Source organism: Oncorhynchus mykiss, chromosome 13, assembly GCF_057628025.1.
Source record: "Oncorhynchus mykiss isolate SJ-2025 chromosome 13, ASM5762802v1, whole genome shotgun sequence".
Classification (NCBI taxonomy): Eukaryota; Metazoa; Chordata; class Actinopteri; order Salmoniformes; family Salmonidae; genus Oncorhynchus; species Oncorhynchus mykiss.
The window spans coordinates 8728361-9016718 of NC_143034.1; the positions used below are offsets into that span (position 1 = coordinate 8728361).

The following is a 288358-nucleotide window of genomic DNA, read 5'->3' on the forward strand; positions in this document are numbered from 1 at the left end:
TCACACATTTCCCTCTAAACATGGGGAGACTCCACTACTACTAGTCAACTCACACATTTCCTAGGGGGCAAAGGTCAGGATGGATAGTGTCATTTATCAGCCTTGTCGGTGTCGTAACAAACCCCCAGTTCATAACCCATGCGACCCTAAACTGTTCACACACCATTTGTTGGTGAACACACACACACACAATCTTTTTTAATGAGTGGATTTGGCTATTTCGGGCCACACCCCTTGCTGACAGGTGTATAAAGGTGTATCAAGCACACAACCATGCAATCTCCACAGACAAACATTGTCAGTAGAAAAGCCTTACTGAAGAGCTCAGTGACTTTCAACGTGGCCCCTCTCATAGGATGCCACCTTTCCAAAAAGTCTAAATGTCAGCCCTGCTAGAGCCGCCCCGGGCATACTAACTGTAAGTGCTGTTATGGTGAAGTGGAAACATCTAGGAGCAACAACGGCTCAGCAGAACGGGACCACCGAGTGTTGGAGCGTGTAAAACAGCATCTGTCCTCAGCTGCAACACTCACTACCGAGTTCCAAACTATCCTCTGGAAGCAACGTCGGCACAAGAACGGTTTCGTTGAGAGCTTCAAGCGTCTAAGATCTGCATGCAATGCCAAGCGTCGGCTGGAGTGGTGTAAAGCTCGCCGCCACTGGACTCTGGAAACGCCTTCTCTGGAGGGATGAATCACGCTTCACCATCTGGCAGTCCGACGGGCGAATCTGGGTTTGGAGGATGCCATGAGAACGCCACCTGCCCCAATGCATAGTGGCAACTGTAAAGTTTGGTGGAGGAGGAATAATGGTCTGGGGCTGTTTTTCATGGATCGGGCTCCTTGGTTCCAGTGAAAGGAAATCTCTAACGCTACAGCATGCAATGACATTCTAGATGATTCTGTGCTTCCAAAAGTTTGGGGAAGGCCCTTTCCTGTTTCAGCATGACAATGCCCCAGTGCACAAAGCGAGATCCATACAGAAATGGTTTGTTCAGAACTTGACTGTCCTGTACCGAGCCCTGACCTCAACCCCATCGAACACCTTTGTGATGAATTCGAACGAATTGCATCGCCGACTGCGAGCCAGGCCTAATTGCCCAACATCACTGTCCGACCTCACTAATGCTCTTGTGGCTGAATGGAAGCAAGTCCCCACAGCAATGTTCCAACATCTAGTGGAAAGCCTTCCCAGAAGAGTGGAGGCTGTTATAGCAGCAATGCGTCCCTCCGAAACACGATCCCGCCAAGCCGCACTGCTTCTGGACACAGTCGGAGGAAACACTGTACCAGCTGGCGACCGAAGTCAGCGCGGCCCGCCACAAGGAGTCGCTAGAGCGCCATGAGACAAGGACAACCCGGACGGCGCTGGGCCAATTGTGCGCCGCGTCATGGGTCTCCCGGTCGCGGATTGGCTGCGACACAGCCCGGGATCGAACCCGGATCTGTAATGGCGCCTCTAGCACTGATCAATGCCTTAGACCCCTGCGCCACTCGGGAGGTCCCTACATTCCTTTAAAAAAATGTTTTATTGTGAGTATGGCTGCTCTAAAACATTATCTGAACTTTAAAAAACACTTAACCTTTGACTCCTGACACCAAGTCTCACCTGATTGGCTCTGTAGGTGAATGCAGCATCGTGGGAGTTGACCGTAACCCTGGTAGGCTCCACCTTCACGCCATAGAAGGAGGCTGTTTCCACGGTGATGTAGGAAGCCTCCACGTGGTCGTGCAGCACCTCCGATGTCATCGTGTTCTAGAACACAATAGGAAGGGAAGAGGTGAAGGTAATAGTGTTAGTAGAACCAGCTGTCTTGGCTATAGTGTTAGTAGAACCAGCTGTCTTGGCTATAGTGTTAGTAGAACCAGCTGTCATGGCTATAGTGTTAGTAGAACCAGCTGTCGTGGCTATAGTGTTAGTAGAACCAGCTGTCATGGCTATAGTGTTAGTAGAACCAGCTGTCATGGCTATAGTGTCAGTAGAACCAGCTGTCATGGCTATAGTGTTAGTAGAACCAGCTATCATGGCTATAGTGTTAGTAGAACCAGCTGTCATGGCTATAGTGTTAGTAGAACCAGCTGTCATGGCTATAGTGTTAGTAGAACCAGCTGTCATGGCTATAGTGTTAGTAGAACCAGCTGTCATGGCTATAGTGTTAGTAGAACCAGCTGTCATGGCTATAGTGTTAGTAGAACCAGCTGTCATGGCTATAGTGTTAGTAGAACCAGCTGTCATGGCTATAGTGTTAGTAGAACCAGCTGTCATGGCTATAGTGTTAGTAGAACCAGCTGTCATGGCTATAGCGTTAGTAGAACCAGCTGTCATGGCTATAGCGCTAGTAGAACCAGCTGTCATGGCTATAGCGTTAGTAGAACCAGCTGTCATGGCTATAGCGTTAGTAGAACCAGCTGTCATGGCTATAGCATTAGTAGTGGTAGAACACGTGAGTAGATAGTAGAACCAGCTGTCTGTAGTGGTCGGAGCGTACTGGTCGGAGCGTACTGGTCTGTAGTGGTCGGAGCGTACCGGTCTGTAGTGGTCGGAGCGTACTGGTCTGTAGTGGTCGGAGCGTACTGGTCTGTAGAGGTCGGAGCGTACTGGTCGGAGCGTACTGGTCTGTAGTGGTCGGAGCGTACCGGTCTGTAGTGGTCGGAGCGTACTGGTCTGTAGAGGTCGGAGCGTACTGGTCTGTAGTGGTCGGAGCGTACTGGTCTGTAGTGGTCAGAGCGTACCAGTTTGTAGTGGTCGGAGCGTACTGGTCTGTAGTGGTCGGAGCGTACTGGTCTGTAGTGGTCGGAGCGTACTGGTCTGTAGTGGTCGGAGCGTACTGGTCTGTAGTGGTCAGAGCGTACCAGTCTGTAGTGGTCGGAGCGTACTGGTCTGTAGTGGTCGGAGCGTACCGGTCTGTAGTGGTCGGAGCGTACTGGTCTGTAGAGGTCGGAGCGTACTGGTCTGTAGTGGTCGGAGCGTACTGGTCTGCAGTGGTCGGAGCGTACTGGTCTGCAGTGGTCGGAGCGTACCTTCACCACAGTGAACACTACGTGAGCGTACTGGTCTGTCTCAAAGGTGTCGATGCTCTCTCCGTCGTCCCAGAATAGCTCTCCTCCGGCCGAGCCGTCTTCAGACAGACTGGACACGAGGTGGAGCGGCTGACCACTGCTCACAAACAGGGTTGTGTTGGGACGCTACACAGGGAGCAACACACAGAGAGACACACACAGAGAGAGAAAGAGAGAGAGAAAGACACAGAGACACACACAGACACAGACACAGAGAGACACACAGACACAGAGAGACACACAGAGAGAGACACAGAGAGAGATACAGAGAGAGACACACACAGACACAGCGACAGACAGCGACACACACAGACAGCGACACACACAGACAGACAGCGACACACACAGACAGACAGCGACACACACAGACAGACAGCGACAGACAGACACAGAGAGAACGAAAGAGACCGAGGGAGAGACGCAGAGAGACACACAGTGATTAATTATTTTCGATATGGATGCCTGACCATCCACTTTGTGTCATCTTCCTATTAACCCTCTGAAACTCTGTAGATAGTCATCATTATTCTGACATAACCTTTATTTAACTGGGCAAGTCCGTTAAGAACAAATTATTATTTACAATGACGGCCTACACATGGGCCAAACCCGCTCGATGCTGGGCCAATTGTGCGCCGCCCTATGGGACTCCCAATCACAGCCGGTTGTAATACAGCCTGGAATCGAACCGGGGTCTGTAGTGACGCCTCTAGCACTGAGATGCAAGTGCCTGAGACCGCTGCACCTCCTCAGGAGCCCCAATAACATGCATGATCCAGCTACCTGACCATCTATTGTCTCAAATCAAATCAAATCCAATTTCATTTGTCACATACACACGGTTAGCAGATGTTAACGGTCCGACAGTGAACAGGTGCCCCTCACAGCAGAGACACAGAGGAAATTTGTTCCTCCCTACAGTAAAACACTCTCTCTGTCTCTCTGACTCTGTCAATTCAATTCAAGGGGCTTTATTGGCATGGGAAACATATGTTAACAAATCAAATCCAATGTTACTTGTTACATACACATGGTTAGCAGATGTTAATGGTCACATGGTTAGCAGATGTTAATGGTCACATGGTTAGCAGATGTTAATGGTCACATACACATGGTTAGCAGATGTTAATGGTCACATGGTTAGCAGATGTTAATGGTCACATGGTTAGCAGATGTTAATGGTCACATGGTTAGCAGATGTTAATGGTCACATGGTTAGCAGATGTTAATGCGAGTGTAGCGAAATGCCTGTGCTTCTAGTTCAGACAGTGCAGTAACAACCAACGAGTAATCTAACCTAACAATTCCAAAACTACTACCTTATACACACAAGTGTAAAGGGATAAAGAATATGTACATAAGGATATATGAATGAGTGATGGTACAGAGCAGCATAGGCAAGATACAGTAGATGGTATCGAGTACAGTATATACATATGAGATGAGTATGTAAACAAAGTGGCATAGTTAAAGTGGCTAGTGATACATGTATTACATAAAGATGCAGTAGATGATATAGAGTACAGTATATACATATACATATGAGATGAGTAATGTAGGGTATGTAAACAAAGTGGCATAGTTTAAAGTGGCTAGTGATACATGTATTACATAAAGATGCAGTAGATGATATAGAGTGCAGTATATACATCTGAGATGAGTAATGTAGGGTATGTAAACATAGAGTACAGTATATACATATGAGATGAGTAATGTAGGGTATGTAAACAAAGTGGCATAGTTTAAAGTGGCTAGTGATACATGTATTACATAAGGATACAGTAGATGGTATCGAGTACAGTATATACATATGAGATGAGTATGTAAACAAAGTGGCATAGTTAAAGTGGCTAGTGATACATGTATTACATAAAGATGCAGTAGATGGTATCGAGTACAGTATATACATATGAGATGAGTAATGTAGGGTATGTAAACAAAGTGGCATAGTTTAAAGTGGCTAGTGATACATGTATTACATAAAGATGCAGTAGATGATATAGAGTACAGTATATACATCTGTCTGTTTACCTGTGTAGGTATGACAGCTCCTTCTCTCAGGTGAAGGTTGATATGGTCTAGAGGAGCCTTGAGCCTCAACTCTTCTCCTTTACTACGGATAGAATCACCCTGAGAGAGGAGAGAGAGAGAGACAAGGGAAGTTGGGGAGAGAGGGAGACCGAGGGAGGGAGAGAGAGGAGAGAGAGGAGAGGCAGAGAGACAAGGGAAGTTGGGGAGAGAGGGAGACCGAGGGAGGGAGAGAGAGGAGAGGGGAGGGAGAGAGGAGAGAGAGGGGAGAGAGGAGAGAGGAGAGAGAGGAGAGACAGAGAGACAGGAGAGAGAGGAGAGACAGAGAGACAGGAGAGAGAGGAGAGACAGAGAGACAAGGGAAGTTGGGGAGAGAGGGAGACAGAGGGAGGGAGAGAGAGGGAGGGAGACCGAGGGAGGGAGAGTTAGGGTTAGGGGTTAGGGTTACACTGTTCTGTTCTGAATGGGGGTGTAACTCAATATCAGGAAGGTGTTCCTAATGTTTTGTCCGCTCAGTGGGTTAGGGTTACACTGTTCTGAATGGGGGTGTAACTCAATATCAGGAAGGTGTTCCTAATGTTTTGTCCGCTCAGTGGGTTAGGGTTAGGGTTACACTGTTCTGAATGGGGGTGTAACTCAATATCAGGAAGGTGTTCCTAATGTTTTGTCCGCTCAGTGGGTTAGGGTTACACTGTTCTGAATGGGGGTGTAACTCAATATCAGGAAGGTGTTCCTAATGTTTTGTCCGCTCAGTGGGTTAGGGTTAGGGTTACACTGTTCTGAATGGGGGTGTAACTCAATATCAGGAAGGTGTTCCTAATGTTTTGTCCGCTCAGTGGAAGTGCCGTTGTCCAGCCTGAAACAAAAGCCTTGTAACTACCATCACATTCTATTCGTCATTACCCAGAATTCCTACTAGTTGTGTCCTGTGTGGTCCAGTGGTTCCAGCTGGTCCCGCCCACTGCCCTTAGACTCCACCTCCCAATCATCTGGTACATTTCAGTCCTTCATTTAAATAAAACTCATCCACTTTCAGTAGTGAGAGACAGAGTTTTACATACTGGTCCCCCGTGGGAATCGAACCCACAACCCTGGCGTTGCAAGCACCGCCCCACTACCAACTGAGCCCCACGGGACAATCTTTATCCAACACTTCACCGTCTCATCAATAAAGCTGAACATATATAAATACTAAGAGGAGTGTCCCCAGTCCTTAAAAAATACACTCATTATCTTGAATAATTACTGTAGCTGTGTTCTTACTGTATAGTAGAGACCTGGGGTTAGGGTTATTAAGGGTTATTAAGGGTTATTAAGGGTTATGTATAGTTAATATATATAGCTGTGTTCTTACTGTATAGTAGAGACCTGGGGTTAGGGTTATTAAGGGTTATTAAGGGTTATGTATAGTTAATATATATAGCTGTGTTCTTACTGTGTAGTTGAGACCTGGGGTTAGGGTTATTAAGGGTTATTAAGGGTTATTAAGGGTTATGTATAGTTAATATATATAGCTGTATTCTTACTGTGTAGTTGAGACCTGGGGTTAGGGTTATTAAGGGTTATTAAGGGTTATTAAGGGTTATGTATAGTTAATATATATAGCTGTGTTCTTACTGTGTAGTTGAGACCTGGGGTTAGGGTTATTAAGGGTTATTAAGGGTTATTAAGGGTTATGTATAGTTAATATATATAGCTGTATTCTTACTGTATAGGAGAGACCTGGGGTTAGGGTTATTAATGGTTATTAAGGGTTATTAAGGGTTATGTATAGTTAATATATATAGCTGTGTTCTTACTGTATAGTAGAGACCTGGGGTTAGGGTTATTAATGGTTATTAAGGGTTATGTATAGTTAATATATATAGCTGTGTTCTTACTGTGTAGTAGAGACCTGGGGTTAGGGTTATTAAGGGTTATTAAGGGTTATTAAGGGTTATGTATAGTTAATATATATAGCTGTGTTCTTACTGTATAGTAGAGACCTGGGGTTAGGGTTATTAAGGGTTATTAAGGGTTATGTATAGTTAATATATATAGCTGTGTTCTTACTGTATAGTAGAGACCTGGGGTTAGGGTTATTAAGGGTTATTAAGGGTTATTAAGGGTTATGTATAGTTAATATATATAGCTGTGTTCTTACTGTATAGTAGAGACCTGGGGTTAGGGTTATTAATGGTTATTAAGGGTTATGTATAGTTAATATATATAGCTGTGTTCTTACTGTATAGTAGAGACCTGGGGTTAGGGTTATTAATGGTTATTAAGGGTTATTAAGGGTTATTAAGGGTTATGTTTAATATATATAGCTGTGTTCTTACTGTATAGTAGAGACCTGGGGTTAGGGTTATTAAGGGTTATTAAGGGTTATTAAGGGTTATGTATAGTTAATATATATAGCTGTGTCCTTACTGTATAGTAGAGTCCTGGGGTTAGGGTTATTAATGGTTATTAAGGGTTATGCATAGTTAATATATATAGCTGTGTTCCTACTGTATAGTAGAGACCTGGGGTTAGGGTTATTAAGGGTTATTAAGGGTTATGTATAGTTAATATATATAGCTGTGTCCTTACTGTATAGTAGAGTCCTGGGGTTAGGGTTATTAATGGTTATTAAGGGTTATGCATAGTTAATATATATAGCTGTGTTCCTACTGTATAGTAGAGACCTGGGGTTAGGGTTATTAAGGGTTATTAAGGGTTATATATAGGTAATATATGTATAGCTGTGTTCTTACCGTGTAGTAGTCGTACCAGAGACCCTGAGGGAAGTAGCCCACAACATAGTCCACACCTGGATCTAATACTGGTGTCACCATCAAACTCTTCCCCCATAGGAACTGTCTGTCTATCCCATACGTTCTCACGTCCTTGGGGAACCTAAAAATATGAACACACATTGGTCAGGAACATCCTGAAAGAGCTGTGTGTGTGTGTGTGTGTGTGTGTGTGTAACTCACTCGAACAGCAGAGGGCGAGCGACGGTGTGTCCGTGTGTGTGTGTCCCTGTGTGTGTGTGTGTGTGTGTGTCCCTGTGTGTGTGTGTGTGTGTGTGTCCCTGTGTGTGTGTGTGTGTGTGTGTGTGTGTGTGTGTGTGTGTGTGTGTCTGGAACTCACTCGAACAGCAGAGGGCGAGCGACGGTGTGTCCGTGTGTGTGTGTGCGGTGGAACAGCGTGTAGAGCAGAGGGAACAGAGAGGAGCGGAGCAGCAGAGACTGTTTCATGGCTGAACGGGCTCGAGGGCTGAACGCTGGGGGGTCCTGAGGCTGGGAGGAGAGAGACACAGAGCACACAGATTATACAGATAAAATGACTTTTCTATTGGTGGAAGGGGGGGCACATTGGTGGAGGGGAGAGGCACATTGGGGTGGGCACATTGGTGGAGGTGGGGGGGGGCACATTGGTGGAGGGGGGGGCACGTTGGTGGAGGGGAGAGGCACATTGGGGTGGGCACATTGGTGGAGGGGGGGGGGCACATTGGGTGGGGGGGCGGAACATTGAGGGGGGGGCCACATTGGGGGTCTTACCTTCTGGTCGATAGAGTTGTGGTTGCGTGTGAAAGGGTAGAAGGCTCCTAGCTGAGTCCAGCGGACACACAGCTCCTCCTCAGTCTGCTCACTGAAGCCACAGATATCAGCCCCCACCAGGGGAACACCCAGGAGGTTAAAGGTTAACATACCTGGAGGGGGAGGGAGGGAGAGAGAGAGATGGCACAGATATCAGCCCCCACCAGGGGAACACCCAGGAGGTTAAAGGTTAACATACCTGGAGGGAGAGGGAGGGAGAGGGAGAGAGAGAGAAGGCACAGATATCAGCCCCCACCAGGGGAACACACAGGAGGTTAAAGGTTCACATACCTGGAGGAGGAGGGAGAGAGATGAGACATGATTAGATACTAGCCTAGTTCCATGTGACCTCTAGAGAGAGAGAGACATGATTAGATACCAGCCTAGTTCCATGTGACCTCTAGAGAGAGATGAGACATGATTAGATACCAGCCTAGTTCCATGAGAGAGAGATGAGACATGATTAGACACCAGCCTAGTTCCATGTGACCTCTAGAGAGAGATGAGACATGATTAGACACCAGCCTAGTTCCATGTGACAGAGAGCCGGTCTGATACAAAGCCTAGAAAGAACAGAACCTAATAGCCTCATCATTGGCTCTTTTGACAAAACCATCTATAAAAGGTATTTTTCTACAGTCCTAAAGAAATTAAAAGTTGTATCCGTTTTTTACAACGTTACTGTCAGTTTAGTCCATCAGAATGTCCTAGTTTGGTTGAGTAGAAAACCATCAGAATGTCCTGGTTTGGTTGAGTAGAACACCATCAGAATGTCCTGGTTTGGTTGAGTATAAAACCATCAGAATGTCCTGGTTTGGTTGAGTAGAACACCATCAGAATGTCCTGGTTTGGTTGAGTAGAAAACCATCAGAATGTCCTGGTTTGGTTGGTTGAGTAGAAAACCATCAGAATGTCCTGGTTTGGTTGAGTAGAACACCATCAGAATGTCCTGGTTTGGTTGAGTAGAACACCATCAGAATGTCCTGGTTTGGTTGAGTATAAAACCATCAGAATGTCCTGGTTTGGTTGAGTAGAACACCATCAGAATGTCCTGGTTTGGTTGAGTAGAAAACCATCAGAATGTCCTAGTTTGGTTGAGTAGAACACCATCAGAATGTCCTGGTTTGGTTGAGTAGAAAACCATCAGAATGTCCTGGTTTGGTTGAGTAGAACACCATCAGAATGTCCTGGTTTGGTTGAGTAGTAAACCATCAGAATGTCCTGGTTTGGTTGAGTAGTAAACCATCAGAATGTCCTGGTTTGGTTGAGTAGAACACCATCAGAATGTCCTGGTTTGGTTGGTTGAGTATAAAACCATCAGAATGTCCTGGTTTGGTTGGTTGAGTAGTAAACCATCAGAATGTCCTGGTTTGGTTGAGTAGAACACCATCAGAATGTCCTGGTTTGGTTGAGTAGTAAACCATCAGAATGTCCTGGTTTGGTTGAGTAGAACACCATCAGAATGTCCTGGTTTGGTTGAGTAGAACACCATCAGAATGTCCTGGTTTGGTTGAGTAGAACACCATCAGAATGTCCTGGTTTGGTTGAGTATAAAACCATCAGAATGTCCTGGTTTGGTTGGTTGAGTAGTAAACCATCAGAATGTCCTGGTTTGGTTGAGTAGAACACCATCAGAATGTCCTGGTTTGGTTGAGTAGAAAACCATCAGAATGTCCTGGTTTGGTTGAGTAGAACACCATCAGAATGTCCTGGTTTGGTTGGTTGAGTATAAAACCATCAGAATGTCCTGGTTTGGTTGAGTAGTAAACCATCAGAATGTCCTGGTTTGGTTGAGTAGAACACCATCAGAATGTCCTGGTTTGGTTGAGTAGAACACCATCAGAATGTCCTAGTTTGGTTGAGTAGAACACCATCCGAATGTCCTGGTTTGGTTGAGTAGAACACCATCAGAATGTCCTGGTTTGGTTGAGTAGTAAACCATCAGAATGTCCTGGTTTGGTTGAGTAGAACACCATCAGAATGTCCTGGTTTGGTTGAGTAGAACACCATCAGAATGTCCTGGTTTGGTTGGTTGAGTAGAAAACCATCAGAATGTCCTGGTTTGGTTGGTTGAGTAGAACACCATCAGAATGTCCTGGTTTGGTTGGTTGAGTAGAAAACCATCAGAATGTCCTGGTTTGGTTGGTTGAGTAGAACACCATCAGAATGTCCTGGTTTGGTTGAGTATAAAACCATCAGAACGTCCTGGTTTGGTTGAGTAGTAAACCATCAGAATGTCCTGGTTTGGTTGGTTGAGTAGTAAACCATCAGAATGTCCTGGTTTGGTTGAGTAGTAAACCATCAGAATGTCCTGGTTTGGTTGAGTAGTAAACCATCAGAATGTCCTGGTTTGGTTGGTTGAGTAGAACACCATCAGAATGTCCTGGTTTGGTTGAGTATAAAACCATCAGAATGTCCTGGTTTGGTTGAGTAGAACACCATCAGAATGTCCTGGTTTGGTTGGTTGAGTAGAACACCATCAGAATGTCCTGGTTTGGTTGAGTATAAAACCATCAGAATGTCCTGGTTTGGTTGAGTAGAAAACCATCAGAATGTCCTGGTTTGGTTGAGTAGTAAACCATCAGAATGTCCTGGTTTGGTTGAGTATAAAACCATCAGAATGTCCTGGTTTGGTTGAGTAGAACACCATCAGAATGTCCTGGTTTGGTTGAGTAGAAAACCATCAGAATGTCCTGGTTTGGTTGAGTAGAACACCATCAGAATGTCCTGGTTTGGTTGAGTAGTAAACCATCAGAATGTCCTAGTTTGGTTGAGTATAAAACCATCAGAATGTCCTGGTTTGGTTGAGTAGAACACCATCAGAATGTCCTGGTTTGGTTGAGTAGAAAACCATCAGAATGTCCTGGTTTGGTTGAGTAGAACACCATCAGAATGTCCTGGTTTGGTTGAGTAGTAAACCATCAGAATGTCCTGGTTTGGTTGAGTAGAAAACCATCAGAATGTCCTGGTTTGGTTGAGTAGAACACCATCAGAATGTCCTGGTTTGGTTGAGTAGAAAACCATCAGAATGTCCTGGTTTGGTTGAGTAGAACACCATCAGAATGTTCTAGTTTGGTTGGTTGAGTATAAAACCATCAGAATGTCCTGGTTTGGTTGAGTAGAAAACCATCAGAATGTCCTGGTTTGGTTGAGTAGAACACCATCAGAATGTCCTGGTTTGGTTGAGTAGAAAACCATCAGAATGTCCTAGTTTGGTTGAGTAGAAAACCATCAGAATGTCCTGGTTTGGTTGAGTAGTAAACCATCAGAATGTCCTGGTTTGGTTGAGTATAAAACCATCAGAATGTCCTGGTTTGGTTGAGTAGAACACCATCAGAATGTCCTGGTTTGGTTGAGTAGAAAACCATCAGAATGTCCTGGTTTGGTTGAGTAGAACACCATCAGAATGTCCTGGTTTGGTTGAGTAGAAAACCATCAGAATGTCCTAGTTTGGTTGAGTAGAACACCATCAGAATGTCCTAGTTTGGTTGAGTAGAACACCATCAGAATGTCCTGGTTTGGTTGAGTAGAACACCATCAGAATGTCCTAGTTTGGTTGAGTAGAACACCATCAGAATGTCCTAGTTTGGTTGAGTAGAACACCATCAGAATGTCCTGGTTTGGTTGAGTAGAACACCATCAGAATGTCCTAGTTTGGTTGAGTAGAAAACCATCAGAATGTCCTGGTTTGGTTGAGTAGAACACCATCAGAATGTCCTAGTTTGGTTGAGTAGAACACCATCAGAATGTCCTGGTTTGGTTGAGTAGAACACCATCAGAATGTCCTAGTTTGGTTGAGTAGAACACCATCAGAATGTCCTGGTTTGGTTGAGTAGAACACCATCAGAATGTCCTAGTTTGGTTGAGTAGAACACCATCAGAATGTCCTAGTTTGGTTGAGTAGAAAACCATCAGAATGTCCTGGTTTGGTTGAGTAGTAAACCATCAGAATGTCCTGGTTTGGTTGAGTATAAAACCATCAGAATGTCCTGGTTTGGTTGAGTAGAACACCATCAGAATGTCCTGGTTTGGTTGAGTAGAAAACCATCAGAATGTCCTGGTTTGGTTGAGTAGAACACCATCAGAATGTCCTGGTTTGGTTGAGTAGAAAACCATCAGAATGTCCTAGTTTGGTTGAGTAGAACACCATCAGAATGTCCTAGTTTGGTTGAGTAGAACACCATCAGAATGTCCTGGTTTGGTTGAGTAGAACACCATCAGAATGTCCTAGTTTGGTTGAGTAGAACACCATCAGAATGTCCTAGTTTGGTTGAGTAGAACACCATCAGAATGTCCTGGTTTGGTTGAGTAGAACACCATCAGAATGTCCTAGTTTGGTTGAGTAGAAAACCATCAGAATGTCCTGGTTTGGTTGAGTAGAACACCATCAGAATGTCCTAGTTTGGTTGAGTAGAACACCATCAGAATGTCCTGGTTTGGTTGAGTAGAACACCATCAGAATGTCCTAGTTTGGTTGAGTAGAACACCATCAGAATGTCCTGGTTTGGTTGAGTAGAACACCATCAGAATGTCCTAGTTTGGTTGAGTAGAACACCATCAGAATGTCCTAGTTTGGTTGAGTAGAACACCATCAGAATGTCCTGGTTTGGTTGAGTAGAACACCATCAGAATGTCCTAGTTTGGTTGAGTAGAAAACCATCAGAATGTCCTGGTTTGGTTGAGTAGTAAACCATCAGAATGTCCTGGTTTGGTTGAGTAGAACACCATCAGAATGTCCTGGTTTGGTTGAGTAGAACACCATCAGAATGTCCTAGTTTGGTTGAGTAGAACACCATCAGAATGTCCTAGATCCATGTGACCATGCCTCATCTCCCTGCTATCTGTACATAGATTTTTTTTTTTACATAAAAAAAACAAACATTTATTTTATTTTGTGTTATTGACTGTGCGTTTGTTTACTCCATGTGTAAGTCTGTTGTTGTTTTTGTCACACTGCTTTGCTTTATCTTGGCCAGGTCACAGTTGTAAATGAGAACTTGTCTCAACTGGCCACCTGGTTAAAGAACGGAGAATGGTCCTCTGCACTACACAGAAAACATATTTACAACTTTTACCAAGCAGAAACATCAAATACTGTAAAACCGTCCATAACAACACAAATCCTGATAGGATATTTTGGACATATCGCCCAGCCCTAGTGTGTTTGTGAGTGAGTGAGTGTGTGAGTGTGTGTGTGTCTACCTGCTATCGAGGTGTACATGTCCTTCCAGTGACTCCTGTTGTCTCCTAGCCAGTGTCCAGAGTATTGGCCTTGACTGGGGAAGGTGGAGCGAGAGATCACAAACGCTCTCTTCCCTAACATACGCTTCAGGGCACTGGGGAGGAGGGAGAGAGGGAGGGGAGGGAGGTGGAGAGAGAGAGGGAGGGGGGGAGGTGGAGAGAGAGGGAGGGAGGGAGGGAGGGAGGGAGGGAGGGAGGGAGGGAGGGAGAGAGAGAGGGAGGGAGAGAGAGAGGGAGGGAGAGAGGGAGGGAGAGAGAGAGGGAGGGAGGGAGGGAGGTGGGGGGAGGGAGGGAGAGGGGGGTGGAGAGAGAGGGAGGTAGGGGGGGGTGGAAAGAGAAGAGAAAACATATATATTGGGAGAGTGAGGGAGGGAGGGAGGGAGGGAGGGAGGGAGTGAGGGAGGGAGGGAGTGAGGAAAGAGAAGAGAAAACATATGTATCGGGCCATCAAAGAAAACTCAAATGTATCCTAGTTAGGTGGTGTTTTGGTCACGTCTGACTGTATCCTAGTTAGGTGGTGTGTTGGTCACGTCTGACTGTATCCTAGTTAGGTGGTGTATTGGTCAGGTCTGACTGTATCCTAGTTAGGTGGTGTATTGGTCAGGTCTGACTGTATCCTAGTTAGGTGGTGTGTTGGTCACGTCTGACTGTATCCTAGTTAGGTGGTGTATTGGTCACGTCTGACTGTATCCTAGTTAGGTGGTGTGTTGGTCAGGTCTGACTGTATCCTAGTTAGGCGGTGTGTTGGTCACGTCTGACTGTATCCTAGTTAGGTGGTGTGTTGGTCACGTCTGACTGTATCCTAGTTAGGTGGTGTTGGTCACGTCTGACTGTATCCTAGTTAGGTGGTGTATTGGTCACGTCTGACTGTATCCTAGTTAGGTGGTGTGTTGGTCACGTCTGACTGTATCCTAGTTAGGTGGTGTGTTGGTCACGTCTGACTGTATCCTAGTTAGGTGGTGTGTTGGTCAGGTCTGACTGTATCCTAGTTAGGTGGTGTATTGGTCACGTCTGACTGTATCCTAGTTAGGTGGTGTATTGGTCACGTCTGACTGTATCCTAGTTAGGTGGTGTATTGGTCACGTCTGACTGTATCCTAGTTAGGTGGTGTGTTGGTCACGTCTGACTGTATCCTAGTTAGGTGGTGTATTGGTCACGTCTGACTGTATCCTAGTTAGGTGGTGTGTTGGTCACGTCTGACTGTATCCTAGTTAGGTGGTGTGTTGGTCACGTCTGACTGTATCCTAGTTAGGCGGTGTATTGGTCACGTCTGACTGTATCCTAGTTAGGTGGTGTATTGGTCACGTCTGACTGTATCCTAGTTAGGAGGTGTGTTGGTCAGGTCTGACTGTATCCTAGTTAGGTGGTGTATTGGTCACGTCTGACTGTATCCTAGTTAGGTGGTGTGTTGGTCACATCTGACTGTATCCTAGTTAGGTGGTGTATTGGTCACGTCTGACTGTATCCTAGTTAGGTGGTGTATTGGTCACGTCTGACTGTATCCTAGTTAGGTGGTGTGTTGGTCACATCTGACTGTATCCTAGTTAGGTGGTGTATTGGTCACGTCTGACTGTATCCTAGTTAGGTGGTGTGTTGGTCACATCTGACTGTATCCTAGTTAGGTGGTGTATTGGTCACGTCTGACTGTATCCTAGTTAGGTGGTGTATTGGTCACGTCTGACTGTATCCTAGTTAGGTGGTGTGTTGGTCAGGTCTGACTGTATCCTAGTTAGGTGGTGTATTGGTCACGTCTGACTGTATCCTAGTTAGGTGGTGTATTGGTCACGTCTGACTGTATCCTAGTTAGGTGGTGTATTGGTCACGTCTGACTGTATCCTAGTTAGGTGGTGTGTTGGTCACGTCTGACTGTATCCTAGTTAGGTGGTGTATTGGTCACGTCTGACTGTATCCTAGTTAGGTGGTGTGTTGGTCACGTCTGACTGTATCCTAGTTAGGTGGTGTGTTGGTCACGTCTGACTGTATCCTAGTTAGGCGGTGTATTGGTCACGTCTGACTGTATCCTAGTTAGGTGGTGTATTGGTCACGTCTGACTGTATCCTAGTTAGGTGGTGTGTTGGTCAGGTCTGACTGTATCCTAGTTAGGTGGTGTATTGGTCACGTCTGACTGTATCCTAGTTAGGTGGTGTGTTGGTCACATCTGACTGTATCCTAGTTAGGTGGTGTATTGGTCACGTCTGACTGTATCCTAGTTAGGTGGTGTATTGGTCACGTCTGACTGTATCCTAGTTAGGTGGTGTGTTGGTCACATCTGACTGTATCCTAGTTAGGTGGTGTATTGGTCACGTCTGACTGTATCCTAGTTAGGTGGTGTGTTGGTCACATCTGACTGTATCCTAGTTAGGTGGTGTATTGGTCACGTCTGACTGTATCCTAGTTAGGTGGTGTATTGGTCACGTCTGACTGTATCCTAGTTAGGTGGTGTGTTGGTCACATCTGACTGTATCCTAGTTAGGTGGTGTATTGGTCACGTCTGACTGTATCCTAGTTAGGTGGTGTATTGGTCACGTCTGACTGTATCCTAGTTAGGTGGTGTATTGGTCAGGTCTGACTGTATCCTAGTTAGGTGGTGTATTGGTCACGTCTGACTGTATCCTAGTTAGGTGGTGTATTGGTCACGTCTGACTGTATCCTAGTTAGGTGGTGTGTTGGTCACGTCTGACTGTATCCTAGTTAGGTGGTGTATTGGTCACGTCTGACTGTATCCTAGTTAGGTGGTGTGTTGGTCACATCTGACTGTATCCTAGTTAGGTGGTGTGTTGGTCACATCTGACTGTATCCTAGTTAGGTGGTGTATTGGTCACGTCTGACTGTATCCTAGTTAGGTGGTGTGTTGGTCACGTCTGACTGTATCCTAGTTAGGTGGTGTATTGGTCACGTCTGACTGTATCCTAGTTAGGTGGTGTATTGGTCACGTCTGACTGTATCCTAGTTAGGTGGTGTATTGGTCACGTCTGACTGTATCCTAGTTAGGTGGTGTATTGGTCACATCTGACTGTATCCTAGTTAGGTGGTGTATTGGTCACGTCTGACTGTATCCTAGTTAGGTGGTGTGTTGGTCACGTCTGACTGTATCCTAGTTAGGTGGTGTATTGGTCACGTCTGACTGTATCCTAGTTAGGTGGTGTGTTGGTCACATCTGACTGAATCCTAGTTAGGTGGTGTGTTGGTCACATCTGACTGTATCCTAGTTAGGTGGTGTATTGGTCACGTCTGACTGTATCCTAGTTAGATGGTGTGTTGGTCACGTCTGACTGTATCCTAGTTAGGTGGTGTATTGGTCACGTCTGACTGTATCCTAGTTAGGTGGTGTATTGGTCACGTCTGACTGTATCCTAGTTAGGTGGTGTATTGGTCACGTCTGACTGTATCCTAGTTAGGTGGTGTATTGGTCACATCTGACTGTATCCTAGTTAGGTGGTGTATTGGTCACGTCTGACTGTATCCTAGTTAGGTGGTGTATTGGTCACGTCTGACTGTATCCTAGTTAGGTGGTGTATTGGTCACGTCTGACTGTATCCTAGTTAGGTGGTGTATTGGTCACGTCTGACTGTATCCTAGTTAGGTGGTGTATTGGTCACGTCTGACTGTATCCTAGTTAGGTGGTGTATTGGTCACGTCTGACTGTATCCTAGTTAGGTGGTGTGTTGGTCACGTCTGACTGTATCCTAGTTAGGTGGTGTATTGGTCACGTCTGACTGTATCCTAGTTAGGTGGTGTGTTGGTCACGTCTGACTGTATCCTAGTTAGGTGGTGTAACAGAGAGTGTATGTGTCGTACTGACCGTGCCGAGGCCTTAGCTTCTAGAAGTCCATACAGGCTGTGCATGTTGTAGTGAGACGAGGTCTTCTGGACAGCAGAGGCACACAGGGTCTTAGCCCTCAACAACCCTCCTAATATACCTAGAGGGAGAGAGAGGAGAAAGAGAGAGAGAGAGAGAGAGGTGAGAGAGAGAGGTGAGAGAGAGAGAGGTGAGAGAGAGAGAGGTGAGAGAGAGAGGTGAGAGAGAGGTGAGGTGAGAGAGAGGTGAGGTGAGAGAGAGGTGAGAGAGGGAGAAGTGAGAGAGAAATGAGAGAGAGGTGAGTGAGAGAAGTGAGAGAGAAATGAGAGGTGAGAGAGGTGAGAGAGAGAAGTGAGAGAGAAATGAGAGAACAAGAGGTGAGAGAGAGAAGTGAGAGAGAGAAGTGAGAGAGAGAAGTGAGAGAGAAATGAGAGAGAGGTGAGAGAATGAGAGGAGAGAGGGCAGAGAAAGAGAGCAAGATGAGAGAGGTGTGTGTGTGTGTGTCTCACCAGGTGTGTACGGAGGGTTCTCCAGCTCGGTGTCAGGACAGCCAACGGTCGACCCGTCCACGAAGCTAGATGGCTCGTTCATGTCCTAGGCAGGAAGTGAGAGGGGTCAGAGGGCAAAGCCGTTCACAATATCTGACTCCAGACCGAAACAGGAAAACACACACACACAAGGTTAGATGACATCACACACAAGGTTAGATGTCAGCACACACACACACACACTCACACAAGGTTAGATGTCAGCACACACACACACACACACACACACACAAGGTTAGATGACAGCACACACACACACACACAAGGTTAGATGTCAGCACACACACAAGGTTAGATGTCAGCACACACACACACACAAGGTTAGATGTCAGCACACACACACACACGGTTAGATGTCAGCACACACACACACACACACACACGGTTAGATGTCAGCACACACACACACACACACGGTTAGATGTCAGCACACACACACACACACACACGGTTAGATGTCAGCACACACACACACACACACACACACACACACAAGGTTAGATGTCAGCACACACACACACACACACACACACAAGGTTAGATGTCAGCACACACACACACTCTTACGTACGATCCAGAGTCCGTCGAAGGGAACTTTGTCGTGGAACCTCTTGAGATTGTCGTACCACCACTCATGGGTCACATCATCAGAGAAATCAGGGAACGCTGTCAGACCTGGCCACACCTGGGGGGGGGATGGGGGAGAGAGGGAGAGGGGGATGGGGAGAGGGAGAGAGGTGAACAACATAGGAGAGGAGAGAGGGGGAGGGAGAGAGGGAGGGACGTGAACAACACAGGAGAGAGAGGGCAGGGTAAAAGAGAGGTAGTTGACTTCATTGATCAACAGAAATGTGCCTTCTGCTTATCCCACAGAAACAAACACACAGGTTAAAGAGGCTGAAGCAGAGGGAGGCGCAGTAACCCATTTTAGAGGTTAATGGTCTTGCTCAAGGGCACAACGGCAGGCAGGATACGGCATGTAGCCGTCAGCCCACTTCCTCCAGCTGCTGGTCCATCTCTCTCTAACCTCTAGGAGATCTCCAGCTGCTGGTCCATCTCTCTCTAACCTCTAGGAGACCTCCAGCTGCTGGTCCATCTCTCTCTAATCTCTAGGAGACCTCCAGCTGCTGGTCCATCTCTCTCTAACCTCTAGGAGACCTCCGGCTGCTGGTCCATCTCTCTCTAACCTCTAGGAGAGACCTCCAGCTGCTGGTCCATCTCTCTCTAATCTCTAGGAGACCTCCAGCTGCTGGTCCATCTCTCTCTAACCTCTAGGAGACCTCCGGCTGCTGGTCCATCTCTCTCTAACCTCTAGGAGACCTCCAGCTGCTGGTCCATCTCTAACCTCTAGGAGATCTCCAGCTGCTGGTCCATCTCTCTCTAACCTCTAGGAGACCTCCGGCTGCTGGTCCATCTCTCTCTAACCTCTAGGAGACCTCCAGCTGCTGGTCCATCTCTCTCTAACCTCCAGCTGCTGTTCCATCTCTCTCTAACCTCCAGCTGCTGGTCCATCTCTCTCTAACCTCTAGGAGATCTCCAGCTGCTGGTCCATCTCTTTCTAACCTCCAGCTGCATCTCTCTCTAACCTCTAGGAGATCTCCAGCTGCTGGTCCATCTCTCTTTAACCTCTAGGAGATCTCCAGCTGCTGGTCCATCTCTCTCTAACCTCTAGGAGATCTCCAGCTGCTGGTCCATCTCTCTCTAACCTCTAGGAGATCTCCGGCTGCTGGTCCATCTCTCTCTAACCTCTAGGAGACCTCCGGCTGCTGGTCCATCTCTCTCTAACCTCTAGGAGAGACCTCCAGCTGCTGGTCCATCTCTCTCTAATCTCTAGGAGACCTCCAGCTGCTGGTCCATCTCTCTCTAACCTCTAGGAGACCTCCGGCTGCTGGTCCATCTCTCTCTAACCTCTAGGAGACCTCCAGCTGCTGGTCCATCTCTAACCTCTAGGAGATCTCCAGCTGCTGGTCCATCTCTAACCTCTAGGAGTGAGTAAGTACCAAACAGATAGAACGTCCACAGAACCTGGGATTGGAACCTTTAGAGGTACCTTCCTGGTGAGTGTGCTTCCATCTGTGTGTGTGTCTCCCTACCTTCCTGGTGAGTGTGCTTCCATCTGTGTGTGTTTCTCCCTACCTTCCCGATGAGTGTGCTTCCATCTGTGTGGTTGATGAAGACTCCTCTCCTCAGACCTTCGTCATACGGCCAGTACCCTCCTTCTGGCTGGACACTGCTAATACCCGGGTCCTGTAGAGGGAGGAGAGGGGTTAATACCCCTAGAGTGGGGAGGAGAGGGTTAATACCCCTAGAGGGGGGAGGAGAGGGGTTAATAACCCTAGAGGGGGGAGGAGAGGGGTTAATAACCCTAGAGGGGGGAGGAGAGGGGTAATACCCCTAGAGGGGGGAGGAGAGGGTTAATACCCCTAGAGGGGGGAGGAGAGGGTTAATACCCCTAGAGGGGGGAGGAGAGGGGTTAACACCCCTAGAGGGGGGAGGAGAGGGTTAATACCCCTAGAGGGGGGAGGAGAGGGTTAATACCCCTAGAGGGGGGAGGAGAGGGTTAATACCCCTAGAGGGGGGAGGAGAGGGTTAATACCCCTAGAGGGGGGAGGAGAGGGTTAATACCCCTAGAGGGGGAAGGAGAGGGTCAATACCCCTAGAGGGGGGAGGAGAGGGTTAATACCCCTAGAGGGGGGAGGAGAGGGTTAATACCCCTAGTGGGGGGAGGAGAGGGTTAATACCCCTAGAGGGGGGAGGGTTAATACCTACCCCTAGAGGGGGGAGGGTTAATACCCCTAGAGGGGGAAGGAGAGGGTTAATACCCCTAGAGGGGGAGGAGAGGGTTAATACCCCTAGAGGGGGAGAGGGGTAACGTACCAGCATCATGACGTAGCGCTGTCCGTGGCTGTGCAGGTCTTTCACCATGTCAGGCAGGGTCGAGAAGGCCGTGGGGTCAAAGGTGAAGTCTAGAGAACGGTCCATGTAGTCTATATCATTCCACTGCACATCCTGGAACACACACACACACACACACACACACACACACACACTGTTATTTCACAGCACATCCTGGAACACACACACACTGTTATTTCACAGCACATCCTGGAACACACACACACTGTTATTTCACAGCACATCCTGGAACACACACACACTGTTATTTCACAGCACATCCTGGAACACACACACACTGTTATTTCACAGCACATCCTGGAACACACACACACTGTTATTTCACAGCACATCCTGGAACACACACACACTGTTATTTCACAGCACATCCTGGAACACACACACACTGTTATTTCACAGCACATCCTGGAACACACACACACTGTTATTTCACAGCACATCCTGGAACACACACACACTGTTATTTCACAGCACATCCTGGAACACACACACACTGTTATTTCACAGCACATCCTGGAACACACACACACTGTTATTTCACAGCACATCCTGGAACACACACACACTCACACAGGGTTTAAGATTTTAACATAAGTTATTCCACTGCCACTGCCTGTCATGTTCCATGCAGAAGAGAACTGTGAACACACACTGAGGGAGTCAGTCTATACACACACACTGAGGGAGTCAGTATATATACACACACACTGAGGGAGTCAGTATATACACACACACACTGAGGGAGTCAGTCTATACACACACACTGAGGGAGTCAGTATATACACACACACTGATGGAGTCAGTATATACACACACACTGAGGGAGTCAGTCTATACACACACACTGAGGGAGTCAGTCTATACACACACACTGAGGGAGTCAGTATATACACACACACTGAGGGAGTCAGTATATACACACACACTGAGGGAGTCAGCGGAACGTACCTGAGGTATTCCATAGTTCCTCATGTTCTTGACGACGTCCCAGGTGGCATTGCTACTTCCGTAACCCCAGCGACAGAGATGGTACCCTAGCGCCCAGTACACCGGCATGGTGGGGTAACCTGAGAGAGGTGACGGTCGAGAATCAGACAGTGACGGCTTCCAAGGACACGAGGAAGAAATAGGTCCTTATCTTTCTGTAGACTGACCTACGACCTCCAAATACTGTCCAATCACAGAGGCCGGATCGGGACCCAGAAAGACGTAGAAGTCCAGGATCCCACCGATGGTACGCCAGGTGATGGCAGGGCCCGGCTGGAGGACCACGTCTGCAGAACCAACATCCACAGAGCATTCATAAACACGCCATAAAGACGACACAGCATCACTCAGACATCAACGGAGATTCAACATACTGAACGGAGCTAGAGTAATGGTAGTAATGGAACAGGCTACTGACCCATCATGTCCCAGTAAACAGGAGCTAGAGTAAAGGTAGTAATGGAACAGGCTACTGACCCATCATGTCCCAGTAAACAGGAGCTAGAGTAATGGTAGTAATGGAACAGGCTACTGACCCATCATGTCCCAGTAAACAGGAGCTAGAGTAAAGGTAGTAATGGAACAGGCCACTGACCCATCATGTCCCAGTAAACAGGAGCTAGAGTAAAGGTAGTAATGGAACAGGCCACTGACCCATCATGTCCCAGTAAACAGGAGCTAGAGTAAAGGTAGTAATGGAACAGGCCACTGACCCATCATGCCCCAGTAAACAGGAGCTAGAGTAAAGGTAGTAATGGAACAGGCCACTGACCCATCATGTCCCAGTAAACAGGAGCTAGAGTAAAGGTAGTAATGGAACAGGCCACTGACCCATCATGTCCCAGTAAACAGGAGCTAGAGTAAAGGTAGTAATGGAACAGGCCACTGACCCATCATGTCCCAGTAAACAGGAGCTAGAGTAATGGTAGTAATGGAACAGGCCACTGACCCATCATGTCCCAGTAAACAGGAGCTAGAGTAAAGGTAGTAATGGAACAGGCCACTGACCCATCGTGTCCCAGTAAACAGGAGCTAGAGTAAAGGTAGTAATGGAACAGGCCACTGACCCATCGTGTCCCAGTAAACAGTAGCTAGAGTAAAGGTAGTAATGGAACAGGCTACTGACCCATCATGTCCCAGTAAACAGGAGCTAGAGTAAAGGTAGTAATGGTAGTAATGGAACAGGCCACTGACCCATCGTGTCCCAGTAAACAGGAGGTAGAGTAATGGAACAGGCCACTGACCCATCGTGTCCCAGTAAACAGGAGCTAGAGTAAAGGTAGTAATGGAACAGGCTACTGACCCATCGTGTCCCAGTAAACAGGAGCTAGAGTAAAGGTAGTAATGGAACAGGCTACTGACCCATCGTGTCCCAGTAAACAGGAGCTAGAGTAAAGGTAGTAATGGAACAGGCTACTGACCCATCATGTCCCAGTAAACAGGAGCTAGAGTAAAGGTAGTAATGGAACAGGCCACTGACCCATCGTGTCCCAGTAAACAGGAGCTAGAGTAAAGGTAGTAATGGAACAGGCTACTGACCCATCATGTCCCAGTAAACAGGAGCTAGAGTAAAGGTAGTAATGGAACAGGCTACTGACCCATCATGTCCCAGTAAACAGGAGCTAGAGTAAAGGTAGTAATGGAACAGGCTACTGACCCATCATGTCCCAGTAAACAGGAGCTAGAGTAAAGGTAGTAATGGAACAGGCTACTGACCCATCATGTCCCAGTAAACAGGAGCTAGAGTAAAGGTAGTAATGGTACAGGCTACTGACCCATCATGTCCCAGTAAACAGGAGCTAGAGTAAAGGTAGTAATGGAACAGGCCACTGACCCATCATGTCCCAGTAAACAGGAGCTAGAGTAAAGGTAGTAATGGAACAGGCTACTGACCCATCATGTCCCAGTAAACAGGAGCTAGAGTAAAGGTAGTAATGGAACAGGCTACTGACCCATCATGTCCCAGTAAACAGGAGCTAGAGTAAAGGTAGTAATGGAACAGGCCACTGACCCATCATGTCCCAGTAAACAGGAGCTAGAGTAAAGGTAGTAATGGAACAGGCCACTGACCCATCATGTCCCAGTAAACAGGAGCTAGAGTAAAGGTAGTAATGGAACAGGCCACTGACCCATCATGTCCCAGTAAACAGGAGCTAGAGTAAAGGTAGTAATGGAACAGGCGCCTGACCCATCATGTCCCAGTAAACAGGAGCTAGAGTAAAGGTAGTAATGGAACAGGCTACTGACCCATCATGTCCCAGTAAACAGGAGCTAGAGTAAAGGTAGTAATGGAACAGGCTACTGACCCATCATGTCCCAGTAAACAGGAGCTAGAGTAAAGGTAGTAATGGAACAGGCTACTGACCCATCATGTCCCAGTAAACAGGAGCTAGAGTAAAGGTAGTAATGGAACAGGCCACTGACCCATCGTGTCCCAGTAAACAGGAGCTAGAGTAAAGGTAGTAATGGAACAGGCCACTGACCCATCGTGTCCCAGTAAACAGGAGCTAGAGTAAAGGTAGTAATGGAACAGGCTACTGACCCATCATGTCCCAGTAAACAGGAGCTAGAGTAAAGGTAGTAATGGAACAGGCTACTGACCCATCATGCCCCAGTAAACAGGAGCTAGAGTAAAGGTAGTAATGGAACAGGCTACTGACCCATCATGTCCCAGTAAACAGGAGCTAGAGTAAAGGTAGTAATGGAACAGGCCACTGACCCATCATGTCCCAGTAAACAGGAGCTAGAGTAATGGTAGTAATGGAACAGGCCACTGACCCATCGTGTCCCAGTAAACAGGAGCTAGAGTAAAGGTAGTAATGGAACAGGCCACTGACCCATCATGTCCCAGTAAACAGGAGCTAGAGTAAAGGTAGTAATGGAACAGGCTACTGACCCATCATGTCCCAGTAAACAGGAGCTAGAGTAAAGGTAGTAATGGAACAGGCTACTGACCCATCATGTCCCAGTAAACAGGAGGTAGAGTAATGGTAGTAATGGAACAGGCTACTGACCCATCATGTCCCAGTAAACAGGAGGTAGAGTAAAGGTAGTAATGGAACAGGCTACTGACCCATCATGTCCCAGTAAACAGGAGCTAGAGTAAAGGTAGTAATGGAACAGGCTACTGACCCATCATGTCCCAGTAAACAGGAGCTAGAGTAAAGGTAGTAATGGAACAGGCTACTGACCCATCATGTCCCAGTAAACAGGAGCTAGAGTAAAGGTAGTAATGGAACAGGCTACTGACCCATCATGTCCCAGTAAACAGGAGCTAGAGTAAAGGTAGTAATGGAACAGGCTACTGACCCATCGTGTCCCAGTAAACAGGAGCTAGAGTAAAGGTAGTAATGGAACAGGCTACTGACCCATCGTGTCCCAGTAAACAGGAGCTAGAGTAAAGGTAGTAATGGAACAGGCTACTGACCCATCGTGTCCCAGTAAACAGGAGCTAGAGTAAAGGTAGTAATGGAACAGGCTACTGACCCATCGTGTCCCAGTAAACAGGAGCTAGAGTAAAGGTAGTAATGGAACAGGCTACTGACCCATCATGTCCCAGTAAACAGGAGCTAGAGTAAAGGTAGTAATGGAACAGGCGCCTGACCCATCATGTCCCAGTAAACAGGAGCTAGAGTAAAGGTAGTAATGGAACAGGCACCTGACCCATCATGTCCCAGTAAACAGGAGCTAGAGTAAAGGTAGTAATGGAACAGGCTACTGACCCATCGTGTCCCAGTAAACAGGAGCTAGAGTAAAGGTAGTAATGGAACAGGCCACTGACCCATCGTGTCCCAGTAAACAGGAGCTAGAGTAATGGTAGTAATGGAACAGGCCACTGACCCATCATGTCCCAGTAAACAGGAGCTAGAGTAAAGGTAGTAATGGAACAGGCCACTGACCCATCATGTCCCAGTAAACAGGAGCTAGAGTAAAGGTAGTAATGGAACAGGCTACTGACCCATCATGTCCCAGTAAACAGGAGCTAGAGTAATGGTAGTAATGGAACAGGCTACTGACCCATCATGTCCCAGTAAACAGGAGCTAGAGTAAAGGTAGTAATGGAACAGGCTACTGACCCATCATGTCCCAGTAAACAGGAGCTAGAGTAAAGGTAGTAATGGAACAGGTCACTGACTCATCATGTCCCAGTAAACAGGAGCTAGAGTAAAGGTAGTAATGGAACAGGCCACTGACCCATCATGTCCCAGTAAACAGGAGGTAAAGGTAGTAATGGAACAGGCTACTGACCCATCATGTCCCAGTAAACAGGAGCTAGAGTAAAGGTAGTAATGGAACAGGCGCCTGACCCATCATGTCCCAGTAAACAGGAGCTAGAGTAAAGGTAGTAATGGAACAGGCGCCTGACCCATCATGTCCCAGTAAACAGGAGCTAGAGTAAAGGTAGTAATGGAACAGGCGCCTGACCCATCATGTCCCAGTAAACAGGAGCTAGAGTAAAGGTAGTAATGGTAGTAATGGGACGTGGCCACTGACCCATCATGTCCCAGTAAACAGGAGCTAGAGTAAAGGTAGTAATGGAACAGGCCACTGACCCATCATGTCCCAGTAAACAGGAGCTAGAGTAATGGTAGTAATGGAACAGGCCACTGACCCATCATGTCCCAGTAAACAGGAGCTAGAGTAAAGGTAGTAATGGAACAGGCCACTGACCCATCATGTCCCAGTAAACAGGAGCTAGAGTAAAGGTAGTAATGGAACAGGCCACTGACCCATCATGTCCCAGTAAACAGGAGCTAGAGTAAAGGTAGTAATGGAACAGGCTACTGACCCATCATGTCCCAGTAAACAGGAGCTAGAGTAAAGGTAGTAATGGAACAGGCTACTGACCCATCATGTCCCAGTAAACAGGAGCTAGAGTAAAGGTAGTAATGGAACAGGCTACTGACCCATCATGTCCCAGTAAACAGGAGCTAGAGTAAAGGTAGTAATGGAACAGGCCACTGACCCATTGTGTCCCAGTAAACAGGAGGTAGAGTAAAGGTAGTAATGGAACAGGCGCCTGACCCATCATGTCCCAGTAAACAGGAGCTAGAGTAAAGGTAGTAATGGAACAGGCCACTGACCCATCGTGTCCCAGTAAACAGGAGCTAGAGTAAAGGTAGTAATGGAACAGGCTACTGACCCATCATGTCCCAGTAAACAGGAGCTAGAGTAAAGGTAGTAATGGAACAGGCTACTGACCCATCATGTCCCAGTAAACAGGAGCTAGAGTAAAGGTAGTAATGGTACAGACCACTGACCCATCATGTCCCAGTAAACAGGAGCTAGAGTAAAGGTAGTAATGGTAGAAATGGGACGTGGCCACTGACCCATCGCGTTGCTGTTGAGCAGGAAGAATCCATGTGCTGTCCCCGTCCCTCCCTCATCCATCGCCAGGTAGAAGGGATGAACCCCGTACAGGTTAGTCAGCTCCTACAGACACAGGATATAGAATAGAGTCATGGTCAGGTAGAAGGGATGAGGTCCTACAGACACAGGATATAGAATAGAGTCATGGTCAGGTAGAAGGGATGAGGTCCTACAGACACAGGATATAGAATAGAGTCATGGTCAGGTAGAAGGGATGAGGTCCTACAGACACAGGATATAAAATAGAGTCATGGTCAGGTAGAAGGGATGAGGTCCTACAGACACAGGATATAGAATAGAGTCATGGTCAGGTAGAAGGGATGAGGTCCTACAGACACAGGATATAGAATAGAGTCATGGTCAGGTAGAAGGGATGAGGTCCTACAGACACAGGATATAGAATAGAGTCACGGTCGGGTAGAAGGGATGAGGTCCTACAGACACAGGATATAGAATAGAGTCATGGTCAGGTAGAAGGGATGAGGTCCTACAGACACAGGATATAGAATAGAGTCATGGTCGGGTAGAAGGGATGAGGTCCTACAGACACAGGATATAGAATAGAGTCATGGTCGGGTAGAAGGGATGAGGTCCTACAGACACAGGATATAGAATAGAGTCATGGTCGGGTAGAAGGGATGAGGTCCTACAGACACAGGATATAGAATAGAGTCATGGTCAGGTAGAAGGGATGAGGTCCTACAGACACAGGATATAGAATAGAGTCATGGTCGGGTAGAAGGGATGAGGTCCTACAGACACAGGATATAGAATAGAGTCATGGTCGGGTAGAAGGGATGAGGTCCTACAGACACAGGATATAGAATAGAGTCATGGTCAGGTAGAAGGGATGAGGTCCTACAGACACAGGATATAGAATAGAGTCATGGTCAGGTAGAAGGGATGAGGTCCTACAGACACAGGATATAGAATAGAGTCATGGTCAGGTAGAAGGGATGAGGTCCTACAGACACAGGATATAGAATAGAGTCATGGTCAGGTAGAAGGGATGAGGTCCTACAGACACAGGATATAGAATAGAGTCATGGTCAGGTAGAAGGGATGAGGTCCTACAGACACAGGATATAGAATAGAGTCATGGTCGGGTAGAAGGGATGAGGTCCTACAGACACAGGATATAGAATAGAGTCATGGTCGGGTAGAAGGGATGAGGTCCTACAGACACAGGATATAGAATAGAGTCATGGTCAGGTAGAAGGGATGAGGTCCTACAGACACAGGATATAGAATAGAGTCATGGTCAGGTAGAAGGGATGAGATCCTACAGACACAGGATATAGAATAGAGTCATGGTCAGGTAGAAGGGATGAGATCCTACAGACACAGGATATAGAATAGAATCATGGTCGGGTAGAAGGGATGAGGTCCTACAGACACAGGATATAGAATAGAGTCATGGTCAGGTAGAAGGGATGAGGTCCTACAGACACAGGATATAGAATAGAGTCATGGTCAGGTAGAAGGGATGAGGTCCTACAGACACAGGATATAGAATAGAGTCATGGTCAGGTAGAAGGGATGAGGTCCTACAGACACAGGATATAGAATAGAGTCATGGTCAGGTAGAAGGGATGAGGTCCTACAGACACAGGATATAGAATAGAGTCATGGTCAGGTAGAAGGGATGAGGTCCTACAGACACAGGATATAGAATAGAGTCATGGTCAGGTAGAAGGGATGAGGTCCTACAGACACAGGATATAGAATAGAGTCATGGTCAGGTAGAAGGGATGAGGTCCTACAGACACAGGATATAGAATAGAGTCATGGTCAGGTAGAAGGGATGAGGTCCTACAGACACAGGATATAGAATAGAGTCATGGTCAGGTAGAAGGGATGAGGGCCTACAGACACAGGATATAGAATAGAGTCATGGTCAGGTAGAAGGGATGAGGGCCTACAGACACAGGATATAGAATAGAGTCATGGTCAGGTAGAAGGGATGAGGTCCTACAGACACAGGATATAGAATAGAGTCATGGTCGGGTAGAAGGAATGAGACCGAGACGGTCAATATGTGTTCTGGAGACGGGAGTCGTTACCGTGGGCGCCACGTCTCTAGCCCACATGGTGAGGGTGTTCCAGTGGATGTCGTGTAGGAAGGAGGAGCGGTGTTCTCCCAGCCCATAGATGTACTGACTGGACAGACTGCTGGACAGCTGGAGGAACTGGTCACAGTAGAACAGAGGTGCTACCGTGGTGTTGAGGCTGGAGGGGGGGCAGAGAGAGACAACATGAAGACAGACACACAAGCACAGACATTATGTTAGGTCAAAAGAAACTATCCCAATTCCCAGATTACTCCAACCAGACTACAGAGAGAGAGAGACAGAGAAAGAGAGAGAGACAGAGTAGAGACTACAGAGAGAGAGAGACGGAGAAAGAGAGAGAGAGAGAGAGTAGAGACTACAGAGAGAGAGAGACGGAGAAAGAGAGAGAGACAGAGTAGAGACTACAGAGAGAGAGAGACAGAGAAAGAGAGAGAGACGGAGAAAGAGAGAGAGACAGAGTAGAGACTACAGAGAGAGAGAGACGGAGAAAGAGAGAGAGACAGAGTAGAGACTACAGAGAGAGAGAGACGGAGAAAGAGAGAGAGAGAGTAGAGACTACAGAGAGAGAGAGACGGAGAAAGAGAGAGAGAGAGAGTAGAGACTACAGAGAGAGAGAGACGGAGAAAGAGAGAGAGAGACAGAGAGTAGAGACTACAGAGAGAGAGAGACAGAGAAAGAGAGAGAGAGACAGAGAGTAGAGACTACAGAGAGAGAGAGACGGAGAAAGAGAGAGAGAGACAGAGAGTAGAGACTACAGAGAGAGAGAGACAGAGAAAGAGAGAGAGAGACAGAGAGTAGAGACTACAGAGAGAGAGAGAGACAGAGTAGAGACTACAGAGAGAGAGAGAGAGAGAGAGAGAGAGAGAGAGAGAGAGAGTAGACTACAGAGAGAGAGAGACAGAGAGTAGAGACTACAGAGAGAGAGAGACAGAGAAAGAGAGAGAGAGAGACAGAGAGAGAGAGTAGACTACAGAGAGAGAGAGACAGAGAGTAGAGACTACAGAGAGAGAGAGACAGAAAGAGAGAGAGAGACAGAGTAGAGACTACAGAGAGAGAGAGAGACAGAGTAGAGACTACAGAGAGAGAGAGAGAGAGAGAGAGTAGAGACTACAGAGAGAGAGAGAGACAGAGTAGAGACTACAGAGAAAGCGAGAGAGAGAGTAGAGACTACAGAGAGAGAGAGAGAGACTACAGAGAGAGAGAGAGAGAGAGAGAGAGAGAGAGAGAGAAGAGACTACAGAGAGAGAGAGAGACAGAGAGAGAGTAGATACTACAGAGAGAGAGAGAGAGAGACTACAGAGAGAGAGAGAGAGAAGAGACTACAGAGAGAGAGAGAGAGAGAGAGAGAAGAGACTACAGAGAGAGAGAGAGAGAGAGAGAGAGAAGAGACTACAGAGAGAGAGAGAGAGAGAGAGAGAGAGTAGAAACCACAGAGAGAGAGAGAGAGAGAGAGAGAGTAGAAACCACAGAGAGAGAGAGACAGAATAACTCATGCATACAGCACAGCTCCTGTGGAAGTTCTCTTAACGATGATGCCAAACGGCTCATTGGACAGCTCCACAGAGTATGCGGGATTAGAGGCCTTCTCTGTGGCCTTGGGCACGGCGATTGGCACCTCGAACCGCGACTCAGACGGGTCGGTGATCTGAACATAACAAAAGAGAGATGAATGATGACGGCCAAAGACCCCAGAGATCTGACACAGGGATTGAATTCATGTGTGTGTGCACTTCTGCCTGTGTGTGTGTGTGTGTGAGAGCGAGCATTAATGTGTGTCTATACAGTACTTTCATGTGCATCTGTCTGTATTTATGTGTGTGCGCACTTCTGCCTGTGTGTGTGAGCATTAACTTGCATGTGTGTACAGTACATTAATGTGCGTCAGTATGTATGTATTGGTGTGTGTGTGTACAGTACATTCATGTGCGTCAGTATGTACAGTGTGGCAAATAAGTATTTAGTCAGCCACCAATTGTGCAAGTTCTCCCACTTAAAAAGATGAGAGAGGCCTGTAATTTTCATCATAGGTACTTCAACTATGACAGACAAAATGAGAAGAAAAAATCCAGAAAATAACATTGTAGGATTTTTAATGAATTTATTTGCAAATTATGGTGGAAAATAAGTATTTGGTCAATAACAAAAGTTTCTCAATACTTTGTTATATACCCTTTGTTGGCAATGACAGAGGCCAAAACGTTGTGGAGGTTGTGGACAGGTGTCTTTTATACTGATAACAAGTTCAAACAGGTGCCATTAATACAGGTAACGAGTGGAGGACAGAGGATCCTCTTAAAGAAGTAGTTACAGGTCTGTGGGAGCCAGAAATCTTGCTTGTTTGTTATTGACCAAATACTTATTTTCCACCATAATTTGCAAATAAATTCATTAAAAATCCTACAATGTGATTTTCTCGATTTTTTTTCTTCTCATTTTGCCTGTCATAGTTGAAGTGTACCTATGATGAAAATTACAGGCCTCTCTCATCTTTTTAAGTAGGAGAACTTGCACAATTGGTGGTTGACTAAATACTTTTTTGCCCCACTGTATGTATTGGTGTGTCCTCCCTGGCCCTGACTCACCCTGACTCGGAGCCTGTGGTCTGTCTCATAGAGGAGCTCCAGCTGTAAGGTCAGTATGTATGTATTGGTGTGTCCTCCCTGCCTCCTCACCCTGACTCGGAGCCTGTTGTCTGTCTCATAGAGGAGCTCCAGCTGTAAGGTCAGTATGTATGTATTGGTGTGTCCTCTCCTCACCCTGACTCGGAGCCTGTGGTCTGTCTCATAGAGGAGCTCCAGCTGTAAGGTCAGTATGTATGTATTGGTGTGTCCTCTCCTCACCCTGACTCGGAGCCTGTGGTCTGTCTCATAGAGGAGCTCCAGCTGTAAGGTCAGTATGTATGTATTGGTGTGTCCTCCCTGGCCCTGACTCACCCTGACTCGGAGCCTGTGGTCTGTCTCATAGAGGAGCTCCAGCTGTAAGGTCAGTATGTATGTATTGGTGTGTCCTCTCCTCACCCTGACTCGGAGCCTGTGGTCTGTCTCATAGAGGAGCTCCAGCTGTAAGGTCAGTATGTATGTATTGGTGTGTCCTCCCTGCCTCCTCACCCTGACTCGGAGCCTGTGGTCTGTCTCATAGAGGAGCTCCAGCTGTAAGGTCAGTATGTATGTATTGGTGTGTCCTCCCTGGCCCTGACTCACCCTGACTCGGAGCCTGTGGTCTGTCTCATAGAGGAGCTCCAGCTGTAAGGTCAGTATGTATGTATTGGTGTGTCCTCCCTGGCCCTGACTCACCCTGACTCGGAGCCTGTGGTCTGTCTCATAGAGGAGCTCCAGCTGTAAGGTCAGTATGTATGTATTGGTGTGTCCTCTCCTCACCCTGACTCGGAGCCTGTGGTCTGTCTCATAGAGGAGCTCCAGCTGTAAGGTCAGTATGTATGTATTGGTGTGTCCTCTCCTCACCCTGACTCGGAGCCTGTGGTCTGTCTCATAGAGGAGCTCCAGCTGTAAGGTCAGTATGTATGTATTGGTGTGTCCTCTCCTCACCCTGACTCGGAGCCTGTTGTCTGTCTCATAGAGGAGCTCCAGCTGTAAGGTCAGAATGTCTTTAGGGTAGTAGGTCTTCACCGTCTTCACCAGAGTTCCTGTCTGACCCAAGTCTGTGGCGTTAACAGACACCAGGGAGTAGGAGGGGAACCCAGGAGGGTAGAAACACCAGGGAACACCGTTCCTCCCCGGGGCAGGGGGGAAGGAGGAGGCAGGGATGAAGCAACAGTTCCTCGCCTCACACAACTCCCTGGTCACCACCACCCCTCTCTCTGGGTAGCAGTCAAACCTCCAGGCCTCTGGGACCACTCCACAAGCCTGGGGCTCTGGTAGGGCTCTACTCCCGTCTCCCACACCCGTCCCTGGGGAGCCCCTGGGCGGCGGGGCCCTGTGGGGGATGCTGTTGGAGGGGGCTTGGAGCCAGAAGATGGTCACCAGAAGCCAGAGGCCACAGACCAGGAGCAGCAGGGAGCCCAGGGAGATGAGGGCCGTGGTGGCAGAACAGGAGGGCCTCCGAGGCAGCAGGGGGCGCTCTGTCTCCTCTGGGTCCTTCCCCTGAAATCACAACTACAGTTACAGTTTGACTGCAATACGACACAATACTAAACAGTAGAGTACAAGACAGTACAAAACACTGGTGTAGTCTGGGTAAGAACGTTAGCCTTGGCTTGTGCGAGTCAGAACGGCTCATAGGGGCAGGAGCCTGTTTCTGCAGCTTGGTGTACAGTACACCCCCTGGACAGGACACTAGTCAATCATCTGAGTGCCAGTCTGTTTCTGCAGCTTGGTGTACAGTACACCCCCTGGGCAGGACACTAGTCAATCATCTGAGTGCCAGTCTGTTTCTGCAGCTTGGTGTACAGTACACCCCCTGGGCAGGACACTAGTCAATCATCTGAGTGCCAGTCTGTTTCTGCAGCTTGGTGTACAGTACACCCCCTGGGCAGGACACTAGTCAATCATCTGAGTGCCAGTCTGTTTCTGCAGCTTGGTGTACAGTACACCCCCTGGACAGGACACTAGTCAATCATCTGAGTGCCAGTCTGTTTCTGCAGCTTGGTGTACAGTACACCCCCTGGACAGGACACTAGTCAATCATCTGAGTGCCAGTCTGTTTCTGCAGCTTGGTGTACAGTACACCCCCTGGACAGGACACTAGTCAATCATCTGAGTGCCAGTCTGTTTCTGCAGCTTGGTGTACAGTACACCCCCTGGGCAGGACACTAGTCAATCATCTGAGTGCCAGTCTGTTTCTGCAGCTTGGTGTACAGTACACCCCCTGGGCAGGACACTAGTCAATCATCTGAGTGCCAGTCTGTTTCTGCAGCTTGGTGTACAGTACACCCCCTGGACAGGACACTAGTCAATCATCTGAGTGCCAGTCTGTTTCTGCAGCTTGGTGTACAGTACACCCCCTGGACAGGACACTAGTCAATCATCTGAGTGCCAGTCTGTTTCTGCAGCTTGGTGTACAGTACACCCCCTGGGCAGGACACTAGTCAATCATCTGAGTGCCAGTCTGTTTCTGCAGCTTGGTGTACAGTACACCCCCTGGACAGGACACTAGTCAATCATCTGAGTGCCAGTCTGTTTCTGCAGCTTGGTGTACAGTACACCCCCTGGGCAGGACACAAGTCAATCATCTGAGTGCCAGTCTGTTTCTGCAGCTTGGTGTACAGTACACCCCCTGGGCAGGACACTAGTCAATCATCTGAGTGCCAGTCTGTTTCTGCAGCTTGGTGTACAGTACACCCCCTGGACAGGACACTAGTCAATCATCTGAGTGCCAGTCTGTTTCTGCAGCTTGGTGTACAGTACACCCCCTGGACAGGACACTAGTCAATCATCTGAGTGCCAGTCTGTTTCTGCAGCTTGGTGTACAGTACACCCCCTGGACAGGACACTAGTCAATCATCTGAGTGCCAGTCTGTTTCTGCAGCTTGGTGTACAGTACACCCCCTGGACAGGACACTAGTCAATCATCTGAGTGCCAGTCTGTTTCTGCAGCTTGGTGTACAGTACACCCCCTGGGCAGGACACTAGTCAATCATCTGAGTGCCAGTCTGTTTCTGCAGCTTGGTGTACAGTACACCCCCTGGACAGGACACTAGTCAATCATCTGAGTGCCAGTCTGTTTCTGCAGCTTGGTGTACAGTACACCCCCTGGGCAGGACACAAGTCAATCATCTGAGTGCCAGTCTGTTTCTGCAGCTTGGTGTACAGTACACCCCCTGGACAGGACACTAGTCTATCATCTGCCAGTCTGTTTCTGCTCTTTTGTAAAAATGCAGGGGTGTAAAGCAGTTGAGGTACTATGTACAGTACCAGTCAAAGGTCGGGACACAATTTCTCATTCAAGGGGTTTTTCTTTAATTTTTGACTATTTTCTACATTGTAGAATAACAGTGAAGACATCAACACTATGAAATAACACATATGGAATCATGTAGTAACCAACAACAACAACAAAAAGTGTTGAACAAATCCAAATATTTGAGATTCTTCAAAGTAGTCACCCGTTGCCTTGATGACAGCTTTGCACACACTTGGCATTCTCTCAACCAGCTTCATGAGGTAGTCACCTGGAATGCATTTCAATTAACAGGTGTGCCTTGTTAAAAGTACATTTGTAGAATTGATTTCCTTCTTAATGCGTTTGAGACAATCAGTTGTGTTGTGACAAGGTAGGGGTGGCATACAGAAGATTTGGTAAAAGACCAAGTCCGTTTTATGGCAACAACAGCTCAAATAAGCAAAGAGAAACAACAGTCCATCATTACTTTAAGACATGAAGGTCAGTCAATAAGGAACATTTTCAGAACTTTGAAAGTTTCTTCAAGTGCAGTTGCAAAAACCATCCAGCGCTATGATGAAACTGGCTCTCATGAGGACCGCCACAGGAAAGGAAGACCCAGAGTTACCTCTGCTGCAGAGGATACGTTCATTAGAGTTACCAGCCTCAGATTGCAGCCCAAATAAATGCTTCACAGAGTAACAGACATCTCAACATCAACAATATTTTGATTTGTTTAACACTTTTCTGGTTACTACATGATTCCATGTGTGTTATTTCATAGTTTTGATGTCTTCACTATTATTCTACAATGTAGACAATTAGTAAAAAATAAAGAAAACCCCCTTTAATGAGTAGGTGTGTCCCAAACTTTTGACTGGTGCTGTAGGGTTGGGGTCAAATGTGACTACATGACACTACATTACTATGCATGACAGAATCCCACTAGAGCGTCAGGTAGTTCTCACCTCCTCCCGTACAGGAGCCTCCTCTGAAGCAACTGCGTTGGTGAACTGGACTTCCTCTGGGCTCAGTCTCTTATAAGACACCATCTACACAGAGACCAGGACAACGTAGACGGGTGAGGACACTACAGACACAGGTAGCGGCATATCAAACCCAGTGTTTGGTTTACAGATACTGTAAAGACCTGTGTACACACATCTCCAGTAAGCCGACTGGCTAGTAGATTCGACTGTATCATATAGTTAGATAAGATTGCATACATAGCTTCATAAATTGGACATTGCCGAATAGCCTTGCTAGACTTTCGACCCGTAGATAGCCCAACACAAGCGGTGCTGTAAATGCCAAAGGTGAATTTATCTGGCCACCTCGCCTGGGGATACTAGCTGAGTTTACCTCAACTCCACGATACCGTATTACAGGGGTTTAATAAACAACAACTAGACTGTGAAAGTAAGGTTACCTAAACAACTAGCTAGTTTAGTATCCCTCTAACTTAGCTTGCGTGCCGTTTCACCAAAGTCTCCACGATAAATGTGTTATTGATTAAACGTCCTCTGCCACATAACACATGATGGTGAAGGACGAGGCTTTGTGAGGACAGTAAACAGTAGCTGGTTAGCCCTGTAGCCAACATTAGGCTTGTTTGAGTAGCTATCTAACGTTAGTTTCCTTGGATACGAGATAAAAGAAAGAGACACCACGAACGTTTCTTACCTCGACTGTTTTTCACTAATGATAATAATAATAATACACGATCCCTCGATGTAGGTTTTTTGAAAACGTGTCTAGCATGCCGTCGTCTCTCCTTCCATAAACAAGTTGTTGATCTCTCAGGCTTCGGTTCTTCTTCGGTAGATTTAACGGCGGTCGGGATTCACCGTTAACGGTGCATTACCGCCACCTACTGTACTGGGGTCAGAGAAACGGAAGAACTAAATCAAATCTGACAGCCCTGTGTCTCTTAATTAAATAAATAAAACAAAAGATTGGATACTATATCTGTGGAGGTTCCACCCAGTCAACTCTTTACACTTTGTGCCCAGGCAAGTCCCAGGCAGTGAGGTCAAAGATGGTGGATAAATGATGTCCCACTCAGGCTGTTTCCCATTGAAACAAAAAATATTCAGTTCCGTTCTGCTCGACAGGGTGGCTCTCCCTTTGACACCAGTGCATTAGCAGCTAGAGCTAGTCTGCGACGTTCATTAACCATATATGGACCAGAAGGAAAAAAAATAGGGAGTGGGATGTCTTTCATTCTCTTCTGTCTCTGCTGAGGTGCGTTGACCGTGCAGAACATGGCAGCCTTGCTTGTAGCGCCGTTCGAGTCAAATCAGAGACGGTTAGCGAGCTGAAACATTACTGGGGAATAATTCTAATGTTCAGTATGTGGCAGCACATTAAATGTGTGAACGTCAATATATCCAATAATATGTTTTAAAGTGATTTGGTTTTCCTATCAGATGTAATGACTAATTCAACCGGCTGTTTCCAACCCCAAGACTGGTCAAACAGGGTTTCAACTCGAGTTTGGGAAGCCCTGAGGTAAAGGATGGCCTCCTCACTTCCATCTCTTCCTGCCGTCCTCCCCTCTCCGACTTCCTCTGTACTGGGAATAGACGCTGCCCCGTTTCTCCATCCCACTACTCCTGCAACCTCTGTACCATTACTGCCCATATCAGTCCCTAAAGCCTCTGCACCATTACTGTCCATATCAGTCCCTAAAGCCTCTGCATCCTTACTGCCCATATCAGTCCCTAAAGCCTCTGTCCATATCAGTCCCTAAAGCCTCTGCATCATTACTGCCCATATCAGTCCCTAAAGCCTCTGCCCATATCAGTCCCTAAAGCCTGTGCATCATTACTGCCCATATCAGTCCCTAAAGCCTCTGCATCATTACTGCCCATATCAGTCCCTAAAGCCTCTGTACCATTACTGCCCATATCAGTCCCTAAATCCTCTGCATCATTACTGCCCATATCAGTCCCTAAAGCCTCTGCATCATTACTGCCCATATCAGTCCCTAAAGCCTCTGCATCATTACTGCCCATATCAGTCCCTAAAGCCTCTGTACCATTACTGCCCATATCAGTCCCTAAAGCCTCTGCCCATATCAGTCCCTACAGCCTCTGTACCATTACTGCCCATATCAGTCCCTAAAGCCTCTGCACCATTACTGCCCACATCAGTCCCTAAAGCCTCTGCCCATATCAGTCCCTAAAGCCTCTGCCCATATCAGTCCCTAAAGCCTCTGCACCATTACTGTCCATATCAGTCCCTAAAGCCTCTGTACCATTACTGCCCATATCAGTCCCTACAGCCTCTGTACCATTACTGTCCATATCAGTCCCTAAATCCTCTGTACCATTACTGTCCATATCAGTCCCTAAAGCCTCTGCATCATTACTGCCCATATCAGTCCCTAAAGCCTCTGCATCATTACTGCCCATATCAGTCCCTAAATCCTCCGCATCATTACTGTCCATATCAGTCCCTAAAGCCTCTGCATCATTACTGCCCATATCAGTCCCTAAAGCCTCCGCATCATTACTGCCCATATCAGTCCCTAAAGCCTCTGCATCATTACTGCCCATATCAGTCCCTAAAGCCTCTGCATCATTACTGCCCATATCAGTCCCTAAAGCCTCTGCATCATTACTGCCCATATCAGTCCCTAAAGCCTCCGCATCATTACTGCCCATATCAGTCCCTAAAGCCTCTGCATTGCTTATTGAAATCTCCACTTCCACCTCCCCTCAGGGCCCGTTTAGCAAACACATCAACTACCTCATCTCTCTCCACCCCCCACATGGGCTGGGCCTCATCACCCTCCGACCCCCACATGGGCTGGGCCTCATCCCCCTCCACCCCCCACATGGGCTGGGTCTCATCCCCCTCCACCCCCCACATGGGCTGGGACTTAAGCACATCTCACCTGTATACCCATTGGTCTCTCTTGCTAGAGCTGGCATCCCAGCCGGAGTCCGGACTTAAACCCGATTTGAACATCTCTGGAGAGACCTGAAAATAGCTGTATAGTGATGCTCCCCATCCAACCTGACAGAACTTGAGAGTATCTGCAGAGAAGAATGGGGGAAAAACTCCCCAAATACAGGTGTGCCAAGCTTGTAGCGTCATACCCAAGAAGACTAGAGGCTGTAGTCACTGCCAAAGGTGCTTCAACAAAGTACTGAGTAAAGGGTCTGAATACTTATGTAAATGTGATATTTCTGTTTTGTATTTTAATGCGTTTGCAAAAAATGTTTAAAAAAAACTGTTTTTGCTTTGTCATTATGAGGTATTGTGATGTCATTATGAGGTATTGTGATGTCATTATGAGGTATTGTGATGTCATTATGAGGTATTGTGTGTGTGTAGATTGATAAATACTTTCAGAATGCAGTGTATATCATTTTTTGAAAGGTCCGGCTTTAAACTTACTCTTGAAAGTTGTAATAGTAGAATGCACAAGGTGCAATGTAGAAATTGGGCAGTTCATCGTCAGTTCCTCTTGTCATGTTAGTCATTACAGACCTTAGAGAGATGTTTATAACTGGTCAGAAATGTCCAGATCAACTAGTCCATGACAGCATGGGATAGTTGGGTTTTTTTAGCACATAGATAATGTTGTCATTTTTTTTGTCACTCAAATGAACACATATTAGACATGGTAAATATTTATAATTGCAAGAAAATTAGCTTTAAAACAGCAACATTTTCTTTGCACCCTGATGACAAAATGTGTAGAACTGCAGGAAATACACTTTAAACCTGAAAAATCATCTCCACCAACAAGAGGCGTGTGAACGGTGTGTGTCATGAACAGTGCTGGTGCCCATAGAAATAGACCTGTATCTGACGCTGTCTGGACGGTAGTAGTATGGCATGTCATACCTTTTCTGGCCGGACAGCATCAAATACATGGGCTACAGATAGTAAGACAGAGGGGCGCTGTTTTGCTGGCTAGTTTCAGCAGAGAGGAAGAGGCGAAGAGAGAGGGCTCAACCGCTAAAAATCTGTCCTCAATAAGCCCAATGCGTTTCTATGTGGCATAATATGCAGACTTAAACTTGTCGCATGCGTTCCCGCATTTGGGACGATGGTTTACATTGTTAGGGCGGGGACATGAGCATCTCGTCGTTATTTACAGATCTCTGGTTTCAGCCATTCGCTAATTAGAAAGGTAAATTGGCAGCTGCGCTGTTTGGATTCTGGCTTCCCCTAAAGTAAATGTATCTTTGGTTAAAATATTTTTATTACTCCTCCTGTCTTATTTAGACATAGTAAATCATTCACAATTCATTACCAGAGAGCTTGATTCAGCCACAGAGAGTCATTACCAGAGAGTTTGACTCAGCCACAGAGAGTCATTACCAGAGAGCTTGACTCAGCCACAGAGAGTCATTACCAGAGAGCTTGATTCAGCCACAGAGAGTCATTACCAGAGAGTTTGACTCAGCCACAGAGAGTCATTACCAGAGAGCTTGACTCAGCCACAGAGAGTCATTACCAGAGAGCTTGATTCAGCCACAGAGTCATTACCAGAGAGTTTGACTCAGCCACAGAGAGTCATTACCAGAGAGCTTGACTCAGCCACAGAGAGTCATTACCAGAGAGCTTGATTCAGCCACAGAGAGTCATTACCAGAGAGTTTGACTCAGCCACAGAGAGTCATTACCAGAGAGTTTGACTCAGCCACAGAGATTCATTACCAGAGAGCTTGACTCAGCCACAGAGAGTCATTACCAGAGAGCTTGATTCAGCCACAGAGAGTCATTACCAGAGAGTTTGACTCAGCCACAGAGAGTCATTACCAGAGAGCTTGACTCAGCCACAGAGAGTCATTACCAGAGAGCTTGATTCAGCCACAGAGTCATTACCAGAGAGTTTGACTCAGCCACAGAGTCATTACCAGAGAGCTTGACTCAGCCACAGAGAGTCATTACCAGAGAGCTTGATTCAGCCACAGAGAGTCATTACCAGAGAGTTTGACTCAGCCACAGAGAGTCATTACCAGAGAGTTTGACTCAGCCACAGAGAGTCATTACCAGAGAGCTTGACTCAGCCACAGAGATTCATTACCAGAGAGCTTGACTCAGCCACAGAGGGTCATTACCAGAGAGCTTGACTCAGCCACAGAGAGTCATTACCAGAGAGCTTGACTCAGCCACAGAGTCATTACCAGAGAGTTTGACTCAGCCACAGAGGGTCATTACCAGAGAGCTTGACTCAGCCACAGAGGGTCATTACCAGAGAGCTTGACTCAGCCACAGAGTCATTACCAGAGAGCTTGACTCAGCCACAGAGAGTCATTACCAGAGAGCTTGACTCAGCCACAGAGGGTCATTACCAGAGAGCTTGACTCAGCCACAGAGAGTCATTACCAGAGAGCTTGACTCAGCCACAGAGAGTCATTACCAGAGAGCTTGACTCAGCCACAGAGAGTCATTACCAGAGAGCTTGACTCAGCCACAGAGAGTCATTACCAGAGAGCTTGACTCAGCCACAGAGAGTAATTACCAGAGAGCTTGACTCAGCCACAGCGAGTCATTACCAGAGAGCTTGACTCAGCCACAGAGAGTCATTACCAGAGAGCTTGACTCAGCCACAGAGAGTCATTACCAGAGAGTTTGACTCAGCCACAGAGAGTCATTACCAGAGAGTTTGACTCAGCCACAGAGAGTCATTACCAGAGAGCTTGACTCAGCCACAGAGAGTCATTACCAGAGAGCTTGACTCAGCCACAGAGTCATTACCAGAGAGTTTGACTCAGCCACAGAGGGTCATTACCAGAGAGCTTGACTCAGCCACAGAGGGTCATTACCAGAGAGCTTGACTCAGCCACAGAGTCATTACCAGAGAGCTTGACTCAGCCACAGAGAGTCATTACCAGAGAGCTTGACTCAGCCACAGAGGGTCATTACCAGAGAGCTTGACTCAGCCACAGAGAGTCATTACCAGAGAGCTTGACTCAGCCACAGAGAGTCATTACCAGAGAGCTTGACTCAGCCACAGAGAGTCATTACCAGAGAGCTTGACTCAGCCACAGAGAGTCATTACCAGAGAGCTTGACTCAGCCACAGAGAGTAATTACCAGAGAGCTTGACTCAGCCACAGCGAGTCATTACCAGAGAGCTTGACTCAGCCACAGAGAGTCATTACCAGAGAGCTTGACTCAGCCACAGAGAGTCATTACCAGAGAGTTTGACTCAGCCACAGAGAGTCATTACCAGAGAGTTTGACTCAGCCACAGAGAGTCATTACCAGAGAGTTTGACTCAGCCACAGAGAGTCATTACCAGAGAGTTTGACTCAGCCACAGAGGGTCATTACCAGAGAGTTTGACTCAGCCACAGAGTGTCATTACCAGAGAGTTTGACTCAGCCACAGAGGGTCATTACCAGAGAGCTTGACTCAGCCACAGAGGGTCATTACCAGAGAGTTTGACTCAGCCACAGAGAGTCATTACCAGAGAGTTTGACTCAGCCACAGAGGGTCATTACCAGAGAGTTTGACTCAGCCACAGAGGGTCATTACCAGAGAGTTTGACTCAGCCACAGAGAGTCATTACCAGAGAGTTTGACTCAGCCACAGAGAGTCATTACCAGAGAGTTTGACTCAGCCACAGAGAGTCATTACCAGAGAGTTTGACTCAGCCACAGAGAGTCATTACCAGAGAGCTTGACTCAGCCACAGAGGGTCATTACCAGAGAGTTTGACTCAGCCACAGAGAGTCATTACCAGAGAGTTTGACTCAGCCACAGAGAGTCATTACCAGAGAGCTTGACTCAGCCACAGAGAGTCATTACCAGAGAGCTTGACTCAGCCACAGAGAGTCATTACCAGAGAGTTTGACTCAGCCACAGAGGGTCATTACCAGAGAGTTTGACTCAGCCACAGAGAGTCATTACCAGAGAGTTTGACTCAGCCACAGAGGGCCATTACCAGAGAGTTTGACTCAGCCACAGAGAGTCATTACCAGAGAGTTTGACTCAGCCACAGAGGGTCATTACCAGAGAGTTTGACTCAGCCAGAGAGTCATTACCAGAGAGCTTGACTCAGCCACAGAGGGCCATTAGCTCCTTCAAATAAATAGCTGTGGATTGTTTCAAATCACAAGTGTATAGGCATATGCCTATTGGGGGAAGCCAGCAGTTTAGGCCTAGCTGATTATAATCAGGCCTAGCTGATTATTGACTTGGACTAGCTGATTATAATCAGGTCTAGCTGATTATTGACTTGGCCTAGCTGATTCTAATCAGGTCTAGCTGATTATTGACTTGGCCTAGCTGATTATAATCAGGCCTAGCTGATTATTGACTTGGCCTAGCTGATTATAATCAGGCCTAGCTGATTATTGACTTGGCCTAGCTGATTATTGACTTGGTCTAGCTGATTATTGACTTGGCCTAGCTGATTATAATCAGGCCTAGCTGATTATTGACTTGGTCTAGCTGATTATTGACTTGGCCTAGCTGATTATAATCAGGCCTAGCTGATTATGACTTGGCCTAGCTGATTATTGACTTGGCCTAGCTGATTATTGACTTGGCCTAGCTGATTATAATCAGGCCTAGCTGATTATTGACTTGGCCTAGCTGATTATAATCAGGCCTAGCTGATTATTGACTTGGCCTAGCTGATTATAATCAGGCCTAGCTGATTATTGACTTGGCCTAGCTGATTATAATCAGGCCTAGCTGATTATTGACTTGGCCTAGCTGATTATAATCAGGCCTAGCTGATTATTGACTTGGCCTAGCTGATTATAAATCAGGCCTAGCTGATTATAATCAGGCCTAGCTGATTATTGACTTGGCCTAGCTGATTATTGACTTGGCCTAGCTGATTATAATCAAGCCTAGCTGATTATTGACTTGGCCTAGCTGATTATAATCAAGCCTAGCTGATTATTGACTTGGCCTAGCTGATTATTGACTTGTGTCTGTCAGTAAAAAGCATCTAAAATGTGTGAAGATAATGTGTCTTGAGTTTAACGCTGAGACAGGAAGAAGGGGGGGATGTGGGGGTCTCTCTCCAGAATGCTCTCAGCTCTACAGAACGCTCTCAGCTCTACAGAATGCTCTCAGAATGCTCTCAGCTCTACAAAATGCTCTCAGAATGCTCTCAGCTCTACAGAATGCTCTCAGCTCTCCAGAATGCTCTCAGCTCTACAGAATGCTCTCAGCTCTACAGAACGCTCTCAGAATGCTCTCAGCTCTACAGAACGCTCTCAGCTCTACAGAATGCTCTCAGCATGCTCTCAGCTCTACAGAACGCTCTCAGCTCTACAGAATGCTCTCAGCTCGACAGAATGCTCTCAGCTCTACAGAATGCTCTCAGCTCTACAGAACGCTCTCAGCACTACAGAATGCTCTCAGCTCTACAGAATGCTCTCAGCTCTCCAGAACGCTCTCAGCTCTCCAGAACGCTCTCAGCTCTCCAGAATGCTCTCAGCTCTCCATAATGCTCTCAGCTCTACAGAATGCTCTCAGCTCTACAGAATGCTCTCAGCTCTCCAGAACGCTCTCAGCTCTCCAGAATGCTCTCAGCTCTCCAGAATGCCCTCAGCTCTCCAGAATGCCCTCAGCTCTCCAGAATGCTCTCAGCTCTACAGAATGCTCTCAGCTCTACAGAATGCTCTCAGCTCTCCAGAATGCTCTCAGCTCTCCAGAACGCTCTCAGCTCTTCAGAACGCTCTCAGCTCTACAGAATGCTCTCAGCTCTACAGAATGCTCTCAGCACTACAGAACGCTCTCAGCTCTACAGAATGCTCTCAGCTCTACAGAACGCTCTCAGCTCTACAGAATGCTCTCAGCTCTCCAGAATGCCCTCAGCTCTCCAGAATGCTCTCAGCTCTCCAGAACGCTCTCAGCTCTCCAGAACGCTCTCAGCTCTACAGACAATTCTTCCACATAGATTATTTCATTCTGCAAATTGTTTTCCCTTTGACTGTTTATTGTAATAAATCCCCATTACATATGTAACCAGTCAGGCAGAGTAAATGTTCATCTCTGTCTTTTGGTTACTGAGATGTCTGTTATTAATGCCTTGTATTACAGTCATTTACTCTTCTCAGAGTGGAAACTTTCTTTGCAGAGTTCACAACCTGCTACCCTTGTGAGAAACAACTTTGTAAATTTCACGTCAGCCTAGTGTCAATGTGTTTTGACCAGGTCAGCCTAGTATAACCAGCCTAGTGTCAATGTGTTCTGTCCAGGTCAGCCTAGTGTCAATGTGTTCTGTCCAGGTCAGCCTAGTATAACCAGCCTAGAGTCAATGTGTTCTGTCCAGGTCAGCCTAGTATAACCAGCTTAGTGTCAATGTGTTCTGTCCAGGTCAGCCTAGTATAACCAGCCTAGTGTCAATGTGTTCTGTCCAGGTCAGCCTAGTATAACCAGCCTAGAGTCAATGTGTTCTGTCCAGGTCAGCCTAGTATAACCAGCCTAGAGTCAATGTGTTCTGTCCAGGTCAGCCTAGTATAACCAGCTTAGTGTCAATGTGTTCTGTCCAGGTCAGCCTAGTATAACCAGCTTAGTGTCAATGTGTTCTGTCCAGGTCAACTTAGTGGGAACCTGAAGGCCCACAGCCTCTACAAGTTTCTCCCATAAAACCGCAAGCCTGCTTCATCTCCCACCTTCCTCCTGGTAAAGAACACTGTCCGAGTTCCCCACGGAGAACCTGAATCACCACATGAATGCCCAACGCTCTACCTCCTCAATGGCTTCCTGTCCCTTCCCGGCTGTGTATGATACCCCCTCTTCTCCTCTTCCACAAGACCCCATCACCTGCAAATAGAGACCTTTCAATATCCCGCCGTACCTTGAGAGTAAACATAATTAATGATGATTGATAACAGAAGAGGACTAATCACGCCCCCCTGCGGTGTACCATGATCCACTATGTAGCGGCTCCATAGAGACTTCCTCACCCTGACCTTGGTCCACTTGTTCTTCCTTCTTCCTACAACAGCTTCATTAGCAACCCCTTCCTTTCAGATCGTATCATACGTCTTCTCCACATCACAGACAGACAGACAGACACAACCTTCTCCGTCTTCACCTGGGCCTTCTTGACCTCTGCTTCTAGGCAGACCACTGGGTCCCGTCGATTCCTGAACTCACTCTGACGTGGCCTACTCTCCAGGAAGTTGGTCAGCCTCTCTGTACGCAACCTTAAACACGATTAGGGCTATTGGCCGATAGCTTGATGCCCTCGTTGGCTCCTCCCCTGGCTTCTGGATTGGCACCACCCAGTAAACTCCATTACATTATCCAGCACCTCATCTGAATTGGCACCACTACTCCCTCAGTTCAGACTCCATTACGTTATCCAGCACCTCATCTGGATTGGTACCACTACTCCCTCAGTTCAGACTCCATTACATTATCCAGCACCTCATCTGAATTAGCACCACTACTCCCTCAGTTCAGACTCCATTACGTTATCCAGCACCTCATCTGGATTGGCACCACTACTCCCTCAGTTCAGACTCCATTACGTTATCCAGCACCTCATCTGGATTGGCACCACTACTCCCCCAGTAGACTCCATTACATTATCCAGCACCTCATCTGGATTGGCACCACTACTCCCCCAGTAGACTCCATTACGTTATCCAGCACCTCATCTGGATTGGCACCACTACTCCCCCAGTAGACTCCATTACGTTATCCAGCACCTCATCTGGATTAGCACCACTACTCCCTCAGTTCAGACTCCATTACGTTATCCAGCACCTCATCTGGATTAGCACCACTACTCCCCCAGTAGACTCCATTACGTTATCCAGCACCTCATCTGGATTGGTACCACTACTCCCTCAGTTCAGACTCCATTACATTATCCAGCACCTCATCTGGATTGGCACCACTACTCCCCCAGTAGACTCCATTACATTATCCAGCACCTCATCTGAATTGGCACCACTACTCCCCCAGTAGACTCCATTACATTATCCAGCACCTCATCTGAATTGGCACCACTACTCCCTCAGTTCAGACTCCATTACGTTATCCAGCACCTCATCTGGATTGGCACCACTACTCCCCCAGTAGACTCCATTACATTATCCAGCACCTCATCTGGATTGGCACCACTACTCCCCCAGTAGACTCCATTACATTATCCAGCACCTCATCTGGATTGGCACCACTACTCCCTCAGTTCAGACTCCATTACGTTATCCAGCACCTCATCTGGATTGGCACCACTACTCCCCCAGTAGACTCCATTACGTTATCCAGCACCTCATCTGGATTGGTACCACTACTCCCTCAGTTCAGACTCCATTACGTTATCCAGCACCTCATCTGGATTGGTACCACTACTCCCTCAGTTCAGACTCCATTACGTTATCCAGCACCTCATCTGGATTGGCACCACTACTCCCCCAGTAGACTCCATTACGTTATCCAGCACCTCATCTGGATTGGTACCACTACTCCCTCAGTTCAGACTCCATTACGTTATCCAGCACCTCATCTGGATTAGCACCACTACTCCCTCAGTTCAGACTCCATTACGTTATCCAGCACCTCATCTGGATTGGTACCACTACTCCCTCAGTTCAGACTCCATTACGTTATCCAGCACCTCATCTGGATTGGCACCACTACTCCCCCAGTAGACTCCATTACGTTATCCAGCACCTCATCTGAATTGGCACCCCAGTTCAGACTTCATTACGTTATCCAGCACCTCATCACTGAAATGGGCCAACCTGACATAGCTCATCCTGCTCAGGTGAAGTCGACCCAAGAGACAACTGGCTTGTCTGATGCCTCTTCTAATGCCTCTAAGGTATTTCAGACGGTTGCTAGGTGACCTCGTTACTGAAGACTGGCTGTTTATTTATGATTGTGTTTTGCTTTTTGTGTATAATGTTTATTTTAAATGTGTAGTTGAATGTGTTGATGTGGTTATGTGGTTAGAGCGTTGGACTTTTTTTTTTTAACCTTTAAGTCAGTTAAGAACAAATTCTTATTTTCAATGACGGCCTAGGAACAGTGGGTTAACTGGCTGTTCAGGGGCAGAACGACCTTGTCAGCTCGGGGGTTTGAACTTGCAATCTTCCGGTTACTAGTCCAACACTCTAACCACTAGGCTACCCTGCCACCCCAGTATTGTGGTGCTATCCAGGGCTCATCTGGGAAAGAGACCTCGGTCTCAGCTTTGACTCCCTGTCAAAATAAAAGGTACAAAAAAAAAGAAACCCAGCCTATTGCCCTCTTCACCTCTGTCATAGTAGGGTGCGTCCCCTCTCGTTCTCTCTCTCCTGACAGAGGAGAAACCCAGCCTATTGCCCTCTTCACCTCTGTCATAGTAGGGTGCGTCCCCTCTCGTTCTCTCTCTCCTGACAGAGGAGAAACCCAGCCTATTGCCCTCTTCACTCTGTCATAGTAGGGTGCGTCCCCTCTCGTTCTCTCTCTCCTGACAGAGGAGAAACCCAGCCTATTGCCCTCTTCACCTCTGTCATAGTAGGGTGCGTCCCCTCTCGTTCTCTCTCTCCTGACAGAGGAGAAACCCAGCCTATTGCCCTCTTCACCTCTGTCATAGTAGGGTGCGTCCCCTCTCTCCTTCTGACAGAGGAGAAACCCAGCCTATTGCCCTCTTCACCTCTACCATAGTAGGGTGGTTCCCCTCTCGTTCTCTCTCTCCTTCTGACAGAGAAACCCAGCCTATTGCCCTCTTCACCTCTACCATAGTAGGGTGGTTCCCCTCTCGTTCTGACAGAGAAACCCAGCCTATTGCCCTCTTCACCTCTACCATTGTAGGGTGGTTCCCCTCTCGTTCTGACAGAGAAACCCAGCCTATTGCCCTCTTCACCTCTACCATAGTAGGGTGGTTCCCCTCTCGTTCTCTCTCTCCTTCTGACAGAGAAACCCAGCCTATTGCCCTCTTCACCTCTACCATAGTAGGGTGCGTCCCCTCTCGTTCTGACAGAGAAACCCAGCCTATTGCCCTCTTCACCTCTACCATAGTAGGGTGGTTCCCCTCTCGTTCTCTCTCTCCTTCTGACAGAGGAGAAACCCAGCCTATTGCCCTCTTCACCTCTTCACCACCATTACTGCCCATATCAGTCCCTAAAGCCTCTGCACCATTACTGCCCATATCAGTCCCTAAAGCCTCTGCACCATTACTGCCCATATCAGTCCCTAAAGCCTCTGCACCATTACTGCCCATATCAGTCCCTAAAGCCTCTGCACCATTACTGCCCATATCAGTCCCTAAAGCCTCTGCATTGCTTATTGAAATCTCCACTTCCACCTCACCTCAGGGCCCGTTTAGCCAACACATCAACTACCTCATCCCCCTCCACCCCCCACATGGGCTGGGTCTCATCCCCCTCCACCCCCCACATGGGCTGGGACTTAAGCACATCTCACCTGTATACCCATTGGTCTCTCTTGCTAGAGCTGGCATCCCAGCCTGGAGTACGGACTTAAACCCGATTTGAACATCTCTGGAGAGACCTGAAAATAGCTGTATAGTGATGCTCCCCATCCAACCTGACAGAACTTGAAAGGATCTGCAGAGAAGAATGGGGGGAAAACTGCCCAAATACAGGTGTGCCAAGCTTGTAGCGTCAAACCCAAGAAGACTAGAGGCTGTAGTCGCTGCCAAAGGTGCTTCAACAAAGTACTGAGTAAAGGGTCTGAATACTTATATAAATGTGATATTTCTGTTTTGTATTTTAATGCATAAAAAAAACTGTTTTTGCTTTGTCATTATGAGGTATTGTGATGTCATTATGAGGTATTGTGATGTCATTATGAGGTATTGTGATGTCATTATGAGGTATTGTGTGTGTGTGTAGATTGATGAATACTTTCAGAATGCAGTGTATATCATTTTTTGAAAGGTCCGGCTTTAAACTTACTCTTGAAAGTTGTAATAGTAGAATGCACAAGGTGCAATGTAGAAATTGGGCAGTTCATCGTCAGTTCCTCTTGTCATGTTAGTCATTACAGACCTTAGAGAGATGTTTATAACTGGTCAGAAATGTCCAGATCAACTAGTCCATGACAGCATGGGATAGTTGTTTTTTTTAGCACATAGATAATGTTGTAATTTTTTTTGTCACTCAAATGAACACATATTAGACATGGTAAATATTTAGAATTGCAAGAAAATTAGCTTTAAAACAGCAACATTTTCTTTGCACCCTGATGACAAAATGTGTAGAACTGCAGGAAATACACTTTAAACCTGAAAAATCATCTCCACCAACAAGAGGCGTGTGAACGGTGTGTGTCATGAACAATGCTGGTGCCCATAGAAATAGACCTGTATCTGACGCTGTCTGGACGGTAGTAGTATGGCATGTCATACCTTTTCTGGCCGGACAGCATCAAATACATGGGCTACAGATAGTAAGACAGAGGGGCGCTGTTTCGCTGGCTAGTTTCAGCAGAGAGGAAGAGGCGAGGAGAGAGGGCTCACCCGCTAAAAATCTGTCCTCAATAAGCCCAATGCGTTTATGTGGCATAATATGCAGACTTAAACTTGTCGCCTGCGTTCCCGCATTTGGGATGACGTTTCACATTGTTAGGGCGGGGACATGAGCATCTCGTCGTTATTTACAGATCTCTGGTTTCAGCCATTCGCTAATTAGAAAGGTAAATTGTCAGCTGCGCTGTTTGGATTCTGGCTTCCCCTAAAGTAAATGTATCTTTTGTTAAAATATTTTAATTACTCCTCCTGTCTAAATAAAATCATTCACAATTCATTACCAGACATCTTGACTCAGCCACAGAGAGTCATTACCAGAGAGCTTGACTCAGCCACAGAGAGTCATTACCAGAGAGCTTGATTCAGCCACAGAGAGTCATTACCAGAGAGTTTGACTCAGCCACAGAGGGTCATTACCAGAGAGCTTGACTCAGCCACAGAGGGTCATTACCAGAGAGTTTGACTCAGCCACAGAGGGTCATTACCAGAGAGCTTGACTCAGCCACAGAGAGTCATTACCAGAGAGTTTGACTCAGCCACAGAGGGTCATTACCAGAGAGTTTGACTCAGCCACAGAGAGTCATTACCAGAGAGTTTGACTCAGCCACAGAGGGTCATTACCAGAGAGTTTGACTCAGCCACAGAGAGTCATTACCAGAGAGCTTGACTCAGCCACAGAGAGTCATTACCAGAGAACTTGACCTAGCCACAGAGGGTCATTACCAGAGAGCTTGATTCAGCCACAGAGAGTCATTACCAGAGAGTTTGACTCAGCCACAGAGAGTCATTACCAGAGAGTTTGACTCAGCCACAGAGAGTCATTACCAGAGAACTTGACCTAGCCACAGAGGGTCATTACCAGAGAGCTTGACTCAGCCACAGAGGGTCATTACCAGAGAGTTTGACTCAGCCATAGAGAGTCATTACCAGAGAGTTTGACTCAGCCACAGAGAGTCATTACCAGAGAGCTTGACTCAGCCATAGAGAGTCATTACCAGAGAGTTTGACTCAGCCACAGAGGGTCATTACCAGAGAGTTTGACTCAGCCATAGAGAGTCATTACCAGAGAGTTTGACTCAGCCACAGAGGGTCATTACCAGAGAGCTTGACTCAGCCACAGAGGGTCATTACCAGAGAGTTTGACTCAGCCACAGAGAGTCATTACCAGAGAGCTTGACTCAGCCACAGAGAGTCATTAGCTCCTTCAAATAAATAGCTGTGGATTGTTTCAAATCACAAGTGTATTTGCATATACCTATTGGGGGAAGCCAGCAGTTTAGGCCTAGCTGATTATTGACTTGGCCTAGCTATGAGTATAATCAGGCCTAGCTGATTATTGACTTGGCCTAGCTGATTATAATCAGGCCTAGCTGATTATTGACTTGGCCTAGCTGATTATAATCAGGCCTAGCTGATTATTGACTTGGCCTAGCTATGATTATAATCAGGCCTAGCTGATTATTGACTTGGCCTAGCTGATTATAATCAGGCCTAGCTGATTATTGACTTGGCCTAGCTATGATTATAATCAGGCCTAGCTGATTATTGACTTGGCCTAGCTGATTATAATCAGGCCTAGCTGATTATTGACTTGGCCTAGCTGATTATAATCAAGCCTAGCTGATTATTGACTTGTGTCTGTCAGTAAAAAGCATCTAAAATGTGTGAAGATAATGTGTCTTGAGTTTAACGCTGAGACAGGAAGAAGGGGGGGGATGTGGGGGTCTCTCTCCAGAATGCTCTCAGCTCTACAGAACGCTCTCAGCTCTACAGAATGCTCTCAGAATGCTCTCAGCTCTACAGAATGCTCTCAGAATGCTCTCAGCTCTACAGAATGCTCTCAGCTCTCCAGAATGCTCTCAGCTCTACAGAATGCTCTCAGCTCTACAGAATGCTCTCAGCTCTCCAGAATGCTCTCAGCTCTACAGAATGCTCTCAGCTCTACAGAATGCTCTCAGCTCTACAGAACGCTCTCAGAATGCTCTCAGCTCTACAGAATGCTCTCAGAATGCTCTCAGCTCTACAGAACGCTCTCAGCTCTACAGAATGCTCTCAGCTCTACAGAATGCTCTCAGCTCTACAGAATGCTCTCAGCATGCTCTCAGCTCTACAGAACGCTCTCAGCTCTACAGAACGCTCTCAGCTCTCCAGAACGCTCTCAGCTCTACAGAATGCTCTCAGCTCTACAGAATGCCCTCAGCATGCTCTCAGCTCTACAGAACGCTCTCAGCTCTACAGAACGCTCTCAGCTCTCCAGAACGCTCTCAGCTCTACAGAACGCTCTCAGCTCTACAGAACGCTCTCGGCTCTCCAGAACGCTCTCGGCTCTACAGAACGCTCTCGGCTCTACAGAACGCTCTCAGCTCTCCAGAACGCTCTCAGCTCTACAGAACGCTCTCAGCTCTACAGAACGCTCTCAGCTCTCCAGAACGCTCTCAGCTCTCCAGAACGCTCTCAGCTCTACAGAATGCTCTCAGCTCTACAGAATGCTCTCAGCTCTACAGAATGCTCTCAGCTCTACAGAACGCTCTCAGCTCTACAGAATGCTCTCAGCTCTACAGAACGCTCTCAGCTCTCCAGACAATTCTTCCACATAGATTATTTCATTGTGCAAATTGTTTTCCCTTTGACTGTTTATTGTAATAAATCCCCCATTACATATGTAACCAGTCAGGCAGAGTAAATGTTCATCTCTGTCTTTTGGTTACTGAGATGTCTGTTATTAATGCCTTGTATTACAGTCATTTACTCTTCTCAGAGTGGAAACTTTCTTTGCAGAGTTCACAACCTGCTACCCTTGTGAGAAACAACTTTGTAAATTTCACGTCAGCCTAGTGTCAATGTGTTTTGACCAGGTCAGCCTAGTGTCAATGTGTTCTGTCCAGGTCAGCCTAGTATAACCAGCTTAGTGTCAATGTGTTCTGTCCAGGTCAGCCTAGTATAACCAGCTTAGTGTCAATGTGTTCTGTCCAGGTCAGCCTAGTATAACCAGCTTAGTGTCAATGTGTTCTGTCCAGGTCAGCCTAGTATAACCAGCTTAGTGTCAATGTGTTCTGTCCAGGTCAACTTAGTGGGAACCTGAAGGCCCACAGCCTCTACAAGTTTCTCCCATAAAACCTCAAGCCTGCTTCATCTCCCACCTTCCTCCTGGTAAAGAACACTGTCCGAGTTCCCCACGGAGAACCTGAATCACCACATGAATCCCCAACGCTCTACCTCCTCAATGGCTTCCTGTCCCTTCCCGGCTGTGTATGATACCCCCTCTTCTCCTCTTCCACAAGACCCCATCACCTGCAAATAGAGACCTTTCAATATCCCGCCGTACCTTGAGAGTAAGCATAATTAATGATGATTGATCACGCCCCCCTGCGGTGTACCATGATCCACTATGTAGCGGCTCCATAGAGACTTCCCCACCCTGACCTTTGTCCACTTCCTTCAACAGCTTCATTAGCAACCCCTTCCTTTCCGATCGTATCATACGTCTTCTCCACATCACAGACAGACAGACAGACACAACCTTCTCCGTCTTCACCTGGGCCTTCTTGACCTCTGCTTCTAGGCAGACCACTGGGTCCCGTCGATTCCTGAACTCACTCTGACGTGGCCTACTCTCCAGGAAGTTGGTCAGCCTCTCTGTACGCAACCTTAAACACGATTAAGGCTATTGGCCGATAGCTTGATGCCCTCGTTGGCTCCTCCCCTGGCTTCTGGATTGGCACCACCCAGTAAACTCCATTACATTATCCAGCACCTCATCTGAATTGGCACCACTACTCCCTCAGTAGACTCCATTACGTTATCCAGCACCTCATCTGAATTGGCACCACTACTCCCTCAGTAGACTCCATTACGTTATCCAGCACCTCATCTGGATTGGCACCACTCAGTAGACTCCATTACGTTATCCAGCACCTCATCTGAATTGGCACCACTACTCCCTCAGTTCAGACTCCATTACGTTATCCAGCACCTCATCTGAATTGGCACCACTACCTCAGTAGACTCCATTACATTATCCAGCACCTCATCTGGATTGGCACCACTACTCCACCAGTAGACTCCATTACATTATCCAGCACCTCATCTGGATTAGCACCACTACTCCCCCAGTAGACTCCATTACGTTATCCAGCACCTCATCTGGATTAGCACCACTACTCCCCCAGTAGACTCCATTACGTTATCCAGCACCTCATCTGGATTGGCACCACTACTCCCCCAGTAGACTCCATTACATTATCCAGCACCTCATCTGGATTAGCACCACTACTCCCCCAGTAGACTCCATTACGTTATCCAGCACCTCATCTGGATTGGCACCACTACTCCCCCAGTAGACTCCATTACGTTATCCAGCACCTCATCTGGATTGGCACCACTACTCCCTCAGTTCAGACTCCATTACGTTATCCAGCACCTCATCTGGATTGGCACCACTACTCCCTCAGTAGACTCCATTACATTATCCAGCACCTCATCTGAATTGGCACCACTACTCCCTCAGTTCAGACTCCATTACGTTATCCAGCACCTCATCTGGATTGGCACCACTACTCCCTCAGTTCAGACTCCATTACGTTATCCAGCACCTCATCTGGATTGGCACCACTACTCCCCCAGTAGACTCCATTACATTATCCAGCACCTCATCTGGATTGGCACCACTACTCCCCCAGTAGACTCCATTACATTATCCAGCACCTCATCTGGATTGGCACCACTACTCCCTCAGTAGACTCCATTACGTTATCCAGCACCTCATCTGGATTAGCACCACTACTCCCCCAGTAGACTCCATTACGTTATCCAGCACCTCATCTGGATTGGCACCACTACTCCCTCAGTAGACTCCATTACGTTATCCAGCACCTCATCTGAATTGGCACCACTACTCCCTCAGTTCAGACTCCATTACGTTATCCAGCACCTCATCTGGATTGGCACCACTACTCCCTCAGTTCAGACTCCATTACATTATCCAGCACCTCATCTGGATTGGCACCACTACTCCACCAGTAGACTCCATTACGTTATCCAGCACCTCATCTGAATTGGCACCACTACTCCCCCAGTAGACTCCATTACGTTATCCAGCACCTCATCTGAATTGGCACCACTACTCCCCCAGTTCAGACTCCATTACGTTATCCAGCACCTCATCTGAATTGGCACCACTACTCCCCCAGTTCAGACTCCATTACGTTATCCAGCACCTCATCTGAATTGGCACCACTACTCCCCCAGTAGACTCCATTACGTTATCCAGCACCTCATCTGAATTGGCACCACTACTCCCTCAGTTCAGACTCCATTACGTTATCCAGCACCTCATCTGGATTGGCACCACTACTCCCCCAGTTCAGACTCCATTACGTTATCCAGCACCTCATCTGAATTGGCACCACTACTCCCCCAGTAGACTCCATTACGTTATCCAGCACCTCATCTGAATTGGTGCCAATACTCCCCCAGTAGACTTCATTACGTTATCCAGCACCTCATCTGAATTGGCACCCCAGTTCAGACTTCATTACGTTATCCAGCACCTCATCTGAATTGGCACCCCAGTTCAGACTCCATTACGTTATCCAGCACCTCATCACTGAAAATGGGCCAACCTGACATAGCTCATCCTGCTCAGGTGAAGTCGACCCAAGAGACAACTGGCTTGTCTGATGCCTCTTCTAATGCCTCTAAGGTATTTCAGACGGTTGCTAGGTGACCTCGTTACTGAAGACTGGCTGTTTATTTATGATTGTGTTTTGCTTTTTGTGTATAATGTTTATTTTAAATGTGTAGTTGAATGTGTTGATGTGGTTATGTGGTTAGAGCGTTGGACTTTTTTTTAATTTTACCTTTATTTAACTAGGCAAGTCAGTTAAGAACAAATTCTCATTTTCAATGACGGCCTAGGAACAGAAAAACTGCCTGTTCAGGGGCAGAACGACCTTGTCAGCTTGGGGGTTTGAACTTGCAACCTTCCGGTTACTAGTCCAACACTCTAACCACTAGGCTACCCTGCCACCCCAGTATTGTGGTGCTATCCAGGGCGCACCCTACTGGTGCTCATCTGGGAAAGAGACCTCGGTCTCAGCTTTGACTCCCTGTCAAAATAAAAGGTAAAAAAAAAAAGAAACCCAGCCTATTGCCCTCTTCACCTCTGTCATAGTAGGGTGTGTCCCCTCTCGTTCTCTCTCTCCTGACAGAGGAGAAACCCAGCCTATTGCCCTCTTCACCTCTGTCATAGTAGGGTGTGTCCCCTCTCGTTCTCTCTCTCCTTCTGACAGAGGAGAAACCCAGCCTATTGCCCTCTTCACCTCTACCATAGTAGGGTGGTTCCCCTCTCTCTTTCTGACAGAGGAGAAACTCAGCCTATTGCCCTCTTCACCTCTGCCATTGTAGGGTGCGTCCCCTCTCATTCTCTCTCCTTCTGACAGAGGAGAAACGCTTTAGCCATAGTCTCCGCTTCCTCCTCTCTTACTGCCATATCCTCCCACTGGTCAACACGGGATCCTATCCCTTCTGAACCCCACTCATCCTCTCGATCGTCCCCCACACTTCTCGCCCTTCCAATGCTAGCCTTGTGTATACGGTACGAAAGTGATCCGTCATTTTCCAGGAAGTAGCCTCGTAGTCTATTCCCTTTTGTAGAGGAGTTTTGAATGGTTTTGAATGGTCTTCATTGTAAAAACATCATCAAATTCATCTGGGAGAAGTACATTCATCCACAAACAAGAATATATTCTGAATGCTGATTGGCTGACAGCCTCGGTATAATAAAGCAATAAGGCCCGAGGGGGTGTGGTATAGGCCAATATACCACCAAGTTTATAATATTTCACAAATTTGATGATAGAATTGTCAAAGCCCGTTCAAAAAAAGATGGGGACAGGACCCCCGGAAGCATGAAGCAGGACGACGCCCCTGATTACCGCTGTAGCGAATCGGAACGCAAGCTCACGAGACCTCTGGATGGTTGTACCAGGCTAGATCCTCTCCACTAAAACCAGAAACCACATATGTTGAGAGGTGTCGTAATAGTGGCATGCCGTAGTGTAAATGTCATCAACAACACGTGCCGACTGCGGACAATGAAAGGACTAGCACATTCACTATCTATACTTTTATTTCCATTGTTCACGTAACATGATTATGACATCACGTGACATGATTATGACATCACGTAACATGATTATGACATCACATCCATATCAATATTCCACAAACACCTCATTCTGAAATGATTGTCCACACACACACACACGCTTCTTTCAGCAATATCCTACTTTCTAAAACAACTAACATCGTTTGCTAAGATTATGAACATTGATATTAAAAGACAAGTTATTGTAAAGTGTTAAGAACAGGGAAGAAGAGCTACTCTACGGACTACAAACCTAATATTTGGATTGTTGCATAATTAGCATATTTAATCACATGAATTAACCATAATAAAATAGAAAGAACAATGAGCACTTTATTAAAAATGTTTATAGACACCACCGGCTCGTTTGCTCATGTCATTTCTCACGTTGGATTGACTGATGTGTGATAGTATGTTTTGTTTGTCTGCTTCATACCGTTCAGTCTGCTGTCGTTATCCACCTTTTCATGCTCTTCTCTTTCTGTTTTTTATAGTTTAAATGTATTTGATACAAATTGGCTTAATCTTGAAACCATTAACCTTTCACAAAAACATTGCTCACTTAAAATAAAAAATACAATTCTTGGAAAACATGCATCAGTGTGCAGATATATATATATGTTTTTTTAACATTATGAGGTCATCATTGTTCATCATTCCCAGTCTAAACCGGCACCTCGTTAGGAGACCAACGGGTCGGTCATCAAGCGGCACTCTTTCAATCATCACGATTATCCACCCTACTAGCATCCACTAACTGTAGAGGCTCCTCCTCTTCATCTTACTAGCTTCCACTAACTGTAGAGGCTCCTCCTCTTCCTCTTCACCCTACTAGCATCCACTAACTGTAGAGGCTCCTCCTCTTCATCTTACTAGCTTCCACTAACTGTAGAGGCTCCTCCTCTTCATCTTACTAGCTTCCACTAACTGTAGAGGCTCCTCCTCTTCCTCTTCACCCTACTAGCATCCACTAACTGTAGAAGCTCCTCCGCTTCACCCTACTAGCATCCACTGACTGTAGAGGCTCCTCCTCCTCTTCACCCTACTAGCATCCATTGACTGTAGAGGCTGCTCCTTCTCCTCTTCACCCTACTAGCATCCACTAACTGCGGAGGCAGCCTCCACTTCTTCATCATCATCAATACTTATGGAATACTCTTCACATCTTTAGTCAGAACCTCTTCAGTTTTTGTGTTCTGATGGATCTTCTTGTGTCGTCCCAGCTTCATAGAACTGGTGAATGTCTTACCACATTCGGCACAGCTGTACGGTCTCTCTCCTGTATGAGATCTGTTGTGTATCGTGAGTTCAGAAGCTTTTCTGAAGGTTTTCTCGCAGACAGAGCAGGAGAAAGGTCTCTCTCCCGAGTGCGTCCGTAGGTGTTCTTTCAGGCGCCCTGCTTGAGAGAAACTATTCCCACACACAAAGCAGCAGTGGGGTTTTTCTCCTGTGTGTAACTGCTGATGTCTTTTTAAGGCAGAGGAGAAGCTGAACCGCTTGTCACAATGGGGGCAGGGGTACGGTTTCTCTCCAGTGTGTACTTTCTGGTGGTCTTGCAGATGTCTTTTCTGAGTGAACTGCTTCTCGCACACAGTGCAACTGAAGGGCTTCTCTCCTGTGTGGATCCTCATGTGTAACTTGAATGCGGACAACTTCTGGCAATCTCTCCTACATATGTTACAGGTATAAGGACTCTCCCCCATGTGGACTTTGCTGTGCGTTTTGAGGTACGACGCAGTAGTGAAGCGCTTCCCACACACAGAGCAGCAGTGTGGTTTCTCTCCCGAGTGCGTCGGGTAGTGTTCCTTCAAACGTGACAGTTGAACAAAACCTTTCCCACACACTGTGCAAATGTGAGGTTTCTCTTCTCTGTGTAACTTCTTGTGTCTATTCAGAGCTATGGTGGAACCGAACATCTTGTCACAGTCTGAGCAACCGTAAGGTTTTTCAACTGAATGCACACTCTCGTGTCTTCTCAGATGTCCTTTGTGGTTGAACTGCTTCCCACACACAGAGCAGCTGTACCTCAGAGCTGTATTGTGGTTCACCTGGTGTTGTTCAGTTTCTCCTGATGTTGACGGACTCTCCTCTTCCTCGGAACTCGGAGGATTGAGACGAGGAGGATCCAAGTCCAATCCAACTTCTTCTCCATCAGAATTGATCAGAACACCAAATTCCTCCTCCTCCTCCTCATCTTCCTCATTCAGTCCTTCGTTTTTAGCATTCATCTCTGGTGTTTGGTTGTGGTTGTCAAACTCAACAGGTTGTGGTAGTCCAGGTGGTAGATGGGTCTTCTGATGTTTCCATAGGTTGTGGGAACTGGTGAAGCTCTGGCCACATTCAGTGCAGCTGTAAGGTTTCTCCCCTGTGTGATCTCTGTGGTGGACTTTAAGGTCTGCTGGTCTTGCAAAACTCTTCCTGCATACAGAGCAGGAGTAAGGTTTCTCTCCTGTGTGCGTCCGGAAATGTTGCTTCAAACGCGATGATTGGGTAAAACTCTTCCCACACACAGAGCAGGGGTAAGGTTTCTCTCCAGTGTGTGTCAGCAGGTGTATTTTCATGGCTCCCAAATGGGCAAACTTCATCCCACAGGTGGGACAGTGGTAAGGTTTCTCTCCAGTGTGTGTTTTCAGATGTGCTTTCAGGTGTCCCTTCTCACGGAATTGGTTTCCACACAAAGTACAGGGGTAAGGCTTCTCTCCTGTGTGAATTCTCATGTGTTTTTGTAGCGCCGATAATTTTTGGCAGTCTTTTCCACACACTGAACAGCAGTGAGAGCTCTTAGCGTTGTGATTCTCCTGGTGATGTTCAGGTTCTCCTGATGTAGAGGGACTCTCTTCAATGTCAGAACTCTGACTGGGATTATATCCTGTGTGAAAAAAATTGGAACAGGTTAAACAAAGCAGCAGACGAGTCAAGAGAAAATCCCCAGGTTTTACTGAAATCCTGGCTGGAGGATTCCGGATTTCCTGTTTATTCCCTGCTGATTCCAGGAATCTTCCAACCAGGATTTCTGAAAAACCTGGGCATTTTGGGAAAGTTTACCTGACTCACAAACTCATCTCAACATACCAAGAAGAGAAGGATCCCAGTCAATTTCTTCTCCATCAGAATTAATCAGCCCAACAACTTCCTCCTCCTCCTCTTCTTCCTCCTCTTCTTCTTCTTCCTCCTCCTCCTCCTCCAGTTCTTCAGTTTTAATCTTCAGTCCAAGTGTTTGCTCCTCCTCTTTCACGTCAACAGTCATCCCTGCAGATTGAGTGGAGGCTTCACTCTGGCTCTGGTCAGAAGGCAGAGACTCTGTGGGTTTGTGCCCAGCCTGGTGAGAAAATAATAAACGTTTATTTAGGATGGAGAATAACAATCAAAATGGTGCAAATGGCCTTAAAATGTTATTTTTGGTCCACCAGCGACTAAAATGTCTTACCAGCTAAACTATTAATATCCTGCTTAAATGACACCAACAAAACACAAAAAAACAGATGTGCATGCTTTGTAATGTTTCAAACAATACATGTGTTGCTAGTAAAAAGTAATGTGGTATTTAGTCCAATCACTTTTTTGTGATCCCGTTAAATCAGCCAGTGAATGTGCAGGGCGCCAAATTCAAACAGAAATCTCATAATTCAAATTCAGCAAACATTCAAGTATCTTATACAATTTTTAAAAGGTAATCTTGTTGTTAATCCCAACAAAGTGTCCGATTTCAAAAAGGCTTTACAGCGAAAGCACACTAAACGATTATGTTAGGTCACTGCCAAGTCACAGAAAAAAACAGCCATAAAGCAGAAATAGAGCTAAAATTAATCACTAACCTTTGATGATCTTCATCAGATGACACTCATAGGACTTCATGTTACACCATACATGTATGTTTTGTTTGATAAAGTGCATATTTATATCCAAAAATCTCATTTTACATTGGCGTGTTATGTTCAGTAGTTCCAAAACATGCAGTGATTTTGCAGAGAGCCACTTCAAGTTACAGAAATACTCAACATAAATGTTGATAAAAGATACAACTGTTATACATGGAACTTTAAATATTGGCCCTATATGAAGGCCCTATATGAAGGACAAAAGTTGAGCTTTAATGAGAGGACCACAGCAACTTGGACAAAAGTTGGGTTGATAGGATAATAATTTCCACCGACCTTGACCAGTATATTCGGGAAGACAGCAGCATCTTGTAGAAGTGGAATCCCACTCCCAGTAGCCTGGTTAAGGCTCACAGCACCACAGATCCCTGAAGAGTTACGCTGGTGTCTCAGTAGGTTCTCAGAGAGCGAGAACCTCATTCCACACCCGGAGCACTGATACGGTTTCTCTCCAGTGTGAACTCTCTGGTGTTTCAGCAGCTTTGACTCGATAGTGAAACTCTTCCCACATTCGGTGCATTGGTACAGGTTCTCCCCAGTGTGGATTCTCTGATGTTCCTTCAGCTTGGTTGAAGTGGAGAAGCTCTGGTCACAATGGAAACATTTGTAGAAGTTGACTCCAGTGTGTGATTGGGCATGTATTTTCAAGGACACCAGTTGAGCAAATCCCTTACCGCATTCTCCACATTGGTACGGCGTTTCTCCGGTGTGGAGTCGTTCATGCTTCACAAGTGTCCCAGATAGAGCAAAGCGCTTGGGGCAGTAGGAGCAGCAGTAAGGTCTCTCGCCAGTGTGCACTCTCTCGTGGTTCTTCAGCTTGGCCGCAGTGGAGAAAGTCTTTTCACAATGAGCACAGAGGAAAGGTTTCTCCCCTGTGTGTGTCTGTTGGTGAGATTTTAGGTGCGCCAACTGAGAAAAACTCTTCCCGCACTCGGGGCAGCTATAAGGTTTCTCACCCGAGTGCAACAACTGGTGTCTCTTCAAGTCTCCCATGTGAGTAAACCTGCTCCCGCAGTCAGAGCAGGGGTACGGCTTCTCTCCACTGTGCACTTTCTGGTGCGTCTTGAGGTTTGCGGCTTGGGAGAAGCCCTTCCCACACACCATACACTCGTAAGGCTTCTCTCCTGTGTGTGTTCTCTGGTGTAGCATTAGTTTGTAGGAGCTGGATAGTTCTTTTCCACACGTTGAGCAGATGTGAGGGCCCAGAGCTTTGTTGTTCTCCTGGTGTTGGTCAGGTCCTCCTAATGTAGAGGGACTCTCCTCACTCTCAGAGCAATGGTCAGGTCTCTCTGCTGTGGTAAAGAGGTCGTATGGATAAGTGAGCACCTTAAATATGTTAAGATTTGAGACTGTCAATAATATAGATGTTTCTTAATTTGGGTAATTGGAAATACACAATTTATTTAAATTTCCTAAAATAAAGTAAACGTGAATGTGTAGGCTAACCCATACCTTAATAAATTAATCTTTGAACTCACCAAAAGCAGGATCTTCCTCCTCTTCTTTTACTTTGACATCTAGTACTAGACTGAGACCAGACTCCTCTACAACTGTGGGTTCAACCTGGTTGTTTTGGTCAACATAAGCCTAGGGTTAATAATCAGACAACTCATTCAGTATAATATGTCAACAGCAGCATTATTCTTAGTTATATTGTGTTAAGGGCCTTAATGACTGGTTTAAGGGTGCAAAATTCCAGTAACTTTCTTAAAAAATTCCCAGGTTTTCCAGAAATACAGGTTGGAAGATTCCTGGAATCAGAAAGAAATAAGCAGGAAATCTGGAATCCACCAACACAGATTAAAAAATAAATAAACTTAAGAAAGAAAATAAATAAGAAAGAAAACAAAGACAAAATAAATACAAAATTGCACTGGATACACCATATAAACCTACCTTACTGGTACCATCCACAGAGGTGGCCTCCTGCCGCTGTGATCCACCCTGTATACCTTCATGGATACGACGACGGTGACTGGTTCTATTCGCTGACGAGGAGAAACTCTTCCCGCAGTCGGCGCACTGGAATGGTTTCTCTCCGGTGTGAACCCTCTGGTGTCTTTTAAGGAGTGACGACGACGAGAACCTCTTCTCGCATTGAGAGCAGTGGTACGGTTTCTCTCCGGTGTGCTGGCGCATGTGTATCTTTAAGGTCCACGGCTGAGTGAATTCCTTCCCACATTCTGAGCAGCTGTACGGCTTGGCGGTACTATTCGCTTCGCTTATATGGGATTGTTCATGTCTTGTTAGAGAGCTTGGGAAAACAAAGGTCTTTTTGCAGGTGGAACACTGGTAAGGTCTCTCCCCCGTGTGCATCCTCTGGTGCATCTTGAGCTCTGCTGCAGAGTTGCAGCCCCTTTCACACTCAGAGCATGGGAAAGGTTTTTTCATGCTGAGTCTCTGCTTCTCTCCGGCGTGCGTCATCATGTGGACCTTCAAGTGCCACATTCGCGAGAAACTCTTCCCACACACAGAGCAGTGGCAAGGTTTCTCTCCGGTGTGTGTCCGATGGTGTAGTTTTAACTCTCCTTGGCTGACAAACCTCTTCCAACAGTTCTTTTCCGGGCAGATGTACGGTTTCTCTCCTGTGTGCAACCTCTCGTGTGTTTTGAGGGTCCCCGTATCACTGAATCTCTTCCCGCACACAGAGCAAGGATATGGTTTCTCTCCTGTGTGTGTTCTAAGATGTCTCTGTAGTTTTGATGGGTGAGGAAACTCTTTCCCACACTCCGGGCAGCGGTAAAACGTCTTCTTAGCTGTGCGATTCTCCTGGCGTCGTTCTGCTGATGCCTCGTCACTAGAGCTGGGGTTTGGACTCTCTCCTGTTACAACAGTACGGATAAAACAAGAGTTATGGTGCGTCCCAGATGCTACCCTATTTCCTATATAGCACACTACTTTTGACCTGGCCCTATACAGGAACTAGGGTATCAATCTACTGTAGCGCTCTAGGTTCATGTATTAAACTAATAAATCATCTCCTCGAGGGGCATTAAAGTATCGTCAGGGGGATTTAAAGTATTGGCTGTGGGTAGGAGGCTGTGGGTAGGCGGCTGTGGGTAGGGGGCTGTGGGTAGAGGGCTGTGGGTAGGGGGCTGTGGGTAGGGGGCTGTGGGTAGGGGGCTGTGGGTAGGAGGCCGTGGGTAGGAGGCCGTGGGTAGGAGGCCGTGGGTAGGAGGCCGTGGGTAGGGGGCTGTGGGTAGGGGGCCGTGGGTAGGAGGCCGGGGGTAGGGGGCCGTGGGTAGGAGGCCGTGGGTAGGGGGCCGTGGGTAGGGGGCCGTGGGTAGGGGGCCGTGGGTAGGGGGCCGTGGGTAGGGGGCCGTGGGTAGGGGGCCGTGGGTAGGGCGCCGTGGGTAGGGGGCCGTGGGTAGGGGGCCGTGGGTAGGGGGCCGTGGGTAGGGGGCCGTGGGTAGGAGGCCGTGGGTAGGAGGCCGTGGGTAGGAGGCCGTGGGTAGGAGGCCGTGGGTAGGGGGCTGTGGGTAGAGGGCTGTGGGTAGAGGGCTGTGGGTAGGAGGCTGTGGGTAGGGGGCTGTGGGTAGAGGGCTGTGGGTAGGGGGCTGTGGGTAGGGGGCTGTGGGTAGGGGGCTGTGGGTAGGGGGCTGTGGGTAGAGGGCCGTGGGTAGGAGGCTGTGGGTAGGGGGCCGTGGGTAAGGGGTTGTGGGTAGAGGGCCGTGGGTAGCAGGCTGTGGGTAGGGGGCCGTGGGTAAGGGGTTGTGGGTAGAGGGCCGTGGGTAGCAGGCTGTGGGTAGGAGGCTGTGGGTAGGAGGCTGTGGGTAGGGGGCCGTGGGTAGGGGGCTGTGGGTAGGTGGCTGTGGGTAGGTGGCTGTGGGTAGGTGGCTGTGGGTAGGAGGCTGTGGGTAGAGGGCTGTGGGTAGGGGGCTGTGGGTAGGAGGCTGTGGGTAGGAGGCTGTGGGTAGGGGGCCGTGGGTAGGGGGCCGTGGGTAGGAGGCCGTGGGTAGGGGGCTGGGGGGGATGTGGGTAGGAGCTGTGGGTAGAGGGCTGGGGGTAGAAGGCCGTGGGTAGGGGGCTGTGGGTAGGGGGCCGTGGGTAGGGGGCTGTGGGTAGGGGGCGGTGGGTAGGTGGCTGTGGGTAGGAGGCTGTGGGTAGGGGGCTGTGGGTAGAGGGCTGTGGGTAGGAGGCTGTGGGTAGGGGGCCGTGGGTAGAGGCCGTGGGTAGGAGGCCGTGGGTAGGAGGCCGTGGGTAGGTGGCCGTGGGTAGGTGGCCGTGGGTAGAGGGCCGTGGGTAGGGGGCCGTGGGTAGGGGGCCGTGGGTAGGGGGCTGTGGGTAGGGGGCTGTGGGTAGGGGGCTGTGGGTAGAGGGCTGTGGGTAGTGGGCTGTGGGTAGGGGGCTGTGGGTAGGAGGCTGTGGGTAGGAGGCTGTGGGTAGAGGGCCGTGGGTAGGGGGCCGTGGGTAGGGGGCCGTGGGTAGGAGGCCGTGGGTAGGGGGCTGTGGGTAGGGGGCTGTGGGTAGGGGGCTGTGGGTAGGGGGCTGTGGGTAGGGGGCTGTGGGTAGAGGGCTGTGGGTAGGAGGCTGTGGGTAGGGGGCTGTGGGTAGGGGGCTGTGGGTAGAGGGCTGTGGGTAGGGGCTGTGGGTAGGGGGCTGTGGGTAGGGGGCTGTGGGTAGGGGGCTGTGGGTAGGGGGCTGGGGGGTGGGGGGCTGTGGGTAGGAGGCTGTGGGTAGGGGGCTGGGGGGTGGGGGGCTGTGGGTAGGGGGCCGTGGGTAGGAGGCTGTGGGTAGAGGGCTGTGGGTAGAGGGCTGTGGGTAGAGGGCTGTGGGTAGGGGGCCGTGGGTAGGGGGCTGTGGGTAGGAGGCCGTGGGTAGGGGGCTGTGGGTAGGGGCCGTGGGTAGGGGGCTGTGGGTAGGGGGCTGTGACATAAATAAAATAGCAATATATCTGTCTTCTGTCTCAAGACAATAAATAACCATCAAAACCATGTAAAATAGGCAAACATTTATTTTAGGGATTAAAAAAAAAGAAAAAAAGTTGGATGTGTCTGAATAGGACTTTATCGCCCCCCCCCTAGTGGTGAAGGAGACATGTCGATGAAAGTTTGCATCACGTGGAATTAAAATCGCCCCGGCAACAAGGAAAGCAGGTCCGGGACCAGGCTAATTAATTGACCACATGGGACAATAAAGCTGGAATCTTTAATGGTGAAACTAAAGACGTTTCTGTAAACAATCAACACTGTTCTTTTCCCCTCAGACATCATTACAGCCAACACTGTTCTTTCCCCCCTCAGACATCATTACAACCAACACTGTTCTTTCCCCCCTCAGACATCATTACAGCCAACACTGTTCTTTCCCCCCTCAGACATCATTACAGCCAACACTGTTCTTTCCCCCCTCAGACATCATTACAACCAACACTGTTCTTTCCCCCCTCAGACATCATTACAACCAACACTGTTCTTTCCCCCTCAGATATCATTACAACCAACACTGTTCTTTCCTCCCTCAGACATCATTACAACCAACATTGTTCTTTCCCCCTCAGACATCATTACAACCAACACTGTTCTTTCCCCCTCAGACATCATTACAACCAACACTGTTCTTTACACCCTCAGACAGACATCATTACAGCCAACACTGTTCTTTCCCCCCTCAGACATCATTACAACCAACACTGTTCTTTCCCCCTCAGACATCATTACAGCCAACACTGTTCTTTCCCCCCTCAGACATCATTACAGCCAACACTGTTCTTTCCCCCCTCAGACAGACATCATTACAGCCAACACTGTTCTTTCCCCCCTCAGACAGACACCATTACAGCCAACACTGTTCTTTCCCCCCTCAGACATCATTACAACCAACACTGTTCTTTCCCCCTCAGACATCATTACAGCCAACACTGTTCTTTCCCCCCTCAGACATCATTACAACCAACACTGTTCTTTCCCCCCTCAGACATCATTACAACCAACACTGTTCTTTCCCCCTCAGATATCATTACAACCAACACTGTTCTTTCCTCCCTCAGACATCATTACAACCAACATTGTTCTTTCCCCCTCAGACATCATTACAACCAACACTGTTCTTTCCCCCTCAGACATCATTACAACCAACACTGTTCTTTACACCCTCAGACAGACATCATTACAGCCAACACTGTTCTTTCCCCCCTCAGACATCATTACAGCCAACACTGTTCTTTCCCCCCTCAGACATCATTACAGCCAACACTGTTCTTTCCCCCCTCAGACATCATTACAACCAACACTGTTCTTTCCCCCCTCAGACATCATTACAACCAACACTGTTCTTTCCCCCTCAGATATCATTACAACCAACACTGTTCTTTCCCCCCTCAGACATCATTACAGCCAACACTGTTCTTTCCCTCCTCAGACATCATTACAGCCAACACTGTTCTTTCCCTCCTCAGACATCATTACAGCCAACACTGTTCTTTCCCTCCTCAGACATCATTACAGCCAACACTGTTCTTTCCCCCCAGACATCATTACAGCCAACACTGTTCTTTCCCCCCCAGACATCATTACAGCCAACACTGTTCTTTCCCCCCCAGACATCATTACAGCCAACACTGTTCTTTCCCCCCTCAGACATCATTACAGCCAACACTTTTCTTTTCCCCCTCAGACATCATTACAGCCAACACTGTTCTTTCCCTCCTCAGACATCATTACAGCCAACACTGTTCTTTCCCTCCTCAGACATCATTACAGCCAACACTGTTCTTTCCCTCCTCAGACATCATTACAGCCAACACTGTTCTTTCCCCCCTCAGACATCACTACAGCCAACACTGTTCTTTCCCCCCTCAGACATCATTACAGCCAACACTGTTCTTTCCCCCCTCAGACATCATTACAGCCAACACTGTTCTTTCCCCCCTCAGACATCATTACAGCCAACACTGTTCTTTCCCCCCTCAGACATCATTACAGCCAACACTTTTCTTTTCCCCCTCAGACATCATTACAGCCAACACTTTTCTTTTCCCCCTCAGACATCATTACAGCCAACACTGTTCTTTCCCTCCTCAGACATCATTACAGCCAACACTGTTCTTTCCCTCCTCAGACATCATTACAGCCAACACTGTTCTTTCCCCCCAGACATCATTACAGCCAACACTGTTCTTTCCCCCCCAGACATCATTACAGCCAACACTGTTCTTTCCCCCCCAGACATCATTACAGCCAACACTGTTCTTTCCCCTCAGACAGACATCACTACAACCAACATTGTTCTTTCCCCCCTCAGACATCATTACAACCAACACTGTTCTTTCCCCCCTCAGACATCATTACAACCAACACTGTTATTTTCCTCCTCAGGCATCATTACAACCAACACTGTTCTTTCCCCCCTCAGACATCATTACAACCAACACTGTTATTTTCCTCCTCAGACATTGCATGGGTGACAGAACAGCAGATACTGCAACAACCAAAAATACCAAGCTGCTCACATCCGTTTCATCTACAAAACATAAAAAATAAAGAGTCTGTCTGGGGCAAACAGCGGATCCGTTTCCCCTAATGAGGAATCCATCTTTAAAGACTCATCAAATTGAACTGCCCTCTTGAGAGAGAACCATTTTATTTCTAGTTAACATTCAGTCGGCTACTTACCTGTGTAATTAAAACTCCACTCCTCTAAATCTTCCTCCTCCTCTTTGACTACGATGTTAAATCTAGGTATTTCACTGAAGCTGTCAAGGCCTCCAGGGTAACCAATCTCCTGCCCCTGCGGTGTGTAGTCCCGGTCACCGTGGTTACCGTCAGGACCTAGTGACAGCGTTGGTCGGGGTTCAGTTGAGCAGGATGGGGACGGCCCACCAAAGTCCTAGAATACAGAATCAAATCAAATTGTATTTAAAGCGCATAAAAAAATTATAAATCGCAACACTGTATAGTAAATCAGTCAGTGCCACTTGTCAGTTAAAAAAAACGACATCATCATTTAAGAACCACCTTCTCCTGACTCATTAGCCTGCTGTGGGTTAACAAGCCTGTATAAAAGGGACTCTACGGTGACCCTTGACCCTATTCACACACATTAGCCTGCTGTGGGGTTACAAGCCTGTATGAAAGGTATTCTTCGGTGACCCTTGACCCTATTCACACTCATTAGCCTGCTGTGGGTTAACAAGCCTGTATGAAAGGGACTCTACGGTGACCCTTGACCCTATTCACACTCATTAGACTACTGTGGGTTAACAAGCCTGTATGAAAGGTATTCTTCGGTGACCCTTGACCCTATTCACACTCATTAGCCTGCTGTGGGTTAACAAGCCTGTATGAAAGGTATTCTTCGGTGACCCTTGACCCTATTCACACTCATTAGCCTGCTGTGGGTTAACAAGCCTGTATGAAAGGGATTCTACAGTGACCCTTGACCCTATTCACACTCATTAGCCTGCTGTGGGGTTACAAGCCTATTCTTCGGTGACCCTTGACCCTATTCACACTCATTAGCCTGCTGTGGGGTTACAAGCCTATTCTTCGGTGACCCTTGACCCTATTCACACTCATTAGCCTGCTGTGGGGTTACAAGCCTGTATGAAAGGTATTCTACGGTGACCCTTGACCCTATTCCCTCAGAGAGTCTCAGGGAGAGTAGGAATATGCACACACAAAAAAAAAAAAAAACACATTTCCAATTCACATGTGTGTATTAATACATACTGGTACATGTGTGTATTAATACATACTGGTACGTTATGACTAAAGGCCCTGACAATAAAGACTATGACTACAGGCCCTGACAATAAAGACTATGACTACAGGCCCTGACAATAAAGACTATGACTACAGGCCCTGACAATAAAGACTATGACTACAGGCCCTGACAATAAAGACTGACTACAGGCCCTGACAATAAAGACTACGACTACAGGCCCTGACAATAAAGACTATGACTACAGGCCCAGACAATAAAGACTATGACTACAGGCCCTGACAATAAAGACTATGACTACAGGCCCTGACAATAAAGACTATGACTACAGGCCCTGACAATAAAGACTATGACTACAGGCCCTGACAATAAAGACTATGACTACAGGCCCTGACAATAAAGACTATGACTACAGGCCCTGACAATAAAGACTACGACTACAGGCCCTGACAATAAAGACTATGACTACAGGCCCTGACAATAAAGACTACGACTACAGGCCCTGACAATAAAGACTACGACTACAGGCCCTGACAATAAAGACTATGACTACAGGCCCTGACAATAAAGACTATGACTACAGGCCCTGACAATAAAGACTATGACTACAGGCCCTGACAATAAAGACTATGACTACAGGCCCTGACAATAAAGACTATGACTACAGGCCCTGACAATAAAGACTATGACTACAGGCCCTGACAATAAAGACTATGACTACAGGCCCTGACAATAAAGACTATGACTACAGGCCCTGACAATAAAGACTACGACTACAGGCCCTGACAATAAAGACTATGACTACAGGCCCTGACAATAAAGACTATGACTACAGGCCCTGACAAAGACTATGACTACAGGCCCTGACAATAAAGACTATGACTACAGGCCCTGACAAAGACTATGACTACAGGCCCTGACAACAAAGACTATGACTACAGGCCCTGACAATAAAGACTGACTACAGGCCCTGACAATAAAGACTATGACTACAGGCCCTGACAATAAAGACTGACTACAGGCCCTGACAATAAAGACTGACTACAGGCCCTGACAATAAAGACTATGACTACAGGCCCTGACAATAAAGACTATGACTACAGGCCCTGACAATAAAGACTGACTACAGGCCCTGACAATAAAGACTATGACTACAGGCCCTGACAATAAAGACTATGACTACAGGCCCTGACAATAAAGACTGACTACAGGCCCTGACAATAAAGACTGACTACAGGCCCTGACAATAAAGACTATGACTACAGGCCCTGACAATAAAGACTGACTACAGGCCCTGACAATAAAGACTATGACTACAGGCCCTGACAATAAAGACTATGACTACAGGCCCTGACAATAAAGACTATGACTACAGGCCCTGACAATAAAGACTATGACTACAGGCCCTGACAATAAAGACTATGACTACAGGCCCTGACAATAAAGACTATGACTACAGGCCCTGACAATAAAGACTATGACTACAGGCCCTGACAATAAAGACTATGACTACAGGCCCTGACAATAAAGACTATGACTACAGGCCCTGACAATAAAGACTATGACTACAGGCCCTGACAATAAAGACTATGACTACAGGCCCTGACAATAAAGACTATGACTACAGGCCCTGACAATAAAGACTATGACTACAGGCCCTGACAATAAAGACTATGACTACAGGCCCTGACAATAAAGACTATGACTACAGGCCCTGACAATAAAGACTATGACTACAGGCCCTGACAATAAAGACTATGACTACAGGCCCTGACAATAAAGACTATGACTACAGGCCCTGACAATAAAGACTATGACTACAGGCCCTGACAATAAAGACTATGACTACAGGCCCTGACAATAAAGACTATGACTACAGGCCCTGACAGACAACACTGTTCTTTCTCCTCTCAGCCCAGTTTCCCAACAGCGCCTTGAAGATGTAGTCCGTGATCTTAAGCGCTCACAAATTTGTAACATATTGAACAAATTGGATTTGTATCATATCATGAATTGCAAAAAAATAAAAATAACTACATAAAAGGAGGAAGTGCACAATTTGGGGGGGGGCTCGTTGTGGCTCGTGAACTCTACATTCACAACTACTGGCTGCTGTTAAAAGCTCTGGAGCATCACTTTAACACTAAAGTGCATCGTTAGAACCTTCGTAGCAGCATCACTAAATCTCTGAGCTGTTTCTCAGTTGTCTTCGTAGCAGCATCACTAAATCTCTGAGCTGTTTCTCAGTTGTCTTCGTAGGAGCATCACTAAATCTCTGAGCTGTTTCTCAGTTGTCTTCGTAGCAGCATCACTAAATCTCTGAGCTGTTTCTCAGTTGTCTTCGTAGCAGCATCACTAAATCTCTGAGCTGTTTCTCAGTTGTCTTCGTAGGAGCATCACTAAATCTCTGAGCTGTTTCTCAGTTGTCTTCGTAGGAGCATCACTAAATCTCTGAGCTGTTTCTCAGTTGTCTTCGTAGCAGCATCACTAAATCTCTGAGCTGTTTCTCAGTTGTCTTCGTAGGAGCATCACTAAATCTCTGAGCTGTTTCTCAGTTGTACTTGAAAATGCTTGTTATTCACTAACCACCTCAGACCACTCAGAACAGCTCAGTGTGTCGTTAGACGCCCTTTTAAAATATAAATACATAGAAGATCTCTGCAAAATATAGAATCAAGATATATATATATATATATATATATATATATATATATATATATATATATATATATATATATATATATATATATATATATATATATATATATATATATATATATATATACACACACACACAGTACCAGTAAAAAATTGACACCTACTCATTCAAGGGTTTCTTTATTTTTACTATTTTCTACATTGTAGAATAATCGTGAAGACAAACTATAAAATAACACATATGGAATCATGTAGTAACCAGAATAAGTGTTATACAAGATAAAATATATTTCATATTTGAGATTCTTCAAAAGGAGCCCCCCTTTGCACACTCTAGGCATTCTCTCAACCAGCTTCATGAGGTTGAATGGAATGCTTTTCAATTAACAGGTGTGCCTTTCCTTCTTAATGCATCCTTCTTTCCTTCTTAATGCATTAATATGAAATAACTGGCTCTCATGAGGAAAGGAAGACCCCGAATGATCTCTACTGAAGAGGATACATTCATTAGAGTTAACTGCACCTCAGATTGCAGCCCAAATAAATGCTTCAGAGTTCAAGTAACAGACACATCTCAACATCAACTGTTCAGAGGAGACTGTGTGAATCAGGCCTTCATGTTCCAATTGTTGCTAAGAAACCACTACTAAAGGACACCAATAATAAGAAGACACTTGCTTGGGCCAAGAAACACGATCAATGGACATTAGACCGGTGGAAATCTGTCCTTTGGTCTGATGAGTCCAAATTTTTCATTCCAACCACCTTGTATTTGTGAAATGGGTGATCTCTGCATGGGTGGTTCCCGCGTGAAGTATGGAGGAGGAGGTGTGAGGATGCTTTGCTGGTGACACTGTTGGTGATTTATTTAGAATTCAAGGCACACTTAACCAGTACGGCTACCACAGAATTCTGCAGCGATACACCTTCCCATCTGGTTTGCGCTTATTGAGAATATAATTTGTTTTTCAACAGGACAATGAACCAACACATCCAGGCTGTGTAAGGGCTATTTGACAAAGAAGGAGAGTGGAGTGCTGCATCAGATGACCTGGCCTCCACAATAATCTGACCTATCTGATACATTTTATCGCCATTTCTGACTTTTGTTACTCGTCTACTTGGCTGGTGACTGTTTGTAATGATTTCTCTGCTGGGCGCTGTTCTCAGATAATCGCATGGTTTGCTTTCGCCGTAAAGCCTTTTTGAAATGTGACACCGTGGTTGGATGAACAAGAAGTTCATCTTTAAACCGATGTATAACACTTGTATGTTTTATTCATTTTTATAATGAGTATTTCTGTTTTTGAATTTGGCACTCTGCAATTTCACTGAATGTTGGCCAGGTGGGACGGGAGCGTCCCACACCCCCTAGAGAGGTTAAACTGGTATACTTCATTTTCTACAATTTTCTTTAACCAACTTTGGTCTTTAATGCATTAAAATTAATCACTTACCTTTGATGATCTTCATATGGTTACACTCACAAGTCTCCCAGTTACCCAATAAATGTTAATTTTGTTCGATCAAGTCCCTCTTTATATCCAAAAACCTGTCGGCCGACAGACAAGCTCCTTACTTTACTTCCACTTCCCTCTTCCATTTTCGCGGTTTTGGGTAGAGCAGACATTTCCATATATTTTTGTTAGCTGCATGTAGGGATGAAGCGGTTACCGGTTTCACGATAAAACACGGTACAATTCCAGACGGTTAGTAATACCGTTTCAAATTTGAATTATCATTAAAACCGTGTTTGATTACCGCGGTTTGAAAAACTCACGGTCAAAACAGTCCAGCATCAAACAAAGTTAGCGACAGTCTGACGCCGCACCGCGGGTTTGGTTTTGTGCGAAAACAAGGCGGAAGGCAGTGACAGCGCTTGGGAGATTTTTTCAGCCTTCCTAAGAGGACCAAATCTGAAGTGTGGTCGTATTTTGGGTTTTACAAGAGTGCTGAGGGAAACTTAATCGAAGATGGCCATCCTGTCTGCAGAACATGCAACAAGGCACATGGTTTGCTGCAACTACTGACCTCTGGACCAGTGAAAGTGGTTCAACCCCACATCAGCTTAACTATCCATTACCTCACCCCAAACTGGCAACTGGAATCAAACTGCCTGGAAACACAGTTCTTCCCAGAAGATCACTCGGCTCACACAACATCAGAGAATTGAGAATATGCTGGAAGAATGGGGAGATCAACAAGAAAGACCTGGTCTGCATAACCACAGACAACACAACAAACATGATCAAGGCATTTGAAGGGTTCTGTGACTTGGGTGCTTTGGCCATAATTTGAATCTGGCCATCTCAAAAGGCTCTGAAAATTAATTTTTAATAAAAATGGCACTAAAAAAAATAATTTTGCACGCCCAATTTTTCAGTTTTTGATTTGTTAAAAAAAGTTTGAAATATCCAATAAATGTCGTTCCACTTCATGATTGTGTCCCACTTGTTGTTGATTCTTCACAAAAAAATACAGTTTTATATCTTTATGTTTGAAGCCTGAAATGTGGCAAAAGGTCGCAAAGTTCAAGGGGGCCGAATACTTTCGCAAGGCACTGTATCAGTATCAACACACGACTCACTTAGCGAGGATCCTCTCTGCATGGTGTTGAGGGGAAATGCATGTTCGTTCCATCCTATCAGTATCAACACACGACTCACTTAGCGAGGATCCTCTCTGCACGGTGTTGAGGGGAAATGCATGTTCGTTCCATCCTATCAGTATCAACACACGACTCACTTAGCGAGGATCCTCTCTGCATGGTGTTGAGGGGAAATGCATGTTCGTTCCATCCTATCAGTATCAACACACGACTCACTTAGCGAGGATCCTCTCTGCATGGTGTTTAGGGTAAATTGCGTGTGACACCTTTGGCCGTTAGGATCGATGCATCATTAAAAACACTCGTAAGACGGGGGTGTGGCCAAGTAGCCACGCAAAACGAAAATCGTAACGATATGGGCAATTATAATTGTATTATTTTTTTTGTAATTATCCGCGCTTTCATGTCAATTAGTCAGGTGCGAGGTGCTACGGGGTCTAAATCAGTGGTTACGAAACAGATGACCTTTTTCAGTTGTAATAGTAAAACGCACAAGGTGAAATGTAGAAATTGGGTAGTTCATCATCAGTTTCTAGGCCGTTTATTGTAAATAAGAATTTGTTCTTAACTGACTTGCCTAGTTAAATAAAGGTTTAAGTAATTTTTTAATACATGTTTTAATTCATCAGTTCCTCGTGTCATGTTAGTCATTGCAGATCTTAAGAGAGACATTTATAACTGGTCTGAAATGTCCAGATCAACTAATGTTTTTTTAGCTTGTTTTTCTTTTAGCACATAGATTTTGTTTCATGTTTGAGTCACTCGGATATCACATCAATAAACATTATACATTGGCAAAATGTATAGAATTGCAAGAAAACTTGCTTCAAAAATTGCTACATTTTCTCTGCAACCCATGACAAAATGTGTAGAATTGCAGGGAATAAGTTTTAAACCTGTCAAAACAGTTGACACAAAACATGGGTCATGAACAGTGCTTGTGCCCATAGAAATAGACCTGGGAGAACAGAAGGGCGGGGCTGTTGGTCCTGCTGCTCTGATTGGATAAAGAAATAAACCTGGGAGAACAGAAGGGCGGGGCTGTTGGTCCTGCTGCTCTGATTGGATAAAGAAATAGACCTGGGAGAACAGAAGGGCGGGCTGTTGGTCCTGCAGCTCTGATTGGATAAAGAAATAGACCTGGGAGAACAGAAGGGCGGGCTGTTGGTCCTGCTGCTCTGATTGGATAAAGAAATAAACCTGGGAGAACAGAAGGGCGGGGCTGTTGGTCCTGCTGCTCTGATTGGATAAAGAAATAGACCTGGGAGAACAGAAGGGCGGGCTGTTGGTCCTGCTGCTCTGATTGGATAAAGAAATAGACCTGGGAGAACAGAAGGGCGTGGCTGTTGGTACTGCTGCTCTGATTGGATAAATAAATAGACCTGGGAGAACAGAAGGGTGGGCTGTTGGTCCTGCTGCTCTGATTGGATAAAGAAATAGACCTGGGAGAACAGAAGGGCGGGCTGTTGGTCCTGCTGCTCTGATTGGATAAAGAAATAAACCTGGGAGAACAGAAGGGCGGGGCTGTTGGTCCTGCTGCTCTGATTGGATAAATAAATAGACCTGGGAGAACAGAAGGGTGGGCTGTTGGTCCTGCTGCTCTGATTGGATAAAGAAATAGACCTGGGAGAACAGAAGGGCGGGCTGTTGGTTCTGCTGCTCTGATTGGATAAAGAAATAAACCTGGGAGAACAGAAGGGCGGGGCTGTTGGTCCTGCTGCTCTGATTGGATAAAGAAATAGACCTGGGAGAACAAAAGGGCGGGGCTGTTGGTCCTGCTGCTCTGATTGGATAAAGCGAAGCTGTATTTCTCATTCATAATTTCCCCCGGTCTTTTCCTGACATGTTTGGGTCTTGTCATTCAGATTGCTGCTGCCTCCTGTTAGTCTGCTACTATGATACAGCAATAGGTAAGAACACTTGCTATCAATGTGCATAATATCTAACAAGCAGAGCTTATTAACGCTAATTTATTAAGGACACACACATACCAGTCCGCACGCTGCTCCTAATCTGCAACTTTTTTTGGTCGATAAATGTGCAGGGAGATTTTGCCAACATCTACTTAGCAATATTAAAACACTTCCGTTTTTTCCCCCCGATCACGAGTATCATCTGATTATCAACTGTCAATTTACGGATACGACTACAAAGCATTGCCATGTCGGCACACTCCTCTCATAAGATGAAGTTCCCAGAGTGTTACACTACGAAGCAAAGCTAGATCTACTCAGGCTGCTACAAAGCTAGATCTACTCAGCCTGCTACAAAGATAGATCTACTCAGGCCGCTACAAAGATAGATCTACTCAGGCCGCTACAAAGCTAGATCTACTCAGGCCGCTACAAAGCTAGATCTACTCAGGCTGCTACAAAGCTAGATCTACTCAGGCTCCTACAAAGCTAGATCTACTCAGGCTCCTACAAAGCTAGATCTACTCAGGCTCCTACAAAGCTAGATCTACTCAGGCTGCTACAAAGCTAGATCTACTCAGGCTGCTACAAAGCTAGATCTACTCAGGCTGCTACAAAGCTAGATCTACTCAGGCTGCTACAAAGCTAGATCTACTCAGGCTGCTACAAAGCTAGATCTACTCAGGCCGCTACAAAGCTAGATCTACTCAGGCCGCTACAAAGCTAGATCTACTCAGGCCGCTACAAAGCTAGATCTACTCAGGCTCCTACAAAGCTAGATCTACTCAGGCTGCTACAAAGCTAGATCTACTCAGGCTGCTACAAAGCTAGATCTACTCAGGCTGCTACAAAGCTAGATCTACTCAGGCTGCTACAAAGCTAGATCTACTCAGGCTGCTACAAAGCTAGATCTACTCAGGCTGCTACAAAGCTAGATCTACTCAGGCTGCTACACAGCTAGATCTACTCAGGCTGCTACACAGCTAGATCTACTCAGGCTGCTACACAGCTAGATCTACTCAGGCTGCTACAAAGCTAGATCTACTCAGGCTGCTACAAAGCTAGATCTACTCAGGCTGCTACAAAGCTAGATCTACTCAGGCCGCTACAAAGCTAGATCTACTCAGGCCGCTACAAAGCTAGATCTACCCAGGCCGCTACAAAGCTAGATCTACTCAGGCCGCTACAAAGCTAGATCTACTCAGGCCGCTACAAAGCTAGATCTACTAAGGCCGCTACAAAGATAGATCTACTCAGGCTGCTACAAAGCTAGATCTACTCAGGCTGCTACAAAGCTAGATCTATTCAGGCTGCTACAAAGCTAGATCTACTCAGGCTGCTACAAAGCTAGCCAGCTTCATCCGTATTACGACGGTTGATATTGCTCGTCCGCCTGCCGCTAACTCCAGCAGGCTTGTAACTGCATGCATGTTGCGCGTCTTAATATAGATACAGCTACTACCGCGAAAGTATAACTGCCAGAATAAAGGAAACACCAATATAAGGTGTCTTAATATAGATACAGCTACTACAGAGAATGTATATATGAGAAAACACCAATATAAAGGTGTCTTAATATAGATACAGCAACTACAGAGAATGTATATATGATAAAACCCCACCATGAAGTGTGTTAATAGGGCGCTGGGCCACCATCAGAACAGCTTCAATGTGCTTTGACATAGATGGTACAAGTGTCTGGAACTCTATCGGAGGGATGCGACACACTTCTTCCACAAGAAATTACATAATTTGTTGTTTTGTTGATGGTGGTGGGAAAACGCTGGCTCAGGCCCTGCTCCAGAATCTCCCATAGTTCAACTGGGTTGAGATCTGGTGACTGAGACGGCCATGTGGTTTACATCGTGGTGACTGAGACGGCCATGTGGTTTACATCGTGGTGACTGAGACGGCCATGTGGTTTACATCGTGGTGACTGAGACGGCCATGTGGTTTACATCGTGGTGACTGAGACGGCCACGTGATTTACATCGTGGTGACTGAGACAGCATGTGGTTTACATCGTGGTGACTGAGACGGCCACGTGATTTACATCGTGGTGACTGAGACGGCCATGTGGTTTACATCGTGGTGACTGAGACGGCCATGTGGTTTACATCGTGGTGACTGAGACGGCCACGTGGTTTACATCGGGGTGACTGAGACGGCCACGTGGTTTACATCGTGGTGACTGAGACGGCCACGTGGTTTACATCGTGGTGACTGAGACGGCCATGTGGTTTACATCGTGGTGACTGAGACGGCTATGTGGTTTACATCGTGGTGACTGAGACGGCCATGTGGTTTACATCGTGGTGACTGAGACGGCCATGTGGTTTACATCGGGGTGACTGAGACGTCCATGTGGTTTACATCGGGGTGACTGAGACGGCCACGTGGTTTACATCGGGGTGACAGACGGCCATGTGGTTTACATCGTGGTGACTGAGACGGCCATGTGGTTTACATCGGGGTGACTGAGACGTCCATGTGGTTTACATCGGGGTGACTGAGACGGCCACGTGGTTTACATCGTGGTGACTGAGACGGCCACGTGGTTTACATCGTGGTGACTGAGACGGCCACGTGGTTTACATCGTGGTGACTGAGACGGCCATGTGGTTTACATCGTGGTTACTGAGACGGCCATGTGGTTTACATCGTGGTGACTGAGACGGCCATGTGGTTTACATCGGGGTGACTGAGACGTCCATGTGGTTTACATCGGGGTGACTGAGACGGCCACGTGGTTTACATCGTGGTGACTGAGACGGCCACGTGGTTTACATCGTGGTGACTGAGACGGCCATGTGGTTTACATCGTGGTTACTGAGACGGCCATGTGGTTTACATCGTGGTGACTGAGAAAGCATGTGGTTTACATCGTGGTGACAGACGGCCATGTGGTTTACATCGTGGTGACTGAGACAGCATGTGGTTTACATCGTGGTGACAGACGGCCATGTGGTTTACATCGTGGTGACAGACGGCCATGTGGTTTACATCGTGGTGACTGAGACGGCCATGTTGTTTACATCGTGGTGACTGAGACAGCAAGTGGTTTACATCGTGGTGACAGACGGCCATGTGGTTTACATCGTGGTGACAGAGACAGCCACGTGGTTTACATCGTGGTGACTGAGACGGCCATGGCATGTGGTTTACATCGTGGTGACTGAGACGGCATGTGGTTTACATCGTGGTGACTGAGACGGCCACGTGGTTTACATCGTGGTGACTGAGACGGCCACGTGGTTTACATCGTGGTGACTGAGACGGCCATGTGGTTTACATCGTGGTGACTGAGACGGCAGGTGGTTTACATCGTGGTGACAGACAGCCACGTGGTTTACATTGTGGTGACTGAGACGGCCATGGCATGTGGTTTACATCGTGGTGACTGAGACGGCATGTGGTTTACATCGTGGTGACTGAGACGGCACGTGGTTTACATCGTGGTGACTGAGACAGCATGTGGTTTACATCGTGGTGACTGAGACGGCACGTGGTTTACATCGTGGTGACTGAGACGTCATGTGGTTTACATCGTGGTGACTGAGACGGCACGGGGTTTACATCGTGGTGACAGACGGCCATGTGGTTTACATCGTGGTGACTGAGACGGCCATGGCATATGGTTTACATCGTGGTGACTGAGACGGCCATGTGGTTTACATCGTGGTGACTGAGACGGCCATGTGGTTTACATCGTGGTGACTGAGACAGCATGTGGTTTACATCGTGGTGACTGAGACAGCATGTGGTTTACATCGTGGTGACTGAGACAGCATGTGGTTTACATCGTGGTGACTGAGACAGCATGTGGTACATCGTGGTGACTGAGACGGCCATGTGGTTTACATCGTGGTGACTGAGACGGCCACGTGGTTTACATCGTGGTGACTGAGACGGCCACGTGATTTACATCGTGGTGACTGAGACGGCCATGGCATGTGGTTTACATCGTGGTGACTGAGACGGCATGTGGTTTACATCGTGGTGACTGAGACGGCCACGTGGTTTACATCGGGGTGACTGAGTCGGCCATGTGGTTTACATCGTGGTGACTGAGTCGGCCACGTGGTTTACATCGTGGTGACTGAGACGGCCACGTGGTTTACATCGTGGTGACTGAGACGGCCACGTGGTTTACATCGTGGTGACTGAGACGGCCATGTGGTTTACATCGTGGTGACTGAGACGGCCACGTGGTTTACATCGTGGTGACTGAGACGGCCATGTGGTTTACATCGTTACATTTAGTCCTCATTTGGACTAATCGTCTAAGAGTCCTTAAACATTCCAATACAATGTATAAAACAATCCCATGTCCACATATAGAACAGAGTCCCAACAGCAGAAATAACACACTGTCATATTGACCAGATAAATACTCTGTGAACAGACAGGCTCCTTCATCTACCATAGTCCTGCACAACCTTCACATCTTATAGTGAAGTGCTTCTAAAATATTGTATGAATTTATATATTTAAAAAGGATTCTGGTTTGCTCAGATAAATTATTCAATGTCTGAATCTAAAATGTTGTCTTTCCCCATTTCTCTTTTCTGCCGGGATAAGATGGTGGACAAAGGAGTTCTCCTTAGCAATCTCACTAGGATAAAGACCACCTCCATTCCTGTCATCAGTGAAAGATATTCTGATACCTCACATCTCAAAATAGGGCTACTTAATGTTAGATCCCTCACTTCCAAGGCAGTTATGGTCAATTAACTAATCACTGATAATAATCTTGATGTGGTTGGCCTGAATGAAACATGGCTTAAGCCTGATTAATTTACTGTGTTAAATGAGGCCTCTCCTCCTGGTTACACTAGTGACCATATCCCCCGCGCATCCCGCAAAGGTGGAGGTGTTGCTAACATTTACGATACCAAATTTCAAATGTACAAAAAAAAAAACGACTGCGTTTTCATCTTTTGAGCTTCTAGTCATGACATTGATGCAGCCTCCTCACTTTTTTATAGCTATTGTTTACAGACCTCCTGGGCCATACACAGCGTTCCTCACCGAGTTCCCTGAATTCATATCGGACCTTGTAGTCATGGCAGATAATATTCTAATTTTTGGTGACTTTAACATTCACATGGAAAAGTCCACAGACCCACTCCAAAAGTCTTTCGGAGCCATCATTGACTCAGTGGGTTTTGTCCAACATGTCTCTGGACCCACTCACAGCCACAGTCATACTCTGGACCTAGTTTTGTCCTGTGGAATAAATGTTGTGGATCTTAATGTTTTTCCTCATAATCCTGAACTATCGGACCACCATTTTATTACGTTTGCAACAAATAATCTGTTTAGACCCCAACCAAGGAACATTAAAAGCTGTGCTATAAATTCTCAGACAACCCAAAGACAAATATCAGTTAGCCAACTGAGGAAAGTAAATGTAACCTTGCGTAATACCCTAGATGCAGTCGCACTCCTAACAAAAAACATTTGTCATAAGAAACTAGTTGCCTGGTATACAAAAAATACCCGGGCCCTGAAGCAAGCTTCCAGAAAATTGGAACGCTACACCAAACTGGAAGTCTTCCGATTAGCTTGGAAAGACTACTGTATCGAAGAGCCCTCACTGCTTGTTGATCAGCCTATCGATCACCACATTCTTTTGGAGAGATTGGAAACACAAATTGGTCTCCACGGACAAATTCTGGCCTGGTTTAGAGCTAATCTGTCGGAAAGATTGTTGGTCTCTGTGGATGGTTTGTCCTCTGACAAATCAACTGTAAATTTCGGTGTTCCTCAAGGTTTGTTTTTTGGACCACTATTGTTTTCACTATATATTCTACCTCTTGGTGATGTCTTTCGGAAACATAATGTTAACTTTCACTGCTCTGCAGACGATACAAAGCTGTACATTTGAATGAAACATGGTGAAGCCCCAAAATTGCCCTCCCTGGAAGCCTGTGTTTCAGACATAAGAAAGTGGATGGCGGCAAATGGTTTACTTTTAAACTCGGACAAAACAGAGATGCTAGTTCTAGTTCTATCCCAAGAAACAAAGAGATCTTCTGTTGGATCTGACAATTAAATCTTGACGGTTGCACAGTCGTCTCATATAAAACTGTGAAGGACCTCGGCGTTACTCTGGACCCTGATCTCTTTTGACGAACATATCAAGACTGTTTCAAGGACAGCTTTTTTCCATCTACTTAACATTGAAAAAAATCTGAAACTCTGTCCAAAAATGATGCAGAAAAAGTAATCCATGCTTTTGTCATTTCTAGGTTAGACTACTGCAATGCTCTACTTTCCGGCTACCCGGATAAAGCACGAAATTAACTTCAGTTAGTGCTAAACACGGATGCTAGAATCTTGACTAGAACCCAAAAGTTTGATCATACTACTCTAGTTCTAGCCTCTCTACACTGGCTTCCTGTTAAGACAAGGGCAGATTACAAGGTGTTACTGCTAACCTACAAAGCATTACATGGGCTTGCTCCTACCTATCTTTACGATTTGGTCCTGCTGTACATACCTACACGTACGCTACAGTCACAAGACGCAGGCCTCATTATTGTCCATAGAATTTATATTTCTTATTGTCCCTAGAACAGCTGGAGGCAGGGTTTTCTCCTATAGAGCTCCATTTTTATGGAATGGTCTGCCTACCCATGTGAGAGACGCAGACTCAGTCTCAACCTTTAAGTCTTTACTGAAGACTCATCTCTTCAGTAGGTCCTATGATTGAGTGTAGTCTGGCTCAGGGGTGTGAAGGTGAACGGAAAGGCACTGGAGCCACGCACAGCCCTTGCGGTCTCTGCCTGGCCGGTTCCCCTCTCTCCTCTGGGATTGTCTGCCTCTAACCCTATTAAGGGGGCTGAGTCACTGGCGCTCTTCCATGCCGTCCCTAGGAGGGGTGCGTCACTTGAGTGGGTTGAGTCACTGACGTGATCTTCCTGTCCGGGTTGGCCCCCCCCTCGGGTTTGTTTCCCATGGGGGAGATCTTCGTGGGCTATACTCGGCCTTGTCTCAGGGTAGTAAGTTGGTGGTTTGAAGATATCCCTCTCGGGGGCTGTGCTTTGGCAACGTGGGTGGGGTTATATCCTGCCTGGTTGGCCCTGTCCGGGGGACAGGGCCACAATGTCTCCTGACCCCTCCTGTCTCAGCCTCCAGTATTTATGCTGTAATAGTCTACGTGTTGGGGGGCTAGGGTCAGTCTGGTGTATTTCTCCTGTCTTATCCGGTGTCCTGTGTGAATTTAAGCACGCCCCCTCTAATTCTCTCTCAATTTCTTCTCTCGGAGGACCTGAGCCCATGGACCATGCCTCAGGACTACCTGGCCTGATGACTACTCTCCACGCTTCTTCCGTGGTTCCTGCTGTTCTAGGGAGTTTTTCCTAGCTACTGTGCTTCTACATCTGCATTGCTTGCTGTTTGGATTAGTCAATTAGTAAATTTACTAATTCAAAATGGAGATGGCCTCAATGGCGCTGCCCGTGCGCTCAGAGACGCCTTAATGAGAGGTACAACGCTGCGATCTTAATAAGACATCTCTATTCTCCCAACCGACACAATCAGAGACCGGTTAGATCTGGTTCAGGGCATCGAGAGCGGAATTCCACGACGTCCGGTCTCTGCTCTGTTCTTCAGAAACTTCCTTCACCTTGGAGTTGAGTTGAGTAACCTAGCTAGGTCTGTAGACCCAACCAACAGAAATAACACGACATTCCACTAGTGCTGAGCAATTCACCAAAATATCTGCTATTCTCCCTTTTTTTTAAACAACTAATTGACCAACGTTTCATTTCTTTCTGTGAGCTCAATGCGCACACTGCAGTTTCTCTAGAGATACACCAGATCCAGCCTGAACTGTGAGATGTAGTAGGGAGTTGTAGTTTCCAACAAGCTAATATTCCACATAAACCACGTTTAATGCGCTAAACTAACTACAATGACCATAATCTAATGTGCATTTATTTGTCTGGTCTGTGTTTCTTTTATGCCTGCTACAGCATGATTTGAGAGGTATCTCTACCTGAAAATACATGATCTAAGTGATTGATAGTTGCATGGAGACGCAGGTAGCCTAGTGGTTAGAGCTTTGGGCCAGTAACCGAAAGGCTGCTGAATCGAATCCCTGAGTTGACACGGTAAAAATCTGTCGTTCTGCCCCTGACATGGTGGATGTTGATTAAAGCAGCCCTCCGCACCTCTCTGGTTCAGAGGGGTTGGGTTAAATGTAGAAGACACATTTCAGTTAAGGTATTCAGTTGTACAACTGACTGGGTGTCCCAATTTCCCCAATCAGCAGTCATAAAAGCATGCCTTCTTTACTTTAAAGAACTACAAAATAGTGATTGTCAGGCAGCAGCTCCGAGATGACTTGGCATAAAATGAAACAAATGTAAGACACACAACTGACATATTTTAGAGTAAATGAATGGTTAATATGTGAAGCGCAGTAACTGTCATCACTACAATCATGGGAGTTTTATTAATAGCTGTATCCTGTGCATTCAACCCCAATAATCGAAACAGAAAATAGTTTATTTTTCTGAATCGAACCGAGCTCAAAAATAACTAATCGCTCAGCGCAGCGGGGAGTGTTCGTGTGTAAACCAAGTATAGGTCGGGAGAAGAGTGGAGAATGCTAAAGGCTAGCTACTATTCTGCCGACGTGTACTTGGTTTCCACAAGATCAATCCCCGCTACTGATAGCTAACGCTAGTTATCTCCATCCAGCCACTACCCATTGTGCTAACACCAATCCGATACTTGTTTTAAATCTGGGAGTGCACACTTTGGGAAAAGGGTGGAGAAACGGGACGCAACTAGCTAGCTAGAGAACGTTTCGTTTGCTAGCAACCAAAGTCGTGGTTCTCACCTCCTCCATCTTGAATCCTTCAGGAATTGTTGAAGCAGTTAGCTAAATGCTGTAGCGGGAAATTAATTTCTGAAATCGTCCACGTCCTTCCTCTGAAATGAAATGTTCACCACGAGGTCACGTTAGCTAGCGAATGAAATAGTAGCACTTACAATTTGACAAAGGTTAGCTAGCTAGGCTAACGGCAGCAAGGAAGCTAGCTAACTGCTTTGCTAAACCCGATTACAAAACTATTAAAATAGTACTTGGAAATATTGCCTGTTCCGTGTTTACAGTTAAAGTTTGGCAACGTCACAGCATATTTTTCAACCGTATCATTGTGATATTTGACGAATTTCCAACAAAATTACGTGGACAGCTAATCCAGACGGCTGGCTAGCTACATCAGCGTCTTTCTGCTTCCGGTCTAACTTCCGGTCCGGATTAGCTTCTACTGTGGACTCCGCTATACCGCCACCACCAGTTCAGGAGCACATTGAGGGGTGTTTTACAACATGTATATTTTAATTTCTTAATCCAAATAATGTTATTTTAATAATACTGAGTTGACTGTTATTGATATTTTATATGCAGAGCTCCTGAGGCATCACCTAAATGTGTAATACACAGAGTGGAAGAGGAGAAGTCCAGGGGCTACATGACTCAGGCTGCTTCCCTGACTTGACCTCTACAAGATTATCAGCAGATTCCATCACCGTCATTTACCATCCTCTGACCACTCCCTCCGCTCAAACCATGAACTGACCCGCTCGGCCTCTATTCGTCGACCTGTCATAATATATTGCTTGTCATTTTTGTTGTTGCAGGGTAGCCTAGTGGTTAGAGCGTTGGACTAGGAACCAGAAGGTTGCAAGTTCAAACCCCCGAGCTGACAAGGTACAAATCTGTCATTCTGCCCCTGAACTAGGCCATCATATAAAATAAGAATTTGTTCCTAACTGACTTGCCAAGTTAAATAAATAAAGGAAAAATACATTTTAAAAATGTGTTTGAAGCGTTTTGGGATTCTATGAAAAACCCTATAGAAGTGTAATAAATTATTAATAGTAGTGTATTGTAAATCCCAGTAATATACTTCAGACGAGGGGTAGCCAACCCTTCTCATGCATCGCTAGTGGAGAAAAGCAACGAGTAGTAACAACTTTTACAAGTTGTAGATCACAAATCTTACTCTTAATACAATTAATTATCAATTAATGGTCTTCATTTTTCTGTTCCGCTTCCTGAACCATGAAACACATTATTTGAAGCCTGTTTTGTTGGGTGGGCCTTAGAATTTACTTCCATGAAAATTAGACCATTTGGAATTTACTTCCTGGATTGAAATAGCTGTGAAAGCGACGGCAAAGATGATGGATATACTGACAGGATACTCCGTTGGGAGTCGTTGTCCACAAAAGCGGCACGGCGGGCTGTCAAGCTTCGGTCTATCCTTTCTTTGGATTGGTGAATACATCTCATATTATTATTGTAATCCAGTTTTGAATATTCAATAAGGGTTGTTGACGTCAACCGCCGTTATTCAATGGGGAGAGATGCTATGCCCCATTTCATGAATATGCATAGCCATCTTGAGACACCGCGGATTTAAAGTTTTTTTATTCTTAAAGTTGCGGGGATGTCACGTGTCCTACTTATATAAGTACACTCGTAACAACTTAAGCTTTACGCCTATTAGACCAAATAAAACTCAGGTAGCAAATCTTTATTTGTTGTTGAACAAATCCGACACTCTTTGGCCTCCATACAAACCTCCTTGCTTGGTGGGCGAAACAACGCCACCTGCTGGAGAGAGAAAGATTTCCCGCCGAGTTGGACACTCCGTTCCTTTTCCTCTGGTGAGGGCCACTTCCACGTTACTTCTGGGTCGTGTCCCATAATCTCTTGAATGGGCTTCAAGATTATATGATCAAATTCATGAAAACGCGGTCTTTTAAGATATATACATTTGCTCATAACCGTTGCCTTTTATCAAAATATTTGACGCTCAGAAACGAATACCCATCTCCTAAAGTTAGAAAATTTGAACTACCACTCTTGCAGCCTTGTTACCATACTGGAGCGTGGTAAAAAGATTATGCTGGGTTTTGTAACTGAACCTGCCAGTAGTTTTTTTTGTAGACCTGCAAACCAGACTGTATAAAATAAGGACGAAGCCATCAATGGCGTCACCCCATTGTTTCCTATGTGAAGTCTCAGTGGCGCGTTTGAAGATCAGGAAGTGTCATTACAGCATGTCGCCATCTTGCTATATGGAGGAGTTTTTGGAAACACGGCAGTTTGAGCTACTCCAGGAGGTGAAACATCACATGCAGTTTGAGCTATTCCAGGAAGTGACGTTGAAGGCTAGCTCAGCACTGCTCCCTTTCATTGGGATGTGTGTGATTTTTAAATAATCGGTTCAAGGACATACCTTGTTTGGGGGCGGCATGTAACCTAGTGGTTAGAGCGTTGGACTAGCAACCGGTTACTAGATCAAATCCCCGAGCTGACAAGGTAAAAATCTGTCGTTCTGCCCCTGAACAGGCAGTTAACCCACTGTTCCTAGGCTGTCATTGAAAATAAGAATTTGTTCTTAACTGACTTGGTCAAAAGTATTGGTCATATTGTGTAACGAAAAAATAATGTGAACGAATATTGACCATGAAGTTTGCCATACTCCCATTGATTATAATGGGGGACTCCAACTTTCTGAAAACACTGCCTCAGTACCCCGGTCAGCCTTGATATCCTAAATGAGAGAAGGCAGCTTGTTCTCCCCTAATGTAAACTCTTGAAAGATAGTCTGTTGGGAGTTGTAGTTTATGATGAATGAAATGTAACCTTTCGGTTTCGTACTCTTTTTTGGGCATTAAATGAGTTGAAACCCGATATGGTAATTCATTCAAATGAAAACACATACATTTTACAATGCAGTTCCAGTCAAAAGTTTGGACACACCTACTCGTTCAAGGGTTTTCTACATTGTAGAATAATAGTGAAAACATCACAACTATGAAATAACACATATGGAGTTCTGTAGTAACCAAAAAAGTGTTAAATAAATCAAAATAGATTTACAATTTTCCAAAGCCACCCTTTGCCTTGATGACAGCTTTGCATTCTCTCAACCAGCTTCACAAGGTAGTCACCTGCAGTGGTGTAAAGTACTTCAGTTAAAGTACTAGTTACATTTGGAATGCTTAGCAGGACAGGAAAATGGTCTAATTCACACACTTATCAAGAGAACATCCCTGGTCATCCTGACGGTCTCTGATCTGGCGGAATAACTAAACACAAATGCTTGGTTTGTAAATGATGTCCGAGTGTTGGAGCCCCTGGCTATCTAAATAAAACAAAAAAAAAATTGTCCCATCTGGTTTTCTTAATACAAGGAAGTTGTAAGTAGTAATACTTCTACTTTTGACAGTTAAGTATATTTCAAATCAAATACTTTTAGACTTTTACTCAAGTAGTATTTTACTGGGTGACTTTCACATTTACTTAAGTCATTTTCTATTAAGGTATCTATACTTTTACTCATATGACAATTTGGTACTTTTTCTACCACTGGTGACCTGGAATGCATTTCAATTAACAGGTGTGCTTTGTTCAAAGTTCATTTGTGGAGTTTCTTTCCTTCTTAATGTGTTTGAGACAGCAGTTGTGTTGTGACAAGGTAGGGTTGGTTTACAGAAGATAGCCCTATTTGGTAAAAGACCAAGTCCACATTATGGCAAGGACAGCTCAAAATAACAAAGAGAAACAACAGTCCATCATTACTTTAAGACACGAAGATCAGTCAATCCGTAAAAATTAAATAACGTTGAAAGTTTCTTCAAATGCAGTCGCAAAAACCATCGAGCGCTACGATGAAACTGGCTCTCATTTGTTTTTCAACAGGACAATGACCCAAAACCCATCCCCAGGCTGTGTAAGGAGAGTGATAGAGGGCTGCATCAGATGACCTGGTCTCCACAATCACCTGACCTCAACCCAATCGAGATGGTTTGGGATAAGTTGGACCGCAGAGTGAAGGAAAAGCAGCCAACATGTGCTCAGCATATGTGGGAACTCCTTCAAGACTGTTGGAAAAAAACCTTTACTCATGAAGCTGGTTCAGAGAATGCCAAGAGTGTGCAAAGCTGTCATCAAGGCAAAGGGTGGCTACTTTGAAGAATCTAAAATATATTTATGTTTAAATTTTGATTTGTTTAACACTTGGTTACTACACGATTCCATGTGTTACTTCGTAGTGTTGATGTCGTCACTATTATTCTACAATGTAGAAAATAGTACAAAATAATGAAAAACCCTTGAATGAGTAGGTGTTCTAAACCCTTGAATGAGTAGGTGTTCTAAACCCTTGAATGAGTAGGTGTTCTAAACCCTTGAATGAGTAGGTGTTCTAAAACCCTTGAATGAGTAGGTGTTCTAAACCCTTGAATGAGTAGGTGTTCTAAACCCTTGAATGAGTAGGTGTTCTAAACCCTTGAATGAGTAGGTGTTCTAAACCCTTGAATGAGTAGGTGTTCTAAACCCTTGAATGAGTAGGTGTTCTAAACCCTTGAATGAGTAGGTGTTCTAAACCCTTGAATGAGTAGGTGTTCTAAACCCTTGAATGAGTAGGTGTCCAAACCTTTGCCTGGTACTGTATATCTCAAATGAATTTGAAGATGCCCATTTTGGAGCCCATTTTTAGCCTACAAAACCAGAACCCAGAAGTTAAAACGTCACGTCACTTTCATAGGGTATTGAAATTCACCCCAACCCTGCAGTGCCATCTCTATGATCCTCTCCTCCATACCAGGTAACTAAGGTGTATCTTCTAACACACCTGAGGTAACTCTTGTTAATGACATTTGCTTACCGTGTATCACAAATTAAAGAACCAATCAAAGTCATTATTTACTTGGCTCTTTATTTTTCGACACAACACTACAGATAACGTATTTTCATAATATTTAGCCGTCTTTGTTGAGTATAAACATCGAAATAAAAGAGAACTTATTGTAAACATACACCAGTGCCTTCAGAAACTATTCAGACCCCTTGACTCTTTACACATTCTGTTACGGCCTTATTCCAAAATGGATTAATTATAAAATCCTCATCTATCTCCACACAACACAATACGACAATACCCCATAAAGACCCAATACCCCACAACGCCACAATACCCCACAATGCCATGCCACAACACCCCAATGCCCCATTACCCCACAATGACTCAATACCCCACAACGCCACAATGCCATGCCACAACTCCCCAATGCCCCATTACCCCACAACACCCCATAAAAACCCAATACCCCACAACAACTCAATACCCCATAATGCCAAAATGCCCCAATACCCCACAATGCCCCATTACCCCACACCACCACAATACCCCACAACAACAACACAATACCCCATAAAAACCCAATACACCACAACGACTCAATATAACACAACACCCCACAACGACACAAAAATACCCCACAATGCCACAACACCCCACAATGCCACAACACCCCACAACGACACAAAAATACCCCACAATGCCACAACGACACAAAAATACCCCACAATGCCACAACACCCCACAATGCCACAACGACACTATACCCCACAGCGACACTACACCCCACAGCGACACTACACCCCACAACGACACTACACCCCACAGCGACACTACACCCCACAGCGACACTACACCCCACAACGACACTACACCCCACAACGACACTACACCCCACAACGACACTACACCCCACAACGACACTACACCCCACAACGACACTATACCCCACAACGACACTATACCCCACAACGACACTATACCCCACAGCGACACTACACCCCACAACGACACTACACCCCACAACGACACTACACCCCACAACGACACTACACCCCACAGCGACACTACACCCCACAACGACACTACACCCCACAACGACACTACACCCCACTACACCCCACAACGACACTACACCCCACTACACCCCACAACGACACTACACCCCACAACGACACTACACCCCACAACGACACTACACCCCACAGCGACACTACACCCCACAGCGACACTACACCCCACAACGACACTACACCCCACAGCGACACTACACCCCACAACGACACTACACCCCACAGCGACACTACACCCCACAACGACACTACACCCCACAACGACACTACACCCCACTACACCCCACAACGACACTACACCCCACTACACCCCACAACGACACTACACCCCACTACACCCCACAACGACACTATACCCCACAGCGACACTACACCCCACAACGACACTACACCCCACAGCGACACTACACCCCACAACGACACTATACCCCACAACGACACTATACCCCACAACGACACTACACCCCACAGCGACACTACACCCCACAACGACACTACACCCCACAACGACACTATACCCCACAACGACACTATACCCCACAGCGACACTATACCCCACAGCGACACTACACCCCACAACGACACTACACCCCACAGCGACACTATACCCCACAGCGACACTACACCCCACAACGACACTACACCCCACAGCGACACTATACCCCACAACGACACTACACCCCACAACGACACTATACCCCACAACGACACTACACCCCACAGCGACACTACACCCCACAACGACACTACACCCCACAACGACACTATACCCCACAACGACACTACACCCCACAACGACACTATACCCCACAGCGACACTACACCCCACAACGACACTACACCCCACAGCGACACTACACCCCACAACGACACTATACCCCACAACGACACTATACCCCACAACGACACTACACCCCACAGCGACACTACACCCCACAACGACACTATACCCCACAACGACACTATACCCCACAACGACACTACACCCCACAGCGACACTACACCCCACAACGACACTACACCCCACAGCGACACTACACCCCACAACGACACTACACCCCACAACGACACTACACCCCACTACACCCCACAACGACACTACACCCCACTACACCCCACAACGACACTACACCCCACAACAACACTACACCCCACAACGACACTACACCCCACGATACCCCACAACGACACTACACCCCACTATACCCCACAACGACACTACACCCCACAATGACACTACACCCCACAACGACACTACACCCCACAACGACACTACACCCCACAACGACACTATACCCCACAACGACACTACACCCCACAACGACACTACACCCCACAACGACACTACACCCCACAACGACACTACACCCCACTATACCCCACTACACCCCACAACGACACTACACCCCACAACGACACTACACCCCACAACGACACTACACCCCACTATACCCCACTACACCCCACAACGACACTATACCCCACAACGACACTATACCCCACAACGACACTACACCCCACAACGACACTACACCCCACTATACCCCACTACACCCCACAACGACACTATACCCCACAACGACACTATACCCCACAACGACACTATACCCCACTACACCCTACTATACCCCACAACGACACTATACCCCACAACAACACTATACCCCACTATACCCCACTACACCCCACAATACCCACAACGACACTATACCCCACTATACCCCACTACACCCCACAATACCCACAACGACACTATACCCCACTATACCCCACTACACCCCACAATACCCACAACGACACTATACCCCACTACACCCCACAACGACACAAAGCTGAAACAGGTTTATAGACACGCTGGTAATTTTTTTGTTGGCAAAAAAACAACATCTTATTTACATAAGAATTCAGACCCTTTCTTGGGACTATAAATTGAGCTCAGGTGCATCCTGTTTCCATTGCTCATCCTTGAGATGGATCTACAACTTGATAGGAGTCCACCTGTGGTAAATTCAATTGACTGGACATGATTTGTAAAGGCACACGCCTGTTTTTCAGCAGAAGGGACTGAAAGTCTAGTCAGGATTGAGGGAAAGAAGAACCGAGCAAAGTACAGAGAGATCCTTGATGAAAACTTGCTCCAGAGCGCTCAGACCGGGGCGAAGGTTTACCTTCCAACAGGACAACGACCCTAAAGCACACTGCCAAGACAACGCAGGAGTGACTTCGGGACAAGTCTCTGAATGTCCTTGAGTGGCCCAGCCAGAGCTCGGAATTGAATCCGATCAATCATCTTTGGAGAGACCTGAAAATAGCTGCGCAGCGACGCTCCCCATCCAACCTGACAGAGTTTGAGAGGATTTGCAGAGAAGAATGGGAGAAACTCCCCAAATACAGGTGTGCCAAGCTTGTAGCGTCATACCCAAGAAGACTCGAGGCTGTAATCGCTGCCAAAGGTGCTTCAACAAGGTACTGACTAAAGGGTCTGAATACGTACAGCTGAAGTCAGAGGTTTACATACATTTAGGTTGAAGTCATTAAAACTAGATTTTCAACCACTCCGCAAATGTCTTGTTAACAAACTATAGTTTTGGCAAGTCGGTTAGGACATCTACTTTGTGCATGACACAAGTAATTTTTCCAATAATTGTTTACAGATTATTTCACTTATAATTCACTGTATCACAATTCAAGTGGGTCAGAAGTTTACATACACTAAGTTGACTGTGCTGTCATGGATTTAGAAGCTTCTGATAGGCTAATTGACATCATTTGAGTCAATTGGAGGTGTACCTGTGGCTGTATTTCAAGGCCTACCTTCAAACTCAGTGCCTCTTTGCTTGACATCATGGGAAAATCAAAAGAAATCAGCCAAGAATTTCCCAACGGCTGAAGGTACCACGTTCATCTGTACAAACAATAGTACGCAAGTATAAACACCATGGGACCATGCAGCCATCATACTGCTCAAGAAGGAGACGCATTCTGTCTCCTAGAGATGAAGGTACTTTGGTGCGAAAAATAACAAATCAATCCCAGAACAACAGCAAAGGACCTTGTGAAGATGCTGGAGGAAACAGGTACAAAAGTATCTATAACCACAGTAGAACGAGTCCTATATCGACATAACCTGAAAGGCCGCTCAGCAAGGAAGAAGCCACTGCTCCAAAACCGCCATAAAAAAAGCCAGACTACAGTTTGCAACTGCACATGGGAACCAAGATCGTACTTTTTGGAGAAATGTCATCTGGTCTGATGAAACAAAAATAGTACTGTTTGGTCATAATGACCATCGTTATGTTTAGAGGAAAAAGGGGGAGGCTTTCAAGCCAAAGAAAACCATCCCAACCGTGAACCACGGGGGTGGCAGCATCATGTTGTGGGGGTGCTTTGCTGCAGGAGGGACTGGTGCACTTCACAAAATAGATGGATACATGAGGGAGGAAAATGATGTGGATATATTAAAGCAACATCTCAAGACATCAGTCAGGAAATTAAAGCTTGGTTGCAAATGGGTCTTCCAAATGGACAATGACCCCAAGCATACTTCCAAAGTTGTGGCAAAATGGCTTCAGGACAACAAAGTCAAGGTATTGGAGTGGCCATCACAAATCCCTGACCTCCATCCAATAGAAAATGTGTGGGCAGAACTGAAAAAGCGTGTGCGAGCAAGGAGGCCTACAAACCTGACTCAGTTACACCAGCTCTGTAAGGAGGAATAGGCCAAAATTCACCCAACTTATTGTGGAAGGCTACTCGAAACGTTTGACCCAAGTTGAAACAATTTAAAGGCAATGTTACCAAATACTAATTGAGTGTATGTAAACTTCTGACCCACTGAGGATGTGATGAAAGAAATAGAAGCTGAAATAAATAATTATCTCTACTATTATTCTGACATTTCACATTCTTAAAATAAAGTGGTGATTCTAACTGACAGGGAGTTTTTATTAGGATTAAATGTCAGGAATTGTGAAAAACTTAGTTTAAATGTTTTTTTTTTATTTATTTTTTTTACCTTTATTTAACTAGGCAAGTCAGTTAAGAACAAATTCTTATTTTCAATGACGGCACAGTGGGTTAACTGCCTGTTCAGGGGCAGAACGACAGATTTGTACCTTGTCAGCTCGGGGATTTGAACTTGCAGTTACTAGCTCAACGCTCTAACCACTAGGCTACCCTGCCGCCCCGGCTAAGGAGTATGTAAATGTGAAATTTCCGGGGAAAAAAATACCTGTTTTTGCTTTGTCATTGGTATTGTGTGAATGTTGATGAGGGGAAAAAACAATTTAATCCATTTTAAAATAAGGCTTTAACGTAAACAAAACGTGTAAAAAGTCAAGGGGTCTGAATACTTTCCGAATGCACTGTATATATTTTACGTCAAGATGTTCAGGGCTAGTTCTTGTTTCCCCCCTTTCCACCATGCTACCGTTGACATAAGAGGTTGCCTCCTCCTCTTCATCTATGATACTATTGGCTCTTCAGTCTTGACCCCCGCCAGCCTGGTCCTCCTCAGGAAGTGAGATGTGGCGTCTCTTCTTGTGTCTCCGGCCACATTCGTCACAGCTGTAAGGTTTCTCTCCTGTATGAACTCTACTGTGTATGTTAAGGTCTGATGGTCTTGTTAAAGCCTTCCCACAGACAGAACAGGGGTAAGGTTTCTCTCCTGTATGAACTCTACTGTGTATGTTAAGGTCTGATGGTCTTGTTAAAGCCTTCCCACAGACAGAACAGGGGTAAGGTTTCTCCCCATGCTTTGTGTGTCCAAAAGTGATGCTTCATCAGGTCTGCTCGTCTAAAACTCTTCCCACAAACAAAACATCTGTACGGTTTCACGTGTCGTGTCTTTTTCAGATCAAATAACCGTTGCCAGTCTGTCCCACACACAGAGCAACTGACTCTCTGAGCTTTGAGATTCCCCTAGGTTTCTTTAGGTTCTCCTGATGTAGAGGTTCTCCCCTCCGAACTCTCGTCTGTGTGAATGAGAAAACATAGGTTAAAAGGTCCAGTAACGTCAAACATGTGATTTCCTGTCTTTTATACACATTTCCACACTAGGAGGTTAGAAAAAGAAATACTGTGAAAATATGAAAATAATAAAATCTTGATTGAGAATTTGCTCTTATCTACGAAGATATTTGTTTATTTTCATTGAAAACAATCACAGCAGGGTACTTAATGAAATAAAAATGTATATGGAGTTAAAAAACAGTGGCATTGGATTTTTAAATAAAAGAGCGATGTTCATTCAAAGTCAATATTGTATTCATGTAATTCATGGCTGTTCTGCTTCCACTTACCGAGACGATGAAGATCCCAACCAACCTCTTCTCCAGCTGAATGAATCAGACCACCAACTTTCTCATCTTCTCTCTCCCGCTCTCCTTCAATTGTAACAGGGTTTTGAAACTCAACAGGTGGTAAACCAGCATGAGTTTTCTGATGTCTCTGAAGTTTTTGAGAACTAATGAAGCTCTGGCCACATTTAGGACAGCTGTAAGGTTTCTCTCCTGTATGATATCTGTGGTGGACTTTAAGGCCTGCTAATCTTGCAAAACTCTTATCGCAGACAGAGCAGGAGAAAGGTTTCTCTCCAGTGTGTGTCCGGAAATGCTCCTTCAAGTAACGTGCTTCAGAAAAATTCTTCCCACACACAGAGCAGGAGTGGGATTTCCCTTCTATGTGCAACAGTCTGTGTTTACGCAGGGACGAAGCACATCCAAACCTCTTGTCACAATCAGGGCACGGGTGTCGTTTCTCTCCAGTGTGCACTGACCGGTGGTCTTCAAGATATGCCTTCTCGCTGAAACTCTTCCCACACACAGAGCAACTATAAGGTCTCTTTCCTGTGTGAGTCTTCTCGTGCTTCAGGAGTTGTTTAGACAAGGCAAAGCTTTGCTCACACATAGAACAGTGGTGGGGTTTCCCTGTGTGTTGCAGAGAGTGGTCCTTTAACTGATCTGGACGGCTGAAACTCTTTCCACAGACAGAGCAGGAGTGGGGTTTTTCTCCTGAGTGCATCAGGAAGTGTTCCTTCATGCGTGATTGTAAGCTAAAACCCTTCCCACACACAGAGCAGGAGTAAGGTTTCTCTTCTGCGTGTAACCACTGGTGCCTTTTCAAGGCTGAGGCAAAACCAAACCTCTTGTCACATTTGGAGCAGACGTAAGGTTTCTCTCCAGTGTGCACTATCTGGTGGTCTTGAAGATGTCTTTTGACACGGAACTCCTTTCCACACACAGAGCAAGGGTATGGCTTTTCTCCTGTGTGTATTCTCATATGTATTAGCAGTTTTGATAACTTTTTGCAGTCTTGTCCGCACACTGAACAACAGTGAATTTTCTTAGCTGTGTGATTCCCCTGGTGTTGTTCAGGTAGTCCTGATGTAGAGGGACTCCCTTCACTGTCAGAGCAGTGGTCATGTCTCTCTGCTGTGGGATAAGATGGGATGGATAAACTACGTGAAAATTTGGAACTATGACAAAAAATATTTTTTGTCCTTGGAATAACTGAAAGTTATACAAAGATGTATAAAAAAATGTTTTGCAATTCATGCCCTTACAGAATAAGTACCTTAAACTTACCAAAAGCAGGATCCTCGTCCTCCTCTTTCACTATGATAACCAGTTGTGGTGTAAAACCATGACTCTCTCCTCCTGTGTGCGTTCTCTGGTGTTTGGTAAGATTTGACGATGAAGAGAAACTCTCCCCGCACACGGAGCAACTGTACAGCTTCTCTCCTGTGTGCAACGTCTGGTGTTTTTTCAGGTTTCCTTTGTCACTGAATTGTTTCCCGCAGACAGAGCAGGAGTAAGGTTTTTCTCCTGTGTGAGTTCTCATATGTATTTGTAGTTTTGATAACTTGTGACAGTTTTTTCCACACACTGAACAGCAGTGATTCTTCTTAGCTGTGTGATTCCCCTGGTGTTGTTCAGGTAGTCCTGTTGTAGAGGGACTCACTTCACTCTCAGAGCAGCGGTCAGGTCTCTCTTCTGTGGTAACAACATAAATATGGATTAACTCAAATTAGTCAGCACCCTGACTAAGTCAAAATGTTTGTTCCTGACGAAACAGAAAATAAATAATTGTAAATTTATAGGGCCCATACTTTTCTCGAAAATGCTACATGTTAGCTTTTCCCATGAGATAACCTGGCACAGTTAGCCCTAAGCTAACCACCAGAAGGATATTTTGAACCTCCAAATCAAGGTTGCTCCACTTAAAATCAAATAATATGTTACTGGTCGTGTACACAGTATTCTGCCGTTGTTATAGCAGGTGGAGCGAAATGCTTATGTTTCTAGCTCCAACAGTGCAGTGTTACCTAACAATATAAAACAATACATACAAACCCCACCAAAATGTATCAGGACAGTTCAGAATATATAGACAACGTATAGACAGTATATGAATAGGAACGGTCCAGAATATATAGACAACGTATAGACAGTATATGAATAGGAACGGTCCAGAATATATATATACAACGTATAGACAGTATATGAATAGGAACGGTCCAGAATATATATACAACGTATAGACAGTATATGAATAGGAACGGTCCAGAATATATATACAACGTATAGACAGTATATGAATAGGAACGGTCCAGAATATATATACAACGTATAGACAGTATATGAATAGGAACGGTCCAGAATATATATACAACGTATAGACAGTATATGAATAGGAACGGTCCAGAATATATATACAACGTATAGACAGTATATGAATAGGAACGGTCCAGAATATATAGACAACGTATAGACAGTATATGAATAGGAACGGTCCAGAATATATATACAACGTATAGACAGTATATGAATAGGAACGGTCCAGAATATATATATACAACGTATAGACAGTATATGAATAGGAACGGTCCAGAATATATAGACAACGTATAGACAGTATATGAATAGGAACGGTCCAGAATATATAGACAACGTATAGACAGTATATGAATAGGAACGGTCCAGAATATATAGACAACGTATAGACAGTATATGAATAGGAACGGTCCAGAATATATAGACAACGTATAGACAGTATATGAATAGGAACGGTCCAGAATATATATACAACGTATAGACAGTATATGAATAGGAACGGTCCAGAATATATATATACAACGTATAGACAGTATATGAATAGGAACGGTCCAGAATATATAGACAACGTATAGACAGTATATGAATAGGAACGGTCCAGAATATATAGACAACGTATAGACAGTATATGAATAGGAACGGTCCAGAATATATAGACAACGTATAGACAGTATATGAATAGGAACGGTCCAGAATATATAGACAACGTATAGACAGTATATGAATAGGAACGGTCCAGAATATATATACACAACGTATAGACAGTATATGAATAGGAACGGTCCGGAATATATATACAACGTATAGACAGTATATGAATAGGAACGGTCCAGAATATATATACAACGTATAGACAGTATATGAATAGGAACGGTCCAGAATATATATACAACGTATAGACAGTATATGAATAGGAACGGTCCAGAATATATATATACAACGTATAGACAGTATATGAATAGGAACGGTCCAGAATATATAGACAACGTATAGACAGTATATGAATAGGAACGGTCCAGAATATATAGACAACGTATAGACAGTATATGAATAGGAACGGTCCAGAATATATAGACAACGTATAGACAGTATATGAATAGGAACGGTCCAGAATATATATACAACGTATAGACAGTATATGAATAGGAACGGTCCAGAATATATAGACAACGTATAGACAGTATATGAATAGGAACGGTCCAGAATATATAGACAACGTATAGACAGTATATGAATAGGAACGGTCCGGAATATATATACAACGTACAGACAGTATATGAATAGGAACGGTCCAGAATATATATACAACGTATAGACAGTATATGAATAGGAACGGTCCAGAATATATAGACAACGTATAGACAGTATATGAATAGGAACGGTCCAGAATATATAGACAACGTATAGACAGTATATGAATAGGAACGGTCCAGAATATATAGACAACGTATAGACAGTATATGAATAGGAACGGTCCAGAATATATATACAACGTATAGACAGTATATGAATAGGAACGGTCCAGAATATATAGACAACGTATAGACAGTATATGAATAGGAACGGTCCAGAATATATAGACAACGTATAGACAGTATATGAATAGGAACGGTCCGGAATATATATACAACGTACAGACAGTATATGAATAGGAACGGTCCAGAATATATATACAACGTATAGACAGTATATGAATAGGAACGGTCCAGAATATATAGACAACGTATAGACAGTATATGAATAGGAACGGTCCAGAATATATAGACAACGTATAGACAGTATATGAATAGGAACGGTCCAGAATATATATACAACGTATAGACAGTATATGAATAGGAACGGTCCAGAATATATATATACAACATATAGACAGTATATGAATAGGAACGGTCCAGAATATATATATACAACATATAGACAGTATATGAATAGGAACGGTCCAGAATATATATATACAACGTATAGACAGTATATGAATAGGAACGGTCCAGAATATATATATACAACATATAGACAGTATATGAATAGGAACGGTCCAGAATATATATATACAACGTATAGACAGTATATGAATAGGAACGGTCCAGAATATATAGACAACGTACAGACAGTATATGAATAGGAACGGTCCAGAATATATATACAACGTATAGACAGTATATGAATAGGAACGGTCCAGAATATATATACAACGTATAGACAGTATATGAATAGGAACGGTCCAGAATATATATACAACGTATAGACAGTATATGAATAGGAACGGTCCAGAATATATATACAACATATAGACAGTATATGAATAGGAACGGTCCAGAATATATATATACAACGTATAGACAGTATATGAATAGGAACGGTCCAGAATATATATACAACGTATAGACAGTATATGAATAGGAACGGTCCAGAATATATATACAACGTATAGACAGTATATGAATAGGAACGGTCCAGAATATATAGACAACGTATAGACAGTATATGAATAGGAACGGTCCAGAATATATAGACAACGTATAGACAGTATATGAATAGGAACGGTCCAGAATATATATACAACGTATAGACAGTATATGAATAGGAACGGTCCAGAATATATATACAACGTATAGACAGTTTATGAATAGGAACGGTCCAGAATATATAGACAACGTATAGACAGTATATGAATAGGAACGGTCCAGAATATATAGACAACGTATAGACAGTATATGAATAGGAACGGTCCAGAATATATATACAACGTATAGACAGTATATGAATAGGAACGGTCCAGAATATATATACAACGTATAGACAGTATATGAATAGGAACGGTCCAGAATATATATATACAACGTATAGACAGTATATGAATAGGAACGGTCCAGAATATATATACAACGTATAGACAGTATATGAATAGGAACGGTCCAGAATATATATAGACAACGTATAGACAGTATATGAATAGGAACGGTCCAGAATATATAGACAACGTATAGACAGTATATGAATAGGAACGGTCCAGAATATATATACAACGTATAGACAGTATATGAATAGGAACGGTCCAGAATATATAGACAACGTATAGACAGTATATGAATAGGAACGGTCCAGAATATATATATACAACGTATAGACAGTATATGAATAGGAACGGTCCAGAATATATAGACAACGTATAGACAGTATATGAATAGGAACGGTCCAGAATATATATAGACAACGTATAGACAGTATATGAATAGGAACGGTCCAGAATATATAGACAACGTATAGACAGTATATGAATAGGAACGGTCCAGAATATATATACAACGTATAGACAGTATATGAATAGGAACGGTCCAGAATATATAGACAACGTATAGACAGTATATGAATAGGAACGGTCCAGAATATATAGACAACGTATAGACAGTATATGAATAGGAACGGTCCAGAATATATAGACAACGTATAGACAGTATATGAATAGGAACGGTCCAGAATATATATACAACGTATAGACAGTATATGAATAGGAACGGTCCAGAATATATATACAACGTATAGACAGTATATGAATAGGAACGGTCCAGAATATATATATACAACGTATAGACAGTATATGAATAGGAACGGTCCAGAATATATATACAACGTATAGACAGTATATGAATAGGAACGGTCCAGAATATATATATACAACGTATAGACAGTATATGAATAGGAACGGTCCAGAATATATATACAACGTATAGACAGTATATGAATAGGAACGGTCCAGAATATATATACAACGTATAGACAGTATATGAATAGGAACGGTCCAGAATATATATATACAACGTATAGACAGTATATGAATAGGAACGGTCCAGAATATATATAGACAACGTATAGACAGTATATGAATAGGAACGGTCCAGAATATATATACAACGTATAGACAGTATATGAATAGGAACGGTCCAGAATATATATATACAACATATAGACAGTATATGAATAGGAACAGTCCAGAATATATATACAACGTATAGACAGTATATGAATAGGAACGGTCCAGAATATATATATACAACGTATAGACAGTATATGAATAGGAACGGTCCAGAATATATATACAACGTATAGACAGTATATGAATAGGAACGGTCCAGAATATATAGACAACGTATAGACAGTATATGAATAGGAACGGTCCAGAATATATATATACAACGTATAGACAGTATATGAATAGGAACGGTCCAGAATATATATACAACGTATAGACAGTATATGAATAGGAACGGTCCAGAATATATAGACAACGTATAGACAGTATATGAATAGGAACAGTCCAGAATATATATACAACGTATAGACAGTATATGAATAGGAACGGTCCAGAATATATAGACAACGTATAGACAGTATATGAATAGGAACGGTCCAGAATATATATATACAACGTATAGACAGTATATGAATAGGAACGGTCCAGAATATATAGACAACGTATAGACAGTATATGAATAGGAACGGTCCAGAATATATATACAACGTATAGACAGTATATGAATAGGAACGGTCCAGAATATATATATACAACATATAGACAGTATATGAATAGGAACGGTCCAGAATATATAGACAACGTATAGACAGTATATGAATAGGAACGGTCCAGAATATATATATACAACGTATAGACAGTATATGAATAGGAACGGTCCAGAATATATATACAACGTATAGACAGTATATGAATAGGAACGGTCCAGAATATATATACAACGTATAGACAGTATATGAATAGGAACGGTCCAGAATATATAGACAACGTATAGACAGTATATGAATAGGAACGGTCCAGAATATATATATACAACATATAGACAGTATATGAATAGGAACGGTCCAGAATATATATACAACGTATAGACAGTATATGAATAGGAACGGTCCAGAATATATATACAACATATAGACAGTATATGAATAGGAACGGTCCAGAATATATATACAACGTATAGACAGTATATGAATAGGAACGGTCCAGAATATATATATACAACATATAGACAGTATATGAATAGGAACGGTCCAGAATATATAGACAACGTACAGACAGTATATGAATAGGAACGGTCCAGAATATATATACAACGTATAGACAGTATATGAATAGGAACGGTCCAGAATATATATACAACGTATAGACAGTATATGAATAGGAACGGTCCAGAATATATATATACAACGTATAGACAGTATATGAATAGGAACGGTCCAGAATATATATACAACGTATAGACAGTATATGAATAGGAACGGTCCAGAATATATATACAACGTATAGACAGTATATGAATAGGAACGGTGTGTACAACAGTAGTTATATAGGACAAACATAGACTAGAATACAGTATATACATATGAGGTGGGTGTACCAGGATGTAAACATAATTAAAGTGACCAGTGTTCAATGTCTATGTCCATAGGGCAGCAGGCTAAGGTGGTAGCCGGCTAGTAACAGTGTCTATGTCCATAGGGCAGCAGGCTAAGGTGGTAGCCGGCTAGTAACAGTGACTATGTCCATAGGGCAGCAGGCTAAGGTGGTAGCCGGCTAGTAACAGTGTCTATGTCCATAGGGCAGCAGTCTAAGGTGGTAGCCGGCTAGTAACAGTGACTATGTCCATAGGGCAGCAGTCTAAGGTGGTAGCCGGCTAGTAACAGTGTCTATGTCCATAGGGCAGCAGTCTAAGGTGGTAGCTGGCTAGTAACAGTGACTATGTACATAGGGCAGCAGTCTAAGGTGGTAGCCGGCTAGTAACAGTGTCTATGTCCATAGGGCAGCAGTCTAAGGTGGTAGCCGGCTAGTAACAGTGACTAAGTTCAGTGCAGGGTACTGGGCGGAGGCCTGCTAGTGGTGAATATTTAACAGTCTGATGGCCAGATAGAAGCTGTTTTTCAATCTCTCTGTTCCAGCTTTAATGCACCTGTACTGTCTCCGCCTTCTAGATGGTGGCAGGGTGGACAGGCTGTGGCTCGGGTCCATTATGATCTTCTAGATGGTAGCAGGGTGAACAGGCTGTGGCTCGGGTCCATTATGATCTTCTAGATGGTAGCAGGGTGAACAGGCTGTGGCTCGGGTCCATTATGATCTTCTAGATGGTAGCAGGGTGAAAAGGATGTGGCTCGGGTCCATTATGATCTTCTAGATGGTAGCAGGGTGAACAGGCTTGGGTGGCTGAAGTCCATTATGATGATCTTCTAGATGGTAGCAGGGTGGACAGGCTGTGGCTCGGGTCCATTATGATCTTCTAGATGGTAGCAGGGGGAACAGGCTGTGGCTCGGGTGGCTGAAGTCCATTATGATGATCTTCTAGATGGTAGCAGGGTGAACAGGATGTGGCTCGGGTGGCTGAAGTCCATTATGATGATCTTCTAGATGGTAGCAGGGTGAACAGGCTGTGCATTTACCGTACCAGGCGGTGATACAGCCCGACGGGATGCTCTCAATGGTGCATCTGTAGAAGTTTGAGGGTCTCCGGGGGCCAAGTCAAATTTCCTGAGCCTCCTGGGAAGGTTGAAGAGGCGCTGTTATGCCTTCACGACACGGCCTGTGTGACTGGATCATTTCAGGTTGTCAGTGATGGGCCTTAAGCTTTTCACCACCTTCGTCTCTCTCTCTGCCGTCTCCAGGATCAGCTCCTTCATGTTGTTGACGTTGACGGAGAGGTTATTTCCCTGGCTCCACTCCACCAGGGCCCTCACCTCCGACCTGTAGGCTGTCTCGTCGTTGTTGGTAACCAAACGATCCCAACACAACAGGCTAAAATTTCAGGCGGCAGTTTCAAACAGCTCTTACAAAAAAAGGGTATTATCATCATTTGTACATTTTCACAGTATGATTCCATCCTCAGCGTGGACATACAGGACCAGGACATACAGGACCAGGACATACAGGACCAGGACATACAGGACCAGGACATACAGGACCAGGACCAGGACATACAGGACCAGGACGTACAGGACCAGGACATACAGGACCAGGACATACAGGACATACAGGACCAGGACATACAGGACCAGGACATACAGGACCAGGACATACAGGACCAGGACATACAGGACATACAGGACATACAGGACCAGGACATACAGGACCAGGACATACAGGACCAGGACATACAGGACCAGGACATACAGGACCAGGGCATACAGGACCAGGGCGCACAGGACCAGGACATACAGGACCAGGGCATACAGGACATACAGGACCAGGACATACAGGACATACAGGACCAGGACATACAGGACCAGGGCATACAGGACATACAGGACCAGGGCATACAGGACCAGGACATACAGGACCAGGACATACAGGACCATGGCATACAGGACATACAGGACCAGGGCATACAGGACCAGGACATACAGGACCAGGACATACAGGACCAGGGCATACAGGACATACAGGACCAGGACATACAGGACATACAGGACCAGGACATACAGGACATACAGGACCAGGGCATACAGGACATACAGGACCAGGGCATACAGGACATACAGGACCAGGGCATACAGGACATACAGGACCAGGACATACAGGACATACAGGACATACAGGACCAGGGCATACAGGACATACAGGACCAGGGCATACAGGACATACAGGACATACAGGACATACAGGACATACAGGACATACAGGACATACAGGACCAGGACATACAGGACATACAGGACCAGGGCATACAGGACCAGGACATACAGGACCAGGACATACAGGACATACAGGACATACAGGACATACAGGACCAGGACATACAGGACATACAGGACATACAGGACATACAGGACCAGGACATACAGGACCAGGACATACAGGACATACAGGACATACAGGGCATACAGGACCAGGACATACAGGACATACAGGACATACAGGACATACAGGACATACAGGACATACAGGACCAGGACATACAGGACATACAGGACATACAGGACCAGGACATACAGGACCAGGGCATACAGGACATACAGGACATACAGGACATACAGGACCAGGGCATACAGGACCAGGACATACAGGACATACAGGACATACAGGACCAGGACATACAGGACCAGGGCATACAGGACCAGGGCATACAGGACCAGGGCATACAGGACCAGGACATACAGGACCAGGACATACAGGACCAGGACATACAGGACATACAGGACCAGGGCATACAGGACCAGGACATACAGGACATACAGGACCAGGGCATACAGGACATACAGGACCAGGGCATACAGGACATACAGGACCAGGGCATACAGGACATACAGGACATACAGGACATACAGGACCAGGACATACAGGACATACAGGACCAGGACATACAGGACCAGGACATACAGGACAAGGACATACAGGACATACAGGACCAGGGCATACAGGACATACAGGACATACAGGACATACAGGACCAGGACATACAGGACCAGGACATACAGGACCAGGACATACAGGACCAGGACATACAGGACCAGGACCTACAGGACCAGGACCTACAGGACCAGGGCATACAGGACCAGGACACAGGACATACAGGACCAGGACATACAGGACCAGGACATACAGGACCAGGACATACAGGACCAGGACATACAGGACATACAGGACCAGGACATACAGGACCAGGACATACAGGACCAGGACATACAGGACCAGGACATACAGGACCAGGACATACAGGACCAGGACATACAGGACCAGGACATACAGGACGTACAGGACCAGGACATACAGGACCAGGACATACAGGACCAGGACATACAGGACATACAGGACCAGGACATACAGGACCAGGACATACAGGACCAGGGCATACAGGACCAGGACATACAGGACCAGGACATACAGGACCAGGGCATACAGGACCAGGACATACAGGACCAGGACATACAGGATCAGGACATACAGGACATACAGGACAAGGACATACAGGACATACAGGACATACAGGACCAGGACATACAGGACATACAGGACATACAGGACATACAGGACATACAGGACATACAGGACATACAGGACCAGTTAGTTAAAAGTTTGGAAAACTACTAATTCAAGGGTTTTTATTTGTTACTAATTTCTATATTGTAGAAAAACAATGAAATAACACACATGGAATCATGTAGTAACCAGAACAAGTGTTAAACAAATCAAAATATAGTTTCTATTTTAGATTCTTCAAAGTAGCCATCCTTTGCCTTGATGACAGCTTTGCACACTCTTGCCAATCTCTCAACCAGCTTCATGAGGTAATCACCTGGAATGCATTTTAATTAACAGGTGTGCCTTGTTAAAAGTGAATTTGTGGAATTTCTTTCCTTCTTAATGCGTTTGAGCCAATCAGTTGTGTTGTGACAAGGTTGGTATTCAGAAGATAGCCCTATTTGGTAAAAACAAGTCCATATTATGGAAAGAAAAGCTCAAATAAGCAAAGAGAAACAACAATCCATCATTACTTTAAGACATGAAGGTTAGTCAATTCAGAAAATTTCAAGAACTTTGAAAGTTTCTTCAAGTGCAGTAGCAAAAACCATCAAGCGCTATGATGAAACTGGCTCCCATGAGGACCGTCAAAGGAAAGGAAGACCCAGAGTTACCTCTGCTGCAAGAGGATACATTCATTAGAGTCACCAGCCTCAGAATGCAGCCCAGATAAATGCTTCAGAGTTCGAGTGACAAAAATGGTAATAAAAACAGACATCTAAACATCAACTGTTCAGAGGAGACTGCGTGAATCAGACCTTCATGGTCGAATTGCTGCAAAGAAACCACTACTGACGGACACCAATAAGAAGAGGAGACTTGCTTTGGCCAAGAAACACGAGCAATGGACATTAGACCGGTGGAAATCAGTCCTTTGGTCTGATGACTCTAAATTTGAGATTTTTGGTTCCAACCGCCGTGTCTTTGTGAGACGCAGAGTAGGTGAACGGATGATCTCCGCATGTGTGGTTCCCACCGTGAAGCACGGAGGTGGTGGTGTGATGGTGCTTTGCTGGTGACACTGTCAGGGATTTATTTATAATATTCAAGGCACACCTAACCAGAATGGCTACCACAGCCTTCTGCAGTGATATGCCATCCCATCTGGTTTGTGCTTGGAGGGACTATCATTTGTTTTTCAACAGGACAATGACCTTACACATCTCCAGGCTGTGTAAGGGCTATTTTACCAATTTTATACAGGACCAGGGCTCAGCATATGTGGGAACTCCTTCAAGACTGTTGGAAAAGCATTCCAGGTGAAGTTGGTTGAGAGCATGCCAAGAGTGTTCAAAGCTGTCATCAAGGCAAAGGGTGGCTACTTTGAAGAATCTCAAATATAAAATAAATTGTTTTGTATCCAACATGATTCCATGTGTGTTATTTCATAGTGTTGATGTCTTCACTATTATTCTATAATGTAGAAAATAGTAAAAATAAAGAAAACCCCTTGAATGAGTAGGTGTTCTAAACCCTTGAATGAGTAGGTGTTCTAAACCCTTGAATGAGTAGGTGTTCTAAACCCTTGAATGAGTAGGTGTTCTAGACCCTTGAATGAGTAGGTGTTCTAAACCCTTGAATGAGGAGGTGTTCTAAACCCTTGAATGAGTAGGTGTTCTAAACCCTTGAATGAGTAGGTGTTCTAAACCCTTGAATGAGGAGGTGTTCTAAACCCTTGAATGAGTAGGTGTTCTAGACCCTTGAATGAGTAGGTGTTCTAAACCCTTGAATGAGTAGGTGTTCTAAACCCTTGAATGAGTAGGTGTTCTAAACCCTTGAATGAGTAGGTGTTCTAAACCCTTGAATGAGTAGGTGTTCTAAACCCTTGAATGAGTAGGTGTTCTAAACCCTTGAATGAGTAGGTGTTCTAAACCCTTGAATGAGTAGGTGTTCTAAACCCTTGAATGAGTAGGTGTTCTAAACCCTTGAATGAGTAGGTGTTCTAAACCCTTGAATGAGTAGGTGTTCTAAACCCTTGAATGAGTAGGTGTTCTAAACCCTTGAATGAGTAGGTGTTCTAAACCCTTGAATGAGTAGGTGTGTCCAAACTTTAAACTGGTACTGTATATTCACACAATATGTAAAAAAAATATATATTTATATATTGGCTGATGTGGAATTTGTTACAGGAAATAATCATGCTATCAGCTGGTCGTGTTAGCATAGGGCTACTTTTCTCATGCTGTCAGCTGGTTGTGTTAGCATAGGGCTACGTTTTCTCAAGCTATCAGCTGGTCGTGTAGCATAGGGCTATGTTTTCTCATGCTATCAGCTGGTTGTGTTAGCACAGGGCTACGTTTTCTCATGCTATCAGCTGGTTGTGTTAGCACAGGGCTATGTTTTCTCATGCTGTCAGCTGGTCGTGTTAGCATAGGGCTACGTTTTCTCAAGCTATCAGCTGGTCGTGTTAGCAAAGGGCTATGTTTTCTCATGCTGTCAGCTGGTTGTGTTAGCACAGGGCTACGTTTTCTCATGCTATCAGCTGGTTGTGTTAGCACAGGGCTACGTTTTCTCATGCTATCAGCTGGTCGTGTTAGCATAGGGCTACTTTTCTCATGCTGTCAGCTGGTTGTGTTAGCATAGGGCTACGTTTTCTCAAGCTATCAGCTGGTCGTGTAGCATAGGGCTATGTTTTCTCATGCTATCAGCTGGTTGTGTTAGCACAGGGCTACGTTTTCTCATACTATCAGCTGGTTGTGTTAGCACAGGGCTATGTTTTCTCATGCTGTCAGCTGGTCGTGTTAGCATAGGGCTACGTTTTCTCAAGCTATCAGCTGGTCGTGTTAGCAAAGGGCTATGTTTTCTCATGCTGTCAGCTGGTTGTGTTAGCACAGGGCTACGTTTTCTCATGCTATCAGCTGGTTGTGTTAGCACAGGGCTACGTTTTCTCATGCTGTCAGCTGGTTGTGTTAGCATAGGGCTATGTTTTCTCATGCTGTCAGCTGGTCGTGTTAGCACAGGGCTACGTTTTCGCATGCTGTCAGCTGGTCGTGTTAGCATAGGGCTATGTTTTCTCATGCTGTCAGCTGGTCGTGTTAGCATAGGGCTACGTTTTCTCAAGCTATCAGCTGGTCGTGTTAGCAAAGGGCTATGTTTTCTCATGCTATCAGCTGGTTGTGTTAGCACAGGGCTACGTTTTCTCATGCTATCAGCTGGTTGTGTTAGCACAGGGCTACGTTTTCTCATGCTGTCAGCTGGTTGTGTTAGCATAGGGCTATGTTTTCTCATGCTGTCAGCTGGTCGTGTTAGCATAGGGCTACGTTTTCTCAAGCTATCAGCTGGTCGTGTTAGCAAAGGGCTATGTTTTCTCATGCTGTCAGCTGGTTGTGTTAACACAGGGCTAGGTTTTCTCAAGATATCAGCTGGTCGTGTTAGCACAGGGCTACATTTTCTCATGGTTAAAGCTTAAGCAAGAGGTCGCAAGTATGGACCCATTAAATATCAAAGCTATAGTACAACACAAACACTTTTACTCACCAAAAGCAGGATCCTCCTCCTCCTCTTTCACATCCAGTACAACAGACTCCTCTACCACTGCAGACACCTGCTGCTGTGATCCCTGTCCAGGAGCTTGGCTCAGGCTAGCCACAGGTCCTTCTCCAGCATGGAGACAGGACTGATTTGCCGACGATAATTTATTTCTGCAGAGAGAGCAGGGGTAAGGTTTCACCTTAGTGTGAACTCGCTGGTGTCTTTTGAGGAGTGGTGAAGCTGAGAAACTCTTATCACACCGACAGCAGTGGTACGGGTTCTCTCCGGTGTGCTGTTGCATGTGTATCTTGAAAGTCCACGATTGGCTGAATTCCTTCCCACATTCTGAGCAGCTGTATTGTGCGACACTAGTGTGGGATTGTTTGTGTCTTGCTAGAGAGCTACGGTGAACAAAGGTATTTTTACAGGAGGTACACCGGTAAGGTTTCTCTCCATCAGCATTGACAAAAACAACAATTTCCTCCTCTTTGACATTAATTGCCAGCTCCTGTTCCTCGTCTTCGATCTTGATATTCATAGTTTTACTGCCCGATGACGCCATATCTGGAATTCCCAGTGTACACTGGTTGCTATGGTTACTGGCATGGTTGCATTGACGTTTGCGAAGACCTTCGGTCGAAGCAAAACCCCTCCCACAATCAGAGCACTCGTAAGGTTTATCTCCAGTGTGCACAGTCTGATGCTGCCTGAGCCTTGATGGTGACTCGTATCTCTTCCCACACTGTGAGCATTGGTAAGGTTTCGGTGTGGGTGCTCCTGTATGGCGTCGTACGTGTCTCGATAGAGTTCCCTTACAGCCAAAGCTCATCTCGCAGTAGGAGCACTGGTGAGGTCTCTCCCCTGTGTGCTTTCTCATGTGCATCTTCAGTTCATATGCAGAGAAACATTCCTTTCCACAATCGGAGCACGGGTGCTTCTTTGTCGCGTCTGGCTGTTTCTCTCCAGGGTGGGTCATCTGATGTCTTTCCAGGTGGGGCTGTAGTGTGAATCGCTTCCCGCACACAGAGCACTGGTAAGGCTTTTCTCCTGTATGTGTTCGGAAGTGTCTCTTCAGTTTGGAGGGGTGAACAAAGTCTTTCCCACATATTGGACAGACGGAAGACTCCTTAGCAAGGTTTGTGTGTGTTCTCAGGTGTCTGTTGAAATTAGATGGGTGAGCGATCTCTATTCCACATTCTGGGCAGCGCCAAAACTTCTTAGGTCTAGGATTCTCCTGGTGCTGTTCAGGTTCTGCTGGTGCCCCATCACTAGAGCTGGTGTTAGAACTCGCTCCTCGTTCAACTGGAAAATAAGGGGGGGTCATTCAACCTCAAAAAACACAAGAGGCTTTTAACACCCGCGTTCTGAAATCGTTTCTATAGTTAGATAACATAAGCGTTCCTGAAAAATTTGTGTTCAAATGATGTGATTTGATCTCTGAGGAATACAGCTAATTGATAGCACCCAAATTGGCCATTCTAATTTAAGGGATTCATATGATCTTCAGTAAATATAGTAATATATAATAAGTACCAGACATCCAATTAAAATGGTCAAAAGACACCCGCAGACACCCATCTCACCCAGACAACCAGTGTTACAGTATCAGTTCTTTACAGTGCCTTGTATATAATATAATAATAAGAAATATATAATAAGTACAGTGCCTCGCCAAAGTATTCATCATAACTATGTTGTTGCATTTTACAACCTGTAATTTAAATAGATGTTTTATTGGCGGGGGGGGGGGGGGGGGGGTCATGTAATGGACACACACAAAATAGTCCAAATTGGTGAAGTGAAATGAAAAAACTGAAAAGAGGTGTGGACATATGTATTCACCCCCTTTGGTATGAAGCCCCTAAATAATATCTGGTGCAACCAATTACCTTCAGAAGTCACATAATTAGTTAAATCAAGTCCACCTGTGTGCAATCTAAGTGTCACATGATCTTAGTATATATACACACACCTGTTCTGAAAGGCCCCAGAGTCTGCAACACCACTAAGCAAGGGGCACCACTAAGAAAGCGGCACCATGAAGACCAAGGAGCTCTCCAAACAGGTCAGGGACAAAGTTGTGGAGAAGTACAGATCAGGGTTGGGTTAGAAAAAAATATCAGAAACTTTGAACATCCCACGGAGCACCATTAAATCCATTATTAAAAAATGGATAGAATATGTCACCACAACAAACCTGCTAAGAGAGGGCCGCCCACCAAAACTCACAGACCAGGCAAGGCATTAATCAGAGGGGCAACAAAGAGACCAAAAATAACCCTGAAGCAGCTGCAAAGCTCCACAGCGGAGATTAGAGTATCTGTCCATAGGACCACTTTAAGACATACACTACACAGAGCTGGGATTTTTATTTAACCTTTATTTAACCAGGCAAGTCAGTTAAGAACAAATTCTTATTTTCAATGACGGCCTAGGAACAGTGGGTTAATTGCCTTGTTCAGGGGCAGACCGACAGATTTGTACCTTGTCAGCTTGGGGATTTGAACTTGCAACCTTCCGGTTACTAGTCCAATGCTCTAACCACTAGGGTACCCTGCCGCCCCTTTACGGAATTGTGACCATAAAAAAGCCATTGCTTAAAGAAAAAAATAAGCATGCAGCACAAAGACACTCCCCAAACATATGGAAGACGGTGCTCTGGTCAGATGAGACTAAAATTGAGCTTTTTGGCCATCAAGGAAAACGCTGTCTGGCGAAAACCCACACATTCTCATTACACCGAGAACACCATCCCCACAGTGAAGCATGGTGGTGACAGCATCATGCTGTGGGGATGTTTTTCTCATCGGCAGGGACTGGGAAACTGGTCAGAATGGAAGGAATGATGGTTGGCGCCAAATACAGGGAAATTCTTGAGGGAAACCTGTTTCAGTCTTCCAGAGATTTGAGACTGGGACGGAGGTTCACCTTCCAGCAGGACAATGACCCTAGGCATTCTGTTAAGGCAACACTCAAGTGGTTTAAGGGGCAACATTGAAATGTCTTGTAAAGGCCTAGTCAAAGCCCAGAACTCAATCCAATTGAGAAGCTGTGGTATGACTTAAAGATTGCTGTACACCAGCGGAAGCCATCCAACTTGAAGGAGCTGGAGCATTTGACGATTGGGCAAAAATCCCAGTGGCTAGATGTGCCAAGCTTATAGATACATACCCCAAGAGACATGCAGCTGTAATTTCTGCAAAAGGTGTCTCGACAAACTATTGACTTTGGGGGGTTGAATAGTATGAACGCTCAAGTTCAGTTTTTTTTGTCTTATTTCTTGTTTGTTTCACAATATAAAATATTTTTCATCTTCAAAGTTGTAGGCATGTTGTGTCAATCAAACGATACAACCCCCCCAAAAAATATATTCTAATTCCAGGTTGTAAAATCAACAAAATAGTAAAAATGCCAAGGGGGGGGTGAACACTTTCACAAGTCACTGTATGTCTGACGAGAACTGCGGCTTGGAGTATTGCTTCTTTGTAATGCATTCCTTGTGAATCTGGTGATTTTATTTTATTCCCATGTTCAGACAAAATTCGACAATGAAGATGCATTATTTGCCATTAATTATTGTGGAAGAACCAGGTTTTGCCCACTAGAGTTTGGTTAAAGCATCAGGCTGCTAAGAGATGGACAAACAACTGCTTTCATGGGAGGACTGGCTTGACTTGTGAGAATGACCACACAATTTATTTTCATTATGATAAAAAGCTATTGGTTTTCTACCCAAAGTTGCATGGAAAATGTTTTGATCCACTTAATAAACACAGGAGACCAGTAAAATTGATAAAATGATGTGGCAGTAGCAGGAATAGTGGCATCTATCGGGAAAAACCTGGCACTTGCACACAAATGTATGGTAAATAATGCAAGTTATTTAAAAGGCTAATTTCTATGAACAGATGAAAAAAAAAACATCACCAGATTCACAGGGAATGCATTACATAGTATGGAGAAGCAATACTCCAAGCCGCAGCTTCGTACTACTTGTCAAACATAGAGAACTGATACTATACACTGGTTGTTAGGGTGAGATTGGCATTGGGGTGTGGGGTCGGTTGGTGCCTTTTGAGAATTTTATTGGATTTCTCATACACTACATGGCCAAAAGTATGTGGTCACTGCTCGGCAAACATCTCATTCCATAATCATGGGCATTAATATGGCCTCATTTTGATATGGACTCACTTCCACCAAACTTTATAGTTGGCACTATGCATTCGGACAGGTTGCGTTCTTCTGGCCTTTGCCAAACCCAGATTAGTTCGTTGGACTGCCAGATGGTGAAGCGTGATTCATCACTCCAGAAAACATGTTTCCACTGCACCAGATTCCAATGGCGGCAAGCTTTCCACCACTCCAACCGAAGACTGGCATTGCGCATGGTGCAATGGAACTCGGTAGTGAGTGTTGCAACAGAGGCAGTTTGGAACTCGGTAGTGTTGCAACTGAGGACATATGATTTGTACACGCTACAGCACTCTGTGGTCCTGTTCTGTGAGCTTGTGTGGCCTACCACCATGCGGCTGAGCCGTTGTTGCTCCTAGACGTCTCCACTTCACAATAACAGCACTTACAACCGACCGGGGCAGTTGAGCTCTTCAGTCCAATGATGATGCCACGTTGAAAGTCACCGAGCTCTTCAGTAAGGCCATTCTACTACCAATGTTTGTTTATGGAGATTGCACGGCTGTGTGATTGATTTTATTTTATAAATGTTTTGAATAAAATTTTACGTTTTTTTTTTTTTTTTTTACCCCTTTTTCGTGATATCTAAATTGGTTGTTACATTCTTGTCCCATCGTTGCAACTCTCGTACGGACTCGGAGAGGCGAAGTTCGAGAGCTTTTGTCCACATAGTGTATCTTACTCAATGGAAGGACTAAGTTTGATGCAGATCAGATGTGGGTATTTATTGACTATTATGTCAATACTACAAATCAAAAGGGCCCATTTGGATTCAATCAATTAGCTTCATTTCTCAGAGATTAAATGTAATTTCAACAACAAAATAATGTTGCAGGAAAGCGAATCTTATCTGTTACCAACTACAGACGCAATTTCACCAGAATCATTGTGATGGTGGTTGTCATGGCTACCTGAAATGACATGGAATGATTCAAGGGGTAAACAAAACTTATGACTATTTTATAGCTATTATCGGTCACTGTCCGGTGTTCTTATTCCATAAACAATTAACCTTTTACTGAATTAAACAGATAGTCCATCTACAGATAGTGTGACTATCTAAACGAATAGTGGGTCCATCTGTACAGCAGCTACAGATGGACTATCTGTTGCTTAGCAACTGCTTGCCACGGTTACAGTTATGTTTAGAATAAGGGTAAGGTTAGGGTTATGTTTAGAATAAGGTTAGGGCCAGGGTTATGTTTAGAATAAGGGTAAGGTTAGGGTTATGTTTAGAATAAGGTTAGGGCCAGGGTTATGTTTAGAATAAGGGTAAGGTTGGGGTTATGTTTAGAATAAGGGTAAGGTTAGGGTTATGTTTAGAATAAGGGTAGGGCCAGGGTTATGTTTAGAATAAGGGTAAGGTTGGGGTTATGTTTAGAATAAGGGTAAGGTTAGGGTTATGTTTAGAATAAGGGTAAGGTTAGGGTTATGTTTAGAATAAGGGTAAGGTTAGGGTTATGTTTAGAATAAGGGTAAGGTTAGGGTTATGTTTAGAATAAGGGTAAGGTTAGGGTTATGTTTAGAATAAGGGTAAGGTTATGTTTAGAATAAGGGTAAGGTTACAGTTACGTTTAGAATAAGGGAAAGGTTAGGGCCAGGGTTATGTTTAGAATAAGGGTAAGGTTAGGGTTATGTTTAGAATAAGGGTAAGATTAGGGTTATGTTTAGAATTAGGGTAAGGTTAGGGCCAGGGGTATGTTTAGAATAAGGGTAAGGTTGGGGTTATGTTTAGAATAAGGGTAAGGTTAGGGCCAGGGTTATGTTTAGAATAAGGTTATGTCTAGAATAAGGGTAAGGTTTGGGCTAGTAGATAGCTAGTTGACATGCTACTAATGTCTTTAGAGAATCTACAGGTGGACTATCCAAATAAAGTGTTACCAATTAAACTGCTATATATAGAATGGAACTGTATAATCTCTGAGATGTAATTAATTAATGTTTATTTACCAGTATTGTCCCAGTCTTCCTCCTCCTTGACTACAATGTTAAATCTGGGTATTTCACTGCAGGTGTCGATGTCTCTATGGTTAGAGTCAGGAACCAGTGACTCTGGAGGGTTGGGTTCAGTGGAGCAGGAGAGAGGGGGGTTGGATGGGTCAGCAGAATCCTAAAACAAAGAATAAGATGTTAAAGAGGCAATCTGTAGTTTCTACATTCATTTCATGACATGTGAATTACTTCTATGTACACATTGACCCATTCTGTGGTTCCCCATCAGAACCCAAAATATAAACCTGTTTTACTCCGATGTTTGTAAATAAAGTAAATGTAAACAAACACTATATAACCCCAAAACATGGTTAAAACTATCATTTTCATATCATGGGTGGTCAGTCCTTGCATCAATAGCCCTGTTTATGAATTTGAGAGTGGTTCCATTTCTTCAGGCCACCTCTCAGCTTTTTTATTAGCTTCTAAGAGGGGAGGCAAGACCCTTTGTGATCGTTTCAACTAATAATTGAAGCTTTAATACTTAGCCAAATGAATTAGCTAACTAGCTAATACTTTAGGCATAGCCATCCCGACTGGTTTAGCATTAGTTATAGTCATTCTCACCTCATCCATCGTGAATTCTTCAGAAATAGTTTCCTAAGAAAGAGTTGGGTCACTGAATTAAACTAAAGCAGATTCTTCTCAAAACACTCGACAGTTCACCACGAGGTCACATTATCTAGCGGATTACTTTCCATACAACTCAGATAGCTAACTAGCTAGGCCAACGTTAGCTAGATCATTTACTTTCCTAGACCAGATAGCAAAACTGTATGAAATGGTCGTTGAAAATATCGCTAACTCCACGTATATAGTCCGAGTTGGGCAAAATCCAAGTCTAATTTAAAACGACATCGAATGATATCAGACACTACCAATCTAAGCTAACTAGCTATCAACACAAGCATCTTCTTTCTTCCAGCCCAGCTTCCGGGTTAGATTCTTCTGTCAATCCGCATTACCGCAAAACAGCAGAAGGCTCTACGGGACACTAGCTTGTTACTATCGTTACAGTTTGAAAATATTGAAATGTTTTACCGGTACAATTAATAATATATGCATGGTTAGCTACCAGCTAGCTACATTAGTGTCTTCCTGCTTCCGGTCTAACTTCCGGTCCGTCCTCGACTCTGCTGCGGACTCATTCTGCGTTACCGCCACCACCAGTTCACCGTCTTCTATGTGTCATGGCGGTCTGCAAACAAACGTTTATTTGCATGCCGCCATCTACTGTGCTGGAATGTACGATCAATCATGATCTGACCAATTCTGTGCTACCATGAAAATAATATAACAACCAAATACCAACTTCTACCACCCAGTGGCGGTTCTAGACCATTTCAACTGGGGGGGGGGGCAAGCTGGGGCCAGTTGAACTGTTAGAGGGGCCAGTTACATTAGACGTTATTGTTGTCATATCGTTTTCTTCACTGCATTGCAGGCATTAGCTGGCAAAATACCATGTTCGGTGTGGCCACTGTCTAATAACGGATGTATAAAAAAAACAACCCTCCTACCCTATTAAACTGTATCTACAGTGCACTGGGAAAGTATTCAGACCCCTTGACTTTTTCACATTTTGTTACGTTACAGCCAAATTCTAAAATGTATTCAATCATTTTTTTCACTCATCAATCTACACACACACACAATACCCCATAATGTTGAAGCAAAAACAGATTTTTAGAACATTTTGGGAAATGTATATTTAAAAAAAAACAACTGAAATATGACATTTACATAAGTATTCAGACCCTTTACTCAGTACTTTGTTGATGCACTTTTGGCAGCGATTACAGCCTGGAGTCTTCTTGGGTATGACGCAACAAGTTTGGCACACCTGTATTTACGGAGTTTCTCCCATTCCTCTCTGCAGATCCTCTCAAGCTCGGTCAGGTTGGATGGGGAGCATCGCTGCACAGCTATTTTCAGGTCTCTCCAGAGATATTTGATCGGGTTCAAGTCCTATCTCAGGCTGAGCCACTCAAGGACATTGACTTGTCCCGAAGCCATTCCTGTGTTGTCTTGGCTGTGTGCTTAGGGTTGTTATCCTGTTGGAAGGTGAACCTTCGTCCCAGTCTGAGGTCCTGAGTGCTCTGGAGCAGGTTTTCATCAAGGATCTCTCTGTATTATGCTCGGTTCATCTTTTCCTCGAGCCTGACTAGTCTCACAGTCCCTGCCGCTGAAAAACAACCCCAAAGCATGATGCTGCCACCACCATGCTTCACTGTAGGGATGGTGCTAGGTTTCCTCCAGGTGTGACACTTGGCATTCAGGCCAAAGAGTTCAATCTTAGTTTCATCAGACCAGAGAATCTTGTTTTTAGTTTTTAGGAGCCTTATGGAAAACTCCAAGCAGGCTTTCATGTGTATTTTACTGAGGAGTGCCTTCTGTCTGGCCACTCTACCATAAAGGCATGTTAGGTTCTCCCATCTCCACAGAGGAACTCTAGTACTCTATCAGAGTGACCATCGGGTTCTTGGTCAACTCCCCGATTGCTCAGTTTGGCCAGGCAACCAGCACTAGAAGGAGTCTTGGTGGTTCCAAACTTCTATTTAAGAATGATGGAAGCAACTGGTCTTGGGGACCTTGAATGCTGCAGATGTTTTTGGTACCCTTCCCCAGATCTGTGCCTCGACACAATCGTGTCTCTGAGCTCTACAGACAATTTCTTCAACCTCATGGCTTGGTTTTTGCTCTGACATGCACTGTCAACTGTGGGACCTTATATAGACAGGCGTGTGCCTTTCCAAATCATGTCAAATCAATTGACTTTACAACAGGTGGACTCCAATCAAGTTGCATAACCATCTCAAGGATGAGCAATGGAAACAGGATGCATCTGAGCTCAATTGCGAGTCTCTTAGCAAAGAGTCTGAATACTTATGTAAATAAGATATTTCTGTTTTATTTTTATTTGCAAAAATGTCTAAAAACATGTTTTTGCTTTGTCATTGTGGGGTATTGTTTGTAGATTGCTGAGGAAGATTTTTTATTTAATCCATGTAACGCTCCGGGTGTCGTGGGTGTGGAGTCATACGCAGGAAACAGAGAGTTCAATACTGTGCTGTTTAATGCACTCACCAAACACTGGGTTGTCAAAAACAAATGCCCCAAACACGGGGGACGAAAACAGTACAGCAGAATACACGCGCAGGAACAAACACGTTCGTCTACTTCATACACGAAGGTTACAATAATTAATCCCGCACAAAGAAACAGGCGGGCCGGATGTCTAATAAAGCCCAACTAATTATTAACTAACAGGTGCTAACAATAAACATACAAGGAGGGGGAGGAAAGAAACTCAGTGGCCGGCGACGACGACCGCCGAGCGCCACCCGAACGGGTGTTACAGTTTCAGTATGATATGTTAGATAAAGGAATAAAGACAGACACCAATGTCAGGTTCAATAGCCTTGTTTGTGCAGTGTACAAATCCCTACAACTGGAGTCCCGGGGAACAGTCCGGCTAGTCAATTACCTATCAACTAGACTCCGTAACACCACCCTCGGTCGGACTCGTGACAATCCATTTTAAAATAAGACTGTAACTTAACAAAATGTGGAAAAGGTCAAGGGGTCTGAATGCTTTCCGAAAGCACTGTATATCATACTGAAACACTCCTTAGTATTGTTCAGCAGATCAACAACCAAAAACACTCCCCAACCCTCCTACCCCATTAAACTGTATCTATATCATGCTGAACCCCCCCCCCCCCCCCCCCTTAGTATTGTTCAGCAGATCAACAACCATTTCAAATGTAACATCTGTTACCCCCCAAAATCTATTTTGCCGTCTCCACAGTAACTTTCAATCTGGCATTTCTTCTTTCCACAACCTCGAATATAATATGTAAATATAAATAACACGTCAACTTTCATGTACCTTAATAATAACAAACTCGTATATAATATGTAAATATGAATAAAATGTGAAATCACAAAGCTGTTTAGACACAGAGAAAATACAGCACCTTTGCCAAGCCGTGATTGGTGGTGATACACTGTAAGAGCATTTCATTCCCAAACCACTGCAGAGGAAGAGCTGTAAAGGATCTGGCCACGGTTCAAGTGTGTGCAGACAGACGGAGTATAATGAAGAACGGTGTGTAGAAGGACGACAGTGTGGTAATTGTGGTGGGGATCACGATCCTGAGTTCCTGGAGTGTCCTGTAAGGGTGAAGGCGATTAAGGTGTCAAAAGTTAGAGCGGCCAATCGAATCTCCCGTGCAGAGGCAAATTAACATAATATGTAAAACAAGTGATGCTTGTGAAGGTGTGGTGGACTCACCTCAGCCTGTAGTAAATGTTTACTGCCAGTCAAAAGATACCCTGTGTGTTAAAAAGGTGGATTTTGTGACGTTCATTTCCACAGTTATAAACTGTACAGCTCAAATCTCATAGAAACTGGACATTATTGTGGTGTTCATTTCCACAGTTATACAGTGCCTTGCGAAAGTATTCGGCCCCCTTGAACTTTGCGACCTTTTGCCACATTTCAGGCTTCAAACATAAAGATTTAAAACTGTATTTTTTTGTGAAGAATCAACAACAAGTGGGACACAATCATGAAGTGGAACGACATTTATTGGATATTTCAAACTTTTTTAACAAATCAAAAACGGAAAAATTGGGCGTGCAAAATTATTCAGCCCCTTTACTTTCAGTGCAGCAAACTCTCTCCAGAAGTTCAGTGAGGATCTCTGAATGATCCAATGTTGACCTAAATGACTAATGATGATAAATACAATCCACCTGTGTGTAATCAAGTCTCCGTATAAATGCACCTGCACTGTGATAGTCTCAGAGGTCCGTTAAAAGCGCAGAGAGCATCATGAAGAACAAGGAACACACCAGGCAGGTCCGAGATACTGTTGTGAAGAAGTTTAAAGCCGGATTTGGATACAAAAATATTTCCCAAGCTTTAAACATCCCAAGGAGCACTGTGCAAGCGATAATATTGAAATGGAAGGAGTATCAGACCACTGCAAATCTACCAAGACCTGGCCATCCCTCTAAACTTTCAGCTCATACAAGGAGAAGACTGATCAGAGATGCAGATCATGGTTTGGGCCTGCATTTCTTCAGCAGGGACAGGGAAGATGGTTAAAATTGATGGGAAGATGGATGGAGCCAAATACAGGACCATTCTGGAAGAAAACCTGATGGAGTCTGCAAAAGACCTGAGACTGGGACGGAGATTTGTCTTCCAACATGACAATGATCCAAAACATAAAGCAAAATCTACAATGGAATGGTTCAAAAATAAACATATCCAGGTGTTAGAATGGCCAAGTCAAAGTCCAGACCTGAATCCAATCGAGAATCTGTGGAAAGAACTGAAAACTGCTGTTCAAAAATGCTCTCCATCCAACCTCACTGAGCTCGAGCTGTTTTGCAAGGAGGAATGGGAAAAAAATTCAGTCTCTCGATGTGCAAAACTGATAGAGACATACCCCAAGCGACTTACAGCTGTAATCGCAGCAAAAGGTGGCGCTACAAAGTATTAACTTAAGGGGGCTGAATAATTTTGCACGCCCAATTTTTCAGTTTTTGATTTGTTAAAAAAGTTTGAAATATCCAATAAATGTCGTTCCACTTCATGATTGTGTCCCACTTGTTGTTGATTCTTCACAAAAAAAATACAGTTTTATATGTTTATGTTTGAAGGCTGAAATGTGGCAAAAGAACGCAAAGTTCAAGGGGGGCGAATACTTTCGCAAGGCACTGTAAACTGTACGGCTCAAATCTCAAAGAAACTGGACATTATTGTGGTGTTCATTTCCACAGTTATAAACTGTGTGGCTCAAGTCTCAAAGAAACTGGACATTATTGTGGTGTTCATTTCCACAGTTATAAACTGTGTGCATCAAGTCTCAAAGAAACTGGACATTATTGTGGTGTTCATTTCCACAGTTATAAACTGTGTGGCTCAAGTCTCAAAGAAACTGGACATTATTGTGGTGTTCATTTCCACAGTTATAAACTGTGTAGCTCAAGTCTCAAAGAAACTGGACATTATTGTGGTGTTCATTTCCACAGTTATAAACTGTGTGGCTCAAGTCTCAAAGAAACTGGACATTATTGTGGTGTTCATTTCCACAGTTATAAACTGTGTGGCTCAAGTCTCAAAGAAACTGGACATTATTGTGGTGTTCATTTCCACAGTTATAAACTGTGTGGCTCAAGTCTCAAAGAAACTGGACATTATTGTGGTGTTCATTTCCACAGTTATAAACTGTGTGCATCAAGTCTCAAAGAAACTGGACATTATTGTGGTGTTCATTTCCACAGTTATAAACTGTGTGGCTCAAGTCTCAAAGAAGCTGGACATTATTGTGGTGTTCATTTCCACAGTTATAAACTGTGTGGCTCAAGTCTCAAAGAAACTGGACATTATTGTGGTGTTCATTTCCACAGTTATAAACTGTGTGGCTCAAGTCTCAAAGAAACTGGACATTATTGTGGTGTTCATTTCCACAGTTATAAACTGTGTGGCTCAAGTCTCAAAGAAACTGGACATTATTGTGGTGTTCATTTCCACAGTTATAAACTGTGTGGCTCAAGTCTCAAAGAAACTGGACATTATTGTGGTGTTCATTTCCACAGTTATAAACTGTGTGGCTCAAGTCTCAAAGAAACTGGACATTATTGTGGTGTTCATTTCCACAGTTATAAACTGTGTGGCTCAAGTCTCAAAGAAACTGGACATTATTGTGGTGTTCATTTCCACAGTTATAAACTGTGTGGCTCAAGTCTCAAAGAAACTGGACATTATTGTGGTGTTCATTTCCACAGTTATAAACTGTGTGCATCAAGTCTCAAAGAAACTGGACATTATTGTGGTGTTCATTTCCACAGTTATAAACTGTGTGGCTCAAGTCTCAAAGAAGCTGGACATTATTGTGGTGTTCATTTCCACAGTTATAAACTGTGTGGCTCAAGTCTCAAAGAAACTGGACATTATTGTGGTGTTCATTTCCACAGTTATAAACTGTGTGGCTCAAGTCTCAAAGAAACTGGACATTATTGTGGTGTTCATTTCCACAGTTATAAACTGTGTGGCTCAAGTCTCAAAGAAACTGGACATTATTGTGGTGTTCATTTCCACAGTTATAAACTGTGTGGCTCAAGTCTCAAAGAAACTGGACATTATTGTGGTGTTCATTTCCACAGTTATAAACTGTGTGGCTCAAGTCTCAAAGAAACTGACATTATTGTGGTGTTCATTTCCACAGTTATAAACTGTGTGGCTCAAGTCTCAAAGAAACTGGACATTATTGTGGTGTTCATTTCCACAGTTATAAACTGTGTGGCTCAAGTCTCAAAGAAACTGGACATTATTGTGGTGTTCATTTCCACAGTTATAAACTGTGTGGCTCAAGTCTCAAAGAAACTGGACATTATTGTGGTGTTCATTTCCACAGTTATAAACTGTGTGGCTCAAGTCTCAAAGAAACTGGACATTATTGTGGTGTTCATTTCCACAGTTATAAACTGTGTGGCTCAAGTCTCAAAGAAACTGGACATTATTGTGGTGTTCATTTCCACAGTTATAAACTGTGTGGCTCAAGTCTCAAAGAAACTGGACATTATTGTGGTGTTCATTTCCACAGTTATAAACTGTGTGGCTCAAGTCTCAAAGAAACTGGACATTATTGTGGTGTTCATTTCCACAGTTATAAACTGTGTGGCTCAAGTCTCAAAGAAACTGGACATTATTGTGGTGTTCATTTCCACAGTTATAAACTGTGTGGCTCAAGTCTCAAAGAAACTGGACATTATTGTGGTGTTCATTTCCACAGTTATAAACTGTGTGGCTCAAGTCTCAAAGAAACTGGACATTATTGTGGTGTTCATTTCCACAGTTATAAACTGTGTGGCTCAAGTCTCAAAGAAACTGGACATTATTGTGGTGTTCATTTCCACAGTTATAAACTGTGTGGCTCAAGTCTCAAAGAAACTGGACATTATTGTGGCTGCGGCAGAAAAGTTTCAGGGACTTTTAAGGATTTTACAACGAAAGACTTGCCGGAACACAGCCAACCCCTCCCAGGATCCCTTGGGCCTGATCTTATCTGCTGTTTGACACGGCCCGCCCTCCCAGGATCCCTTGGGCCCGATCTTATCTGCTGTTTGACACGGCCCGCCCTCCCAGGATCCCTTGGGCCCGATCTTATCTGCTGTTTGACACGGCCCGCCCTCCCAGGATCCCATGGGCCTGATCTTATCTGCTGTTTGACACGGCCCGCCCTCCCAGGATCCCATGGGCCTGATCTTATCTGCTGTTTGACACGGCCCGCCCTCCCAGGATCCCATGGGCCTGATCTTATCTGCTGTTTGACACGGCCCGCTCTCCCAGGATCCCTTGGGCCTGATCTTATCTGCTGTTTGACATGGCCCGCCCTCCCAGGATCCCTTGGGCCTGATCTTATCTGCTGTTTGATTCAGTTGTTCTGGGGGGAATCCTGTTTCCCTCCTGCACAGTAGGCGGCGGGATGCACATTATATTGTGAAATTATGCAATTAGACCCAAGGAGGTGTGATATATGGCCAATAAACCACGGCTAAGGGCTGTTCTTAAGCACGACGCAACGCGGAGTGCCTGGAAGCAGACCTTAGCCGGGGTATATTGGCCATATATCACAAACCCCTGAGGTGCCTTATTGCGATTATAAACTGGTTAACAACGTAATTAGAGCAGTAAAACTAAATGGTTTGTCATACCCGTGGTATACGGTCTGATATACCATGGTTTTGAGCCAATCAAAAAGAAAGAAACCCAGACTCAGCGGTTAGCCTACTATTTGAAGTATTTTATTAGGCTAAAAAGGAATGAATCATCTTCAATCTGGGTTACGAAAAGAGAACAGAATGAATCATCTTCACTCTGGGTTACGAAAAGAGAACAGAATGAATCATCTTCACTCTGGGTTATGAAAAGAGAACAGACTGAATCATCTTCACTCTGGGTTACGAAAAGAGAACAGAATGAATCATCTTCACTCTGGGTTACGAAAAGAGAACAGAATGAATCATCTTCACTCTGGGTTATGAAAAGAGAACAGAATGAATCATCTTCACTCTTGGTTATGAAAAGAGAACAGAATGAATCATCTTCACTCTGGGTTACGAAAAGAGAACAGACTGAATCATCTTCACTATGGGTTATGAAAAGAGAACAGAATGAATCATCTTCACTCTGGGTTATGAAAAGAGAACAGAATGAATCATCTTCACTCTGGGTTATGAAAAGAGAACAGAATGAATCATCTTCACTCTGGGTTATGAAAAGAGAACAGAATGAATCATCTTCACTCTGGGTTATAAAAGAGAACAGAATGAATCATCTTCACTCTGGGTTATGAAAAGAGAACAGAATTAATCATCTTCACTATGGGTTATGAAAAGAGAACAGAATGAATCATCTTCACTCTGGGTTATGAAAAGAGAACAGAATGAATCATCTTCACTCTGGGTTACGAAAAGAGAACAGAATGAATCATCTTCACTATGGGTTACGAAAAGAGAACAGAATTAATCATCTTCACTCTGGGTTATGAAAAGAGAACATCATGAATCATCTTCACTATAGGTTATGAAAAGAGAACAGAATGAATCATCTTCACTATGGGTTATGAAAAGAGAACAGAATGAATAATCTTCACTATGGGTTATGAAAAGAGAACAGAATTAATCATCTTCACTATGGGTTATGAAAAGAGAACAGAATGAATTGAATCATCTTCACTGTGGGTTATGAAAAGAGAACAGAATGAATCATCTTCACTATGGGTTACGAAAAGAGAACAGAATGAATCATCTTCACTCTGGGTTATGAAAAGAGAACAGAATGAATCATCTTCACTCTGGGTTACGAAAAGAGAACAGAATGAATCATCTTCACTCTGGGTTACAAAAAGAGAACATCATGAATCATCTTCACTCTGGGTTACGAAAAGAGACCAGAATGAATCAGCTTCACTCTGGGTTATGAAAAGAGAACAGAATGAATCATCTTCACTCTGGGTTACGAAAAGAGAACAGAATGAATCATCTTCACTCTGGGTTATGAAAAGAGAACAGAATGAATCATCTTCACTCTGGGTTACGAAAAGAGAACAGAATGAATCATCTTCACTCTGGGTTACGAAAAGAGAACAGAATGAATCATCTTCACTCTGGGTTACGAAAAGAGAACAGAATGAATCATCTTCACTCTGGGTTATGAAAAGAGAACAGAATGAATCATCTTCACTCTTGGTTATGAAAAGAGAACAGAATGAATCATCTTCACTCTGGGTTACGAAAAGAGAACAGACTGAATCATCTTCACTATGGGTTATGAAAAGAGAACAGAATGAATCATCTTCACTCTGGGTTATGAAAAGAGAACAGAATGAATCATCTTCACTCTGGGTTATGAAAAGAGAACAGAATGAATCATCTTCACTCTGGGTTATGAAAAGAGAACAGAATGAATCATCTTCACTCTGGGTTATGAAAAGAGAACAGAATGAATCATCTTCACTCTGGGTTATGAAAAGAGAACAGAATTAATCATCTTCACTATGGGTTATGAAAAGAGAACAGAATGAATCATCTTCACTCTGGGTTATGAAAAGAGAACAGAATGAATCATCTTCACTCGGTTACGAAAAGAGAACAGAATGAATCATCTTCACTATGGGTTACGAAAAGAGAACATAATTAATCATCTTCACTCTGGGTTATGAAAAGAGAACATCATGAATCATCTTCACTATAGGTTATGAAAAGAGAACAGAATTAATCATCTTCACTCTGGGTTATGAAAAGAGAACAGAATGAATTATTTTCACTGGGTTATGAAAAGAGAACAGAATGAATCATCTTCACTATGGGTTATGAAAAGAGAACAGAGTGAATAATCTTCACTATGGGTTATGAAAAGAGAACAGAATTAATCATCTTCACTATGGGTTATGAAAAGAGAACAGAATGAATTGAATCATCTTCACTGTGGGTTATGAAAAGAGAACAGAATGAATCATCTTCACTATGGGTTACGAAAAGAGAACAGAATGAATCATCTTCACTCTGGGTTATGAAAAGAGAACAGAATGAATCATCTTCACTCTGGGTTACGAAAAGAGAACAGAATGAATCATCTTCACTCTGGGTTACAAAAAGAGAACATCATGAATCATCTTCACTCTGGGTTATGAAAAGAGACCAGAATGAATCAGCTTCACTCTGGGTTATGAAAAGAGAACAGAATGAATCATCTTCACTCTGGGTTACGAAAAGAGAACAGAATGAATCATCTTCACTGTGGGTTACGAAAAGAGAACAGAATGAATCATCTTCACTATGGGTTACGAAAAGAGAACAGAATGAATCATCTTCACTGAGTTATGAAAAGAGAACAGAATGAATTATCTTCACTATGGGTTATGAAAAGAGAACAGAATGAATCATCTTCACTATGGGTTATGAAAAGAGAACAGAATGAATCATCTTCACTATGGGTTACGAAAAGAGAACAGAATGAATCATCTTCACTCTGGGTTATGAAAAGAGAACAGAATGAATCATCTTCACTGTGGGTTACGAAAAGAGAACAGAATGAATCATCTTCACTATGGGTTAAGAAAAGAGAACAGAATGAATCATCTTCACTATGGGTTACGAAAAGAGAACAGAATGAATCATCTTCACTATGGGTTACGAAAAGAGAACATAATGAATCATCTTCACTGTGGGTTACGAAAAGAGAACAGAATGAATCATCTTCACTGTGGGTTACGAAAAGAGAACAGGACGATACAATCACGAGGATTCCCTTTTATAGACAGACAGACGCACTGAAAAAGCATTGGGAAAACAACCCTCACAATACGAGCTGGAAGTACATGGGTCTATTAACGGAACTTTCTGACCAACAAAAATTATTGAATGGGGAGAGACTGGCAAACATGGTTACGAGGAAGGGATACTATAATATAATATGTTGTTGGGTCTCTATCTCACCACCATCATGAATAAAATCACAAGACACAATTATAACACACAAAGTAAAGAAAAAACAATTAAATGCATCATTCTTACATGACCTAAAATTATTAATAAGCTACTAATGAGATAGACCTATATAAGCAATGTAACAATGCAGATGTACAAACTATGGCAAAAAGCTCTGGCCACGTTCAGCACAGCTGTAAGGTTTCTCTTCTGTATGAACTCGATTTGTGCATTTTAAAGGTCTGATGATCTTGCTTAAAGTCTTCCCACAGACAGAACATGGGTAAGGTTTCTCCCCATGTGTCTCCTTTGTGTGTCCACAGGTGTTGTTTCACGAGGTCTGCTCGTCTAAAACGCTTCCCCCACACAGGACAGCTGTACGATTTCTCTCCTGTGTGCACTGTCATTTAGTCTTTTTCAGATCAAAAAGACGTTGCCAGTCTGTCCCACACACAGAGCAACTGTATCTATGAGCTTTGAGATTCCCCTAGGTTTCTTTAGGTTCATTCTCCTGATGTAGAGGTTCTCCCCTCCGAACTTTCGTCTGTGTGAATGAGAAAACATAGGTTAAAAGGTCCAGTAACGTCAAACGTGATTTCCTGTCTTTTATACACATTTCCACACTAGGAGGTTGGAAAAAAAAATACTGTTTATTTTAAATTATGATAATACCCTTTTAGCGTAAGTGCTGTGTGAATTTAGATTTTACATTTCAATCTGGTGGGATGGAGTTTTGGCCTGTCTGGTGACATCACCAGGCGGTAAAGTAGTTAACAGACCAATAAGAAAGATGGTTCCAAACCTCTCTGCTAATAACATCTCATTTTCAGTTTTCCCCCTCCCTACTCAGACAACTCCCAGACAGTCCTAGCAAAATTCTTGCTTGAGATGTTGCTTGTTTATCTTTGACCATTTTAATTGAAAACAATCACAGCAAGGTACTTCATTTTTACCCAGAAATGATTTCACATAGAGTAAAAAAAATGGCTGCATTGGATTTTTAAATAAAAGAGCGATGTTCATTCAAAGTCAATATTGTATTCATGTAATTCATGGCTGTTCTGCTTCCACTTACCGAGACGATGAAGATCCCAACCAACCTCTTCTCCATCTGAATTAATCAGACCACCAACTTCCTCATCTTCTCCCTCCCGCTCTCCTTCAATTGTAACAGGGTTTTGAAAATCAACAGGTGGTAAACCAACATGAGTTTTCTGGTGTCTCTGAAGTTTTTGAGAACTAATGAAGCTCTGGCCGCATTTAGTGCAGCTGTAAGGTTTCTCTCCTGTATGATATCTGTGGTGGACTTTAAGGCCTGCTAATCTTACAAAACTCTTATTGCAGACAGGGCAAGGGTGTCGTTTTTCTCCAGTGTGCACTGACTGGTGGTCTTCAAGATACCCCTTCTCACTGAAACACTTCCCACACACAGAACAGTAGTGAGGTTTCCCTGCGTGTTGCAGAGAGTGGTCCTTTAGCTGATCTGGACGGCTGAAACCCTTCCCACACACAGAACAGCAGTGGGGTTTCCCTGCGTGTTGCAGAGAGTGGTCCTTTAACTGATCTGGACGGCCGAAACCCTTCCCACACACAGAGCAGGAGTAAGGTTTCTCTTCTGCGTGTAACCACTGGTGCCTTTTCAAGGCTGAGGCGAAACCAAACCTCTTGTCACATTTGGAGCAGACGTAAGGTTTCTCTCCAGTGTGCACTTTCTGGTGGTCTTGAAGATGTCTTTTTACACGGAACTGCTTTCCACACACAGAGCAAGGGTATGGCTTTTCTCCTGTGTGTATTCTCATATGTATTAACAGTGATGATAGCTTTTGGCAATCTCTTCCGCACACTGAACAGCAGTGAGAGCTCTTTGCTGTGTGATTCTCCTGTTTTTTTTTAGGATCTCCTGATGTAGAGTGACTCACTTCACTGTCAGTGCAGTGGTTATGCCTCTCTGCTGTGGAATAAGATGGGATGGATAAACTATGTGAAAATGTGGAATTGTCACCATAGTTCTTTTTTTCCCCTTTGAATAACTGAAAGTAATATAAATAATGATTAATAAAAAATGTTTTGCAATTCAAGCCCTTACATAATAAGTACCTTTAACTTACCAAAAGCAGGATCCTCGTCCTCCTCTTTCACTTTGATAACCAGTGGTGGTGTAAAACCACACTCTTCTACAGCTACAGACACTTGACTCTCTCCTGTGTGCGTTCTCTGGTGTTTGGTAAGATTTGACGATGAAGAGAAACTCTCACCGCACTTGGAGCAACTGTACAGCTTCTCTCCTGTGTGCACCGTCTGGTGTTTTTTCAGGTTTCCTTTGTCACTGAATTGCTTCCCGCAGACAGAGCAGGAGTAAGGTTTTTCTCCTGTGTGAGTTCTCATGTGTATTTGTAGTTTTGATAACTTCTGACAATTTTTTCCACACACTAAACAGCAGTGAATCTTCTTAACTGTGTGATTCCACTGGTGCTGTTCAGGTAATCCTGATGTAGAGGGACATGCTTCACTCTCAGAGCAGTTGTCAGGTCTCTCTGCTGTGGGATAAGATGGGATGGATAAACAATGTGTAATGTGGAATTATATATATTTTTTCCCCCTTTGAATAACTGAAAGTAACGCAATGATTGGTTTAAAAAAATAATGTTTTGCAATTCATGCCCTTACAGAATAAGTACCTTAAACTTACCAAAAGCAGGATCCTCTTCCTCCTCTTTCACTATGATAACCAGTGGTGGTGTAAAACCATGACTCTCTCCTGTGTGCGTTCTCTGGTGATTGGTAAGAATTGACGATGAAGAGAAACTCTCCCCGCACACAGAACAACTGTACAGCTTCTCTTCTGTGTGCAACGTCTGGTGTTTTTTCAGGTTTCCTTTGTCACTGAATTGCTTCCCGCAGACAGAGCAGGAGTAAGGTTTTTCTCCTGTGTGAGTTCTCATGTGTATTTGTAGTTTTGATAACTTGTGACAGTTTTTTCCACACACTGAACAAAAGTGAATCTTCTTAGCTGTGTGATTCCCCTGGTGTTGTTCAGGTAGTCCTGATGTAGAGGGACTCCCTTCGCTGTCAGAGCAGTGGTCAGGTCTCTCTGCTGTGGCATAAGATGGGATGGATAAACTATGCGAAAATGTGGAACTAACTATATATTTTTCCCTTCGAATAACAAAGTAATACAAAGTTTGATAAAAACAAATGTTTTGCAATTCAAGCCCTTACAGAATGAGTACCTTTAACTTACCAAAAGCAGGATCCTCGTCCTCCTCTTTCACTTTGATAACCAGTGGTGGTGTAAAACCACACTCTTCTACAGCTACAGACACTTGACCCTCTCCTGTGTGCGTTCTCTGGTGTTTGGTAAGATTTGACGATGAAGAGAAACTCTCACCGCACACGGAGCAACTGTACAGCTTCTCTCCTGTGTGCAACGTCTGGTGTTTTTTCAGGTTTCCTTTCTCACTGAATTGCTTCCCGCAGACAGAGCAGGAGTAAGGTTTTTCTCCTGTGTGAGTTCTCATGTGTATTTGTAGCTTTGATAACTTGTGACAGTTCTTTCCACACACTGAGCAAAAGTGAATCTTTTTAGCTGTGTGATTCCCCTGGTGTTGTTCAGGTAGTCCTGTTGTAGAGGGACTCCCTTCACTCTCAGAGCAGTGGTCAGGTCTCTCTTCTGTGGTAAAGACATAAATATGGATTAACTCAAATTAGTCAAGACCCTGACTAAGTCAAAATGTTTGTTCCTGACGAAACAGAAAATAAATATTGTAAATTTATAGGGTCCGGTCCATACTTTTCTCAAAAATGCTACATGTTAGCTTTTGCCATGAGATAACCTGGCACAGTTAGCCCTAAGCTAACCACCAGAAGGATATTTTGAACCTCCAAATCAAGGTTGTTCCACTTAAAATCAAATCAAATGTTACTGGTCGTGTACACAGTGTTCTACCGATTTTATAGCAGGTGCAGCGAAATGCTTATGTTTCTAGCTCCAACAGTGCAGTGTTACCTAACAATACATTTTGGTGGGATTTGTATCAGAACAGTCCGGAATATATATACATATATATATATATATATATATATATAATGGTGTGTATAGACAGTAAGGTCAGTATATGAATAGAAATGTGTGTACAGCAGTAGTTAAATAGGTATATACATATGAAGTCGGTAAAACAGTATATAAACATAATTGCACATCATCTGCACATCACTCCAGTATTAATGCTAAGTTGTAATTATTTCGCCTCTATGGCCTACCTCACTTTTAAATTATTATTATTTTATTTCACCTTTATTTAACCAGGTGGGCCAGGTGAGAACACCTTTATTTAACCAGGTAGGCCAGGTGAGAACACCTTTATTTAACCAGGTGGGCCAGGTGAGAACACCTTTATTTAACCAGGTGGGCCAGGTGAGAACACCTTTATTTAACCAGGTAGGCCAGGTGAGAACACCTTTATTTAACCAGGTAGGCCAGTTGAGAACAAGTTCTCATTTACAACTGCGACCTGGCCAACATAAAGCAAAGCAGTGCGACACAAACAACAACACAGAGTTACACATGGAATAAACAAACATACAGTCAATAACACAATAGAAAAGTCTATATACAGTGTGTGCAAATGAGCTAAGATTAGGGAGGTAAGGCAATAAATAGGCCGTAGTTTCGAAGTAATTACAATTTAGCAATTAAAACACTGGAGTGAGATGTGCAGAAGATGAATGTGCAAGTAGAGATATTGGGGTGCAAAGGAGCAAAAAAAATATATATATATATGGGGATGAGGTAGTTGGATGGGCTATTTACAGATGGGCTATGTACAGGTGCAATGATCTGTAAGATGCTCTGACAGCTGATGCTTAAAGTTAGTGAAGGAGATATGAGTCTCCAGCTCCAGTGATTTTTGCAGTTTGTTCCAGTCATTGGCAGCAGAGAACTGGAAGGATAGGCGGCCAAAAGAGGAATTGGCTCTGGGGGTGAGGAACAGCGAACGGAGGAAATGTCATGCTGAAACAGGAAAGGGCCTTCACCAAACTGTTGCTCTAAGATTTCCCTTCGCTGGAACTAAGGAGCCTGAACCATGAAAAACAGCCCCAGACCGTTATTCCTCCTCCTCCAAACTTTACAGTTGGCACTATGCATTTGGGCATGATTCATCAATCCAGAAAACACGTTGGCACTGCTCCAGAGTCCAATGGCAGCGAGCCTTACACCACTCCAACCGACCCTTGACCTTGTGATCTTAGGCTCATAGAAACCCATTTCATGAAGCTCCCGACAAACAGTTATTGTGCTGAAGTTACTTCCAGAGGCAATTTTGGAACTCGGTAGTGTGTGTTGCAACCGAGGACAAGACGATTTTTACGCGCTACAGCACTCGGCAGTCCCGTTCCCGTGAGCTTGTGTGGCCTACCACTTCGCGGCTGAGCCGTTGTTGCTCCTAGATGTTTGCACTTCACAATAACAGCACTTACAGTTGATCGGGGCAGTTGAGCTCTTCAGTACGGGCCATTCTATTACCAATGTTTGTTTATGTCGATTGCATGGCTGTGTGCTTGATTTTATACACCTGTCAGCAACGGGTGTGGCTGAAATAGCCAAATCCACTAATATGACGTATGTCCACATACTTTTGTCCACATAGTGTATCTTACTCAATGGAAGGACTAAGTTTGATGCAGATCAGATGTGGGTATTTATTGACTATTATATCAACCCTATAAATCAAAAGGGCCCATTTGGATTCAATCAATTATCTTCATTTCTCAGAGATTAAATGTAATTTCAACAACAAAATAATGTTGCAGGAAAGCGAATCTTATCTGTTACCAACTACAGACGCAATTTCATAAGAATCATTGTGATGGTGGTTGTCATGGCTACCTGAAATGACATGGAATGATTCAAGGGGTAAACAAAATGTATGACTATTTTATAGCTATTATCGGTCACTGTCCTGTGTTTTTATTCCATAAACAATTAACCTTTTATTGAATTAAACAGATAGTGTGACCATCTGTACAACAGCTACAGATGGACTATCTGTTGCTTAGCAACTGCTTGCCAAGGTTACAGTTCTGTTTAGAATAAGGGTATGGTTAGGGCCAGGGTTATGTTTAGAATAAGGGTAAGGTTAGGGCCAGGGTTATGTTTAGAATAAGGGTAAGGTTAGGGCCAGGGTTATGTTTAGAATAATGGTAAGGTTAGGGCCAGGGTTATGTTTAGAATAAGGGTAAGGTTAGGGCCAGGGTTATGTTTAGAATAAGGGTAAGGTTAGGGCCAGGGTTATGTTTAGAATAAGGGTAAGGTTAGGGCTAGTAGATAGTTTGCTCAGCTGGTAGGTCATGGCACTTCTAACGCCAGGGTTGTGGGTTCGATTCCCACGGAAGACCCGTACAACAACAACAAGGTTTGAAAATGTATGCACTCACTAAACTGTAAGTCGCTCTGGATCAGAGAGTCTGCTAAATGATTCACTACTGTAGTGGCTCTGGATCAGAGAGTCTGCTAAATGACTTACTACTGTAGTGGCTCTGGATCAGAGAGTCTGCTAAATGACTCACTACTGTATTAACTCTGGATCAGAGAGTCTGTTAAATGACTCACTATTGTAGTAACTCTGGATCAGAGAGTCTGTTAAATGACTCACTACTGTAGTGGCTCTGGATCAGAGAGTCTGCTAAATGACTTACTACTGTAGTGGCTCTGGATCAGAGAGTCTGCTAAATGACTCACTACTGTATTAACTCTGGATCAGAGAGTCTGCTAAATGACTCACTACTGTAGTGGCTCTGGATCAGAGAGTCTGCTAAATTACTCACTACTGTAGTGGCTCTGGATCAGAGAGTCTGTTAAATGACTCACTACTGTAGTGGCTCTGGATCAGAGAGTCTGTTAAATGACTCACTACTGGGGCGGCAGGGTAGCCTAGTGGTTCGAATCCCCGAGCTGACAAGGTACAAATCTGTCGTTCTGCCCCTGAACAGGCAGTTAACCCACTGTTCCTAGGCCGTCATTGAAAATAAGAATTTGTTCTTAACTGACTTGCCTGGTTAAATAAAGGTAAAATAAAATAAATAAACTGTAGTAACTCTGGACCAGAGAGTCTGCTAAATGACTACAATGTAAATGTATTAGTTGACATGCTACTGATGTCTTTAGAGAATCTACAGGTGGACTATCCAAATAAAGTGTTACCAATTAAACTGCTATATATAGAATGGAACTGTATAATCTCTGAGATGTAATTAATTAATGTTTATTTACCAGTATTGTCCCAGTCTTCCTCCTCCTTGACTACAATGTTAAATCTGGGTATTTCACTGCATGTGTCGATGTCTCTATGGTTAGAGTCAGGAACCAGTGACTCTGGAGGGTTGGGTTCAGTGGAGCAGGAGAGAGGCGGGTTGGATGGGTCAGCAGAATCCTAAAACAAAGAATAAGATTGAATTAGTTATATATACCCATCAGAACCCAAAATATAAACCTGTTTTACTCCGATGTTTGTAAACAAAGTAAATGTAAACAAACACTATTTAACCTCAAAACATGGTTAAAACTATCATTTTCATATCATGGGTGGTCAGTCCTTGCATCAATAGCTGTTTATGAATTTGAGAGTGGTTACATTTCTTCAGGCCACCTCTCAGCTTTTTTATTAGCTTCTAAGAGGGGAGGCAAGACCCTTTGTGATCGTTTCAACTAATAATTGAAGCTTTAATACATAGCTAAATTAATTAGCTAACTAGCTAATGCTTTAGGCATAGCCATCCCGACTGGTTTAGCATTAGTTATAGTCTTTCTCACCTCATTCATCGTGAATTCTTCAGAAATATTTTCCTATGAAAGAGTTGGGTCACTGAATTAAACTAAAGCAGATTCTTCTCAAATCCCCGACAGTTCACCACGAGGTCACATTACCTAGCGGATTACTTTCCATACAACTCAGATAGCTAACTAGCTAGGCCAACGGTAGCTAGATCATTTACTTTCCTAGACCAGATAGCAAAACTGTATGAAATGGTCGTTGAAAATATCGCTAACTCCACGTATATAGTCCGAGTTGGGCAAAATCCAAGTCTAATTTAAACGACATCAAATGATATCAGACACATTTCAGACACTACCAAACTAAGCTAGCTAGCTATCAATATAAGCATCTTCTTTCTTCCAGCCCAGCTTCCGGGTTAGATTCTTCTGTCAATCCGCATTACCGCAAAACAGCAGAAGGCTCTACGGGACACTAGCTTGTTACTATCGTTACAGTTTGATAGAAACCTGAGGAATTATTGACAATATTTACCTGTACACTAAATAATATATGCATGGTTAGCTACCAGCTAGCTACATTAGTGTTTTCCTCCTTCCGGCCTAACTTCCGGTCCATACGAGACTCTGCTGCCGACTCATTCTGCGTTACCGCCACCACCAGTTAATCGTCTTCTATGTGTCATGGCGGTCCGCAAACAAACGTTTATTTGCATGCCGCCACCTACTGTGCTGGAATGTACGATCAATCATGATCTGACCAATTCTGCACAACCATGAAAAAAACATAACAACCAAATACTAACTTCTACCACCCCCTCCCCCCAAAAACACTCCCCAACCCTCCTACCCCATTAAACTGTATCTATATCATGCTGAACCCGCCCCCCCCCCCCCCCCTTAGTATTGTTCAGCAGGTTAAGAACCATTTCAAATGTAACATCTGTTATCCCCCCCCAATATCTCTTTTTCCGTCTCCACAATAACCTTCAATCTGGCATTTCTTCTTTCCACAACCCGAGTCGTATTGATAACCGTACCAATAAAAGCTACGAAGTCAACTTTATTCATTATTCAAAGTGTCCTTTGACACCAGACATTCATGAGAGCAAGATTTCCGAACAGGCCTTCCAAACCAGCAGAAACACAACCAACCTTAAGTACAGTTGTTCTATCAGCCTTCACTGCAGTTCCACCAATCTGTCTTAACGGCCTCTGCATACTATACACCATGACTCATTCTATCGTCTCTGAGCCTCTCTAGCCTCTCTCTACCCGGCATCTACCAAATGCTGCACTCTATTTGTCACATCCTCCCGAATACAACAGGTGTAGTTGACCTTACCGTGAAATGCTGACGTACAAGCCCCAAACCAACAATGTAGTTCCAGAAAAATATTGACTAAATAAACTACAGTTTAAAAAAAGAATCAAAAAGTAATACAAGAAAATGACATAACAATAAACGAGGCTATTTTACAGGGGATACCGGTACCGAGTCAATGTGCGGGGTTACAGGTTAGTCAAGGTCATTTGTACATGTAGGTAGGGGCAAAGTGACTATGCATAGATAATAAGCAGCGAGTAGCAGCAGTGTAAAAATAATGGAGGGGGGGGTCAATGTAAATAGTTCAGGGGGTCAATGTAAATAGTTCGGGGGGTCAATGTAAATAGTTTGAGAGGTCAATGTAAATAGTTTGAGAGGTCAATGTAAATAGTTTGGGAGGTCAATGTAAATAGTTCGGGGGGTCAATGTAAATAGTTCGGGAGGTCAATGTAAATAGTTCAGGGGGGTCAATGTAAATAGTTCGAGAGGTCAATGTAAATAGTTTGGGAGGTCAATGTAAATAGTTCGGGAGGTCAATGTAAATAGTTCGGGAGGTCAATGTAAATAGTTCGGGAGGTCAATGTAAATAGTTCGGGAGGTCAATGTAAATAGTTCAGGAGGTCAATGTAAATAGTTCAGGGGGTCAATGTAAATAGTTCGGGGGGTCAATGTAAATAGTTTGAGAGGTCAATGTAAATAGTTTGAGAGGTCAATGTAAATAGTTTGGGAGGTCAATGTAAATAGTTCGGGGGGTCAATGTAAATAGTTCGGGAGGTCAATGTAAATAGTTCAGGGGGGTCAATGTAAATAGTTCGAGAGGTCAATGTAAATAGTTTGGGAGGTCAATGTAAATAGTTCGGGAGGTCAATGTAAATAGTTCGGGAGGTCAATGTAAATAGTTCGGGAGGTCAATGTAAATAGTTCGGGAGGTCAATGTAAATAGTTCAGGAGGTCAATGTAAATAGTTCGGGAGGTCAATGTAAATAGTTCAGGGGGGTCAATGTAAATAGTTCGGGAGGTCAATGTAAATAGTTCAGGAGGTCAATGTAAATAGTTCAGGGGGGTCAATGTAAATAGTTCGGGAGGTCAATGTAAATAGTTCAGGGGGGTCAATGTAAATAGTTTGGGGGGTCAATGTAAATAGTTTGAGAGGTCAATGTAAATAGTTTGAGAGGTCAATGTAAATAGTTTGGGAGGTCAATGTAAATAGTTTGGGGGGTCAATGTAAATAGTTTGAGAGGTCAATGTAAATAGTTTGAGAGGTCAATGTAAATAGTTTGAGAGGTCAATGTAAATAGTTTGAGAGGTCAATGTAAATAGTTCGGGAGGTCAATGTAAATAGTTTGGGAGGTCAATGTAAATAGTTCAGGAGGTCAATGTAAATAGTTTGAGAGGTCAATGTAAATAGTTCGGGCGGTCATTTGATTCATTGTTCAGCAGTCTTATGGCTTGGTGGTAGAAGCTGATCAAGAGCCTTATGGACATAGACTTGGCGCACCGGTACCACTTTCCATGCGGTAGCAGAGAGAACAGTCTATGACTTGGGTGACAGGAGTCTTTGACAATTTTTTGGGGCCTTCCTCTGACACAGCCTAGTATAAACAGTACCAGTCACGGCAACTTATTCAACCTGTCAAATGTCAGTGAGGACACAGTGAGGACCTGTTCATAGGTCTTGCTCACATCGGCTACGGAAAGTGTGATCACACAGTAGTCAGGAACAGCTGGTGCTCTCATGCATGCTTCAGTGTTGCCCCGCTCCTTGAAAGTGGCAGCGCTAGCCTTTAGCTCGGTGCGGATGTTACCTGTAATCCATGGCTTCTGGTTGGGACATGTATGTACAGTCACTGTGTACAGTCTGTGCTAGCAAAACAGTTCTGTAGCGTAGCATCTACGTCCTCTGACCCCTTACGTATTGAGCGAGTCACGGGTACTTCCTGCTTTAGTTTTAGCTTGTAAGCAGGAATAAACTCGTCCTGGGGTCCACACCAAAGCATCCACATTACATATAAAACAAAAGATAAAACAGTGAACTATGTTTATACTGAATTAACTATTTTATTTCACCTTTATTTAACCAGGTAGACTAGTTGAGAACACCTTTATTTAACCAGGTAGACTAGTTGAGAACACCTTTATTTAACCAGGTAGACTAGTTGAGAACACCTTTATTTAACCAGGTAGACTAGTTGAGAACACCTTTATTTAACCAGGTAGACTAGTGGAGAACACCTTTATTTAACCAGGTAGACTAGTGGAGAACACCTTTATTTAACCAGGTAGACTAGTGGAGAACACCTTTATTTAACCAGGTAGACTAGTGGAGAACACCTTTATTTAACCAGGTAGACTAGTGGAGAACACCTTTATTTAACCAGGTAGACTAGTGGAGAACACCTTTATTTAACCAGGTAGGCCAGTTGAGAACACCTTTATTTAACCAGGTAGACTAGTGGAGAACACCTTTATTTAACCAGGTAGACTAGTGGAGAACACCTTTATTTAACCAGGTAGACTAGTGGAGAACACCTTTATTTAACCAGGTAGGCTAGTGGAGAATACCTTTATTTAACCAGGTAGACTAGTTGAGAACACCTTTATTTAACCAGGTAGACTAGTGGAGAACACCTTTATTTAACCAGGTAGGCAAGTTGAGAACAAGTTCTCACAACTGCGACCAGGCCAAGATAAAGCAAAGCAGTTGGACACAAACAACACAGAGTTACACATGGAGTAAAACAAACAATACAGTCAATAATACAGTGGAAAAAATATGTCTATATACAATTTGAGCAAGTGAGGTGAGAAAGGGAGGTAAAGGCAAAAAAAGGCCATGGTGGCAAAGTAAATACAATATAGCAAGTAAAACACTGGAATGGTTGATTTGCAGTAGGGAACCGGAAGGAGAGGCGGCCAAAGGAAGAATTGGTTTTGGGGGTGACCAGAGAGATATACCTGCTGGAGCGCGTGCTACAGGTGGGTGATGCTATGGTGACCAGCGAGCTGAGATAAGGGGGGACTTTACCTAGCAGGGTCTTGTAGATGACCAGGAGCCAGTATGAAGCGTGGGCCAGCCAACGAGAGCGTACAGGTCGCAGTGGTGGGTAGTATATGGGGCTTTGGTGACAAAATAGATGGCACTGTGATGGACTGCATCCAATTTATTGAGTAGAGTGTTGGAGGCTATTTTGTAAATGACATCGCCGAAGTCGAGTATTGGTAGGATGGTCAGTTTTACGAGGGTATGTTTGGCAGCATGAGTGAAGGATGCTTTGTTGTGAAATAGGAAGCCAATTCTAGATTTAACTTTCGATTGGATATGTTTGATGTGAGTCTGGAAGGAGAGTTACAGTCTAACCAGACACCTAGGTATTTGTAGTTGTCCACATATTCTAAGTCAGAGCCGTCCAGAGTAGTGATGTTGGACAGGCGGGCAGGTGCAGGCAGCGATCAGTTGAAGAGCATGCATTTAGTTTTACTTGTATTTAAGAGCAATTGGAGGCCACGGAAGGAGAGTTGAATGGCATTGAAGCTCACCTGGAGGGTCGTTAACACAGTGTCCAAAGAAGGGCCAGAAGTATACAGAATGGTGTCGTCTGCGTAGAGGTGGATCAGAGACTCACCAGCAGCAAGAGCGACATCATTGATGTATACAGAGAAGAGAGTCGGTCCAAGAATTGAACCCTGTGGCACCCCCATAGAGACTGCCAGAGGCCCGGACAACAGACCCTCCGATTTGACACACTGAACTCTATCAGAGAAGTAGTTGGTGAACCAGAGGCAATCATTTGAGAAACCAAGGCTGTCGAGTCTGCCGATGAGGATGTGGTGACAGAGTCGAAAGCCTTGGCCAGGTTGATGAATAGGGCTGCACAGTATTGTTTCTTATCGATGGCAGTTAAGATATCGTTTAGGACCTTGACGTTGGCTGAGGTGCACCCATGACCAGCTCTGAAACCAGATTGCATAGCGGAGAAGGTATGGTGGGATTTGAAATGGTCGGTAATCTGTTTGTTGACTTGGCTTTCGAAGACCTTAGAAAGGCAGGGTAGGATAGATATTAGTCTGTAGCAGTTTGGGTCAAGAGTTTCTCCCCCTTTGAAAAGGGGGATGACCGCAGCTGCTTTCCAATCTTTGGGAATCTCAGACGACACGAAAGAGAGGTTGAACAGGCTAGTAATAGGGGTGGCAACAATTTTGGCAGATCATTTTAGAGAGAAAGGGTCCAGATTGTCTAGCCCGGCTGATTTGTAGGGGTCCAGATTTTGCAGCTCTTTCAGAACATCAGCTGACTGGATTTGGGAGAAGGAGAAATGGGGAAGGCTTGGGCGAGTTGCTGTGGGGGGTGCAGTGCTGTTGACCGGGGTAGGGGTAGCCAGGTGGAAAGCATGGCCAGCCGTAGAAAAATGCTTTGTCACGGATGAATAGGAGTGGAAGGTAGAAGTCAGGTGCAGAGAGCAGAGAGTTCAAGAAAAATAGGCACTTTATTCCGGCACAAACGGTCATGCCCAAACACAGGGGGGAAAACACTGACCAACCCAAAACACAGGGCTGAAAACACTGACCTACCCAGAACACAGGGAGGAAAACACTGACCAACCCCAAACACAGGGCTGAAAACACTGACCAACCCAAAACACAGGGCGGAAAACACTGACCAACCCAAAACACGGTCCGGAGCACAAAACCACAGCCAACACTAAACGTGAACACAAAATATTCCCCCACAAACTAGATCCTAACAAGCTAAAAATAGGCTAGAAAATCAAGAAAACACAAATAGGAACAGGTGCAACTAATAAGACTAAACTAACAGAAAAGGAAAAATGGATCGGTGACGGCTAGTAGGCCGGTGACGACGACCGCCGAGCACCGCCCGAACAGGCAGGGGAGCCAACTGCGGCGGGAGTCGTGACAGAACCCCCCCCGCCCTGACGCGCCGCTCCCAGAGCGTGCCGCCACCGGCCCCGAGGGCGACCCGGGGGGGCGAGGTGCCGGGCGATCCGATGGAAGTCCCTCAGAAGTGAAGGGTCCAAAATGTCCCCCACCGGATACCCAGCACCTCTCCTCCGGACCGTACCCCTCCCAGTCCACGAGGTACTGTAGGCCCCTCACCCGGCGTCTCGAGTTTCAGGCATTGGAGTGTTTCAGGCATTGGAGCTTAAAGGATCTTGGATAACTAAAACACGGCAGACAGAGCAGGGTTTCTCTCCTGAATGCGTCCTGAAGTGATCCTTCAAGGTGGATGATTGAGTAAAACTCTTCCCACACACAGAGCAGGAGTGGGGTTTCTCTCCTGTGTGTAACTTATGGTGTCTTTTCAAGGCTGAGGCGAAAGCAAAGCTCTTGTCACAGTCGGGGCAGGCATAAGGTTTCTATCCAGTGTGTTAGCATAGGGCTACGTTTTCTCATGCTGTCAGCTGGTCGTGTTAGCATAGGGCTACGTTTTCTCAAGCTGTCAGCTGGTCGTGTTAGCACAGGGCTACGTTTTCTCATGCTATCAGCTGGTTGTGTTAGCACAGGGCTATGTTTTCTCATGCTGTCAGCTGGTCGTGTTAGCATAGGGCTACGTTTTCTCATGCTATCAGCTGGTTGTGTTAGCATAGGGCTACGTTTTCTCATGCTATCAGATGGTCGTGTTAGCATAGGGCTATGTTTTCTCATGCTGTCAGCTGGTCGTGTTAGCATAGGGCTACGTTTTCTCATGCTGTCAGCTGGTCGTGTTAGCACAGGGCTACGTTTTCTCATGCTATCAGCTGGTTGTGTTAGCACAGGGCTATGTTTTCTCATGCTGTCAGCTGGTCGTGTTAGCATAGGGCTACGTTTTCTCATGCTATCAGCTGGTTGTGTTAGCATAGGGCTACGTTTTCTCATGCTATCAGCTGGTCGTGTTAGCATAGGGCTACGTTTTCTCATGCTATCAGCTGGTCGTGTTAGCATAGGGCTACGTTTTCTCATGCTGTCAGCTGGTTGTGTTAGCATAGGACTACGTTTTCTCATGCTATCAGCTGGTTGTGTTAGCATAGGTCTACGTTTTCTCATGCTGTCAGCTGGTCGTGTTAGCATAGGGCTACGTTTTCTCATGCTGTCAGCTGGTCGTGTTAGCATAGGGCTACGTATTCCTACAGAGATAGCAGGGGTAAGGTTTCACCCTAGTGTGAACTATCTGGTGTCTTCTGAGAAGTGCAAAAGCTGAGAAACTCTTATTACACGGAGAGCTGTGGTGTGGTTTCTCTCCGGTGTGCTGTTGCATGTGTATCTTGAAAGTCCACGATTGGCTGAATTCCTTCCCTCATTCTGAACAGCTGTACTGCGTGACACTAGTGTGGGATTGTTTGTGTCTCGCTAGAGAGCTAGGGTGAACAAAGCTCTTGATTACAGGTGGTACACTGGTAAGGTCTCTTTATCACCATTGACAAAAACAACAATTTCCTCCTCCTCCTCTTTGACATTAATTGCCAGCTCCTGTTCCTCGTCTTCGATCTTGATATTCATAGTTTGACTGCCCGATGATGCCGTATCTCGAATTCCCAGTGTACACTGGTTGCTATGGTTACTGGCATGACTGCATTGATGTTTGCGAAGACCTTCGGTCGAAGCGAAACCCCTCCCGCAATCAGAGCACTCGTAAGGTTTCTCTCCAGTGTGCACAGTCTGATGCTGCCTGAGCCTCGACGGTGACTCGTATCTCTTCCCACACTGTGAGCATTGGTAAGGTTTTGGTGTGGGTGCTCCTGTATGGCGTCGTACGTGTCTCGATAGAGTTCCCTTACAGCCAAAGCTCATCTCGCAGTAGGAGCACTGGTGAGGTCTCTCCCCTGTGTGCTTTCTCATGTGCATCTTCAGTTCATATGCAGAGAAACATTCCTTTCCACAATCGGAGCACGGGTGCTTCTTTGTCACGTCTGGCTGTTTCTCTCCAGGGTGGGTCATCTGATGTCTTTCCAGGTGGGGCTTCAGTGTGAATCGCTTCCCGCACACAGAGCACTGGTAAGGCTTCTCTCCTGTATGTGTTCGGCAGTGTCTCTTCAGTTTGGAGGGGTGAACAAAGTCTTTTCCACATACTGGACAGACGGAAGACTCCTTAGCAGGTTTTGTGTGTGTTCTTAGGTGTCTGTTGATATTGGAAGGGTGAGCGATTTCTATTTCACATTGGGGGCATCGCCATGGCTTCTTAGCCGTAGGATTCTCCTGGTGTTGTTCTGCTGATGCCTCTTCACTAGAGCTGGAGTTAGGATTCTCCTGGTGTTGTTCTGCTGATGCCTCTTCACTAGAGCTGGAGTTAGGATTCTCCTGGTGTTGTTCTGCTGATGCCTCTTCACTAGAGCTGGAGTTAGGATTCTCTCCTGTTACAATAGGACAAGAAAAGTTCAATGACAAATTAGGGATGCACGATTTAAATCGGTGAACATATCGGAATCGGCCGACATTAGCTAAAAACGCCAACTAGTTTAACGCCAACGTGCTGGCATGCATACCTATATAATGTATATGACGTAATGACGCCATGTAAAATGTTGCGCAACACGTGCAACACAGCTTTCCTAACCTGGCCCACAATGTCTGCTGTGTGGATCGAGCAGTCAACAAGTCCAGCAGTCATTTGAAAGAGTAAGACAATTTCAGCGAGACAACTCAAAAGGCGAAATCCATTCACGCCAAGATAATGGGATTCATTGCCCTTGACAATCAACCGTTCTCTGTCGTGGATGATGTTGGCTTTCGCCGACTGGTCGAGCACCGGTACACATGTTGCCCTACCGGAGTTACACAGTAGTAGCGTCACTGCTATTAGCTTCATGACATACTATGGCCGTTTGAGTCTTTGTGTGCCAAAAAAGACACACGTCAAATAACACAGTTCTATTATAGAATGTTATGTGGTCTGAATTTGCACGTGCAAGCCAAGCGCCACCAATACTATCAGTAGCACTGTCAAAACTGTACAAAAAAAGTCTGCAAACAAGCAAACACCGGCCACGAGCAATGTGTTTACAATACTGCATTGGTAATAAAGCATTATTTGTTCGACCGCAACTTCTGGGGTAGCTAGCTTTAGCTTTAGTTTGGAATCTAGCGTTTAGCTTGGTATCTAGCTAGCACCAATACAACCATCTTGAAAACAATGACCAGTTGAAACTGCAGTCATTTTCATTATTCTTAGCATTATTCTTGTGAGTAAGTATTAGCTAGGAGGCCACTTGTTTTTCACCTATTGAAATTGAACTTAAGTTCATGAAAATAAATAGCTAGCCAGCTACTTAACTTTGTTGCCCAAAGCTAACGTTATAAACAGGCTAACTGCAAAGTCCACTATTGTAGCTAATCCTAAATTGTAGCTAGCTTCACATAGATGGGTCCGACCATTAATCAAATAAGAACTGTCTTATAAATTAGGGTTATTTTAGATGATGACACCTCGCTATTTAGTTAGCTAGCTAACTATAGCTACTGAAACAGATTGTCGTTTTGCTATGTTTTTGGGGAAGAACATTGTTTGCATCCATGAGCGAGCTAGCTTTTTTTATGACCAGCACTGTAGGTGCGTGAGACAACTTTACCAGCATCATAGCATACGTATCGATGAACCGTTGTGACATATGAAGTACGAGTGATTGTGTAATCAATGTGTAATAACTATGTAAAAAAAAATGTATGAATGCATTAAATTATTATGTGGCGTGCAGTCATATTCAGGTCCTGATTGGTCAACAAGCTTATTTGACACATCTAATAGTGTTACTTGACACACAAAGACCCAAACGGCGTTCCATAGCATGAGAAATCCTGGTTGAGAATGAAACGATGAAACAGCACAGCAAGTAAGTGAAAGAAATAGGTTTTGATTATGTTTTACTGGTAATGGGGACACACGTCAATGCCAACTAAATAACTTTTTGGTGTGTGTGTGTGTGTGTGTGTGTGTGTGTGTGTGTGTGTGTGTAACCTTTATTTAACTAGGCAAGGTCAGTTAAGAACAAATTCTTATTTACAATGACAGTCTACCCCGGCCAAACCTGGATGACACTGGGCCAATTGTGCGCCGCCCTATGAGACTCCCAATCACGGCCGGATGTGATACAGCCTAGATTCGAATCAGGGACCGTAGTGACGCCTCTTGTACTGAGATGCAGTGCCTTAGACCTATGTGTCCATGTGTGTGTGTTAACTATTTAATTGTACTAGAATGATTAAAAGAACGCAAAAAAATGTAATATCGGTTTCGTTTTTTTTGGCAAGGAAAATATTAGATATCGGTATCGGCCAAAAATGTCATATCGGTGCATCACTACGACAAATACATGATTCTATTCTATTATTTGTAATTGTCCTCGGTTTTTATTCTGCAAACAAGTGAATGAAACTGCTATATATGTCAGTGTTTCCACTATATTCATTTAAAAGTGTCTCGGCAGAAATATTCGTATGCTGCAAAATTGTTTCCGCCACTCCAAAATATATGATAATTATTATAATTAAAATGTTTTACAAATATTTCTGCCAATTACGCCATTTTCTTCTTCCCCGGGGTCAGATGAAGTCGTGGATAGCATTTTTATGTCTCTGCGTGCAATGAAACTTCCCTCAAACTGCAGAAACATACAAATGGTGTCCATGAGTTCATCTGACTCTGGGGAAGAAGAAAAAGCCCAAAATCTTGCACTTTCCCTTTAAGATCAGAGTGAAACGTTACAATGTATATTTGAACAGTGGTAGGAATGAGAGCCACGAGGGCACAGCCACTGCAATGTATATTTGAACAGTGGTAGGAATGAGAGCCACGAGGGCACAGCCACTGCCTGCTCCTCTTCATCTCCCTACAGCGCAGTGGAGCAGCAACTGTTCTATTACAGATGGTGTCAACATTATTACATTTATCATGCGTTTTGGAATAGAATGCCCTTTTAAAAAGAGTCCCCAGAAATGACCTTCTCCTCACAGTCGTTCTACAAAACAACCCCCCCCCCCACCGCCGCTGCTGAAAAGAATCCTGGGGGAAACACTGTATGGAGCAGAACTATATAATCCCATTGATATTATTAATTCAGTATCTATAGTAATACTTACCAGTATTATCCACATCCCAGTCTTCCTCCTCCTCCTTGACTACAATGTTAAATCTGGGTATTTCACTGCAGTTGTCGATGTCTCTATGGTTAGAGTCAGGAACCAGTGACTCTGGAGGGTTGGGTTCAGTGGAGCAGGAGAGAGGGGGGTTGGATGGGTCGGCAGAATCCTAAAATAAAGAATGACTTGTTATAAAATGGCGACATTCCTCATCAGCTACCACTTGCGTGTATCAGAGTTCCAAAACGTGTACGCACCGCAGTGTTCTAGAACTTTGGCTTTAATACTTTTTGAATTGCCTACCATTGTGTTGAAATTGTGGGAAGGTGTGCGTTCGGGCTGTGTCCCCTCCTCCCACCGCCCCGCTGTGCGTCAGAGCCGCGTAGCTGTGTCACAATGGGATGTCGCGCCGCAGCGTCTGTGGAATTCGATTTAAGCTTAAAGGCGTCTGCCTACATAGGTTCGGTTTGCTCCAAGCAGAAATCAGCGAAGAGAATGTCTCTGTTCACAAACTCCATAAAGACCTTTAATTGAAAAACTAGAGAAAGGCAAAATTACTTTGTCCCTCTTGAGCTACTGTAGCAACTACACAGCCAGAAACACTTCATCAAAATAGCCAGAATTAATCTAAGATAAATCAAGAAATCTGTAATTAATTTAGACGTCTTTACCGAGGAGGTGCAGTATTTCTAAAGTGGAAAAATGAGCATGAAAACTATAGTCGTCGTTGAATGACAACAAACACTTTAATTGAAGAATACCGTTCCCACTCCGACAAGGAGAAAGGACAATGAGCCAGGATGCATAAATGTGCAGGGGTAAAGTACTTAAGTTAAAATACTTTAAAGTACTACATAAGTTTTTTTTGTATCTGTACTTTACTATTTATATTTTTATAAACTTTTACTCCACTACATTCCCGAAAGGAAATCATGTACTTTTTACTCCATACATTTTCCCTGACACCCAAAAGTACTTGTTACATTTCGAATGCTTAGCAGGACAGGGAAAATTGTTCAATTCATGCTCTTTCCAATTCATCCCTGGTCATCCCTACTGCCTCTGATCTGGTGGAGTCACTACACACAAATGTTTAATTTGTAAATGATGTCTGAGTGTTGGAGTGTGCCCCTGGCTATCCGTAAAAAAAAAAAAAAAAATCAAGAAAAATCATGCCATTTGGTTTGCTTAATTTAAACAATGTGACATTATTTTTACTTTCACTTTTGATACTTAAGTATATTTTAGAAATGACACTTAGTTTTGATACTTTAAGTATATTTATAACCAAATACTTGCTGGGTGACTTTCACTTTTACTTGAGTCATTTTCTATTAAGGTATCTCTACTTTTACTCAACTATGACAATTGGTTACTTTTTTGCAACACTGTAACTGTGAAGCATCCGGTTGGCGTTTCCACACTACCAAATATGGTGATGAGAGGAAACCCAGTGGCCGGCTGTGGGAGAAGATGGAGTGAGATGGATTTTGGCTGAAATTCTGCAAATTTTCTCATCGATTAAACATTTGATCTCCATTCAGTATTCTGTTTCCAAAACTAGAATCTGTAACAGAGTAGACTGCGTTTAGTAGACTTTACCCTTTGCAAAGTTTAAAAAAAAATCGTGTTGTTTAGAAGGGCGTATTGAGAACACACACACTTAAGAGTAGACCTTCCCTAATGCAAATATGCAAATAAATGCTAGGCTCTCACTAGCTCGTGTTTGGCTCTGCCCACTTCCTTGCTTGTTCTGCAAACTACGATACATTTTCTCCCATCGGAAACGACAGGCTCTGGTCGATCTTGGGTTAGTTTTTGGTTGACCAATCACCGACGAAGGGGCGTAGACTTCAGCTACCAAATTTCAACTTGCCTCAAGAAAATAAAAAGTGTGCTCGAACGTCACAAATGTTCGTCATAATACATGTGCGCACTGTTTCGACTGGAAAGCATGCGACAGGCTTTAGGCAACGCCACCCAGACTGTATTAGCATTGCCCACCTAACATTAGCTACAGTCATTCCATAGAGATAGAGGACACAACATTGTATATGTTCTATTATGGCATCTCTGAGAGCACCATTGAGGCTATCTCCATTTTGAAGTAGTCAATTTTCTTCTTCTACTCCTTCTATGAGTTGGTAAACAAACTGAAAGGGTGCGTACGGCCACCTGGAGGGTGTTATTTAAACAGATATAAAGCCAATGTTGGCAATTGACTGTCACCTGCAGTTTTGGAACGTTTTCTCACAAATATAATTAATTGGCTGATCCCTCCTGATGACCTGGATGGAATTATGAGATCCTTCCTTAACCCACCGGAAGTCCCACCCAGTTGATTACTTCAAAATGGTGAACGTCCTCAATGGTACTAGTCCTCCATCTGTCTCTATGAGTCTTTCTCACCTCATCCATCATGAATTCTTCTATAGCTTCCTAGGAATTATGTAGTTAGAGCACGGAATTATAGCAGATCATTCTGGATCACCGTTTTCATTCCACTGACCGTTCACATTAGCTAGATAGCTGATTGCTTTCTATCCAGAACTATTTGAAAACTAGCTAAATCAGTAAGCTAGGCTTTAGCTAACAAGCTAACTTACTTTACTAGACCCGATAACAAAACGATATGGAATTGTGGTTGGTAACATCGTTGGTTCCACGTTTATAGTCCTTGTTTGGCAATATCAAAACCTACGTTAAACCGTATCAAATGACACATTTTCACACACTTGCAAAATAACCCCACTAGCTAACTATCAACGTTAGTGTGTTTCTTCTTCCGGGTTAGATTCCTCGGCGTTAGCGCCACCACCTGTTCTGGAGTCCAAACAGCAAAAATATGAATGGGACTTTGTCTCCAGTACAGTAGTGTACATACAGCACAGTATGATATAAACAGGGTTGGGTAAATTACTTTCTAAATGTAATCTGTTACAATCTGTTACCGGTCCAAAATGGTACTCAGTAGGATAACCTGAACTCAGTAATGTTATCTGATTACTTCCCCTTAAGAGGCATAGATGGGTTGGTTGTTTAACAACAAAACCAACGCATGCGCAACTATGGGGAAACAGAGTTGGCTGATGCTGCGTTCATATGCTAGTCAGAAACAAGGAGGACATTTCCGACTTGCTGATTCGTTGAATACAGCAGGTGTATAACTACAAGTTAGCAAGTCGAACATTTCAAAGTTTCGACTAGCACTTGTACTTAGCATTAGACTGTTGACAACATGTATACTATATTTAATCTCCAAATGTTTATTGAAAACAAATACATTTGCACAATGAGCACTTGTCTCACATACATCGTTATGGTTGTTGGTTAGCTTGCTAGTGATTTTTTTTGCCATATTAGCATAAACATGACATCCGTCAAAACAAGACATCAATATAATGACAACCACCTACGATTCCCCACATGGAAACTGATTTTATTCATTTAGTGACACCTCTAGCATTGCGATGCCGTGCCTTAGACCGCTGCACCACACGGGAGGTCCCCATGGCAACCTCTTGTCACCGAGGGGGCTTGTTTATCTCGCCCGGGTTACACCGGTGGGAGGAGTTGGTACCAGGTGGGAAGTGATTGCATTAGTTGTGGAAGCGGGCTGCCTCCCCGACATGAACCAGGCGGGAAGTGATTGCATTAGTTGTGGAAGCGGGCTGCCTCCCCGACATGAACCAGGTGGGAAGTGATTGCATTAGTTGTGGAAGCGGGCTGCCTCCCCGGCATAAGCCAGGTGCTCTGGCTGACATGAAGTCGCCTACTTCCATAATAGAGTAACACTTTAATTAGTCATTACTGATTAAAACAGACACTCTTCACTTCTTGAGCTCAGCAGCTTCATAGTTTATATAAAATAAAAATGGAGATTGTATTTTTTTTTAATCATTGCAATGATTTATTTAATCATGACACGACTACTGTGCGCAGGTACTGTTGTAATCAGGTGGTAATATTCCACACAGACACCGAGACCCGCCTGCGAGAACTTCAGAAGAAAACATTTAAGTGCTTATGAATGAGAGACAATTCAACAGAGTAATATGACAATTATAACAATTAAAGTTATTCAAATAGTATATTTAGTGTAAACCAGACAAGCGTCCCGACTCAACGGATGGTCATTAAAAAAAAGGGGGGTTGATCACAAATCTTCATAGTAAAATAACACTTGCTTGGCTTATCACCCACTCCCAGAACCTGAACGTAAAGGACCAGTGCGCCTCTATGTGGCCTCCCACTGATGATGACATCACAGCCTGAACCTCGGTGTTTGGCCCTCCTCAGTCAGAATTAAGCATACAAGAGCATACAAATCATTTCGATCATGTTTTTGGTTTTGTTGTGCGGACCCTCTACAAATGAAACTCTCAAGGCGAACAGCGCCTAGTTAGCATCCATCTGTCGTAACTGTGGTGGGGATCGGAGAAGAAGAACACACATAAATAACGGTACCCCCTGTATATAGCACCGCTATTGTTATTTTACTGCTGCTGCTCTTTAATTATTTGTTATTTTTACTTTTTATTTTTTTAGGTCTTTTCTTAACTTCACTGTAAGATCCTGTTGTATTCAGCATTTCACTGTAAGATCCTGTTGTATTCAGCATTTCACTGTAAGATCCTGTTGTATTCAGCATTTCACTGTAAGATCCTATTGTATTCAGCATTTCACTGTAAGATCCTGTTGTATTCAGCATTTCACTGTAAGATCCTGTTGTATTCAGCATTTCACTGTAAGATCCTGTTGTATTCAGCATTTCACTGTAAGATCCTGTTGTATTCAGCATTTCACTGTAAGATCCTGTTGTATTCAGCATTTCACTGTAAGATCCTGTTGTATTCAGCATTTCACTGTAAGATCCTGTTGTATTCAGCATTTCACTGTAAGATCCTGTTGTATTCAGCATTTCACTGTAAGATCCTGTTGTATTCAGCATTTCACTGTAAGATCCTGTTGTATTCAGCATTTCACTGTAAGATCCTGTTGTATTCAGCATTTCACTGTAAGATCCTGTTGTATTCAGCATTTCACTGTAAGATCCTGTTGTATTCAGCATTTCACTGTAAGATCCTGTTGTATTCAGCATTTCACTGTAAGATCCTGTTGTATTCAACATTTCACTGTAAGATCCTGTTGTATTCAGCATTTCACTGTGCGATCCTGTTGTATTCAGCATTTCACTGTGCGATCCTGTTGTATTCAGCATTTCACTGTGCGATCCTGTTGTATTCAGCATTTCACTGTAAGATCCTGTTGTATTCAGCATTTCACTGTAAGATCCTGTTGTATTTGGAGCGTGTGCCCAATACAATTTGATTTGATGCCAGCAAGCACATGAATTCCCACTACTTTTAACAGTCGAGACAAAAGTAGTGAGATTAACCACAGAGATAATATATCTGTCTGGTTTCCCGGATATAGATTAACCACAGAGATAATATATCTGTCTGGTTTCCCGGATATAGACTAAACCTGGTCCAAAGGCTGTCTATAAGAAGATGATATAGACTAAACCTAGTCCAAAGGCCGTCTATATGAAGATGATATAGATTAACCACAGAGATAATATATCCGTCTGGTTTCCCGGATATAGACTAAACCTAGTCTATATGAAGATGATATAGACTAAACCTGGTCTAAAGGCTGTCTATATGAAGATGATATAGATTAAGCCTGGTCTAAAAGTTGTCTGGATGAAGATGATATAGATTAAGCCTGGTCTAAAGGCTGTCTATAAGAAGATGATATAGATAAAGCCTGGTCTAAAGGTCATCTATATGAAGATGATATAGATTAAGCCTGGTCTAAAGGCTGTCTATATTAAGATGATATAGATTAAGCCTGGTCTAAAGGCTGTCTGGATGAAGATGATATAGATTAAGCCTGGTCTAAAGGCTGTCTGGATGAAGATGATATAGATAAAGCCTGGTCTAAAGGTCATCTATATGAAGATGATATAGATTAAGCCTGGTCTAAAGGCTGTCTGGATGAAGATGATATAGATTAAGCCTGGTCTAAAGGTCATCTATATGAAGATAATATAGATTAAGCCTGGTCTAAAGGCTGTCTGGATGAAGATGATATAGATTAAGCCTGGTCTAAAGGCTGTCTGGATGAAGATGATATAGATTAAGCCTGGTCTAAAGGCTGTCTGGATGAAGATGATATAGATTAAGCCTGGTCTAAAGGTCATCTATATGAAGATGATATAGATTAAGCCTGGTCTAAAGGTCGTCTATATGAAGATGATATAGATTAAGCCTGGTCTAAAGGTCGTCTATATGAAGATGATATAGATTAAGCCTGGTCTAAAGGTTATCTATATGGTCTAAAGGCTGTCTATATGGTCTAAAAGCTGTCTGTATGAAGCATCTTAAAGTAGGAGTGCTGATTGATGGTCACCTTCCCCCTTTTTTAGATCCCAATAAATAAGGTTACATGGACAGGGGGACCTGATCCTAGATCAGCTCTCCTACTCTGAGACACATGATGCATAACGGCCCCATGGAGCAACAATCGGTTTCTCTATTGAACCTGCTATTTAAATGCAGAACTAGTCTTAAATCGGTGTCCGGGAAACTGGCCTTACATGTTGTCAGCAACGTAGCGGGGGTTAAAGGAGCAGTCTGCAGTTCAAACTGGCCTTACATGTTGTCAGCAACGTAGCGGGGGTTAAAGGAGCAGTCTGCAGTTCAAACTGGCCTTACATGTTGTCAGCAACGTAGCGGGGGTTAAAGGAGCAGTCTGCAGTTCAAACTAGAGGTCGGCCGGTTAATTAGGGCCCATTTCAAGTTTTCATAACAAATCGATAATCAGCATTTCTGGACGCCGATTATGGCCATGATTGCATTCAATTCCACGAGGAGACTGAGTGGCAGGCCGACCACCTGGTACGCGAGGGCAGCAAGGAGCCAAGGTAAGTTGCTAGCTAGCATTAAACGTATCATATTAAAATCAATCAATCTTCACATAATCACTAGTTAGCTATACATGGTTGATGATATTACTAGGTTAACTAGCTTGTCCTGCGTTGCCTGTTAATTTATCATCGAATCACAGCCTACCAAACGGGTGATGATTTAACAAAAGCACAATCGTTGCACGAATGTACCTAACCATAAACATCAATGCCTTTCTTAAAATCAATACACAGAAGTATATATTTTTAAACCTGCATATTTAGTTAAAAGATATTCATTTTAGCAGGCAATTATAACAAGGGAAATTGTGTCACTTCTCTTGCGTTCATTGCACGCAGAGTCAGGGTATATGCAACAGTTTGGGCCGCCTGGCTCGTTGCAAACTAATTTGTCAGAATTGTAGATAGTTATGACATAACATTGAAGGTTGTGCAATGTAACAGCAATATTTAGACTTAGGGATGCCATCCGTTAGATAAAATACAGAACGGTTCCGTATTTCACTGAAAGAATAAACGTTTTGTTTTCTAAATGATAGTTTCCGGATTTGTTAATGACCAAAGGCTCGTATTTCTGTGTTTATTATATTATAATTAAGTCTATGATTTGATATTTGATAGAGCAGTCTGAGTGGTGGCAGGCAGCAGCAGGCTCGTAAGCATTCATTCAAACTTTACTGCGTTTGCCAGCAGCTCTTAGCAATGCTTGAACCACAGCGCTGTTTATGACTTCAAGCCTATCAACTCCTGAGATTAGTCTGGCAATACTAAAGTGCCTATTAGAACATCCAATAGTCAAAGGTATATGAAATACAAATGGTAGAGAGAGAAATAGTCAACACGTAATTCCTATAATAACTACAACCTAAAACTTCTTAACTGGGAATGTTGAACCACCAGCTTTCATATGTTCTCATGTTCTGAGCAAGGAACTTAAAAGTTAGCTTTTTTTACATAGCACATATTGCACTTTTACTTTCTTCTCCAACACTTTGTTTTTGCATGATTTAAACCAAATTGAACATTTATTTGAGACTAAATAGATTTTATTTATGTATTATATTAAGTTAAAATAAGTGTTCATTCAGCATTGTTGTAATTGTCATTATTACAAATATTACCACACTCATATATATATATAAAAATCGGCCGATTAATCGGTATCGGCTTGTTTTGGTCCTCCAATAATTCTATCGGCGTTGAAAATGGAAGATTTCCCATTTAAAGGTGCCAGTACTGCCAGTGAGGTCTCTCCAGATCACTCTCAACTCTAGGTAGGCCTAGAGGCATGGGTCTCTCCAGATCACTCTCAACTCTAGGTAGGCCTAGAGGCATGGGTCTCTCCAGATCACTCTCAACTCTAGGTAGGCCTAGAGGCGTGGGTCTCTCCCCTCTGGGTAGAGGCGTGGGTCTCTCTACTCTAGGAGCTGGCGTGGGCCTTCCCGTCCTGGGTGATTGGTTCGGTATGGACGACTGCTTAGGCCTGCCTAGCTGGCGGGTCGGTCCGATGGGCTTGGGAGCGTGGGTCCTCTGGTGCTGCCGGAGCCCCTGTAGATAGTAGAAACTCTTCCCGCACTCCTCACACTGATGGGGCTTCTCTCCCGTGTGGACTCTGAGGTGAACCTTGAGGTCAAACTCTCTGAAGTAACTCTTCCCACAGACGGAGCAGAGGTGGCTCTTCTGTCCGGTGTGCATACGGAAGTGACATGTAAGTTGGGACTGTTGCTTAAATCGCTTTCCGCACTCGGGGCAAAGGTGGGGTCTCTCTCCCCGGTGAGCGCTCTCGTGCTTCTTCAGCCCTTCTTCTGTGATGAAGCCCTTCCCGCACTCGGTGCATTGGTAAGGCCTCTCCCCGGTGTGCATTCGCATGTGGATCTTAACGTAGTAATTACTGCGGAACCTCTTGCCACAGTCAGGGCAGGGGAAAGGCTTCTTGTTGTTGTGAGCCAACCGGTGTTCTTCCAACGGTGCCTTCTCAGAGAACTGCTCCCCACACAGCGAGCAGAAGAAAGAGGCCTTCTCTCCGCTGTCCTGAGACGTCATGTGTTTCTGCGCTGACGGTAGATCTGGACAGTTGAAGTTCTCCTGAGCTGCTGATGCAGCGACGGTGTGATTCTCCTGGTGGTGTTCAGGACCTCTTGATGTAGAGGGACCTAACCCACCAGCGGACAACAAACTGGGGTTCCCGTCTGCAGGGACGATAAAAGGTTGACATTTAGGTTGTGGCACCAAAACGGATCCCTATTCCCTATATCAGGGCTCTCCAACCCTGTTCCCGGAGAGATACCCTCCTGTAGGTTTTAAATCCAACCCTGTTCCTGGAGAGATACCCTCCTATAGGTTTTAAATCCAACCCTGTTCCTGGAGAGATACCTTCCTGTAGGTTTTTGTTCCAGGGTTGGAGTTAAAACCTGCAGGAGGGGTTCTCTCCAGGAACAGGGTTGGAGTTAAAACCTACAGGAGGGTTTCTCTCCAGGAACAGGGTTGGAGTTAAAACCTACAGGAGGGTTTCCAGAGTTGGAGTTGTACCTTCAGTACAATGCCTTCAGTACAGTGCCTTCAGTACAGTGCCTTCAGTACAGTGCATTCAGTACAGTGCCTTCAGTACAGTGCCTTCAGTACAGTGCCTTCAGGAAGTATTCACACCACCTTGACTTTTCCCACATGTTGTTGTGTTACTGCCTGAATTTAAAATGGAGACATGTGAGATGTTGTGTGACTGGCCTACACACAATACCCCATGATGTCAGAGTAATGACGCCACGTTTTTAGAAGTTCTTATAAATTAATTAAAAATGAAAATCTGAAATGTCTTGAGTCAGTTAAGTGTTCAACCCCTTTGTTATGGCAAGACTAAATAAGTTCAGGAGTAAACATGTGCTTTAACAAGTCCCATAATAAAGTTGCATGGACTCACTCTGTGTGCAATAATAGTGTTTAACATCATTTTTGAATGACTACCTCATCTCTGTACCCCACACCTACAATTATCTGTAAGGTCCCTCAGTCGAGCTGTGAATTTCAACCACAGATTCAACCACAAAGACCAGGGAGGCTTTCCAATGCCTCGCAAAGAAGGGCCCCTATTGGTAGATGGGTAAACATCAAAAAGCAGACACTGAATATCCCTTTGAGCACAGTGAAGTTAGTAATTACACTTTGAATTTGTCTCCCACTTTGACCAGAGTATTTTGTGTTTATAACCATTTAAAAAAAGGAACAATTAAACCCATTCCAATCCCACCTTGTAACACAACAAAATGTGGAAAAAGGTCAAGGGTCAAGTGAATCCTTTCCGGAGACACTGTATTAGGTTACAAACCTGTTTGGCTATAATGTTAATTATACGTGGACCACAACATCAGGATACGTTGCTGAACGTCTTTCCAAAGTCTCTCTCACCTCTGTGTGTTTTCATGTGTGTTTTCAGGTTCCCTGGCTGAGTGAAACCCTTCCCGCACAGGGAGCAACAGTACGGTTTCTCCCCGGTGTGGATTCTCACGTGCAACTTCAGCTTGGACGCATCGGATAGTTCTTTGCCACAGGTCGGACATCGGTGGGTCCTCTTCCCTCTCCCCCGCCGCTGTCCTGTAGTTGGACCTCCTGCTGCCTCACCAGAGAACACACCCAGACTCTCCTCTGGAACAAACACACAGTTAGTCTATCTCAAACGGTATCCTATTCCCTATTTTTTTTTTTTACCTTTATTTAACTAGGCAAGTCAGTTAAGAACAAATTCTTATTTTCAATGACGGTGGGTTAACTGGCCTAGGAACAGTGGGTTAACTGCCTGTTCAGGGGCAGAACGACAGATTTGTACCTTGTCAGCTCGGGGATTTGAACTTGCAACCTTTCGGTTGCAAGAGCCTATGGGCCCCTAGTGTGCACTACGTAGGGAATAGGGTGCCATTTGAGGCACAACCTACTCACAGTGAATTCACTAGTAACCCGTCAGAAAGGCTATACAAAATAGTGCTTACAGTCATGACGTAAGCCGTCGTGCGTCTCCATCACAGGCTCTCTTACCGGCGTGCTCCTCCTGATGTCTCCGCAGCAGCTGTTGGTTGTCGAACGGCGTTCCACACACGTAGCAGTTGTAATCTAGATGTGTCTGCAGGTGTAGCAACAGCTCATATTCCCGGGGGAATCCCTCTCCACATTTAAAGCAACGACGGTTGTTAAACCTCTTGGCTTTCGGTTGCTTCCGTTTGCCTTCTTTGACGCTGGTTTTCCGTTTGACCGGTTGTTTCTTCCGGTGTTTTCTCTGTGGTCCCGATGCAGAGGGACCACCGCCACCGGTCTTGGCTGTGTGACCAAAGAGAATGGGTTTAAAGGATTGGTCAAATACATTGTCCGTCGCCCAAATGGCACGCTATATTCCCTATTTAGGGCACTGCCTTTTGAACAGAGCCCTATATAGGGGACAGGATGCAATTTATAACGCAGCCAAATTAACAGGCTATAGTTGATGTTCTGTTGACTGGGTGCCATTTTAAACACAGCCAAATGAATAGGCTATAGTTGATGTTCTGTTGACTGGGTGACATTTTAAACACAGCCAAATGAATAGGCTATAGTTGATGTTCTGTTGACTGGGTGACATTTTAAACACAGCCAAATTAACAGGCTATAGTTGAATGATGTTCTGTTGACATTCTACCTCCACTTACCAAGACGAAGAGCAGGTTTCCAACTGGCGTCGTCTTCTTCAGAATTTCCCGAACCATCAACGTTCACCTCTTCTTCTTGCTCCTCCTCTTCCTCCTCTTCTTCTTCTTCAGCTCTGGCCTTCAACCGAGGTGTTTGACTGGACGCCTTGCTGCCATGGCTTGGATCAGGACCCTGGGCCTCTATAGCTTTGGGGCTGGATTGGTCACCAGGATCCTACAATGAAAACACAAGTCATTCTTGGCTAACAGTCAATAGTAACATAATGTTTGTTGTAGGGTTTCCCAGGGCAACGTTCAACCTCGTCTGCCTTTCTCTTCCTTGTCAAACAGGAAGTGGAGATTTTGAGTGGCGGTTGGCTATATCGAATCAAATGTATTTATATAGCCCTTCGTACATCAGCTGATGTCTCAAAGTGCTGTACAGAAACCCAGCCTAAAAACCCCCAAACAGCAAGCAATGCAGGTGTAGAAGCACGGTGGCTAGGAAAAACTCCCTAGAAAGGACTCCCTAAAACTCCCTAGAAATCTATGCCTAACTTTAACCTAAACCCCACCCATTCTAACCATAAACCCAAACCAATTCCATAAACTTCTAGATTTTAAAGTGAACCCCCCCCCCCTTAAAACAAAACCTAAAAGTGACAGCATCAGCTCACAGCAAACCAAAGCACATACCTTTCTGATGAGGGATGTAGGAAGACCACTTCCTCCACTGCCGTAGCGAGGACCTGTGGGGATGGGTGGGGTTGGTTCCACTATAGGCTTCCCAGGGTGCATCTGCTGCATGTGTGACCGGATGCCTGCTCTGTACCTGTAGCTCTTGCCACACTCGTGACACTGGTAGGGCTTCTCTCCAGAGTGGACTCTGAGATGCACCCGTAGGTCAAACTCTCTGGCGAAACTCTTCCCACACAGGAAGCAGAGATGGCTCCTCTCTCCGGTGTGGATCTTGAAGTGACAGGTCAGCTGGGATTGTTGTTTGAAACACTTGCCACACGCAGGGCATCGGTACGGTCTCTCTCCTCGGTGAGCGCTCTCGTGCTTCTTGAGCCCCTCCGCTGACAGGAAAGTCTTATCACACTGGGCGCAGCGGTAAGAGATCTTCCCACTGTGGATCTTCCGGTGGATCTTGATGTAACTCTTGCTGGAGAATCTCTTCCCACAGTCTGGACAGGGGTAAGGCTTCTCTGGTTTCTCATGGGAGTGGGCGATCATCAGGTGATCATCCAGGAGGCCTTTCTGAGAGAACTCTGCCCCGCAGAGAGGGCACTGCGGATTAGACTGGTTCTCTACAGTGTGAGTTCTCATGTGTATCTGTAGAGTTGATGGAGTTTGGCATTCCTCTCCTATTGGCTTAGCTGTGTGGTTGTCATGGTATTGGTCAGGGACTCCTATTGGTTTAGCTGTGCGGTTGTCATGGTATTGGTCCAGGACTCCTATTGGCTTAGCGGTGTGGTTGTCATGGTATTGGTCCAGAACTCCTATTGGCTTAGCTGTGTGGTTGTCATGGTATTGGTCCAGAACGCCTATTGGTTTAGCTGTGTGGTTGTCATGGTATTGGTCCGGGACACCTATTGGCTTAGCTGTGTGGTTGTCATGGTATTGGTCCAGAACTCCTATTGGCTTAGCTGTGTGGTTGTCATGGTATTGGTCCAGAACTCCTATTGGCTTAGCTGTGTGGTTGTCATGGTATTGGTCTGGGACACCTATTGTAGGAAGCCTCTCCACAATGTCAGGCCAGAAACTGGGATTCCTGACTTCTCCTGCATGGGGGAAGATAGTGTTAGTTCATGTTAAGTCTAAACAGATAATGACTGGGGTCAGGACGATACCAGTATCACCCTACTCAGATAATGACTGGGGTCAGGACGATATTAATTAACACCTCTTTAGTCACACCTTCTGGCTGACACCTCTTTAGTCACACCTTCTGCCTGACACCTCTTCTCTTTAGTCACACCTTCTGCCTGACACCGCTTCTCTTTAGCCACACCTTCTGCCTGACACCTCTTTAGTCACACCTTCTGCCTGACACCTCTTTAGTCACACCTTCTGCCTGACACCTCTTTAGTCACTCATTCTGCCTGACACCTCTTTAGTCACACCTTCTGCCTGACACCTCTTTAGTCACACCTTCTGCCTGACACCTCTTCTCTTTAGTCACACCTTCTGCCTGACACCGCTTCTCTTTAGCCACACCTTCTGCCTGACACCTCTTTAGTCACACCTTCTGCCTGACACCTCTTTAGTCACACCTTCTGCCTGACACCTCTTCTCTTTAGTCACACCTTCTGCCTGACACTTCTTCTCTTTAGTCACACCTTCTGCCTGACACCGCTTCTCTTTAGCCACACCTTCTGCCTGACACCTCTTTAGTCACACCTTCAGCCTGACACCTCTTTAGTCACACCTTCTGCCTGACACCTCTTTAGTCACTCATTCTGCCTGACACCTCTTTAGTCACACCTTCTGCCTGACACCTCTTTAGTCACACCTTCTGCCTGACACCTCTTCTCTTTAGTCACACCTTCTGCCTGACACCTCTTCTCTTTAGTCACACCTTCTGCCTGACACCTCTTCTCTTTAGTCACACCTTCTGCCTGACACCTCTTTAGTCACACCTTCTGCCTGACACCTCTTTAGTCACACCTTCTGCCTGACACCTCTTTAGTCACACCTTCTGCCTGACACCTCTTCTCTTTAGTCACACCTTCTGCCTGACACATCTTCTCTTTAGTCACACCTTCTGCCTGACACCTCTTCTCTTTAGTCACACCTTCCGCCTGACACCTCTTTAGTCACACCTTCTGCCCACACTGAAACCTCTTTAGTCACACCTTCTGCCCACACTGACACCTCTTTAGTCACACCTTCTGCCCACACTGACACCTCTTTAGTCACACCTTCTGCCCACACTGAAACCTCTTTAGTCACACCTTCTGCCCACACTGAAACCTCTTTAGTCACACCTTCTGCCCACACTGACACCTCTTTAGTCACACCTTCTGCCCACACTGACACCTCTTTAGTCACACCTTCTGCCCACACTGAAACCTCTTTAGTCACACCTTCTGCCCACACTGACACCTCTTTAGTCACACCTTCTGCCCACACTGAAACCTCTTTAGTCACACCTTCTGCCCACACTGACACCTCTTTAGTCACACCTTCTGCCCACACTGACACCTCTTTAGTCACACCTAACTAAACTGAACTAAAACCATTTATTGATGTGTAATATCTGACATTTTGTTTTTACAACAGTGACATTATCCGGATAGGGATACTTTGGCATTTTGGCAACGAGGTCTTTCATCTACTTCACCAGTCAGATTAACTTGTAGATCCCATTTTTCTGTCTCCGTGTCCAGTGTGAAGGAAGTTAGAGGTTGTTTTGTGAGCCAATGCCAACTAGCGTTAGCGCTACGCTAGTTAGCAATTATTATTATTTTTAGATGTTTTACTGAACCTTTATTCCACTAGGCAAGTCAGTTGTGCTGCCGCCAGTCAGCAACTTCCTTCAAACTGCAAGCAGAAACATAAACATGGTATCCAAGAGTTTGGGGACGTAGATAAAGGGCCTCAATACCAAATCCCAAAGTATCCCTTTAAAGAGAACAAAGATATTTCCAGAGTTGGGTCACTGGTCAGATGTACGACTTCTCACCTTTTAAAGAGGACAAAGATATTTCCAGAGTTGGGTCAACTGGTCAGATGTACGACTTCTCACCTTTGTGCACACTCTGGTGTATTTTCAGATTTCCTTTCTGAGCGAATCTCTTCCCGCACACAGAGCACTGGAAAGGCTTCTCTCCCGTGTGTATCCGCTCGTGCATCATCAGTTTATGTGCATCGGATGCTTCGTATCCACACGTTAAACAGCGGTGAACCTTCTTGGTTTTGAACATGGTCGTGCCATCTATATGAATGGTCTGGTGTAAGAGCATGTCGTAGACGCGGGAGAATCCCTCTCCACATTTAAAGCAACGGTGGGTCATCTTGGCTTTCTTCTGCTTCGGATTCTTTTCCTTCTTCGGTGTCTCTTTTTTCTTCGGTTGCTTTTGTCCTGGACTCTTCTTCCGTTTGGTCGCCCGTGTCTTCTCTTTCTCCCGGTGTTGTCGTTCCACCGCTCCTGGTGTTGAGGTGGTTCCCTCACCACCGTGGCAGGAGTTAGGACTCATTCCTGTGGAGAGAAGAGAGTTCAGTGGGTCAGTATGGGTGGAGTTCCCTCACTACCGTGGCAGGAATTAGGACTCATTCCTGTGGAGAGAAGAGAGTTCAGTGGGTCAGTATGGGTAGAGTTCCCTCACTACCGTGGCAGGAATTAGGACTCATTCCTGTGGAGAGAAGAGAGTTCAGTGGGTCAGTATGGGTAGAGTTCCCTCACTACCGTGGCAGGAGGTAGGACTCATCAGTACGGGTAGAGTTCCCTAACTACCATGGCAGGAGGTAGGACTCATCAGTATGGGTAGAGTTCCCTCACTATCGTGGCAGGAGGTAGGACTCATCAGTATGGGTAGAGTTCCCTCACTACTGTGGCAGGAGGTAGGACTCATCAGTATGAGTAGAGTTCCCTCACTACTGTGGCAGGAGGTAGGACTCATGAGTATGAGTAGAGTTCCCTCACTACCGTGGCAGGAGGTAGGACTCATCAGTATGGGTAGAGTTCCCTCACTACCGTGGCAGGAGGTAGGACTCATCAGTATGAGTAGAGTTCCCTCACTACCGTGGCAGGAGGTAGGACTCATCAGTGTGGGTAGAGTTCCCTCACTACCGTGGCAGGAGGTAGGACTCATCAGTATGAGTAGAGTTCCCTCACTACCGTGGCAGGAGGTAGGACTCATCAGTATGAGTAGAGTTCCCTCACTACCGTGGCAGGAGATGGGACTCATGAGTATGAGTAGAGTTCCCTCACTACCGTGGCAGGAGGTAGGACTCATCAGTATGGGTAGGGTTCCCTCACTACCGTGGCAGGAGGTAAGACTCACCAGTATGGGTAGAGTTCCCATACTATCGTGGCAGGAGGTAGGACTCATCAGTATGGGTAGAGTTCCCTCACTACCGTGGCAGGAGGTAGGACTCATCAGTATGAGTAGAGTTCCCTCACTACTGTGGCAGGAGGTAGGACTCATGAGTATGAGTAGAGTTCCCTCACTACCGTGGCAGGAGGTAGGACTCATCAGTATGGGTAGGGTTCCCTCACTACCGTGGCAGGAGGTAAGACTCACCAGTATGGGTAGAGTTCCCTTACTACCGTGGCAGGAGGTAGGACTCATCAGTGTGGGTAGAGTTCCCTCACTACCGTGGCAGGAGGTAGGACTCATCAGTATGAGTAGAGTTCCCTCACTACCGTGGCAGGAGGTAGGACTCATCAGTATGAGTAGAGTTCCCTCACTACCGTGGCAGGAGATGGGACTCATGAGTATGAGTAGAGTTCCCTCACTACCGTGGCAGGAGGTAGGACTCATCAGTATGGGTAGGGTTCCCTCACTACCGTGGCAGGAGGTAAGACTCACCAGTATGGGTAGAGTTCCCTTACTACCGTGGCAGGAGGTAGGACTCATCAGTGTGGGTAGAGTTCCCTCACTACCGTGGCAGGAGGTAGGAATCATCAGTATGGGTAGAGTTCCCTCACTACCGTGGCAGGAGGTAGGACTAATCAGTATGAGTAGAGTTCCCTCACTACCGTGGCAGGAGGTAGGACTCATCAGTATGGGTAGAGTTCCCTCACTACCGTGGCAGGAGGTAGGACTCATCAGTATGGGTAGAGTTCCCTCACTACCATGGCAGGAGGTAGGACTAATCAGTATGAGTAGAGTTCCCTCACTACTGTGGCAGGAGGTAGTACTCATCAGTATGGGTAGAGTTCCCTCACTACCGTGGCAGGAGGTAGGACTCATCAGTATGGGTAGAGTTCCCTCACTACTGTGGCAGGAGGTAGGACTCATCAGTATTGGTAGAGTTCCCTCACTACCGTGGCAGGAGGCAGGACTCATCAGTATGGGTAGAGTTCCCTCACTACCGTGGCAGGAGGTAGGACTAATCAGTATGAGTAGAGTTCCCTAACTACCGTGGCAGGAGGTAGGACTCATCAGTATGGGTAGAGTTCCCTCACCACCATGGCAGGAGGTAGGACTAATCAGTATGAGTAGAGTTCCCTCACTACCGTGGCAGGAGATGGGACTCATGAGTATGAGTAGAGTTCCCTCACTACCGTGGCAGGAGGTAGGACTCATCAGTATGGGTAGGGTTCCCTCACTACCGTGGCAGGAGGTAAGACTCACCAGTATGGGTAGAGTTCCCTTACTACCGTGGCAGGAGGTAGGACTCATCAGTGTGGGTAGAGTTCCCTCACTACCGTGGCAGGAGGTAGGACTCATCAGTATGAGTAGAGTTCCCTCACTACCGTGGCAGGAGGTAGGACTCATCAGTATGAGTAGAGTTCCCTCACTACCGTGGCAGGAGATGGGACTCATGAGTATGAGTAGAGTTCCCTCACTACCGTGGCAGGAGGTAGGACTCATCAGTATGGGTAGGGTTCCCTCACTACCGTGGCAGGAGGTAAGACTCACCAGTATGGGTAGAGTTCCCTTACTACCGTGGCAGGAGGTAGGACTCATCAGTGTGGGTAGAGTTCCCTCACTACCGTGGCAGGAGGTAGGACTCATCAGTATGGGTAGAGTTCCCTCACTACCGTGGCAGGAGGTAGGACTAATCAGTATGAGTAGAGTTCCCTCACTACCGTGGCAGGAGGTAGGACTCATCAGTATGGGTAGAGTTCCCTCACTACCGTGGCAGGAGGTAGGACTCATCAGTATGGGTAGAGTTCCCTCACTACCATGGCAGGAGGTAGGACTAATCAGTATGAGTAGAGTTCCCTCACTACTGTGGCAGGAGGTAGTACTCATCAGTATGGGTAGAGTTCCCTCACTACCGTGGCAGGAGGTAGGACTCATCAGTATGGGTAGAGTTCCCTCACTACTGTGGCAGGAGGTAGGACTCATCAGTATTGGTAGAGTTCCCTCACTACCGTGGCAGGAGGCAGGACTCATCAGTATGGGTAGAGTTCCCTCACTACCGTGGCAGGAGGTAGGACTAATCAGTATGAGTAGAGTTCCCTAACTACCGTGGCAGGAGGTAGGACTCATCAGTATGGGTAGAGTTCCCTCACTACCGTGGCATGAGGTAGGACTCATCAGTATGAGTAGAGTTCCCTCACTACCGTGGCATGTAGCGTACATGCTATTGTGTGAAAACAGTGGCCACGCATTCCCTATAAAGGGAATAGGGTGCCATTTGGGATGAACACGTTCTTTAACTCACTTTTCTGTCACCACTTGTAAACAGGATATGTTTACATATCTTACATTACTCATCTCATATGTATATACTGTATTCTATTCTACTGTATTTTAGTCTATGCATTACTCATCTCATATGTATATACTGTATTCTATCATATTCTACTGTGTATTAGTCTATGCATTACTCATCTCATATGTATATACTGTATTCTATTCTACTGTATCTTAGTCTATGTAATACTCATCTCATATGTATCTACTGTATTCTGTTCTATTCTACTGTGTATTAGTCTATGCATTACTCATCTCATATGTATATACTGTATTCTATTCTACTGTATCTTAGTCTATGTAATACTCATCTCATATGTATATACTGTATTCTATTCTATTCTACTGTATCTTAGTCTATGTAATACTCATCTCATATGTATCTACTGTATTCTGTTCTATTCTACTGTATCTTAGTCTATGCATTACTCATCTCATATGTATATACTGTATTCTATCATATTCTACTGTGTATTAGTCTATGCATTACTCATCTCATATGTATATACTGTCTTCTATTCTACTGTATCTTAGTCTATGTAATACTCATCTCATATGTACATATTCTTTATCCCCTTACACTGTGTACAAGACAGTAGTTTTGGAATTGTTAGTTAGATTACTTGTTATTACTGCATTGTCGGAACTAGAAGCACAAGCATTTCGCTACACTCGCATTAACATCTGCTAACAATGTGTATGTGACAAATAAAATTTGATTTGATTTGATACTGTATTCTATACTACTGTATTTTAGTCTATGCATTACTCATCTCATATGTATATACTGTATTCTATACTACTGTATTTTAGTCTATGCATTACTCATCTCATATGTATATACTGTATTCTATTCTACTGTATATTAGTCTATGCATTACTCATCTCATATGTATATACTGTATTCTATCCTACTGTATCTTAGTCTATGCATTACTCATCTCATATGTACATACTGTATTCTATCCTACTGTATCTTAGTCTATGCATTACTCATCTCATATGTATATACTGTATTCTATCCTACTGTATCTTAGTCTATGCATTACTCATCTCATATGTACATACTGTATTCTATTCTACTGTATCTTAGTCTATGCATTACTCATCTCATATGTATATACTGTATTCTATTCTACTGTATATTAGTCTACGCCACTCTGACATTGCTCGTCCAAATATATATATATATTCTTAATTCTATTCCTTTAGATTGTGTGTATTGCTAGATATGACTTGTTATATACTACTGCACTGTTGGAGCTAGAAACACAAGCATTTCACTACACCTGCAATAACATCTGATAACCGTGTGTATGTGACCAATAACATCTGTTAACCATGTGACCATTAACATCTGCTAACCATGTGTATGTGACCAATAACATCTGTTAACCATGTGTATGTGACCAATAACACATGTTAACCATGTGTATGTGACCAATAACATATGCTAACCATGTGTATGTGACCAATAACACATGTTAACCATGTGTATGTGACCAATAACATCTACTAACCACGTGTATGTGACCAATAACATCTTCTAACCACGTGTATGTGACCAATAACATGTGATTTGACTTTGATTTACCAAGATGAGGAGTATCCCAGGAAGCTTGTTCTACTACAGAATTCAACAGATCACCAACTTCCTCTTCCTCCCCTTCCTCCTCCTCTTCTTCATCTTCACCCTCTTCTTCCTCTTCCACCTCCCACTCTTCTTCTTCCTCCTCTTCTTCTTCCTCGTCCTCCTCCTCTTCTTCTTCCCCATCCTCCTCCTCCTCTTGTTCAATATGAATGTTCATCCCAGGTGTTTGAGTGATGTCCTCCTCATGTCTTTGGTCAGGGCCCAGAGACTCTGTCGACCCCGATTGAGCCCCAGGATCCTAGAAGAAAGACGGGACTGTTTCTAGTAAAGTTACCATGGAAACCATGTTGGAACAAAAATGGGTTCAATAGAACAGTGAAATATATAATAATAATGTTTATAATGGTAACAATATCTCCTATTAAAATGTTTGTTATTATTGTCTCCCACCTTGTTGATGTTTGATGTAAGGGGACTTCCTCCTTCACTACCAGAGCCACGGACAGGACTCTCACCTGTAGAGATAGGTTGGTATTATGGGTTATAATGAGACTACCAGGACTCCTGTAGAGATAGGTTGGTATTATGGGTTATAATGAGACTACCAGGACTCCTGTAGAGATAGGTTGGTATTATGGGTTATAATGAGACTACCAGGACTCTCTCCTGTAGAGATCGGTTGGTATTATGGGTTATAATGAGACTACCAGGACTCCTGTAGAGATAGGTTGGTATTATGGGTTATAATGAGACTACCAGGACTCCTGTAGAGATAGGTTGGTATTATGGGTTATAATGAGACTACCAGGACTCTCTCCTGTAGAGATCGGTTGGTATTATGGGTTATAATGAGACTACCAGGACACCTGTAGAGATAGGTTGGTATTATGGTTTATAATGAGACTACCAGGACACCTGTAGAGAGAGGTTGGTATTATGGTTTATAATGAGACTACCAGGACTCCTGTAGAGATAGGTTGGTATTATGGGTTATAATGAGACTACTAGGACTCTCACCTGTAGAGAGAGGTTGGTATTATGGGTTATAATGAGACTACCAGGACTCTCTCCTGTAGAGATCGGTTGGTATTATGGGTTATAATGAGACTACCAGGACTCCTGTAGAGATAGGTTGGTATTATGGGTTATAATGAGACTACCAGGACTCCTGTAGAGATAGGTTGGTATTATGGGTTATAATGAGACTACCAGGACTCTCTCCTGTAGAGATCGGTTGGTATTATGGGTTATAATGAGACTACCAGGACACCTGTAGAGATAGGTTGGTATTATGGTTTATAATGAGACTACCAGGACACCTGTAGAGAGAGGTTGGTATTATGGGTTATAATGAGACTACCAGGACACCTGTAGAGAGAGGTTGGTATTATGGTTTATAATGAGACTACCAGGACTCCTGTAGAGATAGGTTGGTATTATGGGTTATAATGAGACTACTAGGACTCTCACCTGTAGAGAGAGGTTGGTATTATGGGTTATAATGAGACTACTAGGACTCTCACCTGTAGAGAGAGGTTGGTTTTATGGGTTATAATGAGACAACCAGGACTCTCTCCTGTAGAGATCGGTTGGTATTATGGGTTATAATGAGACTACCAGGATGTTGAACAGAATCGCAGTCAACTAAAGAACAGTCAGAGTTCTGCCTCCACTTACTATGTTGAACAGAACCCCAGTCAACTAAAGAACAGAGTTCTGCCTCCCCTTACTATGTTGAACAGAACCCCAGTCAAGTAAAGAACAGAGTTCTGCCTCCACTTACTATGTTGAACAGAACCCCAGTCAACTAAATAACAGAGTTCTACCTCCACTTACTATGTTGAACAGAACCCCAGTCAACTAAAGAACAGAGTTCTGCCTCCACTTACTATGTTGAACAGAACCCCAGTCAACTAAATAACAGTCAACGTTCCGCCTCCACTTACTATGTTGAACAGAACCCCAGTAAACTAAAGAACAGTGTTCTGCCTCCACTTACTATGTTGAACAGAATCCCAGTCAACTAAAGAACAGTGTTCTGCCTCCACTTACTATGTTGAACAGAACCCCAGTCAACTAAAGAACAGTGTTCTGCCTCCACTTACTATGTTGAACAGAATCCCAGTCAACTAAAGAACAGTGTTCTGCCTCCACTTACTATGTTGAACAGAATCCCAGTCAACTAAAGAACAGTGTTCTGCCTCCACTTACTATGTTGAACAGAACCCCAGTCAACTAAAGAACAGTGTTCTGCCTCCACTTACTATGTTGAACAGAATCCCAGTCAACTAAAGAACAGAGTTCTGCCTCCACTTACTATGTTGAACAGAACCCCAGTCAACTAAATAACAGTCAACGTTCTGCCTCCACTTACTATGTTGAACAGAACCCCAGTCAACTAAAGAACAGTGTTCTGCCTCCACTTACTATGTTGAACAGAACCCCAGTCAACTAAAGAACAGAGTTCTGCCTCCACTTACTATATTGAACAGAACCACAGTCAACTAAAGAACAGTCAACGTTCTGCCTCCACTTACTATATTGAACAGAACCCCAGTCAACTAAAGAACAGTGTTCTGCCTCCACTTACTATGTTGAACAGAATCCCAGTCAACTAAAGAACAGTGTTCTGCCTCCACTTACTATGTTGAACAGAATCCCAGTCAACTAAATAACAGAGTTCTACCTCCACTTACTATGTTGAACAGAACCCCAGTCAACTAAAGAACAGAGTTCTGCCTCCACTTACTATGTTGAACAGAATCCCAGTCAACTAAATAACAGAGTTCTACCTCCACTTACTATGTTGAACAGAACCCCAGTCAACTAAAGAACAGAGTTCTGCCTCCACTTACTATGTTGAACAGAACCACAGTCAACTAAAGAACAGAGTTCTACCTCCACTTACTATGTTGAACAGAACCCCAGTCAACTAAAGAACAGAGTTCTGCCTCCACTTACTATGTTGAACAGAACCACAGTCAACTAAAGAACAGTGTTCTGCCTCCACTTACTATGTTGAACAGAACCCCAGTCAACTAAAGAACAGAGTTCTACCTCCACTTACTATGTTGAACAGAACCCCAGTCAACTAAAGAACAGAGTTCTGCCTCCACTTACTATGTTGAACAGAACCCCAGTCAACTAAAGAACAGTCAACGTTCTGCCTCCACTTACTATGTTGAACAGAACCCCAGTCAACTAAAGAACAGTCAACGTTCTGCCTCCACTTACTATGTTGAACAGAACCCCAGTCAACTAAAGAACAGAGTTCTGCCTCCACTTACTATGTTGAACAGAACCACAGTCAACTAAAGAACAGTGTTCTGCCTCCACTTACTATGTTGAACAGAACCCCAGTCAACTAAAGAACAGAGTTCTGCCTCCACTTACTATGTTGAACAGAATCCCAGTCAACTTCTTCTCCATCAGAATTAATCAGCCCTCCAACTTCCTCTGCATTATCCGTTGCCCCTTCTCCATCCTCCTCCTCCTCTTCCTTCTCCTCTTCCCCCACCTCTTCCTTCTCCTCTTCCTCCACCTCTTCGACTTTAGCCTTCAGCCCCAGTGTTTGACAGAGGTCCTGTAGGTTATCAGATACCATCTGCTGTCCCTGTGATGTGTTATCCTCCTCACAGTGGATGGGTTTCTCTGGTTCTGTTGTGTGTGACCTCTGGTGCAAGTTCAAACTTCTTTTTGTAGAAAAATTCTTCCCACAGTCGGGGCAGGGGTATGGCTTCTCTCCCGTGTGGATTCTCACGTGGATCTGTAGAGACGATGCATTTTTAAAATGTTTCCCACATTCTGAGCAGCAGTGAGACGACGTCTTAGTTTTGTGATTCTCCTGGTGTTGTTCAGGTTCTGCTGCTGATGCAGAGAGACTCTCCTGGTGTTGTTCAGGTTCTGCTGCTGATGCAGAGAGACTCTCGTCAACTTTTTTGCCGTGCGATTGCTGGTGCATTTCTTTCAAACTTAGCGAGTCCGGTTTCTCTCCTGTGTGTTGCAGCTGGTGTCTTTTCAACGATGTACAGAAGGTGAACCTCTTGTCACACTCGGAGCAGGCGTACGGCTTCTCTCCAGTGTGCAGTTTCTGGTGTTGTTTAAGATATGCTTTCTGAGTGAAGCCCTTCCTACAGACGGAACAGGAGAAAGGCTTCTCTCCTGTGTGGGAGAGCTGGTGGGCAGTCAGGTTGGCTTTCTGGGTGAAGCACTTGCCACAGACAGAGCACGAGAAAGGTTTCTCACCAGTGTGCACTAGCATGTGTTGGTTCAAATTTCCCTTTTGGTTGAAGCTCTTCTCACACACGGAACATTTGTAAGACTTCTCCCCGGTGTGTTTCAGCTCATGTGATTTCAAGGTGTGTAGATAAGTATAACTCTTCCCACACACGGAGCAGGAGTGAGGTTTTTCTCCCGTGTGTGTCAGCAGGTGTCTGCGTAGTTTGTAAGCGCTAGAGAACTCTCTTCCACACTCCAGGCAGCAGTTCTTTGCCTGTTCAGGATCTCCCGATATAGAGGGACTGCCCTCCCCATTAGAACAGTGGAACCGCTGGTGTGTCTTCAGATGTTCCTCCCGAGTGAAACTCTTCCCACAGTCAGAACAGAAGCAGGGCCTCTCTCCTGTGTGAGTCAGAAGGTGTCGTTGTAGTTTAGACGGACATGGGAACTCCTTCCCACAGTCCAGGCAGCTGTAGCTCTTCCTGGGTTTGGGACTGGTCTTCTTCTCTCCTGTGTGTGTTGTGTTACGATGTTTTCTTAGATAATGCTGGGTAGGGAACTCCTCTCCACACTCTCTGCAGCTGTGTGTGTTCTTGGCTGTGTGATTGTCCTCCTGTTGTTCAGGTTCTCCTGAGGTAGAACTTGTCCCCTCACTGTCAGAGTGACGGCTGGAACTCTCTCCTGTCTCTCCTGTGGGGATATAGGAAGAGTCTGATCAGGATTGCTCGAGTGGAAACCAAAGGGGTGTATTCATTAGTGTACACTGAAGCAGACAAAATAAGTGTTTCTTATAGTCCCTTTCCCTGTTTCGGACATCCCAGCTTGTGTAAGTGTTGCACTGTTTTGTTAACGCTGGACCTAAACAACAGTCAGATCGTTTAAACATTCAGTCTGCCTCATCCTCCACCTACTAAAGTTAACGGAAATTTCTCAACCCAACTTACCTCTCAATCTTAGAAAGTCACTGAAGTAGTCAAGGCTCCTAGGAACCATCTCTGGACCGCTGGTTCTCTGGTCACCATGGACACAGTCAGGAACCAGTAGGTTTGCCTGGGGTTCATCAAAATCCTGATTTTAAAAAGTACAGTCAGAGATAGGCCTAGAAGATAATGTCATGTCATTGGTTTTGGTCTTAATAACGAACTGACTTGATAAAATAGTCCTTACTACTTGACAAATGTATATCAACTTCTACAAATGACAAGCTAACCTTGAACAAGACATTGACGATGGAGTTTACTAAAGCAGAGCTATGTATTTCCATAACTAGCTAACCAGCTATATCTATACCTGCTGTATATATGGCTTTGGGCTCAAGCAAAACATGTTTTAGTTTCAGGGCAACTAGCTAGCTTAAGCTCACTTCTCACCTCATACATTGTGTGAGCCGAAGCGACAACAAAAAAAACAGCCGAGAAAATGTGGTTCTCTGGCTGTAGCAAGCAATCAGTTCAAATGTTGCTTTGCTAAGTGAAATCACAGCTGTTTTGCAAAAATAGATAGCAGGCTAAGTTAGCATAGCATACTGAGCTAGCTAACGGTACTTAGCTAGCTAATAATGTTAGCTTAACTCGTCGTTTGTAACTTCATGTCTGTCTGGTTTAATAGTTCCATATCTACGTTATCACAGGATGGAAATAATCTACGCCAATTATAGTGAAGATATATTTGTAAATAACTATAGCTACAATGCTTTTGAGTAAGGTTTATCTAAGCAGGCTAGCTAATGTTGACAGAACCGCCTAGAACTACTTCCGGGGCAGCAGCTAACCCGGAAGTTGATGCCGTCACTGGACGCCATTCCACATAGTTTGGATATGGACATTCTTTGATTGCGTTAACGGTGAGGGGAGAATGGGGAAATGTTTAAATAAATCAGGTCATTAAAACATTAGGTATTGGCTTTGTCCAAACGGTGTAGTTAGCTAGTCGTTACGGTTACATAACTGTTAGCTAAGTAACGTTTCATCATCAGACAGATACATTTTTAGCTTGGTACTGTTGGCTAGCTAATAGCTCCTGCGAACTAATTTGAAGCTCTGCTCAAAACAGAGTCGACGAAGGAGTAAAACGACGATAGTTTTCTATTTGGTGAATAAAGGCAGAGTGACTGTACATATAATCAATGAGTTACTGTTGTACCTAATGTTCGTGTTACACTAGTTAACGTTAGTTAGCTTCAAAATACAAGCCCTCGTCGTGGGAACCTTGACATTTCATGTATATCTTACAAAAATATTTTGATTGTCATTAATATTTGTTTTATTATATTGTTCTATTAAGTAAAAATGAAAATAGTGACAGTAAATTAAAAGTCAACGTTTCACGGACTTGACAAATATAGAATGTCACTATACATAATGCACGCCTGTATAAAATGTTTTTGTTTTACACCATATGTCCTGTTTACACAGGTGACCTCACAAGGGCTTCCACAGGTGACCTCACAAGGGCTTCCACAGGTGACCTCACAAGGGCTTCCACAGGTGACCTCACAAGGGATTCCACAGGTGACCTCACAAGGGATTCCACAGGTGACCTCACAAGGGATTCCACAGGTGACCTCACAAGGGATTCCACAGGTGACCTCACAAGGGATTCCACTGTTCTGGTGACAGGAAGAAGATCGGACCCTGAAATAACTTGTCTTTGACAGAGACTCATAATGCAGCACTTCCCGAAGCTCCCAGTGTGGCAGGAGATATAGGAGACCTGTGAATACACAGGAGAGAGACACACCTCACAGTAGTGACAGCTCCATTCAATAGCAAGTTGTTATTTTTATTTTTACACAAAAAAACAAACATTCTAATTCTGCTGAGATAAAATGAGTTCTGAGAAGGAAGCGTTGATGGATAAAATCGAAAAGAGTTTATGGAATTTAACTGAGGACAATTTACGCTACCTGTGTGAACGTTGTGGATTAGATGGCTCTGAAATTAAAGGGATGAATCATCGCTTATTAAGGCGTAAAGTCATGGAGGAAATGTGGGACAATACGGATTCAATGAAATCAGAGGAGCAGGGAATGTCTTGGTTAGTCCAACTGAAAGAGGACATCAAGAGGACACAGGAGGAGGGTAGCAGTGCGCTCATGAGTCCCGGCCAATCAGAGGATGTAGACCGCAATGAAGAACACAACAAGGGGGACAGGGATTGGTTGCCGAGCAACGGACTGACAGCGGAGCCCTTGCATCCCAGCCAATGTGATGATGATGATGCTGTCGACTGCGATGAAGAATGGAATGAAGAGGGAGGAGCTGGGTTGCTTAGCAACACACCAGACCAGAGTAAATTAAAGAGGCACATCAGATCGCACACTGTTAAACAACACACAGTGAATCCCTCAGTGAAACCTCACCACTGCTCGGATTGTGGGAAACAGTTCATTGTAAAATCAAGCCTTAAACATCACCGGCTAGTTTTTCACACAGATCACCCTCATCGCTGTGGTCAATGTAAGAAGTGCTTCATAACTGCAGGAAGGCTGGAATCGCACACAAAAACACGACACCCGCCAAGTGATCCTCTGAAGAACCCACATGTGTGCTCTAAATGCGGTAGGGCATTCCCTGTGGCTGCCAGTCTTAAGAGACACCTGAGAACTCATACTGGGGAGAAACCGTACGTCTGCCCCCAGTGTGGAAAGGACTACAGTGACTGTGGAAACTTGAGGAAACACATGAGAAGAACTCACCCAGTAGAAGAGATGGTTGTGGAGCGTTTCGCCACTCAGAGGAGCATCCCTACAGGGAATGTGGAGGAAATGCAGGACAATACGGATTCAATTAAATTGGAGGAGCAGGGAACATCTTGGTCACTCCAACTGAAAGAGGACCTCAAAGGGATACAGGAGAATGGTAGCGTTGTACCCATGAGTCCCGGCCAATCCGATGACGATGATGACGATGATGACGATGCTGCAGACTGCAACGTTAAGGACAGGGATTGGTTGCCAAGCAACGGACTGAAGGCGGAGCCCATGAGTCCCAGCCAATCCGATGACGCTGTAGACTGGGACGAGGAGGACAGGGATTGGATGGCTAGCGATGGGCTGGAGGTGGAGTTGTCTCCAGAGAGACACACACCAGAGCAGAGAGTGAGAGAGGTAGGTACTTAAATTCCTGTTAAACATTAGCTTTTAGAAATCAGCATTCTTTTAAAACACAGACCATAAAGTGTTTTAAACCATTTCCCCTGCTTTTTATATTGAAAGTCAACCGTTTAAAAAAAAATTCCCCTGCTTTTTATATTGAAAGTCAACCGTTTTTTAAAACATTTCCCCTGCTTTTTATATTGAAAGTCAACCGTTTTTAAAACATTTCCCCTGCTTTTTATATTGAAAGTCAACTGTTTTTAAAACATTTCCCCTGCTTTTTATATTGAAAGTCAACCGTTTTTAAAACATTTCCCCTGCTTTTTATATTGAAAGTGAAGTGTTTTTTTTACTTCAATAGAGTGATCAATAGACATGCAACTACAGTTTTAATTCACATGCATTTCATCAGATGCCAACTGAAGCTATTTGGCTAGCAGCCACACAAGTAAATTAGCTTTTACACTAAAAAACAGGGTATATTTTACCAAAACGATGCACGGCCAACATATTTATAATGTTTATCATAGAAAGAATGGAGCCAGATACATGTCCTGATGTTTTGCTTTGAAGTTAATCTTTAAGCATTGTAACTGAACTGAAGCACACAGCAGTCAGAGTGGTGGAATGTAATTGGTCAAGACGAGAGAGCGAAGATATTTCATCCGATTGCGGAAGTGCAACTTGAAGCACAAAAAAATGTGTCCGTTTTTTAAATTCATGATTTGGAGTGAAACCTACTGAAGTTTTACAAAAAAACGCAACATATTTTTTATCTTTCCTTTTATGCGTAAAGAACGGCGTTAATGCGACCTCTGCTTGAAGTGTGTTTGTCTTTCCTTGAGTCCTCTCATCGTTGATTCCTGGACCTCCTTCTATAAATGCATTGGAGAAGGTTCTAGGTTATTTCTCTTTATCCTCCAATGTATTTTAAGAAGGATGCCGATTACAGAAGGTTCTAGGTTATTTCTCTTTATCCTCCAATGTATTTTAAGAAGGATGCCGAGAGATCGACAGATGAGAGGAATCAAGGAAAGACTTTTGATTTTCTCTGCAAAAATGACTCGACTGGCTGGAAAGTGTTTCCTGCCCTGATTCATTCCATCTCTATTTTTTATGATTTTCTAGGACAAACCTCCCCACTTTGCCCTCCCAGAGTCCCCGGTAGCGGTCCCCGGTGCCTCTCCCGGTAGCACCTTATTGTGCGGTCTGAAGAGGGTGTCCGTGCAGCTAGTCGACTGTAGGAAGACACCGGGGCAGAGTAGCCATATAATACACAAGACAACACAGACGGGAGAGAAACCCCACAGCTGGTCTTATGCTGAACAACACAAAACCCTCTCAGGAGACAGGCCTGGCTCCCATATCTGTGATCACTGTGGGAAGAATTTTGCCACTGCTACCAATCTGAAAACACATTTACCGTGTCTGTCTGGAGAGAAACCACACGTCTGCTCTGAATGCGGAAAGAGTTTCACACAGGCCGGCTGTCTTAAGAGACACCTGAGAACTCATACGGGGGAGAAACCGTACGTCTGTCCTCGTTGTGGGAAGGCTTGTACTGATTCTGGAAACTTAAAGAGACACATCAGAAAAACTCACCCAGGAGAGGAGGTCATTGTGAAGAGACTTGCCTATCAGAAGAGCGTTCGCAATGCTAAAGAATACAAACAAGCCCACTCCGGAGATGGCTCTCATATCTGTGATCACTGTGGTAAGAATTTTACCACAGCAAGAAGTCTAAAACTACACATACAGTCCCTGCAGAGAAGGAGAGAGAACTTGACTGCAGAGAAAGCTCATGTGTGCTCTGAATGTGGAAAGGGCTTCCATCAGGCTGGAAGTCTTAAGAGACACCTGAGAACTCATACTGGGGAGAAACCGTACGTCTGCCATCATTGTGGGAAGGCTTGCAGTGATTCTGGAAACTTACAGAAACACATCAAAAGTCACATGGGTAAACAACACACAGTGAAACCTTACCTCTGCTCTGAATGTGGGAAGCAATTCATTGGAAAACAAAGCCTTGGACATCACCGGGAGGTTTTTCACACAGATCACCCTCACCGCTGTGGTCAATGTAAGAAGAGCTTCATAACCGCAGCAAGATTGGAATCGCACATAAAAACAAGGCACCCGCCAAGTGATCCTCTGAAGAACCCACATGTGTGCTCTGAATGTGGAAGGGGATTCCCTGTGGCCGCCAGTCTTAAAAGACACCTGAGAATCCATACTGGGGAGAAACCGTACTCCTGCCCTCAGTGTGGAAACAGTTACAATGATCGTGGAAATTTAAAGAAACACATAGGAACTCACACAGAAGAAAAACCTTACCACTGCTCGGTGTGTGGGATGAAGTTCCGTCATACAAAAACGTTACAACGGCATCACCAGGAGAACCACAAGGGGGAGACACTGGGTCCCATCCACAGGCACCAAGACCCTCTTCCATGCCCCCACTGCGGGGAGGAGTTCTCTACCAAGGCTCTTCTGAAGGATCATCTACGGACCCACTCTAGCCGGGTTCACTGCTCCCGATGCGACAAGACCTTCTCCACTAAAAGTAACTTACTGGTTCATCAGCGGATACACACTGGAGAGAGGCCTTACCTTTGCCCTCAGTGTGGAAAGAGTTTTTCTCTGGCAGGGAGTTTAAAACTTCATCTCCGGATTCATGCGGGTGAGAAACCTTACTGCTGTACTTACTGTGACAAGAGATTCACAAGTAAGAGTCACTGCAATCTTCATCTGCGAATCCACACTGGAGAGAAGCCGTACCAATGCCCTGACTGCGGGAGGTGTTTCGCTGACGGGAATGTCCTGAAAAACCACCGGCGGACCCACACAGGAGAGAAACCGTTCCAGTGCCGCTTGTGTGATAAAGCCTTTGCTCAGTTGAGCAGTCTGAAGAAACATCAGGAGACACACAGGCAAACTCAGCCTGTCTCTGTCCCAAGACTCCCTAATCCCTACCCACCACACAATCAGCATGTCCCTTATCCCTACCCATCACAGATTCAATGGTAACCTTGTTTACACCTTACCAAGTTGTCCGGTGTCCTGTTACCTGGTAACCTATCTGTTACCTGGTAACCTATCTGTTACCTGGTAACCTATCAGTTACCTGGTAACCTATCTGTTACCTGGTAACCTATCTGTTACCTGGTAACCTATCTGTTACCTGGTAACCTATCTGTTACCTGGTAACCTATCAGTTACCTGGTAACCTATCTGTTACCTGGTAACCTATCTGTTACCTGGTAACCTATCAGTGACCTGTCCCAGATAGGAAGGATGCATTTCTAACGTATTGGGACAGGAACCTAGACTCAGTCTGTCCCAAAAACCCAACCTGCCATGCACTCCGTGAATGGTAAGCTTGCTTATTAAACCTGTCCAATCCCTTGTAGATAACTAGATGGAAATGAATTGAAGGATCCATTTTATTTTATTATTGTTATGATTTTATTGAAGCAGGTTTTCAGTCATTGAGGATTGATATGCTGTTTATAGAGCTTGGAATATAATGGTATTTTATCTGTCTCAAAATAATTATTTTGCTCAAAGTTCATATTTTATCTCCAGAGTTTTGTATTCCCAGTTGATATTTGGATATGTTGTTCATTTTTAAAAAAGTGTTTAAAATTCATGGCCGAACCTCAACTGGCGGAAATAAAATGGTGACAACGATATGTTGTTGGGGTAATTATTTTAATTCTTTGAGTAATTTGTTTTATGAATAAATAAGGGTCCTAGGCAGGGGTCAAAGTTAGCCGGTGTGCTCTGGTACCGCGACCCGGAAAATAAATAGTGGGGGTACACCGTACCGGTAAAATGTGAACCAATCACAATCATTTATAAGAAATACCAAGAAAACTACACCATTATTTAACAATACCGCATGTCAGCTGCATGAAAATGATTTGACTTGAAAACTGGCAGTAAACCCTCAAAGTTGCATTGTAATTCCGCGAGAACACTCAAATGTTGCCAAATTAAAGAACAGCAGCGTGTAGTGTGAATATGGTGTACATACAGTACCAGTCCAAAATTTTAGAACACCTACTCATTCAAGGGTTTAGAACACCTACTCATTCAAGGGTTTAGAACACCTACTCATTCAAGGGTTTAGAACACCTACTCATTCAAGGGTTTAGAACAACTACTCATTCAAGGGTTTAGAACACCTACTCATTCAAGGGTTTAGAACACCTACTCATTCAAGGGTTTAGAACACCTCCTCATTCAAGGGTTTAGAACACCTACTCATTCAAGGGTTTTAGAACACCTACTCATTCAAGGGTTTAGAACACCTACTCATTCAAGGGTTTAGAACACCTACTCATTCAAGGGTTTAGAACACCTACTCATTCAAGGGTTTAGAACACCTACTCATTCAAGGGTTTTAGAACACCTACTCATTCAAGGGTTTAGAACACCTACTCATTCAAGGGTTTAGAACACCTACTCATTCAAGGGTTTAGAACACCTACTCATTCAAGGGTTTAGAACACCTACTCATTCAAGGGTTTTAGAACACCTACTCATTCAAGGGTTTAGAACACCTACTCATTCAAGGGTTTAGAACACCTACTCATTCAAGGGTTTAGAACACCTACTCATTCAAGGGTTTAGAACACCTACTCATTCAAGGGGTTTTTCTTTATTTTTACTATTTTCTACATTGTAGAAAAATAGTGAAGACATCAAAACTATGAAATAACACATATGGAATCATGTAGTAACCAAAACAAGTGTTAAAACAAATCTAAACATATTTTAGATTTTAGATTCTTCAAAGAAGCCACCCTTTGCCTTGACGACAGCTTTGTGACAGGAGAAAACTGAGGATGGAATCATTTGGAAAAGCACCAGTGCCCTCCACTAATATTGGCACCCTTGGTAGACATGAGAAAAAAGTTTATTGTTTATCCTCTTGGTCTTTCATTCAAAAATATCCACAAAAATCGAACCTTTAATTGAAGAAAAAATCATTGAAAGAAAAAATAAATTCTAATCATAAAACAAATATTTTCTCAAATGTGTGTGACACAATTATTGGCACCCCTTCATTCAATACTTTGTGCAACAACTCTTGAGTCTTCTTCTCCTATAATGGGTAAAGAGGTTAGAGAACACATGGCAAGGGATCTGAGACCATTCCTCCATACAGAATCTCTCCAGATCCTTCAGATTCCCAGGTCCACGCTCGTGGACTCTCCTCTTTAACTCATCCCACTGGTTTTCTATGGGGTTTAAGTCAGGGGACTTGGATGGCTGTGGCAAACCCTTGATTATGTGGTCAGTGAACCATGCTGGAAGATCCAACCGAGGCCCAGTTTAAGCTTCCTAGCAGAGGCAGTCAGGTTTTGATTTAATATCTGCTGGTACATGATGGAGTCCATGATACCATGTATCCTAACAATTTGTCCCGATTTGTTAACATTTACAGTTGCTTTAAACTTCTTAATTATATCGCCCTTGATAGTGGAAATGGCATTTTCAACCGTTGAGCTATTTTCTTATAGCCATTTCCTGATTTGTGCAGCTCGACAACCTTTTGTTGCACATCATTACTGTATTCTCAGGTCTTTCCCATGGTGATGGTTGACTATGGGAACTTGGCCTCTGTGTCACCTCATATATATTCCCCAGTGAAACAGGAAGTCAACAGGAAGCTTACCTCTTAAGTGGTCCTAATCACTCAGGTGAACTTAAAAATGTAAAATATGAATGGGAATATAGTTCAGTTAGATTTTACTCATAAGAATTTCTAGGGGTGCCAATAATTGTGGCACACATATTTTAGAGAAAAATATATAATTAATTTATTTCACGTTTTTTTCTCTCAATAATTTTACTTTAATTAAAGGTTCGATTTTTGTGAATGTTTGAATGAAAGACCAAGAGGACAAACAGCAAATAAATGTTTTTCACAGCCCGTTTTGCTCATATTTACCAAGGGTGTCAATATTAGTGGAGGGTACTGTATGAACCTTTGGTCCTGAATACAAACTGTTATGTTTGGGGGAAATCCAATACAACACATTAATGAGTACCACTCTCCATATTTTCAAGCACAGTGGTGGCTGCATCATGTTATGGGTATGCTTTTAATCAATAAGGACTGGAGTTTTAGAATGGAGCCAAGCACAGGCAAAATCCTAGAGGAAAACCTGGTTCAGTCTGCTTTTCACCAGACACTGAGAGATGAATACACCTTTCAGCAGGACAATAACCTAAAACACAAGGCCAAATCTACACTGTAGTTGCTTACCAAAGAAGACAGGGAATGTTCCTGAGTGGCTGAGTTACAGTTTTGACTTAAATGTATATGAAAATCTAAGGCAAGGCCTGAAAACGGTTGTCTTGCAATGATCAACAACCAATTTGACAGATTTTGAAGATTTTTTCAAAGAATAATGGGCAAATGTTGCACAATCCAGGTGTGGAATGCTCTTAGAGACTTACCCAGAAAGGTGCTACTACAAAGTATTGACACAGGGGTATGAATACTTATGTAAACAAAATATTTCAGTATTTTAATTTTCAATAAATTTGAACACATTTCCTAAAAACATGTTTTCACTATGTGTAATCTATGCATCTATATGTAATTTTATGAATAGACAAGTAAAAAAAAAACATGGTAGGTCTCATACGGGTAACGAATTGAATTTCACCCCTGGTCCTAGGTACATGATGTCTTGTGTTGCCTTTATCATGTCCACCTAATAAACAGGTGATTGTTGATAACATGGTTCGGTCATTTAATGAGGAACTGGCTTCTACTGTCTGGTACAACTTATCCTATCATTCACCGGAAGAGAGAGAAGGGATGGAGTGGGTGTGAAGGTTTGAAGAATTGTCAAGTCTTGAAATAAGGGCTTTTATTTAGAAGGATTTCTTATTACCATACCGGAAATGACGCCATCGACATGCTCCCGGAGGTCAAAAAGGTATACATCAGAACACATCGGAAGGAAAGTCACAGACGATATAATAAAATATATTTAGAGTAATCAGGTATTTCGTATGCGTATATAGCGAAATGATATTCACTTTGTCGATAGGTATAGCCAGAACCATGTAGTCGTAAACTAGCTAGGTCCACATGGACAGCTAGCTAAGTTAGCCCACGCTGATCTAGCTAGCTCCGCTAACGTTAGCTGCCTTGTACACCGCTAGCTATCTAGCTGTAGTTGTTGTAGCGTGGACTGTAAGATAAACCCAATATCACAGTCCACACTATAACAGCTATTGGATGTATTATGCTTGCTAGTTACGTCCTGACTGATTTGCTCCAATGTTGGGATTGATTTGGGTCCCCAACACAACACGAATAGAATAGCTAAGTAACTAGCTAGCCAGCTAACTCATGCTAACAGAGCAATGGCCACGTTCCAGGCTGATCTCAAAACGGCTGGTTATATGTTTTAAATATCAGTTAATAATGACATGAAATTACAGATGAGTGTTTTGATGTATAAATATTTTTTACAGGTACTCTAAAGTCCTGCCATTGACTGCATTGTCGTTGTTGCCACACGAGCAGAACAATATGAATCCACTCAGTTCAGAGAAGGAAACATTGATGGATGAAATCGAAAAGAGTTTATGGAATTTAACTGAGGACAATTTACGCTACCTGTGTGAACGTTGTGGAATGGATGGCTCTGAAATTAAAGTTATGAATCATCGCTTATTAAGGCGTAAAGTCATGGAGGAAATGTGGGACAATACGGAGTCAATGAAATCAGAGCAGGGAATGTCTTGGTTAGTCCAACTGAAAGAGGACATCAGGAGGACACAGGAGGAGGGTAGCAGTGCACTTATGAGTCCCGGCCAATCAGATGATGTAGACCGCAATGAAGAACACAACAAGGGGGACAGGGATTGGTTGCCTAGCAACGGACTGACAGCGGAACCCTTGCATCCCAGCCAATGTGATGATGATGATGCTGTAGACTGTGATGAAGATTGGAATGAAGAGGGAGGAGCTGGGTTGCTTAGCAATGGACTGGAGGCGGAGTCAGCTCCAGAGAGCCACAGTTACGTGAGTATTTCCCAGGCAGAAAGTGTTCTGTTTGTCAACAGTCTTCCCCTTGATTCCTTGACCTCCTATAAATGCATTGAAGGAGAATATCGGAGGTTCCTCCTCTTGGGACTTTTATCCTCCAATGTCTTTTAAGAAGACCAAGTAATCAAAGATGATGGGAGTCAAGGAAAGCCCTTTGAGATCACCTTTAAAAAAACAACAACATTTTAGTCACTTAGCAGACACTCTTATCCAGAGAGACTTACATTTATTTAACTAGGCAAGTCAGTTAAGAGCAAATTCTTATTTGCAGTGACGGCCTAACCCCGGGCCAAACCCTAATCCGGAGGGCGCTGGGCCAATTGTGCGCCGCCCTAACATGAGCAATTTGGGTTAAGTGCCTTGCTTAAGGACACTTTGACAGATTTTTCACTTTGTCGGCTTGAGGATTTAAACCAGCAACCTTTCGGTTATTTGTCCAATGCTCTTAATCACTAGGCTACATTTTGAGACTTCACAATTCCTTGACAAGTACGAGAGTGTTTCTCACCCTGATTCTCTATTTTTATGATTTCCAGGACAAGCCTCCACCACCCCCCTCCCCTCTCCCAGAGTCTCCAGGTCATGCCTCTCCCAGCAGGGCAGTATTGTGCGGTCTGAAGAGGGTGTCTGTACGGCTCGACGACTGCAGGAAGACACCGGGGCAGAGTAGCCATATAATACACAAGACAACACAGACAGGAGAGAAACCCCACAGCTGGTCTAATGCTGAACAACACAAAACCCTCTCAGGAGACAGGCCTGGCTCCCACATCTGTGATCACTGTGGGAAGAATTTTGTCACAGCTACCAACCTGAAAACACATTTACTGTGTCTGTCTGGAGAGAAACCTTACATGTGCTCTGAATGTGGAAAGAGATTCACGCAGGCCGGCAATCTTAAGAGACACCAGAGAACTCATACTGGGGAGAAGCCGTTTGTTTGTCCTCGTTGTGGGAAAGACTACAATGATTCTGGAAACTTAAAGAAACACATGAGGTCCCATGCTGTTAAACAACACACAGGGAACCCCAAAGTGAAACCTTACCTCTGCTCTGATTGTGGGAAGCAATTCATTGGAAAACAAAGCCTTGAATATCACCGGGAGGTTTTTCACACAGATCACCCTCACCGCTGTGGTCAATGTAAGAAGAGCTTCATAACTGCAGCAAGATTGGAATCGCACATAAAAACAAGGCACCCGCCAAGTGATCCTCTGAAGAATCCACACGTGTGCTTGGAATGTGGAAGGGGATTCCCTGTGGCCGCCAGTCTTAAAAGACACCTGAGAATTCATTCTGAGGAGAAACCGTACTCCTGCCCTCAGTGTGGAAACAGTTACAGTGATCGTGGAAATTTAAAGAAACACATCAGAACTCACACAGAGGAGAAACCCTACCACTGCTTGGTGTGCGGGATGAAGTTTCGTCATACAAAAACGTTACAACGGCATCACCAGGAGAACCACAAGGGGGAGACACTGGGTCCCATCCACAGGCACCAAGACCCTCTTCCATGCCCCCACTGCGGGGAGGAGTTCTCTACCAAGGCTCTTCTGAAGGATCATCTACGGACCCACCCTAGCCGGGTCCACTGCTCCCAGTGCGACAAGACCTTTTCCAATAAAGGTAACTTACTTGTTCATCAGCGGATACACACTGGAGAGAGGCCTTACCTTTGCCCTCAGTGTGGGAAGAGTTTCTCTCTGGCAGGGAGTTTAAAACTTCATCTCCGGATTCATGCGGGTGAGAAACCTTACTGCTGTACTTACTGTGACAAGAGATTCACAAGGAAGGGCCATTGCAATAGCCACATGCGAATCCACACTGGAGAGAAACCGTACCAATGCCCTGACTGCGGGAGGAGGTTTGCTGACGGTAACGTCCTGAAAAACCACCGGCGGACCCACACAGGAGAGAAACCGTTCCAGTGCCGCATGTGTGATAAAGCCTTCGCCCAGTTGACCAGTCTGAAGAAACATCAGGAGACACACAGCCATAATCACACTGTAAGATAAAGCCTTGGCCCAGTTGACCAGTCTGAAGAAACATCAGGAGACACAAATCCAGACCGTCTCTGTCGGGAATCGCTATGTACCACACAATCAGTCCATCCCTTATACTTACCCACCCTGTCCCTTTGGCCCTCACCTTTCCATGTTGGCAGTTCTAGGGAGGGATTTGGGACCAGGTGACTGAAGTTACCAAAGACAAACAGCTGTAAATACAACTTTGTATCTCCGACTTCCTCTCATTAGGGGCCATCGGAAGGCATTGGATCAGGTGTCTTCTTGATCTCTGGTTTTAAAAGACTTGTCAGCAATCTTACCAACCATGACCAGTTCATTTTAAATGACTAATGTGGGTATCCTGTTAGCCTGACATCCAGACCTGTTTTGTGCTAACATTCCACTCTCCATGCCATGTTTGGCATATTAGAATTAGAAAAAATGGATACTGTGTGGAATGTAAGCACAACTAGACTGCTACCCAGGCTAGTATCTTGTATGTCTAACAAATTTTTTTTTTTCTGTCTCAAACTGAAATGATTCTGCTCGGCTCCCCGTTCAAGTTGAGTTCACATTTTAGCCCGGGAGTTTTTGTATTAACTGTTGATGTTTAGATATGTTGTCCATTTGAATTTATTGCTGAACCCCAACTACAGTTAATAAAAATGGTGACAGCAAGATTTTTGAGTAACAATGTTTATGCATAACCTAGGGTCCTAGCATAACCTAGGGTCCTAGCATAACCTAGGGTCCTAGTATAACCTAGGGTTCTAGTATAACCAAGGGTCCTAGTATAACCTAGGGTCCTAGCATAATCTAGGTTCCTGGCATAACCTAGGGTCTAAGCATAACCTAGGGTTCAAGTATAACCTAGTGTCCTGGCATAACCTAGGGTCTAAGCATAACCTAGGGTTCAAGTATAACCTAGGGTCCTGGCATAACCTAGGGTCCTGGCATAACCTAGGGTCACAGCATAACCTAGGGTCCTGGCATAACCTAGGGTCACAGCATAACCTAGGGTCCTGGCATAACCTAGGGTTCAAGTATAACCTAGGGTCACAGCATAACCTAGGGTCCTGGCATAACCTAGGGTCACAGCATAACCTAGGGTCCTGGCATAACCTAGGGTTCAAGCATAACCTAGGATTCAAGCTGTAGTAGGACGTCCCTTGGGGGTATCCGTACCTATGTAGGACATGCGAGGTTTAGGTTAGTAAACAGGCTGGAGCTAGAACTTCGTTGTCGTGCGTCCTTATTTTAAATAATACTACATGGTGTCAGAAGTGGTTTTAAAATTCACAGAAACGTGAAGGACGTACCAAGTAAATCATACATTCAGGTTGTTTCAAAGCAGGGAGGGCACAGTGTTGGAGATAAAACAGCGCATATCATTATTTTGCTAGCTAACGAGCAAGGACTAAGTTACTGCTAAGCAACATGTTGCACGAGGAAGAAGCTGGCGGGATTTCAGGGTTTGCGACTCTCAAGTTCAACGGGCTCTGGCGCAAACACGGACAGGCCAGTGGCTTGTGCTGACGGATTTCCCATTAGTCCCCCGGAGTATTTTCATTGTATGGACATTCAAAACTGGCCGAAATGGATCAGGCGCTTTGAAAGGCACAGGGTAGCATCAGGCTTAAACGTGAAAAATGAGGCATTTCAAGTGAATACACTGATCTACTCTATGGGTGATGAAGCCGAGGATATATTAAATGCTTCAACGTTGACCGAGGAAGAGAAACTTAACCACAGTGGCGTTTTAAAGACTGTTTTGAAACGCATTTTGTAGGGAGACGCAACATTATATTTGAGAGAGCTAGGTTTAATATGCGCAAACAGGAGCAGGGTGAAACCACTGACAGTTTTATCACAGCTGTTCACAAACTAGCAGAACATTGTCAGTTTGGCGCGCTCAGGGAAGAGCTGATCCGAGTTCGGATTATAGTGGTAATAAGAAATATATCACTTTCTGAAAAGTTACAGTTTGATTCCCAGTTTACCTTGTCCAAAGCTGTAAACCAGGTTAGGCAGAGTGAGACAGTGAAAAGCCAGCAGACGATTCTGCGCGACAGCAGCTCCTTGCAGAGCGAAGAGAGTGAGGAAATCCATGCATTTTCATACCGAGCTAAAAAAAAACGGAGGAGAACACAGAACAGAGACACACACGGAGAAAACAATCACAGACAGCACCAATAGCTAGTTCAAGTGTTTGTCGCAAATGTGGGAAGTCCCCCTTTTCCACAGATGGAAAGATTGCCCAGCAAAGGATGCGGAATGCAGGAAATGTCACAGGAGAGGAACTTTTCAGCTGTCTGTCGATTAAAGCAAATGCATGAGGTTTCAGAGGAGGTACAAGCAGGACAGCATCTTTCTGGGAGAAGTAAAGGAAAACAACGCTGGCTGGCATTCAGACATTAAACTCAATGGGGAGATTGTGTCATTTAAACTAGTCACTGGGGCAGCAGTGACAGCTATCCCAACTAGGCTGTATAGCTATAGCAGAGATGGCCCTTTGCTCTCTACAAACAAAAAACTGTACGGGCCCAGTAATACGATTTAACCAGTGGTAGTTCACTTGGTGATTAAACTGGAGAGTAAAGACAAAAGTGCCATCCAGCCTGTCTTCGCCAGACCGTTGCTGGGGCTGCCAGTAATTGAAGCATTGCAACTCATTGAGAGAGTGAGTGAACTGGAGGACCCAGGTGACGTTTTCAAAAATAAGTATTTTCTGGTCTAGGAAGGATAGAAGGTGACTACAAAATCCGCTTGAAAGAGGATGCTGCCTAGTGGGTGGGCCTGGCTGCCTAGTGGGTGGGCCTGGATCCCCAGTGGGTGGGCCTACACACTCCCAAGCCCACCCATGGCTTCACCCATGCCCAGTCATGTGAAATCCAGATTAAGTCCTGATGAATTTATTTCAATTGATTGATTTTCTTATAAGAACTGTAACTCTGTAAAATCATTGAAGGTTGCGTTTGTTTATATTTTTGTTCAGTATATTTCGCCGCCGTTGTGACTGTTGTCTTTTCGTCATCTCGGCCTTACTGTAATATCACGGCGGCGTATGAATGAATGGGTTTATAGAGCAATCAACGCAATTATCACAATGTAATATGGCTTTTTTTTGTTTTTCCTTTAGTTAACAACTAATTCTTATTTTCAATGACGGCCTAGGAACAGTGGGTTAACTGCCTGTTCAGGGACAGAGCGAGCTGACCTTGTCAGCTCGGGGGTTTGAACTTGCAACCTTCCGGTTACTAGTCCAACGCTCTAACCACTAGGCTACCCTGCCCCAGTGATTTAACCCGCTCACCGCTACTGCTTTAAGAGCCGCAAAACGAGCAGCAACGCTCCTCAGGGTGTGAACTCTGTCGATTTGGAAAGTAGAAGTGCTCCTGAGTAGAATGGATCCATCTCTTACTGCGACACAACGTACAGGCAATTATGTACAGTCCAATAAATGATGAGAGTACACACACACACACACACACACACACACACAAACACACACACATATACACACACACACACATATACACACACACACACACACACACAGACACACACACAGACACACACACACACACACACCAAAAAAACATTGTTGACCATTTAAATAGCAACAATTGTACACATTTTCCATTTATTTTCGCCCAAATGATTAATTTACAAAGTATACAGGACTGGACTCTTATTCTGAAAGATTCCAAAACTTCCGTGACACGGAAGTGCTTAGTTATGCCAGAGCTATTATAGAATGAGGAGATAAGAATCTCAGCTGGACCCGAATGTCGACCCATATGCAGTGGTGTAAATAAAGTACTTTAAAATACTATTTAAGTCGTTTTTCGGGGGGGATATCTGTACTTTACTTTACTATTTATATTTTTCACAACTTGCATTTTTACTCCCCTTCAGTCCTAAAGAAAATCGTGTACTTTTTACTCCATACATTTTCCCTGACACCCAAATACATTCTGAATGCTTAGCAGTTCAGTAAAATTGTCAAATTTACCCACTTTATCAAGAGAAAGTCCCTGATCATCCCTTCTGCCTCTGATCTGGCAGACTCCCTAAACACAAATGCATCGTTTGTAAATTATGTCTGGGTGTTGGAGTGTGCCCCCTGGCTATCCATACATTTAAAAAACAAGAAAATTGTGTCTGGTTTACTTCATATAAGGAATGTGAAATTATTTATAATTTTACTTTTGATACTTAAGTATGTTTAAAACCAAATACTTTTAGACTTTTACTCAAGTAGTATTTTACTGGGTGACTTTCACTTCTACTTTTCTATTCAGGTATTTAAACTTTTACTGAAGTTTGACAATTGGGTACTTTTTCGATCTCTGCCAACATGAATGTCGAACAATGTGTTGCGTCACGTGGTTGTAAAAAACGAATCGGCACGCAATTCCTTCATAAAAGTCAGGGAATGGGTCGAGACACCGGCCTATTTTCCTCAATAGTACGTAATGTCATGATTTTAAAGCTATACGATATCACAGGGAACAAGTTAATTATCTCACACCCCGATAAACAAAAATGTTGAATGTTGCACTTCTTGTTCACGTAATTCATGCTAATGTTGGGTTTTTGAGCTGCAGCCCAATGGACTCCCATTCACTTCCTTAAAGGAGTGGGCGCGTTGTCCAATAATCACCCAGAATGCACCACGCGGCCCATTGACGAAGCATGGGCAACACAACCAATGGTCCTTAACACGATTACACTGGAGTTTCTCATCTCCATAACTGTATCTCTGGTTATTCTTGCCCGCTTCACAACGGTATCAATACCAAAGATGGTGGACGCCATTCTTCTTTGATTGAAGCAAGAATGGGACAATTTTGGAATATAGCTGGTCAGTAAAGCATTAGGTGTCGGGATTATTCAAACGATGTAGTTAGTTCGTCGTTAGGGTTGCATAGCTTAGTTACTGTTATGTACCTGCTCTTCAGATTGCTACTTTTTTTTACTTGGGTTGCTAGCTGCTCAATAGCTCCTGCTAACTCATTTGAATCTCTGCTCAAACATCGTCGATACAGGAATAAAACGACAATTGTTTTCTGTATGGTACGAACAGGGAGGGGACTCTACATATAATTAATGAGCTGTTGTACCTAATGTTTCTGTTATGTTATTTTCGCTAGCTAGCTTCTAAAATTCCAAATTGTAACCTTCAAAATAAAAGTCCTCATTTGTGGAAACCTTTTCAATTTAAATGGTATTAAAGATCACTAATATTGTTCTATTTATATTGTTCTATTAAGTAAACATGAAATGGTGACGGGGAAATATAGAACATTTGAACATTTGATGGACTTGACAGAAATAGAATGTCACGACATATTTGACGGTACAAAAGGCTTTTGTCCCCATTAGGACGGGGTTCGTTTTACTGGGGGAGATCGCGTAAAGTAATTATGAGCACAGAACTCAACTAACCGAATTTTTTTCCCCTTGCGAATCTGGCATGTCCAGTAATTTTCACATGGAGGGAGAATAATAATTCTAGCCGGAATAACCTACAGTCTTTTTTTTTTGTTGCAAACTCCAAGATCCTCTGATAGTACTTATCCTTAGCGAATCGACATCACTGTGTTTTGAGCGCTATTACAGTGTTTAATAGGTGCTGCTTGCAGTTTGGGTAAGAACATGGGAACAAAGGCTGTGCAGTGCTAGCTATGTACATAGCCTACAGATTAATTCAATGTGTCTGTCATATATAAACCTTCCTAGTGCCTATTTCTCTTTTTAAAAGATTAAACGCATGATATTCTGCCAATTCATTGATAAATGGCCAAATATAACAGTTTGAAATAGATGTCAGCGTACAGTTCACGGTTCTTATTGATATTATTTAGATTTTCTCCAATCTTAATGCAAGTCAATATTATATTAGGCTATCCATATGTAACAGTATAAGTTTAGACCGTCCCCTCGCCCATACCCGGGCGCCTCTGCACACATCAACAACAGTCACCCACGAAGCATCGTTACCCATCGCTCCACAAAAGCCGCGGCCCTTGCAGAGCAAGGGGAACTACTACTTCGAGGTCTCAGAGCAAGTGACGTCACTGATTGAAACGCTATTTAGCGCCCACGCTAAGCTAGCCGTTTCACATCCGTTACACATAGACACGTTGCAATATCTGCACGCCTAGAACAGCCTCCAGGCTTCTATCATAACGGTCAAGTTTGAACGAGGAAAAATATAAATAAATTACAGGGAAAAAAAAAAAATTACAGGAAAAAAAAAAAAAACTGATCTTGTCCGACTTGACCTTTTCACCATGTCTGCCTATTTTTACACAGGTGACCTCACAAAGAGATTCCACAGGTGACCTCACAAAGAGATTCCACAGGTGACCTCACAAAGAGATTCCATTGTTCTGGTGACAGGAAGAAGATCTGGTGTTCTGAGATAACGCTCACTCTGGAATAACTGGCCAAACAGCACCTCCTGAAGCTTCCTGTGTGGTGCAGCGGTCTAAGACACTGCATCTCAGTGCTAGAAGTCGTCACTACAGACCCTGGTTTGATTCCAGGCTGTATCACAGTGGTCCAAGACACTGCATCTCAGTGCTAGAGGTCGTCACTACAGACCTTGGTTTGAGTCCAGGCTGTATCACAGCGGTCTAAGACACTGCATCTCAGTGCTAGAGGTCGTCACTACAGACCCTGGTTTAATTCCAGGCTGTATCACAGCGGTCTAAGACACTGCATCTCAGTGCTAGAGGTCGTCACTACAGACACCCTTATTCCAGGCTGTATCACAACCGGCCGTGATTGGGACTCCTATAGGGTGGCGCACAATTGGCCCAGTGTCGTCCGGGTTTGACCCGGTGTAGTCCATCATTATGAATAAGAATTTGTTCTTAACTGACTTGCTTAGTTAAATAAAAACTAAAACTCTCAGTGTAAAGGGAGATATATGAGACGCCTCACATTAGTGACATCTACGGTCAATAACCAGTTGTTATAGATTTTTTTTAAACCAAGAAACATTCTAACTTTGCTGAGACAAAATGAGTTCAGAGAAGGAAACATTGATGGATGAAATCGAAAAGAGTTTATGGAATTTAACTGAGGACAATTTACGCTACCTGTGTGAACGTCATGGCAAAGATGGCTCTGAAATTAAAGTTATGAATCATCGCTTATTAAGGCGTAAAGTCATGGAGGAAATGTGGGACAATACGGATTCAATGAAATCAGAGGAGCAGGGAATGTCTTGGTTAGTCCAACTGAAAGAGGACATCAGGAGGACACAGGAGGAGGGTAGCAGTGCACTCATGAGTCCCAGCCAATCAGATGACGTAGACTGGAATGAAGAGGGAGGAACTAGGTGGCCTAGCAACAGACTGGAGGCTAAATCTGATTTAGAGAGGCACACACCAGAGCAGAGGGAGAGTGATGTGACTACTTCCCAGTCTGAAAGTGTTTTTCTCAAACCACACTTGTGCACTAAATGTGGAAAGGGATTCCATCAGGCTGGCTGTCTTAAGAGACACCTGAGGACTCATACGGGGGAGAAACCATTTGTTTGCCCTTGTTGTGGGAGGGCTTGGAGTGATTCTGGAAACTTAAAGAGACACATGAGAAAAACTCACCCAGGAGAGGAGATGGTTGTTAAGAGGGTTGACACTCAGAGGAGTGACCCTACAGAGAGTAGGGAGGAAATGAATGTGGATTCAATTAAATCGGAGGAGCAGGGAACGTCTCGGTCACTCCAGCTGAAAGAGGAGGATGCTTGCGGTGCGCCCGTGAGTCCCAGCAAGGCTCATGCTGATGATGTAGACCGCAACGTTGAGGACAGGGATTGGTTGCCTGGCATCGGACTGAAGGCGGAGCCTATGAGTCCCAGACAATCCGATGATGACGCTGCAGACCGCAAAGAAGAATGGAACGAAGCGGGAGGCGCTACGTTGCCTAGCGATGGACTGGAGGCGGAGTCAGCTCGAGAGCGCCACAGTTGCGTGAGTATTTCCCAGTCATTATGTATTTTGTTTCCAACAGTCTTTCCTTGATTCCCCAACCTTCTTTTTATAAATGCGTTGGGAGGAGAGTAACTGAGGCTCCACCTCTTGGACTTTGTCTTTCAAAGCATTTTGAGAAGGAGGCAGAGTCATCGAGGATGAGAGTCATCGAGGATGAGAGTCATCGAGGATGAGAGTCATCGAGGATGAGAGTAATCGAGGATGAGAGTAATCGAGGATGAGAGTAATCTAGGATGAGAGTAATCTAGGATGAGAGTAATCGAGGATGAGAGTAAACGAGGATGAGAGTAATCGAGGAGGCAGAGTAATCGAGGATGAGAGTAATGGAGGATGAGAGTAATCGAGGATGAGAGTAATCGAGGATGAGAGTCATCGAGGATGAGAGTCATCTAGGATGAGAGTAATCGAGGATGAGAGTAATCGAGGATGAGAGTAATCTAGGATGAGAGTAATCTAGGATGAGAGTAATCGAGGATGAGAGTAAACGAGGATGAGAGTAATCGAGGAGGCAGAGTAATCGAGGATGAGAGTAATGGAGGATGAGAGTAATCGAGGATGAGAGTAATCGAGGATGAGAGTAATCGAGGATGAGAGTCATCGAGGATGAGAGTCATCTAGGATGAGAGTAATCGAGGATGAGAGTCATTGAGGATGAGAGTAATCTAGGATGAGAGTCATCTAGGATGAGAGTAATCGAGGATGAGAGTCATCTAGGATGAGAGTCATCGAGGATGAGAGTCATCTAGGATGAGAGTAATCTAGGATGATAGTAATCGAGGATGAGAGTAATCGAGGAGGCAGAGTAATCGAGGAGGCAGAGTAATCGAGGATGAGAGTAATCGAGGATGAGAGTAATCGAGGAAAGACTCTTGAGACTTCAAAATTCCTTGACAGGAAGGAGAGTTTCCCACACTAAGGGTTTTTCTGGATCAAAAATGGACTTGGGGTGGGCGTGGCATGGGGGCATGGCATGGGGGTGTGGCATGGGGGTGCGGCATAGGGGCGTGGCAATGGGTATGGCATGGGGGCGTGGCAATGGGCGGGTTCGGCCCATTGGCTCAGTTGAATTTTGGACAGCATCTTAGAGGCTCCCATCTTGGCGGTTTACAGAATTCGTAGCATTTTTAAGCCAATTTTCTGCAACTCTTCAAATTTTTCCATGGAGCTGAGAGAGATTTTTAACACATTTTTAAAGCAACATTTTTTTTTGCGTTTCTACGTAGTCTGCCATGGACCTGAGAGAAGATTTTGCCGTTTGAAGCTAATTTCCCTGAACTCTATGCATTTTGCCATGGTTAATGCTGTTTTATTTTGCTCAAACAAAAAAAATCTAAATCAATTCTGCTAAATGAATTGTTTTGAGCATTGTTTATTCTCCCTGACTGTCTAGTTTTTATTTTGATGATCGTTAGTTCTCAGATTACATTATTGATACATGTATCAGTCTGTTATCTTTTCTACATACTTTCTATCTGGTTTTAATCCTTTACCCTGAAAGTGTTTTTCAAGGACTTCAATAGCAGAAAAATCCCAGCACCCTGATTTTTGATTTCATGTCTATTTTTTCTGATTTCCAGGACAAGCCTCTCTTGCCCTCCTCCACCCTCGCAGAGTCCCCGAGTCGTGCCTCTCCCGGTGGCGCCTTATTGTGCGGTCTGAAGAGGGTGTCTGTGCGGCTTGTCGACTGCAGGAAGACACCGGGGCAGAGTGGCCTTCAAATACACAAGGCAACACAGACTGGAGAGAAACCCCACAGCTGGTCTAATGCTGAACAACACAAAACCCTCTCAGGAGACAGGCCTGGCTCCCATATCTGTGATCACTGCGGGAAGAATTTTACCACTGCTACCAATCTGAAAAGACACTTCCTGTATTTGTCTGGAGAGAAACCATACATGTGCTCTGAATGCGGAAAGAGATTCACGCAGGCCGGCAGTCTTAAGATACACCAGAGAACTCATACTGGGGAGAAACCGTACATCTGCCCTCGTTGTGGGAAGGCTTGGAGTGATTATGGAAACTTAAAGAGACACATGAGAAGGCATACTGTTAAACAATACACGGTGAAACCTCACCACTGCTCGGATTGTGGGAAACAATTCATTGTAAAATCAAGCCTTAAACATCACCGGCTAGTTTTTCACACAGATCACCCTCATCGCTGTGGTCAATGTAAGAAGAGCTTCATAACTGCAGAAAGACTGGAATCACACATAAAAACACAACACCCGCCAAGGGATCCTCTGAAGAACCCACACGTGTGCTCTGAATGTGGAAAGGGCTTCCATCAGGCCGGCTGTCTTAAGAGACACCTGAGAACTCATACGGGGGAGAAACCGTTTGTTTGCCCTCGTTGTGGGAGGGCTTGGAGTGATTCTGGAAACTTAAAGAGACACATGAGAAAAACTCACCCAGGAGAGGAGACGGTTGTTAAGAGGGTCGACACTCAGAGGAGTGAGCCTACAGAGAGTAGGGAGGAAATGAATGTGGATTCAATTAAATCAGAGGAGCAGGGAACGTCTCGGTCACTCCAGCTGAAAGAGGACATCAGAAGGATACTGGTGGATGCCAGCGGTGCACCAATGAGTCCCAACCAAGCCGATGATTATTCTGAAGACTGTGACGAGGGAGGAACTTGGTTGCCTAGCAAAAGACTGGAGGCGAAATCTGATCTAGAGAGGCACACGCCAGAGCAGAGGGAGAGTGATGTGACTACTTCCCAGTCAGAAAGTGTTTTTCTCAAACCACACTTGTGCACTAAATGTGGTAAGGGATTCAAAAAAGCCGGCTGTCTTAAGAGACACCTGAGGACTCATACGGGGGAGAAACCATTTGTTTGTTCTTGTTGTGGGAAGGCTTGGAGTGATTCTGGAAACTTAAAGAGACACATGAGAAAAACTCACCCAGGAGAGGAGATGGTTGTTAAGAGGGTCGACACTCAGAGGAGTGAGCCTACAGAGAGTAGGGAGGAAATGAATGTGGATTCAATTAAATCGGAGGAGCAGGGAACGTCTCGGTCACTCCAGCTGAAAGAAGAGGATGCTTGCGGTGCGCCCGTGAGTCCCAGACAGGCTCATGCTGATGATGTAGACTGCAACGTTGAGGACAGGGATTGGTTGCCTAGCATCGGACTGAAGGCAGAGCCCATGAGTCCCAGCCAATCCGAAGATGACACTGCAGACCGCAAAGAAGAATGGAACGAAGCGGAAGGCGCCCTTCGTTGTGGGAAGGCTTGGAGTTAATAAAGAGACCATGAAAAGAGCTCAACCACCACCCAATCAGCATGTCCCTTATCGCTACCCACCACCCAATCAGCATGTCCCTTATCCCTAACCAAGACCCAATCAGCATGTCCCTTATCCCCACCCAATCAGCATGTCCCTTATCCCTAACCAAGACCCAATCAGCATGTCCCTTATCCCTACCCACCATCCAATCAGCATGTCCCTTATCCCTATCCACCACCCAATCAGCATGTCCCTTATCCCTACCCACCAACCTGGTTTACACCTGTCCAATCCCTTACAGGTGTGTTTACTACTTCAAGGAAACAAGATGTGAAGCATGTGTTTTTTTTAAAGGGTTGTTTTAAAGGGATGTTGTAGTTGTTTTTAATGGAGACAGGTTAGAAGTAGAGACGGAGACAGATGAGGAGGGAAGACAGTGAGGAGTAGATGCAGGGATTGAACCCTGGACTCCAGTGGGGAGGCTGAGGCATACATAGAGCATCCAGCTGTGCTACCACAAGACTACAGGCTATGTACAGAAGGAAGCATTTCTAAAAGTATTGGAACACTGCCCTAGACTCAGCCGGTCCCAAATAACACCTTATGCTCTATATAGTGCACTACTTTTGACCCCTGCCCATCGGGGTGCCATTTTGGATTCAGGACGTCCCAAACCCCAACCTACCACGTGCCCTTGCTCGGCCCTCACTAGTGCTGTGGTGGTCAGCAGGTGATTGTCAAGTAAATAACTGCCGGTCTCATGGCAATTGACCATTTAATTATCATAAACATGTTTAACCTACAAGCCACTGATGCGGGCTCCCTAGTGGCGCAGCGGTCTAAGGCACTGCATCTCAGTACTACAGGCGTCACTACAGACCCTGGTTCGATTCCAGGCTGTAGCACAACTGGCCTTGATTGGAAGTCCCATAGGGCGGCACACAATTGGCCCAGCGTGGTTAGGGTTTGGCCGGGATAGGCCGTCATTGTAAATAAGAATTAGAATTTGTTCTTAACTAGTTAAATTATTATTTTATTATTTTTTAATTTTTTTTAAAAGTTTAATATATATAATATATCACAACGATTTAAAAAAAAGTGCAGACATTCGGATATTCTGTGTTGAACTGGGTTAACAAAGAAACTGGTTCTCTCATATGCTTCATTCAGAGTTATTTATTCTACTTTAACTGTGATACAAACATTGACATTGAGATATGTTCTTATTCTTAATATATTATAAGGCTGCCTGATGGCACTCTGATGATTTGAAGAAAAAAAAGTCGCAAGCTGAACACACTTCATCAGTCTCTCATTCACAATTTGGACAAGCACTTGATAATATTCTCAGCAGGCCTCGAGTTTCCCGGTGGCAGCCCCCTTGTGTGGCTGTAATGCCCCATAAAAAAAAAAAACGGTGCCTTTTACGGCCAATGTGGGTGTTATAATAATTATAATTACTCTCACTCACATGGTTCCTTCAGATGTAGCCAATGCCCGTCACGTGATTGGTCCATCTCGCAGTCATTTCAGCTAAGAAGTAATGAAGACAGACACATCGGGGGGGCGTAACTGCACGCGTCCAATTCCGTCACGTGATTGGTCCATCTCACAGTCATTTCAGCTGAGAAGTAATGAAGACAGACACATCGGGGGGCGTAACTGCGCGCGTCCAATTCCGAGGCGCATATTGAAAATGTTAGAGAGCTGTCCACATTTTACTTTTCGTCAGCCAATCAGATGAGTCGGTCTAACCAACAGCACTAGCTTATGCCCAATGTACTATCCCCCCCATAGTGCAATAGTTGACCTATGCTATTGGTCCACTGTTCTTCTGTGCAAGAAATAAATATGCCAAACACACTGTAGGACAGTTGTGGGATGCGACAGATTGAATACAGCAACTCACATCCAATTTGTTTTCTTTTCTTAAAGCAGTGAGGCTGATGCAACAGATCAGAACGTTTAGCTTACAATGTTGATAAACTATTAAGGCTTTTTTCTATTGGGCTTTTTCCTTCACATTAGAAGCGTATCAATGTGCACACGGTGGTAGGCTATTAGTGCGAATGTTCCAAAATGCAATCGATTAGCAGGAAAACACTGTTCCCGAAAGTGAAGGCAAATGTGATTGTGCATTTAATAGTTTATTATAAAAAGGTGCATTTAATAGTTTATTATAAAAAGGTGCATTTAATAGTTTATTATAAAAAGGTGCATATTTATGGTGAAAATGATCTTCCCCAAATGTGAAACTCACACAGCTTATGTCTGCCAGTTAGGCTCTACACCGGTTATAAAACTCACACAGCTTATGTCTGCCAGTTAGGCTCTACACCGGTTATAAAACTCACACAGCTTATGTCTGCCAGTTAGGCTCTACACCAGTTATAAAGCAGTTTAATATTTATTATTATTATCTTTTATTTAACTAGGCAAGTCAGTTAAGAACAAATTCTTATTTTCAACGACGGCCTAGGAACAGTGGGTTAACTGGTCTAGGAACAGTGGGTTAACTGGTCTAGGAACAGTGGGTTAACTGCCTTGTTCAGGGACAGAATGATAGATTTTTACCTTGTCAGCTCAGGGGATTTGATCTTGCAACCTTTCAGGTTACTGGCCCAACGCTTTAACCACTAGGCTACCTACCACCCCTACACTCTAACCACTAGGCTACCTGCCACACCTACGCTCTAACCACTAGGCTACCTGCGCTCCCTGTCCTTTGTTTTAAGGGGTTATTTGGCCACTTTAGTTGTGATAAAAAACCTTATCAAAACATATAGGCCTATGGGCTGGGCTACATACGGCGTGATACTAACCTTATCAAAACATATAGGCCTATGGGCTGGGCTACATACGGCGTGATACTAACCTTATCAAAACATATAGGCCTATGGGCTGGGCTACATACGGTGTGATAAAAAACCTTATCAAAACATATAGGCCTATGGGCTGGGCTACATACGGTGTGATACTAACCTTATCAAAACATATAGGCCTATGGGCTGGGCTACATACGGTGTGATACTAACCTTATCAAAACATATAGGCCTATGGGCTGGGCTACATACGGTGTGATACTAACCTTATCAAAACATATAGGCCTATGGGCTGGGCTACATACGGTGTGATAAAAAACCTTATCAAAACATATAGGCCTATGGGCTGGGCTACATACGGTGTGATACTAACCTTATCAAAACATATAGGCCTATGGGCTGGGCTACATACGGTGTGATACTAACCTTATCAAAACATATAGGCCTATGGGCTGGGCTACATACGGTGTGATACTAACCTTATCAAAACATATAGGCCTATGGGCTGGGCTACATACGGTGTGATACTAACCTTATTAAAACATATAGGCCTATGGGCTGGGCTACATACGGTGTGATACTAACCTTATCAAAACATATAGGCCTATGGGCTGGGCTACATACGGTGTGATACTAACCTTATCAAAACATATAGGCCTATGGGCTGGGCTACATACGGTGTGATACTAACCTTATTAAAACATATAGGCCTATGGGCTGGGCTACAAACGGTGTGATACTAACCTTATCAAAACATATAGGCCTATGGGCTGGGCTACATACGGTGTGATACTAACCTTATCAAAACATATAGGCCTATGGGCTGGGCTACATACGGTGTGATACTAACCGTATCAAAACATATAGGCCTATGGGCTGGGCTACATACGGTGTGATACTAACCTTATCAAAACATATAGGCCTATGGGCTGGGCTACATACGGTGTGATACTAACCTTATCAAAACATATAGGCCTATGGGCTGGGCTACATACGGTGTGATACTAACCTTATCAAAACATATAGGCCTATGGGCTGGGCTACATACGGTGTGCGACCTACGATTTGAAGAAGTCGCAAAAAAATGCATGAGTTATTCCTCGCCTTACTGCACAAGCTGGGCGTCATTCACAAGCGATAATACATAATCCACAAGTGATAGGCTAATATTGTCACCCGTCAGACTATTCTTAATTTAATCTTGTCTTTACATATACTAAATAATATGTGTGTGAAATTAGTTTTGATTTAGAATGGACCATTATCATGCACCTGTATCGAAACAGGGGTATGGGGGGGAAAGAATGTCAACTATGCACTTAAATAGCAAAATGGAGGACGCTTTTCCCCGTGGTTCATCTTCATGCCAGCCAGGTAGGCTATACTCCTGTTGTAAAAGAGAAGCAATGTGCTTAATATTAGGAAAGTTTATAAATATAATAGGCCTAGCCTATAGAAAGCTGATGGGATCCTCCTCTTTTTAATAGAGGCCATCACTCTGTTTTCTCACGCAGTTACATAGCCTATAGAAATGTTGCGCAACATGAGCTCATGGGCTCTCATGAAGTGTTTTGATGAGATGTTTTAATACGTTTACATTGATGTCAAGAGTTATTTAAAGGGACGATACTGAGTACCAGGCAGTTAGTTTGGTAGGTTACTAATGACCATCGGTAGCATCAGAGACGCCTAATTACCGTGTCTAAACTGTCACGTGGAATTTGACTGTCTTCGTGACTAGTGACCTCTGGTCTGGTGGTAATACCGTCACCTTGACAACCCCTCCATGTTGGCAGATCTAGGGACAAGATGACTGAGGTTACCAAAGATAAAACGGCTGAATGTAGAACTATATACAGCTGACTTCCTGTATACAGCCGACTTCCTGTATACAGCCGACTTCCTGTATACACCCGACTTCCTATCATTGGACCATTGGAGAAGGGCCCAATCCCAAATTGACATCTAGACCTTATACACTTGTGGAGATGTAAGATAATCTAATTGGTTGTAAGCAATATGGTATTACTTCCACCTAGCCTATCAGAGAGCAACGTGGAGCTATTACCATATTGCTTACACCTGACAAAACCTCTCCGATCTCCACAAGTGCATATGGCATAGGGTCTAGGGGGCGTTTAGGATTGGGCCCATTGGGTCAATGTGTCTTGATTTCTGGTTTTAAAAGACTTGTCAGCAATCTTACCACCATGACTAGTTCATTCTAAATTCACAATGCATTGCTGTTGTATCCTGTATGTATAACTTGGAATATAATGATGTTTTGTAAATCTGTCTCAAACTGAAATTATTCTTGCTCGGCTCCCTGTTCAAGTTGAGTTCACATTTTAGCCGGGGAGTTTTTGTATTAAGAGTTGATGTTTAGATATTTTTGTTTTTGTAGTGGTTGTGAACACCCCTTCAAATGAGTGGATTTTGGCTATTTCAGCCACACCCGTTGCTGACAGGTGTATAAAATCGAGCACACAGCCATGCAATCTCCATAGACAAACATTGGCAGTAAAATGGCCTTACTGAAGAGCTCAGTGACTTTCAATGCGGCATCGTCATAGGATTCCACTTTTCCAACAAGTCAGTTCATCAAATATCTGCCCTGCTAGAGCTGCCCCGGTCAACTGTACGTGCTGTTATGGTGAAGTGGAAACATCTCGGAGCAACGACGTCTCAGCCGCGGAGTGGTAGGCCACACAAGCTCACAGAACGGGACCGGCGAGTGCTGAAACAACCAGTGCGTAAAAATCGTCTGTCTTTGGTTGCAAAACTCACTACCGAGTACCAAACTGCCTCTGGAAGCAACATCAGCACAATAACTTCATGAAATGGGTTTCAATGGCTGAGCAGCTGTACACATGCCTACGAAAAGTAATGGTCTGTGGCTGTTTTTCATGGTTCAGGCTTAGGCCCTTTAGTTCCAGTGAAGGGAAATCTTAACACGATAGCGTACAATGACATTCTAGATGATTCAACTTTGTGGCAACAGTTTGGGGAAGGCCCTTTCCTGTTTCAGAATGACAATCCTCCTGTGCACAAAGCGAGGTCCATTCAGAAATGGTTTGTCGAGATCGATGTGGAAGAACTTGCCTGCACAGAGCCCTGACCTCAATCAGCCAGGCCTAATCGCAAGCCAGGCCTAATTACAAGCATCATTGCCCGACCTCACTAATGTTTGTGCCTGAATGGAAGCAAGTCCCCGCAACGATGTTCCAAAGCCGTCCCAGAAGAGTGGAGGTTGTTATAGCAACGGGGGGGGGGGGGGGGGGGGGGTCGTTTTAGTCATGTAGTGTATGTTGTCCATTTCAAAGAATGTTTGGAATTTATTGCTGAACACCAACTAGAGTTAATAAAAATGGTGACCTCAATGTGTTGTTGGAGTAGATCTTTGAGTAAGGTTTATGCATAACAAAGGGTCCTAGTATAACCAAGGGTTCAAGCGTCACAGGCAAAGTGTATGTATGTAGTGTCACATCAACATTTTGTGAGGACAGAAATGTAAGAAAATCTTAGATTTGTAATTATTTGTTAATTGATCAATAATGACAAAGGTGAAACTCTAGCTTCAGTTAGATAACAATAGTCATATGTGTAATTTTAACATAAACACAAATTAATCCGGATAAGATTGCTAATCTACCATTATTTGACACCTATCTAAAAAATGTGAATCTTCATTTCAGTCTGTTTTACACGGCTTTTGCATTGGGTGACCGTTGATAGCGTGAAAAGACAAATTAAAATTGCTGTTCAAAATGGTGGGGGGGGACACCCATTATAACATGTTCAGTTATGCTCACGGCACGACTGATAAATCCACACTGTACATTCGAGCTAGAAAGCGCGTAATCGTGATTCGTGCATAGTACGGCTTTTATTTTGTCGTAGCCATATTTTGATTGACGTCGTGTCAAAAACGTCACTACGCCGGAAGTGTTGGAAAGATTAAAATCCTCTTGAGTGACAGCGGCGGTTTGGTACATTGTATTTTTTGTCTTTCTGTAGGGATGGAGGTGACACGAACAAGTAATTCACCTCTTTATGCACCCTTATAGATAATATACACAAAGATTATAGTCATATGCTATTAGATACACAAACTTAGCTGTGGTTTCTCACCGCACAATCATGATTCCGTTCATTTCCGCGAGGTTGTGAATGCTAACCCGCTAACTAGCATTAATAGCTAGCTTGCGTGGTGAGTAAACCACCAACGCATGTTGGCTGATTGTTGTTTTTGTATTACAGATTTCAAAGACAGTTTAAGCACTGTGTACAGCGCAATAGAGGAAGCAGACTTTCTCGCAATCGATGGGGAATTTTCAGGTAAGTCATTGTTAGCTATCTATTTAACTGGCAAACATTTATAGTTCCATCTTAACTAGCTCGTTGGCCAACCCGTTTCCGTGGCTGCTACAAGCCACACACACGCAGTCGGTTTTGAACTCTTGACATCTTCATCATTATCTAGTTAATACAGTAGAAAATACACTCTATTCGGTTTCAGGTATTAGCGATGGGCCCAACGTCAGCGCACTGACTAACGGGTTGGACACGCCAGAGGAGCGCTACATGAAGCTAAAAAAGGTAACAGTCAAGAGAGACATGCGTTTAGAGTAGGGGGGCAATGCGGTTTCCTGCATTATGCTGCATTTACTTGACACTACAACGTTTTATGGCAGCCATGTTGGTTCCCCGTTAGTTTAACATGGAGAATATTTAACAATGTAACGGAATGTCTAGAATGAGAACGATATTCAAAACTCTAACATAAACACTAAATGTATGGCCCTGGTTAAAACTGTCGGTGTCGGTCAGGCACTGAGTGAGTCGCTACAGTTGAAGTCAGAAGTTTACATACACCTTAGCAAAATATTTAAACTCCGTTTTTTCACAATTCCTGACATTTAATCTTAGTAAGAAGTCCTTGTCTTAGGTCAGTTAGGATCACCACTTTATTTTAAGAATGTGAAATGTCAGAATAATAGTGCAGAGAATGATTCATCACATTCCCAGTGGGTCAGAAGTTTACATACACTCAATTAGTATTTTGTAGCATTGCCTTTAAATTGTTTAACTTGGGTCAAACGTTTTGGGTGGCCTTCCACAAGCTTCCCACAGTAAGTTGGGTGAATTTCTTCCTGACAGAGCTGGTGTAACTAAGTCAGGTTTGTAGGCCTCCTTGCTCGCACATGCTTTTTCAGTTCTGCCCACAAATATTCTATGGGATTGAGATCAGGGCTTTGTGATGGCCACTCCAATACCTTGACTTTGTTGTCCTTAAGCCATTTTGCCATAACTTTGGAAGTATGCTTGGGGTCATTGTCCATTTGGAAGACCATTTGCAACCAAGCTTTAACTTCCTGACTGAGGTCTTGTGATGTTGCTAAAATCTATCCACATTATTTTCCTTTATGATGCCATCTATTTTGTGAAGTGCACCAGTCCCTCCTGCAGCAAAGCAACCCCACAACATGATGCTGCCACTCCCTTGCTTCACGGTTGAGATGGTGTTCTTCGGCTTGCAAGCCTCCCCCATTTTCCTCCAAACATAGTTGGTCATTATGGCCAAACAGTTCTATTTTTTTTTTCATCAGACCAGAGGACATTAATTCAAAAACTACAATCTTTGTCCCCATGTGCAGTTGCAAACTGTAGTCTGGCTTTTATAGCGGTTTTGTGGCAGTGGCTTTTTTCTTGCTGTGCGTCCTTCAGGTTATGTCGATAAAGGACTCGTTTTACTGTGGTTATAGATACTTTTGTACCTGGTCCTTTGCTGTTTTCTGGGATAGATTTTTACTTTTTGGCACCAAAGTACATTAATTTCTAGGAGGCGGAACGCATCTCCTTCCTGAGCGGTATGATGACTGCGTGGTCCCATGGTGTTTATACTTGCGTACTATTGTTTGTACAGATGAACGTGGTACCTTCAGGCGTTTGGAAATTGCTACCAAGGATGAACCAGACTTGTGGAGGTTTACCATTGTTTTTCTGAGGTCTTGGCTGATTTCTTTTGATTTTCCCATAATGTCAAGCAAAGAGGCACTGAGTTTGAAGGTAGGCCTTGAAATACATCCACAGGTACACCTCCAATTGACTCAAATGATGTCAATTAGCCTATCAGAAGCTTCTAAAGCCATGACATTTTCTGGAATTTTCCAAGCTGTTTAAAGGCACAGGTAACTTAGTGTATGTAAACTTCTGACCCACTGGAATTGTGATAGTGATTTATAAGTCAAATAATCTGTCTGTAAACAATTGTTGGAAAAATTACTTGTGTCATGCACCAAGTAGATGTCCTAACCGATTTGCCAAAACTATAGTTTATCAAGAAATGTGTGGAGTGGTTGAAAAACAAGTTTTAATGACTCCAACCTAAGTGTATGTAAACTCCCCACTGTATCTAACTAACAATATAGCGAGGTAGCTTGCATTACTTTTTATATCATGGCTGAATTTGATAATGGTTTTCTGGTGTTTTTGATTCCTGGAGTCTGTATGTCTGGGCCACAACAAGGCCATGTGCTATCGGTCCTGCTTTAAATGTACACATTTGAGACTCTCTCCACTCCTGGCTCTCCACCCCCCCCCCCCCCCCCCCCCCTCTCTCTCTCTCTATCCAGCATTCCATGGACTTCTTGCTGTTTCAGTTTGGACTGTGTACGTTCACATATGACCAGGCAGAGTCCAAGTGAGTGGGATTTCTCTCTCCGATTTAACATTTAACAAGCAGTCGGTTTTGAACTGAGTTACATCTGAGTAACATGAAGCTTCTCAGAGTAGGAGTGCTGATTTAGGATCAGTTTTTAGCCTTTCTGATTGTTCTGAATGAGACTCCATGTGGACCTGATCCTATATCGGCCCTCTTACTTAGATAAGCTTGACGCATAGGATCCCTGACCTGACTCCAGATCAGTTAGTGATTTATCCAACTTTTCTCTGCTGTGTTACACTGTCATAACAAACGGGTTTTGTCTGAAATACTGATCTGGGACCAGCTGATATAGGTTGATATAGTGTTAAATAGAAGTCTAAGTCAGCTATATTGAATGATGTGATTTCTATGCAGGCTATAGGAATGTTTAACCTACCTGACCTGCTGTTCTTTCTCTCCTGGTGTTTTTGTCCCCACAGGTACGTCATTAAGACTTTTAATTTTTATATATTCCCAAAGCCGTTCAACAGAACCTCCCCAGACACCAAGTTCATCTGCCAGGTTAGAAAACCGTTGGTCTGTCTTGTTTTATCCGGGTGGTACAAGCATTTCTTATTGGTGCTTCGACAACCTGCATCGCTTGCTGTTTGGCGGGTTTTTAAGGCTGGGTTTCTGTACAGCACTTTGAGATATCAGCTGATGTAAGAAGGGCTTTATAAATACATGGGGAGTGACGACCTAAACCTGTCCAATCAAATCACGTTTCAGCCCGTTATGTAAATACACGTGATTTGATTGGACAGGTTTAGGTCGTCACTCCCCGTTTCAGCCCGTTATGTAAATACATGTGATTTGATTGGACAGGTTTAGGTCGTCACTCCCCGTTTCAGCTCGTTTGCTTCCTTTCCATCCCTGGAGAATAGGACCCATGTTGCCCCTGGTGGTGCTTTGGTAAATATGTCTGTGTTTTGTTATTTCAGAGTTCCAGCATTGACTTCCTGGCCAGTCAGGGTTTTGACTTCAACAAAGTGTTCCGTCACGGTAGGTGGCATTCTGTCTGGTTGCCGTAGAAATCCCAACTAGGACAATAAATCGATTGATAGATTGAAGCTACTCTAGCTAACCGCCTTCCCTGTTCTGGATGCTCTAGGAATTCCAACTAGGACAATAAATCGGTTGATGGATTGAAGCTACTCTAGCTAACCCCCTTCCCTGTTCTGGATGCTCTAGGAATCCCAACTAGGACAATAAATCGGTTGATGGATTGAAGCTACTCTAGCTAACCCCCTTCCCTGTTCTGGATGCTCTAGGAATCCCAACTAGGACAATAAATCGATTGATGGATTGAAGCTACTCTAGCTAACCCCCTTCCCTGTTCTGGATGCTCTTGGAATTCCAACTAGGACAATAAATCGATTGATGGATTGAAGCTACTCTAGCTAACCCCTCTGTTCTGGATGCTCTAGGAATTCCAACTAGGTCAATAAAGATGACTAAGTGATTGATTTAAAATAACCAACACTCCGCCATCTAACCCCGCCTCCTTTTCTGGTTGCCCTTAGGGATCCCGTACCTGAACCAGGAAGAGGAAGTGCAGCTGCGGGAGCAGTATGAGGAGAGGCGGAGTCAGAGTAACGGATCAGGAAACCCCTCCTACATCTCCCCCAACTCAAACAAAGGCCCCGGCAGCATCCCAGAGGAGCACAGGGAGTACATCGGGCGGGTGGTGTAAGTTTAAACCGGACTCCCATTTCTAGTTACAACTTTAGACTGTAGTTCCATGTGGTGAGAGAGATGACAGCCTGGTCCCAAATCTGCCCCTTTCCCTGGCCACCTGCTGACACCAGATCCTCCAGCCGCCCCCTTCCCTCCCTAGCCACCCTCTGACACTAGTTCCTCCAGCCGCTCCTTTCCCTCCCCAGCCACCTGCTGACACCAGATCCTCCTTCATATAAGGCATGGTTTAAACTCCTCCAAACGGGTGTTACAGCCTCAGCGCGGAACCTGTCCTACGGTCCACGGTGAAGTCACATGGTACTGATTTATGTCTAGCGGAGCAGAAATCCATGGTAACAGTCCAGACATGACCATTCAGCTCCAGCCCAGAATGCTTACTTGTCGTCATTTTGTTAAGTCTTCCTCCTGCCTCTTGTCCCTTGCAGAGAGAAGGTGGAATCTCTGTTCACTACCTCAGAGAAGACTGTGGACCTGGAGCCCTGCACTGGGTAAAGAAACGTGTGTGTGTGTGTGTGTGAGAGAGAGAGAGAAATGTGCATTTATACAACACTTTTATATCTGTCTCAAAGGGCTTTACCCCCCCAGCAATATTTACCAGTGTTTTGTTGTTTAAAAACCTCCCTTCCCCCTGTTCTGTTCTCTGCTCCACTCCAGGTTTCAGAGGAAGCTGATCTACCAGACTCTCAACTCCAAGTAAGTAGTTCTGTCCTTCAAGAGCAGCAATGTTCTAGAACTCTGCAGAGATGATTCAGTGTTCCATCCCAAGAACACAGGGAGATGAATGAAATCCACATCCCAAGAACACAGGGAGATGAATGAAATCCACATCCCAAGAACACAGGGAGATGAATGAAATCCACATCCCAAGAACACAGGGAGGTGAATGAAATCCACATCCCAAGAACACAGGGAGATGAATGAAATCCACATCCCCAAGAACACAGGGAGATGAATGAAATCCACATCCCAAGAACACAGGGAGATGAATGAAATCCACATCCCCAAGAACACAGGGAGATGAATGAAATCCACATCCCAAGAACACAGGGAGATGAATGAAATCCACATCCCCAAGAACACAGGGAGATGAATGAAATCCACATCCCCAAGAACACAGGGAGATGAATGAAATCCACATCCCAAGAACACAGGGAGATGAATGAAATCCACATCCCAAGAACACAGGGAGATGAATGAAATCCACATCCCAAGAACACAGGGAGATGAATGAAATCCACATCCCAAGAACACAGGGAGATGAATGAAATCCACATCCCAAGAACACAGGGAGATGAATGAAATCCACATCCCCAAGAACACAGGGAGATGAATGAAATCCACATCCCAAGAACACAGGGAGATGAATGAAATCCACATCCCCAAGAACACAGGGAGATGAATGAAATCCACATCCCAAGAACACAGGGAGGTGAATGAAATCCACATCCCAAGAACACAGGGAGATGAATGAAATCCACATCCCCAAGAACACAGGGAGATGAATGAAATCCACATCCCAAGAACACAGGGAGATGAATGAAATCCACATCCCCAAGAACACAGGGAGATGAATGAAATCCACATCCCAAGAACACAGGGAGGTGAATGAAATCCACATCCCAAGAACACAGGGAGATGAATGAAATCCACATCCCAAGAACACAGGGAGATGAATGAAATCCACATCCCAAGAACACAGGGAGATGAATGAAATCCACATCCCAAGAACACAGGGAGATGAATGAAATCCACATCCCAAGAACACAGGGAGGTGAATGAAATCCACATCCCAAGAACACAGGGAGATGAATGAAATCCACATCCCAAGAACACAGGGAGATGAATGAAATCCACATCCCAAGAACACAGGGAGATGAATGAAATCCACATTCACAAGAACACAGGGAGATGAATGAAATCCACATCCCAAGAACACAGGGAGATTAATGAAATCCACATTTTGAATTGTTACCATTCTGCTATTTCTAAAACAGATGAATTAGGGTTTATTACTGTAGTTTTAACGCTGCTTAGTGACAGTTAATGTTTATAATAAAAGGTTTATATAGTTCTAGTACTGAGTGTGTATATTGTACAGAGATGACACGTCTTTATAGAAGGATAATGTTGATCTACTCTCTTATAGGTTCCCAAAGGGTCTTCATGTGGAGACCTTGGAGACAGAGAAGGTCAGTCTGCCAGCTAGATCAGTGGTTCTCAAACCTCTCCTCGGGGAGGACCCCCAGCCAGTCCATGTATTTGATCTATTCCAGAGCCCTTACGGGTCTCGTGATCACGGCCGGTTGTGATACCGGGGGTCGAACCAGGGTCTGTAGTGACGCCTCTAGCACTTTCGATGCAGTGCCTTAAACCACTGATTCAACTAATCATTAAGACCTTTATACTAGGAATAAGGCTCCCGAATGGCGCAGCGATTTAAAGCACTACATTGAAGTGCTAGAGACGTCACTACAGACCCTGGTTCGATCCTGGGCTGTATCACAACAGGCTGTGATCAAGAGTCCCGTAGGGCAGCGCACAATTGGCCCAGCATCAACCGGGTTAGGGGAGGGGTAGGCCGTCATTGTAAAATAATAATTAGTTCTTAACTGACCCCCCCCCCCCCCCCTTGCCGGTGTTCTAGTCTGACTGTGGGACTGTCTCCAGTCAGTAGGTGTGAGTGATGCTGTGGGATTGTCTCCAGTCATTAGGTGTGAGTGATGCTGTGGGACTGTCTCCAGTCAGTAGGTGTGAGTGATGCTGTGGGATTGTCTCCAGTCAGTAGGTGTGAGTGATGCTGTGGGATTGTCTCCAGTCAGTAGGTGTGAGTGATACTGTGGGATTGTCTCCAGTCAGTAGGTGTGAGTGATGCTGTGGGATTTGTCTCCAGTCAGTAGGTGTGAGTGATGCTGTGGGACTGTCTCCGGTCAGTAGGTGTGAGTGATGCTGTGGGATTGTCTCCGGTCAGTAGGTGTGAGTGATGCTGTGGGATTGTCTCCAGTCAGTAGGTGTGAGTGATGCTGTGGGATTGTCTCCAGTCAGTAGGTGTGAGTGATGCTGTGGGATTGTCTCCGGTCAGTAGGTGTGTGTGATGCTGTGGGATTGTCTCCGGTCAGTAGGTGTGAGTGATGCTGTGGGATTGTCTCCGGTCAGTAGGTGTGAGTGATGCTGTGGGATTGTCTCCAGTCAGTAGGTGTGAGTGATGCTGTGGGGTTGTCTCCAGTCAGTAGGTGTGTGTGATGCTGTGGGATTGTCTCCGGTCAGTAGGTGTGTGTGATGCTGTGGGATTTGTCTCCGGTCAGTAGGTGTGTGTTAATGTACATTAATAGACGGGTGTATTATGTGATGCTGTGGGGTTGTCTCCAGTCAGTAGGTGTGTGTTGATGTACATTAATAGACAGGTGTATTATGTGATGCTGTGGGATTGTCTCCAGTCAGTAGGTGTGAGTGATGCTGTGGGGCTGTCTCCAGTCAGTAGGTGTGTGTGATGCTGTGGGGTTGTCTCCAGTCAGTAGGTGTGAGTGATGCTGTGGGGTTGTCTCCAGTCAGTAGGTGTGAGTGATGCTGTGGGATTTGTCTCCAGTCAGTAGGTGTGTGTGATGCTGTGGGGTTGTCTCCAGTCAGTAGGTGTGAGTGATGCTGTGGGGTTGTCTCCAGTCAGTAGGTGTGTGTGATGCTGTGGGATTTGTCTCCGGTCAGTAGGTGTGTGTTAATGTACATTAATAGACGGGTGTATTATGTGATGCTGTGGGGTTGTCTCCAGTCAGTAGGTGTGTTGATGTACATTAATAGACGGGTGTATTATGTGATGCTGTGGGATTGTCTCCAGTCAGTAGGTGTGAGTGATGCTGTGGGGTTGTCTCCAGTCAGTAGGTGTGTGTGATGCTGTGGGATTGTCTCCAGTCAGTAGGTGTGTGTTGATGTACATTAATAGACGGGTGTATTATGTGATGCTGTGGGGTTGTCTCCGGTCAGTAGGTGTGTGTGATGCTGTGGGATTTGTCTCCAGTCAGTAGGTGTGTGTGATGCTGTGGGATTTGTCTCCAGTCAGTAGGTGTGTGTGATGCTGTGGGATTGTCTCCAGTCAGTAGGTGTGTGTGATGCTGTGGGATTGTCTCCAGTCAGTAGGTGTGTGTTGATGTACATTAATAGACGGGTGTATTATGTGATGCTGTGGGGTTGTCTCCAGTCAGTAGGTGTGTGTGATGCTGTGGGATTGTCTCCAGTCAGTAGGTGTGTGTTGATGTACATTAATAGACGGGTGTATTATGTGATGATATAATGGGGTTTCAGAAAGAGCGCTACATCCAGATCAGCAAGGTGGACGACGAGGAGCGGAAGAGGAGGGAGCGGCAGAAACAGGAGAGAGAACAGGTGACGTTCCTTCTACCGTTTTTTCTATATAAAAAAAGCAAACCCAACATTCCAGAACATTCCTCCCTGTGGTGTTCTAGGTGGAAGCAGTCTAAACACTGTAACTCCAGAATGACACGACCAGTTGAATATTCTCCCTAAAGAAACACGATCAGGAGGCAACGTTTTGAATCCGGGAGATTTACTTGTCCAATAAGAGACATTCCTTTGTAGTTTCTTTGCGATGTTTTGCTGTGTTTCCTACTGAACATGACCCTCGTCAATCCTTCCAGGAGGAGCTGAATGACGCTGTGGGATTCTCCAGGGTCATACACGCCATCTCCAAATCTGTGAGTTACCCTGACAACATGGTATCAAATGGTTTCGTTTTAATCTGTATCTTTTGTTACGTTGCGATGTACCAGTATATGCCAACTGCCTTTGCAATCCACCACTGAAACTATAAGGAATATTGTATTTGAGGGAGTTCTCCTTGATCTCTCTTTGGGCGCTATACCTTTTAGGATGGGACTCATCTCTTTCCCCCCTCTCTCCAACCCAGGGAAAGTTGGTGGTTGGCCACAACATGCTGCTGGACGTCATGCACACCATCCATCAGTTCTACTGCGTACTGCCAGAGGTACAAAACACGCACCATTTTATATATGAACACAGTGGTTTATTTTTATATATATTTTTTTTTAATTTCACCTTTATTTAACCAGGTAGGCCAGTTGAGAACAAGTTCTCATTTACAACTGTGATCTGGCCAAGATAAAGCATAGCAGTGCGACACAAACAACAGTTACACATGGGATAAACAAGCATATAGTCAATGACACAATAGGAAAAGAAGTCTATATACAGTGTATGCAAATGAGGTAAGATAATGGAGTTAAGGCAATAAATAAGCCGTAGTGGTGAAATAATTCAGATTTAGCAATTAAACACTGGAGTGACAGATGTGCAGAAGATGAATGTGCAAGTAGAGATACTGGGGTGCAAAGGAGCAAAAAAATAAAAACAATATGGGGATGAGGTAGTTGGATGGGCTATTTACAGATGGGCTATTTACAGATGGGCTATTTACAGATGGGCTATTTACAGATGGGCTATGTACAGGTGCAGTCATCTGTGAGCTGCTCTGACAGCTGATGCTTTAAGTTAAGATACTGGGGGGCACAAAATGGTGACGAAACGGATGGCACTGTGATAGACTGAATCCAATTTGTTGAGTAGAGTGTTGGAGACTATTTTGTAAGTGACATCGCCGAAGTCGAGGATCGGTAGGATAGTCAGTTTTACGAGGGTATGTTTGGCAGCATGAGTGAAGGATGCTTTGTTGCGTAATAGGAAGCAGATTCTAGATTTCATTTTGTGAGTCTAGAAGGAGAGTTAACGGTTTAACCAGACACCTAGATATTTGTAGATGTTAGAACAGTCCAGAGTAGTGATGCTGGATGGGCGGGCAGATGCTGGTAGCGATCGGTTGAAGAGCATGCATTTAGGTTTACTTGTATTAAGAGCAGTTGGAGGCCACTGAAGCAGAGTTGTATGGCATTGAAGCTCGTCTGGAGGTTTGTTAAGTGTCCAAAGAAGAGCCAGAAGTATACAGAATGGTATTGTCTGCGTAGAGGTGGATCAGAGAATCACCAGCAGCAAGAACTACATCGATGTATACAGAGAAGAGAGTCGGCCCGAGAATTGAACCCTGTGGCACCCCCATAGACTGCCAGAGGACCGGACAACAGGCCCTCTGATTTGACACACTGAACTCTTTCTGAGAAGTAGTTGGTGAACCAGACGAGGCAGTCATTAGAGAAACCAAGGCTGTTGAGTCTGCCGATAAGAATGTGGTGATGGACCGAGTCGAAAGCCTTGGCCAGGTCGATGAATACGGCTGCACAGTATTGTCTCTTATCGATGGAGGTTATGATATCGTTTAGGACCTTGAGCGTGTTTGAGGTGCATCCATGACCAGCTCGGAATCCAGAATGCATAGCGGAGAAGGTACGGTGGGATTCAAAATGGTCGGTAATCTGTTTGTTAACTTGGCTTTCGAAGACCTTAGAAAGGCAGGGTAGGATAGATATAGGTATGTAGCAGTTTGGGTCTAGAGTGTCTCCCCCTTTAAAGAGGGGGATGACCGTGGCAGCTTTCCAGTCTTTGGGGATCTCAGACAATACGAAAGATGTTGAACAGGCTAGTAATAGGGGTTGCAACAATTTTGGCTGATCATTTTAGAAAGAGGGTCCAGATTGTGTAGTCCTGCTGATTTTGTAGGGGTCCAGATTTTGCAGCTCTTTCAGAACATCAGCTATCTGGTTTTGGGTGAAGGAGACATGGGGGAGGCTTGGGAAAATTGCTGTGGGGGGTGGAGGGCTGTTGACCAGGGTAGGAGTGGCCAGGTGGAAAGCATGGCTAGCTGTAGAAAAATGCTTATTGAAATCCTCAATTATCGCAGATTTATCGGTGGTGACAATGTTTCCTAGCCTCAGTGAGGTGGGCAGCTGGGAGGTGGTGCTCTTATTCTCCATGGACTTTAGTGTCCCATAACTTTTTGGAGTTTGTGTTGCAGGATGCAAATTTCTGTTAGGAAAGTGAAGGCTTGCTTTTTCAAACTGCCTGTGTATATTGGTTCCTAACTTCCCTGAGAAGTTGCATATCGCAGGGTCTATTCAATGCTAATGCAGTACGCCACAGGATGTTTTTGTGCTGGTCAAGGGCAGTCCGGTCTGGAGTGAACCAGGGGCTATATCTGTTCCTGGTTCTACATTTTTTTTTAACGGGGCATGCTTATTTAAGATTGTGAGGAAAGCACTTTTAAAGAATAACCAGTTGTATTCTACTGACGGAATGAGGTCGGAAACACAGTGGCTTAGAAGAACCCTGTTTATTTTCTATTTGACAGTCTTTTCTTTCTTCCCCACAGGACCTGAATGACTTTAAAGAAGTCACTCAGTGTGTCTTCCCCAGGTAAATACATTCTTCTGTGTCAGGGTTTCAGTGGGTCTTCCCCAGGTAAATACATTCTGCTGTGTCAGGGTTTCGGAGGGTCTTCCCCAGGTAAATACATTCTGCTGTGTCAGGGTTTCGGAGGGTCTTCCCCAGGTAAATACATTCTGCTGCGTCAGGGTTTCGGAGGGTCTTCCCCAGGTAAATACATTCTGCTGTGTCAGGGTTTCGGAGGGTCTTCCCCAGGTAAATACATTCTGCTGTGTCAGGGTTTCAGTGTGTCTTCCCCAGGTAAATACATTCTGCTGTGTCAGGGTTTCAGTGGGTCTTCCCCAGGTAAATACATTCTGCTGTGTCAGGGTTTCAGTGTGTCTTCCCCAGGTAAATACATTCTGCTGTGTCAGGGTTTCAGTGGGTCTTCCCCAGGTAAATACATTCTGCTGTGTCAGGGTTTCAGTGGGTCTTCCCCAGGTAAATACATTCTGCTGGGTCAGGGTTTTGGTGGGTCTTCCCAGGGTAAAGACATACTGTTGCGTCAGGGTTTCGGAGGGTCTCCCCCGGGTAAAGACATACTGTTGCGTCAGGGTTTTGGTGGGTCTTCCCCGGGTAAATACATTCTGCTGCGACTGGGTTTCGGTGGGTCTTCCCCGGGTAAAGACATACTGCTACTATATCTCTATGGGCCGTTCTGGCTCCGACAAGGCTTACCACTACTTTGACCTAACCTCTCTGGGAGTCAATCTATTTATCTGGGGCGCTGTTAATCTAGAATCCTCTCCAGTAGCCCAGAGGTTGGAGTGGGGGACCAGCAGCTGGAAGAGCCGGCGACACATGGGACTGAACTGGCAGCTGGAAGTCTGCTGCTCTGATCCCTTGTACCATCTCCTGCCGTTGTGCAAGGCCCTTAACCCACCAGGTTTTTCACCCAGGAGCTCTGCTCTGCGTCTGACCTGGCGCCCCTCCCCCTCAATGCGGCGCCCCTCCCCCTCAATGCGGCGCCCCTCCCCCTCAATGCGGCCCCCCTCCCCCTCAACGCGCTGCCCCTCCCCCTCAATGCGTGTGTATATCTGGTGCTGTTGGACAGATGTTCCCCTCTAACCAACGGATCAAGTATCTTCTCTATTGTTTCCTCAGGCTGTTGGACACCAAGCTCATGGCCACTACGCAACCTTTCAAGGTAATACTATTTCCACTATTTAGATGTCAGGTTAAAGGATGTCATAGCCTCCCGGGTGGTGCAGTGGTTCAGGGCTGTGCCACCAGAGACTCTGGGTTCGCGCCCAGGCTCTGTCGCAACCGGCCGCGAACGGGAGGTCCTTGGGGCGACGCACAATTGGCCTAGCGTCGTCCGGGTTAGGGAGGTTTGGCCGGTAGGGATATCCTTGTCTCATCGTGCACCAGCGACTCCTGTGGCGGGCCGGGTGCAGTGCACGCTAACCAAGGTCGCCAGGTACACAGTGTTTCCTCCGGCACATTGGTGCGGCTGGCTTCCGGGTTGGATGCGCGCTGTGTTAAGAAGCAGTGCGGCTTGGTTGGGTTGGGTATCGGAGGATGCATGACTTTCGATCTTCGTCTCTCCCGAGCCCGTACAGGAGTTGTAGCGATGAGACAAGATAGTAGCTACTAAAGACAATTGGATACCACGAAATTGGGGAGGAAAAAGGGGGTAAAATTCAACAAAAAAAGGATGTCATGAAACCCCCTGTGGAAGTCTGAATAATATTTATTGTGCCTTTTTGTTATTTGAACCTTTCTAGGAGTTGATCAACATCACGTCTCTAGCAGAGCTGCAGAAACAGCTGAAAGAGAGCCCCTTCAAATCTCCTAAAGTTGGTAAGAGAACATGACGACGACTACGCCACGTTTAAGGAACAGGAAGTTATTTCAGAAGCTAATCTATCAAAATAACTACATCACATGAACTAAATCGTATAGCTTTGAACATAATAGAAATGGTGGTACGTTTTGTGTACAAAATTCTAACTTACTCAACCTCATATTGTCTATAGTCGAGGACATCAATCTACAGCAGTGGTTCTCAACCAGGGGTACTAGGAGCCCCTGGCGGTACTAGACCTATCCACATGGGGTGCTTGAGAAGACTCCTAATACCATAGGCTTACTGTTAAAATGCAAGAGGGAGTACTTCGGGTGGACTCCGGACAGAGGAAATTATACTTGGTATTTTAACCGAGGTTGAACCATTTGATCTATAGGACCTGTGTAGATACTGTGATGCAGTGGTATTCAAAGTCGGGGAAGTGACTGCAGTGGGGACACTTTTTTAGGAGTACATATTATTGTATGGGACCGTATACTAACAAACATCTACGTTTTTATAGTCATTAGATTTTGGTGTCGCAAGCAGTAGCAGTGTGTGGACAAAATCAATGGGGAAAGCAGAGCCAGATAATAATGAAACATAAAACCAACCCGTGTTAGCATTTCCCAAACTCAACCCTCGGGACCCCGATGGGTGCACCGTTTGGGGGGTGCACGGTTTGAGGGGTGCACGGTTTGCTTCATGGTTTTGGCTTATGTTTCTCACCCCTACCATAGACTTACACAGTAATTATGACAACTTCCAGAGGACGTCCTCCAACCAATCAGAGCTCATGTGTGAACTGAACTGACATGTTGTCCATCCAATCAAAGGATCAGAGAACGTCAGAATCTAGTAGTGAAAGTAGAAGCTACACTAGCACTGCGGGGAATCGTTGACTCAAAGAGAGAAATGCAATAGTTGAACATTTATGAACAAAGTAATTTCTTCCAAAATAAAGAAGCTAGAGATGAACTATTTTCAGTTTTACTCACGTAGCTAGCGAATGCAGTTACAGTGCCTTGCGAAAGTATTCGGCCCCCTTGAACTTTGCGACCTTTTGCCACATTTCAGGCTTCAAACATAAAGATATAAAACTGTATTTTTTTGTGAAGAATCAACAACAAGTGGGACACAATCATGAAGTGGAACGACATTTATTGGATATTTCAAACTTTTTTAACAAATCAAAAACTGAAAAATTGGGCGTGCAAAATTATTCAGCCCCCTTAAGTTAATACTTTGTAGCGCCACCTTTTGCTGCGATTACAGCTGTAAGTCGCTTGGGGTATGTCTCTATCAGTTTTGCACATCGAGAGACTGAAATTTTTTCCCATTCCTCCTTGCAAAACAGCTCGAGCTCAGTGAGGTTGGATGGAGAGCATTTGTGAACAGCAGTTTTCAGTTCTTTCCACAGATTCTCGATTGGATTCAGGTCTGGACTTTGACTTGGCCATTCTAACACCTGGATATTTTTTTTTTTGAACCATTCCATTGTAGATTTTGCTTTATGTTTTGGATCATTGTCTTGTTGGAAGACAAATCTCCGTCCCAGTCTCAGGTCTTTTGCAGACTCCATCAGGTTTTCTTCCAGAATGGTCCTGTATTTGGCTCCATCCATCTTCCCATCAATTTTAACCATCTTCCCTGTCCCTGCTGAAGAAAAGCAGGCCCAAACCATGATGCTGCCACCACCATGTTTGACAGTGGGGATGGTGTGTTCAGCTGTGTTGCGTTTACGCCAAACATAACGTTTTGCATTGTTGCCAAAAAGTTCCATTTTGGTTTCATCTCACCAGAGCACCTTCTTCCACATGTTTGGTGTGTCTCCCAGGTGGCTTGTGGCAAACTTTAAACGACACTTTTTATGGATATCTTTAAGAAATGGCTTTCTTCTTGCCACTCTTCCATAAAAGGCCAGATTTGTGCAATATACGACTGACTGATTGTTGTCCTATGGACAGAGTCTCCCACCTCAGCTGTAGATCTCTGCAGTTCATCCAGAGTGATCATGGGCCTCTTGGCTGCATCTCTGATCAGTCTTCTCCTTGTATGAGCTGAAAGTTTAGAGGGACGGCCAGGTCTTAGTAGATTTGCAGTGGTCTGACACTCCTTCCATTTCAATATTATCACTTGCACAGTGCTCCTTGGGATGTTTAAAGCTTGGGAAATCTTTTTGTATCCAAATCCGGCTTTAAACTTCTTCACAACAGTATCTCAGACCTGCCTGGTGTGTTCCTTGTTCTTCATGATGCTCTCTGCCCTTTTGACGGACCTCTGAGACTATCACAGTGCAGGTGCATTTATACGGAGACTTGATTACACACAGGTGGATTGTATTTATCATCATTAGTCATTTAGGTCAACATTGGATCATTCAGAGATCCTCACTGAACTTCTGGAGAGAGTTTGCTGCACTGAAAGTAAAGGGGCTGAATAATTTTGCACTCCCAATTTTTCAGTTTTTGATTTGTTAAAAAAGTTTGAAATATCCAATAAATGTCGTTCCACTTCATGATTGTTTCCCACTTGTTGTTGATTCTTCACAAAAAAATACAGTTTTATATCTTTATGTTTGAAGCCTGAAATGTGGCAAAAGGTCGCAAAGTTCAAGGGGGCCGAATACTTTCGCAAGGCACTGTACCTTGTTTAAGCCTACTGAAACACGCTGCTCAAATAGAGGGATGATATGCTAGCTAGCTGGCTAGGACTTTCCAACACAACACTGGAACTATTCCAAGTCAAGGTTAACTTTTGGTTTTACTAATTTATTTGCCACTTGGGCCCGCCAATGTAAATGCTAAACTGCTTACTGGCTGTACACTGTATCGTTACTGCATGATTGTAGCAGGTTTACTAACGCGCTTGTTCTATTGGCTGTGTTGACTATGACGTTACTTTAGCTAATATGGTGACGACGACGAAGTCCTTGTGTAGCGGTTATATGGTATGGCTTGGAAGTTTTTGTTGTTGTCGCCTGGTCACACACCCAAGGCGGTATTGAATGTATCACGGTCACCTCAAATGTTTATCTCGACCTGTGTTGCACCTGCGTTGTAAACTTTCATTCATAGGCTAGGTTGTAGCAACATCATGATGGGTACAGGGACAATTTTGAGTATCATGTCGTAGCCTAGACCTATCGCTGTTACATTGAACAGGGTGAATGGAATATGAATGACCGCTAATATGGTGTAATAGAAATAAGGCCAAGCTCATGGGGGGGGGGGGGGGGGAACCTGACTCGTGATAATTGCTTTGTTTGCTCTATAACCTGTTAGTTCATATGCCTCGCCACCGTGCTATATAGGCCGAGACAAGACGGTGGCAGAACTGATTCAAACACACCTTTTTGTTTCATCACAAAACCGGACAGCAACATCTGTCTGATGTCCACAAATAATGTTGTATGTAACAAACAGTTGCTTGACCATGCTGTCGGTCATGTAAGTTAATGTTTCCGACATTTTTGAACTGCTAAACAACTATCGATGTCGAACCATGGAGCGTTACCGCAAGTCGAAAATAAATCATGAGCTTTCCATCTTGTCCAGCTGTGTATGTAACATTTCACGTAAACCCTGTTTCCTGTCTGCATCGAAGTAGTGGTCCTTGTACCTAGCATCGAGCATGGTGGCAACACAGTAAAGAGGCTCAGAGAGAATGCCACCGAATCGCTTGTTCACAGCCTCGAGTACTTTTCCAAGTTAACCCCGCAGTCTGTGTGGGCAGTTTTGTTGAGCAGACGCTCCAATGCCATGACAGAGGGCATCACGTCTGCTGCAGACGCTCCAATGCCATGACAGAGGGCATCACGTCTGCTGCAGACAGTTGATGAGCTTATTTCTCCAGTCAGTTGTTTGCATGGCGCTAGGAGGGTGTTCATGTTTCAAACATCTTCTCAAATGACATTAAAATGGCAGCAGCGGTATGAGAACCAGCACATTCTTGAGCAATACGGCTTTCCTCAGTAGGAAATCCTCATCGACCCACTGTGCTGTCATGCTCATGGGGCTGACATCGCTGGTCCAAATGTCGGTCGTGACGCCCATAGCAAGTAGCATAATGAATCCCATTAGCTTGGCTTTAATGGATTTCGCCTTTGCGTTGTCTCGCTGAAATGTAATTACTCAAATGACTGCTCGACTTGAACTTGTTTAGTTGTTGGAAGTGTGCATTTACTGTTCTGCTTTCTCTGTCGAATGTAGTGTCTGATTACAGTAGAATAGGACAGGTCTCGTCCATGGCTAATGTAGTGTCTGATTACAGTAGAATAGGACAGGTCTCGTCCATGGCTAATGTAGTGTCTGATTACAGTAGAATAGGACAGGTCTCGTCCATGGCTAATGTAGTGTCTGATTACAGTAGAATAGGACAGGTCTCCATCCATGGCTAATGTAGTGTCTGATTACAGTAGAATAGGACAGGTCTCGTCCATGGCTAATGTAGTGTCTGATTACAGTAGAATAGGACAGGTCTCGTCCATGGCTAATGTAGTGTCTGATTACAGTAGAACAGGACAGGTCTCATCCATGGCTAATGTAGTGTCTGATTACAGTAGAATAGGACAGGTCTCGTCCATGGCTAATGTAGTGTCTGATTACAGTAGAATAGGACAGGTCTCATCCATGGCTAATGTAGTGTCTGATTACAGTAGAATAGGACAGGTCTCATCCATGGCTAATGTAGTGTCTGATTACAGTAGAATAGGACAGGTCTCGTCCATGGCTAATGTAGTGTCTGATTACAGTAGAATAGGACAGGTCTCATCCATGGCTAATGTAGTGTCTGATTACAGTAGAACAGGACAGGTCGCATCCATGGCTAATGTAGTGTCTGATTACAGTAGAATAGGACAGGTCTCGTCCATGGCTAATGTAGTGTCTGATTACAGTAGAATAGGACAGGTCTCGTCCATGGCTAATGTAGTGTCTGATTACAGTAGAATAGGACAGGTCTCGTCCATGGCTAATGTAGTGTCTGATTACAGTAGAATAGGACAGGTCTCGTCCATGGCTAATGTAGTGTCTGATTACAGTAGAATAGGACAGGTCTCATCCATGGGTAATGTAGTGTCTGATTACAGTAGAATAGGACAGGTCTCCATCCATGGCTAATGTAGTGTCTGATTACAGTAGAATAGGACAGGTCTCATCCATGGCTAATGTAGTGTCTGATCACAGTAGAATAGGACAGGTCTCATCCATGGCTAATGTAGTGTCTGATTTGTCCCTGCTTCTGTCCTCCGTGGCCCAGTGACGGCAGAGGGGTTCCCCAGCTACGATACAGCCCAGGAACAGCTCCACGAGGCGGGCTACGATGCCTTCATCACTGGTCTCTGCTTCATCTCCATGGCCAACTACCTAGGTACTGCCTTTTACACTGTGTACTGCTATAGGTACTGCCTTTTACACTGTGTACTGCTATAGGTACTGCCTTCTACACTGTGTACTGCTATAGGTACTGCCTTTTACACTGTGTACTGCTATAGGTACTGCCTTTTACACTGTGTACTGCTATGGGTACTGCCTTTTACACTGTGTACTGCTATGGGTACTGCCTTTTACACTGTGTACTGCTATGGGTACTGCCTTTTACACTGTGTACTTTTATAGGTACTGCCTTCTACACTGTATACTGCTATAGGTACTGCCTTTTAATCAAATCAAATCAAATTAATTTATATAGCCCTTCGTACATCAGCTGATATCTCAAAGTGCTGTACAGAAACCCAGCCTAAAAACCCCCAAACAGCAAGCAATGCAAGTGTAGAAGCACGGTGGCTAGGAAAAACTTCCTAGAAAGGCCAAAACCTAGGAAGAAACCTAAAGAGGAACCAGGCTATGTGGGGTGGCTAGTCCTCTTCTGGCTGTGCCGGGTGGAGATTATAACAGAACATGGCCAAGATGTTCAAATGTTCATAAATGACCAGCATGGTCGAATAATTCTTTACACTGTGTACTGCCTAGGTACTGACTTTTACGCTGTGTACTGCCTAGGTACTGCCTTTTACGCTGTGTACTGCCTAGGTACTGCCTTTTACGCTGTGTACTGCTATGGGTACTGCCTTCTACACTGTATACTGCCTAGGTACTGCCTTTTACACTGTGTACTGCCTAGGTACTGCCTTTTACACTGTGTACTGCCTTTTACACTATACCGCTATGGGTACTGCCTTTTACACTGTGTACTGCCTAGGTACTGCCTTTTACACTGGGTACTGCCTTTTACACTGGGTACTGCCTTTTACACTGGGTACTGCCTTTTACACTGGGTACTGCCTTTTACACTGGGTACTGCCTTTTACACTGGGTACTGCCTTTTACACTGGGTACTGCTATTGTCTCTGCTCTCTACTACTACTACTATTCCTACTGTGGCCCTAACCCTACGCCTGTGGCCCTAACCCTACGCCTGTGGCCCTAACCCTACGCCTGTGGCCCTAACCCTACGCCTGTGGCCCTAACCCTACGCCTGTGGCCCTAACCCTACGCCTGTGGCCCTAACCCTACGCCTGTGGCCCTAACCCTACGCCTGTGGCCCTAACCCTACGCCTGTGGCCCTAACCCTACGCCTGTGGCCCTAACCCTACGCCTGTGGCCCTAACCCTACGCCTGTGGCCCTAACCCTACGCCTGTGGCCCTAACCCTACGCCTGTGGCCCTAACCCTACGCCTGTGGCCCTAACCCTACGCCTGTGGCCCTAACCTTACGCCTGTGGCCCTAACCCTACGCCTGTGGCCCTAACCCTACAGCGCTGGCCAAAAGTCTGCTCTCCTTCGTTCTCTCCTCCTGTGGTCAAAGATGTCAATTGATGTCAGATGTCAGCCACCTTTTTCATTGAGGATAGTCAAGTGTATCCTACCCTAAGTCCTTCATGGAGGAGTTGATCTGCCACCACAGCTTTTTGAGTCAGGTGTTGTCGGAGGAGACACGCATGTACTCACTTAAAAACAACATGCTACTTATTATTTTTATCTATAAAAAGTCTTGCGCAACTTAATTTGTTTTCATCACATTATACATTTCTTTTGAGAGCCACCCCTTGTAAACGTCATTCGCCTCGTGTGGTGCTACTGGAGGACTCCTTTCCATCCACATTCCCTCATCGCTGCCTCTCCTCGATTTTGACCTCTGACCTTTTTTCAAAAGGAGGCGTGAGAGGAGGCGGGAGTTGAGGGAAAAGGCCGTCTCCGTGGTAACACTCCCGCCCACCGTTAGTGAAAACGGACTGGGGGGAGCAGTTCCATGGACAGCTTTGAATCTCTCTGATGCCGTGTGGACTACAGCAGTAGCTGCTGTGATGTGCGTCTGGTCATCGTGGCTGTTTCTCAATCTATTAAATACTTTCTCTTTCCTTCTCAGGTACTTTCCTGACTCCCCCCAGAGCCCACATCCCATCCCAATCGAAACTCATCCAACCCTTCGTCAACAAGTAAGATCTTGGTTCTCTCCCCTTCAGTTTATTTTACCTCTCCTACGGGGGACTGGTGTGTATATGTCCCCTAACCTCAGCATGTCTTAATGTAGTTATAACGCATCTGTCAGCTGTATGAAGCGTTATAATGCTACGTTGACGTCTCGTGTTTTCGCCAGACTGTTCCTGATGAGGATCATAGATATTCCCTACCTCAACATCAGCGGACCCGACCGTGAGTAGTTCAATGGGATACTGTATACTGTACAACACAGTAGTATTAGTTCAATGGGATACTATATACTGTACAACACAGTATTGGTAGTTCAATGGGATACTATATACTGTACAACACAGTATTGGTAGTTCAATGTGATACTATATACTGTACAACACAGTAGTATTAGTAGTTCAATCTGATACTATATACTCAACAACACAGTAGTATTAGTAGTTAAATGTGATACTATATACTGTACAACACAGTATTAGTAGTTAAATGTGATACTATATACTGTACAACACAGTATTAGTAGTTAAATGTGATACTATATACTGTACAGCACAGTATTAGTAGTTCAATGGGATACTACACACTGTACATCACCATGTCCTACAGCACAGCAGTATTAGACACTACCTCGTCTGCGTATAGTCGGCAGCGGAAAGAAAATGGAGAGGATTTATTAAAGATGGCATACAGAAATGGGCCGTGGTAATGATGTACATAAACCATTGGTCAGTGGTGACTGAACGTTCCTTGTTCCCCTCTTTCACTCTCTTTATCTCCTCCCCCTCTGTCTCGCCCCCTCTGCCCCCCCCCCCCCCCCCCCCCCTTCCCTTCCTCTCCTCTGCAGTCCAGCCCAAGAGGGATCATGTTCTTTACGTCACCTTCCCTAAGGAGTGGAAGACCAGTGACCTCTACCAGCTGTTCAGTGCCTTTGGTAAGATGATAATAATATATATCACTGCCGGGTCACTGCCGCCTGGGCCGGGTCACTGCCGCCTGGGCCGGGTCACTGCCGCCTGGGCCGGGTCACTGCCGCCTGGGCCAACACACCTTTTTAATTCCCATGTCTTCCTGCATGTCTCCTAGGTAACATCCAGGTGTCGTGGATTGATGACACGTCAGCGTTTGTATCTCTGAGTCAGACGGACCAGGTTCAGATCGGTGAGTACTGGCCTACCAATAAGCCTCTTCCCTGCGCTACGTTTGACACAGAGACCAGCCCTGTTCCCTGTATAGTGCGCTACGTTTGACCCAGAGACCGGCCCTGTTCCCTATATAGTGCGCTACGTTTGACCCAGAGACCAGCCCTGTTCCCTATATAGTGGGCTACGTTTGACACAGAGACCAGCCCTGTTCCCTATATAGTGCGCTACGTTTGACCCAAAGACCAGCCCTGTTCCCCCAAAAGGTGCGCTACGTTTGACCCAGAGACCAGTACTGGACTTGGGCCGGAGCTCACATGATGGGAGTACCGGGCCAGCAGCACCTCCAATGTTCTGCATCTTTATTCTGACCCCGACTCCCGTTCCCTAGAAAGCAACTTAACATGTAAATGAGTCACAGTTTATATTAACTCTGACCCCGACTCCCGTTCCCTAGAAAGCAACTTAACATGTAAATGAGTCACAGTTTATATTAACTCTGACCCCGACTCCCGTTCCCTAGAAAGCAACTGAACATGTAAATGAGTCACAGTTTATATTAACTCTGACCCCGACTCCCGTTCCCTAGAAAACAACTGAACATGTAAATGAGTCACAGTTTATATTAACTCTGACCCTGACTCCCGCTCCCTAGAAAACAACTGAACATGTAAATGAGTCACAGTTTATATTAACTCTGACCCCGACTCCCGCTCCCTAGAAAACAACTGAACATGTAAATGAGTCACAGTTTATATTAACTCTGACCCTGACTCCCGCTCCCTAGAAAACAACTGAACATGTAAATGAGTCACAGTTTATATTAACTCTGACCCCGACTCCCGCTCCCTAGAAAACAACTGAACATGTAAATGAGTCACAGTTTATATTAACTCTGACCCTGACTCCCGTTCCCTAGAAAGCAACTGAACATGTAAATGAGTCACAGTTTATATTAACTCTGACCCCGACTCCCGTTTCCTAGAAAACAACTGAACATGTAAATGAGTCGCAGTTTATATTAACTCTGACCCCGACTCCCGTTCCCTCCTCTGCGTGTCCAGCGATGAACACCAGTCGCTATGCGGAGAGCTACCGTATCCAGACGTATGCTGAGTATGTCCAGGGCAGGCAGCAGGTCAGGGAGAGCCAGGGCCATTCTACCCAGTCCTGGGACGAGGACGGCTGGGTTAAACCGCACTACACCTCCCCTTCTACAGTTGGTGCTGGTCCTACTGGCTACAGCTACGGTCACAACAGGTACACGCCTTTCACACACTGACACACACACTGACACACACACTGACACACACACACACACACACACTTCATTTGATGGACTTTTAATGGAAGAGGGCTGAAAGGCGTCTTGTCAATTAAAATGTCCCTGTTCTCTTATTAAGAGAAGTTAAGGATGTTCCACCAGGTCACCATGGAGTCTCTAAGGCAGGTTGATGTTTTAAATGTGACGGCCGGTCCGTGTGTTGTGGGCGTCAGGCCGTCGTTGGGGAAACGCTGCGTCAGTCCGATCCAGGAGGAGCAGCCCACGGAGGGAGAGGCTCAGAGATCACACGCTGATGGATGGAGTGGCTACACACACACTCTCACACACTCCGACACGGGCAGCAAGAAGATCAGGACCGACGGTAAGGACACACCACACACCACACACACTCCGACACGGGCAGCAAGAAGATCAGGACCGACAGTAAGGACACACACACACTCCCCTGCTAGAATACGGACATTAAGGACACACACACACTCCCCTGCTTGACGACAGACAGTAAGGACACACACACACTCCCCTGCTAGAAGACGGACAGTAACTAAGTGTATATATTCACCACCAGAGTACAAATCAGCAACAAAATGTTTAAATGAAAACACGGATCAAGAAACATCTGATCTGTGGTCTGTGTTGTCTCTAGGGGTGTGTGGATCTGATCTGTGGTCTGTCTCTAGGGGTGTGTGGATCTGATCTGGTCTGTGTTGTCTCTAGGGGTGTGGATCTGATCTGTGGTCTGTGTTGTCTCTAGGGGTGTGTGGATCTGATCTGTGTTGTCTCTAGGGGTGTGTGGATCTGATCTGTGTTGTCTCTAGGGGTGTGTGGATCTGATCTGTGTTGTCTCTAGGGGTGTGGATCTGTGGTCTGTGTTGTCTCTAGGGGTGTGTGGATCTGTGGTCTGTGTTGTCTCTAGGGGTGTGTGGATCTGTGGTCTGTGTTGTCTCTATGGGTGTGTGGATCTGATCTGTGGTCTGTGTTGTCTCTAGGGGTGTGTGGATCTGATCTGTGGTCTGTGTTGTCTCTAGGGGTGTGTGGATCTGATCTGTGGTCTGTGTTGTCTCTAGGGGTGTGTGGATCTGATCTGTGGTCTGTGTTGTCTCTAGGGGTGTGTGGATCTGATCTGGTCTGTGTTGTCTCTAGGGGTGTGGATCTGATCTGGTCTGTGTTGTCTCTAGGGGTGTGGATCTGATCTGTGGTCTGTGTTGTCTCTAGGGGTGTGTGGATCTGATCTGTGGTCTGTGTTGTCTCTAGGGGTGTGTGGATCTGATGTGGTCTGTCTCGTCTCTAGGGGTGTGTGGGTCTGATCTGTGGTCTGTCTCTAGGGGTGTGTAGATCTGATCTGTGGTATGTGTTGTCTCTAGGGGTGTGTGGATCTGATCTGTGGTCTGTGTTGTCTCTAGGGGTGTGTGGGTCTGATCTGTGGTCTGTCTCTAGGGGTGTGTAGATCTGATCTGTGGTCTGTGTTGTCTCTAGGGGTGTGTGGGTCTGATCTGTGTTGTCTCTAGGGGGTGTGGATCTGATCTGTGGTCTGTGTTGTCTCTAGGGGTGTGTGGGTCTGATCTGTGGTCTGTGTTGTCTCTAGGGGTGTGTGGGTCTGATCTGTGGTCTGTGTTGTCTCTAGGGGTGTGTGGGTCTGATCTGTGGTCTGTGTTGTCTCTAGGGGTGTGTGGGTCTGATCTGTGGTCTGTGTTGTCTCTAGGGGTGTGTGGGTCTGATCTGTGGTCTGTGTTGTCTCTAGGGGTGTGTGGATCTGATGTGGTCTGTGTTGTCTCTAGAGGTGTGTGGATCTGATGTGGTCTGTGTTGTCTCTAGGGGTGTGTGGATCTGATCTGTGGTCTGTGTTGTCTCTAGGGGTGTGTGGATCTGATCTGTGGTCTGTGTTGTCTCTAGGGGGGTGTGGATCTGATCTGTGGTCTGTGTTGTCTCTAGGGGGGTGTGGATCTGATCTGTGGTCTGTGTTGTCTCTAGGGGGGTGTGGATCTGATGTGGTCTGTGTTGTCTCTAGGGGGGTGTGGATCTGATGTGGTCTGTGTTGTCTCTAGGGGTGTGTGGATCTGATGTTGTCTCTAGGGGGGTGTGGATCTGATCTGTGGTCTGTGTTGTCTCTAGGGGGGTGTGGATCTGATCTGTGGTCTGTGTTGTCTCTAGGGGGGTGTGGGTCTGATCTGTGGTCTGTGTTGTCTCTAGGGGTGTGTGGGTCTGATCTGTGGTCTGTGTTGTCTCTAGGGGTGTGTGGATCTGATGTGGTCTGTTGTCTCTAGGGGTGTGTGGATGTGGTCTGTTGTCTCTAGGGGTGTGTGGATCTGATCTGTGGTCTGTGTTGTCTCTAGGGGTGTGTGGGTCTGATCTGTGGTCTGTGGTCTCTAGGGGTGTGTGGATCTGATCTGTGGTCTGTGTTGTCTCTAGGGGGGTGTGGATCTGATCTGTGGTCTGTGTTGTCTCTAGGGGGGTGTGGATCTGATCTGTGGTCTGTTGTCTCTAGGGGGGTGTGGATCTGATCTGTGGTCTGTTGTCTCTAGGGGGGTGTGGGTCTGATCTGTGGTCTGTCTCTAGGGGTGTGTGGATCTGATCTGTGGTCTGTCTCGGGGGTGTGTGAATCTGATCTGTGGTCTGTCTCGGGGGGGGGGGGGGGGTGTGGGTCTGGTCTGTGTTGTCTCTAGGGGTGTGTGGATCTGATCTGTGGTCTGTCTCTAGGGGTGTGTGGATCTGATCTGTGGTCTGTCTCTAGGGGTGTGTGGATCTGATCTGTGGTCTGTCTCTAGGGGTGTGTGGGTCTGATCTGTGGTCTGTCTCTAGGGGTGTGTGGGTCTGGTCTGTGGTCTGTCTCTAGGTGTGTGTAGATCTGATCTGTGGTCTGTCTCGGGGGGTGTGTGGGTCTGATCTGTGGTCTGTCTCTAGGGGTGTGTAGATCTGATCTGTGGTCTGTCTCTAGGGGTGTGTAGATCTGATCTGTGGTCTGTCTCTAGGGGTGTGTAGATCTGATCTGTGGTCTGTCTCTAGGGATGTGTAGGTCTTATCTGTGGTCTGTCTCTAGGGGTGTGTAGGTCTTATCTGTGGTCTGTCTCTAGGGGTGTGTGGGTCTGGTCTGTGGTCTGTCTCTAGGGGTGTGTAGGTCTTATCTGTGGTCTGTCTCGGGGGGTGTGTGGGTCTGGTCTGTGGTCTGTCTCTAGGTGTGTGTAGATCTGATCTGTGGTCTGTCTCGGGGGGTGTGTGGGTCTGATCTGTGGTCTGTCTCTAGGGGTGTGTAGATCTGATCTGTGGTCTGTCTCTAGGGGTGTGTAGATCTGATCTGTGGTCTGTCTCTAGGGGTGTGTAGATCTGATCTGTGGTCTGTCTCTAGGGGTGTGTAGGTCTTATCTGTGGTCTGTCTCTAGGGGTGTGTAGGTCTTATCTGTGGTCTGTCTCTAGGGGTGTGTGTACGGACGTATGCAGGAGTAGTGGACAGCAGGACGTCAGAAGGCTGGCTGAAAACTCAGTAAGTAAAGATGTGTACAGTTGAACACGTGACTCCAGTACTTGCAGTGCTGCCTTGAACCTGGAACAACTACTTGGGTGTTCGTTGAAGGAAGCTAAGCCTGTGATTGGTTGCTGTTCCCTGTAGGTCTGGGTCTGATTCGTCGAGCATGAGTCCGATCCAGGAAGAGGCGGGGTCGGAGGCGGGAGACGACGCTAGTGATCCGGCGGCGGGCGAATGGCAACAGCAGCCTTCAACCAATCAGAGCAAGAAGAGCCGCAAGAACAACAAGAAGAGGAAGACTGATGGTGAGACGAGTGAGAGCCGAACGACTAAAACAGCACCTTAAGGAAATGCAAAGCTACAAATGTGTCGTTTTTAAAAAAAAATCCAGTTTCGTCCCCCTCAGGTTCTCTAGCAGGTTATTCCAGAGGCTGGGGTATAGTTACTACAGGCTGCCTCTTGGTCCCCCTCAGGTTCTCTAGCAGGTTATTCCAGATGCTGGGGTATAGTTACTACAGGCTGCCTCTTGGTCCCCCTCAGGTTCTCTAGCAGGTTATTCCAGATGCTGGGGTATAGTTACTACAGGCTGCCTCTCCATGCCTCTTGGTCCCCCTCAGGTCCTCTAGCAGGTTATTCCAGAGGCTGGGGTATAGATACTACAGGATGCCTCTCCATGCCTCTTGGTCCCCCTCAGGTCCTCTAGCAGGTTATTCCAGATGCTGGGGTATAGTTACTACAGGCTGCCTCTCCATGCCTCTTGGTCCCCCTCAGGTTCTCTAGCAGGTTATTCCAGATGCTGGGGTATAGTTACTACAGGCTGCCTCTCCATGCCTCTTGGTCCCCCTCAGGTTCTCTAGCAGGTTATTCCAGAGGCTGGGGTTTAGTTACTACAGGCTGCCTCTTGGTCCCCCTCAGGTTCTCTAGCAGGTTATTCCAGATGCTGGGGTATAGTTACTACAGGCTGCCTCTTGGCCCCCCTCAGGTTCTCTAGCAGGTTATTCCAGATGCTGGGGTATAGTTACTACAGGCTGCCTCTCCATGCCTCTTGGTCCCCCTCAGGTTCTCTAGCAGGTTATTCCAGAGGCTGGGGTTTAGTTACTACAGGCTGCCTCTTGGTCCCCCTCAGGTTCTCTAGCAGGTTATTCCAGATGCTGGGGTATAGTTACTACAGGCTGCCTCTTGGCCCCCCTCAGGTTCTCTAGCAGGTTATTCCAGATGCTGGGGTATAGTTACTACAGGCTGCCTCTCCATGCCTCTTGGTCCCCCTCAGGTTCTCTAGCAGGTTATTCCAGATGCTGGGGTTTAGTTACTACAGGCTGCCTCTTGGTCCCCCTCAGGTTCTCTAGCAGGTTATTCCAGATGCTGGGGTATAGTTACTACATGCTGCCTCTCCATGCCTCTTGGTCTGAGGCTTTGGGAGAGTTAAAAGGCCAGAGGACCTGAGGGACCTGCTTGGGTACATCACTTAAAATAATGTCTGACATGTATTGAGGTGCACAAATCATGGATTGATTTTAAAAATCAATAGAAGAATCTGAACGTTTTTAATTGTTAAACTGGCAGCCAGTGCAGAGACTTTTTTAAACCGGTGTAAAGTGTGTTCTCCTCAGTACCCACGCTGTAGAGACCTTTTAAACCGGTGTAGAGTGTGTTCTCCTCAGTACCCACGCTGTAGAGACCTTTTAAACCGGTGTAAAGTGTGTTCTCCTCAGTACCCAAGCTGCAGAGACCTTTTAAACCGGTGTAAAGTGTGTTCTCCTCAGTACCCACGCTGTAGAGACCTTTTAAACCGGTGTAGAGTGTGTTCTCGTCAGTACCCACGCTGCAGAGACCTTTTAAACCGGTGTAAAGTGTGTTCTCCTCAGTACCCACGCTGCAGAGACCTTTTAAACCGGTGTAAAGTGTGTTCTCCTCAGTACCCAAGCTGTAGAGACCTTTTAAACCGGTGTAAAGTGTGTTCTCCTCAGTACCCAAGCTGTAGAGACCTTTTAAACCGGTGTAGAGTGCGTTCTCGTCGGTACCCACGCTGCAGAGACCTTTTAAACCGGTGTAAAGTGTGTTCTCCTCAGTACCCAAGCTGTAGAGACCTTTTAAACCGGTGTAAAGTGTGTTCTCCTCAGTACCCACGCTGCAGAGACCTTTTTAAACCGGTGTAAAGTGTGTTCTCCTCAGTACCCAAGCTGCAGAGACCTTTTAAACCGGTGTAAAGTGTGTTCTCCTCAGTACCCACGCTGTAGAGACCTTTTAAACCGGTGTAAAGTGTGTTCTCCTCAGTACCCACGCTGTAGAGACCTTTTAAACCGGTGTAAAGTGTGTTCTCCTCAGTACCCACGCTGTAGAGACCTTTTAAACCGGTGTAAAGTGTGTTCTCCTCAGTACCCACGCTGCAGAGACCTTTTAAACCGGTGTAAAGTGTGTTCTCCTCAGTACCCACGCTGCAGAGACCTTTTAAACCGGTGTAGAGTGTGTTCTCGTCGGTACCCACGCTGCAGAGTTCTGTATGTGGTTTTGCAGTAGACCAATGTCTTTCCTGGGTCGACCAGACAGGAGAGCGTTACAGGAGTCAACCCTGCTGGTAATAAAAAGGATGAGTCTCTTATATCAAGGTTCCTTTATTGCTGGTGAATTCAAAATGTGTGGCCAGATTCTCTCTCGTTTTCGGCTCCAGTAATAAGAACTTCGGTCTTGATTTATCTGGAGGAAGTCAAACCGTGTAAAGTATTTAAAAAATCGCTAAATAGTCAAATGTATCTGTGGAGGGAACATCCTCTGGTGCCAGACCCTGATAAGTTGGAGCCTAACAGCTTGGCTGTGCGTTTGCTCTCTGCTTCTCTCTATTGGAACAGTGGTCCGCAGCATCATCACCAGGACAATGAAACACCAGTGGTGTACCTCAGGTTGACTGACTGGGACCTGTCTCTCTGTCTCTCGTCTTTCCCTCCCTCTAGGTTCAGAGACGACGTCTTCTCTGTTCGACGTACCTCAGGTCTGGTAGCGATGGAACCCTGGCTCCTTACCACCTGGGTTCCTACTTCCTACCCCTGGCCACTTGACTCCTACCCCCTAGGACCGGGTTTGGAACGAGGCCTGAAGTTTCAACCAGCTGTACTTATCTGACTGGCTGAGAGAAACAAAGCCATAAATCATGATAGGATTCCTCAGCATGTGGTATAGCAGGATATTCTTTAGGAAAGAAAAATACGGTCCTAAATGGCACCCTATTCCGTATATAGTACACTACTTTTAACTACGGCCAATAGGGCTCTGGTTCAAACTAGTGCACTATGGATTATGTCCCAAATGGCACCCTAATCTCTTTTTCACTGCCTTTTTTGTTGTTGCTCGCACTGTTTTTCATTTCTGATTGTTTGATAAATCTCCTGTATCGTGATGGATTAGGTAGTTACCACTCTGCATGTTGTGGCGCTACTGACAGCTGTTCAGTATGGAGAGAGAACTCGCACCCAGGCTCTACTCGCCTGACCCACCAGGCTCTGAAATGGCAGTCTGATCTCTGTTCCACTACTCTTAACCAGGGGTCTATAGCGCTCTGGTCAAAACTAGTGCTCTATATAGGGGGATGGGGGCCATTTGGTTCACAGCCTGATCACTGTTCCACTACTCTTAACCAGGGGTCTATAGCGCTCTGGTCAAAACTAGTGCTCTATATAGGGGGATGGGGGGCCATTTGGTTCACAGCCTGATCTCTGTTCCACTACTCTTAACCAGGGGTCTATAGCGTTCTGGTCAAAACTAGTGCTCTATATAGGGGGATGGGGGCCATTTGGTTCACAGCCAGGGTCTGTGTTCCATGAGGATCAACGTTTATAGAATATTCATCTAGAAATACACTATCTAGATTTGATGCGCTTCTTTGTTCTATAGAAGAGGGAATCGTGTCATGGTGTGGGTGTGTATTTTCTACGTTGTATCATCCTGAACAGGCTCGTTGTTCCACGACCTCCTAGTTACTGTCACCGAGTCTGAAATCTTTCCCCTCACTGTGTCTGTTACCGGTGCCAAACCGGTTTAGTTTTAACCGTAAAAATGTTGCCTCCGTGTCCCGTTCATCGTGAACCATCATTAAGTGTCTCTTAAACCCCCCCCAATGCCACTTGACTGATTCTAGTGTAACACTGTCCTGGTGCTGTAGTAGGATTTTAAATGTAGTTTAAGTAACTTCCTTTTTAAAAAATATGTATAAAGTTAAAGCCCCTCCCCTCTAATTTTATAGATCCTGCTAGAACCTTCTCTGATGTTGTGTCCTAAATGGCTCCCTGTGTAGTGCAGTGTACTAGAAAGGGAATAGGGCCCTGTGTAGTGCAGTGTACTAGAAAGGGAATAGGGCCCTGTGTAGTGCAGTGTACTAGAAAGGGAATAGGAAGCCATTTTGTGAAACAACAAGAGGTGTGTTTTTTTTGGCGTGGTTGGTCTTTTCCCTACAACAGACAAACAGTCTAGTGGCATTATTACTTTTGTATGGAAGACTTTTTTGTTGTTTTTTTTGTGGCGTTTAAATGTCTTTATTTTTGCTGTCTTTACTTTCCCCTCGTTGTTACGTCCTCCCCTGCAACTGTGTCAAATATTGTATCAATGCAAAACGTGTCAACGTTAAAGAATACGCTGTTTTTTGTATGAAAAAATGTCTAAACAAATATTTCCTTATGAACAGGAACAATTAAAGAAGGTTTCTTAGTAATCCAGTGTTTTTCCTTTTTCATCTATTTAGTAGTGTTCTATATATCCACGGCAACGTTACAGTACTGAATAGATCCTACAGCGACGGCTGGGATGGTCTATATCCACGGCAACGTTACAGTACTAAATAGATCCTACACCGATGGCTGAGATGTTCTATATCCATGGCAACGTTACATCTCGGCCGTCGCTGTCGGATCTATTTAGTACTGTTCTGTATCCACGGCAACGTCACGTCTCAGCTTGTCGGTGTAGGATCTATTTAGTACTGTTCTATATCCACGGCAACGTCACGTCTCAGCTTGTCGGTGTGGGCGTTTTCTTACTGTTCAGTTTGTGTATTTTCTTCCCAACACAAACATGTATAGACAGATCCACATCACCTACGTCTTGACAATTATAATCAAACCTTAAGGTATCATGTGTTTTTTATTAGAAATGAGCTCAGTTTAAACCGGTGTAAAGTGTGTTCTCGTCGGTGCCCATGCTGTAGAGACCTTTTAAACCGGTGTAAAGTGTGTTCTCGTCAGTACGGTCAGTTTATCCTTCAATTTCTAGTAGTGGAAGATGTTTTTTCTAAATGTCTTGTCAGTTTGCCTGTGAAGTGCCAACCCTGGTCATGGATGTGATGGCGCAGACCTGATCACAATTTAAATGTTTCTTACGTCGCTGCCAATGAAGGCGCCCAACTGCCTGGCACTTCAGGCTAGAACACCAGGAGCAATTATATCTGGACAGTGTTAGTCTGAATGACATGTGTATATAATTATACAACTGCCTGGCACTTCAGGCTAGAAAGCCAGGAGCAATTATATCTGGACAGTGTTAGTCTGAATGACATGTACAGTGCCTTGCGAAAGTATTCGGCCCCCTTGAACTTTGCGACCTTTTGCCACATTTCAGGCTTCAAACATAAAGATATAAAACTATTTTTTTGTGAAGAATCAACAACAAGTGGGACACAATCATGAAGTGGAACGACATTTATTGGATATTTCAAACTTTTTTAACAAATCAAAAACTGAAAAATTGGGCGTGCAAAATTATTCAGCCCCCTTAAGTTAATACTTTGTAGCGCCACCTTTTGCTGCGATTACAGCTGTAAGTTGCTTGGGGTATGTCTCTATAGGTTTTGCACATCGAGAGACTGACATTTTTTCCCATTCCTCCTTGCAAAACAGCTCGAGCTCAGTGAGGTTGGATGGAGAGCATTTGTGAACAGCAGTTTTCAGTTCTTTCCACAGATTCTCGATTGGATTCAGGTCTGGACTTTGACTTGGCCATTCTAACACCTGGATATGTTTATTTTTGAACCATTCCATTGTAGATTTTGCTTTATGTTTTGGATCATTGTCTTGTTGGAAGACAAATCTCCGTCCCAGTCTCAGGTCTTTTGCAGACTCCATCAGGTTTTCTTCCAGAATGGTCCTGTATTTGTCCCCATCAATTTTAACCATCTTCCCTGTCCCTGCTGAAGAAAAGCAGGCCCAAACCATGATGCTGCCACCACCATGTTTGACAGTGGGGGGATGGTGTGTTCAGCTGTGTTGCTTTTACGCCAAACATAACGTTTTGCATTGTTGCCAAAAAGTTCAATTTTGGTTTCATCTGACCAGAGCACCTTCTTCCACATGTTTGGTGTGTCTCCCAGGTGGCTTGTGGCAAACTTTAAACAACACTTTTTATGGATATCTTTAAGAAATGGCTTTCTTCTTGCCACTCTTCCATAAAGGCCAGATTTGTGCAATATACGACTGATTGTTGTCCTATGGACAGAGTCTCCCACCTCAGCTCTAGATCTCTGCAGTTCATCCAGAGTGATCATGGGCCTCTTGGCTGCATCTCTGATCAGTCTTCTCCTTGTATGAGCTGAAAGTTTAGAGGGACGGCCAGGTCTTGGTAGATTTGCAGTGGTCTGATACTCCTTCCATTTCAATATTATCGCTTGCACAGTGCTCCTTGGGATGTTTAAAGCTTGGGAAATATTTTTGTATCCAAATCCGGCTTTAAACTTCTTCACAACAGTATCTCGGACCTGCCTGGTGTGTTCCTTGTTCTTCATGATGCTCTCTGCGCTTTTAACGGACCTCTGAGACTATCACAGTGCAGGTGCATTTATACAGAGACTTGATTACACACAGGTGGATTGTATTTATCATCATTAGTCATTTAGGTCAACATTGGATCATTCAGAGATCCTCACTGAACTTCTGGAGAGAGTTTGCTGCACTGAAAGTAAAGGGGCTGAATAATTTTGCACTCCCAATTTTTCAGTTTTTGATTTGTTAAAGTTTGAAATATCCAATAAATGTCGTTCCACTTCATGATTATGTCCCACTTGTTGTTGATTCTTCACAAAAAAATAGTTTTATATCTTTATGTTTGAAGCCTGAAATGTGGCAAAAGGTCGCAAAGTTCAAGGGGGCCGAATACTTTCACAAGGCACTGTATATAATTATACAACTGCTTGGCACTTCAGGCTAGAACGCCAGGAGCAATTATATCTGGACAGTGTTAGTCTGAATGACAGGTATATAATTACACAACTGCCTGGCACTTCAGGCTAGAACGCCAGGAGCAATTATATCTGGACAGTGTTAGTCTGAATGACATGTATATAATTATCTAACTGCACCTCCAATCAAATTCATTTATATAGCCCTTTGTACATCAGCTGATATCTCAAAGTGTTGTACAGAAACCCAGCCTAAAACCCCAAACAGCAAGCAATGCAGGTGTAGAAGCACGGTGGCTAGGAAAAACTCCCTAGAAAGGCCAAAACCTAGGAAGAAACCTAGAGAGGAGCCAGGCTATTTGGGGTGGCCAGTTAATAATATGAATAATTTTAAATGAATAATTATTAATAATAATAATCACAGGCAGAACGGTTGAAACTGGAGCAGCAGCACGGCCAGCTGGACTGTGGACAGCAAGGAGTCACCATGCCAGGTAGTCCTGATGTCCATATTACAGCAGAGCCAGAGATGATCAAAACTCTCCACTGACCAGACAGTCAAATAACTGAAGACAAAAACTACAACATCAGAATTCAGTTCAAACAAGTTTACTGTCACAGTTTCCATGATGTTTTTCCATAAGACTCAAAAACAGCCTTTTGAAACACACAACATTCCTCAATATCATCTGCCAAAGTATATACACTTAGGCCTAGATTCAATGAGATCAACTGGCATAGCGGATGTTTTGGTGGCGTCTGAGGGGGAACTGTTGGAGCTGTCGACTATACATAGAAAGAATACACTCAGATTTAAAAATCATTAGACTGGCTGTAGATTACATCACATTTCAGTGTTCTGTTGCCATGTCTAGGCAACAGGGCTGCATGGGATTTCTGTGACTGTGCAAAACCGATTTGAGGTATAATGCCAGGAGCCGCTTATGGATTTGACAGCTCTAATGCAGTTCTACCTCCGACACCACTAAAGTGGATCTGATCGAAATAGAGCCCTAAAAATGTAGATTTTTTTATTTATTTGCTATACACCACTGTGAAACATGTCAATATACTTTAAGTTCATTGAGTCTCTTAGGTATGTGTGTGGTGGAGGGGCGCTTGTTTCTTGGTGTGTAACTAAAGAGTTGTGGAAATGTTATCTTGAAGGACAAAGAACAGTCAATCAATAAATGAATCAATTTTTAAATCCATTGGTTGTAAACGGTAGCTTTCTGTTGCCATGTCTATGAATTTGAGGTTGTTTTCCCCCCATTCCCATCCCTCAGCTTTCTGTTGCCATGTCTATGAATTTGAGGTTGTTTCCCCCCATTCCCATCCCTCAGCTTTCTGTTGCCATGTCTATGAATTTGAGGTTGTTTTCCCCCCATTCCCATCCCTCAGCTTTCTGTTGCCATGTCTATGAATTTGAGGTTGTTTTCCCCCCATTCCCATCCCTTAGCCTTCGGTTGCCATGTCTATGAATTTGAGGTTGGTTTCCCCCATTCCCATCCCTCAGCGTTCTATTGCCATGTCTATGAATTTGAGGTTGTTTTCCCCCCCCATTCCCATCCCTCAGCTTGTTTATACCGAAGATGGAGTGTTGATCTCATCATCTTGGTGTTTTCAACCAAATGATCTTTGGTTGAAAGAATGATCTTCTCATGCTATTGGTGCAATTACTCTTTAAAAAAAAAATATATATATATTATGTTATACAATTGAGAAAAGTCTCAATACAACACGCAACGAAACAAAATTTATTTAATTAAAGCAGAATTCGCATACTGAAGGTTGACAGTGTGAAGAAGGGGAAAAGCCTGAAGAACTGCTGGCCAAAACAAAACAACACAATCCTATCTGCCCTGTTTAAACAAGGTCCTGTTCTCATCTGACTGGGGGTCAATACTGAGGCCCTGTCTGAGTCTTTATAAAGAGGTCTGAGTCTCTCCTGTCTTGGTCTGAGTCTTTATAAAGAGGTCTGGTCTTGGTCTTAGTATTCCAGGCTTGGTCTGAGTCTTTATAAAGAGGTCTTGTCTTGGTCTGAGTCTTTAAAAAGAGGTCCAGTATTGGTCTGAGTCTTTATAAAGAGGTCTGAGTCTCTCCAGTCTTGATCTGAGTCTTTATAAAGAGGTCCAGTCTTGGTCTTGGTCAGAGTCTGAGTCAGTATTAGAGTGTTGCGGGTCTTGACTCCATCGCTGCAGTATACCGGACCAATAGGGGGCGCTGTCTCTCTGGTGTGTCTTCTGGTGTTTCGTAAGAGCTCTTTTCTCTGAGAAACACTTGCCACAGTCAGGGCATTGGTACGGCTTTGCTCGAGGGCTCCGGTCTTGACTCAATCTCTGTTTTTTACCAGGCAAAGAGAAAGCAGAGTTGTGTGCCCCTGACCCGTGTGTGTTGCTGTGTGTCTCTGTTCCGTGTGTGTTGCGCTGGTGTTTCTTCATGGCTTTCTTTTCAGTGAAACGCTTCCCGCAGTCGGGGCACTGGTACGGTTTCTCTCCGGTGTGCGTTAGTATGTGTGTTTTCAGCGTATTTGACTGAGAGAAACTCTTGTCGCAGTAAGTGCAGTGGTACGGTTTCTCACCTGAGTGTATTAGGCGGTGCCGTATTAAAGATGCACCATGCGAAAACTTCATGTCGCAGACGGAGCATTGGAAAGGTTTATCTCCCGTGTGCACCGTCTGGTGACGTTTCATGTATGACTTCTCAGTGAAGCGTTTGTCACAATGGGAGCATTGGTAAGGCTTCTCTCCTGTGTGCTTTCGCTCGTGGATTACCAATCTATGCTTTGAATTGAATTCCTGGCCGCAAGTAAGGCACAGGAACGGATTCTTCTCTCTTACTTCCTTGTTCGTTTTTTGATGCTTGGTTCTCTGATGATTTGACAAGGCCTGAACCACCCTGAAGGTCTTCCCGCAGTCGGGGCAGAGGTGCTGTTTCTCCTCGTGGGTCACCACATGTTTCTTCAGCGCTCCAGATTCCATGAAACCTTTTCCACAGACAGAGCAGACGTGCGGCTTCGCTACTTGCTCTCCGTGCTGCGTTTTCTGATGTCTTCTCAAAGCTGAGTGGAAGCCGAAGCTCTTGCCGCAGTCGGCGCAGAGGTGAGGTTTCTCTCCAGTGTGGGTCCGCAGGTGAGTCTCTAACCCTGCCTTAGAAGCCAGCCTCTTCCCACATTCAGGGCATGGCTCAGAGACCTGTGTCTTGCCTACCTTCTCTCCTTTATGTCTTCTAACATGTGTTCTAAGATTCGAAGAGTCGTTAAATTGCTTCCCGCAAAGGGGGCAAATGAAGGGTTTCTCCCCAGTGTGCATACGAAGGTGCCTTTGATAACTACTTGAGTGAGAGAAGCGTTTGTGGCATTGGGAGCAGCGAAATGGTTTCTCCCCGGTATGCGTTCTCTGGTGGCTTGTCAGCCTTTCCTTTGTTGGGAAATGGCGCTTGCATTCAGGGCATTGGAATTGGTCTCTGTTTAAACGATGCAATTTGGAATGATTCGTTAAGGTAAATAAGGATGCAAAAGTCTTTCCACAATCAGAACAGAGGTGAGGTTTCTCTTCCGAATGGATGGCTTGATGTTTTATTAAGTATCCAGAATCTCTAAAGCCTTTCCCACAGACAGAGCACATGTGGGGCTTCGCACTACCTGCTGCGTGAAGTGCCTGATGTCTTTTCAGAGACGACTGAAAAGAGAAACTCTTCCCACAGTCAGCACAGAGGTGAGGTTTCTCTCCAGTGTGGGTTCTTTGATGGGACCTCAAGGCTCCTGGTTGATTAAAGACTTTCCCACACACTGAACATTCGTGCCGTTTCACTCCTCCGTGCTCTGCATGACTAAGTTTCTGATGTTTGGTCAAGGAGGGACGGAAAGCAAAGCTCTTCCCACAGTCGGGGCAGACGTGAGGTTTCTCTACAGTGTGGGTCTTCAGGTGAATGTTTAGTCTTGTCTTGGTTGACAACTTCTTCCCACAGTGAGAACATGGATGAAGGACTGGCTTCTTTACGGTCTCCTCCTGTTCTGAAGAACCAACATTGTTTTCGGAAGGTTTCTCTTTGGAATGCTCTCCGGAGTGAGTTCTTTTCATGTGTTTCTTCAAGTTTCCTGGATCATTAAAAGGCTTGCCACAACGAGGGCAAATGTATGGTTTCTCCCCAGTATGAGTTCTCAGATGCCTCTTAAGACTAGACAATTCCTTGAATCCCTTCCCGCAGTCAGAGCACTGGTGAGGTTTCTCTCCTGTGTGGGTTACCAGGTGCTCCTCCAAAGCCTTCTTTGTGGGAAACTTCTCCCCACAGTGAGGACATGGTTCACGGTAGAGCCTCTCCACACCCAACATCTCTCCTGGGTGAGCTCTCCTGATGTGTTTCTTCAAGTTTCCTGGATCATTGAAACCTTTCTTACAACGATGGCAAACGTACGGTTTCTCTCCAGTGTGAGTTAGCAGATGTCTCCTAAGACTGGAATGTGTACTGAATGTCTTTCCGCATTCAGAGCATGTGGTTTCAGAAACATAACATTTCTCTCCAGTATGAGTTTTCAGATGCCTGGTAAGGCTGGAAAATGTACTGAATACTTTTCCACATTCAGCGCATATATTTTTCTGTTTCTCTCCAGTGTGAGTTAGCAGATGTCGCTCCAGAATGTCTTTTGTGGCAAGACTCTTCCCACACTGAGCACAGGAGTGGGTTTTCTTGGAGGTTTTCTGCCCCGGTGGTTTCCTGCAGTCCATCAGCTGCACAGACACCCTCTTCAGACCCCAAATTAAGGCGGTACCGGGAGAGGCACGACACAGGGTCTTCGGTGGGCGACGTTTGTCCTAGAAATCACAAAAAGAGACTTAATTAATCAGGATGGGAAACCCTCTCCTACCTGTCAATGAACTTTGAAGTCTTTCAATTCTTCTCATCCTCAATTACTCAACCTCCTCCTCCTCAATAAAGGAGAACGTCTAAGAGGAAGAACATCCAATATTCTCCCAAGGCCTTGCAGGAATCAATGAAAGCATTGAGAAACAAACTAAATACTCACTTTTTGACTGTGAAAAATAAATACTCACTTTCTGCTCTGGTGTATGCTTCTCTGGAGATACCTCCACCTCCAGCCCATCCCTGACCTCCCTGTCCAATTCTTCATCGCAGTCTGCAGCATCACAATCATCGGACTGGCTGGGACTCGTGGACTCTGCCTCCAGCCCATTGTTAGGCAACCAATCCGTGTCCCCTGCGTCACAGTCTGCAGCGTCATTATCATCATCAGATTGGCTGGGACTCATGGGCTCCACCTCCAACCTGTTGCTAGGTAACCCAGCCCCTCCCTCTCCATTCCATTCTCCATTGCAGTCTACAGGATCATCTTCATCGGCTTTGCTGGGACTCACGGGTGCACCACTAGCATCCTCCAGCATCCTTCTGATGTCCTCCTTCAGTTCAACTAACCAAGACATTCCCTGCTCCACCGATTTCATTGAATCCGTATTGTCCCACATTTCCTCCATGATTTTACGCCGCAACGAGCGGTGATCGATTCCTTTAACTTCGGATGCATCTTGGCCATAACGTTCACAAAGGGAGCGTAAATTGTCCTCAGTTAAATTCCATAAACTCTTTTCGATTTCATCCATCAATGTTCCCTTCTTTTGACTCATATTGTCTGTCGAGTTAGAATGTTTCTTGGTAAAAAACAGCAATAATAAATAAAAACCTAGTTATTGAATGGAGCTGTCACAAGTTTGATGTGTCTCTCCTCCCGCTGGGCACAGACGTCAATTCAAGGTCTATTCCATGTTGGTTCAAAGTAATTTAATTAAAATGATGTGAAAACAACGCCGATTCAATCAGTTTGTGCCAAGAGGGCTGTGTTTATTCACAAGTCTTCTACAACTGGAGTCTCATAACACCAGATCGTGTATAGGTCACCTGTGTACATAGGAGGATATGGAGTGAAACAACTGTTTGTATCATTCAATATCTACATGTATATTTCGATTATATTTTTGTCAAGTGTGTCAAATATGTACCTTTTGTATAATGAATTTGTATCTTTAGTTAATAGAACAATATCAGTGACACATTTATTTACCGATTTAATGACATTCCAATGTTCCCATGAGGGATTTTATTTTGAAGGATCCAACCCGGAAGCATTATTCCGCTAGCTAACAGGCTAAGAAAAGAGGAACATCAAGTACAACAGTTAACTAATTGATTATGCACAGCTACAATCGATCTGCATGTGGCTACCAGTCAGCAGAAAACAATACTTGTATTATTATATCGACTCAATTTCAATAATTTGAGCACAGCTTCAAATTAGTTAGCAGGAGCAATTAGCTAGCTAGCTACCAAGCTAAACAGAGCAGGTAGCTAGCCAAGCTAACGGTTATGCAAACCTATCAACTAATTACAACGTTTAGACGACCTTTATGACTGTTGGTAGATACCTAATACTTAACTTACCAGCTCGATTTAAGAAAAAATATTTCCCTGTATTTAGCAGTGTAATATTAGCTAGCTAGCTAGCTAGCTTTTCAAACGCGACCTGTTCACGTTCGAGGAGAAAAGAAACAAAGGGGCGGGGACAACAAAGTACGGAGGCTGAGAAAGGACATGACATGAGAGGAGAGCAGTGGTTCTCAACCAGGGGTACTAGGACCACTCCTGCGTTGTCTTGGCTGTGCGCTCAGGGTCGTCCGGTTGGAAGGTGAATCTTCGCCCCAGTCTGAGCTCATGAGTGCTCTGGAGCAGGTTTTCATCAAGGATCTCTCTGTACTTTGCCTCGAGCCTGACTAGTCTACCAGTCCCTGTCGCTGAAAAACTTGCCCACAGAATGATGCTGCCACCCTCATGCTTCACCGTAGGGATGGTGCCAGGTTTCCTCCAGGCGTAATACTTGGCATTTAAGCCAAAGAGTTCATTCTTTGTTTCATCAGACAAGAGAATCTCGTTGCCTTTTGTCTGTCATGTGCCTTTTTACTGAGGAGCTGCTTCTGTCTGGCCACTCCACCATAAAGGCCTGATTTAGCAGAGTGCTGCAGAGATGGTTGTCCTTCTGAAAGTTTCTCCCATCTTCCACAGAGGAACTCTGGAGCTCTGTCAGAGTGACCATCAGGTTCCTTTGTCACCTCCCTGACCAACGCCCTTCTCCCCCAATTGCTCAGTTTGGCTGGACGGCCAGCTTTAGGAAGAGTCTTGGTGGTTCCAAACTTCTTCCATTTAAGAACGATGGAGGCCACTGTGTTCTTGGGGACCTTCAGTGCTGCAGACATTTTTTGGTTCCCTTCCCCAATCCACCTTGTGACCACAGGTGGACTCCAATCAAGTTGTAGATACATCTGAAGGACGAGCAATGGAAACAGGATGCACCCCGAGCTCAATTTAGAGTCTCATAGCAAAGGGTCTTAATACGTATGTAAATACTGTATTTCTGTTTTTGCTTAGTCAATATGGGGTGTTGTGATGTCATTATGGGGTATTGTGATGTCATTATGGGGTATTGTGATGTCATTATGGGGTATTGTGATGTCATTATGGGGTATTGTGTGTAGATTGATAAGGAAAACAATTCATTCAATCCATTTTATAATAAGGCTGTAATGTAACACAATGTGGAGAAAATCAAGGGGTCTGAATACTTTCCGAATGCACTGTATGTATATGCTTAGAATACCAGTAATATTACATGTACTGAATGATATTGTGAAACATACTGAAGATAACAGGGAGACTGTAAATATTTGGATTTGAATGGATTTTTGAACTTTGCACAGACAAAAACATCCCATAACGATATTTCTCTGTTGTCCCATAATCACTAGTTTTGACTTAATAGCATTCCTTTAATGGGCAACTCAACCACCTGGCAGAGCATATTTTTAAAGAGTTGTTTTACAATTTTAATTTAATCATCCTTAAATTACATTACAACCTTGTAATTTCCCTTCTTTATATATACACAATTAGTGCAAAAACATAAGGTTTGGTTTTGCTCACGTTCACTTCCTGGTTTTCAACCATGGGGTGTTTTAAAAATATGTGAGTCTGATAAATAGCATTGTTTGTTTGAGATGATAAAATATGCCAAACAAAATGCATATGTTTAATTTAATAAAAAATGTGCTGTTCAAATGAGAGGTTGACTGCAAACCTGCATCAACTGCAGGTTTGAGCTGCCTGCCTGTTAAAGGGTCCCTAGCAACAATGGACGCGGCCTCAGGATACGCGCTTTCCAGTTTTCAAATAGTCCAGTGTCGTTCCTTGAGAGTCGTTGCGGCGTCGGGAGGGGAGGGGATATACACGGCAGTGACGATGACCAAATAAAACCATTTTCATTAAGTGATGCAGTCGGTATGTGATGGTGAGGTATTTCAGAAGCACTTGAGTTCCTGTACAATCACACCATGTAACAACAACTCCTTTATTTAACTAGGCAAGTCAGTTAAGAACACATTTTTATATTCAATGATGGCCTAGGAACAGTGGGTTAACTGCCTGTTCAGGGGCAGAACGACAGATTTGTACCATGTCAGCTCGGGGATTTGAACTTGCAACCTTTAAGGTACTAGTCCAACGCTCTAACCACTAGGCTACCCTGCCGCCCCCATGAGTTGTAAATCATGAAACAAACCCTTCCGCCTCATTTTTAATAAGAGAAAACTCATTTCATATGTACATACGGTATTCTATTCAACTATTGCTGTACATATACTATTCTATCCTACGAATTCTACAGATATACAAAATGTTCTTTCCACATACTGTCCATAATATCTATACATCACATATACATCTTGCTCTTTTACTTTTAGATTCATGTGTATTACTGTTAGATATTACTACACTGTTGGAGCTAGGAACACAAGCATTTCGCTACACCCACAATAACGTCTGCTGAATATGTGACCAATAAAATGTGATTTGATTTTTCCTGGGGAATTCTTTCTTCCTGTCGGAGCGATGGACGGGCTGAATGGACGAGAGACAATATATCCAGAGAGAGACACTATTCCGTAAAACAGTATGTTACAGTCCCTGATGTCTCTCTGGAAGGAGATCCTCGCCCTGAGCTTGTCTACTTTATTGTCCAGGGACTGAACGTTAACGAGTAATGTACTCTGAAGCGGTGGATGGTATGCACGCCACCTGTGTCTGACTAGGGCTCCACTTCTTCTCCGGCGTCAGTGTTTTAGTGCAGCTCCCGGGATGAAAACAATTACCTGTCTCAGAAAGTTCAAATAAACAATCCAGGTCAAGAAGTCAAATTCATGCTCATCTAATATCCACAAGTTATTTTCGGCTGTAGATAATAATACAAAAAAATGTTCTGAGCAAATAATGTTACAAATAACACACAAAAATAAAAATATTGCAAAGTTAGAAGCTCATAGCTTTTCCTGGTTAAATAAATAAAATAGCCAACTATGAGCTAGGTTGACCATGCCTGTTGGCGCCATCTTGTGTCAAGAGTTATGTAAACCTAGCTACCAAATACATCATGTGGATGACCCCTTTATTGGTAGATGCTTTACTCACCAGCTCGATTTTAACGCTGTTGTCTTGTAGCTAGCTTTTCTTCTTCTATGGTATTATGGCGGTCCGCAAACAAACAGAGGTGCACGCCACCACCTACTGTGTGGGATGAAAACAAAAAGATCTCACAAAACAAGAAATCCATACAGACTACCAACGGCAACAAAAAAAAACTGAACAAAAACATCCTATTTTATTCTGTTAAAAACGGCAAAGCCAATCCCTACTGAGACTCAGGAACCTGGGAGGGTGGAAAATCTTCCGTACCTGCCAGTAGCATTTTTAGGTCTTCAGCTATGAACTCTCGCGAACCCAGCAACTTTTCTGCCGCAGCCACAATATGTCCAGTTTCTTCGATTCTTGTGCTGTACAATTATTTACTGGGGCAACGAACAGCATAAAATACACCTTTTTCCACACACATCGTCCCCGGTTCTCTCAACTGACAACAAACATTCTCAATGGATACCTTACCTAGCCTAGCTTCACATGTAGGGAGGTGAATGCATACCTTACCTAGCCTAGCTTCACATGTAGGGAGGTGAATGCATACCTTACCTAGTCTAGCATCACATGTAGGGAGGTGACTGCATACCTTACCTAGCCTAGTTTCACATGTAGGGAGGTGAATGCATACGTTACCTAGTCTAGCTTCACATGTAGGGAGGTGAATGCATACCTTACCTAGTCTAGCTTCACATGTAGGGAGGTGAATGCATACCTTACCTAGCCTAGCATCACATGTAGGGAGGTGAATGCATACCTTACCTAGCCTAGCTTCACATGTAGGGAGGTGACTGCATACCTTACCTAGCCTAGCTTCACATGTAGGGAGGTGAATGCATACCTTACCTAGCTTCACATGTAGGGAGGTGAATGCATACCTTACCTAGCTTCACATGTAGGGAGGTGAATGGATACCTTACCTAGCCTAGCTTCACATGTAGGGAGGTGAATGCATACCTTACCTAGCCTAGCTTCACATGTAGGGAGGTGACTGCATACCTTACCTAGCCTAGCTTCACATGTAGGGAGGTGACTGCATACCTTACCTAGCCTAGCATCACATGTAGGGAGGTGAATGGGAGATGCTCTTTATCAAAAAAACAATAGAACCATAGACTTTCTTCTTTTTCCTCCGTTCCAATCATCATCTCAGGCAACGGGCACCAACCACACCTTAGATTATTTTCTTGAGGTATTCAGCATCAACTGCCATAGACACCCCGGAGATGACTTGGGGTATTCATTCTCAACTGCCATAGACACCCCGGAGATGACTTGAGGTATTCATTCTCAACTGCCATAGACACCCCGGAGATGACTTGAGGTATTCATTCTCAACTGCCATAGACACCCCGGAGATGACTTGAGGTATTCATTCTCAACTGCCATAGACACCCCGGAGATGACTTAAGGTATTCATTCTCAACTGCCATAGACACCCCGGAGATGACTTGAGGTATTCATTCTCAACTGCCATAGACACCCCGGAGATGACTTGAGGTATTCATTCTCAACTGCCATAGACACCCCGGAGATGACTTGAGGTATTCATTCTCAACTGCCATAGACACCCCGGAGATGACTTGAGGTATTCATTCTCAACTGCCATAGACACCCCGGAGATGACTTGAGGTATTCATTCTCAACTGCCATAGACACCCCGGAGATGACTTGAGGTATTCATTCTCAACTGCCATAGACACCCCGGAGATGACTTGAGGTATTCATTCTCAACTGCCATAGACACCCCGGAGATGACTTGAGGTATTCATTCTCAACTGCCATAGACACCCCGGAGATGACTTGAGGTATTCATTCTCAACTGCCATAGACACCCCGGAGATGACTTGAGGTATTCATTCTCAACTGCCATAGACACCCCGGAGATGACTTGAGGTATTCATTATCAACTGCCATAGACACCCCGGAGATGACTTGAGGTATTCATTCTCAACTGCCATAGACACCCCGGAGATGACTTGAGGTATTCATTCTCAACTGCCATAGACACCCCGGAGATGACTTGAGGTATTCATTCTCAACTGCCAAAGACACCCTGGAGATGACTTGAGGTATTCATTCTCAACTGCCATAGACACCCCGGAGATGACTTGGGGTATTCATTCTCAACTGCCATAGACACCCCGGAGATGACTTGAGGTATTCATTCTCAACTGCCATAGACACCCCGGAGATGACTTGAGGTATTCATTCTCAACTGCCAAAGACACCCCGGAGATGACTTGAGGTATTCATTATCAACTGCCATAGACACCCCGGAGATGACTTGAGGTATTCATTCTCAACTGCCATAGACACCCCGGAGATGACTTGAGGTATTCATTCTCAACTGCCATAGACACCCCGGAGATGACTTGAGGTATTCATTCTCAACTGCCATAGACACCCCGGAGATGACTTGAGGTATTAATTCTCAACTGCCATAGACACCCCGGAGATGACTTGAGGTATTCATTCTCAACTGCCGTAGACACCCCGGAGATGACTTGAGGTATTCATTCTCAACTGCCGTAGACACCCCGGAGATGACTTGAGGTATTCATTCTCAACTGCCATAGACACCCCGGAGATGACTTGAGGTATTCATTCTCAACTGCCATAGACACCCCGGAGATGACTTGAGGTATTCATTCTCAACTGCCATAGACACCCCGGAGATGACTTGAGGTATTCATTCTCAACTGCCATAGACACCCCGGAGATGACTTGAGGTATTCATTCTCAACTGCCATAGACACCCCGGAGATGACTTGAGGTATTCATTCTCAACTGCCATAGACACCCCGGAGATGACTTGAGGTATTCATTCTCAACTGCCATAGACACCCCGGAGATGACTTGAGGTATTCATTCTCAACTGCCATAGACACCCCGGAGATGACTTGAGGTATTCATTCTCAACTGCCATAGACACCCCGGAGATGATTCCTTTAACAGGGAACCTACTCTGACGTTCAAAGCACGTTACTTTGGAATTTACGATGGTTGCGAGTCCTAGTGGAATTTTAGTGTTCTTTAGAAATACAATGAATCAGAACCAGCTCACTTCTTGTCAGCCTGGCCGCATAGATTAGAAGTAACATAGTGAACGTAAATCCGGGGACACTCAAATGAGTATGATATGTTACGTTTTGGTATGGCTACATAAGACAGGATACTTAAGGCAAAAATGTACGCAAACATCTAGCAACTCAAAGGCTGCGTGTTCGAATTTCATCACAGACAACTTCAGCATTTTAGCAACTTCGCATGTTAGCTAATAACCCTTACCTAACCTTAAAGGGTTAGGTTAAAAGGTTAAGAAATTGGAATTCGTAGTGTATCATACATTTTGCAAATGTATCCCATATCGTGCAAATGAACATTTTTAACATATTGCACTGATTTCCATTCGGAACATATCGTACGGATTTTAATTTGTGACATATCGTAAGAAATGGATAACGGACATCCACAAATTAATATGCACCATATCATACTAATTGGACTATGTTACGTCTACCCATGAGTCCAGGTTGCATCTGGTCACTCTGATTGACTCCACTTTTCATGTACAACAGGGATGAGCAACTGGTGGCCCATCAATTTCCAAAACAAATGTTTTTATTTAAGATTTTTTTTTGGGGGGGGGGGCTCAGTCGGGGTATCAACTTACTGTTGAGAGTTAGAATAGTAGAATACACAAGGTGACATTTCAATATTTTATAGACATTTTATAAACTCTGCAGTTTCTCTTGTTATGTCAGTCCCCCAATTAGTCCATGTCAGCTTACATTTTTTAGATCAGTAAATTAGTCTAACCTGCTATATAAACTTCTTGTATACGTGGGTCAATTACTGACCGCTGGGCCCCCCATTGATTTTGTTAGTCACTCAAATATTATATTAAAAACAGCAAACATTTATCTCCACCCTATGGTAAAATGTGTAGAAGGAAATTTGCTGTAAAATTGCTGTAAAAAAACCCACAAAAAGTGTTTTTCTCTGTCCCATAGCAAAATGAGTAGAATTCCATGTAATTAGATATCAAATTGCAAAATCTTCTCGCACCCCCATCCAAGTGGGCCCCACCCCCCATCCAAGTGGGCCCCACCCCCCATCCAAGTGGGCCCCACACCCATCCAAGTGGGCCCCACCCCCATCCAAGTGGGCCCCACCCCCATCCAAGTGGGCCCCACCCCCATCCAAGAGTGCCCCACACCCATCCAAGTGGGCCCCACCCCCATCCAAGTGGCCCCCACCCCCCATCCAAGTGGCCCCCACCCCCCATCCAAGTGGCCCCCACCCCCCATCCAAGTGGCCCCCACCCCCCATCCAAGTGGCCCAGAACATCGTTAGATACAGTCTCCAATCTTTCCAGTCTCTCTCCTACTGACGACACTGTATCAGTCTCTCTCCTACTGACGACACTGTATCAGTCTCTCTCCTACTGACCACACCGTATCAATCTCTCTCCTACTGACCACACTGTATCAGTCTCTCTCCTACTGACCACACTGTATCAGTCTCTCTCCTACTGACCACACCGTATCAATCTCTCTCCTACTGACCACACTGTATCAGTCTCTCTCCTACTGACCACAGTGTATCAGTCTCTCTCCTACTGACCACAGTGTATCAGTCTCTCTCCTACTGACCACACTGTATCAGTCTCTCTCCTACTGACCACACTGTATCAGTCTCTCTCCTACTGACCACACCGTATCAATCTCTCTCCTACTGACCACACTGTATCAGTCTCTCTCCTACTGACCACAGTGTATCAGTCTCTCTCCTACTGACCACAGTGTATCAGTCTCTCTCCTACTGACCACAGTGTATCAGTCTCTCTCCTACTGACCACAGTGTATCAGTCTCTCTCCTACTGACCACACTGTAACCACATCTTCCTGTTGGATCACATTTAAAAGAGGTGAGATGAGACAACGAATGATAATATCCTCATTGAGGACATGGATACGGTTTACATTGCATCGTGGCTAAATAAAACATAACATTACTCAGTAGGATGATTTGAGTTAATACACATGAATGATCTGTTTGATCCACTTTGGGTAATAGCCCATGTAATGATGATACATCTCAGAAAGGAGTGTTCAGTTTGCTGGCGATTTTCACTAGTTTGTTTAGAATGTTTATGATTGAGCAATTTGCCAAAACCAGCAAATTAATGCAATAGCATTATTGAAATATCAATATATAAATCCATGTTTCTATCCACTTGAAACCACTTTAGCTTCCAGAGGATTAATCTATACAGCTAAACATACGAAAATAAACATCACCATTCAAGACCAGAAAATGTTCTGAGCTCAAAATCATGACTGTATCCAAACCAGACTCACAATTGGGGCGAAAAAAACCCCCATTATTTTCAAAAGCACATGTTTATTTTAAAACATTCTCAAACCTTCAGATCAAAATGAAACAATAAGGGGCGCTGTCGCTCCCGTGTGCCTTCTGGTTTTGGGTCTCCGGTCTTGACTCAATCTCTATGAGAAAGCAGCGTGTTGCTGTGTGCTCCTGTCCCGTGTGTGTCGCGTTGGTGTTTCTTAATGACTTTCTTTTCAGTGAAACCCTTCCCACAGTCGGGGCACTGGTACGGTTTCTCTCCGGTGTGGGTTAGTATGTGCGTTTTCAGCGTGTTCGACTGAGAGAAACTCTTGTCGCAGTAAGTGCAGTGGTGCGGTTTGTGACCCGAGTGTATTAGCCGGTGCCGTATTAAAGAGGCGACTTGAGAGAACTTCATGTCGCAGACGGAGCATTGGAATGGTTTCTCTCCTGTGTGCACTGTCTGGTGACGTCTCATGTTAGTCTTATCAGCGAAGCACCTGCCACACAGAGAGCATTGGTAAGGTTTCTCTCCTGTGTGCTTTCTCTCGTGGATTACCAATCTATGCTTCGAATTGAATTCCTGGCCGCAAGTAAGACAGAGGTATGAATTGTATTCTCTTACTTGCTCATTTGTTTTCTGATGCTTGGTTCTCTGATGAATCGACAAGGCCTGAAGCACCCTAAAACTCTTCCCGCAATCGGAGCAAAGGTGCTGTTTCTCCTCGTGGGTCACCACATGTTTCTTCAGCGCTCCAGACTCCACAAAGCCTTTCCCACAGACAGAGCAGACGTGCGGCTTCGCTACTTGCTCTCTGTGCTGCGTTTTCTGATGTCTTCTCAAGGCGGAGAGGAAGGTAAATCGCTTGCCGCAGTTGGCACAGAGGTGAGGTTTCTCTCCAGTGTGGATCCGCAGGTGGGTCTCTAACCCTGCCTTAGAAGCCAGCCTCTTCCCACAGTGAGGGCAAGGCTCAGAGACCTGTGTCTTTCCTACCTTTTCTCCTTTATGTCTTCTAACATGTGTTCTAAGGTTTGAAGAGTCATTAAATCGCTTCCCACAGAGAGGACACACAAAGGGTTTTTCACCGGAGTGCATACGAAGGTGCCTTTGATAACTATTTGAATGAGAGAAGCGCTTGTGGCATTGGGAGCAGCTGAACGGTTTTTCACCAGTATGCGTCCTCCGGTGGCTTGTCAGCCTTTCCTTTGTTGGGAAATGGCGCTTACATTCAGGGCATTGGAATTGGTTTCCATCTAGACGATGTGATTTGGAATGATTTGTTAAGCTAAGGAAAGACGTGAAAGTTTTTCCGCAATTGGAGCAGAGGTGAGGTTTCTCTCCTGAATGGATGGATTGATGTTTTTTTAAGTATCCAGAATCTCTGAAGCCTTTCCCACAGACAGAGCACACGTGGGGCTTCGCACTGTCTCCTGCGTGGAGTACCTGATGTCTTCTCAGAGACGAACGAAAACAGAAACTCTTCCCACAGTCGGAGCAGAGGTGGGGTTTCTCTCCAGTGTGGGTTCTTTGATGGGACCTCAAGGCTCCTGGTTGATTAAAGACTTTCCCACACACTGAACATTCGTGCCGTTTCACTCCTCCGTGCTCTGAATGACAAAGTTTCTGATGTTTAGTGAAGGAGGGAAGGAAAGCAAAGCTCTTCCCGCAGTCGGTGCAGACATGAGGTTTCTCTCCAGTGTGGGTCTTCAGGTGAATCGTTAGTCTTGTTTTGGTTGACAACTTCTTACCACAGTGAGCACATGGATGAAGGACTTGTTTCTTCACGGCCCCATCATGTTCTGAGGAACCAACATTGTTTTCGGAAGGTTCCTCTTCAAAATGTTCTCCTGAGTGAGTTCTAAAGATGTGTTTCTTTAAGTTGCCTGGATCATTGAAATTCTTCCCGCGAGGACAAACGTACGGTTTCTCTCCAGTGTGAGTTAGCAGATGTCTCCTAAGACTGGAATGTGTACTGAATGTCTTTCCGCATTCAGAGCATGTGGTTTCAGAAACATGACATTTCTCTCCAGTGTGAGTTTTCAGATGCCTGGTAAGGCTGGAAAATGTACTGAATACTTTTCCACATTCAGAGCATATATTTTTCTGTTTCTCTCCAGTGTGAGTTAGCAGATGTCGCTCCAGAATGTCTTTTGTGGCAAAACTCTTCCCGCCTTGAGGACAGGAGTGGGTTTTCTTGGAGGTTTTCTGCTCCGGTGTTTTCCTGCAGTCCATCAGCTGCACAGATACCCTCTTCAGACCCCAAATTAAGGCGGTACTTGGAGAGGCACGACACAGGGTCTTCAGGAGAGTGGAGGAGGGCGGGAGAGACGTATCCTGTAAATCACAAAAATAGAGACAGAATTAATCAGGGTGGGAAATGCTCCTCTACCTGTCAATTACTTTTGAAGTCTTTAAATTCCCCTCATCCCCGATTACCTCAGGTATTCTCCTCCAATGTCTTTTATATAAGGAAGTTGAGGATCAATGAAGGACTGTTGAGAAACACTTTGACTGGGACAATAAATACTCCCTTTCCTACTGGGACAATAAATACTCCCTTTCTGACTGGGACAATAAATACTCCCTTTCCTACTGGGACAATAAATACTCCCTTTCCGACTGGGATAATAAATACTTCCTTTCCGACTGGGACAATAAATACTCCCTTTCCGACTGGGACAATAAATACTCCCTTTCCGACTGGGACTGTAAATACTCCCTTTCCGACTGGGACAATAAATACTCCCTTTCCGACTGGGATAATAAATACTCACGCCTCTCACTCTTTGCTCTAGTGTGTGCCTTTCTGGAGAAAACTCCGCCTCCAGTCTGTTGCTAGGTAACCAATCCTTGTCCTTCACGTCGCAGTCTGCAGCGTCGTTGGATTGTCTGGGACTCATGGACTCCGCCTCCAACCCGTCGCTAGGTAACCCAGCCCCTCCCTCTCCGCTCCACTCTTCATCACAGTCTACAGCATCCTCAGCCTGGAGGGGACTCGAGGGTGCACCGCTAGCATCCTCCAGCATCCTTCTGATGTCCTCCTTCAGTTGAACTAACCAAGACATTCCCTGCTCCACCGATTTCATTGAGTCCGTATTGTCCCACATTTCCTCCATGACTTTACGCCGCAACGAGCGGTGATCCATTGCTTTAAGTTCAGATCCATCATGTCCATGATGTTCACACAGGTAACGTAAATTGGCCTCAGTCAAATTCCATAAACTCTTCTGGATTTCATCCATCAACACTCCCTCCTCTCGATTCATTTTGTCCCCGCAGAGTTTGAACGTTTCTTGGTAAAAGGGAGCAATAACAACTGGTTATTGAATGGAGCTGCAACAAGTGTGAGGTGTCTCTCTCCTGTGTCAAATCAAATGTTATATTTTCACATGTGCCAAATACAACATGTGTTGAAACCTTACAGTGAAATGCTTACTGACAAGCCCTTTGACACTCGTTTTTCTTAAAACTGCATTGTTGGTTAAGTAAAAAAAATAGAGAACTCATATCTGGAGTTGTCATAACACCAGATCTTCTTCCTGTCACCAGAGCAGTGGAATCTCCTTGTGAGGTCCCCTGTGGAAGCTCCTTGTGAGGTCCCCTGTGGAATCTCCTTGTGAGGTCCCCTGTGGAATCTCCTTGTGAGGTCACCTGTGGAATCTCCTTGTGAGGTCACCTGTGGAATCTCCTTGTGAGGTCCCCTGTGGAATCTCCTTGTGAGGTCCCCTGTGGAAGCTCCTTGTGAGGTCCCCTGTGGAAGCTCCTTGTGAGGTCCCCTGTGGAAGCTCCTTGTGAGGTCCCCTGTGGAAGCTCCTTGTGAGGTCCCCTGTGGAAGCTCCTTGTGAGGTCCCTTGTGGAATCTCTTTGTGAGGTCCCCTGTGGAATCTCTTTGTGAGGTCCCCTGTGGAATCTCCTTGTGAGGTCCCCTGTGGAATCTCCTTGTGAGGTCACCTGTGGAATCTCCTTGTGAGGTCCCCTGTAGAATCTCCTTGTGAGGTCCCCTGTGGAATCTCTTTGTGAGGTCCCCTGTGGAATCTCTTTGTGAGGTCCCCTGTGGAATCTCCTTGTGAGGTCCCCTGTGGAAGCTCCTTGTGAGGTCCCCTGTGGAATCTCCTTGTGAGGTCCCCTGTGGAATCTCCTTGTGAGGTCCCCTGTGGAATCTCCTTGTGAGGTCCCCTGTGGAATCTCCTTGTGAGGTCCCCTGTGGAATCTCCTTGTGAGGTCCCCTGTGGAATCTCCTTGTGAGGTCCCCTGTGGAATCTCCTTGTGAGGTCCCCTGTGGAATCTCCTTGTGAGGTCACCTGTGGAATCTCCTTGTGAGGTCCCCTGTGGAATCTCCTTGTGAGGTCCCCTGTGGAATCTCCTTGTGAGGTCCCCTGTGGAAACAGGAGAACATGGTGAGAGAAAAGAAACAACCGTTTTGACCATCTATGTAGATGTGTAGCGGGCATTCTGTTTGTGGAGTCTGTCAAATCAAAACATTTTCTACATTAGATTGTCAATCTTACATTTTTTACTTAAAGTACCGATCAGCAGTTGAAACAATAACAAAGTGTGAACCCCGCCCCTGTTTTGATAAAAAGCGGCGGGATGGGGCAGGAGAAATCTAACCACTCTCAAATTCATTGACAGAGCTATAGATGCAAGGACTGACCATCCATGAAATCTAAATTACACAGTTTTAACTATATTTTGAGACTATACAGTGTTTGTTTACATTTATTTTGTTTACAAACAATCACCTGACCTCAAACCCAATTGAGATGGTTTGGGATGAGTTGGACCGCAGAGTGAAGAAAAAAAGCAGCCACCTTGTGCTCAGCATAGGGGGCAACTTCTTTAAGACTGTTGGAAAAGCATTCCTCATGAAGCTGGTTGAGAAAATGTTAAGTGGCTACTTTGAAGAATCTCAAATATAAAATATATTTTGATTTGTTTAACACTTTATGGTTACTACATGATTCCATATGTGTTATTTAATAGTTTTGATGTCTTCATTATTATTCTACAATGTAGAAAATAGTACAAATAAAGAAAAACCCTTGAATGATTCGGTGTGTCCAAACTTTTGACTGGTACTGTATGTTGTGAATTGCCCATGAGGTGAAAGGAAAGTGGGGGGGGTGTGGAAAGGGGTGGGTGTATGGAAAGGGGTGGGTGTATGGAAAGGGGTGGGTGTGTAGAAAGGGGTGGGTGTGTAGAAAGGGGTGGGTGTGTGGAAAGGAAAGGGGTGGGTGTGTAGAAAGGGGTGGGTGTGTGGAAAGGGGTGGGTGTGTGGAAAGGGGTGGGTGTGTAGAAAGGGGTGGGCGTGTAGAAAGGAAAGGGGTGGGTGTGTGGAAAGGGGTGGGTGTGTGGAAAGGGGTGGGTGTGTGGAAAGGGGTGGGTGTGTAGAAAGGGGTGGGTGTGTAGAAAGGGGTGGGTGTGTAGAAAGGGGTGGGTGTGTAGAAAGGGGTGGGTGTGTAGAAAGGGGTGGGCGTGTAGAAAGGAAAGGGGTGGGTGTGTGGAAAGGGGTGGGTGTGTGGAAAGGGGTGGGTGTGTGGAAAGGGGTGGGTGTGCAGAAAGGGGTGGGTGTGCAGAAAGGGGTGGGTGTGTGGAAAGGAAAGGGGTGGGTGTGTAGAAAGGGGTGGGTGTGTGGAAAGGGGTGGGTGTGTAGAAAGGGGTGGGCGTGTAGAAAGGAAAGGGGTGGGTGTGTGGAAAGGGGTGGGTGTGTGGAAAGGGGTGGGTGTGTGGAAAGGGGTGGGTGTGTAGAAAGGGGTGGGTGTGTAGAAAGGGGTGGGCGTGTAGAAAGGGGTGGGCGTGTGGAAAGGGGTGGGTGTGTGGAAAGGGGTGGGTGTGTAGAAAGGGGTGGGTGTGTAGAAAGGGGTGGGTGTGTAGAAAGGGGTGGGTGTGTGGAAAGGGGTGGGTGTGTAGAAAGGAAAGGGTGTGTAGAAAGGGGTGGGTGTGTGGAAAGGGGTGGGTGTGTAGAAAGGGGTGGGTGTGTAGAAAGGGGTGGGTGTGTGGAAAGGGGTGGGTGTGTAGAAAGGGGTGGGTGTGTGGAAAGGGGTGGGTGTGTGGAAAGGGGTGGGTGTGTGGTAAGGAAAGGGGTGGGTGTGTAGAAAGGGGTGGGTGTGTGGAAAGGGGTGGGTGTGTAGAAAGGGGTGGGTGTGTGGAAAGGGGTGGGTGTGTGGAAAGGGGTGGGTGTGTGGTAAGGAAAGGGGTGGGTGTGTAGAAAGGGGTGGGTGTGTGGAAAGGGGTGGGTGTGTAGTAAGGAAAGGGGTGGGTGTGTGGAAAGGGGTGGGTGTGTAGAAAGGGGTGGGTGTGTAGTAAGGAAAGGGGTGGGTGTGTAGAAAGGGGTGGGTGTGTAGAAAGGGGTGGGTGTGTAGAAAGGGGTGGGTGTGTAGAAAGGGGTGGGTGTGTAGAAAGGGGTGGGTGTGTGGAAAGGGGTGGGTGTGTGGAAAGGGGTGGGTGTGTAGAAAGGGGTGGGTGTGTAGAAAGGGGTGGGTGTGTGGAAAGGGGTGGGTGTGTGGAAAGGGGTGGGTGTGTAGTAAGGAAAGGGGTGGGTGTGTAGTAAGGAAAGGGGTGGGTGTGTAGTGTGGAAAGGGGTGGGTGTGTGGAAAGGGGTGGGTGTGTGGAAAGGGGTGGGTGTGTGGAAAGGGGTGGGTGTGTAGAAAGGGGTGGGTGTGTAGAAAGGGGTGGGTGTGTGGAAAGGGGTGGGTGTGTGGAAAGGGGTGGGTGTATAGAAAGGGGTGGGTGTGTGGAAAGGGGTGGGTGTGTAGAAAGGGGTGGGTGTGTGGAAAGGGGTGGGTGTGTGGAAAGGGGTGGGTGTGTGGAAAGGGGTGGGTGTGTGGAAAGGGGTGGGTGTGTGGAAAGGGGTGGGTGTGTAGAAAGGGGTGGGTGTGTAGAAAGGGGTGGGTGTGTAGAAAGGGGTGGGTGTGTAGAAAGAAAAATGGTTCCTTGCATTTTTTTTTTGGGGGGGGGGGGCAGATCCATATGTGCTGTCAGGTTGGGTGGAGAAGAGGTTGGGGACTGTTGAGGTGGTGAGAGTAACTAGGAGTGGATAAGTGATGATTTACTGTGTTTCTTCAGCCCAGGGGGAGCGGGCGCTACAGATCACACCATTAGGGACATGTGATTTGCTTTGCTCTATGGAGCAGGGTATCTTTGAAAGGAGTGATACATGGGCTGGCATTAAGTGTTGAGGAGGATCAGTTGAAGTTTCCCAGTGTTTATAACCGCCGCCGTTTGGTGCGACACAGACCTGGTGGAGAGTGTGGGGGAAACAGAGAGTGGTAGTGTTCTGTTCTCTCAGACCTGGTGGAGAGCGTGGAGAAACGGAGAGTGTTGAGTGGTAGTGTTCTGTTCTCTCAGACCTGGTGGAGAGCGTGGGGGAAACAGAGAGTGGTAGTGTTCTCTCAGACCTGGTGGAGAGTGTGGGGAAAACAGAGAGTGTTGAGTGGTAGTGTTCTGTTCTCTCAGACCTGGTGGAGAGCGTGAGGAAACAGAGAGTGGTAGTGTTCTCTCAGACCTGGTGGAGAGCGTGGGGAAAACAGAGAGTGTTGAGTGGTAGTGTTCTGTTCTCTCAGACCTGGTGGAGAGCGTGGGGAAACAGAGAGTGGTAGTGTTCTGTTCTCTCAGACCTGGTGGAGAGCGTGGGGAACACAGAGAGTGTTGAGTGGTAGTGTTCTGTTCTCTCAGACCTGGTGGAGAGCATGGGGAAACAGAGAGTGGTAGTGTTCTGTTCTCTCAGACCTGGTGGAGAGTGTGGGGGAAACAGAGTGTTGAGTGGTAGTGTTCTGTTCTCTCAGACCTGGTGGAGAGCGTGGGGGAAACAGAGAGTGTTGAGTGGTAGTGGTCTGTTCTCTCAGACCTGGTGGAGAGTGTGGGGGAAACAGAGAGTGGTAGTGTTCTGTTCTCTCAGACCATTGGTCTGGAGTAGAGTTTAGAAGAGGGTCAAATAGTGGATTGGGGTGGTGTTTTTTTATTATTATTATAGTTGGCAGGGCAATTTTCCTTTTCCCTAATTTTGTATTACCATATCAATTAACGTACGTAGGCCGAATGGCCTCACACACCAGTACAGTAGGTGGCGCCGTGCGCCCCTAAAAGTTGGATGCGATTCGCCAATCAAATCCTAAAGAAGAAGAAGCAGCTAACGTTAGCTAACATGGCTAATACAGACAGATAATACAACAGTAACTCGATGATTTCATATAGTAGCTACAATCGATATGCCTGTAGCTACGAGTCAGAAAACAATCATTTTATTCGAATAGCGACTCAGTATGAACTACAGCTTAAAACATTGTTTACAAGAGCAATTAGCTAGCTAGGTACTAAGCTAAAAAAAATCAACAGCTAGTCTGAAGAGAAGCTATCCAGCTAAATGAGCGGTTATGTAAACCTAACAACTTGCTAATTACATATTTTTGGACGACCCCCTTCTGGCCGTTAGTAGATACCTTAATGATTTACTCACCGGTTGGATTGTAAACGTAATCCTCTTAGTTTTCAGTCGTCTTCTAGCTACCTGTTCAAACGCAAGCGGCCTGTTCACGTTCCAGATGAGAACAAAACAAAGGGGCGGGGCGAACAGGAAGGACTTGAGAGCAGAAGGCGGAGAGAGTCTCGAGAACAGTAATACAACTACGCTCATTGGGGACATAGATACACTCTATTGCGTCATAGCTAAATTCGAAGAACAATTACTCAGTACACGTATTATCCCACGTGCCTATGTCAAATCAAATGTATGTTTCTAGCCCTTCTTACATCAGCTGATATCTCAAAGTGCTGTACAGAAACCCTGCCTAAAATCCCAAACAGCAAGCAATTCTACACAGCACAGAGAGAAAGAGGAGTGTTCAGTGAGTTTACTGGTGATTTTCACTAGTTTTATTGTTTATGATTGAGTAATTTACCAAATGGGGTGATGAAAGCAAACGTGAAAGTAGTTTTATGAAATGATCTATACATTAATCCATTGGGTGTATTTACTCGGGATTTGTCCAAACGAAACTAGTTTTCATTGCATAACATTTTATGTTGCAAAACTGTTTACTATGACCTGCAACTAATGAATGCATCCCATTTTCTATCGGTCCTCGGGACCCCAAGGGTTGCCACGTTTTGGGGTTTGCCCTAACACTACACAGCGGATTCAAATGGTCAAATCTTGATGATTCGTTGATTATTTGAATCAGCTGTGAAGTACTGGAGGGGGCAAAAACTAAAACGGACCGAGTTTGGTTGGGAAACACTGGTTTAAGAAAGATAGATACAAGACCGAAAAATTAGCTCAACTTCATGACTCAGCATCCAAACCAGTCTCACCACTGGGGCCAAGCAGGAACAAACATGTCTTATTATTTGGAAAAACACGTTTAATTTTTAAACATAAAAAAATGAAACATTAGATGAACAACTGTGTGAGACATGTCAACATCTGTAACTTCCTCCTCCAGTCAACGGATGGAACGGAGAATCACCTTTATTCGCCAAACACATTTGCATGTACAGAAATTTGACTCGGTGATATGGTGCTGACACAATAAACAGAATCTAGGCTACAGACAGACAGACAAACAGAATATACGGACAAGATATACACAATTCACATACAATATGTACACTATGGACAGTGTAAGCTAAAAACTACACTATGAACAGTAAGATAAAAACGACAGAGTACACTATGAACACTATAATCTACATTATGAATTGTGCATGTATTGATGTAGAACTAAAAGATGAGTCCAGGGGAAAGGGGGGTACCTAGACAGTTATACAACTAAATACCTTCAACTGAAATGCATTTAACAACTCCTCAGAATCAGAGAGGTGCTGGGGAGGCTGCTTTAAATCCACGTCTTCAGGCGCCCGGGGAACATAACGTGGGTCTGTTAAAAATACCATTCATTAGTTCATAAGCAATGACACATTACAAGAAGCGGATAGAGATACACTCATTCAGAAGAATTGGAGCCTAGACCTTTAAATAAATATATAAACACATGTGGCTAGTTGCTTCTTCAGACTTCTTCTAAACTGCCATGTAATTAATGGATATTATTATTATTATTAATAATAATAATAATACAAACTCATTTATTGCGATAACATAATGCTGCCAGTAGCTAGCTAATGGAGGAAGCATTTAGTGTTCAGTAACTCTGGCTGATCGTTTTCGCTCCAATGCAGCGTGTAAACTGCGTCTTATTCAAGGCAATATCCGTCACAACAGACAGTAAAGCCTTCACACACATATACATACATACATACATACATACATACACACATACATACATACATACATACATACATACATACATACATACATACATACATACATACATACATACATATATATATATATATATATATATATATATATATTGGGAATATTCTTTCAAATCGCCACAGAGTTGATATATTCCAGCCGTTCAGAAATATGAGCCTACAGCCCCATGTCGATCACATTGGTCGAGGGTTCAGAAGAGGGGGAGTAAAGCATCGTTTAAAGAGAGAAACTTGAATGTGTGTGTGTGTAAAATAACACAAAACATGATTTGTATCCTTAGTTTTGAGAAAAATGTTTCTAAAGGAGAGGGACGGAGGCGGGGGAGAACACTTTATATTCGTAGCCTCGGCCTATAAATGAACTGGAGACCGCATCCCAAATGGAAAACTGTTTTCAACGTAACCTACGCACGTTCGCAAAACGCTGACGTGTGGACGGTCTATATAAAACATTTAGCAGACGCTCTTATCCAGAGCGACTTACAGGAGCCATTAGAGTTAAGTGCCTTGCTCATCAAGGGCAGATTTTTCACCTATTTACTCTCAGGGATTCGAACCAGTGAACCTTTCGGTTAACCGCTCTTAACCGCTAGGTTACCTGTCGCACTGTATATCTCCGGGTTGCATCCTTTTCACGGGGGCCAACTCACATGCGCACACTCGTACTCAATGTGCACAGGGAGCACCACGACTTGCCTAGTTAAATAAAATATATAAATATTTTATTTGGATGACATCCAAAAATATATTTATATATATTTTATTTAACTAGGCAAGTCAGTTAACAAACAAATTCTTATTTACAATGGCGGCCTACCCCCCCCCCCCCCTAAATCAGCCTGTTTTGACAAATAAATTCACTTCACTTCAGTATTATTTTTGAACATTATAACAGCCCATTGTAGTCGGGAGTCCTTCTGATCAACTCTATGCAAAAGATACGAGGCAGATCAGTGCAGGCGTGTTCGTTACCTCGGGGAATAAGATGTCATAATGTATTTATCTAGTTGCTTCGTTCAGATGTGTACAGTTGTCTTGGCAGACTTCTTCTAAAAACGACCATAGCGGGAGCCAACCGTAGTAGAAGACAACAGAAGCAACCTCACAACATTAAAAAAACAAACAGGCAAGTGGTGTCCTTTTTGTGTCCACATTGGTACTGACCATACACTGCTAAATACATGCCAAAATGGGAGTCATATATACATTTATATATACACACACATATTAGCACAAAACAGGTTCTGGATTCAGGCTAGATAGAACAGTTCAAAGCAAGCAGACAATTCATAAACAGAACACCCAGACACAAAATAACTAGTTAATGGTCGTTTCTTTGTTAAGTCTTTTCAGAGAAAATAAGACAGAAATGAACTATCACGTGGGAGTCGGGAAGGCAGCGGTGTACAATATCTAAGTTTTATTTTAAAACGTTTTAGTAATTTAGCAGACGCTCTTATCCAGAGCGACTCATTCTAATGGCAGTTATTTATGCTCTTCAACCCCAGCATGTGATCTCCGGGTGCTGAGTTTCATTCTCACAGACATTGGAACGTTGGAGCGGTTTCTCTCCCGTGTGTGAGCATGTGATTCTTCAGAGCTCTCTTCTCTGAGAAACCTTTCCCACATTCAGGGCAGTGGCAGGGTTTCACTCCAGTGTGCGTTTGCAGGTGTGATTTCAGACCAGATGAAGAAATGAAACTCTTTACACAATAGGTACATCTGTAACGTCTCTCACCTGAATGCACCCTGAGATGCTTTTTAAGATTTTGTGAAAGAGCGAAACTTTTCCCACACTGGGAGCAAAGGTAGGGCTTCTCTCCAGTGTGTACACGCTGATGACTTTTCAATTTCTGCTCATTAACAAAGCGCCGGTCACACTGAGAGCAGTGGTAAGGCTTCTCTCCCGTGTGCATTCTCTGGTGAAATACCAGGTTGCGCTTTGTTGAGAGACACTGATTGCAAACAGGGCAAGGGAAAGATGGCTTTGCTTCGACATGCTGCTTCTGGTGTGTTGTGAAGTGTCCTAATGTTCTGAAACTCTTCCCGCATTCAGCGCAGAGGTAAGGTTTCTCTCCGGTGTGAATACTCTGATGTGACTTCAAGGACGAAGCTGCTGTAAAGCCCCTCCCACAGACGGGACACACATGCGGCCTTTCCCTGTGTTCGGCATGGACCCTCTGGTGAGATATCAAGTGTGCCTGAGTATAGAAGGTCTTCCCACAGTCAGGGCAGAGGTGGAGCTGCTCCCCAGTGTGTAGCCTCTGGTGTTTCCTCAGGGCGTAGGTGCTAGAGAATCTCTTGCCACATTCAGAGCAGAGCTGAGTTTTCTCCGTGTGGCGGATTCTCAGATGATCCTTTAATTCTTTCTTCGAAGCTAGCATCGTCCCGCAGTGAGGACACGGATGAGGGACTTTGACTTTCTTCGTCCCTCTGACCTCACCAGTGTGAAGTTTCTGATGTTTTTTAAGGCTTCTTAACAGACGGAACGTCTCCCCACACTCGGAGCACTCATGAGGTTTTTCTTCGGTATGAACGCGCATGTGGCTTTTCAGGCTTTTTTGACTTCCTAAATTCTTCCCGCAGTGATCACAGATATGGGAGCTAGGCCTGTCTCCTGGGAGAGTTTTCTTGCATCGTTTAGCGCTAGACGGGCTGTGAGATTTCTCTCCTGTGCGAGTTGTCTTGCTGTCGTCTAGCTGCACAGACGCCCTCTTCTTCAGACAGCGCAGCAGGGCGCTACCGCGGGACGCACGACCCGGGGACTTCGAGAGGGTGGCGGGGGGCCGGGGGGGCTTGTCCTGGAAACGGTAAAAATACCAAATGAAACAGGTTGGGACACCATCCCCTACCCGCCAAGTCTCTCCTCAATTCCTCCTCAATTATTCAAACTACTTCTCAAAATCCATTGCATGAGAAAAGGCCAAGAGGAGGAACATCAGGGGTGTATTCACAAGAACACAAACAGAAGTCAACGGAATGAAAACGGGGAGGGACCTACCCGACTTTGTCTTATATAAAACACTTTTTTCCCCCCCGTTGTAAAACTTTTTACAACTGTTTGGAATAATGATTACACCCCAGATGTGGAGAAAGACCAAGAGGAGGAACATCAGATCTTTTTTTATAAAAGGGAGGTCGAGGAATCAAGGAAAGACCTGCGAAACAAAATGTAAGACTGGGAAATCAAGTACTCACCTCTCTCACTCTCTGCTCTGGTGTGTGCCTCTCTGGAGACAACTCCACCTCCAGCCCATCGCTAGCCATCCAATCCCTGACCTCCTCGTCCCTTTCTTCATCACAGTCTACATCATCATCAGATTGGCTGGAACTCATGGGCTCCACCTCCAACCCATTGCTAGGTAACTGAACCCCGCCCTCTCCGTTCCATTCTTCGTCACAGTCTACAGCATCATCATCATCATCAGCAGCACTGCTACCCTCCTCCTGTATCCTCCCGATGTCCTCTTTCAGTCGGACTAACCAAGATATTCCCTGCTCCTCTGATTTCATCGAGTCCGTATTGTCCCACATTTCCTCCAGGATTTTACGCCGCAACGAGCGGTGATCCATGGCTTTAACTTGGAAGCCATCTTTCCCACCGTGTCCATGACGTTCACAGAGGTAACGCAGATTGTCCTCGGTTAAATTCCATAAACCCTTTTCGATTTCATCCATCAACATTCCCTTCTCTCGATCCATTTTGTCCCAAAAGATTCTTAAATGATCCTATTCTGATGAGTTACAATGTGTCTTGGTCAAAAAAAAAGTAGGGTGAGGTGTCTTTCCTTTCATATGGATTCAAAGGTCTCCTAGATCTCTCCTCCCACACTGGGAGTTTCAGGAAGTGCTGCTTTTGTGAGTGTCCGACCAAGACAAGTTATTCCAGGTTCTGAGTTGTCATGACACTGGATCTTCTTCCTCCCACCAGAGCAGGAGGGGAATTCCTTGTGAGGTCACCTGTGTAGATAGGAGGATGTGGTGTAATACAAAAACACTCTACCACCCAATATCTACATGTATAGTCAGATTCAATTGCTGTCAAGTGTGTCAAATCGATACATTTTCTATCATTCATTTTAAATATTTTGTTTTTACTAAATAGAACAATATCAGGTGACCATTAATTAATTTAAATATTCCTATGTCGGCTTTTATTTTGAAGGATCCAACCTGGAAGCATAATTCCGCTAGCTAACAAGCTAACTAACATAGCTAACAAGCTAACTAACATAGCTTATTCTATACAGCTAAAATCGATCTGCATGTAGTTACCAGTCAGAAAACAATAATTGTATTGGTGTATCGACTGAGTTTGAGCACAGCTTCAAATGGGTTAGTAGGAGCTATTGGCTAGCTAGCTACCAAGCTAAACAGCAGCTGGTCTAAAGAGCAGATAGCTAGCTAGTGGTTATGCAAACCTAACGACTAATAACGACGTCTGGGCGACCCGTTATGACCATTGGTAGATATCTAATGCTTTACTCACCAGCTCAAGTTTTATGTTTCCCTTTCGAAGTGTTCAATAGTCTTCTAGTTAGCTATCTAACTAGCTTTTCAAAGAGCGGCCTGTACGCTTTCGAGAATATGCAACAAAGGGGCGGGGCCAGCAGAAAGTACGGCGGCTGGGAAAGGACATGAGAGGAGAGCAGTCGCGAAAGGGTGAGAGGTTCGAGCGAAAGGGTTAGTACTAGGTTATACCTTTGCGCAAACCAAAATCTGAAAATATATTTGCAACAACAAAATGTTAAGGTGTGTATCAATTGAACCGTTTGTAAAAAAAAAAACGTTTTTAAAAGATGCAGAAATTAAAGATAAGGTCCTACTGTTTCCAAACCCTAATCGCAAGCGATGCTTGTTAATGTTCAGACCGAGCATTGTGGCTCTTAATTAACAATACTTCCCCATTCAGAAGACGCCTTCGTCCAATTTCTCTTCTGCGTAATGTAATGGAACTGAAAATCATGATCAAGGGCAATACAAGAGTCTAACGAGGTAATTGAGGTAAGCTTGCTAGCTTATTTCAATCACTGGTTGAACAACGTTGTATCCATGTCATTTCAATGAAATTACATTGATCCAACGTGGAATAGACGTTGAATTGACGACAGGATGTCCACCAAGAAGAGGGGAACTTGTAGCGTGACACACTGTGAGGAGGTAGTTTTTTTTTTTTTTTTACAGAACTACCTCAGGTTTTCATTGTTTCTTTTTTAACTTTTTATTTTATTTAGCATGGATGTCATTTTGTGGCAAAATGTTTCTGTTCACTAATATGACTTTACATGTAATAAATGTAAAACTGGACATGCAAATGTGAACGTTCTGTTTACATGTAAACACATTGCTACAAAAATATATTTACTGTAAACATACAAATGTGCATTTCCTGTTGAAATCGGTATCTAAAAAGCTCTGTGATACACCACAGCATTCAGCGAGAGGGAACTGACATTCTGGTATAGTACCGTACAAAGAAGTAGAACAAAACTGAAATGTGTATATAAAACATTTCCAGGGTTGACTGCCATGGTGAAAACACATCTAAACATTTCCAGGGTTGACTGCCATGGTGAAAACACATCTAAACATTTCCAGGGTTGACTGCCATGGTGAAAACACATCTAAACATTTCCAGGGTTGACTGCCATGGTGAAAACACATCTAAACATTTCCAGGGTTGACTGCCATGGTGAAAACACATCTAAACATTTCCAGGGTTGACTGCCATGGTGAAAACACATCTAAACATTTCCAGGGTTGACTGCCATGGTGAAAACACATCTAAACATTTCCAGGGTTGACTGCCATGGTGAAAACACATCTAAACATTTCCAGGGTTGACTGCCATGGTGAAAACACATCTAAACATTTCCAGGGTTGACTGCCATGGTGAAAACACATCTAAACATTTCCAGGGTTGACTGCCATGGTGAAAACACATCTAAACATTTCCAGGGTTGACTGCCATGGTGAATAAAACATCTAAACATTTTGTTTCATTTTGGTGGCATTGGCCAATTTACTGAAAAATAACTAGATTTTGAAGCATGAATTAAATGTTTTTAGGGGGAGTTACTACATTTTACAGACGTGCAATAGAGTTGTGATGTCCCATAAAACTGTTGTGACAATTTCACTTAGAGTTTAGAAAATGTTAAGACTGTTTAAAAAAAAATTAGCCAAAGCGATCGATAAACTGTCAAATGTACCATTTATATTCATAAAACATAACTTTAATTATACTGTTTCCGCTTCCTGTTGTCATATTTTTGGATTTACAACACAGTGTCAAAACACCAGTTTTCAATGTCCAAATTCATAATCAATATGCAGAAATAGGTTGTGATACTTTGAAGACCAAAACATAATAATTTACCCTCTACACAAATCCACCAGATGTAGTGATCAAAATACAGTAGCCATATGTAGGAAACCCAAAGTTCCAAAGGCTGGACCTAATATAGTGTTTAAGAGGTCATACAATAAGTTGTGTAGTGATTCCAATGTTGTGTTAAGGAATAAGAACAAATTCTTATTTACAATGACGGTCTACCCCGGCCAAACCTGGATGACGCTGGGCCAATTGTGCGCCGCCTTATGGGACTCCCAATCATGGCCAGATGTGATACAGCCTGAATTCGAACCAGGGACTGTAGTGACACCTCTTGCACTGAGATACAGTGCCTTAGACAGGAATCTAATCATTGCAGCGGTCTAACAGAACACAGAGGGTGTTCTTTAATGGAAGCCTATCCAACATAATCCAGGTGGAATCAGGAATTCCCCTGGCAGCAGTCTAGGCCCCTTACATTTTTCAATCTTTACTAATGACATGCCACTGGATTTGATTAAGGCCAGTGTGTCTATGTATGCGGATGACTCAACACTACACATGTAATCTACTACAGCGACTGAAATGACCGCAACACTTAACAAAGAGCTGCAGTTAATTTCAGAATGGATGGCAAGGAAAAAGTTAGTCTTAATATTTCAAAAACTAAAATCATTTTATTTGGGACAAATCATTCACTAAATCCTAAACCTCAACTAAATCTTGTAATAAATAAATGTGTAAATTGATCAAATTGCGGTCATGGTCAAAACATATTGATGCAACAGTGGCTAAAATGGGGAGAAGTCTGTCCATAATAAAGCACTGCTCTGCCTTCTTAACAGCACTATCAACAAGGCAGGTCCTACAGGCCCTAGTCGTGTGGCCAGGTGCCACATGTAAGGCTGGCCCTTGGATGTACACAGAGAGCTAACATTAATAATATGCATGTCAATCTCTCCTGGCTCAAAGTGGAGGAGAGATTGACTTCATCACTACTTGTAAACTCAGAAAAAAAGAAATGCCCCTTTTTCAGGACCCTGTCTTTCAAAGATTATTCGTAAAAATCCAAATAACCTCACAGATCTTCATTGTAAAGGGCTGTTTCCCATGCTTTTTCAATTAACCATAAACAATTAATGAACATGCACCTGTGGCACGGTCGTTAAGACACCAACAGCTTGCAGACAGTAGGCAATTAAGGTCACAGTTATGAAAACGTAGGACACTAAAGAGGTCTTTCTACTGACTCTGAAAAACACCAAAAGAAAGATGCCCAGGGTCCCTGCTCATCTGCGTGAATGTGCCTTAGGTATGCTACAAGGAGGCATGAGGACTGCAGATGTGGCCAGGGCAATAAATGACAATGTCCGTACTGTGAGACGCCTAAGACAGCGCTACAGGGAGACAGGACGGACAGCTGATCATCCTCGAAGTGGCAGATAATGTGTAACAACACCTGCACAGGATCGGTACATTATATGTGTATATATATATATATATATATATATATATATATATATATATATATATATATATATATATAGACTTATTTTTCTACTGTATTATTGACTGTATGTTTTGTTTATTCCATTGTGTTGTTGTATTTGTCAAATTGCCATGCTTGATCTTGGCCAGGTTGCAGTTGTAAATGAGAACTTGTTCTCAACTAGCCTACCTGGTTAAATAAAGATGAAATAAAAAATAAATAAGTTACACCAGGAATGCACAATCCCTCCATCAGTGCTCAGACTGTCCACAATAAATGTTTGCGCTCTTCTCAAAGACAAACCACAACGAATTACGGTAAACGGCATACCTGTGGATAGATGAGAACCTGTAGTAACCACAGATCCGGAGCGCGCTGTAGCCAGGATTAATGCCATAGAAAATGGCACATCTGACGAATGTCAGAGCGGGTGAGGTAGGATTCAATCTTAATCCTGTATTGACGCTTTGCTTGTCTGATGGTTCGTTTGAGGGCATAGTGGGGATTTATTATAAGTGTCCGGATTACTGTCCCACTGCTTGAAAGGGGCAGCTCTACCCTTTAGCTCGAAGCCATACATGTGGTCTACAGTTGTGAGGTTGGTTGGAAGTACTGCCAAATTCTCTAAAATGACATTGGAGGCGGCTTATGGTAGATAATGTAACATTACATTATCTGGCAACAGCTCTGGTGGACATTCCTGCAGTCAGCATGCCAATTGCAAGCTCCCTCGACATTTGAGACATCTGTGGCATTGTGTTGTGTGATAAAAGTGCACATTTTAGAATGGCCTTTTACTGTCCCCAGCACAAGGTGCACATTTGTAATGATAACGCGGTTTAAATCAGCTTCTTGATATGGATTAATTATCTTGGCAAAGGAGAAATGCTCACTAACAGGGATGTGTGTATGGAACATTTCTTGTTTTATGGATGTTTTATTTCAGCTCAACACTTTGCGTTGTTGCGTTTATATATTTTTGTTCAGTGCAATTCAACATGTCAATTTAAGATGATAGTATATTTTGCCCAGTCACAGACTATTGCAACAATGACATCTATGTCACACTCTTTTAACCATTTAGAGGGTAAAAAAATGCTCTCAAACACGATGTAACCGGGCGCTCTAGACTACAACCTCCATAATGTCTGTACAGCAGCCTGAACGTTCTACGGCCCTACTAACAGGCTATCCCATAACTCTGCAAAAAATGCGAGCAGTGTTGCTAGTTAGCAACGGCGCTAGTAGTTAGCAACGGCACTAGTAGTTAGCAACGGCGCTAGTAGTTAGCAACGGCACTAGTAGTTAGCAACGGCGCTAGTAGTTAACAACGGCGCTAGTAGTTAGCAACGGCGCTAGTAGTTAGCAACGGCGCTAGTAGTTAACAACGGCGCTAGTAGTTAGCAACGGCGCTAGTAGTTAGCAACGGCGCTAGTAGTTAGCAACGGCGCTAGTAGTTAGCAACGGCACTAGTAGTTAGCAACGGCACTAGTAGTTAGCAACGGCGCTAGTAGTTAGCAACGGCGCTAGTAGTTAACAACGGCGCTAGTAGTTAGCAACGCCGCTAGTAGTTAACAACGGCGCTAGTAGTTAGCAACGGCGCTAGTAGTTAGCAACGGCGCTAGTAGTTAGCAACGGCGCTAGTAGTTAGCAACGGCACTAGTAGTGTATTTAAAGGGCAGACTAGGGCTGCAACGGGCTGCGCACCCCTTTCCGCAGTTATGGTTTACGGTAGTGACACTTCACTCGTTTTTAGCATACACATTTTTTGGGGGCAGCAGGGTAGCCTAGTGGTTAGAGTGTTGAACAAGTAACCGAAAGGCGGCAAGTTCAAATCCCAGAGCTGACAAGGTACAAATCTGTGGTTCTGCCCCTGAACAGACAGTTAACCCACTGTTCGAGGGCCTGTCTGCCCTCCCACCTCTGTTTCATGTCTCAGGTAGCCTGTCTGTATCATGTCTCAGGTAGCCTGTCTGCCCTCCCACCTCTCTGTTTCATGTCTCAGGTAGCCTGTCTGCCCTCCCACCTCTCTGTTTCATGTCTCAGGAAGTCTGTCTGTTTCATGTCTCAGGTAGACTGTCTGTTTCATGTCTCAGGTAGCCTATAAGTATCATGTCTCAGGTAGCCTGTCTGTATCATGTCTCAGGAAGTCTCTCTGTTTCATGTCTCAGGTAGACTGTCTGTATCATGTCTCAGGTAGTCTGTCTGTTTCATGTCTCAGGTAGCCTGTCTGCCCTCCCACCTCTCTGTTTCATGTCTCAGGTAGCCTGTCTGCCCTCCCACCTCTCTGTTTCATGTCTCAGGAAGTCTGTCTGTTTCATGTCTCAGGTAGACTGTCTGTTTCATGTCTCAGGTAGCCTATAAGTATCATGTCTCAGGTAGCCTGTCTGTATCATGTCTCAGGAAGTCTCTCTGTTTCATGTCTCAGGTAGACTGTCTGTATCATGTCTCAGGTAGTCTGTCTGTTTCATGTCTCAGGTAGCCTGTCTGTATCATGTCTCAGGTAGTCTGTCTGTTTCATGTCTCAGGTAGTCTGTATGTCCTCCCACCTGTCTGTCTCAGGTAGCCTGTCTGTATCATGTCTCAGGTAGTCTGTCTGTCTGCCCTCCCACCTGTCTGTTTCATGTCTCAGGTAGTCTTTCTGCCCTCCCACCTGTCTGTTTCGTGTCTCAGGTAGCCTGTCTGTATCATGTCTCAGGTAGCCTGTCTGTATCATGTCTCAGGTAGCCTGTCTGTTTCATGTCTCAGGTAGCCTATAAGTATCATGTCTCAGGTAGCCTGTCTGTATCATGTCTCAGGTAGTCTGTCTGCCCTCCCACCTGTCTGTTTCATGTCTCAGGTAGCCTGTCTGCCCCCCCACCTGTCTGTTTCATGTCTCAGGTAGCCTGTCTGCCCTCCCACCTGTCTGTTTCATGTCTCAGGTAGCCTGTCTGCCCTCCCACCTGTCTGTTTCATGTCTCAGGTAGCCTGTCTGTTTCATGTCTCAGGTAGCCTGTCTGCCCTCCCACCTGTCTGTATCATGTCTCAGGTAGTCTGTCTGCCCTCCCACCTCTCTGTTTCATGTCTCAGGTAGCCTGTCTGCCCTCCCACCTGTCTGTTTCATGTCTCAGGTAGTCTGTCTGCCCTCCCACCTCTCTGTTTCATGTCTCAGGTAGCCTGTCTGCCCTCCCACCTGTCTGTTTCATGTCTCAGGTAGCCTGTCTGTTTCATGTCTCAGGTAGCCTGTCGGTTTCATGTCTCAGGTATCCTGTCTGTATCATGTCTCAGGTAGTCTGTCTGCCCTCCCACCTCTCTGTTTCATGTCTCAGGTAGCCTGTCTGCCCTCTCACCTGTCTGTATCATGTCTCAGGTAGCCTGTCTGTCCTCCCACCTCTCTGTTTCATGTCTCAGGTAGCCTGTCTGTATCACATCTCAGGTAGCCTGTCTATTTCATGTCTCAGGTAGCCTGTCTGTATCATGTCTCAGGTAGCCTGTCTGCCCTCCCACCTCTCTGTTTCATGTCTCAGGTAGCCTGTCTGTTTTATGTCTCAGGTAGCCTGTCTGCCCTCCCATCTCTCTGTATCATGTCTGTCGTGGAAGGATCAGAATTTGTTGGTAACATTTGTAAGATGTTTAATATTCATCAAATGTGTGCAAGTTACTTCTCATCAGAATGGTATTTTTCTATAATACTGTGGCGAGGTTGCAGTTATCTGTTCTATGTCAAAACTAAGTTGCATGGGCCACTGAGAGGGGAGAGGTCAAAGTGTCATCATGTGTAAACATATCTTTTACTCCCTACCTTTTTCTTGTGGGGAAAGAAGGGTTGCAGTGTCTGGAATCATTCTATGCTCCCTCTAATGTTGTTTCTAACTTAACCTATAGCCTCATTCTCCTCTCCGTGAGTTTGTCCAGGAGGTTGTATTTTGAGTTGGTTGTATCTAAATGACAATTTGATATATGCCTGTTGATATGGAGGATTGGTTTATGGTTCTGGGGTTTGGGAAAGGAGACAAAGCTGAACGATGAATTATGTCTATGCTGTCTGACTATGTGTGTCTTTGTTATTAAAGGAACTCAGTTGCATTGTAAGGGGACTCTCAGAGGATTCACTGGGAGCTATTAAAGGAACTCAGTTGCATTGTAAGGGGGCTCTCAGAGAATTCACTGAGAGACACTGAATTTATCTGAGAGTCACCGGATTGTGATAGAGCTGATATAATTAAAGATGGACTTTGATAACTAACTCTGACTTGTTTGTGTGGTTTGCTCCCATGATTTGGTAAATGGAGGAAATTTCCACGACATGTCTCAGGTAGCCTGTCTGCCCTCCCATCTCTCTGTATCATGTCTCAGGTAGCCTGTCTGTATAATGTCTCAGGTTGCCTGTCTGTATCATGTCTCAGGTAGCCTGTCTGTTTCATGTCTCAGGTAGTCTGTCTGCCCTCCCATCTCTCTGTATCATGTCTCAGGTAGCCTGTCTGTATAATGTCTCAGGTTGCCTGTCTGCCCTCCCATCTCTCTGTTTCATGTCTCAGGTAGCCAGTCTGCCCTCCCATCTCTCTGTATCATGTCTCAGGTAGCCTGTCTGTATAATGTCTCAGGTTGCCTGTCTGTATCATGTCTCAGGTAGCCTGTCTGTTTCATGTCTCAGGTAGTCTGTCTGCCCTCCCATCTCTCTGTTTCATGTCTCAGGTAGCCTGTCTGCCCTCCCACCTGTCTGTATCATGTCTCAGGTAGCCTGTCTGTTTCATGTCTCAGGTAGCCTGTCTGCCCTCCCACCTGTCTGTTTCATGTCTCAGGTTGCCAGCCAAAGCCGGCATGGATAGAATACAATAATGTACTAATATTATCTGCCATTTTCTAATCCTTCTCGTGGGCCAAAGTATCGCCATGGGGAAACGTTTTTACCCCTGTAGATCTGTAATGATTGGACGGTGAAACTAGCCTCCAGCCAATCAGAAATAAAGCTAGTTACTCAGCCATTCTTGTCAGGTCAAAGAAACCCAGCGAATCAAATGATTAATATACTATAGTCTGAAACACTGATTTAGCAGGAAGCATTTTATGTGGAGTGGATCTTCATACACTCCTAAAGATGTCAGGGTTCAACAAGGGTTATTTTATTAAAATCCTCAAAGTTCTTGCAGGTTGGTGGTGGTTCTTAACTGGCCATCTGAAACATTTGGATTTGAAAGGACAGCAGGTGCAGGTTCTTAACTGAAACATTTGGATTTGAAAGGACAGCAGGTGCAGGTTCTTAACTGAAACATTTGGATTTGAAAGGACAGCAGGTGCAGGTTCTTAACTGAAACATTTGGATTTGAAAGGACAGCAGGTGCAGGTTCTTAACTGAAACATTTGGATTTGAAAGGACAGCAGGTGCAGGTTCTTAACTGAAACATTTGGATTTGAAAGGACAGCAGGTGCAGGTTCTTAACTGAAACGTTTGGATTTGAAAGGACAGCAGGTGCAGGTTCTTAACTGAAACATTTGGATTTGAAAGGACAGCAGGTGCAGGTTCTTAACTGAAACATTTGGATTTGAAAGGACAGCAGGTGCAGGTTCTTAACTGAAACATTTGGATTTGAAAGGACAGCAGGTGCAGGTTCTTAACTGAAACATTTGGATTCGAAAGGACAGCAGGTGCAGGTTCTTAACTGAAACATTTGGATTTGAAAGGACAGCAGGTGCAGGTTCTTAACTGAAACGTTTGGATTTGAAAGGACAGCAGGTGCAGGTTCTTAACTGAAACGTTTGGATTTGAAAGGACAGCAGGTGCAGGTTCTTAACTGAAACATTTGGATTTGAAAGGACAGCAGGTGCAGGTTCTTAACTGAAACATTTGGATTTGAAAGGACAGCAGGTGCAGGTTCTTAACTGAAACGTTTGGATTTGAAAGGACAGCAGGTGCAGGTTCTTAACTGAAACATTTGGATTTGAAAGGACAGCAGGTGCAGGTTCTTAACTGAAACATTTGGATTTGAAAGGACAGCAGGTGCAGGTTCTTAACTGAAATGTTTGGATTTGAAAGGACAGCAGGTGCAGGTTCTTAATAACTGAAACGTTTGGATTTGAAAGGACAGCAGGTGCAGGTTCTTAACTGAAACATGTAAAGATCTCCTCAATTTAAGGTTTGTCCCTTGCCGTGATCTACATGTATACCGTTTTATCTTTTCTTTTCATATTTGTGCAAATCTTTCTAAAATAGTAGAATGATCACAATTCAATGGATATCAATCAACAAAGAGGTAAGAATATGTAGGCTATAAGAATATGTAGGCTATAAGAGTATGTTGAAGACTATACGAATATGTTGAAGGCTATAAGAATCTGTAGGCTATAAGAGTATGTTGAAGGCTATAAGAATATGTAGGCTATTAGAGTATGTTGAAGACTATAAGAATATGTTGAAGGCTATAAGAATCTGTAGGCTATAAGAGTATGTTGAAGGCTATAAGAATATGTAGGCTATAAGAGTATGTTGAAGGCTATTAGAATATGTTGTAGGCTATAAGAGTATGTTGAAGGTTATAAGAGTATGTTGAAGGTTATAAGAGTATGTTTAAGGCTATAAGAGTATGTTGAAGGCTATTAGAGTATGTTGAAGGCTATAAGAGTATGTTGAAGGCTATAAGAGTATGTTGAAGGCTATTAGAGTATGTTGAAGGCTATAAGAGTATGTTGAAGGCTATATGAGTATGTTGAAGGCTATTAGAGTATGTTGAAGGCTATAAGAGTATGTTGAAGGCTATATGAATCTGTAGGCTATTAGAGTATGTTGAAGGCTATTAGAGTATGTTGAAGGCTATAAGAGTATGTTGAAGGCTATAAGAGTATGTTGTAGGCTATAAGAGTATGTTGAAGGCTATAAGAGTATGTTGAAGGCTATAAGAGTATGTTGAAGGCTATAAGAGTATGTTGAAGGCTATTAGAGTATGTTGCAGACTATAAGAATATGTAGGCTATAAGAGTATGTTGAAGGCTATAAGAGTATGTTGAAGACTATAAGAGTATGTTGAAGACTATAAGAGTATGTTGAAGACTATAAGAGTATGTTGAAGACTATAAGAGTATGTTGAAGGCTAGCTGTATTGGGTGGAGATGACTGAACTGCTCACTCGTGAGGAGACCATTCAAAGGTATGTCTATTGGTTTGCCATGCAGATCCCATTAACCCTCCTCCTCCCTTTCCTCCTCAGTGAATATCCCAGAGGCCTCTACATTATGGACAAGGTCTGTGTATGAAAACCATTATCAAAACAGTTTTTTTTTTTCATTCACCACACAACAAAAAACAAGGTATGAATTCTGTCGTTATGTTTTGTTAATCATCTGTATAATTACATTTGTTTTTGAATTCACAGACTCCACCCTCCCTACACACCGGGTAGGTTATAATATGTGGAACGTTTCAACAGGAATCTTTTCCAAAAACTTCATAAAGTACAAGGTTGCCAACAAACAACGCATACAGAGAAGCATGATCACTTCACACCTAGCTAACTAGCTGCCGAATAGGCATCAACTCACCACGTAGCTCATCAACTCACCACGTAGCTCATCAACTCACCACGTAGCTCATCAACTCACCACGTAGCTCATCAACTCACCACGTAGCTCATCAACTCACCACATAGCTTATCAACTCACCACGTAGCTTATCAACTCACCACGTAGCTTATCAACTCACCACGTAGCTTATCAACTCACCACGTAGCTTATCAACTCACCACGTAGCTTATCAACTCACCACGTAGCTTATTCTTAATGTTTGTCCATAGGCTACCAGGGTGGATAAATGTGGTGAGTGAAAAACGTAATGAAATTGCCCACCCCCTACCCGGTAACTTATTCTTAATGTTTGTCCGTAGGCTACCAGAGTGAGAAACGTAATGAAATTGCCCACTCCCTACCCGGTAACTTATTCTTAATGTTTGTCCGTAGGCTACCAGAGTGAGAAACGTAATGAAATTGCCCACTCCCTACCCGGTAACTTATTCTGGCGCTTTACAACTCTGTATGTGTTGTTTGTTGGTGTCCTTGCTACAGATTCCGGTTGGAACGTTGCACAAACTATAACCTACACCTCTGTTCTCCAGTCTCAATTCAATGACAGTCTGTTTAATGACTCAGTTCACCAGTCTCAATTCAATGACAGTCTTCTTAATGACTCAGTTCACCAGTCTCAATTCAATGACAGTCTTTTTAATGACTCAGTTCACCAGTCTCAATTCAATGACAGTCTTCTTAATGACTCTGTTCACCAGTCTCAATTCAATGACAGTCTTTTTAATGACTCAGTTCACCAGTCTCAATTCAATGACAGTCTTTTTAATGACTCAGTTCACCAGTCTCAATTCAATGACAGTCTGTTTAATGACTCAGTTCACCAGTCTCAATTCAATGACAGTCTGTTTAATGACTCAGTTCACCAGTCTCAATTCAATGACAGTCTTCTTAATGACTCTGTTCACCAGTCTCAATTCAATGACAGTCTTCTTAATGACTCTGTTCACCAGTCTCAATTCAATGACAGTCTTCTTAATGACTCTGTTCACCAGTCTCAATTCAATGACAGTCTTTTTAATGACTCAGTTCACCAGTCTCAATTCAATGACAGTCTTTTTAATGACTCAGTTCACCAGTCTCAATTCAATGACAGTCTTCTTAATGACTCTGTTCACCAGTCTCAATTCAATGACAGTCTTTTTAATGACTCAGTTCACCAGTCTCAATTCAATGACAGTCTTTTTAATGACTCAGTTCACCAGTCTCAATTCAATGACAGTCTTTTTAATGACTCAGTTCACCAGTCTCAATTCAATGACAGTCTTTTTAATGACTCAGTTCACCAGTCTCAATTCAATGACAGTCTGTTTAATGACTCTGTTCACCAGTCTCAATTCAATGACAGTCTTTTTAATGACTCAGTTCTCCAGTCTCAATTCAATGACAGTCTGTTTAATGACTCTGTTCACCAGTCTCAATTCAATGACAGTCTTTTTAATGACTCAGTTCTCCAGTCTCAATTCAATGACAGTCTGTTTAATGACTCTGTTCACCAGTCTCAATTCAATGACAGTCTTTTTAATGACTCAGTTCTCCAGTCTCAATTCAATGACAGTCTTTTTAATGACTCAGTTCACCAGTCTCAATTCAATGACAGTCTTTTTAATGACTCAGTTCACCAGTCTCAATTCAATGACAGTCTTTTTAATGACTCAGTTCACCAGTCTCAATTCAATGACAGTCTGTTTAATGACTCAGTTCACCAGTCTCAATTCAATGACAGTCTTTTTAATGACTCAGTTCACCAGTCTCAATTCAATGACAGTCTGTTTAATGACTCAGTTCACCAGTCTCAATTCAATGACAGTCTGTTTAATGACTCAGTTCACCAGTCTCAATTCAATGACAGTCTGTTTAATGACTCAGTTCACCAGTCTCAATTCAATGACAGTCTTTTTAATGACTCAGTTCACCAGTCTCAATTCAATGACAGTCTTTTTAATGACTCAGTTCACCAGTCTCAATTCAATGACAGTCTTTTTAATGACTCAGTTCACCAGTCTCAATTCAATGACAGTCTTTTTAATGACTCAGTTCACCAGTCTCAATTCAATGACAGTCTTCTTAATGACTCAGTTCACCAGTCTCAATTCAATGACAGTCTTCTTAATGACTCAGTTCACCAGTCTCAATTCAATGACAGTCTTCTTAATGACTCAGTTCACCAGTCTCAATTCAATGACAGTCTTCTTAATGACTCAGTTCACCAGTCTCAATTCAATGACAGTCTTCTTAATGACTCAGTTCACCAGTCTCAATTCAATGACAGTCTTCTTAATGACTCAGTTCACCAGTCTCAATTCAATGACAGTCTTCTTAATGACTCAGTTCACCAGTCTCAATTCAATGACAGTCTTCTTAATGACTCAGTTCACCAGTCTCAATTCAATGACAGTCTTCTTAATGACTCAGTTCACCAGTCTCAATTCAATGACAGTCTTCTTAATGACTCTGTTCACCAGTCTCAATTCAATGACAGTCTTCTTAATGACTCTGTTCACCAGTCTCAATTCAATGACAGTCTTTTTAATGACTCAGTTCACCAGTCTCAATTCAATGACAGTCTTTTTAATGACTCAGTTCACCAGTCTCAATTCAATGACAGTCTTCTTAATGACTCTGTTCACCAGTCTCAATTCAATGACAGTCTTTTTAATGACTCAGTTCACCAGTCTCAATTCAATGACAGTCTTTTTAATGACTCAGTTCACCAGTCTCAATTCAATGACAGTCTTTTTAATGACTCAGTTCACCAGTCTCAATTCAATGACAGTCTTTTTAATGACTCAGTTCACCAGTCTCAATTCAATGACAGTCTGTTTAATGACTCTGTTCACCAGTCTCAATTCAATGACAGTCTTTTTAATGACTCAGTTCTCCAGTCTCAATTCAATGACAGTCTGTTTAATGACTCTGTTCACCAGTCTCAATTCAATGACAGTCTTTTTAATGACTCAGTTCTCCAGTCTCAATTCAATGACAGTCTGTTTAATGACTCTGTTCACCAGTCTCAATTCAATGACAGTCTTTTTAATGACTCAGTTCTCCAGTCTCAATTCAATGACAGTCTTTTTAATGACTCAGTTCACCAGTCTCAATTCAATGACAGTCTTTTTAATGACTCAGTTCACCAGTCTCAATTCAATGACAGTCTTTTTAATGACTCAGTTCACCAGTCTCAATTCAATGACAGTCTGTTTAATGACTCAGTTCACCAGTCTCAATTCAATGACAGTCTTTTTAATGACTCAGTTCACCAGTCTCAATTCAATGACAGTCTGTTTAATGACTCAGTTCACCAGTCTCAATTCAATGACAGTCTGTTTAATGACTCAGTTCACCAGTCTCAATTCAATGACAGTCTGTTTAATGACTCAGTTCACCAGTCTCAATTCAATGACAGTCTTTTTAATGACTCAGTTCACCAGTCTCAATTCAATGACAGTCTTTTTAATGACTCAGTTCACCAGTCTCAATTCAATGACAGTCTTTTTAATGACTCAGTTCACCAGTCTCAATTCAATGACAGTCTTTTTAATGACTCAGTTCACCAGTCTCAATTCAATGACAGTCTTCTTAATGACTCAGTTCACCAGTCTCAATTCAATGACAGTCTTCTTAATGACTCAGTTCACCAGTCTCAATTCAATGACAGTCTTCTTAATGACTCAGTTCACCAGTCTCAATTCAATGACAGTCTTCTTAATGACTCAGTTCACCAGTCTCAATTCAATGACAGTCTTCTTAATGACTCAGTTCACCAGTCTCAATTCAATGACAGTCTTCTTAATGACTCAGTTCACCAGTCTCAATTCAATGACAGTCTTCTTAATGACTCAGTTCACCAGTCTCAATTCAATGACAGTCTTCTTAATGACTCAGTTCACCAGTCTCAATTCAATGACAGTCTTCTTAATGACTCAGTTCACCAGTCTCAATTCAATGACAGTCTTCTTAATGACTCTGTTCACCAGTCTCAATTCAATGACAGTCTTCTTAATGACTCTGTTCACCAGTCTCAATTCAATGACAGTCTTCTTAATGACTCAGTTCACCAGTCTCAATTCAATGACAGTCTTCTTAATGACTCAGTTCACCAGTCTCAATTCAATGACAGTCTTCTTAATGACTCTGTTCACCAGTCTCAATTCAATGACAGTCTTCTTAATGACTCTGTTCACCAGTCTCAATTCAATGACAGTCTTCTTAATGACTCTGTTCACCAGTCTCAATTCAATGACAGTCTTCTTAATGACTCAGTTCACCAGTCTCAATTCAATGACAGTCTTTTTAATGACTCAGTTCACCAGTCTCAATTCAATGACAGTCTGTTTAATGACTCAGTTCACCAGTCTCAATTCAATGACAGTCTTTTTAATGACACAGCTCACCAGTCTCATCCAGTCTCTCTCTTCACCATTAGCCCAAAGACTCTTTGTGCTCTGGTCGCTATATGGTTACAGTCAGAATCCATGGAGTGGGTTGAGAGAGAGAGGGAGAGAGGGAGACTGGATTTGAAGCTTCTGAAAGTACCAAGGTAAGCCTATTTAATATCCGCACACACATTAACAAAGTTCTCCAAAGCCCGAAGACCATTTTACTTTAACAAAACTGCCTCAATGTGGCCAGTCGTTTTGTTTTCATTTCTGGATTCCCATGCGCGAGTGCAGACTTCCTGGCATATAAATAAAAACTACCACAAGATGGCGACATAATCCACAGGATGAATTCATATAATTAGTGATGGAGAGAGGGAGATGGAGAGAGTGATGGCGAGAGTGATGGAGAGAGTGAGATGGAGAGAGAGAGGGAGAGAAAGAGAGATGGGGGGAGAGAGAGAGAGATGGGGGGAGAGAGAGATATGGGGGGAGAGAGAGAGATGGGGCGAGAGAGAGAGAGATGGGGAGAGAGAGAGATATGAGGAGAGAGAGAGAGAGATGGGGAGAGAGAGAGATATGAGGAGAGAGAGAGAGAGATGGGGAGAGAGAGAGATATGGGGGGAGAGAGAGATATGGGGAGAGAGAGAGAGTGATGGGGAGAGAGCGCGAGAGAGAGAGAGAGAGAGAGATATGGAGAGAGAGAGAGAGAGAGAGAGAGAGAGAGATAGAGAGCGAGAGAGAGAGAGAGAGAGACCCTTCGACATCGCCTCAATCAACTGTCACACACACACACTCAACCTTGCGACATCCCTTAATCAACTGCATTCACTGGAGAGAGAGGGAAGGGGGTAGGGAGGGAGGGATGGAGGGAGAGAGGGAGAGATGGGTGGTGACGGGAGGGATGGAGGGAGAGATGGGAGTTATGGAGGGAGAGAGGGAGGGATGGAGGGAGAGAGGGAGAGATGGGGGGTGGAGAGTGAGAGAGATGGGAGGGATGGGGGGATGGAGGGAGAGAGGGATGGGGGGTGGAGAGAGAGCTGGGAGGGATGGGGGGTGGAGAGAGAGAGATGGGAGGGATGGGGGGATGGAGGGAGAGAGAAATGGGAGAGATGGGGGGGATGGAGGGAGAGATGGGGGGATGGAGGGAGAGATGGGGGAGTGGAGGGAGGTAGAGAGTGAGTGAATGGAAAGCTTGAAAGGTCGAAGTAGAGGATGAGACAGAGAGTGCTTCGTTGCTTGTCGTGGAAAATTGCAAGATTATGTTATAAAGATTGTTATAATGCTTGTATTACGTTATAATAGTTGTTACATTCGACAGAATAGAGTATTGTGTGTGTGTTCCACTGAGGATGGGCCTCTATGAGATAGCGTCACCTCTATGAGATAGCGTCACCTCTATGAGATAGCGTCACCTCTATGAGATAGCGTCACCTCTATGAGATAGCGTCACCTCTATGAGATAGCGTCACCTCTATGAGATGGCGTCACCTCTATGAGATAGCGTCACCTCTATGAGATGGCGTCACCTCTATGAGATAGCGTCACCTCTATGAGATAGCGTCACCTCTATGAGATGGCGTCACCTCTATGAGATAGCGTCACCTCTATGAGATAGCGTCACCTCTATGAGATAGCGTCACCTCTATGAGATAGCGTCACCTCTATGAGATGGCGTCACCTCTATGAGATAGCGTCACCTCTATGAGATAGTGTCACCTCTATGAGATAGCGTCACCTCTATGAGATAGCGTCATCTCTATGAGATAGCGTCACCTCTGAGATAGCGTCACCTCTATGAGATGGCGTCATCTCTATGAGATAGCGTCACCTCTATGAGATAGCGTCACCTCTATGAGATAGCGTCACCTCTATGAGATAGCGTCATCTCTATGAGATAGCGTCACCTCTATGAGATAGCGTCACCTCTATGAGATAGCGCCACCTCTATGAGATAGCGTCATCTCTATGAGATAGCACTGACAGAGGGGATTTACGATGTCTTTGGGTAATAAAGCCTAAAGAGCATTCCAGACAGTAAAGGTAATGGTTCTGTTCTATACCGTGCCAGGGTGAGACGGGCTTGGTTTGGAGTAGGAGGAGGCCAGACCCAGACATTATGCATGGTTCTGGGTACATTATGGAGGAGGCCAGACACGGGTCTTTATAATGAGAACTGTTGACACAGCAGGAAGTGTCTGCTGTGTTTTATAGATATCTTTCATAGAAATCTTAACCTTCGTGAACTGTTCCTAGGATCTGTGGTTCGTCATGTAAGTTGAGAGGGGTGTATCTTGGTTATAAAAGATCTTTGTACTTTTCTACTTCTCAACCGGGTCATTAGAAATAGTGAATTGTTGAAAGTCAAAGGGCAAAGCGCCAATTAAAAATATGTAGTTTAAGTGTAACTCTGTCTGGTGTGTGAAGGTTGTAACGCTCCTCATTTGGTAAAGCAGAAATATGCCACCGCATGCTCCTCTCAGTGGTCCTGTGTGGCTCAGGTGGTAAGAGTATTTTTATTTTTTATTT

General features: G+C 44.6%; 13 protein-coding genes across 30 annotated transcripts in view; 4 read left to right on the forward strand and 9 right to left on the reverse strand.

Moving 5' to 3' along the window:
- Positions 1–37269, reverse strand: part of gaa2 (alpha glucosidase 2) — a 41402-nt gene extending 4133 nt beyond the window's left edge. Inside the window, exons 1-20 of one of the 3 annotated variants that reach the window (XM_090194998.1) lie at positions 37108–37269; positions 36393–36476; positions 33132–33686; positions 31086–31231; positions 29578–29743; positions 27475–27577; positions 22312–22431; positions 22106–22224; positions 21119–21250; positions 20378–20488; positions 18813–18926; positions 18203–18287; positions 17697–17814; positions 13856–13989; positions 8615–8766; positions 8205–8353; positions 7826–7967; positions 5091–5189; positions 3021–3185; positions 1609–1755 (exon numbers count right to left, since the gene is read on the reverse strand). In XM_090194998.1, the coding sequence (XP_090051124.1) occupies positions 1609–1755; positions 3021–3185; positions 5091–5189; positions 7826–7967; positions 8205–8353; positions 8615–8766; positions 13856–13989; positions 17697–17814; positions 18203–18287; positions 18813–18926; positions 20378–20488; positions 21119–21250; positions 22106–22224; positions 22312–22431; positions 27475–27577; positions 29578–29743; positions 31086–31231; positions 33132–33686; positions 36393–36476 (2841 nt within the window). In that variant the 5' untranslated portion in view covers positions 37108–37269. Of the gene's footprint in view, positions 1–1608; positions 1756–3020; positions 3186–5090; positions 5190–7825; positions 7968–8204; positions 8354–8614; positions 8767–8885; positions 8945–13855; positions 13990–17696; positions 17815–18202; positions 18288–18812; positions 18927–20377; positions 20489–21118; positions 21251–22105; positions 22225–22311; positions 22432–27474; positions 27578–29577; positions 29744–31085; positions 31232–32168; positions 33687–36392; positions 36477–37107 lie in introns of those variants that run through there. The other 2 variants (XM_090194997.1, XM_090194999.1) reach the window with 2 other exon arrangements.
- A 20685-nt stretch (positions 37270–57954) lies between these two features.
- On the reverse strand, positions 57955–86993 carry LOC110494868 (uncharacterized). Of its 5 annotated transcripts, none has more exons than XR_016485612.1 (8): positions 86563–86982; positions 69482–69695; positions 63765–64690; positions 63347–63431; positions 62543–63160; positions 62145–62453; positions 61063–61309; positions 57955–60859 (listed from the first exon to the last, which is right to left on the reverse strand). XR_016485612.1 is itself a non-coding variant. In XM_036948522.2 (7 exons), the coding sequence occupies exons 1-7, from the start codon at positions 86569–86571 to the stop codon at positions 59136–59138; spliced, it is 4221 nt and encodes a 1406-aa protein (XP_036804417.2). In that variant the 5' UTR covers positions 86572–86993; the 3' UTR covers positions 57955–59135. The 5 variants fall into 5 exon arrangements, 3 of the variants coding, with proteins under 3 accessions (XP_036804417.2, XP_090051142.1, XP_090051143.1); XR_005036726.2 differs by having other exon boundaries at positions 63347–63455; positions 86563–86977; XM_036948522.2 differs by having other exon boundaries at positions 62145–63160; positions 86563–86993.
- A 9445-nt stretch (positions 86994–96438) lies between these two features.
- On the reverse strand, positions 96439–139174 carry LOC110493374 (uncharacterized). Of its 4 annotated transcripts, none has more exons than XM_090195024.1 (6): positions 139059–139174; positions 118702–118861; positions 112564–113859; positions 99042–99449; positions 97758–98888; positions 96439–97430 (listed from the first exon to the last, which is right to left on the reverse strand). In XM_090195024.1, exons 1-6 carry the CDS (start codon positions 139080–139082, stop codon positions 97378–97380), a joined length of 3072 nt encoding a protein of 1023 aa, XP_090051150.1. In that variant the 5' UTR covers positions 139083–139174; the 3' UTR covers positions 96439–97377. The 4 variants fall into 4 exon arrangements, with proteins under 4 accessions (XP_090051150.1, XP_090051151.1, XP_090051152.1 ...); XM_090195025.1 differs by lacking the exon at positions 139059–139174 and adding an exon at positions 119311–119896; XM_090195026.1 differs by lacking the exon at positions 112564–113859.
- LOC110513265 (uncharacterized) lies at positions 130561–139147 on the reverse strand. 2 transcript variants are annotated; one of them, XM_090195051.1, is made up of 7 exons: positions 138563–139147; positions 138023–138182; positions 133994–134422; positions 133442–133846; positions 132861–133289; positions 131828–132703; positions 130561–131296 (listed from the first exon to the last, which is right to left on the reverse strand). In XM_090195051.1, exons 1-7 carry the CDS (start codon positions 138569–138571, stop codon positions 131256–131258), a joined length of 2349 nt encoding a protein of 782 aa, XP_090051177.1. In that variant the 5' UTR covers positions 138572–139147; the 3' UTR covers positions 130561–131255. The 2 variants fall into 2 exon arrangements, with proteins under 2 accessions (XP_090051177.1, XP_090051178.1); XM_090195052.1 differs by having other exon boundaries at positions 132861–133286; positions 138563–139144.
- Positions 139175–144925: 5751 nt separating the features above from the next.
- LOC118940247 (uncharacterized) lies at positions 144926–152719 on the reverse strand. Its single transcript, XM_036948737.2, has 3 exons — positions 152328–152719; positions 149919–150087; positions 144926–147196 (listed from the first exon to the last, which is right to left on the reverse strand). The coding sequence occupies exons 1-3, from the start codon at positions 152337–152339 to the stop codon at positions 146226–146228; spliced, it is 1152 nt and encodes a 383-aa protein (XP_036804632.2). The 5' UTR covers positions 152340–152719; the 3' UTR covers positions 144926–146225.
- Positions 152720–157876: 5157 nt separating this feature from the next.
- On the reverse strand, positions 157877–176466 carry LOC110516881 (uncharacterized). 2 transcript variants are annotated; one of them, XR_016485610.1, is made up of 11 exons: positions 176057–176466; positions 175631–175754; positions 173862–175376; positions 170919–170983; positions 170472–170766; positions 165253–165705; positions 162198–163285; positions 161523–161736; positions 160833–161157; positions 160255–160491; positions 157877–159041 (listed from the first exon to the last, which is right to left on the reverse strand). XR_016485610.1 is itself a non-coding variant. In XM_090195014.1 (11 exons), the coding sequence occupies exons 1-11, from the start codon at positions 176063–176065 to the stop codon at positions 158074–158076; spliced, it is 5247 nt and encodes a 1748-aa protein (XP_090051140.1). In that variant the 5' UTR covers positions 176066–176466; the 3' UTR covers positions 157877–158073. The 2 variants fall into 2 exon arrangements, 1 of the variants encoding a protein (XP_090051140.1); XM_090195014.1 differs by having other exon boundaries at positions 160879–161157.
- LOC110485353 (uncharacterized) lies at positions 176444–182472 on the forward strand. Of its 4 annotated transcripts, none has more exons than XM_090195019.1 (3): positions 176444–176529; positions 177125–178794; positions 179911–182472. In XM_090195019.1, exons 2-3 carry the CDS (start codon positions 177514–177516, stop codon positions 181807–181809), a joined length of 3180 nt encoding a protein of 1059 aa, XP_090051145.1. In that variant the 5' UTR covers positions 176444–176529; positions 177125–177513; the 3' UTR covers positions 181810–182472. The 4 variants fall into 4 exon arrangements, with proteins under 4 accessions (XP_090051145.1, XP_090051144.1, XP_090051147.1 ...); XM_090195018.1 differs by having other exon boundaries at positions 176446–176529; positions 177101–178794; XM_090195021.1 differs by having other exon boundaries at positions 176451–176529; positions 177173–178794.
- A 3177-nt stretch (positions 182473–185649) lies between these two features.
- Positions 185650–189546, forward strand: LOC110485356 (uncharacterized). Of its 2 annotated transcripts, none has more exons than XM_021556428.3 (3): positions 185650–185741; positions 186286–186838; positions 187399–189546. In XM_021556428.3, exons 1-3 carry the CDS (start codon positions 185707–185709, stop codon positions 188875–188877), a joined length of 2067 nt encoding a protein of 688 aa, XP_021412103.3. In that variant the 5' UTR covers positions 185650–185706; the 3' UTR covers positions 188878–189546. The 2 variants fall into 2 exon arrangements, with proteins under 2 accessions (XP_021412103.3, XP_090051202.1); XM_090195076.1 differs by having other exon boundaries at positions 185718–185808.
- Positions 189547–193550: 4004 nt separating this feature from the next.
- Positions 193551–201257, forward strand: LOC110485355 (uncharacterized). Its single transcript, XM_090195078.1, has 3 exons — positions 193551–193735; positions 195190–196853; positions 198452–201257. Exons 2-3 carry the CDS (start codon positions 195903–195905, stop codon positions 200114–200116), a joined length of 2616 nt encoding a protein of 871 aa, XP_090051204.1. The 5' UTR covers positions 193551–193735; positions 195190–195902; the 3' UTR covers positions 200117–201257.
- Positions 201258–206658: 5401 nt separating this feature from the next.
- Positions 206659–238469, forward strand: parn (poly(A)-specific ribonuclease (deadenylation nuclease)). Of its 2 annotated transcripts, none has more exons than XM_090195072.1 (26): positions 206659–206961; positions 207184–207261; positions 207443–207522; positions 209559–209626; positions 210070–210151; positions 210571–210631; positions 211153–211318; positions 211753–211815; positions 211982–212020; positions 213474–213516; positions 215621–215701; positions 215974–216030; positions 216243–216320; positions 218613–218656; positions 219770–219812; positions 220393–220468; positions 225714–225824; positions 227822–227891; positions 228053–228108; positions 228731–228817; positions 228970–229044; positions 230090–230285; positions 230523–230671; positions 233722–233788; positions 233915–234075; positions 236719–238469. In XM_090195072.1, exons 1-26 carry the CDS (start codon positions 206943–206945, stop codon positions 236763–236765), a joined length of 2097 nt encoding a protein of 698 aa, XP_090051198.1. In that variant the 5' UTR covers positions 206659–206942; the 3' UTR covers positions 236766–238469. The 2 variants fall into 2 exon arrangements, with proteins under 2 accessions (XP_090051198.1, XP_090051199.1); XM_090195073.1 differs by having other exon boundaries at positions 206713–206912.
- Positions 238470–241516: 3047 nt separating this feature from the next.
- On the reverse strand, positions 241517–247601 carry LOC110518919 (uncharacterized). Of its 2 annotated transcripts, XM_036948748.2 has the most exons (4): positions 247377–247502; positions 247000–247083; positions 245978–246836; positions 241517–245737 (listed from the first exon to the last, which is right to left on the reverse strand). In XM_036948748.2, the coding sequence occupies exons 3-4, from the start codon at positions 246563–246565 to the stop codon at positions 243044–243046; spliced, it is 3282 nt and encodes a 1093-aa protein (XP_036804643.2). In that variant the 5' UTR covers positions 246566–246836; positions 247000–247083; positions 247377–247502; the 3' UTR covers positions 241517–243043. The 2 variants fall into 2 exon arrangements, with proteins under 2 accessions (XP_036804643.2, XP_036804642.2); XM_036948747.2 differs by lacking the exon at positions 247000–247083 and having other exon boundaries at positions 247377–247601.
- Positions 247602–255843: 8242 nt separating this feature from the next.
- Positions 255844–260180, reverse strand: LOC110485349 (uncharacterized). Its single transcript, XM_090195037.1, has 2 exons — positions 258579–260180; positions 255844–258138 (listed from the first exon to the last, which is right to left on the reverse strand). Exons 1-2 carry the CDS (start codon positions 259068–259070, stop codon positions 255958–255960), a joined length of 2673 nt encoding a protein of 890 aa, XP_090051163.1. The 5' UTR covers positions 259071–260180; the 3' UTR covers positions 255844–255957.
- A 4968-nt stretch (positions 260181–265148) lies between these two features.
- LOC110485351 (uncharacterized) lies at positions 265149–270702 on the reverse strand. The gene is made up of 3 exons (XM_021556417.3): positions 270569–270702; positions 269278–270039; positions 265149–268880 (listed from the first exon to the last, which is right to left on the reverse strand). The coding sequence occupies exons 2-3, from the start codon at positions 269779–269781 to the stop codon at positions 267618–267620; spliced, it is 1767 nt and encodes a 588-aa protein (XP_021412092.3). The 5' UTR covers positions 269782–270039; positions 270569–270702; the 3' UTR covers positions 265149–267617.
- Between the last annotated feature and the right edge of the window lie 17656 nt (positions 270703–288358).

Excerpts from the sequence above, each read along its gene's own strand:
- LOC118940247 (XM_036948737.2), bottom strand. Across the intron at positions 147,197-149,918 it reads CTGGGATGTGGATAATACTG|GAGAGAATCCTAACTCCAGC; the intron begins GTAAGTATTACT and ends CTATTGTAACAG.
- LOC110485353 (XM_090195019.1), top strand. The coding sequence starts at position 177,514 with ATGAGTTCTGAGAAGGAAGCGTTGATGGATAAAATCGAAAAGAGTTTA. Across the intron at positions 178,795-179,910 it reads CAGAGCAGAGAGTGAGAGAG|GACAAACCTCCCCACTTTGC; the intron begins GTAGGTACTTAA and ends ATGATTTTCTAG.
- LOC110485356 (XM_021556428.3), top strand. The coding sequence starts at position 185,707 with ATGACGCCATCGACATGCTCCCGGAGGTCAAAAAG. Across the intron at positions 185,742-186,285 it reads TGCTCCCGGAGGTCAAAAAG|GTACTCTAAAGTCCTGCCAT; the intron begins GTATACATCAGA and ends TATTTTTTACAG. Across the intron at positions 186,839-187,398 it reads CTCCAGAGAGCCACAGTTAC|GACAAGCCTCCACCACCCCC; the intron begins GTGAGTATTTCC and ends TATGATTTCCAG.
- LOC110518919 (XM_036948747.2), bottom strand. The coding sequence starts at position 246,565 with ATGAGTCAAAAGAAGGGAACATTGATGGATGAAATCGAAAAGAGTTTA. Across the intron at positions 245,738-245,977 it reads AGCATACACCAGAGCAGAAA|GACAAACGTCGCCCACCGAA; the intron begins GTGAGTATTTAT and ends TGTGATTTCTAG.
- LOC110494868 (XM_090195016.1), bottom strand. Across the intron at positions 63,456-63,764 it reads CTGTGGATGGTACCAGTAAG|GCTTATGTTGACCAAAACAA; the intron begins GTAGGTTTATAT and ends TATTAACCCTAG. Across the intron at positions 60,860-61,062 it reads CTGGGATCCTTCTCTTCTTG|GATATAATCCCAGTCAGAGT; the intron begins GTATGTTGAGAT and ends TTTTTCACACAG.
- LOC110485351 (XM_021556417.3), bottom strand. The coding sequence starts at position 269,781 with ATGGATCGAGAGAAGGGAATGTTGATGGATGAAATCGAAAAGGGTTTA. Across the intron at positions 268,881-269,277 it reads CAGAGCAGAGAGTGAGAGAG|GACAAGCCCCCCCGGCCCCC; the intron begins GTGAGTACTTGA and ends TACCGTTTCCAG.
- LOC110485349 (XM_090195037.1), bottom strand. The coding sequence starts at position 259,070 with ATGAATCGAGAGGAGGGAGTGTTGATGGATGAAATCCAGAAGAGTTTA. Across the intron at positions 258,139-258,578 it reads TAGAGCAAAGAGTGAGAGGC|GATACGTCTCTCCCGCCCTC; the intron begins GTGAGTATTTAT and ends TGTGATTTACAG.
- parn (XM_090195072.1), top strand. Across the intron at positions 207,523-209,558 it reads GCTACATGAAGCTAAAAAAG|CATTCCATGGACTTCTTGCT; the intron begins GTAACAGTCAAG and ends CTCTCTATCCAG. Across the intron at positions 216,031-216,242 it reads TACACGCCATCTCCAAATCT|GGAAAGTTGGTGGTTGGCCA; the intron begins GTGAGTTACCCT and ends TCTCCAACCCAG.
- LOC110485355 (XM_090195078.1), top strand. The coding sequence starts at position 195,903 with ATGAGTTCAGAGAAGGAAACATTGATGGATGAAATCGAAAAGAGTTTA. Across the intron at positions 196,854-198,451 it reads CTCGAGAGCGCCACAGTTGC|GACAAGCCTCTCTTGCCCTC; the intron begins GTGAGTATTTCC and ends TCTGATTTCCAG.
- LOC110516881 (XM_090195014.1), bottom strand. Across the intron at positions 165,706-170,471 it reads CTGGGATACTCCTCATCTTG|GAATGAGTCCTAACTCCTGC; the intron begins GTAAATCAAAGT and ends TTCTCTCCACAG. Across the intron at positions 161,158-161,522 it reads GAAACCTGCTCTTCGTCTTG|CCAAGACCGGTGGCGGTGGT; the intron begins GTAAGTGGAGGT and ends TTGGTCACACAG.
- LOC110513265 (XM_090195051.1), bottom strand. Across the intron at positions 133,290-133,441 it reads GGAAGAGGATCCTGCTTTTG|CAGAGAGACCTGACAACTGC; the intron begins GTAAGTTTAAGG and ends CTTATCCCACAG. Across the intron at positions 131,297-131,827 it reads TTGGGATCTTCATCGTCTCG|ACGAAAGTTCGGAGGGGAGA; the intron begins GTAAGTGGAAGC and ends TCATTCACACAG.
- LOC110493374 (XM_090195024.1), bottom strand. The coding sequence starts at position 139,082 with ATGCATATATTATTTAGTGTACAG. Across the intron at positions 113,860-118,701 it reads GGAAGACTGGGACAATACTG|TTGAACGAGGAGCGAGTTCT; the intron begins GTAAATAAACAT and ends CTTATTTTCCAG. Across the intron at positions 99,450-112,563 it reads GGAGGAGGATCCTGCTTTTG|AAGAGAGACCTGACCGCTGC; the intron begins GTGAGTAAAAGT and ends TTGTTACCACAG.